The sequence below is a fragment of the Gadus macrocephalus genome, chromosome 22, assembly GCF_031168955.1.
Source record: "Gadus macrocephalus chromosome 22, ASM3116895v1".
Classification (NCBI taxonomy): domain Eukaryota; kingdom Metazoa; phylum Chordata; class Actinopteri; order Gadiformes; family Gadidae; genus Gadus; species Gadus macrocephalus.
Window position 1 is genome coordinate 5,758,221 of NC_082403.1, and position 202,355 is coordinate 5,960,575.

General features: G+C 44.4%; 13 protein-coding genes across 19 annotated transcripts in view; 7 read left to right on the plus strand and 6 right to left on the minus strand.

The window, feature by feature from the left end:
- The window catches only part of lix1l (limb and CNS expressed 1 like), a 7,492-nt gene extending 2,065 nt beyond the window's left edge, over window positions 1–5,427 (plus strand). Inside the window, exons 2-6 of the mRNA XM_060043195.1 lie at window positions 262–425; window positions 1,144–1,284; window positions 1,747–1,842; window positions 2,162–2,239; window positions 2,653–5,427. Of these exons, the coding sequence (XP_059899178.1) occupies window positions 262–425; window positions 1,144–1,284; window positions 1,747–1,842; window positions 2,162–2,239; window positions 2,653–2,904 (731 nt within the window). The 3' untranslated portion in view covers window positions 2,905–5,427. The remainder of the gene's footprint in view (window positions 1–261; window positions 426–1,143; window positions 1,285–1,746; window positions 1,843–2,161; window positions 2,240–2,652) is intronic.
- A 536-nt stretch (window positions 5,428–5,963) lies between these two features.
- Window positions 5,964–10,648, plus strand: sf3b4 (splicing factor 3b, subunit 4). The gene is made up of 6 exons (XM_060043191.1): window positions 5,964–6,089; window positions 6,716–6,844; window positions 6,935–7,477; window positions 7,894–8,064; window positions 8,769–8,921; window positions 10,293–10,648. The coding sequence occupies exons 1-6, from the start codon at window positions 6,056–6,058 to the stop codon at window positions 10,457–10,459; spliced, it is 1,197 nt and encodes a 398-aa protein (XP_059899174.1). The 5' UTR covers window positions 5,964–6,055; the 3' UTR covers window positions 10,460–10,648.
- Window positions 10,649–13,090: 2,442 nt separating this feature from the next.
- Window positions 13,091–26,333, plus strand: LOC132450952 (synaptic vesicle glycoprotein 2A-like). Its single transcript, XM_060043164.1, has 12 exons — window positions 13,091–13,895; window positions 14,165–14,345; window positions 14,972–15,123; window positions 16,300–16,433; window positions 18,174–18,263; window positions 19,401–19,508; window positions 20,343–20,431; window positions 20,955–21,119; window positions 21,564–21,697; window positions 21,910–22,113; window positions 22,596–22,755; window positions 23,291–26,333. The coding sequence occupies exons 1-12, from the start codon at window positions 13,241–13,243 to the stop codon at window positions 23,472–23,474; spliced, it is 2,256 nt and encodes a 751-aa protein (XP_059899147.1). The 5' UTR covers window positions 13,091–13,240; the 3' UTR covers window positions 23,475–26,333.
- Window positions 26,334–26,747: 414 nt separating this feature from the next.
- Window positions 26,748–29,978, minus strand: LOC132450990 (cathepsin S-like). Of its 2 annotated transcripts, XM_060043203.1 has the most exons (8): window positions 29,692–29,978; window positions 29,479–29,608; window positions 28,682–28,804; window positions 28,304–28,456; window positions 27,880–28,104; window positions 27,531–27,696; window positions 27,169–27,271; window positions 26,748–26,928 (listed from the first exon to the last, which is right to left on the minus strand). In XM_060043203.1, the coding sequence occupies exons 2-8, from the start codon at window positions 29,596–29,598 to the stop codon at window positions 26,829–26,831; spliced, it is 990 nt and encodes a 329-aa protein (XP_059899186.1). In that variant the 5' UTR covers window positions 29,599–29,608; window positions 29,692–29,978; the 3' UTR covers window positions 26,748–26,828. The 2 variants fall into 2 exon arrangements, with proteins under 2 accessions (XP_059899186.1, XP_059899187.1); XM_060043204.1 differs by lacking the exon at window positions 29,479–29,608.
- Window positions 29,979–30,372: 394 nt separating this feature from the next.
- On the minus strand, window positions 30,373–35,560 carry LOC132450992 (procathepsin L-like). The gene is made up of 8 exons (XM_060043205.1): window positions 35,458–35,560; window positions 34,742–34,856; window positions 34,451–34,573; window positions 33,746–33,904; window positions 32,691–32,909; window positions 31,763–31,928; window positions 31,140–31,245; window positions 30,373–30,559 (listed from the first exon to the last, which is right to left on the minus strand). Exons 2-8 carry the CDS (start codon window positions 34,853–34,855, stop codon window positions 30,457–30,459), a joined length of 990 nt encoding a protein of 329 aa, XP_059899188.1. The 5' UTR covers window position 34,856; window positions 35,458–35,560; the 3' UTR covers window positions 30,373–30,456.
- Window positions 35,561–36,194: 634 nt separating this feature from the next.
- On the minus strand, window positions 36,195–57,967 carry LOC132450993 (procathepsin L-like). 3 transcript variants are annotated; one of them, XM_060043208.1, is made up of 8 exons: window positions 57,883–57,967; window positions 57,300–57,414; window positions 56,544–56,666; window positions 54,180–54,338; window positions 53,478–53,696; window positions 52,556–52,721; window positions 43,778–43,883; window positions 36,195–36,346 (listed from the first exon to the last, which is right to left on the minus strand). In XM_060043208.1, the coding sequence occupies exons 2-8, from the start codon at window positions 57,411–57,413 to the stop codon at window positions 36,244–36,246; spliced, it is 990 nt and encodes a 329-aa protein (XP_059899191.1). In that variant the 5' UTR covers window position 57,414; window positions 57,883–57,967; the 3' UTR covers window positions 36,195–36,243. The 3 variants fall into 3 exon arrangements, with proteins under 3 accessions (XP_059899191.1, XP_059899192.1, XP_059899189.1); XM_060043206.1 differs by lacking the exons at window positions 36,195–36,346; window positions 43,778–43,883 and adding exons at window positions 51,163–51,349; window positions 51,930–52,035; XM_060043209.1 differs by lacking the exons at window positions 36,195–36,346; window positions 43,778–43,883 and adding an exon at window positions 39,650–39,903.
- LOC132451003 (cathepsin K-like) lies at window positions 45,013–49,734 on the minus strand. The gene is given in 6 exon segments (XM_060043221.1): window positions 45,013–45,234; window positions 45,236–45,411; window positions 45,991–46,149; window positions 46,650–46,772; window positions 48,643–48,757; window positions 49,638–49,734. Coding segments are annotated over 5 exon segments (684 nt in total). The 5' UTR covers window position 48,757; window positions 49,638–49,734; the 3' UTR covers window positions 45,013–45,122.
- Window positions 57,968–60,686: 2,719 nt separating the features above from the next.
- LOC132450958 (leucine-rich repeat and immunoglobulin-like domain-containing nogo receptor-interacting protein 1) lies at window positions 60,687–64,981 on the plus strand. 2 transcript variants are annotated; one of them, XM_060043169.1, is made up of 3 exons: window positions 60,687–61,144; window positions 62,287–62,347; window positions 62,639–64,981. In XM_060043169.1, the coding sequence occupies exons 1-3, from the start codon at window positions 61,137–61,139 to the stop codon at window positions 64,439–64,441; spliced, it is 1,872 nt and encodes a 623-aa protein (XP_059899152.1). In that variant the 5' UTR covers window positions 60,687–61,136; the 3' UTR covers window positions 64,442–64,981. The 2 variants fall into 2 exon arrangements, with proteins under 2 accessions (XP_059899152.1, XP_059899151.1); XM_060043168.1 differs by having other exon boundaries at window positions 62,287–64,981.
- A 710-nt stretch (window positions 64,982–65,691) lies between these two features.
- vps72a (vacuolar protein sorting 72 homolog a) lies at window positions 65,692–70,518 on the plus strand. The gene is made up of 6 exons (XM_060043193.1): window positions 65,692–66,061; window positions 67,038–67,190; window positions 67,491–67,611; window positions 68,157–68,333; window positions 69,104–69,248; window positions 69,767–70,518. Exons 1-6 carry the CDS (start codon window positions 65,945–65,947, stop codon window positions 70,173–70,175), a joined length of 1,122 nt encoding a protein of 373 aa, XP_059899176.1. The 5' UTR covers window positions 65,692–65,944; the 3' UTR covers window positions 70,176–70,518.
- A 1,759-nt stretch (window positions 70,519–72,277) lies between these two features.
- On the plus strand, window positions 72,278–114,946 carry LOC132450944 (ras/Rap GTPase-activating protein SynGAP-like). 3 transcript variants are annotated; one of them, XM_060043149.1, is made up of 19 exons: window positions 72,278–74,443; window positions 84,902–84,991; window positions 85,167–85,288; window positions 86,872–87,025; window positions 87,709–87,807; window positions 88,554–88,793; window positions 90,667–91,002; window positions 92,171–92,315; window positions 93,923–94,067; window positions 95,376–95,612; window positions 97,012–97,213; window positions 98,220–98,410; window positions 99,958–100,165; window positions 100,702–101,367; window positions 103,300–104,139; window positions 105,695–105,856; window positions 107,503–107,714; window positions 109,628–109,700; window positions 110,925–114,946. In XM_060043149.1, the coding sequence occupies exons 2-19, from the start codon at window positions 84,947–84,949 to the stop codon at window positions 110,949–110,951; spliced, it is 4,104 nt and encodes a 1,367-aa protein (XP_059899132.1). In that variant the 5' UTR covers window positions 72,278–74,443; window positions 84,902–84,946; the 3' UTR covers window positions 110,952–114,946. The 3 variants fall into 3 exon arrangements, 2 of the variants coding, with proteins under 2 accessions (XP_059899132.1, XP_059899131.1); XR_009523942.1 differs by lacking the exon at window positions 72,278–74,443 and adding an exon at window positions 109,445–109,501 and having other exon boundaries at window positions 84,902–85,288; XM_060043148.1 differs by lacking the exon at window positions 72,278–74,443 and having other exon boundaries at window positions 84,902–85,288.
- A 1,042-nt stretch (window positions 114,947–115,988) lies between these two features.
- On the minus strand, window positions 115,989–117,724 carry LOC132450976 (relaxin-3 receptor 1-like). The gene has a single exon (XM_060043189.1). The coding sequence runs from the start codon at window positions 117,258–117,260 to the stop codon at window positions 116,010–116,012; it is 1,251 nt and encodes a 416-aa protein (XP_059899172.1). The 5' UTR covers window positions 117,261–117,724; the 3' UTR covers window positions 115,989–116,009.
- Window positions 117,725–123,419: 5,695 nt separating this feature from the next.
- Window positions 123,420–142,182, plus strand: LOC132450947 (zinc finger protein 516-like). The gene is made up of 5 exons (XM_060043156.1): window positions 123,420–124,655; window positions 134,293–136,044; window positions 136,750–138,267; window positions 138,760–138,824; window positions 139,881–142,182. Exons 2-5 carry the CDS (start codon window positions 134,490–134,492, stop codon window positions 139,929–139,931), a joined length of 3,189 nt encoding a protein of 1,062 aa, XP_059899139.1. The 5' UTR covers window positions 123,420–124,655; window positions 134,293–134,489; the 3' UTR covers window positions 139,932–142,182.
- A 53,913-nt stretch (window positions 142,183–196,095) lies between these two features.
- LOC132450946 (teashirt homolog 1-like) overlaps window positions 196,096–202,355 on the minus strand; it is a 22,857-nt gene continuing 16,597 nt past the window's right edge. The window contains exon 3 of the mRNA XM_060043155.1: window positions 196,096–200,817. Coding sequence (XP_059899138.1) covers window positions 197,327–200,817 — 3,491 coding nt within the window. The 3' untranslated portion in view covers window positions 196,096–197,326. The remainder of the gene's footprint in view (window positions 200,818–202,355) is intronic.

The window sequence follows — 202,355 nt, forward strand, 5'->3', positions numbered from 1 at the left end:
TTTATACATAACTATGTAACTTGGTAGAGGACTGGTGGACTGGTGGAGGTTGATACATAACTATGTAACATGCTACTGTTAATGTGGTGGAGGTTGATACATAACTATGTAACTTGGTGGAGGTTGATTCATAACTATGTAACATGCTACTGTCAACGTGGTGGAGGTTGATTCATAACTATGTAACATGCTACTCTAAACGTGGTGGAGGTTGATACCTATGTAAACGTAACTATGTAACGTGTTCCCGTTCCCTCTTAGTGAACGTGGTCGAGGCGTTGCAGGAGTTCTGGCAGATGAAGCTGACCCGCGGCGCGGATCTCCGTAACGGCGCCCTGGTGGTCTACGAGATGGTCCCGTCCGGCAGCCCGCCCTACGTCTGCTACGTCAGCCTGCCCGGAGGCAGCTGCTTCGGCAGTTTCCAGGTGCGTGATTCGTCTTTGGGGTCCGTTGGGTCCGATCTAGTCAGACAGGGTTTTGATTGGGGTGTGGGGGTAAGGGGTGTGTGTGTGTGTGTGTGTGTGTGTGTGTGTGTGTGTGTGTTTGTGTGTGCGTGTGTGCATGTGTGTGTGTGTGTGTGTGTGTGTGTGTGTGTGTGTGTGCATGTGTGTGTGGTCGGGGGGGGGGGGGGGGGGGTACAGGATAATCCTCTCTGTTCAATGGATTTACGATCAATCACAGAGACTGTGGATTTAAGGTCCCAATGTGTGTCTGTCTGTGTACAAGAGTGTCTGTGAGTTAGCTGTAAGGCTTATTTGCTAAAACTGTAAGGCTTATTTGCAGACATTTAAACTGAGGATTTAGTTGGATTGGACTGATTGATGTAATTCTAGTAAGCCCCTAGCTACAAGAACTTCTTTGTTCTTGTAGCTCTATTCTACCATTGTAACATGTATAGTGTATGATATACAATGAACATAATCAAAGTATTTATTGTGACAATTCCAGCATATGATTTTCCTGAACCTTATTAATTAATAATAAGTAGTATCCTATAATAGCAATGCTCATTCAGACAATACTCCAAAATACATACTTACTATCACATGAAGTGGACCATTTCCATCATCTCCCTTTATAAAATCCAGCCCAAAAAGCAGAGGTTACCCTAAAGTCTAACGGAGGAACTCTTCACCTTGACAGTTCTGCCCCACCAAGGCCGAGGCCAGGCGCAGTGCGGCTAAGATCGCTCTGATGAACTCGGTGTTTAATGAACATCCGTCCCGCCGCATCACAGACGACTTCATCGAGAAGAGTGTGTGTGAAGCCCTGGCCTCCTTCAACGTAGGTTCTGCTTCAGGTTTACATTTTGTGGGGGTTATAGCTAATATGATAATCCTCAGAAATTACATTACTTTTACGTGGTCACAGGCTTGGCTCCAAAGTGATTGACAAGTAAGATGGAGAACATTTAAAGCATGCTACACACACTAATCCATCACAAAAATTCTAGCTTCCGCATGACCGAGTTTTGAAAGAAACGACTATAAAGAGTGCAGTTGTTTATTACAAGGCAGCAGTTGTGCTAGTCTCTACACAAGTCTGTTTACAATGTTTCCTCGAAGATATGTTTTTTTTTTAAAGTTAGCGAGGTCGTTCTGCCGAATGTTTGGAGACATGTAGCTCTTTCCACCAGAAAGGCACCAACACATACCAACTTCCATTTGTAAAATACAACCGCAAACTCCACAGCATCGTGAACCCATGCCGTCACACTCATGATTCACGTGTGGTTGTCCTTCACAGGGGAACAGAGAGGAGGCGGATAACCCCAGCACAGGAATAGGGGCGTTCCGCTTCATGCTCGAGTCCAATAAAGGCAAATCCATGCTGGAGTTTCAGGTGCATATAATACACTTTTGTTATTCTGTATTTCAGTCTGGGTTGGCAATATACAAGGCACAGGAGGTACAGGTTGGCTGTGAACCCTGGGTATCAATCCCAGTGCCTATCGACTTATCCTTCCATTTACAGGTTATCGTTTATAAATGATGATGTTTGCCGTGTTCGTAAAAAACTTTTATACTAATAAAAGAGCACGAGAGCCTGGTTGCAAATGTAGCTTTGCAACAAGGCATCGAATTTCAGTTGGTAGCGACATAATGGTTTCATAATGGTTCACAGATGTGTTTCGTGACCCACAAGCTGTTTTGTGTTTCAGGAGCTGATGACAGTGTTTCAACTGCTGCATTGGAACGGGAGCCTGAAGGCCATGAGGGAAAGGCAATGCTCCAGACAGGTAATCGCTGCGACCATAGGCGTCATGTGACCACACGCGTCATCGGAAGACGGGCGTCACATGTGGTCACATGATGTTTACAGATTGTTAGATGCTTCCAACAGAGAACCCAGTCATGTGTGAATCAATCCATGGTCAACGGTCACACGACCAGTAAAGGCTTAGTTATGGTTCCACGTCGACGCAACGCAAGGGCCGGACGTACGCCTCCAAAAAATGGTATTCTTTTGCCGAGGCGACGCAGCAGCAGGGGCTGTGATTGGTCCGCTCACTTAAAATGGACGCAGAATCTGCGTGGTAATTTTGTTGTGTCGACGTGGAACCATAACTAAACCCTAAGGACCCAAAGGTATCTAACAGAGACTGCCACCTCCCTTCTGTCTGAAGCAATGCATTCTGGGGCTCTTTCACAGGAGGTGCTGGCTCACTATTCCAACCGGGCGCTGGACGATGACATGCGCACCCAGATGGCCGCCGATTGGGTGAACCGGGAGCAGGGCGTGGCCGGGGCCATCGGCCGCGAGCTGGCGTCGACGGAGCGGGAGCTGGAGGAGGCGCGGCTGGCAGGCCGCGAGCTGCGCTTCCACAAGGAGAAGAAGGACATCCTGATGCTGGCGGTGGGCCAGCTGAACGCCGCCAACGCCGCCACGCTGCCGTCGCACTAAGCCCCGCCCCCACCGCCGCCAGGCCACCGGCAGAAACAACCCCGGCTTCTGCAGGATGCCGTGACTGCATACCCATATGTGAGCACTGGTCTTTTTAGTGTACCCCGGGGTGATGTGTCGTGCTCCATTTTGATTTGCGTCATGTGTGTGTTTAAAAAGGACCTGATGTTTACACTAGTTACGTACATTTACTTATTGCCTATTTTGCCTTAGTTTAAACAGAGAAAAAACACATCTGGACAGTAGGGATTTGTTTGAGGGGGAAGTTAACAGAAAGGTGGGGTAGACATTGGGTAGTTTATGAAATTATAAATTGCTGAATGAATTATGCCAGTGCACAAGATAGTAACTTTCTTGTCGGTTATATTGCTAGGGCACTGGTATAACCTGAGGAGAAACAGACTGAAGGTTGCAAACTTGCAGACTTGTGTTTACCCAACTACGATGTTGCTGTGAAAAGGGTCCATTACTTTGGTTTAACATAAACACCTGCATACAACCACAGACACATCCTAGAGCCATGGAGAGCATAATGCTTTCCATTCCCATCTTTGAATGTATTTATAGAACCCTTTAGGTAAAAATGGATCAAACGCCAAGGAATGACAAAACCAATTTCTCCCCCTTGGCGCTCATAATATATGCTTGCTGTTTTTGAGCGATGACCAGACTGTTTCTGAGTGTGCAGCAAAGGATTTTAGCTGGCTATCATCAAAAGCTCAGGTATTGAATCAAGACATCCCTGGGAACAACATCCTTTCAGGATTTGATTGCTCTAATGCCACCGTCATGTTTCTGGATCGTGGGCCACATTATAGGTAGAATGTACTGTACATTTTTAATACTTTATACTACGAGGCCTTTGGAGCAATTTTCCTTCAACTTTCTATTGTACTTCGTTGCGAAGAACATGTGTTACAATGATTGTGCTTGGTTTCAGTGCTGCAATGTTCCCACATGGACCGTGGGAGTGTTTGCTTCTGCAGAATCAATACGAGGGTTGAGATTTTAAAAGAAGATTCTCTGAGCAGCTTGCAGAGCAGTTTGGTATTTTGTGTGTCGGAGTTCGTTACCTATTGTGTTTGGTCTGGCTTTCAAACTTGTGATTCAGCTTTGGAGTCAAGGAGGGAAGAAATTGTTCGCTTAAAGCTGTCATGAAAAACCAAACCGTTATTTCATCATCTTCGAGTATGATTTGTGAGATATGCAGTTAGCCATCGCTATGGACCTATTTCTGCCTTTTTTCTTTTATATGATGTTTTGACAAATTTGTTGTATTTACATTGTGTTTCATAACAGTATTGTCTGATTTATGAAGGCATTTGAAAAAAGCCATTTGTGATCAATCAAAGCCATGTTGGTTGGTTGGCATGTGGCTTTGATAAAACGGAGGTATTTGAAGTTATGTAAGTCACAGAAGGGAACATCCATTTCTCTTGGATCTTAGCTGCAGTTTATGGTCAAAGGACATCAACTTTCCCAGCATAGGAATAATAGCAATAAAAAGACAGCGATAAAGGTTTTTTACAATTGCTATGGAATGTTGTACTTCTAAAATAACATTATTAAAAGGTACTGCCTTTCAGTTGAACCTATGGGGTTGTATCACATAATGCCAACAACTCAACAAGTCGTTCTAAGTAACATGTATTTGGGGTGTTTTTCTGGCTTACATATGGCACTAGTTACAATCAAGCGGAACTTATATCAAATGTATTATTGAAGAAAAGAGGAAAGAACATACTTTTTTATTCCAATTTTGATATTCTTTCACAATATGGTCACTATAACTATGAAGGACAGCACTATTTGATATACTTTTGAGTTTGCGGCAATATTGTAAACTTTGCTGAATTATGATTTTTTTTCTGTTTTGTTTGTTAGAAATGTAAAAAACATAATTGCTGACTACATTTAAAAGGAAATTTTTGAATGGAAAACGTATAAAATATATATTTTAATATACTTTGACAACTCTCCCCAATCCAGTTCAAGAAGAATGCCAAAACTACCTGTCAAAATCTTATCCATAGCAAAAAGATTAAATAAAGTAATTTGGTAACTGATTAATAGACATTGCAAAATGATATCAGTTGGTGGAAATCCCATTAAATAGGAATTTAAAAGATTTAAGTAACAAGGATATTGTACCTATTTGTTTTAGAGTAAGGCAGTACATATTCGATCTGCAAGGCTATGTGCTTTTTTCTGCCGACTGTGAAATTGTTATATTTGATAAAGCACAACCTCTGTTACCATGGATATTGTTTTCCACAAAAAAAGTCATTGTGATATTTTATATTGGATCATATTTTCCTGTTACCATCCATTTTTATACAAGGATATTTTCATTGTTTGTCTTTGATGCATGACTTTAGAGGTTTTATATGTTTTGTTATTATTTTTATTACAGTGTTTCATAAGACCATCTTGTGTGTGTTTTGTATGGCCAATATTTGTATTCCATGTTTTTACCGAAAGTTTGTATTGGAATAACAAAATAAAAGCATATACCAAAGCTTATCAGTTTCCTTTCATTGTTCAGTAGTTTCCTATTTTATAAGTCAGGTCATTTTCCGAGGGAATGCTATTCTTAATGCAGTTGCAATACATTGATGGCTGTGAAAAAGATTACTTCACACTCAATGGGTGACAATTTGCATCTTGCATAAATTAAACGACCCCTGTTGTACCAGGTTAGAGGTATTGGGGCCCTATCAACACACAATGGGGCCCTTTAATAAACGTTACAAACACACACAACGCACTCGTCCAACATAATCAGTTGACAATGGGATCACATATGCTCTTCACTACTCCAATACTTAAATAGACACATATTTGAGTTACAATGATTACTTGTGTACCAGCTATCATCACATCATATCATCATCATATCTAATATTTGCAGCTCCAACGTCTCACAAACGCTCTGTCTGTTGTGTACATTTTATTTATTTATTTCAACATATAATTCGATACCTATACAGACCATGATATCAAATAATAGACAAATAGTAATCTATACTGATTACAGTGAAGAAAATCCAAAGAGAAACGTCATCACTACACGGAAGTTCCGCTAAGGACAAGTCAGCACCGGAAAAGGCGGAGTCAGAGTTTTGAGGCGCTTGCCTTTCGTTAATTCAACATGGCGGCGGGACCAATTTCAGAAAGGAATCAAGGTAACTTAAGCAATTGGAACATTATTTTATTAAAACCTCTGGATGAATACACTCGTTAGTGTAGTGACTGTTTAATTCCTTGGTGAGGATTCATAACTTTAACGCCACTAGCTACTTTTTTGCCGGTTACTCATCAGGAACACATGGGTTTTCGTTTGTGTTCCGTTTTATGAATGAATGTAAAGTTATCCGTTTATAAAGTAACACACTCATATGTGCAGTCGTCCTAGGCAGAACATTACGTTATTTTATGGATGCGTATTCTGTGAGAGGATTGCCCCATAATGTTGCTACCCTAATGGTATTGTAACTCAGTTTATTGAGCGTATCCTATCTGCTCAAGCTAGCTTGCTAGTTGTTAGCATTTTTAAACAACATAATTCGTGGGAAATAATTAAGTCATTAAATACAGAAAAGCTCATATAGAAAGTCAATGCCAATGGCACATAAAACGGACAAACAAGAGACAGTTATGGTAACAATATGGTGAAAATGAGGATCATACAACACACCTCTGTATGTGAATACATTAAGCATGCAAGCGTAGGTGACGCAAATAGAAGTATGCCTGCTGAATTCCATATTTATGTACACGTATATTAATGCTACTGTTCACCTTCTTCCAGATGCCACTGTGTATGTGGGTGGCCTCGATGAGAAGGTGTCAGAGCCCCTGCTATGGGAGCTCTTCCTGCAGGCCGGACCTGTGGTCAACACACACATGCCAAAAGACAGAGTCACGGGACAACATCAAGGTGGGTAGAAACAGAAACACACAAACATAATGTATATTACAAAAATGCACACGTGTCGAGAACCCAGATCCCCTTTCCCCTCTCTCAAAGGCTACGGCTTTGTGGAGTTCCTCAGCGAGGAAGACGCCGACTACGCCATAAAGATCATGAACATGATCAAACTCTATGGCAAGCCCATCCGGGTCAACAAGGCGTCGGCGCACAACAAGAACCTAGACGTGGGCGCCAACATCTTCATCGGCAACCTGGACCCGGAGATCGACGAGAAGCTGCTCTATGACACGTTCAGTGCCTTCGGCGTCATCCTGCAGACGCCCAAGATCATGCGGGACCCGGACACGGGGAACTCCAAGGGCTACGCCTTCATCAACTTCGCCAGCTTCGACGCGTCGGACGCCGCCATCGAGGCCATGAACGGCCAGTACCTGTGCAACCGGCCCATCACAGTGTCCTACGCCTTCAAGAAGGACTCCAAGGGCGAGCGCCACGGCTCGGCCGCCGAGCGCCTGCTCGCCGCCCAGAACCCGCTCTCGCAGGCCGACCGGCCCCATCAGCTGTTCGCCGACGCCCCGCCCCCTGCCTCGGCGCCCACCCCGGTGCTCACGTCGATGGGCGCCACCATGTCCATGCAAGGTAGGCTGGGGGCACCGAGTGGGGGTGGTTGGGGGGAGGTTCTTCTCAGCAGCTCCCCAGAAGCTTCGGTGTGTCATGGTTGAGGGTTGAAGGCGCTTCAGAAGTGTGCTTAGCTGGAAGGCCGAATTAAATGTCGACGGTGCACTTCCTCTGCTTTCAGTCAAGAGGGAGGGCAGGAGAGACAAATGACAATCTGTCAGATTGTAGTTAGGAAGCAGGATCGTGTGTTAATGAAGGTCATTCCCCGTACCGCAGCGGGTTTGGGGTGTCATCAGAGACCCTAGTCAATTATGAAGTATAAATCTCAGCTCCAGCTATCCATAAGCCATATTTTTGCACATGATAATTTCGTACATTTACACAACTGATGAAAGGACTGTTTTTGACAGACAACTTCACCGTTTCGTCCTCTGCAGGCATGCCACCTCCCGGTGCCTTTCCGCCCGTTCCTCCCCCAGGTTCGATGCCTCCAGGCATGCCCCACGGCATGCAAATGCCCCCCAACGCAGGCTCCCAGGGACAGCAGGGTGGGGGCTCTGGGCCTCCGCCCGGCCCGCCCCCCTTCCCACCGGCGGGAATGCACCACGGTACGTGTTCCAGCCTGGGCTTTGACGTTACAAATCGGAACATTCACGTCCATTTTATGTATTATTTTTTTTAAGTTATCATTTTGAGGAAAATGTATCCGAGTTGGTCTTGACATTTCTTGCAGTCCGTTTTATCTGTTCTTTTTTGACAGCTTAGAGGAGCAATCACCACCTACTACAATATTCATATTTCTAACATCTGTTAAGCTTTAACAAGAAAATTAAATGACTGGCATTTCTAACCGATTCTGATGGAGAGGTTTGGACACACCATGAATCCAAATAGCTATTGTGTGAAATGAGGCAGCTGTCTATATCCCAGGAAACACTGCATTTGACCTACATTTTTAACATACTCGTAGTCCCCTGCAGAACACCCGGACCCCACTAGCTCCAGCCACCTGGGTCTAAAGATAATATATAGATATACTCTTAATTTATCCCATGGGTAAACCCGTTCTCTTACATTCAACCCAAACTATGCTGGGAGCTGGGAGCAGGCGGCTGCCCCAGGGTAGCGCCCGGGAACCAACCCCAGATGGGTTGCCCCAGCCTCGGTCATGGGCGGGGCAGCAGTGTTAACTCGGATGCTTTGCTGAGCGTGACCCCAGGAGCCCCTCTTGCTGCGAGGCAGCAGTGCTAACCATGACGGCACCGTTGGCTAAACCCTTTCCTTCGACCCCCCCCCCCCCTCGGTCCTCCAGGTATGCAGATGCAGATGCCGCCTCACGCGCCCCTGGGGATGGTGCCACCTCCGCCCCACCCTCCCGGAGCGAACCAGCACCGGGCACCACCCCCTCCCGGCATGCCCCCCCACCCACACATGGGCATGCCCCCCCGAGGATACCATCCCATGGGTGAGTTCACCACGGCTGCCCGGTCGTCGTGGGGTTTTAAAGGCCTCGTAAGGACATGAGGGGAATACTGTGATCCAGCCCATTGAACCTGGCTCACTGTGTAGTAATCTGATGAACACGCACGAATTATCCAGTTGTATGGTTGTTCTATAAAATAACAACGCAAAATCAAGACATTTTGTGAGATGGCCACATGGCGCTCCCAGATGCTTGCTACTTGCAGCTGTTTCGTGAAAGGGACGATGGAGATAAAAGCCCTGTTAGTTCTAGCATTAGTGATGTAAGCACAACACTCAAGTTAAGCAGAATCTTAAGAGAACATCATTTATTTCCCATGGCAATGTATTCTTATAAACATCACTGGCACCAAGGAAGTCTGATTCGCAAAGGATATTGATAATATATTCAGGCTCAAAGGATAATCTCAGTGTCCATAGCTGGACGATTATTGTAGCGGTAAATATTAGAATTCAACAACCACAAAAAAAAAAGAAGTGGATCCTAGCATTGCATCTCCAAAATTACTTGGTGCATATTGTTTTTAGGTGCCGCAACTGAGAGCAGTGGAAACATTTGCGTTTTCATGTGGCAGGTGCTTTATATCCAAATTCATTAAGGGTCCATATCCACATAGTGTTTTGGTACGAGCACCTGCTCCTGTCTATAATTGCTCCCAATGAGGAGAGAGTGTATGCTGCTGTCACATGTGGACGGCTAGACAGAAAGGCTTCGCAAAAGGCTGAATCCCTCTGGGAGTGATGCTTTTCCTTTGACTGCGGTTACTTTGACATGTCAACTGTCAAAGGAACATTTAAGTTTGAAGAAGAGTAGGTTGGAACGTATCAATTATTGTAATGTTTGTCTGCATTAGTTGCTTACAATTCCTGTGGGTCTAACATGAAGTTATCGGCACGCTGTTGATCTGGGAGCTCACATGGCCAGTTGTCATAGAAACAATAGTCAAAGCCAGGAGATGCAGCTGCTTCTTATTTCAGTTCACAAACTCTTCATCCTGGTGCTTCAAAGCAACATGCCCGCCCATTTCTGCCAGAGAAACATGAAATGATGTCCATTTATCATTGAGAGGAGCCCTTACAGGCTTACCAGGCTGAGAACAATCCAAGCACACAGTCCCAATTGGAACGAATTTGAGAAAGTATTCACAAGCTGCCACCCAGGTTTCTAAACCAACATTGACAAGAGTGTAGAGTAGCTCGGGAAAAAAAAAAGAACCAGTTTGGTGGGCAATCTTTCCTGTGACAAACGAGGTGAACTCCAACCGTGCAGCAGAAAGGACAGGACAGTCGGACCTCCTGGCGCTCCACATCGGCCACCTGTTAACGCCCGCTCTCCTCTCATTGGTTCCCCCAGGCCACCCGATGCACCCGGGGATGAGGGGACCCCCTCCGCCAATGCCCCCGCCCGGCTACGGTGGCCCTCGGCCCCCGCACTTTGGCTTCCAGCGGGGCCCGCCCATGCCCCCCCGGCCCCCCGGTGGGCCCCCACGCGTTCCTATGAGGGGTCCAATGCCGTCCTAGTCTCCTGCTAGACGTGGCAGTTGGGAGTCGTTCATTTAGTAGTTATATTTTTTTCCTATGTTTTTTTTTTAAACAACCTTTGGATCATTTCTGGTTTATAATTGTTAAAAGTAATTTAACCGCCGCCGTGTATTTTTTGTTGTCACTGTACAGATGCCGGACCTTTGAGCAATAAAGGTTTTAATACAAGCTTGTGTGATTTGATTTTCTCTGGTTCTGTGTGACTGAAAGGATAAAGGCCTCTTATCAAATTAGAAATGGATAAACGATTTCATTGTCTGAGCTATGATTCATATTTAATGCCTTCTAAATATCTATAAACGCTTAATGTACTTTTTATAATGCAACGTTTGTTAAGAGATATCGAACGTCATAGCAACAAGAGAAGAGGTGTGGGGGCCCGTGTGTGTTGTTGGGCACGTTTTTTATGAAGACATTTTGATGCACGCGGTTATTTTCTTATCCTCTCACCATAAGCGTGAGGAGCGTAAGGACTGTTGCAATATTAGGGGAAAAACCTCGGGATTGAATCACCAAGCCAAAACAAAATAGCACTCTGGCCATCCATTTTAATAAAATAAAAAACAAACACCTCGTATCGCTGCTTGGTGCCAAATAGAGAACGGGAAATATTGTGGTTGCACTATAGTCTTGAATTGCGTGAGTCGATAGTGTTTCTATTGGTTGCATGGGGGAGGGGACCCCTGAGCACGAGCAGGCTTCCTCTGGATGCTCGCATCACAGCGCGTCTCCTGGGTGGCGTGGAATCCGAGGCACTGAGCCGCACGCAGCACTACTCGCTCCATAGCGACAGCCTCCGATACGTAAGCAAGCTCTCGTTCACGAGAAAGACAAGGCTGGAAAGGAGGCGTCAGTTACTTGCTCCCAGCGAAGGAAAAGAGAGGGTAAGAATATAATGTCTCACGATGATTTAGCCTGCACAGTTTTGGTTTTATTTGAAATGGTAGCAAACGGCTAGTTATGGCTTTGATTGCATGATGGGTGGGTGTGGAGCGGTTTGATGTATATGTGGCAATTAGAACGATTTGTTAATCAGATGGGCCCTACGATTGATCACCAGTCGTGACAGGATTTCAGGTCTTATTGAATGGGAAATAACGTTATTCTCAGTCTGTCGGCAGGGACACTGGCGTGACATTTGTGTTTGATGACCAATTTGGATTGCAATATGCACGATGTGTTTCATTTGCCACCAGGCCTGCAACACCAATCATCGTTTTCGGAACATTGGAAATGGAACAAAATAAAATAAATATATTTATACAAATTGTGGTAGGATATCTTTGCATGTACTCATTACATCCACATATGTATGTGTGTGGGACCAGCTCGGCGCCACCGGTCATCGCCTTCATGTTATCTTCAGGTGTCAGTCGATGATGTTCATATTTGGTGACGCTCGGTACGTGGGATTGCGTAGGAACCCACAATTCATACCCTGTAGCCTACTGCGATGATGGAGAGAGAAAAAAAAAGAAACGCCACCAAATGGCTCGCACGACAAAGCGTGGCAGTGAGGCCTACGCGAAACGAGAAAAGGCGTTAAATGACCCACTCATACACGCACACAGTGCTACTACACAAGGATAGTACACGCTACACGGCCATGCACACTGCTCCCTCGTCACACGACCTGCTGCCTCCTCTCTGAGGGGCACGTGCCGCTCTTTAATGGCTGGACCTCTCTGCCAGGCCACTCTGATGTCAGTGACGGTGGAAAATCTCTGCTTTCAATGCATGACAGGATTATCCTTTTTTTCATTGTCAGATTATATTTATAAAGGCAATTTAGCTGTTACCAGGCATGTGTGAAGATAACATCTGGATGGGCTTCCTCATCGTTTGAAACGTTTTGCTTTGACTGACTAGTCCCTTTGAGCTGAAATGGCCGTTATTTAACAAGACCTTTTTGAATTGAGCTGTTCAAATATTGAGCTTTTCAAATATATTATAGCTATGGAGTACACACAAGGCTTACAGATTGCACCAAATGTATGTTGGCCTGTCACAGAAAAATAATTTGTTCCTTAATGTACCCAAACCCACTAATGGTGTGTGCACTGTGCTCCCACAGAGCTTTGAGGTTAGTGGTGGATTACTCTATAAATTCTATCCGTTGCTATGGATGTTGAGTATAGCGTCACCCAGTCTAAAAGGGTTCACATTGAGCGTGTGGAAATTCAAGATGTTACGCTGTAGGTAACATTTAAGAGCTATTATATCAAATGTAATTTGTAAGAAATGACCTCTGTCACCTATTAGTCAGGGTTATTAGTGAGCACTGTGAGGATATCGGTTTCGAGTTCACTGCGGCTGCCTTCGCCTTCGACCGCCCATCTATATTGATGGGCCGCTTCCGGCTGACTTCTGTCCAATCAGGGAGCCTCCTCCGTGAATGGGTGGGTTAATCCATCGTGCCTGACGATAGCCGGTGGGAGAACTGCAACACTTCTCAATGGCGGAGAAACGTACAGGAAGGGAGGGAGCATGAAGTTCTAGTGGTGGTTCATTTCAAATCTGGCTCTCTTCAGCTCTCCTTAACACTTCTCCCATCTCACCTAAGGCCCCTTTAAATAACAACAGCCTATTTGACGATGACTAAAGGCTTCTCTTTCCACACCTCCCTCAGTGACCCGCAAGAAGCAGTGTCCTCCTCCGCAGGCCGAAGCCCCTTTTAAAAGTACCCCTCACAACCCCCCACCTGGACCCCCGCGGCCGACACAACCCGTGAGACCCCCTCCCCCCTCCTTCCTCTTCAAAATGGAGGACGGCTACCAGAACCGGACTGCCTTCATCAAAGGTGCCAAAGACATCGCCAAAGAGGTGAAGCGGCAGGCCAGCAAGAAGGTGGGCCGCGGCGTGGACCGCGTGACCGACGAGTACAGCAGTCGCTCCTACAGCCGCTTCGAGGAGGACGACGACTACCCCCCCAGCGTGGCCGGCGGCGGCGCCTCACAAGATGGCGGCGGCGGCGGCTATTACCGCGGCGACAGCCAGGCGGGCGGCGCGGACGAGGAGGACGGCGGCGGTCACAGCGACTCCACCGAGGGCCACGACGAAGACGACGAGATCTACGAGGGCGAGTACCAGGGCATCCCCAGGGCCGAGTCCGGGGTCAAGGAGGGCCTGGCGGGGGGGCCCAGCTCGGTGGGGGGCGCCGGCGGGGCGCAGGGGTTCGGGGACGCGACGGGGGCGGTGGCGGCCGAGGCGGAGCGGAGGAAGGACCAGGAGGAGCTGGCGCAGCAGTACGAGACCATCCTGCAGGAGTGCGGCCACGGGAAGTTCCAGTGGACGCTGTACTTTGTGCTGGGGCTGGCGCTGATGGCGGACGGCGTGGAGATCTTCGTGGTGGGCTTCGTGCTGCCCAGCGCCGAGAAGGACATGTGTCTGTCCGAGCCCAACAAGAGCATGCTGGGTAAGGGGAGTCTTTGAAAAAGACTTGGGCTTCTTGTGTTTTGAGCTTCTTTTTACCACACTTCTAACAGGTTACATTAAAGTGTGAAGAAAGATGGATGTATTATTTAGAACGAAAAATGTAAACCGAGAAAGATTTCAGCACTCGCCAAATTCTGAAAAGCCAGTCGTTTTTCGATCTTCTTCTACGGTATGATGCACATCTGTGACGAACGAATCAGAGACGACGCCGCCCTGATTGTCCCCCCCCCTCCCCTCCTCCCTCTGCAGGCCTGATTGTGTATCTGGGCATGATGGTGGGAGCGTTCCTGTGGGGGGCCCTGGCGGACCGGATCGGCCGTCGGCAGTCGCTCCTCATCTCCCTCTCCATCAACAGTGTCTTCTCCTTCTTCTCGTCCTTCGTCCAGGGCTACAGCACCTTCCTCTTCTGTCGCCTGCTGTCCGGCGTTGGGTCAGTTGGAAACAGAATCAAAGCCACACGGTGGCTGGTAACAGCGTTTCGGTGTACAGTGTGTGATCAAAGTATGGATTTGTCGTGCTCAGGGCGCGAATGAGCAAACGTCCTATGGCCGTCTGTGTACATTGCTTTATTATATGAAGGAATGGTAATGATCTTTCAATTTGTGAGCTTGTTTTCGCAGTGGAATTGTTTAATCTATTCAAAGTATGCCAAAAAATGTAAGCAGAACACCTTTCAGTTTATTAGTAATTTAACATCTAAATGTCATCAATACAGTTTTCTCTCGCAGGTTAAATGATTGTCTCTTACAGCATTGTTCACTGGGAAAGGGGTGACATTTAAACCAATAATACCAAATAATATGAAAACACTTTTCCACTCCCCCTCATACAACAGACTAGCAGGCTAATGTGGTTTGGCACATTTGCACAATCCAATCAAGCCCCCCTTCAGGGATCAAATCCCATTTCCACCTGCACTTTCTCTCTCTCTCTCTCTCTCTCTCTCTGGCTAATTACGTTTGGAAAATGATAGTCTCATAAGTGAGACATGCTCTTTTAGGGTAAAATCTATTCTATTCTAATGTAAATCCTTGTACTCTGATTTGGGCGTTCCAGGATCGGAGGGTCTATTCCAATCGTGTTTTCCTACTACTCCGAGTTCCTGGCCCAGGAGAAGCGAGGAGAGCACCTCAGCTGGCTCTGCATGTTCTGGATGATCGGAGGGATCTATGCGTCTGCCATGGCCTGGGCCATCATCCCTCACTACGGTAAGCCTAGGCGGGGGAGAGGCTCCAGAATTGTATGTGTAGGTGTATCCTAGTAATCCCGAAAGCAATTCCTGTTCTCTTACTTCCTTTGAGCGGTCAGTTAATAGTGTCCGGAACAAGCAGAATAAGAGTAAAGACAAGGAGAATAAATCGTATACTGTCTATACATAAATATATATGTGTATATATTATTAACGCCAAGAAAGTGCCCGTCTGGTCTGAGCATTTGAAGTCCCGCCCCCTCTCCTCTCACTGCTAATATAATTCATATAATTGAAACAATATGTAACAGTAAGGCCATCCCGATGCAAATCAATCCATCACTACAGATCTATACAGCATGTAAATACACGTCAGACTTAATTGTAATATGCACTAAGGCGATGAACTCTGTTGTAGTGTAGAGTGTGTAGTGTATAACAAGCCAGAGTGATGATCGGCCCCTAGACGAAGCTTGTGATTGATTTTTCTGTGTGGTTCTGTTGTCTCCATTTTGTCCAGAAGTGGAGTTTTTAATGAGGTTTTCTTGTTTTGAAGCACTTACAATTTTGGAAAATGTTATATATTGATTTTCTGCTTTGATTGTTCTTAGCCTATTTAAATGTCTACAGATATGATAAAAATAAAATATTTTAATACATATAATAGCAGTACACCTTTAATGCGAAAAACCCTGCTAAAGTCCAGAAAAACATTATTATATGCCACAATGTTGATTTTTTTTATTGGATGTAACTTAGACAAATAAATGCTGAATGCTGAATGCTAAATGGCAAAATATAAAAGTAAAAGTACATCTGAGAGAAGGTCCCATTTAATTCAATTCAATTTTATTTGAATAGTGCTTAATCACCATGACAGTCTCAAAGGGCTTAACAGGCCAAATATTTGTGACACCCCCCTGACCTGAGCCCCTAAGAGGTCAAGAAAAAAAACGTATCAGCGAGGAAGAAATCTTGATGAGGAACGCATAGTGGGGGATCCCTCCTTCCAGGGATGGTCATGATGGGTGCCATAATTGACGTACAAACATACATATATACATGCAAATATATGTTGATGGGCTGATGGCCAGTTAACCATAAGGAGAGTCCAGGCATTCAGTCACAGTCACCGCAACACGCTAGAACAGACAGTAGTCCATCCGTTTCCTTACTTTCTTGCTCCCACCCCCAGGATGGAGTTTCCAGATGGGATCGGCGTACCAGTTCCACAGCTGGCGTGTCTTCGTCCTCGTCTGCGCCCTCCCCTCCGTGGCCGCCATCATCGCCCTCAGCGCCATGCCCGAGAGCCCCCGCTTCTATCTGGAGGTTAGCACACCGCTAACTCACTGCAGGCTAGCTACCTGGTGTTCTATCATGAGGTTAACACACTGCTGACTCCACACGGGATAGCCAGCTAGCTTCTGTCTTGACGTTACCTAGCTAGTTTCTATCTAGAAGTTAGCTAACTGCTAACTGCCTGAAGGCTAGCTAGCCTCTATCTAGAGGTTAGCATGCTGCTAACCCCCCGCAGGCTAGCTAGCTAGCTTCTATTTAGGGTGCACTCACACTAGGCCATCTGGCCGTGGCCGTTTTCACACCTAACCGTGCTGAAATCTGCCAGTGTGAGTGTGGCCAGTCTGGCCAGGCCAACTTGGCCACTTGGGAGAGGTGTGCTGCTACGGTACGGGCCGCTACGGTACAGATGCTAATGAGTCGACACGAGCACACGCACGGCTACGCAACCTGAGCTGGATGACGTATAGTCCATGCAACGACCATGGACATAATAAAGGCGACAAGCCTTTATTATTAAACGGTAAACATGGCGTCAAGCGATGTTTACGCTTGTTTACGTACTCGAAAAAACCAGCAGTGAGAGTGGGCTCTATCTGAGAACGGCTCCAAATAAGCGAAAGACTCTGCAAAGTGCAAACTGTGTTCTCTGTGTTGTTGTCCATTGTTGTTAAAATTCTGACTGGCGGCAGACTTTATTATGGTCCATGCAGCGGATGCTTGGCGATGACGTGTTACGACGTGATGACGTATGTACAAGAGCCTACCGTGGCCAGGCCACAGTTGCGACGGCCAACGGCCACGGCCAGGTGGCCTAGTGTGAGTGCAGGCCAGAGAACAATGGGGCCAGTTGAGCACGGTTAGGTGTGAAAACGGCCAACGGCCACGGCCAGATGGCCTAGTGTGAGTGCACCCTTACGCCTCGTGCCCACTACCTCCGTCCGTTGACTGATCCCCATTGACGAAAGCGTTACGCTTCGTGCCCACTGCACCGTCAGTCAACGGACGTGGGAAGGCGTGGCTGACGGATGGGGGAGTAGTCTTTGCAGAGGCATCAATCAGCCAATCAAATCGCTTCACCGGGTTCTTCCCGCTTCTTCCTGCTTGTTGCGATGCAAGATGACCCGCTTTCCCGCTTTCCAGTATCGTCAGTGCCCGAGTCGCGTCACAGTGCTTAAATTTGCATACGCGATCTGATTGGATGAGGGATCCGTCGCTGCAGAAAAAGTTGAACATTTTTCCACTTTTTGACGGAGCCGAAGGCTCCAACGGAATGGACGGATCCACAATGCATTGCGCGTCCGTCCCAATTCAAAGTCAATGGGGATCAGTCAACGGACGGAGGTTGTGGGCACGAGGCGTAAGTTGGCGTGCTGCTAACCTTCTACAGGCTGGCCATTCCAGCCTGCAGGGAGCTGATAATCGCATTTAAAGCACTTGCTGAAAATCATTGTTCCATTTAGTTTTAACATTACATAAAGTGCTTTAATATCAATTTGCTTTTTTTTATTTTTTATTCTTGTATCATCTCATCTCAATGCCATTATATCTCCCAAATGTGAAGTGGAATATCTCCCAAATGTGGTACGGCATTCTAATGAATGTTTTTCCTTGTTTTGTTTGAGTTTGTTATTCACTCAGTATTAATAATTGACGATTTGTCCATTACTGATTATCGACCAATGTACAAACAGCCATTAGTGAAACCCATTTGCCACACGTGTGTCTCATGTATCGTACGTCAAACATCTAACACTGTTGTCGTGGTGACAGAACGGGAAGCATGACGAGGGATGGATGATCCTGAAGCAGGTGCACGACACCAACATGAGGGCCAAGGGCTTCCCGGAGAAAGTGTTTTCCGTAAGTATCCCACGGCCACGGTAGTCTAGTGCAGTTTTTTAAGGTCTGGAAATTCTGCCGGCCGACCCCAATTTCTTACGTTATTGTGAGTCTGCCTCCACCACACCAATCACTTTATCGCCCAAACATCTTGCCATAATGTCAATGAGTGTAAACTGCCCAACGCCAAGGGATGAGTAGTAGTTGGCTCGAAGCTACCAATCATTTGGCAGACGGTTGGTTTTATACAGCCAGACCTTTTTACGAGACCGTTCAAACTTTAAAAAGAGAACCAATACCCTGCATGTCATTCAGGGGGCAGGTGTGCCTGTGAACGCCCCTTTCATTTATTTTCAATAAGCGAAGTAGAGGTATGGGTCAGAGTTGTTCAGAGAATATGCATTTAATAGCATGTATGACCTGTAGAGGGAGTCCTTTGCAATGACAACCCCTCCGCGTGTTGGGATTTGGTTCTCTTGAAAACCTCTGAAATGCCTCAGCCAGTCTCACAATGTCATCTGAATACCGAGCGAATCCAGGTTGGGAAACAGTGTGTCTCCCAACTACGGGAGGTTGTGGGTTTGGATCCCAGTACCTACCTGTAGGCATCCTTGAGCAAGACTCCCCACCCCTGATGTTTATTGACAATGGACGTAAAAAAATAAAATCACAAATAATAATTAGATAATAGAGTTGGCTCAATTACTCAGATCTCAGACACAAAAAAACATAATTCTTATAAATAGTTGTAGAAATAAAACGGACAGAAAACCCATACCACCATGGGAAGGAAGTCACGGTTATATTGATTTCCATAAATTCTACCAAAACATTCTGGATTCTGTTTCTGTCCCTTTCAATCCTCCACCCACGGCGTGTTTATCGCTCTCAGTGAGTGTGCACTCAGAGCAAACCTCATGAATATATGAATACATTTATCCAGTCCTTGGCCGAGCCTTCCACATGCGAAGGACCACCCATGTCAAGGTGCTGCAACTGGAATGGCCTGCATCATCCTAAAAACTACCTATTCGAACACGCATATAAGCACCTGGGGAATTGGTTTATGTATGCACATTTCAAGATCAGGATATGGCAGCTGCGGCGTTGTGTTGAACGATGTTAATGCTCGGCCACTTGTGTTGGGTTGGATCCAAGGTGACCACCATCAAGACGGTGAAGCAGATGGACGAGCTGGTGGACACGGGCACGGACACGCCTGTCTGGCGGCGATACAAGCTGAAGATCATGAGCCTTGCCCAGCAGGTGAGCCAGGGAGTTGAAGAACTAACAGAAGGATCTTGAAAGTTTAATACATGTACTCATGCATATTCCATAGAGATGAAACAAAGTGATTCTCCTTTCAAGACCAGACCAGACATAATTGATTCATTCTGATATGCCTCTTGTGGTTACAGTTCCAAATATGTTCTTGGAAGGCCCGGCTTAGTGACTTTTTCCATCAGCATTACTAAATAGATACTACATGATGTGACCTTCCGCCTGGTCTGACAGCAGAAGTGGCCCCTATTGATCGACGTGAGCAGGTTCAATAAAGAGCCTTTAAACCTTTGTCCAATGAGATCCTTCACCTGTGTCGCTGATAAATGATGTATGCCATCGCCGTTTTGTAAAGGCCACTAATATCACTTTTTATTCACTCTCCTGCCTCTGCTCCGCCTTCCTCTCCTGTATCACTTTATCTGTTTATCTTTCCCCTGTGTAACCGGAGCCTTTGATGGCTGTGTCCTTGCTGTAGCTTTTACCGAAGCAAAGAGCATCAAAATGCTGTGCTCGTGCTCTAGTTTAAGTCGGCTGTTACTGCAAACATCAACTCAGAGCTGATGTGATCTCTGTGTAACCGAGTTTTAATGAAGTTGGAATTAAAAAAAAAAATTAAAAATCAGAGTCACCGGACCAAACACATCAGTCATCAAAGGTTTCCCGAAAGAAAGTATAGCTACATGTACCTGAAATTGCTCGTCATGAAAAAAACAACTTTCTTTGGGGCCAAACACCACACTACAATAGAGGATCCATTTTGTATTTTCTACGTCTTCCGCTGACTAATGGCTATCCCAATGCCTGTTTACACGTTAGATAAAGAACAACTTCCTGGCCTGCTTCAACCCTGAGTACAAGAGGACCACCTTCATGCTGATGGCCGTTTGGTTCACCATGTCCTTCAGGTACAGAACCATCAAATCCTATACACAGAGGGGCTGAAGGCTTCGGGACGTTCATCCTATTGGTTAAAATATTTGGTTAATGTTTGTACTGAATTCCACACCATTATCACTCATATTAATGTCCCGCTTTTGAAGCAAAGCACCTTGTTACTCGTATTGGATGATTATGATTATGACTATTGTTATCTAAATTATTATTATTAGATAGTCCCGTGGTGAGAGTGTTTGACTCAGAGCAAAAAGGTTATGGGTTTGAACCCCAATGTCCGCAGTCTGGCTGTAGGCATCCTTGAGCAAGATACCCTAACTTGCTCCTTAATGACATTTATCCAACAAAAAGGTTGCGTTTCACTTAAAGCTAGTCACAAAATAGTTAGCTCAGCTTGGATGCTAAACCTTGTGTGTGTGTGTGTGTGTGTGTGTGTGTGTGTGTGTGTGTGTGTGTGTGTGTGTGTGTGTGTGTGTGTGTGTGTGTGTGTGTGTGTGTGTGTGTGTGTGTGTGTGTGTGTGTGTGTGTGAACAGCTACTACGGGCTGACAGTGTGGTTCCCAGACATGATCAAGTACATCGAGAAGCAGGAGTACGAGTCCAAAACCAAGACCTTCACCAAGGAGCGCGTGGAGCACGTCACCTTCAACTTCACGCTGGAGAACCAGGTCCACCGCGAAGGACAGTACTTCAATGACAAGTGAGTGGACACACGGAAGTTTGCATATTCTTATTTTAAACGGGCATCTCCACTCGTCCCGACGTAATTGGATGAACTCTGAAGAAATCAGAAGACAGAATATAATGGGTTGTTCCTGCGGGATCCCATCGCATTACTATTATTCTCTTGGGCTCAGTAACGGATGATCTTGCCTCCTCATGTCGTTGTATTTGGATATCAATTTACATATTCAGTTAAGGGAATGTCCGCCACAAGCGGCCCAGGTTTGATTCAGAAATTCGATCAGTCGGTCCTATGCTACATGTCATCCCCTCTCTTTTTCAACCAACTTCCCTGCCCTGACCATAAACACTCAAAAATCCCCCAAAAATATTTATATATTTTTTATTTGAGTGTTTTGATTCTACACTGTTGGATACGCCTCACACTACAGTTAAATCCCTTTCGTCATCCGCCCCACAGGTTCCTGAACCTCAAGATGAAGTCCATGGTCTTTGAAGACTCTATATTTGAGGAGTGCTACTTTGAAGACATCACCTCCACCAACACCTTCTTCAGAAACTGCACCTTCATTGCCACCCTGTTCTATAACACAGGTACCCTAACACCCTCTTCCTCTGTGGTGATGAGAGACCGGACGTTATCTCTCCCATGGGAAATGTCATACTACGTTTTTAACGTTATTTTGTTTATTTGGAATCGACAGATAACATGGTTCCTATACATTTAATGTAGCAGAAGTCCATTTATAAATTACTCTTTAACCGTCTAATTGCTAACTCGTATGTCTCTTTCTTTGTTTTATCAGATCTTTTCAAGTATAGGTTTGTGAACAGCAAGCTCGTGAACAGCACCTTCCTGCACAACAAAGAAGGCTGCATGCTGGACTTCAGCGACGACAACAACGCATACATGATCTACTTCGTTAGCTTCCTCGGATCCTTAGCGGTGTTGCCTGGCAACATCGTGTCAGCACTACTAATGGACAAAATCGGACGCCTTCGAATGCTAGGTAACGGTTTAGATTAGGACTTTTGGGGTAACCAGCCAGAGTTAATTTGATTTGAAAGTATAAAAAAGACAAAATACTACCCCTTTCTTCAGGCCCCCCTTCAAAGCTATTCCCCCAAAACACATGACTACCCCCTAGCATAAGCAAAAGGGCTACCTAGCCTCGTGCAAGACTCCGGTCAAGCGCAATGATTGCAAGGGCAGAGAGCGTGTAGGTAGCCGGGTACAATTGGATTGGATTGTAAGAGGCCTGCCACACATTGTACTCATATTCCCGTCTGAGAATTTGATCTATTGATTGGTTAGCAAAGAAAGTTTCAACAAATATGACAAATAATGCTTCTTAAATAAAGGTTATACCCTGGCTTTATTTTATTTATATTAAATTACAAATAAAATTAGGTTTTTAGTTGTTATTGAGAATTAAATGCATAATTTGTCCCTTCCCTTCATTTTCCCCCTCGTCTTTCTGTCGTGAAACAGCGGGTTCCAGCGTGATATCGTGCGTCAGCTGCTTCTTCCTGATGTTCGGCAGCAACGAGTCGGGGATGATCGCCCTCTTGTGTCTGTTCGGGGGCATTAGCATTGCCTCCTGGAACGCCCTGGACGTGCTCACCGTGGAGCTCTACCCGTCAGACAAAAGGTGAAGTATGAGCTGAGCAGGCTGTGTAAATTGAGAAGTGTAATTGTCATCTCTATTCCAACGATTCTTTAAACTAATTAATTTTCCTTTAAAAAGTATATTTAAAAAAAAAAAGTAGCCTACGTCCTCAAGTACGCCATTTTGTCCGCAATGCAACTCATGCGAAACATGGAAAAACAAGGTTTGTGTTAGGCTAGATTATTATATTGTTTATTTTGTGCCCTTCTCTTAAAATGTAGGCCTACTCTGATTTTTTTTAATGTGTTGTAGAATACAGTAAGGTTAAGTTTTACATAAGAATTACAACTCTCTTGAGGCTCCCAATATGGAAAAAAAACATCCCATGATTCTGATGTAGGCCCTACCTTCTGTTCTAACAACTTATCAAAAATAATAAGTTGTAAAAAATCACAGTTACTGTAATTTTCAACTGAATGACCAAATAGTAAAAACTAATAATACTGTTATTGCTAATAACAGTATCAAATATCGACTGCTGTTATAATAACCATACTGTCATTGTGTTTTTATCCAGGACCACTGCGTTTGGGTTCCTGAACGCCCTGTGTAAGCTGGCCGCTGTTCTCGGCATTAGCATTTTCCAGTCGTTCGTCGGCATCACCAAAGCCGTGCCCATCCTGTTTGCCGCGGGCGCTCTCGCCGCAGGTAGTTTCCTCGCCACGAAGTTGCCCGAGACGCAGGGTCGAGTGCTGCAGTAGCAGAGAGGATCCACTAGAGGGAAGCATAGTAGCCCTTGTAATAACATAACGGGCGGAACCAGGACCTGAGGACTCAAATATACTGCCCAATACACACTAAATATCCACTGAACACGCTGCCATTTCTCAATGTAAGAGAACACAATGCGTTATTATTCAACCAGTGGCAATTTTTCAGAAAATATGCAGAAGCAGGGAATGTGTTAACTCCTTTTTTTGTGTAGCTTGACATTATAATGCACATAATAACAAATAAGGGTAAAGATAATAATTAATCACCAAACTTTTTTCCGTTGAAAGATGATATAATAATTGCCACTATTACAACACCAAGTATGCCCTTCTATTCTGCCTTTGTGGCCCAAAAGTGTATTTACCACATCCTTACTCACTTTTAACACTGCCAATACACCTTTTGTTACAAGGTTACACAAAATCCTTCACCTAATTTGAACATGGATGTTTGCTATAATCTGGGACACTCAAGCAACAACAATAACAATAGAGTTTAATAACCAAGGATTTTATTTTAAATGTTTGTTGTATAGATAGAGCTGCTCTATTGTGAAACACATTCCCAGATGTACATGGTCTCTATTGTACTTGGAATGGTTTCTCCTGCCGTTGTTGAACCACTAGAACACAGAAAAGCAGTGAAAAACTGTTCATGTCTTGTACCAAATGGATTTTGGCCAAAATGTGACATGCATTTGGTCAAAATATTAGGTGTGTGTGTTAGTGTGTATGTGTGTGCGTGAGAGAGAGATATAAATGGTTTAAGATATAATTATATCTATTTTTTTGTTCTCATGCTAATCCTAGTTTATTGCGGCACAAAACAAATATGCAGAATACGATAATGTAGCTTCGCAACGCCAGTGAATTTAAACACAAATCATACAAAGGACCAACTAACGTTTTCTTATATATCCCCCCCTGAGCTACATTGGGCATCTGCAAAAACCCAATGGACCGAAACAAATGATTAATTTCAAGGGCTTCCTTTAAATTTCATCTGTCCCATGGGCACACTATATCAAACCCATCACCTACTGAGGTCTTAAGTAGTATACAAGTGGTGTGTACAACACACTCCATAAATATAATTTCATAGAATATTTATTCCAGATGGTGACTATTGATGGACGAAAGTGAAGATGGTCATCAGTAAGTTAGGATGTCTAAATATTTATTTTGCAGTCTAATTCACCCGTGTGTGTGGGGTGACAATCACCAAGAGAGCTGTTAAAATGCTCCAATAGATGAACGTCATGATTTGAGTGTGTGTGTGTGTAAGTCTGAGTGAAAAGAACAAAAACTCTATTGCTGTACAATATCGGTTGTGTGTGTGGTTGTGTACGCATGTATGTGTGTATTAGTCCTAGAATTACTTAACTTGTCCTATGTATGTTGAGATATGTTCGGGTGACCGCTTACAGAGTGCTGTTGCTCGAATGCGAATGGGTGTGAACTTAAACATATTTTTCTACTTTGTGGTATTCCCATCCCTGAGATGGAAATACTGACTAAGTTTTAGGGACCACCAAACAAACCGTTTTATCATGTGATAAACCGTACACAGAGAAAATAATACATGCAGTGCAGACGTCAACGTGTTGTCTTACAGTTAGAGCTGGTGGCTCAGAACTCTTTGGGTGATCAGAAGCCCTGATCCTAATGACCGATCGTAAAGCATGTTTGTGTCGTATCGTCTGTCCTCGGATCTACTGTATGCCAGATTGTTCATTTATTTGTTACCTTACTTTCTTTTTTCATTTTTTCGTCTGAAGCAAGAACTAGTCTTCTTCCTTTGCCGTCGTGAGATGACCTGTATGTTGCTTGCTGTGTTTACTCTCGATAAGTGAGGTCCAGTCGGTGTGCAGTTTATTTTGAAAGGGTCTGGTGGTGACCGTGGTTCCGGTATGACCTTTGACCCCGGGAAGCACTCTGTTACGTCAAGGATGCAGTAATACGTAATCATAAAAAGCACATTGTCCAAAATAACCTTAAGGAAACACGAAAAAGGGGAGCCAATGAGATGCCATGGAATGGAAAGACGGAAGTGCACAAAGGCAATGTTGTAGGAATGGCATCACTGTTGTATGAGATGGAAGGCTGTACCCACTGTCTGGACCCTTGCTCTCCGCTTAGCAAGTCACCAGGTAAACCAAAAGTGAAGTCATTAACTCAAAATGAATGCCCTCCGTCTATTGAAACTTGTCTTAAAAATGTAAAAGTTTTGTATTCAACGTTAATCATGTGCTGGATTTTATGTATTTTTTAATTTTAATTTTCAAATGAGTGGGATTCTAGTACGAAACACTAGAAATACAATTTAGAGTTTGGTCTGAGTACCCAGAATAGCATGGAAACTGTGTTGACGAATGTTTTCGGCTTTGGCCAAGTGGAACAGGTTGATTGAGTAATTATCTTGGTCCTCAACCTAAAGTGATGAGAATTAAAAATAATACGTTGGGATGAAGTAGGGACTTAATCAAGCTGAGAAACTGGCCGATCAAACCTGTTTCACAATGATTCTACTCTTCAAATTTGAGTTTGAAATCAATGTACCATGTGTAGAAACCTAGATGTTTGTACGTGAAAATATCAAGTCGTGGAACAAATGACCAAGGAACCGTAAAAAAAAAAAAAAACTACCAGTGACACAATTTAAATGTCGTCTTTGTTGTTTTGTAAACAAGAGTTCAAAATGTTAGTAAAACTATGGTAAAATTCTGGATATTGAGAATATTTTAGTGATGAAAAGGTGCTGTATTTATTTTGTGAGAATTGTCGATTATGCTGGGTCTAGCAATCTAGCCAGTTCTGAGAAAATAAAAATCTATAAAAAAAATTAAACCCATCTTGGCTTGTGCAATGCCACCCATTGTTTACTTTCAGATTTCCTCCAAACTGACCTACACAGAGTTCACCTATAGATTACCTCTTAGAATCAGCTACTCATTTGTAACATTGATCTAGTTGTTCGTCCAAGTGGAGAGGTCAAATGATACCATTGAGTTACAGTACCAATTCCTTTTTATGTTTTTGGCTGGCTAGCTATTGGCTGCCATTTTGGAAAATTTCACGAACACTTCTAGAATCCTTGTTCCGGCCTGATTGCAAAGGAATTGCTCTCAAGTGGGATAGGACCTGGGCCTTTAGCCAAACCTGAGTGAGATAGTTTCGTATACATCTAATGGAACCCCCTCCAGGGTTTGAAACAAAATAAGAATCATCTTTCTAATGTCAAACATAACCACAAAGCAACAATTTTAAAATGTTTGTTTTGAGTTTTATTCAAGTTGGCGAAGTTTAAATACACAAAAGCTTGGGAGCTAGGCATTCTGGCCTTCACATGGTGGGATAACATGCATAGAGAGCGATGCCACATTGGTTGTGTCTGTTCCTGGCCATCTTGATGTAACCTTGCTCGCCATAGCGAGCACCCCAACTGAAAACAGGAATTAAAAAAACACAATATGATGGATCAAACCCAATTCATATGAGCTATTTGGCGTTTGCTTTTAGCCAGAGTTTAAGGGTCTATACGTTATGAACATGTACGTGCCCCCCCCCCCCCCCCCCGAAAAAAAAGGGAACTCCAAGCTGACAGTCAAGCTAGATTGCAAACTCAAGAAAAATATGTTTATTCTAAAAATATCTTTTTTTTACTCAAGAACTGAAACGCCACCTGTTCTTGACAAGCCAGTAGTCCCGTCCATGTTCAGTTCCATACCCGACGGCCAGAACACCGTGGTTAACCTGGTGGCTACATGTGTGGTCCCTGTACACACCTATTCAGGGGAACCTTATTATTCTCTCTGTAAAGAATGACTTGTTTCCAAATACAAACCCAAATCAATTTGCTGGATTGCAGTTCATTTGAAGTGTCTCAATAATAATAGTGGCCGTTAGAGGTACAGCTTTTACAATAGTAAATTATGGCCAGAATGATAATTTTAGCAGCCATTGTGTGCAAGTCAGGAAATTAGAACAACTTAAGTTGAGACTTTAAGGTTGTGGTCAGGCATTTACAGCATCAACACCACTCACCGTGATGGTAGAAGAGGAACTTTGGCCGGGAGGCGTCTACGGCAACTGAGATCGGACCAATCATAGCAATGGCATGCTTAAGTGCCACTTCATCCCCTTTCGGCAAGAACTTATAACCAGAGCAACTCGCAACCTTCAATTTCGGGTCGTACTTGCAAGATCCAATCTGAAGAATCGAAAGGAATAGAACATTAAACACTAAACTATTGAAACCCTGGAGGTGCAGCAAACCTAGAGACTGTCACAATTGAATCTGCGTTCGGTGCGCCATGATTTTCGAACCTTTCACCTGACAATGATGTTGATGCTCTTAAAACCAGTCGTGCCCTTAGCATTATTGATAACTCACTCTGCCTGTATAGGGGTAAGCCGCATCCGAGTCGATGCCATTGTTCTTAATGACGTAGAGGAAGGCGCTGACGATATAGCCACCGTGGCAGCCGTGGTTTCCAAACCTCATGGAGCAGTCCAAGAGGTTCTGGGGACTGAGGGAGACTAGGGAACCATTGATCTTCTTCAGTTGGCCCTCCAACGAACCCACGGCACTGAAGGCCCAGCAGGACCCGCAGGACCCCTGCGACAGACGAGGATGAACTATGTTGGATCCCAAAGCAGTTTGAGGCAAGGCTTTTCCCCAGTCATCCTCAACAGGCCACATTTGAAGTCAGACAAACTTTGACAGAGCCATGTATCAATATAAAATACAACAATCCTGGATTAAGGATCCCAAGTACCACAGCAGTTAACAATTAGGACAAAATGGATACTCTGACCTGGTCTTTGACTGCCGTTACGAGGCCCTTCCTCCTCCAGTCCAGGCTGGAGGGCACCGACATATCGTCGACTCTGGTGAAGTTCGACATGGCCCTTTCAAGGTCGTCTGGGACACGAGTGCCCATGAGGGAACTTGAGGCTTCCTCTGTAGTCTGTGAGGAAGTACAAATAAAAGTGGAAGATCATGACCGCCACAACTCAAAACATTAGGACGGTTAGTCAAATTAATCCAGAAGCCTTTTAGTCTGTTTTTTAAGATCTTTACAACCTTGCAAATGCGATGCTGAATTTTCCATAAAATAGCAATAATTTACAACAGTAGTCACTTAAAATAATCTACTATCAAAATGATCTGGCCTCATGACAAAGTTACTAACCAAATCTCCAAGGTGATTCATTGCCAGCTCATATGTGTGCATGCCCAGAGTGGCCTCTAAGTTGTGGACATTGATCATATCCAAGTTCTCCTCCCAGATTCGCCTGCGGCCAAACTCGTCAATCTGGACAACACAGGGGAAGCAGGTTTATAAGACAAGGCAAGTAGGAAAACCTCAACATAAAATAGAGTTGTTAGAGAGCACATTAGCATCATGCATCCTAGCCCAAGCAGCTAAAACAACCAGGCAGACTTCATGGCATAGGCCTACCCCCTTAAAGCGGAAATATTATACCACCAGGTGTGAGTGTGATTAGCCATCACAAGCCGCTGTGAAAATGTGCAGCTTCTGACATTAAGGTGGGCGTGTCCATCTAGATGCATCACGGCTAGATAAGCAACCTTGGCTATTCCACTGGGGAGGCTGGTAGACTGATCTATCCAGCATGCCAACGTTGCTAATCACACTCACACCTGGTGGTATAATAAGTCCCCTTTAACAAACAATATGACTCGATTTGAATGCCACTGACTAATGATACACAAGATCATAAGGACAGGTTAGCAGTCCCATTCAAACTTACAAAAAGACAGCACATTTGGCAATTGATTTTAAAAATGGAACAGCCATTTCAGTTCCAGGTTGGATCATTCACCTTACAAACGGAACACAGCCATTTCAGTTCCAGGTTTGATCATTCAAACCTGGAACCTCATTTCAGTTCCACGTTTTATTCAAACCTCATTTCAGTTCCGGGTTTCATCACAATGTAGACAAATGACCCAAATCCCGTCTACCTGATCAGAATACACTTTATTGTGCATCTTCTTCCAAAGTCCCCAATGTTTGTCAAGTTCTGGGCTGAGGATGGCCACCGCGTATCCACAGAGAAGGGAGACAAGTAGGCTCCCAAACATGCTGCCGCACCTAAAAACCCACCAGAAATGTGCACCTTAGTATGACACACATTCATTTCACCTAATAGATTAAGGTTTTCTGAGAGTACAAACCGTGTGTAATGCAGGTAGACGGGAAATAATCCTGAAGTAATCCAGTCAAATATGAATGCTTATGTTGCCCTCTAACATGTGGGGAATTTTGCACACTAAGCTATATAATAAAGTACCCGAAAAAGCCTAATATGAGCGAGAGAGATAACCGGAGAACACCAAAAGAACCTGTCCCTAAATTCAAATGAGTCATTAAAATGTAGTCAGAAATCTGGTTATTTTACCAGGAGTAAACAGCACTGACATACATGCCTGGACACAGAATATGCATGGAAAGATTTTGTAGCTAATTGGATCTTATGCACCTGTCTGTGTTGTAGCTAATTTAACCAAGGTGTGTCTAATTGAGCCAGGAAGTCATGTAGTTTGCACCGCATTTACAGAAATATACAAATATGAATGGGGGGGGGGGGGGGGGGGGGGTTCTTCAGACACGTGAGGATAAATTAACTTAAAAAATATATATATTTTTTCTGGTAGAACATAAACATTTTATGACAACATATGTTTTATTTATATTCACAATTTATTCATTTATATCATAATGTATGCTCATTGAATTATCTTTGTAATCATTGTTTAATATTCTAGTTCTAACTGCAATGCAGGATTATAAAAATTAAACCAAAATAAAATAACCCAGAAGAAGCATGTACCAATGAGGAGACACAGAAGAGTAAAAACATTCAAAACCATTTATCGTATTCAGCATAACATTTCTTTGTGAGGCTGTTGGATGCTGGAACGACCACAAGGGGACCCCGATCAGTTACCAACTATAGGGTAGATGGGACGGCGCGCTATCGCACAGAGATTCTTGTTCCTGGCCATGCGGATATACCCTTGCTCTCCCCACCTAGAACCCCAGCTGGAAAGGAAGAGTGGAGAAATTATGAAATGTGGAGAAAAGCAAAAGATACGACACAATATTCAATGATAACGTTTTATACTTTATCATTGTTAGTTTGTGTGCCACTTTTAATGTGTGGTATCTGTGTGGTCTTTGTAATTCATTGCTGAATACACAAATTCATGATGCCATTCGAAACAAGGCTATTCAAAACATTTGCTAAATGGTTAAAGTAGTTGTATTTGCCTTAAATGACACATTGTTTCATCTCCAATGTCACGCATTTGTACTGAAATGTTCCACTGGGAGAATTATGTTTGTTTAAGTGATTTAATGATATTTATATTGGCATATTTCGGATATTGTTCCCGTATTCTATCAAACTAAGCTCCGGTCCTCTGTCATTGGTACCCAATAGTAGTATAGTAGTATTTTACTACTATATATAGCTCCTATTAATACCTATAGTTGGAACGTCAGACCAGGATCTGCTGTGTACAGCTTCGTCTCCTTGGTTTTTCTTTTTAATGTCTATCTGATGCTTCAAGCACATACACAAACAGCCTCCACTCAGACGGGGTATGGGAGTGGTCTTCACCTGTTTTTCACAATCCAGTAATCTTGTCCTTGGTCTGTGCCATAGCCCACCACCAGTACAGCATGGGTGGTGGTCTCAGTACTGCAGTCTGGTGGATCGTACACGCCTACGAAAAAAGTAGCATTTTGCTTTAAACAAGTAGAAGTGCATGAACTGGATTTCAATTTCCCTCTATTAAAGGGAACCTTTCTGATGCTAAATTAAAGAACAGTGAATAATGTCAGAAAATTCGAACAAATAGAAATAAACTGTTATATTTGACGACAGAGCCAGTTAGTGAATGACACGTGCTGTGAGAATATCTGTTTTGAGTTGACAGCCCCTGCCACCACATGAGCCAATTTATACTGTCTGTATACTATATCCCTGCTATATCCCAGCTAATTTCTGGCCAATCATTGCATCTCCTCTGTGATTGGCTTGGGGAATCCATCTTGCCTGTCAATAACAGGTGTGTGAAACAATTTCTCTATGAAAATAACGTCTCTGTTAAAACCGCCTACATTCTCACTTATTTAGATTTCTGCTGTATATCTTCCAGTGATCTGATTTGCTCTAACGTGTATTTCTCAGCGATCTTATTGATTGTAGTGCATATCAGTGTGTGTGTCTGTTCACCTTACCTTCTTTGTAGTGATGGAACGACGGCAATCCAGCGTTGATGGCGACCGACACAGGCCCCACCTTTGCCACGGCAGCTTGCAGGGCCATTTCATTGCCCCTCGGGACAGCGGCAAAAGACACGCAGTAGCCAGCTCTTCCTCTGGACGAATACCGGCAATCTCCGACCTTTTGAAGTGGAGCGAAATAATTACAAACAAAAAAAAGGCGCACACAACTAGGTTGAATCGTGTACAGGCATGTCTGGCTGTTGGCTGCATGCTGTCATGATGTCTGTCTGTCTGTACGGTATGTATGTTTTTCATGTATAATATGTGTGCAACTATGTCTGTCTATGGTCCGTCTGTCCATCTGATCTATCTGCATGTATGTCTGTCTCTCTGTACATTGTGGGCATGGTTTGGAGTCAATAACGTCAGCAATTAACCTCTTCATGTTTTGTACTGGGCTCTTATTTTACCACCAGGTGTGAGTGTGATTTGCCATGAAGGGCCATTTTCAAAATCTGACCTCCCCTGTGACTTGGGGAGAATATTTGCTGGTACTAACACCAAGATCTGCCAATCATGAACTTGCCCATGTTAGTGCTGTTCTGTGGCCACCTCTAACAGGATAAAAAGAAAAAAGGTTGGTGACACTCTCACAAGTCGGAGAGTCCACCAAGATATGTGCTGGATACTTCAGCCTACCAGCCTGCCCAGTGGACTGCAGCAACTGATTGTCTCTTCTATCGATCATACATCTAGGGGGACACCCCCCCTTGTGATGTCACTAAAGCACTGGGCAAGGCAGGGCTTGAAACGGCTTGTAACGGCTAATCACACCCGCACCTGTCGGTAGAGCACGGTGCTTTCAAGAAGAGCAAAATAGCAGAACCTTGTGTTCAAAGTCGTAGTAAATGAACTTTAGGAAAAGGAAAACGGAGGGCACCTTCTCTTCGTAGGGGTAGTATCTCCCGGAGTCGATGCCGTCGTTATCGATGACGTACTGGAAGGCCTTGGAGACCCAGCCCCCGTTACAGCCGTGGTTCTCGAGGCTGCAGTCCATCAGGTTCTGGGGGCTGAGGGGCTCCAGGAACCCGGTCTTCATCGCCATCTGGCCCTCCAGGGCCCCCACGGCGCTGAAGGCCCAGCAGGAGCCACATTGCCCCTGGGGATTACAGGTACTGTATATGTTTGTGTGTGTGTGTGTGTGTGTGTGTGTGTGTGTGTGTGTGTGTGTGTGTGTGTGTGTGTGTGTGTGTGTGTGTGTGTGTGTGTGTGTGTGTGTGTGTGTGTGTGTGATGCTGTGTGTGTGTGAAGTAGTGTAATGCAAGTGTGGGTGTATATGTTTGTGTGAGCTGATGTGAATATGTGTGTGTTTGTGTGTGTACGTGAGGGTGTGTGATGCTGTGTGTGTTTGTGTGTGTATGTGAGGGTGTGTGATAGAGCCCGACCGATATATCGGCAGGCCGATATTATCGGCCGATATTAGGCATTTTTCTAACTATTCGGTATCGGCATTTATAATGGCCGATAAACGAATATAAAAAAAAAAAGAAAATGGTCCACCAGAGGGCGGTCTAACGCCCAAACCCGCTGATTCAGCCAGAGTTAGGCAAAGTGAATGACGGAGATCGACGGAGATCATCGGTGTTGTTCATGTGTGCAAGTGTGTTCATGGTAAGTTGGCAACTGTCACAAGACATCCATTGCTTGAATAACAATTAAAAGAACATCCCCATCAATTCTCTATTCTGCTGTTTGTACGTGTTAGCTGAGTGAAAAGGATTTAAAGGATAACTACAAATGTGAGGGTGTTTGATGATGGTGTGTGTTAGTGTGTGTAATGCAAGTGTGGGTGTTTATGTATTAGTGTGTGTGTGTGTGTGTGTGTGTGTGTGTGCATGTTAGTACATCGGGCAGATGTACATTGACCACGCCCTGGAGCAACTGCTCATGGACCGCTGGCGTCTCTCTCTCTCTCCTTCTGTCCTCCTCACTCACCTGGCTTTGGACAGGAGACACCAGACCGTACTGTCTCCAGTCCACACTCTCTGGGAGTTTCTCGACCCCCTTGTCCCATCGTGTGGAGGTCCAGCTGTCGAAGCTGGCGGGGTCTTCCTCCGTGAGACGGTTGAGCTTTGCGTTCACTTCGTCTGTGGTCTTGAGTTCACACAGAAACAAAACGTGAAGGATGGACCTAATTCAAATGTGGTGACTTGTATCCATTCGCTGTGATCCGTTCAGATAATCAGCTACAGATTAGACGAAACACACTTTTCGGCATGATTTTAAATCTCACTAACAATAAGAACAGAATGTTATTGATGCTGATTCATTTCCAAAATGAAATGATATAATTCTTGATACCACACATTACAGTATAGTTGTTTCTGTTTCTTTATCTGTTGTTTTTACAATTTTGTCCTGTTTCAGTCCCAGATGATGAACATTATTATGGATTAAAGGTGACATATTATACCACCAGGTGTGAATGTGATTAGCTGTTACAAGCCGTTTTGAGGGTATAATTGGGATGATATGTCACATTTAATCCTATCAGATATTTATCGGGAGATTACGATCGGGAGTCAGAGGGTGGTTTGAGTAAGTGCTGCGAAGGGAACCGGTCTGATCCAGATCCACATTGTTTTGCAATTAGCAGCACTTAGCTGGACGAGAGCCACACGGAGGCGCTGGAGGACCCACCATGTCAGCCAGCTGGTTCAGGCCCAGGGTGAAGGTGGAGTTCCCGGCCTCGGCCTCCAGGTTGTGCCTCCTCACCATCCTCCAATTGTTCTCCCACACGGCCCTTCTGTACAATGCCTCCGCCTGGAGGAGACCATAGCACACCGTCTGTGTGTGTGTGTGTGTGTGTGTTTGTGTGTGCGGTGTGCGTGTGTGTGTGTGTGTAGGTGTTTATGTGAGTTAGGGTGTCGGGGTTTATGTGTGTGTGTGTGTGTTAGTGTGTGTGTGTGTGTGCGTGCACGGTGGTCGTACCTCATTGGTGTACACCTTCTGGAACTCGGCCTTCCATGCTTCCCATTGGTCGTTGAGGTGAGGGGAAGCGAGGCTGAAGACCGCAAAGGTCAGGAAGAGAGCCAGTGAGCGCATGCTGGAAGAATAGACACATAGATGTTAATGTATAGAAAAGATCAATAAACTGCGCTTCCATAGCACTCTAACCTGTGGTCACTCACAATGCTTTACAACGAACGGTTGCTAGTTCGATCCCCAGCTCCTCCTAGCTGAGTGTCGATGTGTCCCTGAGCAAGACACTTAACCCTAACTGCTCCTGATGAGCTGGCTGTCGCCTTGCATGGTTGACTCTGCCGTCGGTGTGTCGGTGTGTCAATGTGTGTATTAACTGATGTAAGTCGCTTTGGATAAAAGCGTCTGCTAAATGCCCCAAATGTAAATGTAAATAAGACCCTGAATGTATGTTGATTTAGACGAATAGAAGAAATGTCAAAACCAAATGAACAAGATGGAAAATCTCATACATGTACTTTGTTGAGCAGTAAGAGGAAGAGATTAGAAGCATGATTTGATCGACTTCTGCTATGAACCCTTTTTATCATTACTCCACTGACTTTCAATCAAAATGATTCCACAACACAACGTTCCTCCTTCTCTGAGAAATCTGTGTTAGTCAACGAATCTGCTACTGAATGGTCTCCATCTAGGAATGATGGACAGAATTGATCTCAATTTACCTTTCTCAAGTCCAACAGAGCTGACGTCTTGTCTCCTGAATGATGGAATTGGGTCTGCGTGCCTGTGTTTGATTCTCCCATCATATATACTGAAAAAAATGATGAAAACGCATTCATAGAAAGGGGAACCAAAGTGTAAGAATAATCAATTGGGTTACTTCCTCCACTGTGGTTTCTGAACGACTGTGGTTGGTCATATATTGAACCCTTTAAACAATGACTGGAATGAATCCAACACAGTCCTTAGCTATTGGTAGTTTAAGGGTTTCTCTTTCTGACTCACATTCCTTCCAGCTACACATAATCCAGCTCCAAAAATGTTTTGTTTTCCGTAGTATCAGGTAAACAGCATGTATTTGCTACACCCAAACCCAACGATGAGTAATCTCTGCAGGATGCCTGCTTTGCACAGGGTTTGTACAGAAGTAACAGACCTAGATGATTGAGCGGATTGATGTTGCTCTACATTTCTAAATAATGTGATATATCCTCCTTGTACCGAAACGGAAAAACTCCTTGTATAGGTCACCTACTTGATTGGTTGCACTAAATCGCCAAAAAATCCCCCTCCTAATTGGCTCCCTGCCTACATACGTTTATCTTCCATATCACAGACATGTGATTGAAAAGCAAGGTGGATTTCCCGAACCAGCCATATAGGAGTTGTCCTGATTGTTCAGAATTGAGCCCGGATCGGTTTGGAATCCAAATTGGTGCAGATACCTATTCCTAGATACATATATAGGACACTAGATAGATGCTTGAACGACCACAACGGACCCCCGATCAGTTATCCACTATAGGGTAGAACGGACGGTGCTCTATCGCACAGAGATTCTTGTTCCTGGCCATGCGGATATACCCTTGCTCTCCCCACCTAGAACCCCAGCTGCAAGGAAGAGTGGAGAAATGTTGAAATGTGAAAAAAAAGAGAAAAAATCCAATGATAAAGTTTTATACTTTATCATTGTTACTTTGCGTGCCACTTTTGATGTGTGGTATCTGTGTGGTCTTTGCAATTCATTGCTGAATACATAAATGTACGATGCCACTGGAAACAAGGCTATTCAAAGCATTTGCTAAACGGTTAAAATAGTTGTATTTGCCTTAAATGATACATTGTTCCGTCTCCAATGTCACGCATTTGTACTAAAATGTTCCACTGGGAGTATTTTGTTTATTTAAGTGATTTAAGGATATATTCATATTGGCTTATTTTTGATATTTTCCCCGTAATCTATCAAACTAAGCTCCGGTCCTCTGTCATTGGTACCCAATAGTAGTTGTAGTATTTAACTACTATATATAGCTCCTACTAATTCCTATAGTAGGAACGTCAGACCAGGATCTGCTGTGTTCAGCTTAGTCTCCTTGGTTTTTCTTTTTAATGTCCATCTGATGCTTCAAGCACATACACAAACAGCCTCCACACAGACAGGGTATGGGAGTGGTCTTCACCTGTTTTTTCACAATCCAGTAATCTAGTCCTTGGTCTGTGCCATAGCCCACCACCAGTACAGCATGGTTGGTGGTCTCAGTACTGCCGTCTGGCAGATTGTACACACCTACGAAAAAGTAGCATTTTGCTTTTAACAAGTAACAGTGCATGAATTGCATTTGATACTTCCTTCTAGTAAAGGGAACTTTTCTGATGCTAAATTTAAAAAACTGTGAATAATGTCCGAAAATACGAACAAAAAAAAATCTGTTATATTTGACGGAAGAGCCGTCCTGCAGCTTTTACTGAGTGATATGCGCTGTGAGAATATCTGTTTTAAGTTGACAGCCCCTGCCACCACATGAGCCAATTTATACTGTATATATACTGTACTATATCCCTGCTAAATCCCTGCTAATTTCTGACCAATCAGGGCATCTCTTCTATTATTGGTTTGAGCAATCCGCCTGTCAATCACAGGTGGGTGAAACTCTTTCTCAATAAAAATAACGTCTCTCTATGTTAAAACCACCTACATTCTCACTTATTTTGCTTTCTGCTGTATATCTTCAAGTGATCAGTGGGGTATTCCAAGAACGGAGGTTTAACAAACACAGTGTTAACGCTGAACTCTAGGTTGATTGACCCTGTGCCAACTAAACCAGAGCTGTCGGTTCCACAGCACGGGTTATGCCAGTGGTTCCCAACCTTTTTCGGGCTGTGACCCCATTTTGACATCAAAAATTTCTGGCGACCCCAGAGAATTCTTTTTATCTAGAATTTTTTTTTTAACGTGTTTTGTTATACTGTGAACAAATACAGAGTAGCCAGGATAAGTGCCCAAATTGACAATTTTCCAAAGATGTCCGGTATATATGCAAGGAGGCACATTTTCTGCTGGTAACCTCTCGACAACAACCGTGCCTCTGTGTGAAATAGTAAGTTTTCATTTTCAGAGCCCTTGTTGCAAACAGACGTGCGCGCAGAGGATGTGAATTGATGTAATTCACTATGGTTACGACCTGGTGCAGTATGTCTGCAATGGGCGCAATTTAGTTATTTTTTTAGCTTCTTCCTACCCGCACATCGTTTTCACCATATCGATGGCAGCTTGCAATATTAAAGTCTCAGTAATGCTATGTGGCCTCATTTTCCTAGCAATGAGATAGCTCACCTCAAGAGAAGCTTTCAGGGCCCGTTCACTGGCAGTCACAGCCTTTTTGAAATACACTTGCTGTTTGTTCGGTCTGCAAATTTATTTTCGAAAAAAGCTCTTGGTTTGCCGACATGCTCTTTGGGTGGTGTCTCAAAGTGTCTTTTGAGTTTGTTTGGCTTCATATTCTCGGCAGACAGGACCTTACTACATAGCAGACATTTCGGCTTCTCCTCGTAGCATTCCATCACACTTGTAAATCCATACTGAATCGTATGTTCGCTGTGTCTTTGGTGTCTGTGCCACAGTTCCTCTTGGAACTGTCTTTGGAGGGACAGGGCCAGGCGGGCAAATAAATCTTTCCATTTTGTTTTATACACTCTGAGTGCAAGTTTGTTTTTACATTTTACAGGTTTGTGTCATGGTCCGTCTTGTTTCCTCGTCTTGTTTTGGTGTGTTACCTGTTTTACTTTGGTATCTCTGTCTTGTTTCTCCCCATGTCAGGTTTCCCTCCTGTGTGATTACTGCTCCCTCCCTAATGTGTCTCAGCTGTTACTCGTTGCGTGCCCTGTGTGTGTTTGGTATTTAAGCCCTTGTCTTTCCTTTGTTCCTTGTCGGATCATTTTAGTTTGTGGTGAGTTCTGTCCTGTGTGTTCCCTGTGTTCCCTGTGTTCCCTGCGTCACCCGTGTTCCTTGCCTTTTGAGTAAATAAATTATCCTTTTACCTGAACTGTCTGCGATTGGGTCCTACCTGCCTGCCTGCCACCTGCTAACCGTGACAGTTTGAGTTTGAACTCAAGTAATGTAACTGTTAGGGATGCACCGAAATAAATTCTTGGCCGAAACAGAAAACCGAAAATAAGGAAACCAAGGCTGAAAACCGAAAACCGAAACACCGAAAGAAATTATTATGACATTATTAGTACGTATGAATGTAGGTTTTTCTGTTTTCCTTGTATTTTAGATTTTGTTTGTCTTCGAAGTAACGCATGCAAACCGTGTGTGTGCCACAGTGCAAATGTTCAAATGTTTTTTTTGGTAACTGGGTAGAAGACCTAAAAGTGACAACTCATCAACTTCACAGATCAAGATGGATTAGTGCTGTAATGGAGCCGCCTTCTATGATTGAACATTATCCAGTGGATGTAAGTCCGTTTGGACTTTTTTATACTTTTGTATACTTTTGTTGTAAGCGCTTCTCGGCATACTCAGCCAATATTGCTCTCTGTAGGGTAGGAGGCCGATGAAAATCTTGGTCCGGGCGTGGATGGGTCATCTGATAGGACTGAGATGTGCTCAGCATCTCCAACATTATAGAGAAAACTACCATTTGCAAAAGACGGAGGGCTACGCAAATAGTCTGGAGTGAATTTCGGCCAGGTCCTCGATTGGTATTGTTGGCTATGTAAGGCTGGCAAAGGCTTTTTAAATATATTAAAGATTTGCGTGAGAATCTATATCTCCAGCAAAAGGTCATCCGGACATGCCAAGATGTCGAGCCGTGGTCTTATCGTTCCCGGTGGATGCACGAATAATTTGCGCTCCGATATCTCCTCATTGGTACCCAATAGTAGTTGTAGTATTTAACTACGATATATAGCTCCTACTAATTCCTATAGTAGGAACGTCCGACCAGGATCTGCTGTGTACAGCTGCGTCTCCTTGGTTTGGCTTTTTAATGTCTATCTGATGCTTCAAGCACATACGCAAACAGCCTCCACTCAGACAGGGTATGGGAGTGGTCTTCGCCTGTTTTTCACAATCCAGTAATCTTGTCCTTGGTCTGTGCCATAGCCCACCACCAGTACAGCATGGTTGGTGGTCTCAGTACTGCAGTCTGGCGGATTGTTCACACCTACGAAAAAGTAGCATTTTGCTTTTAACAAGTAGCAGTGCATGAACTGGATTTGATGCTTCCCTCTATTAAAGGGAACCTTTCTGATTCTAAATGAAAGAACAGTGAATAATTTCAGAAAATACGAACAAATAGAAAAAAAACTGTTATATTTGACGACAGTCAGTTAGTGAGTGATACGCGCTGTGAGAATATCTGTTTTGAGTTGACAGCCCCTGCCACCACATGAACCAATTTATACTGTCTGTATACTATATCCCTGCTATAGCCCAGCTAATTTCTGGCCAATCATTGCATCTCCTCTGTGATTGGCTTGGGGAATCCATCTTGCCAGTCAATAACAGGTGCGTGAAACAATTTCTCAATGAAAATAACGTCTATGTTAAAACCGCCTACATTCTCACTTATTTTGATTTCTGCTGTGTATCTTCCAGTGATCTGATTTGCTCTAACGTGTATTTCCCAGCGATCTTATTCTTTGTAGTGCATGTCAGTGTGTGTGTTCACCTAACCTTCTTTGTAGCTTTGGAACAACTGCAAACCAGCGTTGATTCTGACCGACACAGGCGGTCGGATTTTGATTTGATTTACTTCAACCAACCAAGTAGGTGACCTATGCCTCAAAGTGCCTCTTTGTACCATGTACGGCACTTTGGCCAGTGAAAACTGTTTTTAAATGTGCCTTATAAATAAATTTTACTTACTTACTTACTATACAAGGAGTTTTTCCCAGTATTTCGCTAGAAAGAGGAAATATCACATTATTTAGAAATGTAGAACAAGCATTAATCCGCTTAACCATCGAGGCCTGTTACTGCTGTACAAACCCTGTGAGAAGCAGGCATCCTGCAGGGATTACTAATCGCTGGGTTTGGGTGTAGCTAATACTGGCAGACTGTTTACCTTTACCACGGAAAACAAAACATTTCTTTGGAGCTGGAATATGTGTAGCTGGAAGGAATGTGAGTCAGAAAGAGAAACCCTTAAACTACCAATAGCTAAGCATTGTGTTGGATTCATTCCAGTCATAAAGGTTTAAATATATGACCAACCACAGTCGTTCAGACACCACAGTGAAGGAAGTAACCCAATTGATTATTCTTACACTTTTGGTTCCCCTTTCTATGAATGCGTTTTCATCTTTTTTTTTTTGTATATATGATGGGAGAATCAAACACAGGCACGCAGACCCACTTCCATCATTCAGAAGACAAGACGTCAGCTCTGTCGGATTTGAGAAAGGTAAATTGAGATCAATTTACGTTTCTCTTCCACGAAGAAGTGTGTCATTTCACAGACCTGTGATTGAAAAGCAAGGTGGATCTCCTGAACCAGCCATATAGGCGTTGTCCTGATTGGTCAGAATTGAGCCCGGAGTGGTTTGAAAACCAAATTGGTTCAGATACCTATTCCTAGATATATATAGGACACTAGATACATACTCTCACACAGCATTTCACTCACTCATGGCTGATGGATGGCTACACCATTTTTAACAAATGACCCATTTACATAATAGCTGTTAAATCGTACCTAGCAGCTTTAAGGTGACATCAGGATCACTTCACTGTGGGCCGCCCGGGGTCCTCCTGCTGCCTCCAACCTGTTGCCCAGCCCTGGGGCCTCCACCAGGGGACTTGGGGACTGAGGGCCACTGGGGGACTGATGGCCGCCACGTGAATAAGGTCCATGATGACAGACCCTGGTCAAGGTCAAGGTCAAGGTTCAACTTTATTGTCCCCGTGAGGAAATTTTTCTTGGGCACAGTGCATCATTGCTTTCTTAACATACAGAGTACAACAGAACAAAAAACACAACCACAGACACAAACACAACCAGACAAACCAACATTTTAACATCGAGAACATGGAGCTTGATAGACTTATATTGCCCCTTGCTGTATAACATAGAAATCTACATTATGGGGATAAAGTGCAAGTGTGTATTACACTAGAACTTATGGATACAGTGCTATATGCTAAATTGCTTGGTTCTAAAGTGCTATGTGCTAACCTATTTATTGCACATTATTCTATTGCACATTGTTCGTCAGCTTAATGGGGGCTGGGACAAATGATAATCTAAGGCGGTTAGATTTGCATAGCGGCACACAGTCTTCTCCTTAATGGCAGGGTTTCATATTCAGGGAAGAGTGGGTGTTGGAAATTATTTTCTTTGCTTTTTTCCTAATTGCCTCCTCATAGATGCTTCTTTCCTCCCTACGATTTTCATTGCTGTTTTGGTGCATGCCGGCCAGTTTGCTTTTTAGCTTATCGGTTAGGTTGCCAAACCATGAGGTGATCCCATACCTAATGACGCTCTCTACAATGGCACGGTAGAAAATCATCATGATGTGGCTGCTTACGCCGTACAATCTTAATCTTCGCAAAAATATAGCCTCTTTTACAGTCTATTGCACAGGTTGTCAATATGTGTCTTCCAGCAGAGAAGATTATCAATATGAACCCCTGTGTTGATGGTGATTTGTGATGAGTGTGCAGTGGACCCGTTCTAATCCAGGACCACTCTTAACCTTGTGCCCAGGGTAAAGCAGGATTGGCCCGGTTTCAGCATTGGTTTGTGCTACAAATCGTTCATTCAAATCAGGCCTCGTTGCCTCAGTCAAAAGTACATTTTACAGGGATGACGATAGATGTACCCTTGAAGTCCGTCGATGAAGATAAGTAAAAGAAGCAATCGCTAGACAAAGGAGGTTTTTTTTACACTAAAAACGTAGTAGAAACTAGTTTTTCTGGTAAAACATAGACATTTTATTACAACATATGTTTTATATGTTTCATTTATATCATAATGTATGTACATTCAATTAGCTTTGTAATCATTCTGTAATATTCTAGTTAATTCAGGATTATAACAATTAAAATAAAATAAAATAACCCAGAAGAAGCATGTATTAATGAGGAGACACAGAAGAGTAAAAACATTCAAACATATCTTTGTCTGGTTGTTGGATGCTTAAATGACCACAAGGGGACCCGGATTAGTTATCCACTATGGCAGGGGTGAGCAACTTTCATGATTATGGGGGATGCTTTTGAATTGCAGTCTGCCAGTTGACCCTTCCTGCACTAGAGGGAGAGTAGGATAGCTCGCTATCGCACAGAGATTCTTGTTCCTGGCCATGCGAATATACCCATGCTCTCCCCAGTCAGGACCCCAGCTGAAAGGAAGAGTCGAGAATTGTTGAAATTGTTGAAAAGCAAAAAAAAACACAATATCCGAAGTTCAGTTTCATACTTTATCATTGTTGGTTTGAGTGCCACTTTTAATGTGTGGTATCTGTTTGGTCTTTGTAATCTGTTCTGAATACAAAAATGTATGATACCACTGGAAACAAGGCTATTCAAAACATGTGCCAAATGGTTAAAATAGTTGTATTTGCTTTAAATGACATTGTTTCGCCTCAAATGTCACGCATGTGTACTAAAATGTTCCACTGGGAGTATTTTGTTTATTTAAGTGATTTAATGATATTCATATTGGCATATTTCCGATATTGTTCCTGTATTCTATCAAACTAAGCTGCGTTTCTCTGTCACTGCTGCTCAAAAGTAGTGGTAGTATTTAACTACTATACGTATATAGCACCTACTAATTCCTATTGTAGGAACGTCTCCTTGGTTTGTGCAATGAGACTGCGACTGACTCCATTGCTTGCTAAACAGTAATGCTTTAATGAAACGAATATATCTGCTTCCAGCAACTAGTGTGATCATTCATTATACAACAGCGCCCCTTTGTGTCCTGGGGACCTTATGATATCATTACAGTTTGGCTTTTTAATGTCTATCTGATGCTTCAAGCACATAAGCCAACAGCCTCCACACAGACAGGGCATGGGAGTGGTCTTCACCTGTTTTTCACAATCCAGTAATCTAGTCCTTGGTCTGTGCCATAGCCCACCACCAGTACAGCATGGTTGGTGGTCTCAGTACTGCAGTCTGGTGGATCGTACACACCTACGAAAAAGTAGCATTTTGCTTTAAACAAGTAGAAGCGCATGAACTGGATTTGGTACCTCCCTCTAATGTAAAGGGACCTTTTCTGATGCTAAATCTTTGTACAATGTCAGAAAATACGGACACATTTTTAATAACTGATATATTGACTGTAATTTGTCAGGAATGGCAGAGCCGTCTGTCAGCTGTTAGTGAGTGACATGCTCTGTGAGAATATCTGTTTTGAGTTGACAGCCCCTGCCACCACATGAGCCAATTCATACTGTATATACTCTGTACTATATCCTTGCTATATCCCTGCTCATTTCTGACCCATAGGGGTATCTCTTCTGTGATTGGTTTGGGGGAATCCATCTTGCCTGTCAATCACAGGCATGTGAAACGCTTTATCAATAAAAATAACGTTTCTCTATGTTCAAACTGCCTACATTCTCACTTATTTTGATTGCTGCTGTATATCTCCCAGTGATCTGGTTTGCTGTACCGTATATTTCCCAGCGATCTGATTGGTTGTATGTGTGTCAGTGTGTTCACCTCACCTCCCGTGTAATGATGGAACGACTGCAATCCAGCGTTGATGCTGACCGACACAGGCCCCGCCTCTGCCACGGCAACTTGCAGGGCCGTTTCATTGCCCCTCATGGCAGTGTAATAAGAGGAGCAGTAGCCAGCTTTTGCATTGTACGAATACCGGCAATCTCCAACCTTTTGAAGTGTAGAGAAATAATTACAAAACGCAGACGCACACAACTAGGTTGAATCACGTACAGGCATGTCTGGCTGTTGGCTGCATGCTGTCATGATGTCTGTCTCTGTCTGTACAGTATGAATGTTTTTCATGCATAATATGTATGCAACTATGTCCATCTGATCTATCTCTATGTATGTCTGAGTCAAAAACGTCAGCAATTAGCCACATGTTTTGTACTGGGCTCTTATTTTACCACCAGGTGTGAGTGTGATTAGCCATGAAGAGCCATTTTCAAAATCTGACCTCCCCTGTGACTTGGTGGCACTTGGTGACACTCTCACAAGTGTGAGTGTCCACTAGATGTGTGCTCGATCTATCCGCCTACCAGCCTGCCCAGTGTACTGTAGCAACTGATTGTCTCTTCTATCAATCATACATCCAGGGGGACACCCCCCCTTGTGATGTCACTAAAGCACTGGGCAAGGCAGGGCTTGAAACGGCTTGTAACGGCTAATCACACCCGCACCTGTCGGTAGAGCACGGTGCTTTCAAGAAGAGCAAAATAGCAGAACCTTGTGTTCAAAGTCGTAGTAAATGAACTTTAGGAAAAGGAAAACGGAGGGCACCTTCTCTTCGTAGGGGTAGCATCTCCCGGAGTCGGTTATCGATGACGTACTGGAAGGCCTTGGAGACCCGGCCCCCGTTACAGCCGTGGTTCTCGAGGCTGCAGTCCATCAGGTTCTGGGGGCTGAGGGGCTCCAGGAACCCGGTCTTCATCGCCATCTGGCCCTCCAGGGCCCCCACGGCGCTGAAGGCCCAGCAGGAGCCACATTGCCCCTGGGGATTACAGGTAGTGTGTGTGTGTGTGTGTGTGTGTGTGTGTGTGTGTGTGTGTGTGTGTGTGTGTGTGTGTGTGTGTGTGTGTGTGTGTGTGTGTGAGAGGGTGTGTGTGAGAGGGGGTGTGATGCTGTGAAGTAGTGTAATGCAAGTGTGGGTGTATATGTTTGTGTGAGCTGATGTGAATATGTGTGTGTTTGTGTGTGTATGTGAGGGTGTGTGATGCTATGTGTGTGTGTGTATGTGAGGGTGTGTGATGATGTGTGTGTATGAAGTAGTGTGATGCATCTGTGGGTGTTTATTTGAGTATGGGTGTGTGTGTGTGTGTGTTTGTGTGTCTATGTGAGGGTGTGTGTGTGTGTGCGTGTGTGTGAAGTAGTGTAATGCAAGTGTGAATGTTTATTTGAGTAAGGGTGTGTGTGTGTGTTGTGTAATACAAGTGTTGGTGTATATGTGTGAGCGAGGGTGTGTGTGTGTGCATGTTAGTACATCGGGCAGATGTACATTGACCACGGCCTGGAGCAGCTGCTCATGGACCGCTGGCGTCTCTCTCTCTCTCCTTCTGTCCTCCTCACTCACATGGCTTTGGACAGGAGACACCAGACCGTACTGTCTCCAGTCCACACTCTCTGGGAGTTTCTCGACCCCCTTGTCCCATCGTGTGGAGGTCCAGCTGTCGAAGCTGGCGGGGTCTTCCTCCGTGAGACGGTTGAGCTTTGCGTTCACTTCGTCTGTGGTCTTGAGTTCACACAGAAACAAAACCATCCAAAACTATCCATTCGCTGTGATCCGTTCAGATTATCAGCTACAGAATAGATGAAACACACTTTTCCGGCATGTTTTTAAATCGGACCGACGGTCTTAATGTTATTCTATATTCTATGCTAATTAATTTCCTAATTAAATTATATAATTCTTGATATAACCCATTGTTTTTTACACATTTGGCCTGAATTAGTCCTAGATCATGAACCTTATTCTGGATTAATGGTGACATATTACACCACCAGGTGTGAATGTGATTAGCTGTTACAAGCCGTTTTGAGGGTATAATTGGTATGATATGTCACATTTAATCCTATCAGATATTTATCGGGAAAATACGATCGGGACTCAATGGGTGGTTTGAGTAAGTGCTGCGAAGGGAACCGGTCTGATCCAGATCAACATTGTTTTGCAATTAGCAGCACTTGTGCTCTCGTGTGACGAGAGCCACACGGAGGCGCTGGAGGACCCACCATGTCAGCCAGCTGGTTCAGGCCCAGGGTGAAGGTGGAGTTCCCGGCCTCGGCCTCCAGGTTGTGCCTCCTCACCATCCTCCACTTGTTCTCCCACACGGCCCTTCTGTACAGCGCCTCCGCCTGGAGGAGACCATAGCACACCGTCTGTGTGTGTGTGTGTGTGTGTGTGTGTGTTTGTGTGTGTGTGTGCGTGTGCGTGTGCATGTGCGCATAGGCGTCGATTACGGGGGACATGTCCCCCCCACTATTTAAAATACAAATTTTGTCCCCACCACTTTTAAAAATGTGCAAACCAATTGCGACTGAAAAATCCCCACATACTCACCCGAAATCGTCAAGTCTAAAATCATGCTATAGGCGCGCACAAAGACATCATTTATTAGATAGGCCTACATAATAAACCGTTGGAACACACAAGACCGGAACCCATAGCAACGCCGGTAAACAAACCCCGAGAAGCCCAATCCCTATGAGAGCTCCCTGCGCTACGGCCACCCGGAGGCGCACTGAGCTTTTGGCCGTGATATTATATATACAATTATATTATATTATATACTATTATATATAGAGCTCTGAGAGTCGCAAACGGCAACAATCACTTTCTCCTCCATGCTGCAGTTCACCCCGGACTGCACTGCGCTTAGTTTGAGGGTTGAACGCTGATTGGCTGTTACGTCACTCAGTGGCCATGCTGTTGAACGCTGATTGGCTGTCATCACGCGAAATTCGTGTCAAAGCTGAAATATTTCAACTCGAGCGAATTTGTCGCGCCACAAATCCTCGTGAACGCGCTCGCCTGTGCACGGCGAAAGTGTGGCGCGACAAATCAAAACTTGTCGCCGGTTTTCTCTCGCGAAAAATCCGACCGATACGCGTCTATACGTTCACTTTGTATGGGATCCTGTCGCCCCATCGCGTTTGGTGTGAACGCACAGTGAACGCACTGGAGAAGTTTCAAGACAGACAGCCAAAATTGACAGTTTTATTCAGAAAATAGCCGGTCCTTTTGCTTCCTGTAAAAAGCATGTTTCTGACACTGGATAACGATATGGATACATCATCTAGCCTGCATGTGGAGGGCCACATAAGGTAAGAAATTGGTTTACGTAAACTTTGCTGCTGGCTCTGTTTGCTCGTGATGACCTGGCCAAAGGTTACCCACGGTCCTAAGCGATTGTTATCTGATTCTGGTTGGTGCTCCAGCTAGTATGCATTGTATATATAGATTGCAGCTAGTAGCAGCTACACACGGTGCGAGTGCTATGCCAATGTGTTTATAGTTGTTTAGTCTGATTGAGATATGTGACGACTTGGAGCCTGGATGGCCTATCCGGACATAATTATGTTCTCGCATAACCTGTGTGATTATCCTAAACTGTAGGGGATTTTATTTGCGGGCAATTTGCTTATGATGTTGTAACGAGTGAAGTCTACGTTGGTCCTTCGCAAGTGTTTACTGGTGGTCAGGATTTGGCAGATGCAATTCTCCTCTGGGCGCTTTTTTTTTGCAGCAGCAGCAGCATAACATATGCTACCAGCAGCCCTTGCTCGTCTTCAAAAGGCTGATGCTCAGTACCTCGTTTCATTTCGTACCCCCTTTACAGTCTGGCATTGTTTGTCTGGTAAACTTTGTTGATGTCAAGATAAGTGTTAAATTGCCAACACTGTTCTTTGTCCTGTGTGTATTAGTATTACATATCCCTTGCAAAACAAGCCAAAACACAAACTGTTTTTCAACTTGTATTGTTCGGATAGGATTTTCAACACCTGACAATACACTGTAGAGCATATTGTAATGCAGCGTTGAATGGATGAATAGATTACATGAGGGTACCCATCACTTGTGTAAGTGTGGGTGTTTAGGTGAGTAAGGGTGTAGTGGTGTGTGTGTCTGTGAACGTGTGTAAGTGTGGGTGTTTATGTAAGGAAGAGTGTAGGTGTGTGTGTGTGTGTGTGTGTGTGTGTGTGTGTGCGTGCACGGTGGTCGTACCTCATCGGTGTACACCTTCTGGAACTCGGCCTTCCATGCTTCCCATTGGTCGTTGAGGTGAGGGGAAGCGAGGCTGAAGACCGCAAAGGTCAGGAAGAGAGCCAGTGAGCGCATGCTGGAAGAATAGACACATAGATGTTAATGTATATAAAAGATCAATAAACTGCGCTTCCATAGCACTCTAACCTGTGGTCACCACAGTGCTTTACAACTACTACTTTTCACCCATTCAGAAACATATTCTTACACTTTGAGGATAAGACCCTGAATGTATGTTCATTTAGACCATGGGTTCTCAAAGTTTGGACAGCTGAGGGGTAATTTAGGCACCCAAAATTTGACTGAGGGCCGCCAAAGAAAAAAAAAATCAGGCATGAGACGCCGTCAGCATCCCAGTGGTGAAAAAAAACATTGTACCGTGGACCTCTGGGAGTGAGGTCAAGTGAGGTCTAAATCACGAAACTGAGGTTCATCCTTTCAAAGTAATGTACAGTCGGATTAAAACTAACAAATGTAACAGGATTTAATTGAAAGCTAGAGGGTCGAATTTTCGTTTAAATTAATATTGATATAATAAAAGAAAATTAAAAAAAAAAAGTAAATCTTTTCATTTTTTCTTGCATCTGTGAGTCATTGCGGGCCGCCAGGAATGTTTCTGTGGCCCGCCGTTGGCCCGCGGGCCGCACTTTGAGAACCAAGTTTAGAATAGAAGAAATGTCAAAACAAAATGCAAAATCTCTTTGGGGAACTTAGATTATTTTCCTTATGCATACCTTATACATGAACTTTGTGGAGCAATAAGAGGAAGAGATTAGAAGCATGATTTGATCAACTTCTGCTATTAACCCTTTTTATCATTACTCCACTAACTTTTAATCAAAATTATTATATATAACACAACGTTCCTCCTTCTCTGAGAAATCGGTGTTAGTCAACGAATCTGCTACTGAATGGTCTCCATCTAGGAATGATGGACAAAATGTATCTCAATTTACCTTTCTCAAGTCCAACAGAGCTGACGTCTTGTCTCCTGAATGATGGAAGTGGGTCTGCGTGCCTGTGTTTGATTCTCCCATCATATATACTGAAAAAAATGATAAACGCATTCATAGAAAGGGGAACTAAAAGTGAAAGAATAAACAATTGGGTTACTTCCTCCACTGTGTGAACGACTTTGGTTGGTCATATATTGAACCCTTTAAAGAATGACTGGAATGACTCCACTACAGTCCTTAACTATTGGTAGTTTAAGGGTTTCTCTTTCTGACTCACATTCCTTCCAGCTACACATATTCCAGGTCAAAAAATATGTTTTGTTTTCCGTAGTATCAGGTAAACAGTCTGCATGTATTTGCTACACCCACACTCAGCGATTGCTCATCTCTGCAGAATGCATGTTTTGCACAGGGTTTGTAGAGCACTTGCAGGCCTAGATGGTTGGGCGGAATGATGCTTGTTATCATTTCTAATTACTGTCATATTTCTTCCTTGCACCCAAAATACTGAGACAAACTCCTTGCATGGGTCACATACTTGATGGGTCGAACAAAATCGCCCAAAATGCCCCCTCCTTATTGGCTCTCTGCCTCCATACGTTTCACTTCCATGAAGAAGTGTGTAATTTCACAGAACTGTGATTGAAAAGCAAGGTGGATCTCCTGAACCAGCCATATAGGCGTTGTCCTGATTGGTCAGAATTGAGCCCGGAGTGGTTTGAAATCCAAATTGGTTCAGATACCTATTCCTAGATATATATAGCACACTAGATACTAGATAAATACTCTCACACAGCATTTCACTCACTCGTGGCTAATGGATGGCTACACCATTTTTAACAAAATGACCCATTTACATAATAGCTGTTAAATCGTACCTAGCAGCTTTAAGGTGACATTAGGATCACTTCACTGTGGGCCGCCCGGGGGCCTCCTGCTGCCTCCAACCTGTTGCCCAGCCCTGGGGCCTCCACCAGGGGACTGGGGGACTGAGGGCCACTGGGGGACTGATGGCCGCCACGTGAATAAGGTCCATGATGACCGACCCGGGTGGTGTGTTGTGATGAGTGTGCAGTGGACCCGTTCTAATCCAGGACCACTCTTAACCTTGTGCCCATGGTAAAGTGGGATTGGTTATAGTAACAGAACCTGGTTTCAGTATTGGTTTGTGCTACAAATCGTTCATTCAAATCAGGCCTTGTCGCCACAGTTTGCAGTGATGACGATAGATGTGCCCTTAAACACGTGAATGAAGATATGTAGAAGAAGCAATCGCTAGACAAAGGATGTTTATTTGACACTAAAAACGAAATAGAAACTAGTTTTTCTGGTAGAACATAGACATTTTATTGCAACATATACGTTTTATTTGTTTAATTTATATCATAATGTATGCTAATTTCATTAGCTTTGTAATCATTGTTCAATATTCTAGTTCTAACTGCAATGCAGGATTATAACAATTAAACTAAAATAAAAGAACCCAGAAGAAGCATGTACCAATGTTGAGACACAGAAGAGTAAAAACATTAAAAACCTTTTATTGTATTCAGCATAACATTTCTTTGTGAGGCTGTTGGATGCTGGAACGACCACAAGGGGACCCCGATCAGTTACCAACTATAGGGTAGATGGGACGGCGCGCTATCGCACAGAGATTCTTGTTCCTGGCCATGCGGATATACCCATGCTCTCCCCACCTAGAACCCCAGCTGGAAAGGAAGAGTGGAGAAATTATGAAATGTGGAGAAAAGCAAAAGATACGACACAATATCCAATGATAACGTTTTATACTTTATCATTGTTAGTTTGTGTGCCACTTTTAATGTGTGGTATCTGTGTGGTCTTTGTAATTCATTGCTGAATACACAAATTTATGATGCCATTCGAAACAAGGCTATTCAAAACATTTGCTAAATGGTTAAAGTAGTTGTATTTGCCTTAAATGACACATTGTTTCATCTCCAATGTCACGCATTTGTACTGAAATGTTTCACTGGGAGAATTATGTTTGTTTAAGTGATTTAATGATATTTATATTGGCATATTTCGGATATTGTTCCCGTATTCTATCAAACTAAGCTCCGGTCCTCTGTCATTGGTACCCAATAGTAGTATAGTAGTATTTTACTACTATATATAGCTCCTATTAATACCTATAGTTGGAACGTCAGACCAGGATCTGCTGTGTACAGCTTCGTCTCCTTGGTTTTTCTTTTTAATGTCTATCTGATGCTTCAAGCACATACACAAACAGCCTCCACTCAGAGGGGGTATGGGAGTGGTCTTCACCTGTTTTTCACAATCCAGTAATCTTGTCCTTGGTCTGTGCCATAGCCCACCACCAGTACAGCATGGGTGGTGGTCTCAGTACTGCAGTCTGGTGGATCGTACACCCCTACGAAAAAAGTAGCATTTTGCTTTAAACAAGTTGAAGTGCATGAACTGGATTTCAATTTCCCTCTATGAAAGGGAACCTTTCTGATGCTAAATTAAAGAACAGTGAATAATGTCAGAAGTTTATTTATATTCGAACAAATATAAATAAACTTTTATATTTGACGACAGTCAGTTAGTGAGTGATACGCGCTGTGAGAATATCTGTTTTGAGTTGACAGCCCCTGCCACCACATGAGCCAATTTATACTGTCTGTATACTATATCCCTGCTATATCCCAGCTAATTTCTGGCCAATCATTGCATCTCCTCTGTGATTGGCTTGGGGAATCCATCTTGCCTGTCAATAACAGGTGTGTGAAACAATTTCTCTATGAAAATAACGTCTCTGTTAAAACCGCCTACATTCTCACTTATTTAGATTTCTGCTGTATATCTTCCAGTGATCTGATTTGCTCTAACGTGTATTTCCCAGCGATCTTATTGATTGTAGTGCATATCAGTGTGTGTGTTCACCTAACCTTCTTTGTAGTGATGGAACGACGTCAATCCAGCGTTGATGCTGACCGACACAGGCCCCACCTTTGCCACGGCAGCTTGCAGGGCCATTTCATTGCCCCTCGGGACAGCGGCAAAAGACACGCAGTAGCCAGCTCTTCCTCTGGACGAATACCGGCAATCTCCGACCTTTTGAAGTGTAACGAAATAATTACAAACAAAAAAAAGGCGCACACAACTAGGTTGAATCGTGTACAGGCATACCTGGCTGTTGGCTGCATGCTGTCATGATGTCTGTCTGTCTGTACGGTATGTATGTTTTTCATGTATAATATGTGTGCAACTATGTCTGTCTATGGTCCGTCTGTCCATCTGATCTATCTGTATGTATGTCTGTCTCTCTGTACATTGTGGGCATGGTTTGGAGTCAATAACGTCAGCAATTAACCTCTTCATGTTTTGTACTGGGCTCTTATTTTACCACCAGGTGTGAGTACGATTTGCCATGAAGAGCCATTTTCAAAATCTGACCTCCGCTGTGACTTGGGGAGAATATTTGCTACTACCACTAAGATCTGCCAATCATGAACTTGCCCATGTTAGTGCTGTTCTGTGGCCACCGCTAACAGGAAAAGAAAAAAGGTTGGTGACACTCTCACAAGTCGGAGAGTCCACCAAGATATGTGCTGGATACTTCAGCCTACCAGCCTGCCCAGTGGACTGTAGCAACTGATTGTCTCTTCTATCAATCATACATCTAGGGGGACACCCCCCCTTGTGATGTCACTAAAGCACTGGGCAAGGTAGTGCTTGAAACGGCTTGTAACGGCTAATCACACCCGCACCTGTCGGTAGAGCACGGTGCTTTCAAGAAGAGCAAAATAGCAGAACCTTGTGTTCTAAGTAGTAGTAAATGAACTTTAGGAAAAGGAAAACAGAGGGCACCTTCTCTTCGTAGGGGTAGCATCTCCCGGAGTCGATGCCGTCGTTATCGATGACGTACTGGAAGGCCTTGGAGACCCAGCCCCCGTTACAGCCGTGGTTCTCGAGGCTGCAGTCCATCAGGTTCTGGGGGCTGAGGGGCTCCAGGAACCCGGTCTTCATCGCCATCTGGCCCTCCAGGGACCCCACGGCGCTGAAGGCCCAGCAGGAGCCACAATGCCCCTGGGGATTACAGGTAGTGTGTGTGTGTGTGTGTGTGTGTGTGTGTGTGTGTGTGTGTGTGTGTGTGTGTGTGTGTGTGTGTGTGTGTGTGTGTGTGTGTGTGTGTGTGTGTGTGTGTGTGTGTGTTACTGTAATGCAAGTGTGGGTGTTTGTGTGAGCTGGTGTGAATATGTGTGTGTGTGTGCATGTTTTTTGTGTGTGTGAGGGTGTGTGATGCAGTGTGTGTGTGTGTGATGCTCTGTGTGTGTGTGTGAAGTAGTGTAATGCATCTGTGGGTGTTTATTTGAGCAAGGGTGTATGGTGTTCGATGGTGTGTGTTTGTGAAGGTGTGTAATGCAAGTGTGGGTGTTTATGTATTAGTGGGGGTGTGTGTGTGTGTGTGCATGTTAGTACATCGGGCAGATGTACATTGACCACGGCCTGGAGCAGCTGCTCATGGACCGCTGGCGTCTCTCTCTCTCTCCTTCTGTCCTCCTCACTCACCTGGTTTTGGACAGGAGACACCAGGCCGTACTGCCTCCAGTCCACACTCTCTGGGAGTTTCTCGACCCCCTTGTCCCATCGTGTGGAGGTCCAGCTGTCGAAGCTGGTGGGGTCTTCCTCCTTGAGACGGTTGAGCTTTGCGTTCAATTCGTCTGTGGTCTTCAGTTCACACAGAAACAAAACGTGAATTCAAATGTGGTGACTTGTATCCATTCGCTGTGATCCGTTCAGATAATCAGCTTCTCCTCCATGTCGTGGTTCATGTACTTCAGGGAATCAAAGCCAAAGTTCCTTTCCCCCAATTTCTTCTCAACCATGGCTGAGATAACCCCCACTACGAGTCTCGTTGTGGAAATACCAGAGACGAGAGTCCGACGTGTTATGCGCCATAACACCAACAGCAGAACGGTTATCCAAATAACAAAGAAGTGTACAACACTTGGAGCTCTATATCTAAATAATTTCTTATAATACATAGATAGATCATATAATCCATATTATCACGGCCAAAAGCTGTGTGCGCCCCTAGACGATATTATGAATCACAAACGACTGCGTCTGGTTCTCCGACGTCTCTGGTTCTTCCACTTCCACATCATTCTGAAGAAGACTGAACGGCGCTGCTCGCTGCTCGCCGCCGGCTGCTCGCTGCCGGCTGCCCGCTGCCGGGCGGTGGTGCTTTGTGGGGGTGGTGCCTCGCGGCAGCGGGCAGCGTGGCTCCGGCGGGGGACTATCACGGGCAACAATCCCTTTCTCCTCCATGTCGCAGTTCATATACTTCTGGGAATCAAAGCCAAAGTTCCTTTCCCCCAATTCCTTCTCAACCATGGCTGAGATGACCCCAACTACACTCTCGTTGTGGAAATACTAGAGAGGTGAAAGAGCCGACGTGTTAAGCGCCATAACACCAACAGCTGAATGGTTATCCAAATAACAGACAAGTGTACAACATTTGCGTTACAGTATGTGTAATCTCAAACACACACACACGTGTGGCGCTCACACCATTGTAGCTCATTGTCTCATTTGCGGGCCAAATTCTCTGGGCGGGCAAGGCAGAGAAAGGGGAGGTAACTTGGCCCATTATGACGACATATGGGGCCACATTCCAAATCAGCGCGCCTGAGCTTCCACTTTTTCAAAGGCGAGCAGGATACCTAGTGCTTGTTTTTCACCGAACGCAAGTTTTAGCCCCTGGGGGATATACGGGCTAGTGGAGCTCATATTTACTTTAGAAAACCTCATGAAGTGAGATTGTCATGCCATGGGACCTTTAAAACTGACCGACAATAAGAAAACATGGTATTCTATGCTAATTCATTTCCAAAATTATATGATATGATTCTTGATAACACACATTACAGTATAGTTGTTTCTGGTTCTTTATCTGTTGTTTTTACACATTTGGCCTGTTTCAGTCCTAGATGACGAACATTATTCTGGATTAAAGGTGACATATTATACCACCAGGTGTGAATGTGATTAGCTGTTACAAGCCGTTTTGATGGTATAATTGGGATGATATGTCACATTAATCCTAATCAGATATGTATCGGGAGATTACAACCGGGAGTCAGTGGGTGGTTTGAGTAAGCGCTGTCAAGGGAACCGGTCTGATCCAGATCAACATTGTTTTGCAATTAGCAGCACTTAGCTGGACGAGAGCCACACGGAGGCGGTAGAGGACCCACCATTAGTGGTGTCGAGATGATGCCTCATGACCATAGCTCATGACAGTCAAAGCCTCTCAGCCAGATGAACCACCGAAGTGGTTCGACCTCAAAGCTTCAAATAAGTACGCTAGGGACACCTAGTGGTGATGAAAAAGAGTTTCCAGTGAACCCAACCCAATGTGATGTTTGCTTCGTGTGCTGATACAACATCAAATCATTTGAGAATTAAAGTCATTTCAGTGATACATGTGTGTGAGTGTGCCGTTCATAAATATCTCCCGAGCTCATGGTAGAAAATAAATAATTTGGCAACAATTTTTATTATTCATAACGGCCAAAATAGACTTATCAACTACAGTTCTCATAATTGAAACAATAATACTTGAAGTGATTAATGGATTAAAGTGGTATCACACTGCATGATGACTGAGAATGAGTGTGATTAATTCAATAGCCATTAAAGTGGCTTGAATCTTGAAATCTCTGAAATTGGTAGGATCTTCTTTTTGTAAATGATGTGCCAATTATGAACCCATATCGCGGAAAAGCCCGAGATTAAGCCTCGAACGTCACACGCAACGTCATTTCGCCCATGTGAATCCTACTCGATACGGAGCTTCGCTGGGGGAGGAGCCGACGTACTCCACACACGCCCCGATGTCTCGACGCAAACCATAACATCACTACCCACCATGTCTGCCAGCTGGTTCAGGCCCAGGGTGAAGGTGGAGTTCCCGGCCTCGGCCTCCAGGTTGTGCTTCCTCACCAGCCTCCACTTATTCTCCCAAACAGCCCTTCTGTACACCGCCTCCGCCTGGAGGAGACCATAGCACCATAGCACCAAAACACAACTACGGGTATTCAGACCAACCCATTTTAGATTTGCGTTGGGTGCAAGAGTCAGTTATCCGCCGGTATAACAGCATCAGCGCCAGAGACCCGCCCACAAAGCTACTTCCGTTTTGCACTTCTCACTTGCGTTTCAGACTGTTAAAATAGGGCCTGTATGTGTGTGTGTGTGTGTCTGTGAACATGTAAGTGTGGGTGATTATGTGAGTAAGGGTGTAGGTGTGTGTGTGTGTGTGTGTGTGTCTCTGTACCTGTGTGCCTGCCTGTGTGTGTGTGTGTGTGTGTGTTTGTGTGTGTGTGTCTCTGCGGTGTGTCCCTGGCAGGCGATTTCATCCGAGTTCTGTACGAGTCTGAGGGGTACTGCAAGGTGGACCCCATGCACGTCCCCCCATCCTGAAACTTGCGTTTCAGACCGTTAAAATAGGGCCTGTGTGTGTGTGTGTGTGTGTGTGTGTGTGTGTGTGTGTGTGTGTGTGTGTGTGTGTGTGTGTGTGTGTGTGTGTGTGTGTGAACATGTAAGTGTGGCTGATTATGTGAGTAAGTGTGTGTGTGTGTGTGTGTGTGTGTGTGTGTGTGTGTGTGTGCACGGTGGTCGTACCTCATTGGTGTACACCTTCTGGAACTCGGCCTTCCATGCTTCCCATTGGTCGTTGAGGTGAGGGGAAGCGAGGCTGAAGGCCGCAAAGGTCAGGAAGAGAGCCAGTGAGCGCATGCTGGAAGAATAGACACATAGATGTTAATGTATAGAAAAGATGAATAAACTGCGCTTCCATAGCACTCTAACCTGTGGTCACTCACAATGCTTTACAACTACTACTTTCCACCCATTCAGAAACATATTCTTACACTTTGAGGATAAGACCCTGAATGTATGTTGATTTAGACGAATCGAAGAAGTGTCCAAACCAAATGAACAAGAGGCAAAATCTCTTTTTGGAACTTAGATACATTTTCTTGATATACATACATCATACATGTACATTGTTGAGTACCAGTAAGAAGAAGAGATTAGAAGCATGATTTGATCGACCTTTTCTATTAAACCTTTTTGTCATTACTCCACTAACTTTCAATCAAAATGATTCCACACCACAACGTTCCTCGTTCTCTGAGAAATCGGTGTTAGTCAACGATTCTGCTGCTGAATGATGGACTGATGGACAAAAGTGATCTCAATTTACCTTTCTCAAGTCCAACAGAGCTGACGTCTTGTCTCCTGAACGATGGCAGTGGGTCTGTGTGCCTGTGATTGCTTCTCCCATCACAAAACTGAAATCCTTTCGTAGAAAGGGGAAGTAAAGGTGAAAGAATAAACAATTGGGTGGTTCCCTCCACTGTGGTTTGAAACAACTGTGGTTTTTGAACCCTTTGAAGATTAACCGTACTGAAACCATTACAGTCCTTACCTGGTAGTTTAAGGGTTTCTCTTTTTGACTCATATTCCTTCCAGGCACATGTAAAAATATGCTTCGTTATCTGTAGTATCAGGTACACAGTCTGCATGTTTTTGCTACACCCACACTCAGCGATTACTAATCTCTGCAGGATGCATGCTTTGCACAGGGTTTGCAAGGAAGTTGCAGTCCTAGAAGGTTGAGTGGATTGATGCTTGTTATCCATTCCTAATTACTGTCATATTTCTTCCTTGCACGCAAAATACTGAGACAAACTCCTTGTACGGGTTACCTACTTGATTGGTTGAACTAAATCGCCAAATAGTCTGCTCAATGTCTGCTCCCTGCCTCCATTTGTTTCTCTGCTACTCAGAAGTACTGCATTTCACGGACCTGTGATTGACTTTCTAGGAGTTGTCCTGATTGGTCAGAATTTAACCTGGAGCGGTTAGAAATTTAAATTGGCGCAGATACCTATTCCTAGAAACATATCTAGGAAACTAGATGCTAGATACTATTTATAGTTAGTTATGGTAACAGAACCCGGTTTCAGCATTGGTTTGTGCTATAAATCCTTCATTCAAGTCATTCCTTCGTCGCCTCAGTCAAAAGTAAATTTCGCAGGGATGACGTTAGATGTACTCTTAATCACGCAAATGAAGATATTGTAGGACATTAAAATAGTTTGTGTGTTATGTGTTGCATTGTATTTCGTTGTCCGCTATGCCAGTTGTTCTATGTGCATGTATTGCAATGTTCTTCTTGTCAATCAGTGTGCTGGCGAATCATTAGTCAGCTGGGGGAGGGCCTTGGAACCAGTGTTTGTTAGTGTGGGATTTTTGCAGGGGATTTTTGCCGTTGGTTACGGGTTTCAGTGACCTGTTTTTTGTAACATTAAAAGTTCCTTCAAATACTAATGACTGGACATCGTTATGTCAACGGCGAGGTCATTACAATATGTAGAAGAAGCAATCGCTTTTGATCACAGTGTCAGACTCAAACAAGAATCACCCTGTTGTCAGCCAACAGGCAGGAAGGGCGGGAAGGACAGAGAATACACCATGTAACTCTTTCTCTCTCACTCTCTCTCTCTCTCTGTCTCTCGTTTGGCTGAGGCTGTTACTGCCGTGCGTCACCCATCCTTTCCTCTTCCTGACTCCCGGGAAGGGGTAGAGAGGGAAAAAAAGAGGACCGGGTATAGTGCTGATCAGCGCAGCTTCCAAAAGCAGCAGATGGCGATCTGCTGAGTCAGCGTGAGCTGCCATTCGGCGACACCGGAGGAAGTACCTGACCGAGTATTGCTGGAGCGGGCGGAGACTCTCACTGCGCTTTAGTTATGGTTTCAGATGAAATGTCTTTTTTGTAGGGTTCCCCAAGTGTCCCCCCCTGTTCCATTGACAATGTCCACCGTTTTTATTTCAGTATAAGAGACAGTGGGGCGGGGGGGGGGAGACAATCTCCCGGCTTTAATTGTGAAGAACTAAACACTAAGTCACGACGCTCGTCAGTCGGGAGTCGGTTGCCCACCCGTACCATCCCTGGAGACCACCCAGAGCCTTCTCCAGTGGTTTGGGGGAGAGTTTCTATGAATTGCCTTGCTTGATTTTCTCATCCATGGCTGGAGCTTTCAGTGGGTTTGAGGGCCGCTGTCTGATTCTCCCCACTTTTCCCACATTGAATGGCTCGTTCTGCACACCTCGCTGATCCCTTGGTTACGTCTGCTGTCTCAATGATGCTACTTTTGGGGGTTAGGGCTCAGGTGCCTTGGTATATTTCTCTATCTATATGAGCCCGTTTCATCAGGTTGTGTATAGTCTGATGTGTAGAGCCTGTGAAGTCCTGGCAGAGTGTACCAACAAAAATGTCATCAACTTTTCAGCGTCAGAATTGTTCGTGATTTAATAATTCACAATATACAATCCATTTTCATTCTCCCATTGCCTCAGTAAGGAATTGCGTATGGTTGACCTCACTGTGTATTGAATGAGACCCGATCCACACTACAAATCGCAGCTGTCGGCAAACAAAGCTCATTTTCCCCACGACTTCTCTGTGTGAAGATTAAGTCCTTACGTGTGAAGCGTTCATGTGCTCCCTCACTCACCATAGAACCACCTGCACGAGATCAGGACCTTGGCATACACCGCTCTATGATTGCATTGTAATACGCTACGCCCCCCCCCCCCCCCCCCCCTCCACCAAATACCATGCCCCTGTGATGAGTGAAGAGCTTCTAAGATTAAGCCTATAGTCAGTGAATTATTATACCCAGCTTGGACTGTGTGTCAGAATTCCTAATACAACAATGTGTGCCTTGAGAACAGAGTTGGCCTTAACTTTTATCATTAGGCTACACCCACTTACTACTTCTGTACTACTTACCACTCCCCCCCCCCCCCCCCCATCTGCTGTTACCTAAAGCTCCTCACTTGGCTGACCCCCAGGACCTGCCTCGCACCATCCAATCCATGCATTCTGGAGCGCGTCCATCCATGAGTACATAATCCACCCCCACCATCCCAGCATGAGTGCCACACTGCCAGTATGTGTGTATCTAGGACCAGGTGGTGGTTGTCCAGGAAATTTGGAGCTGGAAATAGAGAGAGAGAGAGAGAGAGAGAGAGAGAGAGAGAGAGAGAGAGAGAGAGAGAGAGAGAGAGAGAGAGAGAGAGAGAGAGAGAGAGAGAGAGAGAGAGAGAGAGAGAGAGAGAGAGAGAGAGAGAGAGAGAGAGAGAGAGAGAGAGAGAGAGAGAGAGAGAGACTTGAGTTATAACAACACACCACACACAAAACCGAAATTACTTAGCTGTTGAAGATTAGGCGTTCTTTCCATTGGCCACATTGTGTGTGTTTGTCCTTGTATGAATTATTATAGGATAGGTTATTTAGGAGAGAAGAGCCAGCGTTCACAGTGTTTTTTTCTGTTGTTAGACCATTTTGGAAGAAAGAAGAACATCAAAACTCTAAATATAGTAAATTACCCCTATTTTAAGATCTGAGATTGAACATGATGCTGCTAGAACTGGAATTCTACATAATGGATGAAAGGGTGAGTTGAAAAGCCTTTCTGTTTATGGTTCACAACTTCACTAAACATGAGGGTTTAATTTATTATTTTCTTTCTTTGATTTAAATCTTTTGATTTAGGCGGTCCATAGATGCGACTCTGCTATTTTCAACAAAGACCAAAAACCATGTTGTTCCCACCTGTTATTTGACTAATGTTCCTTCTATTCCATAATGCCTCTCTTACCTGGTGAGTGAAAGTGCTGTCCCCTAATGGTGAAGTCAACAGTGGATTTCACCAAATAACTGACAAAGATCTAACTTTGATGTTTTTCAGAGTTTGTTTTTCACATGCCGGTCATTGGCAGTTTGGTATTTAGCTCGCTAGACATGAGTAATTCAAGGGGTCTTTCAGAAGAACATTTTAATAGATTCTCTATACAATTAGTTTTTTGGGAAGATTCTTCCATGTTTGAATTTAGTTGAGAAACTTGACGCTTTAATAACATCACCAAAGTACCTTGACTTTGTTTGTGGAGCGACTCTCATGTATTGATCCTTGGAGTTAACTCCATAAATGACAGAAGACTAACTGGATCGAGCAATTATTACCACCCTTTAAAAGGCCAGGTTCACGTCTCGGAGATAACGATGGATTAATTCACAGTATGTTATAGAGCACTATTTATCCTCAGTGGAAGGAAAAACAACATCTGGTAGTTTATTATCTGTATCAAGGATCCTTATCGAGGATTAAAGTGCAGCTGCCCTTGGTCCCAATATGCCCAAGACTAAATTAGCTGTGGCTGCGCGCTCATATCTCGTGAATGTCCACAGACTTTAATTTAATTTAATTTAATTAAACAGTCAACCCAAAGCTCTGCAGATGGCAAATGTCTTCTCAGTTCTGAGAGAGTTTGAGAGTAGCTGCTGCTTTGTGAATCGATGAGATAGTCATTTTATATTCATGCTTATAATCCGTCAAAACATTGACAGCCTATATCGATTTTGGCTGCTCCCGACAGAAAGGTATTATCTTTATTGCACAATGATTCCCATTTTGATTAAATGTCTAAGGTCAGTCATGGTTATAACTGCACATAATTTGCTCTTCATTCCAGTATAATGCAGTAACCAGACCTTTTCAAATGTTGACTTTTCTGCTTTATTTTGTCCTTCTATTAGGAAGACTTGCCTTCATCCACAGGTTTTTGGTAATGAGAATCTACTGGCGTTTGTCCTAGAGGTAAGCATACCATGACATTCCACAGGCAAATGCTCCATTTTTTTTATCAATGGTAGACATGCATACAATTTTCATATAATGCTGACATAACCTGATTGGGTGATTGGGTAGTTTAACAGAACTTTTCCAGCTGGAGTAGGGTCCTTTCAGAGACCTTGCCAAATGTTGGCCTCTGTGATGTTGTGTTTGTGTTGTGTTGCAGTTGCGTTAATACACAGTTTCATGCACGTCATTTGTGACCCATATAGTTGGACATTTTCTGTTGCCGATCTTCTTTGTCTTGCTATAAAGGCACGCCGCCAAATGTTTAAGACGCCTGGAGTGCAGTGGCGGCTAGGCTTAGTGGCTCTCTACCTGTGGGTGTTCGGGGCGGTGCACACCAAAGACACACCCTGGACGTGTCCCCAACCCTGCCGATGCAACAGCAGAACCCTGGAGGCCAACTGCTCCGACTGCCAGCTCGGGGTGGTTCCAGACGGGTTCCCGCAGGACTGTCGACTTCTGAACCTCACTCACAACCACCTCAAGATCCTGGTGAGCCAGCAGTTCAAGACGTGGACACAGCTTGAGGAGTTGGACGTAAGCGACAACCCCCTAGTGACGATTGAAGCTGAGGCCTTCCTGGGACTACGCAGCCTGCTCACGCTTCGCCTCGCCCGCAACCGCCTCAGGGTTATTCCTGCAGGGGCGTTCAAAGGCCTGCCGCGACTGAAGCTGCTGGACATACGGGACAATCAGATACTCGTGTTGCTGGACTTCACCTTCCAAGACTTGCCGTCTCTGCTGCGAATCGACACAGGCCGAAGTGATCTGGTCTTCGTTTCGCCACACGCCTTCGCCGGCTTGACCAATCTGCGAGAGTTAAACGTAGACAGATGCAATCTGACTGCGGTGCCAACCGAGGGACTCAGACCTCTGAACGGGCTCGGGGCGCTCAGCTTTCACCGGCTCGGCCTCACCACGCTGACCAACTATTCTTTCCGATGGTTGGGGAACCTCAAGAAGCTCGTCATCTCCCATTGGTCTGTTCTGGAGACCTTGGAGGGAAACAGCCTCTTTGGCCTGAATCTCACCTTCCTGACTGTAAGCCACTGCAACCTCAGTGTCGTCCCCTACGCCTCGTTGCACCATCTCGTATACCTTGTGCACCTCGACTTGTCCTTCAACCCCATCCGGTACGTGCGTGGGAACTCGCTCAGAGACCTGCTGCGCCTCCAAGAGTTCCACCTGGTGGGCGGCCAACTGCTCCGCATCGACCCCAGAGCCTTCCACGGTCTGGCCCGGTTCAAGGTGCTCAACGTTTCGGGAAACCTTCTGAAAACGCTCGAGGAGGGGGTCTTCAGTTCGGTCAGCAGCCTGGGCGTGCTGAGACTCGACGACAACCCCCTGGCCTGCGACTGTCGGCTGCTATGGGTGCTGCGAAGACGGGTCCATCTCGTCTTTGACAGGCAGCCGCCGGTGTGCACCACCGAGGTCCGGTTCCAGGGCTGGAGCTTTATGGATTTTGCCGAGGTCGATCTCCCGGGTCCGTTTACCTGTCGCCGCTCTCGAATAGTGAACCGCAAACCTCAATACGTGCAGATAGCCGAGGGATACACGGTTCATTTGCACTGCAACGCAGAGGGTGATCCGACGCCATCGGTCAGCTGGCTGAACCCGCAGCGTGTTCAGCTGTCGGCCGTCGGGAGGCTGCAGGTCCTCACTAACGGCTCTCTGGAGGTTCGCTACGCACAGGCGCGGGACAGCGGTGTTTACGTCTGCCTGGCGTCAAACGCCGGGGGGAACGACAGCATTCGCGTGAGTCTCGCAGTGCGAGGCTTCTCTCGTTCGTCCCGAAACTCCTTGCTTTTCAACGAAACCCAGTCGTTTCCGTTTGAGGTAAAAACACTGGCGGTTGCGATCACCATTGGGGTTCTTTCATTCTTTAGTTCGGTTACCATTTGTTTTATTTTCATGTTTCTCTGGAGCAAAGGAAAGGGGCAATATAAGCACACAGCAACGATTGAATATGTGCCGAGAAGTGCAGCATCAAATAACAACAACGGAGGCAAAGGCCATGGGGAGTCCAGCAGATTCACAATGAAGCTGATATAGGTGATTCATTGTATCACATGCTTCTGCTGACTGTACACACATCACGTGGACGGTTGTGTCTTTATATATGGCTAAACTAATTAAAAATGGAAGGAAAAACGGGTAATGATCGAACATGTTATCATCTCATGGGGCGCAAGTTAAGCTAGCCCCAAGTTGTTTGAAAACAGCTGAAGTTAATACAGTTGGATGTACAATCACATATAACGTTTTGTAGCATACTATATATAGGCCGAGCTGCTGAATAGGTGAATGCATGCCCCCTCCTGTTGGTCATTAGCATTGATTACTAATACTTAAATACTAATACTAACATTTTAACATTAGATATATTTTGAAATTATGAATACTGTTGATTACTATTTTTTAAGAAATACCACAAGCTGGAATGCACTTTTGGAAGGTCATGTAAAATATATGAATAAATAAATAACCTGTAATCTAAATCACAGCATGCTACCTCAATTCCCAATTTCACATTCGGAGAATGGAAGATGACGTGGGTCCGAAATGAATGAATAAATAAATAAATGTAACGTGTCTGTGGATTCTTGATTCTGGTGTCATGATTGAATATAACCTCAGAATTATCTTACACAATGCCTTGGATGCTGAAATAAATTATTATTCTCAATGTTGCTGTCTGTGATGAATACAAACATTTAGCTTTACATTTAGTCAATCACACACAGTTTTTGATTGTTGAATTCAATCAATTGATGTTGTAGGCTATTGCGTGGGGCATGAGCTGCATATTATTTATTCATAACAAATCTTAACAAAAAAATGCGCTTTTATTTTTTGCTCGATAAATTAAATTGTATCCGATATAAAAAAAGATAAGAAAAATAAGGACGGTAGTACAGCTAGTAGTTAATTAAGAAAAATAAGAAGAAAACAAAGAAGAAACCATAAAATAATGCACATCAACTATATCAATGTACGTAGATGCATGTAGATGACAAAGCTGAGAAGAAACATTCATAGTGAGGTCCCCACTTCACTTTAGGCGTCTTTGAGTGTTATTAATTATTATTATTCTTCATGTTTAACCTCTGTTTTCCTTTTATTCCTAGTCTGTTTTACATAGTTTTGAATGATGACTATATGCTCTGTAAGGTGACCTTGGGTGTCTTGAAAGGCGCCTCTAAATTAAATGTATTATTATTATTATTATTATTATTATTATTATAAACAGTCCACACGTTTATCACCGCGTCATGAAATGAAGGAGGGCGTATCTTCAGTCGACCGTCACGTGAGCCAACCCGGAAATACTCTACTACTACAACAGGAACACTAGGAGCTATGAGTAGCGTTAGCTAACGCTTGCTTATCACCTAAATGACATGGTTTGATTGTTTTTAGAGATTCAAAGTGCGTCGGAAGACGAGTGACACTCATTCCCGTGCAACAACAAAACGATAGTCTCTGTGAATCTTTAAAAAGTGTCTCTAGTAGACGTTATTCTCCTCTTGTGGGCTAGTCTTAGCCACTACAACAATGAGTCTGGCGGTAGCCCGAGAACCCCGCAACACTGCGGGGAACCGCATGTCAAAACTCCTCGATGCTGAAGAGGAGGATGACTTCTACAAGACTACCTATGGCGGGTTCAATGACGTGAGTAAAAATAGTAAAGCTGGCGCATTAAATGATTTACTGTTTGCGATCTGTTAGCGATCTGTTATGAGTAAAACGGTTTATGGCATTGTATACTGCTCATCTCTCTGGATCTCTTTATGTCACTTAAAAGTTAAAACCTATATGTGTCATTACTTGCTGCTTATTGACGAGCACACCATTTAGGTCTTCCCTTCCAGCTATCACTGTACACACAGGAGGCGTTTGAAGGCTTTTTTCCCCCCAATAGTGCATTTCTATTGTCAGCTTGGGTCATCCTGTTTGTTTCTGCACGCCATAAATCGACGTTTGTCATGTATGAGTATCTTTCGGTTAATAAGTCTGAAGCGTTCAATCACTTTGGAAATGTTGACTGCGCCACAGGCTTCTGAAAGCAAACAAAACAAACTTGGATTTTTGTGTAACCAAAGGCATGGCGATATATAAAGGATACCCTAAGAGGTCAATAGAGGTGCTGTCACCTACCACAGAGTTCATTGCCATTGAATACAATCCGATGACTTATATTTAGATGAATAGGGGTGGAATATAATTGGGGAGGGAATTGCTACTACACCAATCGAATGATATTGCGAATGCGTACGTCCTCTTAGACTAGAACTTCAATATACTCCCCCTCTCAGGGTATTACAATTAAAATTAGGGCATTTAGCAGACGCTTTTATCCAAAGCGACTTACATCGTTTAATACACACATTGACCCACCGACGGCAGAGTCAACCATGCAAGGTGTCAGCCAGCTCGTTGCTCAGGGACACATCAACACTCAGCTAGGAGGAGCTGGGGATCGAACTAGCAACCTTTTGGTTACAAGACAACTGCTCTACCTCCTGAGCTAAGCCAACCCCAGGGTGTACTATGGAGCGATGGACTTTTTCCTATACTCTCATTCAGCAGTGACGGTATTATAGGAAGGCTGTTCAGTGAACGTCCTGTTGACCCCTCTGCCCCCCAGGAATCGGGGGATGACGAGTACCACGGCGAGCACTCGGACACGGAGGACGAGGTGGACAGCGACTTCGACATCGACGAGGGAGACGAGCCCGACAGCGACCAGGAGGACGCGGCACCGCGCAAGAAGATGCGAGTCGTCACTAAAGCCTATAAGGTAAGAACCTCGATAGAGGATCTGCTGGGATTCAGAATTTGTAGAGGTGTTGTGGTCAATCTACATGCCTCTTTCTGGATTATTTGACAATAATATATAGGCTTTTTTTTAAAATATATATTATATAATAATTATTAGAGTATGTTTTTAGGTGTCACATTTTAATAACCTTTTTTTATTGTTTCAATCACTGTTGACAAGGGATAATCTTATGGTATTTTGTTGTGATGAGTCGCTCCACTACTTAAAGAAGGAAATCTTGTGATAGTTCCCCTGTTTTCTCCTTGTGGCCGATTCCAGGAACCCATTAAGGTTGCGAAGCCCAAGCCCAAGAAACCGGCAGAGGAACAGAAGAAGACGGAGAAAACCAAAGTAGAACTGAAGAGGAAGATACCAGTGGAGTTCGAAGACTTTGCGGAGAGTAAGACATAATGCCATCCCATAATATGACCTGTCCTGAAACTGTAGCAGTGCCTGGTATTAGTAATCTTATAAGCGCTCATACAGTACTGTTGTAGAGATGCTCGTTGCTAAAAGGAAAGGAGAATGTAATGTTTTCAACTATTGATCGTGTTCAATAACTAGACAACATAATAATTATGGGAAAGTAGTAGTAGTGCTTACCACGGCTCCACATCAGAACTAAATCCGCCCTTCCCCATTGCTCACGCATCCCAGCCAGCTAACACATTGCTCCCCTCCCCCCTCAAAGATTCAAGATTCAAAGGTTTTAATTTGTCACATACTCATGCAGGATGTGCAGTGAAATGTTTGTGTGACATACTCTGTATTTCTGTGCTTAAAATAGTAATAAAATACAACAATCAATAGACTGAAATAAAACTAAATATAAGTTTGAACAGAAATGAAGAATATTGTAAATAGATTAAAACCGGCTAAATAGGGAGATGTACAAATACAAATAGTGTATCTTCGTGTTCACCCATCGCTCTCCTCCTCCCCCAGCCCGTAAGTCCGTGCGCCAGTCCACCAGCGAGCACACACGCAAGACCAACCTGCGGCTGCAGGAGCGCCAGGATGCCCCGCGGCGGAGGAGGGGGGCTCACCGAGACCGCCCTCTGACCCAGGACGAGCTGCTGGCCGAGGCCAAGATCACGGCGGAGGTCAACATCCGCTCGCTAGGTGAGGGAGAACTCGAGGCCCCCGCTGCCAGAATGAGAGTAGGAATACAGCTGAAAGGAGGTAGACTTTATTCAATCGCAGAAGAATGGGAATGTACTAGGGCTGCACAATATATCGATTTTTTATCGCGATGACGATATTGGCGTCCCACGATGACACGTAGTGTTCTCGCGATATTTTTTTTTTTAATAATGCATCCGCAAAAAAAATAAAAACAAAAAAGAAACGAGCCCCGCCCATGCAGTATACCTCTACCTCCGCTGCAAAGCAAACCAAGCGCTCCCTGTACACCTGTCTGCGACTGCGTGAGTCCATCCTGCACACAGCGGCGCGAAGCCTGAAAAAGTGGGGGGGTCGTGGCCACGCCGCTGAGCACTAGGGGGTGGTAGAAATTCTAAAGATTTTTTTTTCAATGAATAATCGTGGTAAATAATCGTGATATCAATATTGATCAAAATAATCGTGATAATCATTTTGGCAATAATCGTGCAGCCCTAGAATGTACCCTTTCTAAGGCAAAGCGAGACACTTTATTTGAACAAGACCTGACATATACATCACGCTTATTCATTTTAGCAATAAGATTGAAGTCTAGCAATGAAAATTTGGTTTTGTGATGGGCCGAAAGATATCTCTGTGTCTCTCTCTCTGTCTGTGTGTGATCATTACGAAACCACATTTGCATCGCTAGACCTCAGTCCTATTGCTGAAAGCAAATCCGTTTTACACACTGAATAAAATGTCTGACTTCCCCCCCCCCCCCCCTGAAGAGAACTACGAACGGCTGGAGGCGGACAAGAAGAAGCACGTGCACAAGAAGCGTCGCTTCGACGGCGCCACCGTCCGCTACCACTCGGTGCTCATGCCCCTGGTGTCCCACTCGCTCCTGAGGGAGGAGAACGTGGACGTGGAAGGGTAAGGTCCCCGCCCTCGCCTCCCCCAACCGTGCACCGCTCACCTAGGGCTGTGCGATGATTTGAATTATAACCCTAACGCTATTTTACATTTATTTATGTGTTTATTTTACTCATTAAAACACTGAAATTGCAGAACAGCTGGATACAAATTTGTGCATTATTTTCAATCTGAACATTTTATAACATTTTCTGTATTTTTTTTAAGGGGGAATTTCAAAGTTGTCATTTACAAAGGTTTTTTTTTGTAGGGAAATGCTAAATAAATGCATCATGTTTTCGAACTCAAAAATAATCGTTGGTTTCAATATTGAACAAAGTAATCGTGATTATGACTTTTTGGTCGTAATCGAGCCAGCCCCACACTCACCTCCAGGGAGAGGCGGGACTCTTTTGGTATCGCACCATTCGATTTAGGAGACAACCCCCCCCGCCCGCTATTCTCCCAGCACACCTCTGACACGTGGGACACCCCAACCACAAAACACCGCTAACCCCCCTTCTCATCCCTCCCTCCAGCCTGGACCAGGACGTCCCCGCGACCACCTCGGCCGCCCACCCCGCCTCCACCTCGACCACGCCCACCCCCCCGGGGGGGCTCTGCTCGCGGACGTACATCACCTTCAGCGACGACGACGCGCTGGAGACGGCCTTCCCTGCCGCGGCGCAGGCCTCGGCGCTGCCGCCCGTCCAGGAGGTGTGCCCTGTGACGCACAAGGCGGCGCTGTACCGCGACCCCGTCACCGACATCCCCTACGCCAACGCCCGCGCCTTCCGCATCATCCGCGAGGCCTACCGCAAGTACGTGGCGGCGCACGGCTTCCCCAACCCCGGGGCCGTCGGCGCGGCGACGGGCCTCGAGCCCTCGGCCGCCGCCAAGGGCGTCCGGCAGAAGATGGCGGTCAAGCAGGGTGCCGTGGCGACATAGGAGCGGTCGCCGTGGCGACGGAGGCGAGGTCGTCGCGGTGACCTAGACGTGGTCAGACGCGACGGTGGTATTTTCATGTTTCTTTTGTTTTTGTTTTGTGTCTTTTTCTACCTGGGGTGGGGGGGAAACAAGACATTAAATGGACGGACTATATCGCAGGGGCAGAAGGGTAAGACGTTGTCCTTAGTGGCGTTTCGTGGCCGAGTTCCCTGGAACTCAGCCACGACGGGATGCTCAGGATGCTCATGGAGTGGATGAGTATCCTGCCAACTTCCTATCGGAACTAATGCTTCCATTGACTTTCAAATGTTATGAATAAAACAAACTTAATATTGAGGTCAAAGGCGCATGTTTTTTAGGGTGCACTCACACTAGGCCATCTGGCCGTGGCCGTTGGCCGTTGTCACACCTAACCGTGCTCAAATGGCCCCATTGTTCTCTGGCCTGCACTCACACTAGGCCATCTGGCCATGGCCGTCGCACTCGCAACTGTGGCCTGGCCACGGTAGGCTCTTGTACATACGTCATCACGTCGTAAGTAACACGTCATCACCAAGCGTCCACTGCATGGACCATAATATAGTCTGCCGCCAGTCAGAGTTTTAACAACAATGGACAACAAAACAGAGAACACAGTTCGCACTTTGCTGAGTCTGTTGCTTATTTGGATATATGTTTACCGTTTAATGGGAAAGAACGCTCGTCGCCGTTATTATGTCCGTGGTCGTCGCATGGACTATACGTCATCCAGCTCAGGTTGCGTAGCCGTGCGTGTGCGCGTGTCGGCTCATTAGCATCTGTACCGTAGCGGCCCGGACCGTAGCAGCACACCTCTCCCAAGTGGCCAAATTGGCCCGGCCTGGCCAGACTCACACTGGCAGATTTGAGCAAGGTTAGGTGTGAAAACGGCCACGGCCAGATGGCCTAGTGTGAGTGCACCCTTATCCCGCTATTGCTCATGGAATAATATTTTTGTCAGAAGACAGAAATCTGAAATAAATGACATTTCAATTAACAGAATCCATTTTAATTATGGCCCATTTTCACAACAACCACAAAACAAGTCTGGCTGAATCCTACTTAGTCATTGTCTCTATCATCACATTCTTTTAACAGTTCTTAGGAAAGGGAGGTATACAATAATATAAACGCTTAACACACAAAGGATGGTTTGTTAGAGGTTCTGCATATTTCTCTCTCTCCTAGTTGGGCTTGGCTTGGCTGTCGTTTACAGCTTGTTCCTCATTCATCAAAGGAATTAAATAACCAAACAAAAAACGTACATCAACACGCCGTGATGAAGGCCAGGGATTTATTACCCAGCCGTTGTGTTTGTGAAGACAGAATGCTGCTGAATAAACGCTGGTGTTTCTGAAGTTGCTGATGTATGTGCTTGCGCATCATAAAGCCAAGGGTGACGCAAAAAACAACCGAAAAAGACCTGCAGAGAACCGCCGGAGCTAAGCAGATTTCAGACGGCTCGTTCATTAGTCAAAATGACAGCTAAGCTTGTCATTGGCATTTACGCTTTTCATAATTATCTAAGCACCCTTGTTTTTTTTATTTATCCAAATGCCTTTTAGTGCTCTGAAGGATCTTTTTGCATTCCTTCTCGTTCACGAGAACCAACAATTTGTGATGTGAGACTTCCCGAGGCCCGGACGTAATATTTGAAATGAGTTATTGAATTGTTTGTTCGAATTTTGTAAATGCTTTTCCATTGAACCTATTTCGCTGTGCATCGACTTATTTTTAAACTCCTGCGGAGCTTCTTGAAGACGGATCTCGTTCCTTCTCAAGGCTTCCTCGTTTTCTCCCCCGCAGAGAAGGCGTTGTTTGGCCTTGCCGCAGATTTAGCTATGCTCCATATATTTTTTTTACCCGGTGATTGGGAAAAAGGTGGAACTACGGCCAGTACCTTGGGGCTGCATTTAACTTATATTGTTAAATATTCCACCTTCTCAAATGATGTAATTGAAAACATTTCAGTATAGTGTACACACACACACACACACACACACACACACACACACACACACACACACACACACACACACACACACACACACACACACACACACACACACACACACACACACACACACACAGTACTATGTACTCGTTTAATGCCACAGCTTTCAGACCAGGAAGGGAAGACTGTGATTGTATCCTCACTTATTCTAGTATGGTAGTTGCCATGGTGATGCGTGTAGGTGGTGTAGTCCGTGCTGTACTCTGCGCTGTACACCCCCCCCCCGCCCCCCTTCATCTCCCTCTCCCTCGCGCTCTCCCTCTCTTGCCTATACTCTGACCATGTAGGCCTACTCCATCATACATCGCTCTACATAGTTATTGCGGACCTTTTTAATGACATCGTGTGATCGTTGACTTCATTGTTTTGCACCAGTCTCTGCGATGTCGGTCGTTTCATTGCTTAATCTCCCCCTGTTATTAGTCCCTCTGTTATTTCATCAGTTTCCATGGCGATGGGCTTGTGAGTGAGTGAACGGGTGAATGAGTGAGATTGATGGAGAAGGCAGAACATCTGGTATAGTCTCTTGTTTAATTGTGTGGTCTGCAGTAGGCCTACCGAATCCCATGTTGTTGTTTTTTCTCCAAATGTGAGAATCTCATGCTGTGATTTGATGGGCCTCTGCAGCAGAAATTTAACTTGTGCATAAAAACAATACACAGGCCAACCTGCATTTGATTGCACAAAAAATACTTTGAATCTAGAAAGGATGTTTTTGAGTCAGAATTTTGTTGATTTGCTGAATTTCAGGGATTTCACATTTGTAACATTAAAACACAGGATTTATATACAGCCCTGGCTGCCGGCTTTTGGAAACAAATGAATAAAATTGCCTTTTCAAAACTAATCAGAACTCGATTACCATCACCATATAGCTCTTTTTACCCCCACCATGCAAGGTTTTTTTTCCTTGGCTCTCGACAAACTGATAAGAAGTGCACGGTGCCGTGGTACGGAGGCGTTGGTTTCCGTTTAACGCTCATCTCCGCCCTTGAGGGAGCGACTTCGAGCTCTGCCGAGCGTCTTGTTCGCAGATCCATACACAACCACAGATAGCCCCCCAAAAACGAGCTGCGATGGCCAAGAGAGGAACGCGCTGGTAAACAGACCTCGGCGACCGTCTCCGGTGATTTTACGCGATGAATTTGGACGTTAGAGACTGCGTCCCCTCTCCTCCTCCGCGCGGCGGGATGAACTGCGGACGCATGCCAGGAGTCGCTGCCTCGGCGCCAATCAAGGGGCGAGTAGAACGCGCTCGAACCGCCGCCACCGACCGCTGGTGACGCCACTCCGGAGGTTCGGGCTGCTATATATGCGCGCTTTAATACCCAGCGTGGCATGGTTCTGCTGGTGGACGCGGCTCTCTGGTGGCGAATCGTAGGGTCGATGCGCAAGGATCGTATGGAAACCCACCTCGCCGTACACAGCGGGTACATCCAGGGTATTTATCCACTATCGGTATAGCACTAATCTAAACGCCATTGCGTCGATTTGTCACGATGTGCGGTGGAAACCTACAACAGGACCAGCGTAGCAGGTTATATCTGTCAAATCAAACTGTTCTTCTTGTCAGGTGAAACCCAATTGGCTGCCCACCACTTGAGACTCCGAGGTAACACACGACACATGGTGACGCGGAGTCTCACACTGCCTTGCGTTAAATGAAAGATTGAACATGAAAAGCACCGCTCTCCGTCTAAAAGATACGATCTGTTCAACGTTTTCCCCGCGTAATTGCACCGAGATCCCGCCGGATTGTGTGTGTGTCGGCAGAGAGTTGATGCGGGAGGTGCAGGCGGAGGAGAGACACGGGAGAGTTGCTGCCATAGCTACGAGGCATGATCGCTCTTCCTCAGTTATGGACTCGAGCGTTATGTGAGCAGCACCCTTGGAAGTCTGTTAAGCTATGGACAAAGACTGGCGTGGACACTTTGCTTGAGGGATGATGTGGAGGTATAGCCGCACAGGGAATCGATCAGTCCCCGTGGAATCCTAGGATACAGGTCTGTCACTCAGAGACCGGGACGTTGCATCCTCTCCGTTGAAACCCTTCTCTCAGGTAAACCGATTTGATCCTACTTATCGAGCCTGGGAAATCGGAAACACCGCAACCCTCATCCCGTTCCCCGTCCCCAAGTACGGCTGACGTCTATCGCCCTGCCTAACCGAGTCCCGATGTAGGCCGACTCAAGTTGTTCCCCGAAGTGACCATCATCTGGAAGTCCTGTACTTTTGGGTGAGTGACATTTTGCTCATCTTCCCGCCATTGCTGATCGCGTCTAATGTATCATCCTGCTATCCTACAATGCATCAGAAAAGCTATCAGCTATAGCTCATATACAGGATGTGTGATGTATGGTGCATAGTGGTATATTGTGTTGATTGTGTGTGAGATCATTTCTTCTGTACTGTAGAAAGACAAATGCCATACATCTGTGCATCCATCAATTATTGCTGTCCAGGATCCATGGGAGATGTGGGGGTGTGTGTGGGGATGTGTGTGTGTGTGTGTGTGGGGATGTGTGTGTGTGTGTGTGTGTGGTGGGGGGCGGGGGGCATTCCCAGTAGCACAAGGGGCATAAGGGAAGGGGGACCCCCCTGAATATTTAATCATTCCATCACAGGAGTATCTCTCTCCGCGAACGCACACATACACAACTAGAGACACACACACACACACACACACACACACACACACCCCCCTACAACTAGCGAGACACACACACACACACATACACTAGAGACTCACATACACCTAGTAACCCCCCCCCCCCACGCACACGCACACACACACACACACACACACACCTAGAGAGGGACACACATAGAGAGACAGAAAGACAGACACGCACCCACACAGAAAGACACAAGAGTGTCAAACAAGATCGTGTGTGTGTGTGTGTGGTTGAGGGCATTCCCAGTCTCACAAGGGGCAGGGGCACCCCTTAGTAATTAAACATTCCATCACAGTAGTCCACACACACACACACACACACACACACACACACACACACACACACACACACACACACACACAGAGAGAAAGACATGCACACACACACACACACACACACACACACACACACACACACACACACACACACACACACACACACACACACACACACACACACACACACACACACACACAGAGAGAGAAAGACATGCACACACACACATGCACAGAACGACAAACATCGAGACACCCAGTGCTCACTCGCAGAAGCAATATCTTTCCTACTTCTCATTTCGCTTCCCCAGTGGGAGCGGCAGAAGTTGATATTTGGACACATTGAGGGGCAGGTTCTATAAGCTGGCAGGCATCTTTTCTACCACAACACAACCGCACACGTTGACAAAGTAATAATAGCAAAAACCACGCCAACGTAATTAAAGTGCGTCTGTTGTCACTGCACCACCCATCCCCGGTCCTGATGTCACTTCACTACACATCCACGGTCCTGATGTCACTTCACTACACATCCCCGGTCCTGATGTCACTTCACTACACATCCCCGGTCCTGATGTCACTTCACTACACATCCACAGTCCTGCTCACCGCACTACACATCTACGGTCCTGTTGCCACTGCACTCACTACACATCCACAATCCTGCTCACTGCACTAGGCCTCCCACGTTCTATCTGTAGACCCTGTGACGTCACACTCGCACTGTGACATCACATCACCGCTGCAACTAGCAGTAGGAGTTTGATACGAGAGTCTTCATCGCTGCCGCCCGCAATGCCATGTGTATCAGATATTGGTTTATACCCATGGGGAAAAACACCTACATTGAATTGTTTATCGATAGTTTGCATTACAATTTATAAGTGATTAATTTAGGTCATTACGATTCATGCCTAAATTAAAATCGATACAATTGTATAAAAGTTGATTGGGTGCTTGTAAAGGTATGCACATTGTAAGACGCTTTGTTTGAAAGTACAAATCAAATAGCATGTATTGTATAATTATAATTATAAAAGCGTGGTTATGGCGAACGATTGCCTCCAAGGCTCACGTTTTTTAATTTGAATTCAAGTTAAAACCAAACTCACTTTTTAAAGTCGCTATGCCGGAAAAGCGGTCAGCAGACATGGCGCCTGGTCCGCTGAGCCCAGTGTGGCTGAAATGGCGCCTTTGCCTTTACTTGTGTCCCGGTGTTCTTCTCCAGCTTAATATTAACCTCCCCATACGGTCTTGTGGGAGGCAATTATTTTGTTTAGACGCTGCAGTTTCTAGTTTCTGCAACAGACACAGACCACCACCGTGCCACTGCATCACGGACACGTTCCTGTCCAGCACGTAGGAGCACCCGTCTCTCCTGACAACGTGGGCACCCGTTGATGAAGAGTAAATTTCCGACGTTTTATTCACCGGATATCAAAGGAAATCAAATCAGGCGACGCCGGAATTTTGAGTCAGACGTCCCTTGTTCCGCGACCTATGTGTTTCTCTTTCTCCCCGTCAGGGAAATACGACTCTATTAATACCCACCGTTTTGTGTTGATCTATAGGTTTTCAGCACATTTCAATCGTGTTGCATCACGTTTTTTTTATTTACATTCCATTGAGGAATACGTCCTCTGCCTCCGGGGATCCCGCCGTCATCCTCCCTCACACGTCTGGTTCCCCAGTTCCCACCCTCCTACCTTCCCACCTTCCTGCCATCGGCCCCCCAATGGTCCTTCCTCATCCCCCAATCCCAACTCGGTCTGGCCCTTGTTTTCCAATGCAGCTAGCTACGCTATTAATCACCTCACTAGGGTTCGATCCCCAAAGTCCACACGCATCCTTGAGCAAGAGGCCCTCCCTCCCCCCAACCCCTACCTCTTCAAGACACGGGAACACACCCAGAGGTTAAAACATCTTCTCAAGGACTCGATAGCAGCGAGCGCACCGCATCCCTCTGCATCGATACATGCATCGATACGGCTGGACCGAGAACATCCAGCGGCTTCCGCAGTCGATGTCCTTCTTGTTCTGTTTTAATGAACAACACTTTCCTTCCCCAGCGCTTTCTCAGCCCCTCCATTCACCGCGGCGGTGTTAGCCCTGTTTACATCTGGGCGTACTCTGTGTGTGTGTGTGTGTGTGTGTGTGTGTGTGTGTGTGTGTGTGTGTGTGTGTGACGTGTGTGTGTATAGACGAGGAACAGCTGGAAGGTTACGGCCAGCGCTTGGCGGCCAGGGGCCGATGAAGCTGTTTGCTGTCTCCTCCTCCGCTCCCTCCCGCTCCGTGACCTTTGGAGTCCCCGTCGAGGCGGCGGCGGCAGCAGCAGCACCTTGGCAAAAAACAAACCCCTGTCAGCACTTTCTCCGACTCCCCTCTCACGGCCCGCCATCCCACTGACCCCCCCCCCCCCCCCCCCCCTGCACCCCCACTCTCACACCGACCGACACATGCACGCACACACGCACACACACATACACACGTGCATTCACGCACACACAAACACATGCACACACACGCACACATACACGCGCATGTGCACACACACACACACACACACACACACCCATACACACACACACACACCCCCCCCCCCCCCCCCCCCACCACACTTGAACGTGTCAGGGACGACCGCCGGAAGCCTGTTTTAACCCTCTATGTTGTCCCGCTCTGTGCTGAAACGACGAGTAGATGGTCACTACATGATGGAGTGGTTCAGTGGAGATAACCGTTGGCCACAGCCTCAGCTTGGGTCGCGTTTGCACCTCCCTTTTGTTTCCGGTTTTATTTGAAGTTGAGCGTATTTTAAAGACGACATGGAGCGGAGTTATATTTGACGGGTCCTTTCATCAATGTACTTGCATTGGCCGTTCCCAAAGTGTCTAACACCCTGTAGCATATTCTTCACAAGTCACAATTTACCAAATTAATTTATTAAAATCACCCACCGGCAACTCATAATGGATGGACTTTTAGCTGACACATTTCATTCATTATTTTATTTTTTATGATGTGAATTATTATTACATTACTCTTATTAAGGTTTTAACTACATCAGTGCCCCCCTCCTAAACGCCCAGCAGCACATATGTGCAGAAAGACACGAGAACCACTTTGTTCCCATGGTAACTGGCCGCACTTCCCTTGGCAGTCTCCTACTGACAGAGGGACAGACAGGGGTGAGCCAAAATGAAAGGGAGAGACGGATAATATGGAGATAAGGAAGAGCAAAGGCAGATACAGTTCCTATGGCTTGTCTCAGAGGAAATTCACCCTGCATTCTGATTCAATAAAGAAAACGCTGCACTCTGCAAGAAAGGAACACCACCATCACCATCACCACCACCATCACCACCACCACCACCACCACCACCAACTGGTTTCTGGAGCAAAATGGGAGCAATAAGGGAGAGTTCTTTTTCCATCCCAGCGGTTATGATATTTCCCGTCTAATAGTGACTTTATTCCTCGGTCGATTGCTCACTTACCGCCCACACTAGCTGTACCTCTACAACTCGGCCACCCTCACCCGTACCCGCCCGTCGTCAAGCACCACTGCATCAATATTCTACTCGTCGCGTTCTTCTCCATGTCTGAGTGGCTACCGGACAACCTTCAACACAACAGACGAGCCCTCACCAAAAATCTGCTTTATTTGAAAAAAACAAACAAACAAAAAAAAACAAAAAAAAAAACACGTTTGCTACTGTCCACTGGGTAGCCTGATCTTCCAGCACACATCTAGGAGGACACGCCCATTTGATGTCAGAAGAGGCAGATTTTCCAAACGGCTTCTAACGTCAAATCACACTCACACCCGGTGGTATAATCTGTCACCTTTAAAATATTCTGCTCTGAAATCCTATTGATAACCCCTATCAACCTTGACCAAGACATCAGCTTTAAAGAGACAGATAGTCCCGTTCTTAACAGTGGTCAGTCAGCCATCTATCCTTTGAAGCATAATCCACCAACTGAAAAAAATTGTCATTAGCGCCATTTTAAAAGTAAACTTGAATCCCGAAGCGCTTCCCAGGTTCTACCACGGCCACTTAACGGACAAACCCCTCCTGGATGGATCGGTGATCAGGGTTGGGTCTTGATGTTTTCTTTTGGAACCAGGCACAGAGGAAAGGTGTGTGTCTGGCCCTGTATAGCTCAACATCCCTTAAGCTCGTGGATTAGCACAGCCCTCCTCTGTTATTGGGTCTGTATAGAGTCTCGAAAATAGATTGCATCGAGTCATAGCCTGTATAAGGAACGTGGCTGGAAGTATGCATATTGCAGCCATATTGCATTTGTTTTTGTGTCAGCCGAACGAAAAGGAAATAATGGAAATAAGCAGTGATTTGCTTTATTTAGCAATTATGGCCATGTGGAAGCTGGTAGTTAGAACTGAGTGCGGATTTGTTATATATTGAAATTCCCTTGTAAAATATTCTTAGATGATTTTGTTATTCATAAAAATAAAAATAAAAATCGTCCCCCGCCACAGCTGGTAAATGAAAAACACGCATCCAAGTGAGACGAGGATGCATTTTTGTGACGTATCATTTGCACATTAACATTCATGAGTTGATTTGCTTTATTCTTCTAACCAGTGAGTGAGTCATATGCAACACGTTTTCCTACGGGGTTACACTTGCTTCGACCTTGACTCTTACACACAACCACATAGAACCTCCAGCTATACAAAAACACACATCACCAAGGCTGGATTCTGATTGGCCGTCTATCGTGATTCATCTCGCGCTTCCTGCTAAATCTCCAGATGTTTCCCCCGCTGTACCGACTGTCGATTGGCTGAATCTGCTCTCCAAGAAGTTCAACTGCATGACTAATCGTGTCGAGGATACTTTGCCGTGCGGTCGCGTACAACCATTGTGATTGGCTGCGGGGGGTTTTGACGGGAAGCGCATCGACGGTTGACGTCGACTTTGATAACGCTGCCGTTCCGATGCATCCGAATTCTGGCATTGGAATGCACCCCTAGACCTACTCCAATGACTGCTGGCAGTGACCACATTCCACCTCCTGTGCGAAGGTTGCATCACTTTAAACAGTTGCTGTGTCTGTGTTTGTGAGTGAAAGAGTGATGTGCATGGATATATATGTATATATATATATATATAGAAGTATATCTTTCCAACACCCACTCACTGTATTCTCTCTCTCTCTCTCTCTCTCTCTCTCTCTCTCTCTCTCTCTCTCTCTCTCTCTCTCTCTCTCTCTCTCTCTCCACACACTGCTAGCTACCAGCGGCGTTTTGCCACCCACACACTCCACCCTGACATCAATTTACATTCTGAATACAGAATGTTTGTGCGCTCCATGCAGACATGCAGTGAAAATCCCCTCCAGAGATGCAGGTGACCGGCGCGTTACCCACCTGTTAACGTTAATCTGTGTTGTGTGTCTATTGTGACAACAACCTGCAGATTATTATACCGGCGTATGATTGGCCATGGTCTCTGCGGTGACTGGGAGGAGTGTGTGTGTGCGTGTGCGTGCGTGCAAAGCCCCCTCAGGAAACCTAGGAAACAGAAATCCTCCTATTCCTCTAACCAGGGGAAGATTTTCCCTGCAGTAAAGAAACACAATATAGTTGGGTTAGACTGAATGTGTGCTCTCTCACTCTCTCTCCCTCCTGCTGTCTCCCTCTCTCTCTCTCTCTCTCTCTCTCTCTCTCTCTCTCTCTCTCTCTCTCTCTCTCTCTCTCTCTCTCTCTCTCTCTCTCTCTCTCTCTCTCTCTCTCTCTCTCATATATTTATATATATATATCTGCCTCCCCCCATCTGTCAAAGTATTGCCCTGCATCGTGTGTGCGTGTTAATGTTTGTGTGTTAATGTGTGTGTGTTGTTATTGTGGGCTCTGCAGTGTGCGGCCCGGTGGACTTGCAGTCGGCTTCATATTGTGTGTTTGTGTGTGTGTGTGTGTGTTTGCCTGTGTGTGTGTGTGTGTGTGTGCCAACATCTTCCCGCGGTTCAAGTGCAAGCCTTTAGAGTTGTTTCCATGGATACCAAACAATTAGCCGGGATTCAGAATAGAAGCTGGAGAGTAGCCTATTCACAGGCTCCACCCAGCCCGGCCGTGATGGGCGACAGCAGCCACCTAGTGCTCTCTCTGGAGAGAGAGACAGGGAGAGATTAGCAAATTTGCTAATTCGGGTAATGAATCATTTCCACCCTTTGACAAAAAAAAGCGCAGCACAGAAGATAAAAATAGCGTTCAAAACAGAGGTGCTGTTAATTTATTTGTTTAGTTTTTCCCCTAAAGTGTGTGTGTGTGTGGGTGTGTGTGTGTGTGTGTGTGTGTGTGTGTGTCACTGTTTTAGTCCCTCAATGCATGCTGTTACTGTAGGTGCTGTACTGCATCATTTTGCTGGTGCTGCATCATTCTGCCACCTGGCAGTATGTCTTCAGTGGCGAGGCCTTAGGGGGAAGCACAACAGAATGAACTCCAGCATTCTGTGGGAGTCTGGGACAACGGACGGCAGCCTTTTGAGACACTGGAGCGAAGGTTCATCCATACCCACTTCGCAGGGACAATTAGGAGGGAAACCGATTTAATGACTGCACTTTATATTCCTTTGTGTTTTCATTAGCAGTTAATTTTTTTTACTGCAATTTTTATATAAAATAAATTTTATATATATAATTTATATTTAAAGGGGCAATATTATGATTGTGCTTTATATTTTAAGCCATGACAAGCCATTTGTCAAGACTAGTGGGAGTGTCCTCAAGGATGTATGATAATAATAATAATATCTTTATTTATATAGCACCTTTAAAAACAATGGTTTACAAAATGCTTTGACATAAGACATTTAGGAAGACATTTAGGAAGAGAATAGAAAGAATAAACAGACGGTATCATGTAAAAGCAAGTCTATAAAAATGTGTTTCAAGAAGTGATTTAAAAGAGGTTACTGATGGATAGATAAGCAACATTTGCTACAGTCCACTGGGTAGGCTGGTAGGCTGATCTATCCAGTGTGCATCTAGGTGGACACGCCCACTTGTGATGACACTAAAACGCAGGAAAAGTCTTCTAATTGCCACCCCACTCACACCTGGTAGCATAATACCACCCCTTTAACCTTTCATTTATCCAGGAAATCGCATCGAGGTTAGGTGCTCATTTTGCATGAGAATCTATAGCTATATTCGTCACAACAACAAGTGGTTTAGGTGGGGTGGGGAATTAGTGAATGAGATGGCGAATAATCTCAGCATCTGCCAGTTAACAGTTTAGCACCTTAATTAGCTGTGGTGTGATCCTCTGTGCCCTGGTTGCTCCAAACAGCTGCTCCGAACGTGCCCCCTGTCTAGCCTTGCTCTGGTTTGAGGAGAAGATTAGCATTGTTAGTCTCGTAGCATAATTATTACCATAGTAATATTTTTGCAAAGTTGTGATAGCTAAGCTAACTCTACTTTCCTAACGCTGCTGATTCGCTGTGCCTCATTGGCTATATACTAAGCCAATCAGAGTGCTTTTTACTTTCCATGATCACTACCTGCCTAAGTCATCTATTTCTGAAATCTCTGAAGTTTAATTCAAGATGAATATTGAAATATGACTCAAGCAATTATGCTATGAGGCTAACAACATGCTATGCAGTTGAGCATAGCTGGGCCATTTTTTTTATATTGCAGTCGTATTATTTAAATGTTTGTAGCTGTTTTGGTTCCATTTGAGGGTGTTTATGTTGATCGCTCTCCTATATCTGTTAACTTATTCTACATAAGTGGCTTTCTATGAGCGCATGTGCTTGATGATAAGTGCATGAGAATGTGAATGTAGCTATGACTAACAGCTGGTTGAAATCACAGATAAAATCCCGTAATAAAAACATCCAGTAATAGCAGAACTGATTTAATTAAGTAAAAAAAAAAGAGATAGAAAAACAAGATAATATGAAAATGTTTAAGAGTTTAAGCATTGATGGAATATTGAAAAGATGGGGGGTAAAAAGAAAGCTTAAAAAATCTAGGCTGGCATACCACAAGAGGCTAAATATTATGCAGTGTTTTGTACTAATATAATATATGAGACTATGTTGTCTTATGCTGAAGCTGCAACATCATTTAGTCTTTTACTGCTCTCTACTGAGGACATTGATTCAATTGCAGCCAATGGGGTCGCTGGGGGTGACATCTCTCCCCGCCTCCCTTTTCCATCTCATGCTCTGATTGGCCCTCCCACTTAATGTGTGAATTGCCTGACCCATGGTCTCCATTTATCTTCCAGACTAAAACACACAGACAAAACTGTCTGTCCAACTAACAGCCTCCAGCTAAATCATTTGCTCGTCAACGTTTTTCGTTCCCGGTTTTTGCCATAAAATATTAAACAGAAGATGTTTTATTCTCGGCTACTTTCGCTAAGTATCGTTTTCAATTTAGTCTAGTCTCTGGGTAATGAATAGTGTGTGTGTGTGTGTGTGTGTGTGCGTGTGTGTGTGTGTGTGTGTGTGTGTAGTGCTGCACCTGCTTGTGAATCACCCCGTCAAAACACATTTATGTTGTCTGTTTCTTTTGAGTTTGTGCTAATAAATCCAACATGCGTCATCCTCTAACCTTAAAGTTAAAGGTCATCAATCACCCAGTCGTACAGGTGGGTCATGCAGGTGTTGTTCTCAACGTGGGTGTCAGTAACACTACCGGAGTGTAACATTAGGGGCGTTGTCTCCTAACCTCTGCGAAGTCTGAAACACGCAGCGCCCCGGTAGATTACAGGCTTACAGTGGGCCGTTGATATCTGATGATGCATTTGGTATTTGGTTTGAAATGTGTCATAAAGGTCCTTTCTTTGTATGTACAGACCGACCACCTGATTATTCGTAGCCCCGATCAACCTAGTACCGATCAGAAGAGTGCAATGTGCACGCGTTCATTGGCACGCATAGACATGACGGGCATATGTTGTTTATGTGTTGATTGGATTGAAAAACAGTTCACTCCTCAGACCCAAACTTGGGTTCAAGATAAGCTATAGATAATATCGGTATATGCCATTTGGTGGACGCTTTTTATCTAAGTATCAGTGCATAGATTCATATTTACCTTACAATAGAATACAAAGTCAGGCCTGGCTGACTTCTTCACGGATTAACATAGCTTCAGCAGAAGTGTGTTTGCGTGTGTGTCTGTCTGTGTGTGTGTGTATGTGTGTGCGTTTGTTCGTGTGCGTGTGTGTGTTTGTGTGTCCGTGTGCGTTTGTTCGCGTGCATGTGCGTGTGTTTCTGTGTGTGTGCCTTCTATAGGCTGCGTTCGTCTGTCCATGTGTGTATCCCTGTGTGTGTGTGTGCGTGTTTGTCCCCATGCGTGTGTGTGTGTGTGCGTTGCTGGTACCCTACCAACAGCAGCTGTCGGGCTCCTAATGATGAAGCAGCAGGGCCGACCGGAAGAGGCTTCAAAGTCCTTTAACACTTCAAAGGCCGCTGGTCTGCTCTCATTGGACGACTGCCGTGTCGACATTGATTGATTCCCGCCGACCCCCCCACCCCCAGCCTAAGCTTAAAGGTCGATAATGGCTTTAAGATCATGACGTAGGGTTGCTAAGTGATCACTTCAAGGATTATTATTGGTTTGAATCAAGTCATGGAATCCAGAAAATCGTTTTCCCAATCACTGTTTCCCTGTGTGTTGATGGCTGCTGCTCTGTGTGTCTGCCCCCCCCCCCCCCCCCTCCAACCCTACCCTGCTACACCTTCCCTTCTCCAACCCCCCCAGACCAACCTGACCGGGCAGGATTTGTCCCCTGCAAGAGTGTCCAGCATGGAAACCCCTCCCAACGCCACGCCACAACCCTTCAGACAGGCAGTGAGAACACCACGGGCGTTTGCGGGCGTCTTCAGTGCCTTAGTAACCGGCACCCACATAGCCCATGAATACACACGCGCAGCCACTCCTCTCACCTCTCCTTTTGGCCACCTCAGACGGGTGTGATCTCATGGCCGGTTTGTCTTCCTCTCTCCCGCCCGTCGCGTCTTACCAGAGCTTCCTTAACCGACGCCTGAAGGGCTCCATCAAGAGAGCCAAGAGCCAGCCCAAACTGGACCGGACCAGCAGCTTCCGACAGATGATTCTACCCCGCTTCCGCAGCGCGGACCAGGAAAGGTAAGAGTTTTTTTTTGTAATAATTTTACATTATTTCGTTCATGATTATAATCCCGTTTTTGTTTTTGTATTGTTGGCACTGCAGAGGCGCTTCCTTCCTCAGGGTCCTGTGTGCGATGAGTATCACTCGAGTTAATGACGATTCTCTCTTATCAAACCAGCAGCTTGTTGATGTCGGCTCACACTGAAATCTCCACGTTTACTTTTCGACGTGACACTCTCTTTCTTAGCGTCTCACCGAATCCAGGATTGATTAGTTAAAATAAAACACAAACAAAAAAGGCAGTCAAGGAAACATCTTTGTTCTCTAAATATATAGGCTGGATCAGGGAGGCTTTTTTCCCCCCCAAATACCTAAAGGTCCATATATGTTCCCAGCTTACCCTTATGTATGATCTAAATGGGATTAGTGTTGACGAAGACAGCAGCCATACAAAGATTCAGAACGCGTCCGGTCTGCTTGCTCACACGCAACCCACGCACATTTTAAGTATGCGTGTTTTAGACAAGCACAGAGAGGGATAATGCTACCCTGAGAAGTATTATATTTAACACATCGCTGTGCTCACCATCTCCGGCAGCTGAACACCCCCAGAAGACACCCGAATGCAGATCAGTAGCTCCTCACACTCTCCCTGCAAACGGACATGGGATCGCCGAGTGCCGGGATAAAGTCAAGCCTAATGAGTGGCTTGATATCCCCCGGTCTTCCAACTGGGAGTTATGGCACTCACATGTTGAGGAGCCTTGGTGCAAAGCCCGACATCTGCTGCACTCCTCGATGCCGTCTTGAGCAAAATGTCCTCAGACCCTTCAAAAGAGAGTGGCTATAGGATAAAAGCATTTTGCTAAACGACTTGAGTGGTAAAAGACATGTCATAATCAGATCCAAGTGCTTGGCGTCTCCATGACACGTCTGATGGCGTTCGTCTCCCTGTTGAAAGGTTTTGAGTTCACATCCCTTAATCTCTTCAATCTATCCGCAGTTCTGTGTAAAAGCAAAGGCTAAATGCTAAACTACTAGAGAGAATGGTGAAATAGTACCGAGACGTCTCACAATGAGAGCAGAGCCTTGAGCGAGGGGAGGGAAGGGAGGGAACTGGGGGAGATACGCAGGCATGAGTCGGGGTGTTTGACTCCCAGCTGAAAGGTACTGGTTTCCCGGGCTACCTGTCAGCCTCCATGAGCAAGACGCCGTTACCCCTACCTGCTCCTTCATGACATCTTAAAACCAAAAGTCAGACTCCATCATCAGTTCCTTCTGAAGTGAAGCCTTAATAATACAGTGAAGCCTTAATAATAAATTCAACTTATATAGTGCTTTTCTAAATACTCAGGCGCTTATCTGAGTGAACACAGAATAAAATAATTTAATATAAAAGAAATTAAAATACTAAAAAAATTCTACAATGATTAAATAGGATAAAATTAGGTAGCTAAAAAACAGAAATAGGTATATAAGACTAGGAATATTTAAAAGGAGGGAGGGGAGAGAAGGGAAGGAGGTTGTGAGTTGGAACCGATCTCTTCCCCCACCGCACTGTAACGTCCCTCACCCTGTCCCTATGCCCCCCCCCCCCCAGGACCCGCCTGATGCAGAGCTTCAAGGAGTCCCACTCCCACGAGTCGCTGCTGTCCCCCAGCAGCGCGGCCGAGGCTCTGGACCTGGTCCTGGACGAGGAGGCCGTCATCAAGCCCGTCCACTCCAGCATCCTGGGCCAGGAGTACTGCTTCGAGGTGGGCCCCCACGGCCCCCACGGCCCCTAGAGTTCATTACAGAGCTTTATGAGCTCCTGAATGCATTTATTATATGATTGTGTTTGTGTTTATTAATTGATGCATTGATTTGTTTTTTCTATTTGTTTATTTGTTCATTTATTTATTTCTGCAGGCATTAAGGTATTCATTTGTCATTTTTACTTTCGTTTTTCACTTTCACATGATGAGTCTTTTATTCATCATGTGTTTATTTATATTGACTTTATTATTCCGTCTTATTCCGATGACGTTAGGCCAAGCTGTGAAAATTATTTCAGGTTTGAAAATAAACCCCCATGAAGGTACCACTTTTCATCTAGATATAATTAACAACAAACAACTTACAAATTATTTTTCCAACCTATTTAACACATCATATTTTACATGATTAATCCTGTTTTAATTGTCCTCGGATTCAAAGGTCTCGCTTCCGTCTTCTTAAGTGCATGCGGTATTTTCATAATAGGAGTTGAATAATGCAAATTATTTTCTCTGTCTCCAGAATTAAAGTTCATCTCCAGGATTAGCCCAAAGCTTAAGTTTTAAAATGCATAAACATTGTCTGCACAGCCCGTTGGGGGAGCAGTGTGTTGGGCCGGAGGCGGTGGTCCTCAGGCTGGATGTGAGGAAGCTGTTTCATGGTCCGTCGTGTCTGTCCTCAGGTCACCACCAACTCTGGGACAAAATGTTTCGCCTGCCGGTCGGCCTCGGAGAGAGACAAGTGGATCGAGAATCTGCAGCGAGCGGTTCGGCCCAACAAGGTGATTGTTCTTCGTCCTTCGTTCACGATGGTTTAATCGGAATGTAGTGCTTTTATTTTTTTTGTCAGACTTGAGAATTTTTTTTCTTGTCAGAGAAATGTTTCAAGTGTCAGGTTTATTGGTAATGTCATAAACAACCAAAGTTAGCAACCTTAAAGCAGCTGTAGCTAAAACAACATCCCCCTCCTTCTCTAGTCCCTCCCTCCCTACAGCAAGATTAATTCCTGGAACCCATCAGGTGAGAGATGTCCTGATTGGTTATAAATCACCCGGGAGTGGTCCTTAATCGAGATGGTCTCATAAAGAGGCAGACGCAGTCAACATTCTCAAAGGATAGCTCTTGAATCTTATCTAGCAGCTGTAAAAAAAAAATGGGGTTAGAAAAAAATTAAATAAAAATTATGTGTTATGCAGGGATGCTGAAGAAAATACAAAATGCTGAAGAAAATGCTGAGAAAAAGAAAAAAAGACCTCCACTTAAGATGAACAATGAGATTCGTTTTAACTCACCCTGTGAGACAAATTCAGGAAGAAAAGAAACCAAAAGTCTCAAATTCTCTCTCTGTCTCCGTCCCTGTCTCTGTCTCTCTCTCTCTCTCTCTCTCTCTCTCTCTCTCTCTCTCTCTCTCTCTCTCTCTGTCTCTGTCTTTCTGTCTCTGTCTCTCTTTTATCTCCCTCCCTCTCTCTATCCCCCTCCCTCCCTCCCTCTCTCTATCCCCCTCCCTCCCTCTCTCTCCCCACCCCAGGACAACAGCCGGCGGGTGGAGAACGTGCTGAAGCTGTGGATCATCGAGGCGCGCGACCTGCCCACCAAGAAGCGCTACTACTGCGAGCTGTGTCTGGACGACATGCTGTACGCCCGCACCACCAGCAAGCCCCGCACGGACACCGTGTTCTGGGGCGAGCACTTTGAGTTCAACAACCTGCCCACCATCCGCAGCCTCCGCTTCCACCTCTACAAGGAGACGGATAAGAAGAGACGCAAGGTACGGGCCGGGGGGCTGAGGGGTGGGATTGGTTGAATTAGAGCAGGGATGGGCAACTTTCATGATAAAGAGGGCCACATTTTTCATCACAACCATCAGAGGGCCACATGACTGCACACCTCAACTAAACGTGAGCTGAGAGAAGCTAGACAATTTTGTATTTGGTAGATATGATTTCCTGTATTCTGGTGCATTTTGAGGATGGCCACTTACTAAAAAATCTTCCTGAAACATAATCTATGTACGGTGTTTTAATTGAACCAACATACATTCATTTCATGTTTTCCATGCTCAAACAGCCACATGAATGGGTAGTATTTTTATCAGTGCAAAGGGCTCACATACATCATCATTCAATGATGTCACAAAACTGAAAAACAGTGGCCCAACATTGAGTGCAACACTCGATGAACTCAAACCCAACAAGCATGCTATTCATTACAGTTGTAGTAGTTGGTGGCGACTTAAGTGGATATCTTTAATGACTGATATCGTTTCTAAGCAAACTAGACGCATGGGTTTGCCTTTGAATTCTATGAATTCTTCTCATCTTTCTTGACCGAGTTTTCTGTAACTCGATCAATATTATTATTATTATTATTATTATTTTTTTAATTTATTTTAATTATGTGCGGGCCTGACTGAATGAGGATGCGGACCGCCAGTTGCCCATCCCTGAATTAGAGATTTGCAAATTTGTGGTGGGTCTCCTACAGCACATTACAGCTCGGGTGGCCGCCTATTTTTAAAAAAATATGTTATACAAAAGTATAAAATAATCTAAACTTCATTCACTCTCTGCGTATAGATCAACACAGACTTGCGGTCTGACGGCCTGAATGAAAATAAGCATAAATGGTCCACCTTTAAAAGAGTGCAATTACCAAAGGGCCCTTGAATTGTTATTTTTAAACCGCGAAGGTTAGCCTGTGGCGGTGCTCGATGTCAGCTCAGCAATAAGCAGTGACTGTGATCATTGTGTAAGTTTAATAAATAATTGTTGAATGTAGTACAAAATCTGTTGTCTATTGCACAAACAAGCCCCCGTCAGACAGCCACCCCCCCCTCTCCCGGTCAGACGGCAAACCCCTCCACCTAAGGTAACACATTTTCTGTGGGAAACCCTGTAATGATTTTTCGTTTTTATTAAGAAATTAAATGGTAAATGGACTGCCTTTTATAAAGCGCTTTTCCAACCAGAGGCCAATCAAAGCGCCTTACAATATTGCGTAACGTTCATTCATTCATGCACACATTCACACACCGACGGCAGAGTCAGCTGGGCCAGGTGACACTCAGCTCGTCGGGAGCAGTTAGGGTGAGGTGTCTTGCTCGGGGACACCTTGACACTCAAACTAGCAACCTGATAACCAGGTTTATGGTTGCCAGCCAACCCGCTCTACCTCCTGACCCAATTGTCGCCACAACAAAATGAATTTGATGTATTATTCCTCTTGAGGCTGGCTTTGTATTGTGGGCAATTTTTGTAAGGGGATGGACGGTACCAAAGGTTTTCTTTACAATGTCCCCCCACTATGATTTATTGAATAACTTTTGATTGAACTGGCATCTTTCTTGGTAGGGTTCCTTCTGTATCAAACAGTAACCTCACAATGTCGGTAAGCTGAATATCAGGGTATTATATATATACATATATATATATATATATGCAAAAAAAATGAACAAACACAGAACATACACACACAGATTTTCTGTAGAAAATGTTGGTTCCACGTGACCACGCCCATTTATGGTGCATCCTGCCCCAAACGATCTCCTCAAACCCCATATTCTCCCCACTCCCACTCTAAAGTCCTTGAAACCCCCATGATGCCCTCCTCACGCCCTCTCCTCCTCTCCCCCCCCCTCCCAGGAGAAGAGCACCTACCTGGGGCTCGTCAGCATCCCCATCTCCAGCATCACCGGCCGCCACTTTGTGGAGCAGTGGTACCCGGTCATCCAGTCCAGCGTGCTGGCCAAGAGCGGGGGCGTGGGCAGCGGCAAGGTGATCAACGCCTCGCTGCGCGTCAAGTCGCGCTACCAGACCATGAGCATCCTGCCCATAGAGCTGTACAAGGAGTTTGCAGAGTACGTCACCAACAACTACCGCACGCTGTGCGCCGTGCTGGAGCCGCTGCTCAGTGTCAAGAGCAAGGAGGAGGTGGCGTTCGCCCTCGTGCACATCCTGCAGAGCACGGGCAAGACCAAGGTGAGGGGGAGGTCACGTGGCCAGAGGGGTCGTCGGGAGGGAAATGTAGCACACAACGGCTGCTGACAGTGTGCATCAATCTGTCTTTCCGTCTCTCTGTTTGCTTGTCTGTTTGTGTCCGTCTATTTGTCTGTATTATATTTCAGTCGGTTTATATATCTGTATCTCTGTCTGTTAAAATATTTTCTGTATCCGTCTATCTGTCTCACTATCTAACTGTCTGTCTAACTCGTTATCTGTATCTGTCTTTCTGTCTGTCTTTGTAACTGTCTTTGTGATGTGATTTGAACAGAACCGAAAGACTGACTGACAGGCATATATATATATATATATATATATATATATATATATATATATATATATATATATATATATCTGTCTGTCAGTCAGTCTTTCAGTTCTGTCCAAATCACATTTGACAGTTCTTTCAAGCGTTTCAAACCCCCAATGTCCTGGAGGGAGTCTTATATCTTATTCATCCTGTTGTTTCGATGCCACCCCGGATATTTCCACGGTACAGACTGTACCCGAAAAGGTCAAATGAGAGACAACAGGAACACCTTCCCTCTCCTCACTGCCGCCGCCTCCTTCCTAATTTCTCTCCTCTCTCTCCTCCCTCTCTTCTCTCCTCCCTCCCTTTCCTCTCTCTCCCCCCTCTCCCTCACTCCTCTCTCCTCCTGCTCCCCCTCCTCAATCTCTTCACTCCTTCCTCTCTCCTCCCTAAAATCCCTCTGCTCCCTCCCCTTCCTCCCCCTCTCCTTCCTCCCCTCTCTCCTCAATGGCCTCACTCCTACCCCTCTCCTCCCTCTCCCTCTTATCCCTCTCCACTCTGCTCTCCTCCTCCCTCTCCCTCACTCCTCCCTCCCTCCCACCTCTCCTCCCTCCTCCCCCTCCTTCCTCTCCCTCTCTCCTCCGTCTAATCCCTCTCCTTCCTCCCCTATCTCCTCCCTCTCACTCTCTCCTCCCTCTAATCCCTCTCCTCCCTCCCTCCTCACTCTAATCCATCTCTCCTCCCCCTAATCCTTCTACTCTCCCTCTCCTCTCCTCTCCCACTCCCTCTCCTCTCCTCTCCTCTCCTCTCCCTCTCCCTCTCCCTCTCCCCCTCCTCTCCCCCTCCTCTCCCACTCCCTCTCCTCTCCTCTCCCCCTCCTCTCCCTCCCCTCCCCAGGAGTTCCTGTCAGACATGGCGATGTGTGAGGTGGACCGCTTCATGGACCGGGAGCACCTGATCTTCAGGGAGAACACCCTGGCCACCAAGGCTGTGGAGGAGTACCTGAAGCTGATAGGACACCGATACCTCAAAGACGCTATAGGTAAACCGGAGGGCGCATGGACCCTGCACACACTCGCCTCATCGTCTTCATCGTCGTCAGCATCCCCATCATCATCATCCTCATCGTCAACATCATCCTGATCATCCTTATCGTAAGCATCATCAGCACTGCCGTCATCATCATCATCATCATCGTCAGCATCATCAGCATCGCTATCATCCTCCTCCTCCTCCTCCTCCTCCTCCTCCTCCTCATCATCTTCATTATCATCAGTGTCTCCTCCTGTGTGGAAAAGCATTAGGGAATAAGGTAAAGCGTCTGTGGTGCTTTGCATAGACACTTTCTGAGAACACTTCCTCCATGCACTCACTGAACGCACTCCCTCCTCCCAAAGCCCCTCCAGGGCCATGCAGCAGTAGCCCCCCCACCCCAACAGCCACTCGAATATCGCTGGAATATACTTATAATCTAAGAGCTAGCCCAGAGGCATGTGTCGTAAGAGGCCGTTACACTGGTTCTATTAGTGTAACACTCTCTTCTGCTCACGATTTGAGGGGAACCAATCTCATGTAATTCCCTTGTTGTCCACTTTTAATTAATTGCGTGTATTTGAGTGTACTCTGTTTTATTCCAGTGGAGCAAATGGTCCGATATTCTTGGACACCGGGTGGGGTTAAGATTGTCTGATGTCCTCGGGTACAGTAGCGGGTACAGTAGCGGGTTCAGTAGCGGGTTCAGCCGCCAGCTGTTCCGTGCGTTGAATACATGACTCCACACAGGGAGGTCTGCTCATTACTAACCTCATTTTGTGGAATGATGACGCCGAAGTTCTATTTAATAAAAGTGATTCTTCGGTTAATAAAATGCGGTCACGGTCGTGGCCACTTGGTTTTACCCCCAGCTTCACTTCATCTAATCTCACGGTGACTACGACTTTTTTATTGTCCTCGCTCGGAATTGATTTCAAACAGTTATATTTATTCACCGGGTGACTTCAACCCTTTCACTGACGGGATGAAAACCCCAGACTGTGCGGTGTCGAGATACCAAATCTCATCAACTTTCGACACACACATTTCACGGGTTCGGCTCCGTAATATTTTCATGGAGATATTAACGTTCTATATTCGACACGGAGGCTGAATGCATCACAAGAACGTCAACGGTGTGTGTGTGTGTGTGTGTGTGCGTTTGTGTGGCTGTGCTTGTGTGTCTGTGTGTCTGTGTGTGTCTCTGCGGTTTCTGTGTGTGTGTGTGTGTGTCTGTGTACGATTGTGTGCTTCTGCATGTGTGCTTGCATACGTGTGTGTGCGTGTGTGTTTCTCTGTCTGCATGTGTGTGTGTGTGTCTCTATACGTGTGTGTGTGTGTGTGTGGCTGTGCTTGTGTGTCTGTGTGTGTCTCTGCGATGTCTGTGTGTGTTTGTGTGTTTCTGCGTGCGTGCTTGCTTACGTGTGTGTGTGTGTGTGTGTGTTTCTCTCTCTGATTGTGTGTGTGTGTCTCTGTACTTGGGTGCCTGTGTGTGTGTGTGTGTCTCTCTGCGGTGTCTGTGTGTGTGTGTGTGTCTGTGTATGTTTGTGTGTCTCTGCATGTGTGCTTGCGCACGTGTGTGTGTGTGTGTGTGTCTCTGCGGTGTGTCCCTGGCAGGCGATTTCATCCGAGCTCTGTACGAGTCTGAGGAGAACTGCGAGGTGGACCCCATGCGCGTCCCCCCGTCCGTGCTGGCGGACCACCAAGCCAACCTGCGGATGTGCTGCGAGCTGGCTCTCTGCAAGGTCATCAACTCCCTCTGGTTAGTGGTCCGGGGCCGCCATGTTCTGCGTGTTCTATAGCTTAATGGTTCTATTTTTAAACAGAGGGTCACGACCCCCCCTTTTGTGTCGCAGCGGGGGACACAGTGGGCAGGCATTGGCTGGCCCCTAATTAATATAATTATGTTTTAATTATGAATGCATGCCTGTGACTTTTGGCAGTATACGTCTTTTCAGTTGCAGACTGAAAATGCATGAACTGTTCTGAAAAACGGTTGTCGTCATGGCATTCGTAAATTGAGTCCACCCTGGGCTTCTCCTGAACCGGGCCCACTCCTGGCTCTTCATTAAGGCGGTTTGGGAAAATAATCAAACTGTGATTATTTCGACCAATATTGCGATTGCGATTTAGCATGCGATTTCTCTTTTTAAAGTTCTTTATGTTCTGTATTATTCACTAAACAAGCAATAAATCATTGTATAATATGACCAACACAACATTTCGAAGCAGTCAACATATAAACTGCTCTTTCCTCTAGGCCAGGACTATGTGTTGAGATTTGTTGATACATTCATTGATATTATAACATCTTTATTTAACTATTGAATTGTAAAAGAAGAATAAATACGAATCTTACTGATCTCAAGTCAGCTACAGTAACAAATCATCCCCCTCGCGGCGATTTGCGATTTAAAAATCGGGTTAGATTGCATTGCGATGTCGGTTTGAATTAGATGAATCGTCAAGCACTACTCTTCATCCCACTCTCCTGGTCTCTCCCGGTTCTTCATCCCACTCTCCTGGTCTTTCCCTGTTCTTCATCCCACTCTCCTGGTCTCTCCCGGTTCTTCATCCCACTCTCCTGGTCTCTCCCGGTTCTTCATCCCACTCTCCTGGTCTCTCCCGGTTCTTCATCCCACTCTCCTGGTCTCTCCCGGTTCTTCATCCCACTCTCCTGGTCTCTCCCGGTTCTTCATCCCACTCTCCTGGTCTCTCCCGGTTGATCATCCCACTCTCCTGGTCTCTCCCTGTTCTTCATCCCACTCTCCTGGTCTCTCCCGGTTGATCATCCCACTCTCCTGGTCTCTCCCTGTTCTTCATCCCACTCTCCTGGTCTCTCCCTGTTCTTCATCCCACTCTCCTGGTCTCTCCCGGTTCTTCATCCCACTCTCCTGGTCTCTCCCTGTTCTTCATCACACTCTCCTGGTCTCTCCCTGTTCTTCATCCCACTCTCCTGGTCTCTCCCGGTTGATCATCCCACTCTCCTGGTCTCTCCCTGTTCTTCATCCCACTCTCCTGGTCTCTCCCGGTTCTTCATCCCACTCTCCTGCTCTCTCCCGGTTCGCAGCATATTCCCGCGGGAGCTGAAGGAGGTGTTTGCGTCGTGGCGGGCGCGCTGCGCCGAGCGCGGCCGTGAGGACCTGGCCGACACGCTCATCAGCTCCTCGCTGTTCCTGCGCTTCATGTGCCCCGCCATCATGTCGCCGTCGCTGTTCAACCTCACACAGGAGTACCCCGCCGAGCGCACCTCGCGCACCCTCACCCTCATCGCCAAGGTCATCCAGAACCTGGCCAACTTCAGCAAGTGAGTGAATCATCCGGTGCTCGACACTTTTAAATGCCGCGGTTTTATGCTACCCGGTGCGATGTGAACGGCCGATGTGAACGGCCGAAACAAGTCATTTTGAAAATCTGCCTCTTCTGACATCACAAGTGGGCGTGTCCACCTAGATGTGTGCTGGATAGATCAGTCTACCAGCCCACCCAGTGGACTGTAGCAAACGTCGCTCACCTGGTGGTATGATATGTTACCTTTCAAAAGTATTGCATTTAAAATGTTGGGATTTCAGGCTTTAAAAGGCATTAAGAATTATTTATTTATTTTTTGTTAGGAGAGAAAAAGTAGAAATGAAATCTCCAACCCATAAATGTTGGGTCGATTTCTGCACTGGCAGGATAATTCCACGCGTTTGCATGATACTTATGTTGTCAGGCAAGCAATCACGCTGGGATAAACTGACAGTTAGCTTATAAGATTGTTAGCTAGCTTGTAGCCATGGGAATATGTAAATACATTGACGTCTGGCAGACTGGCCCACAGTAGGATTAATGGGTAAGACCTGCAGCAGAAAACTGCTTTATGTGTGCAGTACCTTGACCTATATGCCTTTTGCGCCATGAAATCAGTGTTAAATTGTGTTCTAAATTGTATTTAAACGGTACTAAAAATACTTAAATGGTTAAAACCTGCAGCTATCCTGTAAAGAATCGCTAAGCCCCAACCCCTAACCCTGAAGGCCATTCCACACCAGAACTCACGCATACAGCAGCTTTCATCCACTTTCACTCTGTTCCCGTGTTAATCAATGAGCACTTCCGCCCCGCAGGCGGAGCTGAAGAGCCTTGCGTAGCAAAGCGGGGGGTTTTCGACATGGGGTCTATTTATTCCACCTCCCGCTGGCGTTTTTTGACGCATTTTCTTGTTAGCTGATCGATTTGAATGGCCTGGATGGCGAGTGCGCGTGGGATGAAACATGACTCCTGTGTGAAGACAAGGACACAAAAAAAGTAATAAATCCGTCCCACTCTTAATACTTTGCTGTGTTTCTGGCCTTAACCCTTTAATGGTAATCAATTGTTAATTCATTGCATAACTGGCCAATGCTTGTCAATCTCGAGTGTGTTTTACGTAGTGAACGACAAATGAAAGTGGACAGCGGGGCCTCCCAGTTTCCATTGACGTCTCATGAATGAACCGAAACCTCATTCTGCAACAATCCATAAAACCCTACAAAGGCGCTAATCTTTTTTGTACTATTTTGCGCCCAAGGATATTGGATCTCATGCTGTGAAGACACAGCTTCCCACAGTCCCCCTGCATCGCTTCAATGTCAACTCTTCCCCCCCCACCCCCAAACCAAAAATAGCATTTCACTAGCTATAGACTCACCCTCTCACTGTCCTTGTGATTGACCACTGCCCAGGTTCGGACCCAAGGAGGAGTACCTGTACTTCATGAACGAGTTCCTGGAGATGGAGTGGGGTGCCATGCAGCAGTTCCTCTACGAGATCTCCAACATGGAGGCGGGGGGCAACGCCGGGGGCTTCGAGGGCTACATCGACCTGGGACGGGAGCTGTCCGTGCTGCACAGCCTGCTGTGGGAGGTCATGGGTCAGCTCAGCAAGGTGACCCCCGGGGGAATGGACATTGGGGTTGACGTCTGAGCTGTTGATGCTGTGGTCCAAAGAGACTGGGGGGTTGAGACTGGGGGGTTGAGGCTGCTAGGGGTCTCCTTAAGGCCCTTATCCTAGCTATCTTTGTTGTATACGGGGAATGGGTTAACCTAACAAATTGTTAGTAGTATTGTAAGTCGCTTTGGATAAAAGCGCCTGCTAAATGCCCCTAGATGTAAATGTAAAAAAAAAGGCTGAAAACAATCAAAGCATGCAACGGAGTAACTCCATCATTTCTGCTTTTTTCTTCTTTTCACAAGAGCTGCGTGACTTTGTGTATATAAACCACTGTATAATCTTTTGTAGGCATTGTAATCCACTGTTTTTCATATAGGGATTTGTGGTAGTGCTTAAACCTCCTAATTTTGGAAAATACATGTGGTAGACTCTTTAGACTCTTTAATCCGACGCGACTCAGAGGGAGGCTGAGAACGAGTCTGCGTGATATTGTTGCTTCTTGTACCCGAAATAACCAGTGGGGGGGGGGAGGGGAGGGGAGGGGAGAGGAGAGGAGAGGAGAGGAGAGGAGAGGAGAGGAGAGGAGAGAGAGAGAGAGAGAGAGAGAGAGAGAGAGAGAGAGAGAGAGAGAGAGAGAGAGAGAGAGAGAGAGAGAGAGAGAGAGAGAGAGAGAGAGAGAGAGAGAGAGAGAGAGAGAGAGAGAGAGAGAGAGAGAGAGAGAGAGGTTAGTTTCACCAAAGTAATTTCACTGTGGTGCTACTGCACTGATATTGACATTTCAGTGCAGGTAAAGCAAAGAAACATCCTGATTGAAACGGAATCATTTTAGTAGTGCTCTTCGTCGCAATTCAGTGGCGGCAAAGAAACGGTCTCCTCCTCTCCATAAAAACACATTTTCAAATAACAACCGGGTAAAAAAGCTCACGGTACATTAACATTTTAATGGCGGAGTGAATTACCTTGACTCAAATCCACCTTTAACTTCCTCACCCCTCGCCAGGATGCCATCCTAAAACTGGGGCCCCTTCCTCGCCTGCTGAACGACATCAGCGTGGCCCTGAGGAACCCCCAGCTGCACATGTCGGCCAATCACCAGCCAGACACCCAGAAGGACCGCCTCTTCTCGAGACCCTCCTTCAGCCGCATGATGTCCTCAGACTTCCAGAACCTCATGATGCGAGATCTGAACAGGTAACCGCTGTTTACCTTCACCTTCAGCCAGGGCCGCTCGATTATGGAAAATGTCATTATCTGGATTATTTTGGTCAATATTGAAATCACGATTATTAAAACAATTGTTTTTGAGTTTGAGAAAATAACAAAAAAAATAATAAAAAGAAAAAGAAATTGCAGAACTGCTGTGTACACTGCTGTGTACACAGCAGTTCTGCAATTTCTATCACTCATTTAATGAATAAAATAAATATACAAAAAATCGACATAAAAAAATAAATAGATAAAAAATAATCGTTTCAACATGATTATTTAAGTTTGGAGATCGTTTAACCCGAAAATCTAAATCAGGATCAAAGTTCTATAACTTGCACAGCCCTGCCTTTAGTCCCATTCAACAAAAGGTTCTGGGTTGAATCCCAGGCCGTGTACCTGTGAGGGCCATCCTTGGGCTGGGAATGGGAATGACCCGTTTTGTTTAAAGGTTAAGTTGATGGTTTGATGTGATTGGCCTGTAGCTGACATTGTGATTGCTCAACCGGATTGTGACCTTGGTGACCAGATGCCTTCATTAACACCTCCAATTTAGAATGACCAAAAAATGACACCTAGAATATTAAACTTGGATCCCAGGCACACAAACAAGCCAGGTGGAAGAAAATATATTTTTTAATGGAATTATAGGATATCCTGCATATCTTACTGCAAAAGATTGCAGTTAGAATTTAAAGTTGAAAAGATTATGCTAATTCTAGCTGGCATTAGCCTTCACTGTGGATCATCAACATTTAGCGTCTACATTATAAATTAGTTTTCACTATCTAGCATTATTATTTGTCATTATCATTTAGCGTGTTCATTAGCATTTAGCAGGAACGTTTGAATTCAGTATTAACATTATCATTCACATTAGAATTTCGCATAACATTACCTTTTTGCATCAATATTATCGTTTAACATCCACATTATCCTTAAGCATAAGCTTTATAATTTACCATAACCATTATAATTAAGCATTTACCTCATCATTTAGCATTCACATTTTCAATAGCGTTAAGCAGGAATATTATCATTTTGCATTCCCACTATAAGTTAGCATTCCCACTTTGAATTAGCGTTCCCACTATGAGTTAGCGTTCCCACTATAAGTTAGCATTCCCACTATAAGTTAGCATTCCCACTATAAGTTAGCATTCCAACTATGAGTTAGCATTCCCACTACAAGTTAGCATTCCCACTATAAGTTAGCATTCCCACTACAAGTTAGCAGTCCCACTACAAGTTAGCATTCCCACTACAAGTTAGCATTCCCACTACAAGTTAGCATTCCCACTACAAGTTAGCATTCCCACTATAAGTTAGCATTCCCACTATAAGTTAGCATTCCCACTATAAGTTAGCATTCCCACTATAAGCTAGCATTCCCACTATAAGCTAGCATTCCCACTATAAGCTAGCATTCCCACTATAAGCTAGCATTCCCGACCTCACTCAGCGTCAACACTATAACAGAGCAGTTACCTCATCATTCAGCACCAACGCCCTCGTTCCCCTCCCCTCCCCAGCTCCATAGACATCTCCCGGCTGCCCTCCCCCACCACGGGTCTGTCGGCCGTGGAGGCGCTGTCCTCCCACCTCAACATGCGGCGCAGCGCCGAGAGGGACCTGCGCTCCAACTCCAGGGAGGTGTTCTACGTCACGCGGCCGCCCCTGGCCCGCTCCAGCCCCGCCTACTGCACCAGCAGCTCAGACATCACCGAGCCCGACCCCAAGGTACCCCCAACCGCACCCCGCCGCAAACCCCACCCCACCTGGAGCAGCACCACACTCACCCCGCACAGCCCACCTCTCCTGGCGGTTACGGGGCGGTGAACTCACGAGGGGTTTTTGTTGTATTTTTATTGGTTGGGATTAAAATTAAACTCGAAGATGATGTATAGCTATAAAGGGGATTTGTCTGCGTCCTGTTCATAGTTTGTGCATTTAATTTGTCCCTCATGAAGTTAATAGGCCTACTGTGGACATTAGATTGATGAAATGTTTTATTATGGAACATTAAATGGATTAGTCATGGCTTCACTTACCCACAGAATCTCACTGTTGCTTCTTGAACACGAAGAATAACGTTTTTTGACGGATATCTTCCCTAACATAACAGCATTACAACAGCATTTATTGGGATGAAAGTCGGCACAAAAATATATCGGCCTAATGTGTTATTTTTCCGAAACACTCGAAATTACCGCAGCGAGATGCCCGTCGATGCCTGACTGCCCCTGTGCCTCCCCCTGCCCCCCCCCCCCCCCCAGGTCCACAGCGTCAACAAGAGCGTGTCCATGATGGACCTGCAGGACTCGCGCATGAACAGCATCTCCAACCTCAACTCGGTGGGGGAGATGCTCACCTCCTCCCAGGCCTCCATCGCCGGCCTGGGCCACAGCTTCGGCAACCTGGGCGGGGGCGGGGGTCCGCTGCGCATGGGGGGCGGCGGCGGCGGCGGGTCCAGCGGGTCGGGCCTGCGTCACGGCCAGATGGGCCACATCGGCGGCCCCACCGAGTCGCTGTCGCAGCAGCAGCAGGCGGCGGCCGCCGCCATGCACTACCCCCTCTCCTTCCAGAACCCCCTGTTCCACCTGGCCTCGCAGAACTCCCCGGCCCACCCGCACCCCCACGCCCACGCCCACGCCCACCCCCACGGCCAGCCGCAGCACGCCCCGCCCCCCGTGCTGCTCGCCCCCGAGCCGGAGAACGGCCACCTGGACTACGGCGGACCGGCGGCGGCGGCGGCCTTCGGGAACAGCGCCTTCTCCCGCAGCGAGGACCTGTCGGCGCTGCGCTCGCAGACCAGCCTGGTGCAGCCCAGCATCGTCCACTCGCACAGCTACAGCGATGACTTCACCCGGCAGAACACGGGCCAGGGCCAGAGCCTGGGCCAGAACGACTTCGCCTGGCGCCAGCTCTCCCTGCAGGTCCAGGTAGGACCGGGGGGGCAGCGGGGGTGAAGGTGTCTGTGTAAGGGGAGGGTGGGGTGGCCATGGGGGAGAGGTGGGTGTCTCTGGAGGGGTTCCAGGTACGACCGGGGGGGCAGCGGGGGTGAAGGTGTCTGTGTAAGGGGAGGGTGGGGTGGCCATGGGGGAGAGGTGGGTGTCTCTGGAGGGGTTCCAGGTACGACCGGGGGGGGGCAGCGGGCGAAGGGGGAGGTGTCCGGAGGGAGGTTGCGGTGACTGTGGAGGGCGAGGTTAGGGTGTCTGTGGATGGGGGGGAAGGGGGTGTTTGTGGAGGGAGGTTGGGCTGAAGGTGGAGTCGGAACAGGTGGTGCGTGTGTGAAAGGGGAATGTTGTGTGACTGTGGAGAGGGGAGGGAGGGTGTCGGTTGAGGGGGGGCGAGCGGTGTCCGTTGAGGGGGAGGTGTTGTGTCTGTGAAGCCCTCTCCACAGGCTGGCTGTGTGATCATAACTATGATAGGATGGATGAAGCAATTCAAAGCAGATCGGTCAAAACATTCAACTATAAATGTTTGTTTGCGTGAAATGACCACCGACAATAACATATCAGAGAATAACATAGAGCTGAGTTGTATCGACCCAAAATATAGAATATATTCTATTAGAATTGTCATCTCATAGCTTGGATTGTTATTTGATTTACAATTATTTCCCAATTTTATTATTTAGTCATTTAGCAACAGCTTTTTCTCCCGTGAATTCAGATCGATCAGCAGCAGGAGGGCTTATGGCATCTTGTTCAACAGTCCAGGCTCCATCGGGGATCAAACCCAGATCTTTGCAGTTCTGCAGTCAAGCCCCCTGGCAGCACCACAGCACTATTCCAGCCCCCTTCTTCGTGCAACACCAGCATAATGTCAAATGCATTCAACTCAACCCTTTTAGAAACAATTATGTAAAGTTGACTTTTTATTTTGTGCTGGAAAATACAGATCCTACCCTACAGACAAGTGTGTTTGACCAGCTGGTACTTTACCAGCTTGTCAGACACACTGGCATAATACTTACTGCTGTACTTGTTTCCCTCATCTTGAGTTTTCCCCTTTCCCATGAGCACATAAGGACACGTAAAGTTTTGACACCGTAATCCCTGCAGCCCAATATTATCCTCATATTAGCTGGCCTGTGCGACGTTATTTCACCCAAACAGTCAGGCATTTTTGGATTGTCCACTTCCTCCTCCAGCCCACGTTTTCTTCACACATTCGGGTCTTTGTGTTGTCAGATGATGTCCCAATTTGCCTGCGCAGAAGTGTGACCAATCTGTACATAAATAGCCGAGTCATGGCGTTTCAGAGCTTGTTTGTTAGTTTTATAGTCGTCCTTCTCTTGCGCATTCATATCCCTGTTGAATTGAGTCTGTATGTTCGTATGACTTGTTCTGATCTCCGCTTTTTGATAAGAGAATAACAAACTAACTGAATAATTTAGATGTCAGGGCAATGATTAATATTTGTAAGTTTAAGCTCACGTTCTAATTAAAGGGAGGGTAGGCAATTTATTTTTGGAGTATTTTTGTCCTATTTTTTTGGAAACTTGCATCACTTGACATCTCGACCTACCCTGCTACCTGCCCACACTCGCCAAGCACTCATTGTGCTTGACCGGAGTCTTCCACAAGGCTAAGCAGACCTTTCGCTAAAGCTAGCGCGCTAGTCACCTGTTTCGGGTAAGTGGCTTTGATAGGAGGAACAAAGGGAGGGCTGGACATTTTTTTGGGTCGGACCACTTCAAAATCTAGCCAGCTCTGGCTGGTTGCCTTAAAATTGCCGACCCTATCTTTAATCACTTGGCGGATTAATGTCATCGCGGTACGTTGACGAATGGCTCTATTGAGATGAATTAGTGTAACTGATCTAATCTGCTGTCATCTGTAAAGCTGACGTTCCTCTCTCTGTGCCAGGAGTCCCTGCAGCAGCAGATGATGATGGGCATGGCCCCCCAGACCTCCACGGGCACGGGCACCCCCGCCTCCCTGGCCACGCCCCCCACCACCGTGCTGCACCACGCCCGCCAGGCGTCCATGGCGGGCTCGGGGCCGTCGCCGGGCCAGCACCTGCGCTCGCAGCGCTCCGTCAACACGGCCACGCCCCCTCGGGCCCGCCCCCAGAGCAGGAACCTCCTCCTGGAGTCGCCCGACACCAGCTTCGCCGGCATGCCCCGCCAGCCCATGCCCCGCCCGTTGCAGACTCAGGCGTCGCAGCAGCAGCCGCAGCCGCTGCAGCCGTCGCCACAGCAACAGCAGCAGTCGCATCATCAACAGCATCAACAGCATCAACAGCAGCAACATCAACAACAGCAACAGCTTCAACAGCAGCAGCTTCAGCAGCAGCAGCTTCAACAGCAGCAGCTTCAACAGCAGCAGCTTCAACAGCAGCAGCTTCAACAGCAGCAGCTTCAACAGCATCAACAGCAACAACAACTTCAACAACAGCAACAGCAGCAGCAACAACAACAACAACAACAGCAGCAACAACAACAACAACAGCAGCAACAGCAACAGCAACAGCAGCAACAGCAACAGCAGCAACAGGAGTCCCAGAATGCCGTGACGGAGAGCCCAGCTCCGGGCCTGCCATACCAGACCAGCTCGGTCAGGGAGACCCAGGGGGCGGGGCCTGGGGCGGGGGCGGGGGCGGGGGAGGAGTCAACGGACACGCCCACTAAGAGCAGCAAGAAAGCCGCCCCCTCGCAGCTCCAGCCTCCCCAGCCACACCTGTTGAAGCCGGTGGCCGGTAAACAGGTGAGCTACACACACACCTGTGTCCTCTAGCCGGCAGTCTGAGTAATTGATTGATTCATTTATTAATGGTTGGATGGATTATTGATGGATTTATTGATTGACCGACTGAAACACAGGCTCATTTAAAGAAAGAAAGGATTAAAGAATAAACTAATGCAATTTAGTCGTTACTTAAGAAATAAAGGATAACACTTTACAATATGGGTGAATTAATCATCAATTATGTAACCATTCATTATCATTAGTTAATGCAGTAATAAGTATTATCTAACAGTGAACTAACAGTTAATTAACAGTTAAGTAACAGTTCACTAACAGAATTACTAGACCGGTAATGCTCTAGTAATTATTTACCAATGGTGTTCATGTTTTCTAATGGTGTTCATGCCTACATTACATTGAGGTAATAATTGAGACATTATTTAATAGGGTTAGGGTCATAACCCTAAACCACTAACCCTAATCCCAACCCAAAACCTTTCCCTATCCCCTACGCTAATTCTATATATTAATGCTTATTCCTGCATTGACTAATGTATGCTTCATTCATGTGCCCTGAACCTAAAGTGTTGCCAAATCATGAAATAAAGAGGGAGAAGGATTAGTAAAACGTTAATGCTTAATATTTTCAAGCTGACTAACTAATGGTTTGACGAAAGAGACGAGAAAAATTAATTAGGAAAGAATGTATTTATGCTATCGTGTGAAAATCTTTCTCTCATGCATACAAATTCAGGGATAATTAAGCACATTTGAAATGCATAAATATTTGAGACTCCCTTTGTGGCACGGAAACGCCTGCGAGCGACTGCAGAGGTTGAGAGTCCTTAACGACGGAAAACTGTGTATGACTCGCTCCCTTGTAGTTCATTACAGCAAGGAATTAGCAAAAAGGCTAGCCACGGGGCTATGGCTGGGCTCTGTGTGTAGTCTTTTGGTCGATTGGTTGGTTTTCAGTAGCAGAGAACCTGATTTTAATCTTGAGTTTAAGCTGAGTTAAAGCTTCCTTTTAATAATGTAAGATGTAAAATGATAAGCAGGAGAATACTATGCTACACTCGCACACTGATGTGCTGCTGTAGCATGGGGACATAGTGATGAGCTCAATCCCAAATCTATTTTGTGATTCAATCTGTTGTAATCGACCAGCTGGCCATTGATGAACTGCTGATGATGACTGTTTCATTCAATTATCCAGAAGAAGCTTGTTAGCATATTTTAAGCATGGAGGAGACAGTTGGTCTACTGGTGTTTTTTTCTTTGATTTAAAAGATAACAGAATAACAACAATAAAACAAGAGATGTAAGAAAAAAAAGGACTTTAATACATATCATCGACGAGATATAAATAATGACTAACTAAATTGATTAAAAAATCGTATTTATTTAAAAAATAATTATTAATATTATTATTTTAAAAGGTGTTATCTATAAAGAAAGTTTATTGAAAAAAAAAAATTTTTATTAAAAAAAAAAAGCTTTTATCGCACAATGAGCAAACAAAAACCAAAAGCCTTGCCCTGACCCCGATCGTCGGCCATCTTTGTCCCCCCAGGCGTCCCCGTCGACCTTGGCCACGCCTGGCCTCAACGAGCGGACGGTGGCCTGGGTGTCCAACATGCCCCACCTCTCGGCCGACATCGAGAGCCTGCGGCCCGACCGCGAGAACCAGCTGAAGGAGTACTCCAAGAGCATGGACGAATCCCGGCTGGAAAGGGTACCAGAAAGCCGTCGGTTCTGTGTTTAAGTTGTATTTTCTCCCCCCGCCCCCGCTCTTTCTCCTCTCCAAGTGTACGCTATCTGCCCGTGAAATGAGGCGGTGTCTTATTTAGAAGTCGTTTTGGACTCCGAAGACAATGTTATTTAAGATCTTATGTAATTTTATTTAAATGAAGGCGACGACCCACGCTTTGGGCCTGGATGATTTTGGGTTTATTTGTGCGTTTGTGTGTGTGTGTGTGTGTGTGTGTGTGTGTGTGTGTGTGTGTGTGTGTGTGTGTGTGTGTGTGTGTGTGTGTGTGTGTGTGTGTGTGTGTGTGTGTGTGTGTGTGTGTGTGTGTGTGTGTGTGTGTCTCTCTCGATGTGTGTCTCTATTGGGCTTTATTTATGTTTTTGTATGTGTGTGGGTGTGTGTCTCTCTCTCTATGTATGTCTCTATTGGGTTGCATTTATGTTTTTGTGTGTCTGTGTGTGTATTTAAGTTTGTGTTTATTATTTCTGTGTGGGGGACTTTTGAAGTGTTAACATTTCCAATCCAAAAGTTATAGTTATTTGGGCCACTTTTAAATCCTCATAGAACTAGATTCCCAAAGAAGTGTGACATTTTGGTCCGGTGTTAAAATCCTCCACTGAGGTGATGCATTGTGTTTCTAATCTTGTTTAGTTACAAATGGCAGTGAAAGGGTAACCGCAGAACAGGTTAAACTCAAATAAGGCAGGCATGAAGTGAAGTAGGCCTACGCTTTGTTTTAAATTGTACTTTCACCCTCGATACGTTATTGTCCACTGTTATTGGTAATTAACATTTAAAGGTGAAAAAGTTGCACACGTTATGTATGCCAAAGGTTATGATGGTATCCCATCGCAGGCCTTTGTCCACACAATCTCAAACAACACTGACATTTACTCTCTCTCTTTCTCTCTTTCTCTGTCTTTCTTTCTTTGTCTCTCTCTTTTGCAAACTCTTAATTTACATTTATTGCCAAAGTGGGCAAAAAGTTTAATAAGATCTGAAAAAAGTAGATAATAATCATAAAAACTAAAATGAGATACGATAAACGAATACATACAAATGTGAATTAAGATACAATGGGTAAAAATAGAAGCCTTTGCTCATTTTGAAAACTACCGTGCAGAGGATAGTCATTAGGCTGTTGTTTATCCTCAATGGAGGCCGTTCCCAATGCTCCCTATTCAGAGTGGCCATCTTGGCTCCATCCTTGTTCTAAACACTCGCCTCACCCAGCAGCGGTTCTAAGAACCAAGATTTCCACTATGGGATTAAGCAAGGCCCCTTAAACCCCCTCTCATCTCTCCCTCTGCTCCCTCTCCTCCTTGTCCTCCTCCTCCTGCTCCTCCCCCTTCTCCTCCTCCTTGCCCCCCCTCTTCCTTCCCCTTCTCCTTCCCCTCCTCCTCCTCCTCCTCCTCCTCCTCCTTCCCCTTCTTCTCTCTCCCTCTCCTCCTCCTCCTCTCCTCCTCCTCCTTCCCCTCCTCCTCCTCCTTCCCCTCCTCCTCCTCCTCCTCCTTCCCCTTCTTCTCTCTCCCTCTCCTCCTCTCTCCCTCTCCTCCTCCTCCTCTCCTCCTCCTCCTCCTCCTCCTCCTCCTCTTCCCCTCCTCTTCCTCCTCCTCCTCCTCCTCGTCCAGGCGCGGGAGTACGAGGAGGAGATCTACTCGCTGAAGGAGCGTCTGAAGATGTCCCACCGTAAGCTGGAGGAGTACGAGCAGCGGCTGGTGAGCCAGGAGCAGACCACAAGCAAGATCCTGCAGCAGTACCAGAGCCGGCTGGACGACAGCGAGCGGCGCCTCAAGCAGCAGCAGGTGGAGAAGGACAGCCAGCTGAAGGGCATCATCAACAGGTATCACACACACACACGCGAGCGGAAACACACACGTGCACACATGCGTGCACACACATGCACATACACTTGCACACATAAACACATAATCACACTCTGACATTGGAATTGACCAAGAAAGAAGAAACCAAAGGTCTCAAAGTCTCTCTGTCTCGCTATCTGTCTGTCTCTCTCTGTCTCTCTCTCCCTCTCCCTCGCTCTCGCTCTCGCTCTCTCTTTCTCTCTTTCTCTCTCTCTCTCTCCCCTTCTCTCTCTCTCTCTCCCCCTCTCTCTCCCCCTCTCTCTGCCGTTTCTATGTTATTTGATGTTTATAACAAGAGAAAACGTACACATGGATGTTTGTGGGGATTTTTGATTAGAGGGGGACCTTCACGCTCGGTTACGTTCTAATACAAGAGAGTTCTACTGCCTAACGTTTGTTGTGGAAAACACCGTGATCTGCAATGGCAACTCCACTTCAGGGTAAATCATTGAAATCAGTGGCCCTGTTCGGAAACATGAAATCTCCAGGCCAATGGTCCAACCTTTCCTCTTTTCATTCCACGGAAAAAGATTCTTGTCTCGGGCACGTGAACAGTGCATACTCTTCATGTATGTTACGCAACACATCAGTTAGAGTTATTTCTTCTGCCGTATGAAGCAGAACTCTCTTATACAAGAAATTATCCGAGCTTGGGGGTTCCACCTCAACACAGTGGTCCGAGAACTCAATGGAAAATACTGCTTCTTGTGCTCCACTGTTGTTGTACAAAAGAAGATTGTTGTGTTATCCGCTTTTTCAAATGTTTTGTTATTGCAGTGTTTTCCAACCTTGCGCCGGCTGCTATGCATATGGGGGTCTCACAGGGAGATTGCTGACTGATACGATATTCACATTGACACTTTTAATGAAAAAAACATAATTTAAAAATCTTTGAAAGGACTCATAAGGTTCCTGTTGTATATAGATGCGGAGTGACTAATTTAATCATAGCCGCGAGCAAACTACCAGTAATCACTTGCAATATGCATACTTTTATTGGCCCACTTTGATATTATGGGCGTGTGACCCCCAAGAAGTTTGGGGTCGCTTCAGTAGGGGTCAAACGGCCACTAAAGGTTGGGATGGGCTGCGTTGCGCTCATAAGATGTCTTTGATGTCGTTGTCTGCTGTTATTGTTAATCGTCGTATCTTATGTTATTAGATGAAAACTTCTGTAGAACAGAACAGAAAGAATTCAAGAGTCGGAAATGAATTTGATCCAGAGGTGTGTGATATTAGTGGAATGTCTAATGTAAATTAAAGGAGACATATCATACCACCGGGTGTGAGTGGGATTAGCCGTTACAAGCCGTTTTGAAAATCAGCCTCTTCTGGCATCACAAGTGGGCGTGTCCACCTAGATGTATGACGGATAGATGAGCAACGTTTGCTACAGTCCACTGGGTAGGCTGGTAGACTGATCTATCCAGCACACATCTAGGTGGACACGCCCACTTGTGATTTTACTTCACTTGACTTGGCCGATGTAAAAAATGGCTTGTAACGGCTAATCACACTCACACCTGGTGGTATACTATGTCACCTTTAAGTATATTCAAATACGTTCACCATGTATCTAACTCAAGCGATTGAAGACCAGTGTTGAGTTAAATATGCGTTAAGTACTTTTAACTACGACCCGTTTGTGTCTGTGCGAGGGTCAGCTAGGCTAGTGGTTTGATGAAATGTGAACCTATCTATGTCCTAGACAGTTCAGTTTTGGGGGAAGACTGTCAGGACAGCTGTAAAGGGAATGTAGCCAGAAGTAAGTAAAAAAAAAAAAGATTTTAATTTTAAAATCATTGAAAGCAAAAATGTCCCCCTGTGGTAAAACAGCATCTGGCTTCATGCTGGTATGTGTTTGCTTCCTCTTTGCCCTCTCTATATTTAGACTCATGGCGGTGGAAGACGAGCTGAGAGTGGGAGTGGTTCCTGATATCAAGTCTCGAATCCTCACCGACCAGGTTTGTTTGGCTGCGTGCGTGAGAGTTGACCGGGTCAGCCAAAATATTGTAGGCCTCTTCTCTTTAGGGCTCTTTAGAGTTTGGTGGTCACTCCATCAAAACAAAGGCGGTTTTGTAGTGTGCACATTTTCTGATATCCTTCGAAAATTATAAATTAGGAAAAATCGAATCCGTTGGTAACGATGACAACAGTATACGGATGAGTGGGTTGCGTCTATCTTACCAACGCACACACATACACACACACACTCGTCGACTCTACTAATGACGCCTACATATGCTTTTACTTTGAAACGGCCAGATGTTGGTCGTTTACAAAGTAAAAGTGTGTGAAGTTCATGAAGTTTTGTTTCCTGAGAGAGGGAGATATATATATGTATACACACAACATACAGAGTAGGGATGATAAAGTTATGTTTCTAAAATTATACAAAACTGACGGGGGGAAGAACAGCTGAGTCATCCAACTGGCGTGATGCCGTAAACCTCCAGAATCTTTAGGATACCCTGGTTCTGCTGAGACTGGGCTGGTGGGCGAAGGATATGACGCATGGGTCTTATGACACTAGACGCTCTCTTTCTCCGTCTCTGTATCGTGGAGGAGTCGTGTGAAGCCACTGGCAACTGCCTCCAGAGTTTACTGCCCTTGATTATTCTTTTGTTCCCCACATTCAGATTGTTGTTTTATTGTCATTTAGTTATTTCTGCAGAACAGCTGTTGCCAGAAGGCAAATCCTCCACTTCAATACTCACTAAATCATTCGGTTGATAGAAGGAGTTGGAAGCAACCTACCTGACTGTCTTTCTATGTTTATGAAGGTTCAATGTTTTATATCTTTTGTGTGTTGTGTGTGTCATGTGAAACAAGTATGTATCTAACTACTTTAGTCGAGAAGTGTCCAGGTTTGGACATCTATTTGTGTTCTGTCTGAGTCTATTGATATTTTATAATCTGACCACTTCAGTCTTTTCTATTGCCAACAGGAATGAACCTAGTTCTTTGGTTCATGGTCTTTCCGAGAAATGGTTTATTAAGGAGTACTTTAATGAAAGTTATAATGACTTTATTTTATTACTTGCGTGTATCTCAGTTTATTTCAAACTAACTAAACAGATCAATAATCATGATGTATAGAATAAACAACAGTTCTATTTTATGTTTGCTATAAAAAATACAAATACACAGGATTATTATAATCATTGCATTTTCTTTTTTCTCCTCAGCTTGTCAACCAGAACTATGGATCATGACTCACGGAGGTCTGAGACTCTTCTCTCAGCCTTCTCCTCCTCCTGACTATATACTCAATATTATCATCATCTATTCATCATTTGTCAATTTTCCACCACACCTGCTCAGAGTTCAACCTGCTTAACATAACCATCAAAGAACTGGAGTGGTTGCCGGGAAACAACAACAACAACAAAGCAGGAAATGACAAAGGGGACGACACCTAACATATTGTAGAAACTTTTGCACAATTATACAAAGAACTCGACAATCAGTTAAGCGAGAGCGCCGAGGTGTGCGAACGCGTCCGTCTGCACCGGTCCACCTGACGACGAGCCAGCGCTTAACGGACCGCCACGGCTTGATAACCGGTAGCCGAACGATACGAACGATCTGCGAATTATCGGGGACCCTGTGTCTTAAAGGGACAGTGTTTTTTTTTTTTTTTTTACTTTTCGGCTGAACTCTTTAGTCTTAGGAGGAAGACAAGGACATGTTTTCCTCCGCACTCCTGCCCAACTGCTGCGTGGTCGCCGTGACAACAGGTACGCCGCTAAAGAACCGCCTGTGTACTTCTGCCGTCGTCCCACTGAAGAGCTCTGCTAGAATGTGGATGAAAAACAAACTGAGAGAATATCTTATTCTTTATAAATAGGTTTGATGAGGGGAAACGATGCGTTTTACTTTAGCCTTTCGAGTCACTCAACGATTATTGTAATATGTAGATGATTGATTTGAAACGATGACATGTTTACTAATGAGTACCATTATTTCTGTGGATTACAGTGTTCAGATTCTAATGAGGTTTTTTGGACAAACTCTATTTAGGTACTTAATTGCTGCTTCAATTATGGCCGAACTAAACTCTATAGTCTACATGCATATACAGAAGTTTCTTGAAACTAGTGGATGTATATGTCACCACACCGGATGTATATAAAACCTGTACTTCTGAACGTACAGGTGTATGAAATTGTTTAATTCAAATATTTGTAAAAAGAAAACTACAACATTGTGTTTCCAACTCTTGGAAACTGAACTCTCTGGCACTAGTAATGCATTTTTTTTCGGTTTACGCAATTTATTAGATAGAAAGATCTTCATTAAACCACTTGACTTGTGATGCACAGGTGTATTTACAGTTATACATTTTAAATAACAGCAGTGTTTACAGATAGTTTATCAAGACAAGAAAAAGACTTGAATACATACAACATACATACCGCAAACATATACATAATGAAATGTATACATGTATTATATATATAGTTAGCTTGTAAAATAATAATATTATTATAATGAAATAATTATTTAAATAATGGACTTTTATTTTGGAAGCTGAAGATCCTCAGGAAGTGTCAGAATCTGAGGGTGCACCTTTGGTCCTTTGTCTAAGGGGTGACGAGTCGAGCCCTGATTCAGCATCTCGTGTGTTTACACTTGAACTGAGAACTAATAGCTACGGGCCAAACCTAGCAAAGCACTAAAAGCTATGACTAAAATCAATAAAATCATAAAGTTACAACCACAAGGCCGAGTTTATATCCTGACATTTTCAAGTAGGCGTCTCCTTGACATTTGTGTAATAGATATTTTGTATTTATCCTTTTTTCTTTTTTTTGTTGTTTTAGCTTTGATTTACTTTTGCTTTTGATGAATCATCTTTTTGCCGCATTGTATAAAAGCTAATTATTATTATTATTATAATTATTATCATTATCATTATTATCATCATACAGAACAGTATTTTAGCCAGTAGTTAGTTACTTTAATGTTCTCTTCTAAATATAGATGTGCAACACTTCTGCATGTGCTTCATAGATGTACGGAAGAGCATAAACTGAACTGTATCGCGCATCACTCCTTCCAGCAAACGAGAGGGCTGGGCGCAACAGACTGATTCAGTATTTACATATTATATAAAGATTTAACATTGATTTGTTTTGTTTTGAATCTAACCTGGTGACTCCTCGGTTTTTTGGGAGAGACCGGACATTCTGCCTTTTAAAATATATGAATTTAATGTGATATTAACAGAGACGTAAAGATTGTGTGGAAGAGAGAGAAAACAATAGCACAACGATGGATTACATAGGGTAGAATCTGCAAGACGTGCGTTAAGGAGCTGACTGCCTTATAGTTTGGTGCCACATGGCCATGATCGCCAATATACAAAAGAAAACGCGACTTTGTATATTTTATGTCTTTTTTATAGTAAGGTGCGAAATACATAAGCAGTGTGTGTTACCTGGCTTTGTACGTAGGCTTGAATAATTTATATTTCAGATTGCATTATTGATATTACTTATCCTGACCATTGCCTTTACAAAGCCAAATATAAATTATACAGATTATATTCATGGTACTGGGAAAACAAAGCCTTCAAATAACAAAATGGCCTACACATTTAACGATACAGATGTATTTTAGATACACTGTAAAGACCAGGGTATTTTGGCACACTAAATTCATGGTAACTTTATTGCTTTCAAAGCTTCTCCTTGCTGCCATCCTTGAAACAATAATGGAGCGAACCTGTGAATGTAATTATGGAATGGCAGCCGTACGTGAACCACATTTACATATACAGTTAAACATTTATCCAAGGCGGGGGTTCAAATAGTACATTGCTTTCCAGGCCCTTCTATACCTTTGGATTGCCACAACAGTTTATGGTTATTTATGGAGTGTATTGCAATAAAGCATATTACAATTGTTTGAAAAACAATACTTTAATGCCCTGAGCAAGGAAAAGATGGCGTATGGGATGAGTCTATCAAGGTTCAACTGTCCTGTGTGGATATGTTGAATCTGCAGTAGTGCCGCATAAAACCTCTTAAATTGTGCCCTTGTCGACTTTTTTTCTCTTGGGTTATTTTTAGAATATTCCTGACTTTGATATACACTCTGCCAATCCCTGCGGAACGACCGGATTCTAATTGGCCAAAAAGAATCCACTATTTTTCTTTTAATTGAATGGACGACAGGAAGATGGTGAGCTCATGTCAGAACTTAGCGGTAAGCAGAACACAAAGGTGGATATACCTTGTGAGCTTGCTGACTCATTGCTCCCTGTGGTACTTAAAAACCTCAATTTTCAGTAGTTTGTTTTTTATGGTTTTCCTCCTATTTTAGCTAGATTTGTGAAGTGTGAACTGTAGGCCTACATCTCAATGGAATGTCATGTTTGCTGAGGTAAATTAGTTGTTTTTTAAGAAATACTGCTGGCAAAACATTTAGTTTGACCTAAAATACCAAATTAAATAAATGGAGACACAAAATAATTGTAATGCATTGTGATAGCTTCTCCTGAGTGTAGGTGATTTAGCACTAGACAGTTTTGTCATTTGAAGATGAACGACTTTTCGATTCAAAACTGTGATAATCATTTTAAAAGCACTATGGGATACTAACTATTAAAGTTTGTTATTTGAAAGCATTCTTAACCTTCAGAATTGAATGAATATATGAAGTGTGTGTGTGTGTGTATATATATGTATACATAAATATATACATATACATACTGGAATCATTGTTTTTGTGAAACAAACTCCATCGCACTCGGGAGTGAGACAAAATGGTGACCTGGCAGCTAATAGCTACAACTGGCTATGGTGTCACAAGCTAGCTAACATGGCGTGGTTTGGAACTTAAGTTAAGTCCTACTGGATGTTAAACCTTAAAAGGACTTGATGTTTTCTTTTTGAAAATAAGCCATGCTTCCCCCCCCCCCCCCCCCCTCCTTTGAATTAAGCCATATTCTCGATTCCCCCCCCACCCCTTCCCCTCAAAACTGATGTGTTGTGTGGTGAATGTTATGTTGTCGTTGGTAGCTTATTTCACAATGATAACTATCGTAGGTTTATTCATGCTTCATATTATTACTAGTGTAAGTATATATGATTGATATGGTTTGTTATGTTTTTAGTAAAGAGAATGTATTCATTTTCTCCTGTGACATTCATTTACCCGGTGATTTCAGTAAATTAATAAATCCATAAAGTATTTCAAAGTTCTGTTCATGAGTGTTTTCCTTTCTTTCTTTCTTTTATTGACTGATCACACATTCATTTGGCATAAATCATTTCAACGTTTATTCAACTGGATGGAAAAACATGAAATCTTTAAATAACAAAGGAGAAACTGGATACTTCTAAACAAGAGTCCAAAATATTATGCATCACGGCCTATAGACGAGCATTTATGCATTATGGGTAATTCACAGATGTTATGATCGCTTATTGACATACAAATAAGTTGAGTTATAATAAAGTGAAGAAAAAGGAGGCCTAGATACGCTATTTTCCTGTTTTAAATCTTTCAGTTTCATGATACATTTACTTGGTGCGAGGTTTGATATTTACACTTGTGTATTTACAATATTAGTGGGAAAAAAATACAAGAAGTAACTGAAATCACCATGAGGGCAATTCTTTTCTTTACAGATTCAAAGAGCTTATATGACAGCTACGCACTCCCATCACATGACTTAACACTAGGCTTGTTCAAGTCTTAATTGGTCTTAAGTCAAAACGTTGCTTATTTATCACATCATTCATCCAACGTTAACACGACATCTTTGTGAATCCAATGAGTAACGTTAAACGAACACTAGATGGCGACAGAAAAATGAAATACCGTGAGAAGAATTCACGTTTTTGCCTTATTCTTATTCTCTAAGCTCAAAACGATAAGACATGACTCGAAATACATTCATTAAATATACAGTAATTTAATGAATAACGTAATGTAAAGAATAGAGAGAAGAGAGGTGCTGTTTATTCATTTCGCAAGCATTTAACAGACATTGAAGAATACCAAAGTAACTTACAGGAGAAATCAGTCAAATAAAAACGAATACATAAGAATCAGTCTACATTTACCAATTCTGTAATGCACAATTTTAAACAAATCTCACTCGACCCTTACCCTAACCCTAACCCTAACCCAAATGCTTCCTTGACCCCAAAAACTAAAATTAAAAAAACACAGCACAAAACATTTTACCGCTGTTTAACATTTACCGACGGTTCAAGACTCCCCCCCCCCCCCCCAAAAAAACAACAACAACAACCACATCAACGGCTATTATTTCCTGACTGGCCGGAGACGGCCGAGTAGGAGACGGCCGCGTCCCTCCTCGTATCCGAGGCGACCGTGTGGCTGAACACCGTGTTGAGGGGTATGCCCAGCTGCCGGGAAGGCCCCTGGCCTTCGCCGGCGTTGATGCGGTGCAGGTACACCTTGGACTCCACGGCCAGGCTGCACTTGTGCAGCATAGTGCGCAGGGCCGTGCGGTATTCCCGCCGCACCAGGCAGTAGATCACGGGGTTGAGGCAGCTGCTGGTGAACGCCAGGCAGTTGGCCAGCGGGAAGAAGTAGGTCTGCACCAGGTAGAAGGACGGGCTGATGTCCACGATGTCCAGCTGGATCAGCGCGGCCCACAGCGTCAGCAGGTTGTAGGGGAACCAGCAGGCGCAGAAGGACAGCACCACCACCGCCACCGACTTGGACACGTGGGACTTGCGCCCCGGGTTCACGCCCTTCATCTTGTGGCGGCACAGGAAGCGCAGCAGCAGCAGGTAGGACAGCACGATGACGCCGTAGGGAAGCAGGAAGCCCAGCACCACTCTCAGGAGGTGGTTGATCCCCAGCCACGCCGTTCCGTCGGGGAAGCGGAACAGGCACACGGTGTCGTTGGCCGGGCCCACGTTGAAGAGGTCGGCGAAGACGGCGCGCGGCGCGGCCGTGACCAGCGCCCCCGCCCAGATGATCGCCGCGGCGATCCGGGAGCAGCAGAAGCCGCGGTGCCAGAGGGCGGCGGCGGCGGCGGTGGGCCGGAGGGCGGTGGCCACGGAGCAGTAGCGCGTCAGGCTCATGGCGGTCAGGAAGAAGCAGCTGGCGTACACGTTGAGGCAGGTGAGCAGCGAGATGGCCTTGCAGGTGACCACGTCGAAGGGCCAGCTGTAGTCCAGCGCTATCTCCACCGCCCAGAAGGGCAGCGCCAGCGAGAAGAGCAGCTGGGCCAGAGCCAGGTGGAACACAAAGTAGTTGATAGTGCCCGCGCTGATGGTGCGCGTGGAGTACAGCAGGAACATCACCAGCAGGTTGCCCACCATGCCCGCCGTGGCCACCAGGAAGTACACCAGGGAGATGAGGGTCCGCAGCCAGGGGGCGCCGTCGCCGGGGAAGTTGAGGCCGTACACGACGGCGCCGCTGCCGTTGTGGTGGCCCAGCAGCAGCAGGGAGCTGTTGCAGGACGGGTTTTCCCAACACACGCGAAGCATGTCGTTGTAGAACTCCCTGCTTTTGAGGTCCATTTTGGACATCTCAGGGGGGCAGGGCAATGAGGGGGTCCCGGGGTGAAGGAGATCGACGCCTCTGGAGAATCCCCTTTCTGGAGAAAGGTCAAGACCGGCTGCGTGAGCGTAGAGGGCGAAGAGGAAACGGCCTTCTCCGACAGAAACGGCGTGGCCTGTTGGAGGTCGAATGATTATGACCTACAGTCGACGCAGAGAGTGTCAGAGCAGCTCAACTAAAACACAGATTTTACCAAACTCAATTATGTATATAGGCTACACTTTACACATTACACTTTACAACAACCGTTTATTATTTATTACCATTAATAAACATGGTAATAAGCATTAATTAACAGTTCAGGGATAATGCCCGACGATAATGCCCGACGAGGTGTCCATTATCAGGAATTAATGGACGACGCGGAGGCGTGAACCGTCGGTCGCGCAGCGGAGGATCGTTGCTACCCTGAAGTCCATTATAGGAGTTAATGCACACCCTGCAGCCAATCAGAATCGAGCATTCCCCCCGACCATGGTAGAACAGTCAACTCATAGTCTAGTAATCATTTATTATTAGCTGAGTGGTGCTGCATGCAGCGCTCAACTATTGTTCTTCATAAGTTTTATTCTTTCTTTCTTTATTATTCTCTAAAAACTTTGGGACATATCTCCTTCCTCAATTGTTCCACCTAGAGACTCCATTCAAATTTTAAAATATTCAGAATAGCTCAGAATCGCGCGCTTCTTTTCAGATTTTTTTAAATATTTTATACTTTTTAAGATATTCTACTTTTAAAATATCATCTTTTTTTTAACATGGGAGTCAATGGGAGGACTGCAGAGCCGGCAGAGCCGTCCACTGCTACTTCAACTGTTTAAGACGTAACTCAATCATAATTTTCACCGTTTATCTTCGTTCAACCCATTTAACAAATCTACACAATTGTATCTTCAATAATATCTAAACGGAATTTCGATATCATTTAAACTTTATTCAGAATCACAGTTTCAGTTTCATACCGCTTTCGTTTTCAGTTGGTTTCATTGATTTACGTTGACGCGGGAGCGTTGCCAGATTGGGCGTTTTTTCCCGCCAGATTGGGCTACTCTTGGAGGACGTTCAGGCAGTGTTGCCAGATTGGGCGGTTTTTCCCACTTTATTGAGCTATTTTTAATCTCGCACCGGCTCGCTATTCTCTTATGCCATGTTTACACCATCCCGCTAATGGCCGCTAATGGCCGATGGACCACCGATGTGGAAGTCGGGTGATTCGGGTGACAATGTGATGATCGTATGATCGGGTCAATTTATCGGGGTAGCATTTACACATACCCGATGTTATAACGATAACAGAACGATTTATGCCAGGGAAGACACCCGAAGTGCGTTTGGCGTCATTTGACGTCATTTCGAATGACGCCAAACACGTCAAATGACGCGTTTGGCGTCACTTGGCGTCATTTCGGGAGAAGGCAAAGGGGAGACTGGTTTAGACTGATATTTATTTATATTACAATAGCGATTTTATAATAATAGAACGCCGGTTCTAAATGGGCGAAGTACCCCTTTAATTATAAAAGTAGGACATCCATCCATAACTCCCTATTTATACCCAAGTGGCAGATTGAGGGTCTTCCTTAACACAATTTGGTCACAATCGTTATTTGTCGAGGGTTCTCGAGGGTCTTTCGTGTGTTGAGGTTGCCGATATAAAGACGTTAAAACACGATAAAGCACGGAAGATTAACGAATATAGTCGATGTACCCCAGGAAAATTCCCGAACGACTTGCGTTGTTTTACGTTATACTCCCGTAGTCCCGTTCTATTCCCGATTATAGCCGATTAGCCCATGGCAACACCTGGTAACCGATTCTACCCCGATAGACCCAAAATTAACAAACATGTTCGTTCTTTGCCGATGTTACCCGATGTTGCCCGATCATTGAGCTTTTCTTCCCGTTGTCTAACGATGTTCCCGGGAAGAGTAACGGTGTTTTCCCGATGCAACCACGCTATTTGCCGATGTTATAACGATAGCTGCTGATTTAGCCATCGGGCACCATCGGGACCCACTATCGGGTAGGTGTAAACAGGGAATTAAAGACACACACGCAATACATTTGACGTTTCAGATTCTTCGGTTCAATTCATTTTACATTTCTGCATTTTTAGCAATGCTTTGCGCTTTTCATCCAGCGGTAACTTTATTTGTTTCCAACCTTTTACTTTTTCTTAAATGGTGTGCATGTTAACATTGTTTACTCCATTTAGACTTTTGAACTTTTGTTCAAATCCCTTCACTTGATTTAAGCCATTTAACGTTTCTTTATGTCTTAATCTATGTGGCTTTATTAAAAAAATATTTTCAACCTCACTTTGCACTACAGCACTCACAGCATTTTCTGGAGGAAATGCATTTTCTAGTTGGTTTTGATGTTTACTCATGCGGTTCATGTTAACTACGGTATCAATTTATAAATTATTAATATAGGGGTTTTATATGGGTAGTTAAGGTTATCACCAGTTCTAACCATAACTACCCCCAGGGGCGCCGCTAGGGATTTTGGGCCCCATGAAAATAATCTTTACTTAGTGTCATTATTTTTTCTGTATTATAATTTCATCATCATTAGGGGCCTCTCTGGGCCCCCCTCCATCATGGGCCCCTAGAATCCGTCTCCTTTACCCCCCCTTTTCGGCGCCCCTGACTACCCCTACAGCTAAGCCCAAACCCAGAGGTCACCAACCTTTTTAAACCGGAGCGCTTCAAGGTTACTGTGTAATATTGAGGTCTACTTGTGTGATACAAACTTCCTGAATAACAAACTGAATGACAAACCGAATTGAACTTTCCATCAATGTTATTGATTCAAAAAGAACATCAAATTTCCAAATTTCCATCAATAGTCCATTGGGACCACTGCTATTTTTAGATGGTGCCCTGTGGGTGACTCTCCTGGTCCCTGCGGGCGACCCGGGGCACTGTGTTGGCTACCCCTGCCCTAAGCGTAAGAATGCTGAGTACTGCATTAACTCATGGTTCATTTGTTTACCCTTATTTTAAAGGGTTACCAAATCAGTTGTTTTTATGGGTCATTCCATAATAACGACGACTCCAATTTAAAACATATCAAAAAATAAAATAAGTGTAGTCTAGTTTTCTTAAATTCTGACGCAATGTGTCATTACATCCATAAGTATGTTAGCTTTTTTTACGTCAGATTTTGGAAAATGGGATTGGCTATGTTGTTGTCATGGTCAAGATCATAAATTGGTGAAGCCCATAAATAGAAGGTTGAAATATAAAACTTAAACAAACAATAAAGCTCAGTCTATGCACAGACAAATTACAACTGCATTCTCCTCGCTTGGTACAGTTGCTCTGAAACACAATCTAATTCTAAGCTGGGTTCAGGTGTACAATGGAACAATTTCACATCAATACATATTCATATCATCTCTTCTTATGATTAGGTTTTCTATTATTATAACTATTGTAATTGTTGGTTTGAGGGGTATGACAAAGGCTCGAGCAAATGCAGTTTCTAAATTGTTGTTCAACCTTATGTTCCAATATTTTTGGAATAGAATGGATCCCCTGAACTAATCATTACATTTAGTTTGAGGATTGTTTGCTTGTTTAAACACTATATAGCATAGGCCATCTATCTATAAGACTGTGGGTTACCAATTATATACAATTTTCAACAAAAAAGCAATAATACTAATAATTGATATAGCAACATGAATGAATGAAACATGAATGCTTCTAACAGCACATGAGATAATAACAAACTACAGCATAAAGCTTACTAAGAATAACAATAGGTAAACATTTATAAAATCCCTTACCTGATGGTTCGACGTCCTGCTTTCCAATGTTATGGGAGCTGCTGGAAATCTTCTGAGGCATAAAATAAATTAACTGGCAGGCGGTCAACAGCATTAGCAAACATGTAAGCCATAATGAAAGCGACTCCACCCCCGCTCGTACTCAGTGCAGAAAACACCCAAATTAAGACCGCGAGACAGGAGATACGGTCCACTGGCAAGACCATAATCATTTGATTTGTATTCCTAACACATGCTGGAAGCACAAACACACAAAGGTGAATGTACAGGAAGCTCCGTAACAATAGCACTATCATACATTTTACAGTGGAGGTGAACTGAAAATGTAATATTATGGATGACTAAATAGATTGACCAAACAAAAAAAGACTTGGCAACAAGCTCTCACCGCAAAAAAACGAACCAAAACAAGATAAACACAAACGAACAGTGTGTTGTGCAGGTGATATTCCAGGAGGACCTCATCGTGTAATCCTTCATGTATCACTAAGTGGACAAAGCAAATAGCTACCTAAACTACAAGTTGCTTCAGTGAAAACACAATTACTTCAGTTTATGGTGAATACACCAGGCCAGGTGGAGGTGATATGGGTTTACTATCACTTGCACCTGCCTGACGTATTTGCCATCGTCTCAATCCATCTGCAAATAAGTCATTAGTCTAGTAGGATTGAGGTGTGCTCCAATGCCAAGTGTGTGCATGTGTTTTTGTGTCTTTGCATCTAGTGTTAACCTATAAACTATCAACACACCATTTACTCTGCATATCGGATAGTATTTAAGCAACACCAAACCTCCAGTACTAATAAGTGTGTGTGTGTGTATCTGTGTGTGTGTGCCTGCCAGTGTGTGTTGATGTTTGTATGTGTGTGCACATGTATATGTATGTTTGTGTGTGTGCTTGTATGATGTGCATGTGTGCTTCATTCACATTACTGATGGTGATGGACTTGCTGATGGAATTAGTGTTTTTCTTCTATTTTCGTCGGGGGTGTTGGTCTCCGATTAGATTGAGCCTCAGCGATGACTCTGATTGTGAGCTGTTGACAGCGGAAAGACCATCAGTGGTGAATAATAGAATTAGATTATCTGCCCAATAGGCGGAAGAACGGGTCCGGTTGATGAATTATTTCTCCGTCCAAATTGAGCCCTCCCCGTTGGAGCAGAAAGGCAAAACATGAATTTCCCTCCGACGGGAACTTTCTCACTGCCAGGCACAATCTGATCACATGATGACGCACAGCCCCTGCCTGCGCTCACCTGACCACGGTCGCCTTTATACTTCACCTTGAGTTGGTGGGGCATAGCATCCATGTGACATCACATCATTCACAGTGTGTGCACCTGTGCCATGAACAATCCCCTGATTCATTCTCTCTGGGAAATATGGATGTTATTTGGATTTTATGAGTCCTGACTTATTGATAATTTGTTTTAAGGGTAGATAAAAATAAACTGCTGGCTGATGGCAGTAGTATCCTTGTAACGTTACAATTTATACTATCAATGAATGATGTAAAAACAGATAAAAGGAACAGATGAAGTCATGCTAGCCATGAGGTGATGTTGTGTTTCCATGGCCATAAACACAGCTAATTACCATTTATGAGAAATAGGCTGAAGGGAGGTATTTTTTCCTAAAACATTTCATGGCTAATACCACATAATTAGCAATACATCTTCAATAATACATAATTCCTCTGTAGCCTGTCAGGTGGATGTGGCTGACGCCGGTATAATATTGTTAACAATCACCTCAGAGGAAATCCTAGCCACACATTGACTTAAGTATGCTACTGTGATAATACATCGTTCTGAAGGTGCCAAACATTATTTTCATTATGAATCATCAACTTGAATTGATAGAAATAAAGAAAACATGCAATGCATACAATACTAAACTTCTGCTCACTGGTTAATCTGGTTAATAGCAGCATTTCCTCCTGGACCGATTGGGAGGGGCTGGAATTTTCACATCATTAGCATCAAGCTTCGGGTTCTGCTCTGTATTCTCACACTAACATAAATAACTAATGAACGCCTAAAATTGATTTAGAGTTATCTATGAAACCCAAGACCGTTGTCTTTGTGTTAATAAATTGACTTAGTCAAGCTAAGGTATGATCAAGTCCACTTCCAACGTGCATCTGTGTTAACTGTGCGGTAGGCTTATGTGTCAGTATTAGAACCTCATAACAGTAGTAGGCGATACTTCAGGCTACCTCCCCTGGCACAGGCCACTTAATTACAATTATATGACTTCCTTAAAAAAGCACGGCCCAGCTGCTGCAAAGATAGTAACGGCTCTGTTATCGTGATTTCATATTTCCTTTTGGAAGACTCCAGTCCGCTGCCCAGGAAGGGCTTCGATAAATCATTGAGGGATTTTATTATTACAATATATTTTTACTGCGCATGCTCACTTCAGGTCAGAAATGTGCAGCGAGTGATCGGTGCACAGTAGCGCCCCCAAGGGGTAAACTGGGGCCAGGCAAAACAATCTCCCAAATACACTGCTCCCGTCACTCCAGCCAAAAGAAGAAAATAACTTCGTGCTTATGACTTCAGTTACAATTTAACCTTGTTTTGTGTTGTGCTACCAGAACATGTTCACTGTAGGTAAGGTCCTTTTAAACATCCTACGTCCGCCGTACCTTGAGTCGCCGGAGAAATGAGCTGAGTGAACAGATTAGTGTTGTCTTGTCTCTAGAGGTGGAGGGAGGGGTTGGCAGCATGAGGACGCTAGTGTTTGCTCTTTAAGTGAGCCCTCTGGTGATGGTTACCTGACCTTGCAACAACAAGAAGAACAAATTACATCAGCGAGAGAAACTGAAAAACACAATAACTTTATTTAAAACGATTATGATTTAGCTTTTTTTTTATAACAATTATTTGCAATTTGGGTACTTCTTTGAATCGTCATTCTTCACACTATCACTGATGAAAAAAATATTTTGCAATCATTAGTAGGTCTAACCCGTTTGGGATTCGTTTTGGCAAAAATAAACGTGAATTCCATAAAAGTAAAACAATAACAATAGAAAGCAAATCCAACTATATAGACTATTTGTATAGCTGGAAGCAGGTTTCGTCATCTACAAATCTCTTCCTCAGGATGTTACAACTTAATAATGTGCAAAACGTAGTAAAGCCAATGTATATTGTTATAACTCATATAGCATGGCCGTTGTTTTGAATGGGACATCCCGTGGTAGGCAATCAATTAATCTCAGGGGCAGCGTATCCTTAAATCGCTCTCGCGCGCCTACTAACCATCAGCAGTAGCCTGGTGACTGGATGTCGTCGCCGCGCGCGCGGATCATTTGTTCGAGCTCGTTATCTCTCGCGTCACTTGTTTCCATAACGGCAGCGGACGGCGTTCCCGTCTGGATGCAGTGATTGAAAACGCGTTTAAAACTTTTATCTCTCATGAAACCACCCGACGAGGACCGAACGCGAGGATAAAAGCTGTTATTGCGGTCAACTTTCCCCCTAGCTTGACTTCTTTTTGTGTTGTTGTTCATGGGATTCCTTTAACAGCTGTCGCCGACGCGAGGTAAGTAGTGACGTGAGCGCAAACGAACCGTTGTTGCAGGTGATTTAACAAGTACGAGTTGTCGTCCCGTCCAGCGGCCATCTCGACGCCGTTTATCGGCTTCTTGACCACAAAAACCGGGACGATGTATGTGTTTATGGCTGTGTTTAGGAGTGCTAAAGTGACCACGTCCAGTAACACACACACACACACACACACACACACACACACACACACACACACACACACACACACACACACACACACACACACACACACACACACACACACTAGAACAATGTCGCTTGACGCTCGTGGTGGAGGAACGCCAAGGCCACTACAACCACGCGCTACAGAGTTGGCTGGTATTGACACCGGTCGCCTGATACAATCAGCCCAATTTCCTCCAGTTTTCTCCCCGCTTATTGTGTGATTTAGCACAAAGACGGGGCTCTCCGTCCGCATTGTCAACGTGTGGTGGCAAACTAGTGGTAGTTAGCGGCGGGACACACAAGGCTGCCATTGTACAGGATCAGCAGTGGATTACCAGAATTCCTTTTCTCTCTCTCTCTCTCTCTCTCTCTCTCTCTCTCTCTCTCTCTCTCTCTCTCTCTCTCTCTCTCTCTCTCTCTCTCTCTCTCTCCGACGAGAACTGCCTCCCTCTCAGTATTTCTGTCTGGCTCTAACATCATGACTTTGGCTTTTCCCCGGGTTGAACGTTTGTTTGAAACATACATAAACAAAAACATCCCAAGTGCCAACACGCCTGCGTAGCAATACATTAAGGATGCCATGATGTGTTGTCATTTGATAAATGCGCCCAGGGGTGTTTCATTTCAATGTTTATTACGTTCAAGGCCTTGCCTATATCCTACTTAATTACTAGCTTATTATGACTGAAAACTGAAAAGAAACATAATTTTCTACAGCCATGGGGTGGACATGATTAGTTAAGAGAGTCCAATTGGGTTGATTACATTTCTTTATTGGGTAAAGAAGAATGAATCGAATTCAAACCATCACCCACCTTCACAAAACACACACGCGCACACACACACACACACACACACACACACACACACACACACACACACACACACACACACACACACACACACACACACTTAGATGGAGACATGCACCCTTGCACATCACTACAACTTGCCCCTATACATACACCCCCCCCCCCCCCAGCCAACATGTGGGGAGAGGTAATCCCAGCTATTAGGGTAATCTCCCTAGCAGGACGATCAATAGGCAGCGTGTGTGTGTGTGTGTGTTTTTGTGTACGTGCGCGATAGCCAGACCAGCATAGTTGTTGTAGGTTAGGTTGGGATCTGGCAAGGCCATATTTTAGCTGAAGAAAATTAAGTATTTATTCGTTGAAGATTAGGTCAGGAGGGAAAGAGGGGGCAGAGAGAGAGAGACACAGACAGAGAGAGAGAGAGAGATTAGGGGTCTGTGTAGTGCAGCGTTTTTCTTATTTGGATTCAATCTTCCCTGCGAATGTAGAGTTTAAGTGTGCATGTCTTATATTATAGTTATCGATGGTAAGAGAGGAACAGGAAAAACACAGATAGGTTTTGGCATACGAATGATTTTCACATCAATTGTTCACTACATAATTGTTTTAAAGACATAAAGACGAAGAAATATGGAAGCACACCTCAGGTTCTCAGTGCTAGAGATCAGATTCAATACTCGGGTGGGGTTTAACAAATACATACCTGGATCAGCTTTTCATATCATATTTATTCAAGATACTTTTTCCAACCCAAACCATTTTTAAAGTTGTTTTTTTTGAGCTGTCAGAACGATGACAATTCCAGCACATGCTAGACTACATCATCATATTATAAGCCTTTTAATTACAAATATTGTACACTACTCATTCATAGCTGGCTGACAAATACAGTAATACAGGGTTTTTATGGGCCAAAGTAAAGTAGATCAATATGTAACATTTTAAAATAAAAATAGTTGGTGTAGTGATAAATGGTATCAAATCATCCCTTTAATGTCATTCATTAAATGACCTAGGAGATGAGCAAAATATGCAAAGCAGTCTCAGAACAAAACTGTGTCAGCATGTGGTGATGATGTTATTAACACTCACAGGGCTCATGTGCATGCGATGCATAAGGCACAAAAGACCACTCCATTCCAGCAGGTTAGCATGCTGCTATGCTAGCTAGTCTTCTCATGTAACAGCTGTTGGCGTAATACCCTTAACAGTCCGATGTCAGTGCTATATGTTGGACCCAAGAAAGACAGCCCAGAGTGTAAATATAGTTCACTTGAAAACCAGAGACAATTATGTAAAATTACACTTTTATTGTCTTCCTTTTAGACAATGTTTGTCAATGACAAACAGAACAGTTTTCCTTTGTGCATGGTGTCTTTGATACAGCACATCCTGGCACAATAATGCAATTGTAATGTAACTCCATCCCTTCTACCGTTAGAAAAAAACATCTGTTCTAAATTCCTAAAAGAAAAGAAACGTTTACCCCTGGTGCAGGTGCATGACAAAAGAACTGGAAAAAAGGGCTCTGTGTTTACGTTGTGTCAGATAGTGACTCGAAAGATCACACACACACACACACACACACACACACACACACACACACACACACACACACACACACCCCAATGCATGTACACACACACACACACACACACACACACACACACACACACACACACACACACACACACACACACACACACATACACACCCCCCAATGCATGTACACAACCACAACTGGCCTATCCCTTTGAGTGTGTGTGTGAGTAAATACCGGACCACAAGAAAATGCATGGTGTTAGGAGGAGTTTGTGGTGGTGGAGGAGGAGAAGCTGGTAGTGGTAGTGGGGAGGAGGAGGTGTCCAGATGGAAGATGGGAGGAGGGATGAGTAAGGCGTCCACACCGCCAGACCCCTTCTGCTCGGGCCCCCTCCCGAGACCGCAAGGACACAACGAGATTGGACGGGCCTGGGAGAATCAGATTACAGCTACTCCCATTCTCATCCAATGGGGCGTCTGCGTAAAAGATGCAGCACCCATAGGAAACCTAATCCAGCGCCCTGCTGCCAGCTGTCATTCTTTTGCTGGCTGTGGGGCGCAATGGGCTAAGCTCGTATCACCTTACGCTTTCTCAGTGCCTTTACCTTAAACATGACAGGATATGGGAAATTGACGCCTAGTGTCTGCCACCACCGCCACCACAACCGCCCCCAACGAGCAGGAGCAGCATGTGGTCCTTTTCATTCAGGTTATTACGCAGTGTGTCGTGATGTAAGACATCCGATCTGAGCCCATTGATTTGAGAATATACGCACGATGGCGCACGGATTGCTTCCCCCTCTGAAAAACGTTGGCCATGATGCTTTACTTTGAGCAAGGGATAATGATTGGGGGGGGGGGGGGGGGGGGGGGGGAGGGGTGTTATGCAGGTGACTCTGTCGCCAGGGGGATCTGCGTTCTCTTTGGTTGTTTAAGTTCTAATGTGGGAATGGGTATTATCGAATTTTGTCCAAACCACACAGGGAGCGGCGACATCAGTGGTGACTACAGATGTAGGATGTGTGAAAAGGGATCTAAAGATGTGCTTTTTTTTTATGGCCCTGTATATAATCAGTCTTTATGTAAGAAATATATAATTACAGCACTGCGTTTATATAGAACTACATGCTGCATAGGAGGGCGAGGGATGGAGAGGGAGAGGGAGCTAGAGGGGAAGAGAGAGAGAGGGAGGGAGAGGGAGATAGAGGGGGAGAGAGGGAGGGAGAGCGAGAGAGATGCCTAGAGAGAAAGCATACGGAGGTATACAGCACAATGTGACAAGAGATGGAGAGGAAAAAAAGAGACGGAGGACCAGATTTGGAAGGAGAGAGAGAGAGAGAGAGAGAGAGAGAGAGAGAGAGAGGGAGAGAGAGAGAGGGAGAGAGAGCCTGACCTTACCATGATAATCTAAGCCCTGTTGAGAGAGCTTTTTTTAGAGAGCAAGTTAATGCCAGCAGATTACGCTTCAGTGCCTACCACACTGAAAAGAGCTCTCTCAAAGCAGCCACAATATAGTTAACCATTAAGGCCCAGCGCCGCACTGTGGCTGTTACCGTGTGAGCATTACGATGATGGCCTCATCAGGATGAGCCTCCCTCGACACTCTGTGATATAAGTCTGTCAAGAGTTTAGTGTCTTATCTTTGACGCAGTGATCTCTTGCTGTCGTTGTGCGCACAATCAGGTGTGTGCATGCGTATGTGTGTGTTTGTGTGCGCGTGCACGTGGGTTTGTGTGTGTGTGGTTGTGGTCCGGAGTAGCCCCATGCATGTTCAATTGAAAGTATCATTCAACATCGTTCTTCTTCAGACTGTACTGTTCACCCTGCATACATTGAGAGACACTGGTCCCTCTCTCTCTCTCTCTCTCTCTCTCTCTCTCTCTCTCTCTCTCTGTCCCTGTAGGCTCTCTTGGCCGCCGCTGCTGCGGTGGTGTCTATAATGCACATGTGTGGTAAAAGGCCACTCATTCAGTAGCTCGGCTCCTGCTATGAAGAATAATCCCTGTGTGTGTGTGTGTGTGTGTGTGTGTGTGTGTGTGTGTGTGTGTGTGTGTGTGTGTGTGTGTGTGTGTGTGTGTGTGTTTGTGTTGTGTAACCGGACGGAGAGTTGTGCAAAGAGGGTTGGGGGGAAGGGCACAGATATGCACAAGTTGGTGTGTGTGTGTGTGTGTGTGTGTGCGTCTGTGTGTGTGTGTGTGTGTGTGTGTGTGTGTGTGTGTGGGTGTGTGGGTGCGCGTGGCTGCTGAGCCCATGGCCGTCTAATCTCTTAGGCACATTAGGAGTGTTTGCCCCAAATACTGCGTCTATTTTACTGTTTCTCAAATTGCATGGAGTGCTGGGTTAGGATATGTTGATTGTTTTTATTTTTGTGTCACCCTGATAGCGGTTTTGATGTGATAGGGGGCCGACTAACGGCTTGTTGTCGTTACTCGCTTAACCTTGATGGCCACCCGATAATCAAATTCATGATTATAATCTGTGGATCTTCTTGGGTTTAATGCCCCAATAACCTTTAGGAGTCATGGTGAATCCCATTGAAATGGCAGCTCTTGTAATGGGCAGACAAATGTGTCACCGTCTACTTCACTCTTTGCATTTGTGGCATTTGTCAAATACTTTGAAACCGATTTATGGTAACAGACCATCCTTTCTACGACACAATCTCATTCTACTCCACTCTAACTGAGCGACGTTGGCCCGCCATCTTGTTTTAAGGATTCTGAAGATCTGTCCTTTCTCACTCAGTCGCTATCATTAGTCTCCACACAAGCAAACTGTCAGCACAACTACACCATACCAACCATTGATAGGGCTACAGAGTCTGTGAACGTCTATTGTCCCCTTCAAAGCTCCAGTCGGTAACATAATCTACTGGAATATCAAGATCTCCCACCAGGAACAGAAAACAAATATCAAGCTGCTGCTCAGGCCCTGACTGTTTAAGAGCCTGATGCTGTTTTGACGTTGAGCAGAATATACACTCAAACGGATAATTACATTGAATATTTGCTGAAACAGTGGCTGGCTATTATAGACAGACACTGGCATTTTTTATGTGGTACTCTCCATTTCACATAGATTATATTTCCGTATCCAATACAACCTCTGCAACAAGTCGTCTTAATAATACCCCAATGCGACGAGGAAGAAAAGGGAAATAGATGAAATAACGGAGGAATGAGCAAGCCTGGCTGGAGGGATACTGCTGGTGGTGTAGTGTCCATATTGTGGTGCTGGTACAAGACACAGGTTGACTGCAGGAATCAGTAGACAGGAGGAGAGAGGGTTACCGGCCGGGGTTTGAAACCCTGGCAGGAGGACAGGGGCGTGCTGTGGACAGTCTGGGGTTCGCTGGCATAGGAATGGTGCTTGTTGTTGGGGGGACAGTTGGATGACTTCAGCGCACACACACACACACACACACACACACACACACACACACACACACACACACGGAAACACATGCATGTGTGTGCACATTCGCACACATGCACAGACATATGTGGCAGGAAAGACATGGAAATAGCGACACACATACATGCACACAGGCGCTGGCATACATACACACGCACACACACACACACACACACGCAAGCACAAATACACACCCGACACACACATTCATGCACACACACAAACAAATGTATTTGGTAGAAAAAGACCGCACATGGGTAGAGCCACATGCAGGCACACACAGAACCACATGCATGCACACACAGATACACACACACAAACACACACAATATCATCTCTTTTGCTTATTTCTTGTGGTGCAGTGCAGGGGTTGTTTGGACAAAATCATGCCTCAGTTTTTATTACAAGCATGTGCTATGAACACACACACACACACACAAACATATATGTAAACACACACAGACACACAGTCATACACAGCCTTCACACACACACACACACACACACACACACACACACACACACACACACACACACACACACACACACACACACACACACACACACACACACACACGCGCAGGCAAGCAAGTCCTGTGACCATAGGGAGTTTGTGCTGAGCTGGTTGGGATGTCAAGTTGAATCAGGGCGACCACAGCTGACTGGACACGGCCATTCACCCGCCAAAGAAAGGAGGTCGGGGGAAAATAGAGTGGGTGGGTGTGGTGGGTGGAGTATGTGTGTGTGTGTGTGTGACGGGGGGGGAGAGAGACGACTCTAAAAGACACGACTAAGCCTGCATCCCCCCCCCCACCCCCTTCCCTCCCCCGGCCTCAGCAACACGTTGCTGCTGTAGGCTGTCCTCCCGGCAGACCCCCCCCCCCCCCCCCGTCCCCCCCGTCTCCCAAATGAAGGGCGTGATTCTGTGTCGTTGACCCCGTTCCGCAGGGGTTGAGGGGCATGCACAGGTGGGAGAGAGTCACACAGGGTCGGTGAATGAGAAGCAGACCAACATGAGTTGGTTATTGTAGTCTATTGTAAATTCTTGAAATCCCCTGTTTTATTCTTCTCCGCCTTTGTGACCATGTTATAATACCGTAATTTCCCTTCGGGGGAGAACAAAGCTCCATTTAATGATATTGTCATAGTTTTTATTACAATAATTGTGTGGCTGTGTGTTTTTCAAACGATATGGGCTGCACACAGTCCCTCTTGCTAGCTAAAGCGTGCGGCTCGCCCCTTCCAGGAAGCACCCGATGTTGTAGAGAGAGAGAGACAGCTTCACTCCCGTGCCCCAGTTACTCCCATCTGTTGCCCCTGGCGATCACTTCATCCCCATTGTGTCGACTCATTACGCGCGCCTTAACCACAACCCCTTAATTGCCACCTTCCAGTTTCGCTCAGTGCTCAGGGAAAGAAAATCCCCCAAGGACAGACATGTGGGGGCCACACTGCCCCCTCGTGCACGCGGTCACGTGCGCGTGGCCTGTGCGTGCAGCACGAGCGCTAATCTGATGGCGTCGGCACCACCAAACACCTGCCACCTCCGAGAGGAGAGGGGGGAAGAAAAGTAAAAAAAAAAAAAAAAAAACAGAACTCCTCCCCTTTCTGCGAGGGATGCACCTACTTTAATCTCCTTTGATGAATGTGCTGTTTGGAGCTCATGGGCGTGTGGCTGTGTGCGGCGAAACACACGCACAACATACAGCAAAATAAACATGCTTTTCTTTACAACATTAATAGGAAGGAAGGATGGGAACATTGAGGTTACTCCTTCCTCCTAAATCCTCCTATCCTTCACGGCTCCACTGAGAAGATTTCCCAGGTCATTGGATCTCATTGTTGGACCCTCAGCGAACAAGAGAGTTGTCCCCCTTTTGTCTCTCTGCCTCTTTTTTCATCGCCCAGACGTGTAATTATTCCAAGACAGTGACGAGCAGGGCCCGAACCCCTCCGCCATGACAATAAGTAGGCGGGGACCCCCTGGCGTGGGCTGGGGGGGGGCTAGACATGAAGCAATGTGACAGACCTGGTGTGGCACACACAATGGCCCCGGCCATCTCCCCATGGCAGGGCATGGAGGAGTACGCTCTGTCCCCCATGACATCGCTCTCTTCCCCGCACACAGCACTCGCTGCTCTGCTATCGCCATTGGTCTTGTCGAGGAGTCCCACGGCACCCACGCAGTTGTTTTTCCCACTCCTATGTGATGGGTGTTAGTAATACGCAGGGCGAAATGTACGCCTGCCATCAGCCAATGGTGGATAGATTTAATCATAGACAATAATCAACATATTAAAGAAATTGCTTGGCCAGTATTGCAGTATTGCAGTACTGTTCTTACTTGTTCTACCTCACCTGTTTTTACTATTTGTTAAATATTGTTCATCTACTTGTTCTTACTTGTTCTACTTCACCTGTTTTTACTATTTGTTAAATATTGTTTTTTATATTGAAGTTCAATAAATGTTTCTTAAAAAAAAAAAAAAAAAAAAAACGGCTCAAGAAAGTCTGTATCGGCGTATCGGCGTATCGGCTAAGGCTGATGAAAAAATATCGGTATCGGTATCGGCCCTAAAAAAACGGTATCGGTCGATCCCTAGACAAAACGTACCCTTGGGATATAGTCATATTTGTATCGGCAGTACTAGTGTTTAGGTGGTGATGAAACATGGGTGTGTTTGTATGAGGAATGCTTCCCTGGGTTTCGGGCCCTCTCATGATGACCGTGTGACCCTAAGTGCTTCACAAGCATTCCGTTCATCTTCATTCACCGTGAAGGAAATGGTCTCGATGTACTGGTGAGATGTGTTCACCTTTTGGACCTTGCACTCACAAAGTGACTCCAGCATAGAGACAACGGTATGTGTGTGATGTTAGTGTGTGTTTTGTGATGCCTGTTTGTGTGGGAGTATTGTGTGTGTGCACGTACACGTGCGTTTGTGTGTGTGCGCCTGTGTATCCTTGTGTGTGTGTGGGTCTGTTCCTATGTGTGTGTGTATGTTCGTATTTGTGTGTGTGTGTGAATTGGAAGTTTGTTGATGGATTATTGATCGCAAATTAGAGTACAAGTCCTGAGGGGCCATCGTGGTTGGTCAGGAATGAATACATCTCTTCATGCCTCACCTCACACACCCAATTTAGGCACAGGAAACCAAGGGCACACACACACACACACACACACTGTGGAGACACACTCAGCCACGCTCTAATGCATACAGACAGTGTTGCGTATAGAAGCTCAGACAATGGCCGCCCCTGAGCCTGTCTAATGCAAATGGGCCCTCTATGGGATGTCTTCCACTCTCAAAGGGCTTCCCTTTCTCTGCCATCTTAGGCAACTTCACATCTCGTATGCGAGCCAGGAGAAATATGTATTGTGATTCGTACTCGGGGGGTGGGGGGGGGGGGGGAGGCTGTGCTGTTTGGAAACATGCTAGAGGCCGGGATACTCAGTGGGGAACAATGGTGGAAAAGATGTTAAAGATGCAACATATTCAATTGTTGCACATTGGATAAATGCGTAACATTGGGATTTGGTTTAAACTGAACTAAACTGAGATTATAGTTGAAGACATCAGCATTTGGTCAAATATCTTTCTCCAATTGGAAGTAATTCACTTAATAAAATTAATATTTTATTATTTTAATTGTCTTTTTCTTTCCTTGTAGGTTTTCATTTCCAAAGAGTTTGCAACAAAAATATCAAAACAAGATAAAAAAAACAGGATGGATTCGGAAGAATTACCTTTCAACCTCCGCTTTTATTCTTGACCAACAGAATTTAAAAGCAACACACAAAGACACACACTTGAATACACACCTAGGGTCACGAAAAAAAAAAAAACGACCCAGGATTTCTCTGCTGGCCTCCAACCCGCAGCGCCATGGACCCCGAGCAGAAGGACAGCAGCTCACCAAAGGACAGCGAGTCCCCGAACGACATCGATGCTTGTAAACGAGCATCGCCCAAAGATTCGCCGGTCGACGCCGATAGCGAGCCGGCGGCGGCGGACGTTGCCGTGGCGGCGGACGTTGCTGTGGCGGCGGAGGACGAGGAGCCGTCCGCCCACGTGTGCGGCGTCTGCGGCCGCAGCTTCCCCCTCCTCAGCTCGCTCTCGCAACACATGAGGAGACACACCCGCGAGAAGCCCTACGAGTGCCCGTACTGCGAGCACCGGACGGCCCAGAAGGGCAGCCTGAAGGCCCACGTCAGGAGCCACAAGCTGGGCCTGCTCGGCCGCAGCCCGGGGCCCGAGGGCGCCACCACGGAGGGGGCCCCCGGGGGCGGCGAGGACGCCAGCGCCAGCGCCGGCGAGGTCGCCGACAGCTCCTCGGAGAAGGAGCACGGCGGCGTCGAGGGCGGGGCCACGAAGAAGAAGAAGGTTCCCAAGAGGAAGGCGGGGCGGGGCGACGACGCGGACGCAGCCGGGGAGGAGGAGTCGTCGGGCAGCAGCGGCGGCGGCGGCGGCGCCAACGCGCCCGAGGAGGCGGCGGAGGAGGAGGGCGCCGGGGTCGGGCCCTACCCGTGCAGCGTGTGCAGCCAGGTGTTCCCCCAGGCGGCGCTGCTCAAGGCCCACGCCAAGAAGCACAAGGGCGCCCAGGACCACGGCTGCCGGATCTGCGGCCGGCGGTTCCGCCAGGCCTGGTTCCTCCAGAGCCACATGCGCATCCACCGCGCGACCAAGGCCCCGCTGAAGGGCGGCGGCGACCGGGGCACGCAGCCGGCCACCGTCAACGGGGCGCACCGGGACCCCGCCGCGCTGGCCAACGAGGAGTGCCTCTACGAGCTCTGCGCCGGCTGCGGCAACTTCTTCTACGACCGCCAGAGCCTGCAGGCCCACGAGAAGCTCCACAAGCCGGGCCACGGCCGCGGCCAGGCCCAGACCCCCCCCCAGCAGCAGCAGCAGCTGGACACACCCGTGGACCCGGAGGCGGTCGCGTCCAAGGAGGACTTCCTGAAGAGCCTGAACCTCCGCTGCGTCCGGTCCGAGGAGCCGGCGGCGGAGGACAAGGAGCCGGCGGGGAGGATTATGGAGCTGGACCCCATATGCAGCTACCAGGCCTGGCAGATAGCCACCAAGGGCCGGCTGGCGGAGGTGACGGAGAGAGGCCTGGGCTGGGAGGAGCGGCTGGCGGACGCGGAGGTGGCGTACAACCGGGAGAAGGGCGAGTACGTGGCGCTGAAGGTGGACAAGAAGAGGAAGCAGGGCGACGTGCCCGCCGCAACCTTGAAGAAGAAGAAGGCCGGAGGGAGCCAGGAGCACCCGGCCATCAACGCCTTGAGCGGGAGTAACGGGGGTCACCACGGACAGACGGACCACACCCTGTTCAACGGCCTGGGCCACGCCTTTTATGTGGCGCTGCAGAAGAAGAAGCTGAAGGAAGAGGCCCAGGTTTCGGCCAAACAGAACAACAGCATCAGGAATCAAGGTCAGAAAGGTAAGATGTGTAAATCGCTTCCACTCTAATTCTTAATCCAATCTGTCTGTAGGGGATTATTGTTATGCAATGTTTTGTGATTAGACTAGACTATATTGGAACCAGGTTTGGATTTGTAGGTCAAGCTTGGGTTCATTGGTTTTGGCGCAACCGTGCTTCTCCTGAAACTGGGACTTTTAGTGTTCTTGGAAGGGTTGAGTAAGGGTGGTTCTATTGCTTCTGGGAACACATTGATGTTTTAGTTCTAAATGTTCTTAAAGGACAGAAATACATTTTATTACACCTGTTATCAGGGATGCACATGCTGTGCTTCGAGGAAGGGGGACCGATGGCGGCAGTAGGTCTGCAGTGACTGAGCAGTCAGGCCTTTTACTGAATGTATGCCATAACCTGCTCTTATCGGCCCAAAGCCAAAACCACGCATTTGGCAACAGATCAAAACCTCTGTAAACATTGCTTTCATTTTGTATTCATTCTATTAATTAATATATTAATGAATTAATCACATTTTTTTATTATTATTATTATGTGTAATTATTTTTAATCGCATCCTTTGTAAAGCAGGATAAATGGTTTTGTTTCTGTAAAAATGTGGAGCATTGTGTGTAACAGACCAAACACGATGCAGGTTAGAGGGGTCTGTGCACTAGGTCTATGCTAGTGATCAACCTCATTGTTTCTTTGCGGTTCTTGTCCCACCTCCAGATAAGAAGCCTTTGTTCTGCGAGCACTGTGACTTCCACGCGGTGGACGCCAGCAGCCTCAGGTCTCACGTGTGTAAGCCGCGCCCGGACCAGCACAGCGCCCCCAAGGGCCTGGAGGACCACCTCCGGCAGAGCGGCTCCAAAGACTCTAAATACATGGACTACCTCAGGAACCGCAGTGCCCTGCTCAGCCAGCCCTACTGGAGCCCCTTCGCCAGCCTGCCCGGCCAGGACTGGACCGAGCTGGCCGTCAAAAAGGAGAAGAGCGAGGCGTCCGAGGGGGCGGCGGGGGAGGGGGGCACCGCCATCAAACCCGTCCCCATCGACGGCGCCAATCTAATCAACCTGTCCTCGCTTCCCGTCCCGGACCCCCCCGCCGCCGCCGCCGCCCCCGCCGCCGCCGCCGACCCCGCGGGGGAGACCGGGGGTCTGGTACGCCACCAGTGCCCGTACTGCGCCCACACCACCAACTACCCGGAGGTGCTGTGGATCCACCAGCGCGTGGCCCACAGGGTGGACGGGGCCAGCTCCGTGGCCCCCCGCTGGGCCCCCTGCCTGGGCGGGTTCAAGGGCTCCAAGGCGGGCGCCGGCGGCCAGTGGAGACGCACCGGCCCCCCGCCTTTCCTGGAGGGCAAGGACTGCCCGGCGCTGCCCGCCCCCAGGACCCAGCGCACGCAGGCCCCGGAGGCCGCCGCCCCCGCCCCCGCCACGGCCAGCACCGCCACCACCGGGAGAGCTACCGGCAGAACTGCTACGAGTGCCCCCGGTGGCACCGCCAGTAGCACCACTGCCACTAGCTCCGGTGCCCCCGGCTCTGGCAGGCGGTCGACGGGCAAAACTCAGCCGGGCAACCCCACGGCGGTCAAACAGAGAACGGCCCCGGCCCCGTCGAAGGACTCCAGGTCCTCGGACGGATCGCCTTCCTCCGGCAGGAAGATGGCGCTCCTGCCCCCGAAGAAGAAGACGTCCAGCAGCGAGCGGAGCCAGAAGGGGGAGGAGCCAGGGCGGAGCAAGTCCACCGCCGCCGCCACCGCCGCCACCGCCGCCACCGCACAAGCCGGCTCCTCGTCCGGCAGTAGCGCCTACCCCGCTCACGGCGGCCCGGCCTTCCGGTCCACCGGCAGCCCCAAACACAGGGGCCACCGGGTCTCCGTGGAGGGCCGGCTGCTCCCCCAGGAGGGCCTGGGCTTCATGCTGGCCAGGAACCACGTCCACAGCCCCTCGCCCCATCGCAGCGGCGGAGGACACGCCCCCACGCGCGACGCCATGAACGCCGCCGCGGCCGCCTCAGCGGCGGCCGCTAAAGGTCGCGACCTCTGGTCGGCCATGAACATGTGGGGGTCCCAGCGGGACCGAGCGTACGCAGAGCCCCCGCTGTACGCTCAGGGGAAGAGCGAGGCGCAGCCGGAGACGCCCATGGACATCGACGTGTTGAGCCTGCTGAAGAGCTACAGCCCCCACGACCTGGCGGCGCTGTACCAGCACTGGGGCTTCGTGGACCCCCGGATCGACCCCCAAGGTGAGAGGAGAGGGTTCACTGACCGGGGGCTGCTTCAGAGACAGGGGGACTGAGCTGAGCTGTGTCTAACAGCCACCGCCGCCATTTTGGGAGCATGGGAGCATTTGCATGTTAGTAATTTTGTAGGTAGAAGTAGATCTTTGGGTTTAGTACTAAATCATGAGCTGATTTGTCATTATGGAAAGACACTTTTGTGTTTAAATCTGCCACACTGTTTGTAATGATAGAAGATGCAAAACCAAGTTTTCATCAGCCTTAATTACAGCAAACTTTCCTTGATTACACAATTACACAAGCACTATTGACTGTGTTTGAGTTTGTATGTATTGATATAGTGGTCTGAATATAGACTGTAGCAACCTTTTAATGTTGTCACGTGGCCCCAAAGGTCCAAGTATGATTATAATGTACCGTTCATAATTTGTGTCGGTTTTTTGAGGAAATAGGAAAGAAATTATCTGGAATAATAATGATGGTTTCTCTGTTCCACAGCAATGTTACAGCTAAATGGACATTTTGTGAATGAAGTCCACTCTGCCTCTGAAGCTTCCAGACAAGTATGTATACTTTTGTTGTGATTACTGCTTTAGAAGTGATATGTTGCATCTGGAATTTCCAACAAAAAACTGTTTTTCCCCGAATCTCGTCCTATTAATCCCCTTTTCAAAATTAATTACATCAAAATTGCTTTCACTCCTTCGTGATTATGTAAATCCACAATCGGGTGTGTTTGCTAGTGTGTATATGTTTCTGTGTGTGCGTGTGTGTGTGTTTATGTGTGTGTTTATGTGTGTGTGTGTGTGTGTGTGTGTGTTTATATAAGTGTGTGTGTGTGTGTGTGTGTGTGTGTGTGTGTGTGTGTGTGTGTGTGTGTGTGTGTGTGTGTGTGTCCTCCCATGTACTCGCATGTGCGTGTGTCAGCCTCCGCACCCTGGCTGTCTTTCTTTTCTCGCTCTGAGAGTGTCTGACAGGGTTGAGGCGAAGAAGTCAAAGACATAAAAAAAAACACACCTCACCAACATGGCCGACTCCTGCCCCCTCGGGGTAAGATTCATCCGACGTCTCCATATGGCCTGTCACCGGCCTGTCAGTCAGGCCTTCCCCCAGAGCTACCTGCAGCCCCGCTCAGCCCCGCTCAGCCCCCCTCTGCAACCTTTCACTCACAGCCCTTCAGGAATGGCAGGAAAACGTTTTCCCAAATACGATCGGGCGACCCCTTTTTCTTATCGGCAACACGACGCCCACGGCGTGTTGGCAACACGCGACGCACCGTTTCACAGGACGACCTGCCAACCGTTCAGACCCAGAGTGGAGGAGGTGGCGTGTGAGTAAGGGGTCCGCAGTCCGCCTCTACGCATCCCCCCGCTGAGCCAGAGCGTTCTGACCCCTCAGCCGCTCCTTAACAACCTGTATCTGCGTCTTTGTATCTGCAAAGAGGGACAAAGAGAGTCTGCTACACAGCTGGGTAGTAAATAAACACAGTCGATACACAAGGTGCGCTATTCAAAAGGAGACACAGCGAGCCTTCCCGTTGTGGTGGAGGAGCGGCGTGGTGTAGTTCTTCCCTTTTGCATTCTGACCGGTGCTGCTGTGTCTCTTCCTGTCTGTTCCAGGTGAACAGCCACACCACTTCCTCCTCGGGGTCCCTCCAGAAAGGAACGTGAAGACACCCCCCCCCCCCCCCCCCCCCCGGCCCCCCAAAGAAACGACACAAGCAACGACTACCAAACAAGAGGGCCTGCTGCTCGCCCAAGGATATGACAACAGCCACTACCTCTCATGGACTCGGGGGGGAGGGAGGGGGGACTCAATCGATGCAAAACAAACTGACGTCTCCTCTTCACTGTTTACGAACAGCCAGCTGATTGACTCGAACCTGGAGGGAGATTTGTACGACGCTTTTTTGACATGTTTTCCGTCGCGCTTGGTAAGTTTTGGAGGCCAAATGGCAGTTGGTTCATTACAGAGCCCGTTGTTTGGTCTTCCCTTTCAGGGAGAAGGAGTTGTAGTTGTTGTAAAGAAGGCCCTTGTGGATTCTATGTGGAGTGGGTTGGCAAAAAGAACTACAATGATGGACTCCCTTTGCAGAAGACTCCCCAGGTGGCTGCGATTAGCCTTGATTGGAAGGCGTGGATATCCTCCCAAACGGTGTGCGCTTGTTGACGAGACAAATGACCAAACAAAGGTTGGAAGTTTTTGTTAATAATCCATTTTAAACATTAGTGTAAAACGATAGGGTTTGAAAAGATGTACCTGTGAGTTCTAGGCTGCTCTGCGACAATTCTTTGATTGTATATATCAAAACACTTTTCATTCTGAGAGTTATTTGGATGTTTTCGGTTAAATGTGAAATTTTTGTTTGCTTTAGGGTCAGTAAAGGATTGTCGAATGGGTCCAAATCTGTAAAATACAAAGTACAATCAAAACCTTTTTTACTTTATTTATAATTACTAAGACATTGACCTCAGATTAGACATTTGTAGTCTTCAGATCTTATTTGTAGACCAGGAGATTTAGAAATTCAAGATTAATTTAGTTAAATGTGTTTGAATGTTTCCATGTCAGTTGGCTGCACAGCTGGGCAGTTAGGTTAGTGTTGATACAAACCTTTATTGACAAAGCGTCAACACAAACTACCAATGTTAAGTGGTTAGTCACTGATCCAAGGGCTAACTATGCCAACTGAAACCAAAACATGCGTCCTTTGAATGTGTTGCATTCAGACGTCCTAAAGCACTGAATCTGCTCTCTGATTGGTCCAGAGTTGCATAGTTTCAGCACTATGCATTGTGAGGCCAGTCATGGGAAAGGCTTGGCTTCTATCCTTCTGAAATATTTATCAAAAAATGTTTTTACCACATGGAACTTTTATCAGCAATGACACAACGTTGTGTTCTCCATATTAACAAGACTATTGGGTATTTTATTTTATCAAAACGCTTTGCATATCCCTTATAGACGATTTTGCCAGTACGTAACAAAGCCATATGAAGGGATGTTTCATTTTCAAGTATTTTCGAAGGTCGTCCACACAGGATTAGTGTCAGGGTAGTCAAGAGGTTTTAGTGCCTTGCCTAAGGGCACCTATGCAGTGTTTTGGCGTGACTGATGTCATGGCACAATCTGCTGTACATCTTACTCATGGACCTACTGTATCCTGTCAGACCTTCCTGGAGTCTAGCAGTTACCTTACCTTGGTTATGACTGTGCCCTTGAGCCAGTAATCAAACGATGGGTAAGTGGAACATAGTTTAGTGAAATAGCTAAATACCGACTTCAAATTCATAGCTGATTTGCTCATGGGCTTCAGACATACACCTCTCTGCTAGAGTTCATGACGGCTAATAAAACATTAAACTACAGCCATAACTGATTCCAAATCGTACCAATGCTGTTACATGTGTCAGATGTATGTTATGGTAGAACATAAAGGTCACGTGGCAAGACTTTGTTTGTTTAAACCGCGGGTTACATCATTTTGATTCCCTTTTTTAAATTGTAAATAAATGGTGGCAACCGAAGCATTTGCACTATTTTAACATTGGTTCTGCGATGTAGCAATGTGATCCTATCATCACTTGACGACGACGCTAGAAAGGTTCCCAAATATTAAGCAATATCCACTGATGTGGCATTTATTAATAGGAATATATCTGCAGGTAAAATCGAATTTGTTGACTTTGTAAACCACTAGTTTTTGACTTGTTGATTTTCTTTTAGATTTCAGTTATATTTGTTTTATATGTATTTTGTTTGCAGATGTGCTTATTTGTGATTTAGTTTGACTTAAACATTGTTTTATTTACTTTATGACTTCTGGTGTACCAGTCGTGTTAATGAAATGAAATAAGCCATGAACTGAAGCTTGGATTTTTTTGGAAAAATGCATTATTTATTAATAAAGTATTGGCTTAAGACTGTGTAATTAAAATATTTTGATAAATATGACAAAGGTTTTAACTCATTAACTACTCAGGAAGTTACTCGAATATGTATTTCTGTTTAAAGAATACAAGTAACCAACGTAAGGACAAAGGAGAACAGAGTAAAAAATTGTCAGTTAGATAAATGCAAATTTCATGTAACTTCCACCAGATGGCGAAGCAGCTTCCCTATTGAGAAGAAAATATCAGGCTTGTTCAAATGTCTATCTACACTACAGTACTCTTTCATAGCTTCACTAGTTATCAGAATTCAAAATAGACCAAATAAAATTATATTTAGTACATCACTTAATTATGAATCAATGGATTAACTAATCAAACAATTAAAAAGCAGTGTTTTAACATTAGTGTAATTCCCCGCAACTACCAATAGATGGTGCACCAAAGCAACAAATGGAAGGTGTTGCTCTGCCTGTCTGCCTACTCTCGGATTGTTGCGCCAATGTTGACTTGACCGGGAGGTAATTAGTCTATTTCATCACATGACGTATACTTCTGTTCTGAAACACGTGGTTGAACTTAACCGTAATAATTCAAGGCTTAGATGTTCGCCACAACGGTAGTTATATCCACTTGAATTAAAATAATGAATTTGTTTTTAAATTACCAGCTACAGAGATAGAGAGATGTATGCATTTCGGATGCATCCACGGACATTCATGTCCAAAAGAAAAGCCTGTTCCCTACAACCGCGGGTGTGGTTGTCTGGACGTATCCATCAGACTTGGGGATGTTGGTGGTGGTGGTGGTGGGGGGGGGGGGGGGGGGGGGTCTTGCCTGGTATTCTGTCTGGAATGACAGCATCAGTTATCAGGCTGTAGAACATCCGAGATCAGCTAGTGGCCATGGCACTCGGTCTGCCCACCGGCCACTGGCTGTAGATACTCTACTGTCACCAGGCTGGTAGCCCTTAGAAAGCACAGGCATATGCTGCCTGACAGGGAGAAGGCTAGCTGGTGTGTTGCTCACACACGCACGTACGTAAACAGACCTGACTGACTGGTGGATGATCGGAGGGACAGACGTCAAGGGGAAGTGTGTGTGTGTGTGTGTGTGTGTGTGTGTGTGTGTGTGTGTGTGTGTGTGTGTGTGTGTGTGTGTGTGTGTGTGTGTGTGTGTGTGTGTGTGTGTGTGTGTGTGTGTGTGTGTGTGTGTGTGTGTGTGTGTGTGTGTGTGTGTGTGTGTGTGTGTGTGTGTCATCTTACAGCTGCCTTATCTCTTGGACATGGATACCAAAGTAAACACACATGTCTTACACACATCTTAATTTCAGTGAATTCAACAACACATCTCCGATCAACTTTTCCATGAACATGTTCTTGCCTCCTTTATTTTTATTAATTGAATCCATAATTGTTATTATATTTATAAAAAATATGTGTGTAAAAACTGAAGGGTGCATAAAGCACAAATCTAAATCCTAATACGCCATTGTTTTATCATCACGCTGACAAAAGGGCCATTTATTTTCAGTGTTTACCAGTTGGCTTACTAGGCCTAGCTAGCGCGCCGCAGTGGCTTCTACCTGCTAACGCCCCAGCTAGGCGGTAATGAGCGGCCAGCAGGGTAACGTAGCGGCGGCTGTCAGAAGCAGGTGGACACCGCTGATAAGCGCTCTGTGCTGCGCTATGAAGCTTTGGAAATATGACCCTGCTTCCCCCCCCCCCCCACACACACACACACACACACACCCACAGGGAACAGGTTTGAATCTTTGTGGGCATTAGTGTTGTTTTTGGCCAAGCACGCACATAACGCATACATACACACACCAACTAAATCGCCAGTAGATTTCCTTTTTTGGCCATTTGGTCTTGCATCTCACTCACTCACTCACTCACTCACTCACTCACTCACTCACTCACTCACTCACCATGGTTGATGTTGTCTATACAACTACAGGAGGGGGATAATATTGATGGAATAAAGATAATGGATTGTAATGGTAATTTTAGTTTTGTATTTCATTTCCTGAGCTCAGGGAATACAATTGGCAAATTATAATTAGCCGCCATTCTTGGCAAACAAACATCCATAATCAACAAGTGATTCTCAAACAGCAGTTGGTCCCAGTGGTTAGTGAGGTGTGTGTGTGTGTGTGAGAGAATGTGGGTCGGTGTGTGTAGGCATGTATTTGTGAATTTGTGGGTGTGCGTCCATGTGTTTTTGAATGTGTGTTTGAGTGCATTTGTGTGAAATTGTGCATGCAAGGGTCCGGTCGTTGAAAATCCCACTACTCTTATCATTAAAAAAATATTGTATGCGATTTTAAGCAAACCTTTTCCTCCGTCTATGTAACTGCCAGGCAGTGTGTCCAAACATATTCCATTGCAGCAACAAACTAGTGGCAACCTTACTTCAAATAGTTTGACATTATGTGACACAATGCTATGCAGAAAGCTCTGGGGTTTGTCAGTTTGTCAGTCCAAGCTCTCTGTTGAGCATCACAACTCCACATTCTGCCAAGCTAAGATGATTAAACAAACACTCTCAGTCGTTCTTAGGGTCCAATATAAAAGTGTAGGGCCACATTTCCTCCGTCCCTCCCGAGAGCAGTACTCTAGACGGTGTTAACTGTGATCCACCAGTTTTACTTTGAGCTAAGTGTTCAAAATGTGTGGCCCTGCCATGACTCTGACCTTCCAGTGACATTCGGAGGAGTGCGTGCGAAAGGGTGACGAGGAAGCTAGCACGGGTGTGACAGTTAGCTATTTAGAAACAGTGAATTAAACTCTGTTTGGACCACGAGATAGAGTGTGGAAAGCGTACCAGTGTGGAGGTATGTTATATAAGGCGTAAAAACTAAGACATATCCATCAAATTAACACATAAAAAACCCTTCGTAGTGTCCCCCGTCGCAGCCTAGCATAGCCGGCGGCTGCGGTGATTTATCAATGCTAAGCTAATAGCATCGATATGAATCTAACTCAAAATCAATATTTCATTCCCAAATTGTTAGCGGGAATGAAGAAGGATGGCGCCAGGTGACACCACCTTTGGCGAGGGGAGAGAGGGGAGAGAGGGGAGAGAGGGGAGAGCGGAGAGGAGTTCAGGGTGTGGGCAGGGAGGCGACTGCTGGCTCAAACAGAAGGACGCGCGGAGGGCAAGCTATGTGCTAACTGCCTCTCTAACTGCTCACAGATCAGTTTGAATGTGTCCCATTTCAGGAGCTTCTTAAGGAGGAGTTCTTTCAAAGCCTCTCTCGCAAATAAAGTCATATCTATTTTTGTCAAAAACGACCTTAGGTTGTTTTTACCGTGATGGTTATGTCTATATATATTAAAAAACTAGAGGCTACAGCGATACGGCATTGCTTTACTTTCAAAATAAAAGCACTTGAATGAGCAGTTTAGTTAAATGAAGCTTTCAAAAGTTTAAGTCTGAATTGGCTTTACAAAGTCGATATTGAGCAGTGAATTAGACTGGATCTGTCTGGTTTAATATTTTTCATTCATGTAAAGTGATACCCGGGCAATTAATATTTGTGGATGGCAATCTGGGTGATGTGTGAGATCTACTTGGGTAATTGCTACGTCTCTCTCTCTATCTCTGTCAAATATTTCAAAGGCTACGGAAATATTCTTTTGTGTTACCCACAGAGGTTTTTTCAAAACTATAACCGCAAACTAATACACAGAAAGTCTTTAGAAGATACAAATCATGGAGAGAGAGATTTTAGCGCCACAAAGATGACTTTCTAATGGTCGTTGCGAGTGAGATGAGATCAACTTGGGAAAGAAAACCCCCAGTCCAAAAATGAAATGTCAAGAAATGATCAAGCCAGTGTTTGGGCCGGGGCGTTGGAAGTGCATATTTTTAACATGGCATCATGAAAACAACTCTGGGAATCTCAAACCAGCTGGCCATGGAAATGTGTTGCCCTGACACGGTACAATATTGAATTACTGTCATATTGATTCTAAGCATGTTTTGTCTATTTCTCTTCCTTGCCTTTTTGATTCCCTGAACTGAAAATGGGCGGGCCGAAACATATCGACGCACAACAGAAGTGAGAAATGCAAAGATATTTCCATGTCGTAGGGCCTACTGTAGTCACAATGTGTGTTAAACAGTGTGATCAAACTGATAAAAACATTGTTCTAATGCCTTTAAATATTGTCCAAACATCAACGTTAAACAAGGAAACAAATCGTGTGTTTACTGCAGTATTAATTAGCCAATGGGCTGTTATTGCTGTTTAAGTCTTAGGTCTACTGATGAAGAATGAGCTTAGTTGAGACGAACGGCCTGGGATATCTAATGCGACAAGCCATCATGACGAGCTATATGACGCTACAGCTAGTTATTCTCAACACTATCCTCCACGGGGATGTGAGGGTTATCTATAGGTTGTCTATAGGGACTGGATGATGCTGAACCTGATTTATGCACACCTCAATCCAATGTGGTGTGATGGTGTGTGGGTTGGTCTGCGCATGTGCGGGTGGGTGTTCCTGTGTTTGGATTAGTGAAAGAGTGTGTGTTTTTTTGCCCCATTTCCACTGCAGGGTGCGGAACGGATCGGATCGCAAAGGTGCGGTAGGGAGGGGGCGGTATAGCCCAGCTCAGTTCCGAGGTCGCGTTTCCACTGCCGACAGTACCCTTGGTGGTAGCCCGGATGTCGATCGCGCGGCAGCTACACGTAAACATCGTAAACAACGTCTTCCTCCCCAAGAATGCAGACGAGCGTCTCCACCTCCTTGTTCGCCCAAGCAAGCTTTTTACGCGACATGTTAATTGTAAAGAATAATACCTCGAGGCTACTGTTTGTTTGTTTTTATCCCCGCGTCACCCGGAAGTGACGATTCTGTCGACCAATCAACGGAGGGGGGGTGTAGCTAGAATTTCACGGGACCCTTTCAGGCGTCTGGTCTCGTTTTGGGTACCGCAACGGAGGAGTCCCGAGAATGGGGCCGGAACGGGTACGGCAAAGTCCGGGTCACGCCCACTTTTGGCGGTGGAAACGCGACCCGACCCGCACCTTTGCGATCCGATCCGTTCCGCACCCTGCAGTGGAAACGCGGCAGCGGTCTCCTCCATGGATGCGCTAGACGAAGCCATATATATTTGATTTATATAGATAGTCACTCTTTAGGCGTCCTTGAGCGAGACGCCTTACTCCGATCTTAACGTTAAGCGCGCTTTACCCGAAGCTCACTTAAATTCAGAGACACAATGAAGTGCACTTAAAAATTAGGACACTTAACATGAAGCAACCTCAATGTAACTTTGAAAATGTTGTAAAGTATGCAAAGCCTCTAAAAATATTATCTCTTCTGAAAAGAAGAGATACTGATGTGATGTCTCATCGATAACCACAAGAAGTCACAAGAACGTGTGACAGTGACGTGTAGTTCACAGTTGCCTAGAAATGTAAAAGCATAATTACTCGTATTTACTTTGATTTTTATTTACTTTCAATGGTTATTTTTTTGAAAAAGATAGCGGATCTTAACTGAAGAACGACGTGTGTTTATTAGTCCTGTTGGATTACCTCACGCATTGGAAACTGTTTATTTTTATGCTGTTATTTGTAAGTGGAAGGGTGACCTGAGCTTCCTCCGAGCGACCCCCTCATCTCTCCTCTCCCCCCCCCCCCCTTTAGCTCGCCCTATCGATCGCTCTGTTAATAGTCCCATTAAACCCCATTATACACCCCCCCCCCCCCCCCCCCTAAAAAGCACACCAGATAGAGAGACACCGAGGGTTGTAAAACCAGGAAGATTTACCTTCCAACCAGGATTGCCAGAACTGTGTGTGGGTGTGGGTGTGTGTGTTCATTCGTGGGTGTGCACTTTCATTTTGAGGAGTTAAGCGATAACTGTGCTTGTGTGTTTCTTTTAATAATTTTCTGCAGAAATATTTCTGAAATATACTGGTAGAATGAATGTGATTTGATTCTGGTGTTTCTGTCCATGCTCATGAAGAAGCTAATTTAATAATAATGTGTAACTTACCACATTTTCATCAGGTCATGTCAGAACAAACTGCAAACATATTGCTGCCTTACTTTCACACCTTCCTATCTACCTACCTACCTCAACCAGCCATCATGCACACACTGACTCCACACACATGCACGCACGTACATTTAAGAAGCCTTCTACCTGCCCTGAGTCAGACTGATCTGATGGGTGAGGCTGCACACCAGTTGCTTGTTTAGCAATCAATGTGCTGAGGTTAAACCAGCCATCACCACACACACTGAGGGAGAACTCCTGCATGGCCAAAAGGGTCATGAAACATTGCTTACCAACTTGAACAATCACTGGTTTTCCGAAAACCACTACCCTGCATTCTTGTCTGGAGGAGCCCAGTAAAAGTCACCTAGGTGGAGTGGGGGATCCACCGAGTTGGCGTGTAGCTTTGTCCTTGATATGCACATTCATACTCAACAGATTGAATTTGAATATTTACCGGATTATTATTCTATGAATATTTTCTATATCTGGATGAGGATATAGCTCAGGGTGAATAAACTAAAATGTTTATCCACAGCAACGCACCATGTCAGCCATTGTTCGACCGAGGAGGAAGTGGAGGGAAACGTCAGTCGTCTTGTCCAGGGTGTTTCTGTGGGGTCCGGAGGGACTCCAGCTCTTATTGGAGGACTGCTGTCTTATTAGTTGAACGATATAAAGCATGACAAAATGTCTGCACTCCCACTGGGCGTCTCTATATAGGGCAGAAGCTCTCTCTCCCTCTCTCTCAGTCTCACTCTCTCACTCTCTGTCTCGTTCTCTGTTGGTTTCCGTCTTTCTCTGTCTATCGCTCTCTTTTTCAGTCTCTCTCTCTTTCTTTGTCTCTCTGTCTCCCCCATTTGAGTCCTTGCCTTTGAGTCTTTCTTTCTTTCTTTCTTTCTTTCTTTCTTTCTTTCTTTCTTTCTTTCTTTCTTTCTTTCTTTCTTTCTTTCTTTCTTTCTTTCAGTCTCTCTTTTTCAGTCTCTCTCTCTTTTACTTTATGTCTCTCTGTCTCCTCCCTTTGAGTCTCTCTTTCACTCTCTTTCTTTCTTTCATTCTTTCAGTCTTTCTTCCTACCTTTCCTATGGGCCGTCCATTAGAAAAGGCTTGTTGAATGTACCCTAAGAAAGGGACGCATATCCTGTCTGCTCATTAGACAATGTGGCAGGAAGTACAAGGACATTAGAGATGTTATAGTAGAATATAGCCCTATGCATGAAAGAAAGGAAGGAAATCAAATACATTTTAGCGACATTCTGTCTCAAAGAAGGACATTTTGAAGAAGAAGGACATTTAGTATCCCTGAAATAAACCTTTGGGGACTGAGGTACAAAGGTGTACGTGGTGTTACACACACACGCATACATGCATACGAGTCTGTGTGTGTGTGTGTGTGTGTGTGTGTGTGTGTGTGTGTCTTTTGAGGCACAGTCTGAAGTTTGAAATCTCATCTGGGAATAGTCTAGTCTAATGTTTCATGTCTTTAGGACTAGGAGGACACCAATCAAGTACTGAAATAATCATCCTAATAATCCAACAAGTTTCTATAGAGCCAGAGAGCTTTCTGAAATTGAGACTATATTTCCCTTCAATTAATAACTTCTTGTCACAAAGCTATTAAGCTATTTCAGTGTGTGTGTGTGTGTGTGTGTGTGTGTGTGTGTGTGTGTGTGTGTGTGTGTGTGTGTGTGTGTGTGTGTGTGTGTGTGTTTGTGTGTGTGTGCTTTCATTTTGAGGGGATGAGTTAGAGTGGTTTGGAAACAGCTGTTTGTCGTTTTAGTTTGTATCAGTGATTGTACTTGTGTAACTGTGGTTTTCCCCCCCTATGCACCCATGATATGAATCATATTTCCCAAAAAATCTAGCCTGGATTTGATCATTTAACAGACGCGTTTATCCTTTAATGCAGGTTTTTTAATTTGAAACTTAAATACCCATACATATATTTCCCTGCCATTATTTTACCATTCATTAATCAAACTAAATGATTACTAGTCATTTCGACAAGTGAGGCTTTTATTTTGGAGGTTCTACAATCATGATGGTCATTTTCCATTGAATGAAGACGTTTTTTAGTGTTTGACGATACGTGTGACGTCTAGGAGTCTTGTCTTCTCGGAAGGGGTTCCAGAGGGCGGATACCTCCTGGGACTGTCACTCTCGTCACGTCAGCGCTGCTCCGTACGGGGGCCGTCTCCTGCCGTCTCCTGCCCAGGGAGGAGGCCCCACAACAAGGCTGACCCCCGGGGCCCCTCCAACACCTCATGTTCAGATATCACACTACCAGGGCGGCCAAGGTTGCCAGCCAACCCCCTGGGCTACCGCCGAGTGTCGAGGTGTCCCTGAGCAAGGCACCTAACCCTTTCTGCTCGCGACAAACCGGCTGTCGCCTTGCATGGTTGACGCCTCTGTCGATGTGGGAATGTGTGCATGAATGGGTGAATGTTTACCATTTAGACAACAAAATAATCAAAATACATTTACAAAACATGTGTATGGTATTATCATCTGATATAAAACAATGAGAAACATTTAAAATGTTTAATACAAATGTATTTTTTAATCTAATATGTTAAAAATGTTAAAAAGTTTAGGAACAGTAGCCTACTGAAAACACAGATTGCTTGCTTTCGTGACTTGGACACTTGTTACATCAACCGATCACATTTACCGATCGATCCCGCCTCCTCCTCTAACACTGCTTTGAATACCTCTCCGTGTGCGACAGGGAAATGGCCGTGCTGACGCGTTTTAATGACTGGCCGTTCGCGTTGTCCTCCTCGTTGTGTCTACAGATGCACCCTATCTGCTGTTGTCATGGCAGCCACAGGGTACATCACTGCCCTCCGACGTACCCTTTGCAACACTGACAACTCGCCTCATTCGTCTTAATCCCCCCCCCCCCCCCCCCCCCCTGGATGGCGGTGGTATGACCCCGGGCTGCTCTGTCACACTGAACACACAGCGAGACGGCTTACTGCTCAGAAATAACGCGTTGGTCGATTGCTAACGTATGCCACGCGGATATACGTCACCCCCCCGAAGCTCCAAAAAAACAACACGTTGGTAATTGGTGGCCGCAGGTCCTTTTGATTTGTTTTCTACAGTGATGGTTGATACTCTCGCTCGCACCCGCTTCCTCTCTTTTTAACTATAAGTATATCGGTCTTTTGTTGCATCTCTTTCTCTTTTTAACTGTATCTATATCTCTTTTTAACTATATTTGAACCATCTCTCCTTTTACCCGTACCTTTTCAGCTCTATCCCCATCACTGCTTAACCTATCTCTATCTTCTGTCTCTATCTTTTTAACAATACGGTATATCTCTGTTCAACGTTATCTCTTTCTAACTCTAGTGTATCGGTGCACGCTTTCAACTCTATCTCTGTCCCAGCAGAACATTGTCTTGCTAAACTGCCTCTTTCAATACCACCAAACCCATCAGACTCACTCTCTCTCTCTCTCTCTCTCTCTCTCTCTCTCTCTCTCTCTCTCTCTCTCTCTCTCTCTCTCTCTCTTCCCCCCCCCCCCCTCTCTTTCTGTGTGCCGTGGCCCCTGAGTGGAAGCGGGGCATGTGGTGAAAAGGCCTCAGCCATGCGGGCTGACGAGAAGTGACAGCTCTCTGTATCACGGGCTGGCAACTGACAACTGACAGATGGACGCCACTCACACACACTGCCGCCGCGGGAGAGAGACATGAGAGAAGAGCACAGAGAGTGGCTGAGAAAGAGAAAGAGAGAGGGTGAGAGAGAGGGTGGGAGTGTTAGAACAGCCTTGAGGGCGTGTGAGGTTCCACTGCATTACTCTCTCTCCTCGCGGGGTCCATTTTGGGTTTGTTTTGGTGGACGTGCTGAGGTGGAGTAGCGTGATGTCATGCCAAGCGTTGATGCTTGCTGTCATTCATGGACAAACACTTGTTTGTGCACATACAAGGATGTCCATGTATGTGCACATACAAGGATGTTCACATATGTGCATGTATGTCTGTTAACATGCTCAGCTCATGATTACATGGCAAACATTGGCGTTTGTCAATGTAGTGCACCATTTATTAGTATTTGTATACTTCGTTAATTTGATCAACATTAATTAAGGTATAAACATAGATAAACAGAAATACATCAATAAGACTAACTATTAATTAATTAATTAATAACAATAGTAAATGCAGTATTAGGCATTAATATAACAGTTTATTAACAGTAAGCGAATGTTCTAGTGGACTTTTCTAATGGGGTTTATGTTTACTACTAATGTTTACTACTCTGGGTGCACCATCTCCAATCTTTTCATTTAGTGTTTGACTTTTTTTGAGGATTAACCCTAACACTTACCTCTATGGCAATGCTACATTATAAGGCTGATTACTGCATTAACTAATATTAATGGTTCATTAATGTAACCCTATTTGAATGTGTTACAGTTGACCTAAAAATTTGAATTGTTCAAACTCAAAGACTAAATAAAAATGAAGTTGCAGAATTCACAGACCAAAGGCTGAATGTTAGAACAGCTTAAGGAGGCAGATAATACTTACATTCGACAAAAACAGATGCAAATATTCTCAAATCTAGAGCACTATAGAACATGGTGATATAAAATTAAAATGAATATTTTGGTTCTAATTTTTTCTCTGACAGAATTGGTTCAATATATTTTAGTGGAGGCACTCAAATGTTTGTGTGTGTGAGGAAAAAAGTAAAACCACGACGAGATCTAATAATTTACCCACATTGACGGGACAGTTAACGTGTCCAAGAGGGGAGAGCTGAAGTAGGGCCTCCAGCCTTACCTTAGCTCTCCCTAGGTAGGTTTAGGAGCTAGCTTTAGGAGGAGTGGTCACGTTAAATATGGGGAGAGTGGGGGGGGGAGAGTAGGCATACTGCAACAACGAGAAACGCACGAGAGAGATTAGCCCTGAAGTAGACACGATACCAAATGTAAAGAGACACCGACTACATGGCAACAAGGAGCTGAACAAGCTATAAACGCACGTCTTGCTAACCTAGATTATATCATTTTCCTCCTCCATAGCGCGTCCCCTGATAATTGCTCCAAAATCCATCTGAAGTGAGGAATGTGATCCGGCTGCATGAATAACGAGACATTTTTGTGCACGCGAGCTACAAAAGCACTCGGCGGATTGAAGAATGGTCGCCTAATCCCCGCCAAATAGGCCAGACCTTTTAGAAAATGTTGTTTAGGCAACTTTTTAGTCACAGGCGTTTTATTTTAACCAACGCTTAATTCATTACAAGAAGAGAAACTAGAGCTCTCAGTGTGTGTTGTGTTTTTGTGTGAATTGAATTCTGTTGTTTCTCGGTCATTGCTACTGTAGGATTCTACTAGTGTTTATGGGTCTAACTAGGCCTGCTGACTACTAGGATTTAAAGCAACTGCCACTCAAATTACTACACAAAGTCCTACAACACACATAACATATTCTACATATGTAACTGATGCAACAACTAATCCCGAAACCCAAAAGCAATTCAATTAGATTAGATTCCCCAGATGTCTTTACGTTTAAGTCTCACTAAAGCATCTCGTTATCTTCATGTCTTCCCCTCCTACTCCACCACAGCCTCCCGAGGTAAACCGGCCTAGCGAAGCTTTTTAGAAGTCCAATTGGATTTGGCTCCAATTCAAGTCGGCGCATGCGGGGGGGCTCCAAACCTTACAGTCCCCAAATACCTAATAAGCTCCCGTCTCAAAAGCATACGTTAGGGCTTTTTATGTGTTGTTTTTGTGATATGGAACACAAAAACATCGCTGTCACGTCTGTGCTGATGCCGACCGGCAGGGCGGACGGTGATACCGTGTGCATGTTACCGTGCGTGCGTGTGTGTGTCTGAAGTGAGGAGTCATGGCGGTGTGTTGACAGCGCACCTCGAGGGCAACCGGGGCCGTCACATGGGAGACAAACAAAAGAAGGAAATGTCCGCCATATGCTAACTCGTTACTCGCTAGTACATATTCTGTCACTCATTATATCTCCCTGCTATGGCGCCACATTATTTCCTCTCCGTTACGTGTGGGTTCCCTTCCCTGGATGCGTTGACCTTTTAGGAATACATAAAAATATCGTATTTGTGCTTTTTTCCTTCGACACCGTAGGGTAAATCAACATGAGACGCGGGAGGGCTGAACACTTGTGATGACGATCTGTGGCGTCTCCCGTGATCGGAGAACGTTGGAGTCTCTTGATCCCTCAAGGCACTTTGTTGTCTTCAGCGAGAAAACCAACAGGAATAAAGACAGGAGGCTGTGTGTGTGTGTGTGTGTGTATATATGCATGTGTGTGTGTGTGTGTGTTAATGTTTGCGCCCGCCCGCACGTTGTGTGTGTGTGGGGGCACGAGGAGACACAAGTCAGATGAATGCTAGCCGACAGCGCTGTATGCTTTGAGAGATAGAAGGCCATCTGTCTCCACTAGTGCTTGTGGTTTCCCCCTCTATATCCTAAGTGAAAATCAAGTCCTTTCTATTCCTTCCTCACATGACTAGAGTTTAGAGAAGAGGGTGAATTGACAGACGAGGACATGTTTGAGAGATGTGCAGTGTAGAAACGCATTGTTTTTGTGCGTGTGGTTTAAAACCCCCGCTACAGTCGACCTTGTGTTTAGCGGTGTTTCTGCGTCGTGACCCAGAGATCCTCCCTCGCCTATTAAATGTGCCGCTGGAGAAGATGTACTTATGGTAGACGTATGTTCCCGGGCATATTGGTGACACATGGCTCCCCTGTCTAATCAATGCGTCACATGCACGCGGGAACACATATGCTGATGCATGTGCGTGTTGCCGACAATGCACAGCTGTGCTCACGAATGCAAAAGATACTCGCACACACACACACACACACACACACACACACACACACACATATACACACACACACACACACACACACACACACACACACACACACACACACACACACACACACACACACACACACTAAGACAGACAGCTCGACAGACAGACGCACACACACAGACTCACCTACTTAAGAACAGTGAAGAAATCTGCCATGAAACTTAATCATAAAAAGGTCAGGTTGGCGCGTAAGAGGAACAGATTAAATTAGCATAGTATTAGATATGGAAAATGATTTCTGTCAAATCACACCAAGCACAATTATAATATGTTAATTACTTATTTCATTAAGGACGTTGATTGCGGTGCATGGATGAAGTCATGCGGGCGAAGACACCTGGAAGAAGGCGATGAAGCTTGAAACGGCTATCTCCTCCTCTTCCTCCTTTTCTTCTTGCTGCTCTCGCATAAAACGCTCCCTCGCTCGCCCCCTCGTTCACTCATCACGCCTTTTCTACATTTGTTCGCCGGCCGGCTATTCACTAATGCATTATTAATTGCCCAAACTCGGCCCCAAAAAAGAAGAGACCCAGAGTTATGTTTCACCAGAAACAGGAGAAAGTTCTGGAAGGTATAACTGTAAGTTCGGGCCGTAATGGAAACAGAAAATTCATTATCTGAAATCAATAGTCCGGCAACCTCCCTTAAAACTAATCTGGCCGCCATTTTGTCTCCCGGGTGATTGACAGCCCCTGTGTGACTGAAAGACGTTGGCGGAATGCGTGAAGTTCACTCAATGCCCGCGAAGCCTCTCTAAACGGGGGAGGGTTTTGTACAGTGACGGCCGTGGCGCCTGTCACGTCACCCCCGCTCTGACAAGTGGTAAATGGGACGGGATTAGCATAAGCCAATGAGAATGAGTGTATGTTTAGATCTCATTCGAAGTGGCATCTATGACATTGCCGTGCCAATTGAGCGGAAAATTCCATCTGTTGGCGTCGGACCCTAGGAGCAGTTTTGATTAAACTTCTAAAAGAGGGCAATTTGTCTGTAAATGCGCGCAGTGGAAAAGCTTTTCTCTCTCTTTTTGTGTGTATGTAGTGATTACGGTACGATATGTGTATCTATTCATGAGTTGGGCTGTATTCTGAACTCCATCAGCACTCAAATTAGCCTTTCTTATCGAGTGTGAGACGGAGGATTAGTGCGTAATACAGTCCATCATTCTGAGGGGCAGACTTGAACGTCTAGTTGAATATTTGCAGGGTTATCAGCTGTCGCCTCAAATTGCTGGAAAGTTGATGAAGAGTTGTGTCCGCGGACTCCGTTATTCCAGATAACGGAGACGGTTTTCTTTGTCTGTCCTGCGGCCTGTAGCATTTGTGTTTCCTTCCTCGCCGAATGCAACACAGCGAGTTGTGTCGTGTAGATGCGGTTTGAAGTAAGTAAGCAGTATATCATGCAAGGATGAATAATTAATTGAGTATGTTGCGTTTCCCGCTTTAATCTCTCGATTTCGTCGACGTTTGCGTTTTATTTGCAGTATTTTCAAATAATAAAATAGAAATGTGGACAAGACTGCAATTCAAAACCCCCCCTAAAGGCCCCACTCACACACACACACACACACAAACACACACACACACGCAGACACACACACACACACACACACACACACATACAAACACACTTACACACACAAAAACACACACACACGCATGTGGTTTTCAGACGTTGCTTTTTAAGAAGGTGGCAGATATGAAGTGAAAGTGTTTTCTCGTAGTGCTTCGTGATCGTTGCTCTTACGACCGCTGGGGCAAATGACTACGAGAATGACCATAGTGTAGTAGTGTCTTTTACACTGTTATCTCTCTCGTGTGTGTGCGTGTGCGTGTGTGTGTGTGCAAATGGCACTTTAATGCTCCAGAGGAGATGTCATGGAATGAAATTAGAATAAGGGGATGCAAACAGGGAGGTTCCCTCTGGTGGGACACAGTGTTCAAACAAATTGTGTATATCTCTGCCTGTATATGTGTGTTTGTGTGTGTGTCTTTGTGTGTGTGTGTGTGTGTGTGTGTGCACGCGCAATGGAAAGTGTGCGTCTCTTCGCGCACGTGCGGCTTATTGTTCCCCGTGTATCTGCAAAGTGTGTGTATGTGTGTGTGTGCGTGTGTGTGTGTGTGTGTGTGTGCCCTGTTGTATGATAAATGTGCTCTCCGCTATAATCTATGTGCTTCAAAATATGATGTATGTGAGGATGAACTTTGAATTATAACCCAACCAGTGTCTCATTAATCTTCCCGTGTTGGGTAGGGAGTGGACCGGCGGAATCCATTTCATGTGTTTGTGTTTTATGAATAATGCAATATTGCAACTGGCCAGCTGGATCAAGTCGGCTCCACGGCGTGTGTGTGTGTGTGTGTGTGTGTGTGTGTGTGTGTGTGTGTGTGTGTGTGTCTGTGTGTGTGTCTGCGTGTGTGTTGCGCGGCGACATACAAGTAAACAGCTCTCTTTTGTTAGGAACACAGCAGGTGAAGCGACGCCAGGTGAATATAACAGGCAAGGTCGCGGGATCCCGTTAGCTGTAGGCGGACATGACGGCCGTGACCTTGGTCCAAGGGGAGACGGACCAGAGACGGGGGTTCTCTGTGGTGGGGTGAGGGGGTAGGGCCTCTCTCTCTCCCCCCCCTCGTCCCGGTCCTGCTGCTGTCACTCCATGTTGTGTAGATCGCTGCGTCGTTGCGTCGCCGTGTCTGTCTGTCTGTTTAGCTGAGGACGCTAAGGGTGTTAGCTGTTAGCGTAGCGGGGTCGTGGTCTTTGAATGACTGACCGTTCTGTTTATTTAGTTGATGTATGTGTTCCCTTTAGAGGAGATTAAGATTAAAAGAGTCTTGAGACAGACACAAATAAATAAGTACTCGATAAACCAAAAAGAAGAAGAAAAGGGAGCTAGAAGAGTCGTGTGGAGTTTGGAGAATAACAGTAAAACGACAACTGCTCTGTCAGGCTTTGTAAAACAACCCAACCGTTGCGTTGGGAACATTCAAAATACATTTAACGGCCCCATCTGTCGCTTTAATGCTTACTTCTGTTGGTTCACAAAATAAATAAAAACTCATCAGCAAAATGGAAATCAAACGAACCCCCGCTCTCCCCCTCCCCCGCCCCCGCCCCCCGGTACTGACACACACCTACGACACGGCTCACCCCCCAGAAGTGCCGGACGCCCCGCGACATCATCGCCACCAGACGACTCGACTGAATCAACCTCAAACAAGATGGAGGGGCGATGGGGCTGCGTGGCGCCCGCCGCGCATTAACCAACCGCTAACCGCCTGTCGCCCCGGGCAGCGCCTCCGCTCAGCCTTCCTGTCTGGACAGGAAGCAATAACCGGGGCGAGTCAAGCAGGCATCACATCCGCGACACCCCCTAGTGTTTACTTTGCCGTCCGGCGAGAAAGATTAGCCTCCTTCTTTTCACTCGTCGGCTGATTTATGGCCGACAGAAAGCAATCCCTTCTGGTCCCGCGCGCTACTACTCTCGTGAGCTGTTCCCGTGCGCTGTTACTCGTGCACTTTTGTCGTGCGCTGCTCTCGTGCGCTGCTCTCGTGCACTGCGCTCCTGCGCTGCTCTCGTGGGCTGTTGTCGTGCGCTGCTCACGTGCGCTGTTGTTGTTGTGCACTGTTGTCGTGCGCTGCTCTCGTGCGCTGTTGTCGTGCGCTGCTCACGTGCGCTGTTGTTGTTGTGCCCTGTTGTCGTGCGATGCTCTCGTGCGCTGTTGCCGTGCGCTCCGGGGCCTACGCCGCCGCCAAGCCCTTGATGCCGTGGCCGCCCCGAGGCGTAATGTCGGATGATATCACCGCCGCCGCCTCCGTCACCAGACGCTGAGCCCCCACCCGCACCTCATGCACCACCCCACCTAACCAGCCCCACCCTATGCTGAGCACCCACCCCCATGCACCGCTCATCATCTCCTACATCCACACTGCTCCCAACCACCTCCACCCTGCACTACAACCATCACCCACACAACCCCATGCACCACCCAGCTGTCCCCACCACCCAGCCCCGCGCTACAGCCAAGCACTCCCCCCCGGGACACGAGGCCTACAGCGGCTTTACGGTGCTCATGGATTTATGAGGGAGAAGGGGCGTGGGGGGCCAAGAGAGATAGAGAGAGAGAGAGAGAGAGAGAGAGAGAGAGAGAGAGAGAGAGAGAGAGAGAGAGAGAGAGAGAGAGAGAGAGAGAGAGAGAGAGAGAGAGAGAGAGAGAGAGAGAGAGAGAGAGAGGGCAGGGGGGGGGAGGATGAGCGAAGAGAGAGAGCAGGTGGGAGATAGCTATGGATGGATAGAGAAAGGGAAGAGAGAGAGGGAGAGAGGGGAAGAAGAAGGGAGAGAGGAAGAGAGAGGAAGAGAGAGGGGAAGAGAGGATGAGAAGGAGGGAGACAGAGAGGATGGGGAGGAAGAGATAGGAGGGGGAGGAAGAGACGAGGGAGGGAGGGGGAGAGAGGGGGAGAGCTGAAGAGAGGAGGTGGAGGAAGAGAGAGGGGGAGGATTTGCATTGATTGAAAGTCTGAGATAGTCCCATCCAATACCGCCCCAAAGAACATCAGTTATTTTGCATCCTGACACGGCGATTGATAACTCGTAAATGTGAGCGGGGATGAAAAATGCAGATGGAAAGTGACTCTGACAAAAATGATAACGGCATCGCTCTTGGAGGTGGTGGCGGCGGGGGTGGTGGTGGCGGTGGTGGTGGTGGTGGGTGGGGCTGACGGAGGTGGGAGGCAGAATGCTGCTTATAATATTTAATGATTTGATATGAAGGCAGGGAGAGCCTGTTTGACCCTGGAGGAGAATGTGAAAGTCATCAAAACATTGGCAGCACTTTGAAGTGGAACACATTAACGGCTCAGTGAAGGGAGCAAGGGTGTGTGTGTGTGTGTGTGTGTGTGTGTGTGTGTGTGTGTGTGTGTGTGTGTGTGTGTGTGTGTGTGTGTGTGTGTGTGTGTGTGTGTGTGTGTGTGTGTGGGTGGGTGGGTGGGTGGGTGGGTGGGTGGGTGGGTGGGGGTGGGTGGGTGTATATGTGTGCATGTGTGTGTGTCAATCTAGGTGTTTGTGTGTGTATGACAGTATTACGGTTGTTTATTATTATTTGTTTATTTTATTTTTTTAATGTAGAATAGAGAACACACACAACTAGACACTGATGCCTAGACTCACGGACACATTGTGTGTCTGTGTGTATTCGGATGCACCTGCAAATAGCCGTTTAAATATCGTTTATACATACCAAACTACTATATTTTATGTTTTATTATTTTGTGTATCCTTGAAAATAAAAACCTACTGTGTCTGATGATCCAGATGATCATTGAGTTGGCTGTGGTTAAATAGACTGGACTGAAATTCAATGTCTTCATGCTGTAATTTGAGGGCTGTATTTGTACATACAAAAGCATTGTTCCCCTGCATATTGTCATTGCAGAGGCTAATGACGGCCGGGCCGGTGTTGGTCATTGTCTACGGGTAGAGCATGTTGCTAACACAGCTTAAATTGTGCTATACTTTCCATTCAGAATGTACTACTCTGTATATAGCGACAACAGCGTTAGCATTGAGATAACAGCATATGATGGAACAAGCTCTCCATATGGCTGGTGCTGGAATCCTGCAGGAGAACGCACAGTAGGACACTGGAAATATTATCAGTCCCAGCGTACACACACACACACACACACACACACACACACACACACCACCCACGCATGTGTGTGTACACACACACACACCAACCGTGTATGTGTGTACACACCCAAACACACACACACACACACACACACACCACCCACGCATGTGTGTGTGTGTGTGTACACACACACATACACACACGATAACACACACAGAAATATGCCCATACAATCACACTCCTGCACACCCTACAAAGGCAGACACACACACACACACACACACACACACACACACACACACACACACACACACACACACACACACACACACACACACACACACACACACACAAACACAAACATTTAACTCACGCACACAACTCACAATCACACACACACACGCACGCACGCACACACACACACACACACACACACACACACACACACACACACACACACACACACACACACACACACACACACACACACACACACAAACCTTTTCCAGAATATCTCGGTATTGAGATGAATCAACATCTGCAATTCCAATCCTCTTATCCGAGTCTGATGTCTGGAGAATTGTGTCGGACAATTAGGTTGCTTCTAATTATCAAAGTGCAGCAGATTGAGGATCACTATTAAGATGAAGATTAAAGGGGCATCGTATATTTTGGTAAGGAGAACAAAGCTCTTGGTGAATATCATACACTGTTCATCACAGAGGTTATGTTGTACAATAGTGACCACAATTAAGAATTACTACACCATTCTGGAAACTGAGATAAAGTATATAAAGGCTACATCCCAAATGTACCATGAAATTAAAAACAAGTAATGACACCTGACAATTTATGTAAAAGTAAGATGTACAATAAACTGCAATAGAGGTTGAGGCTTAATAACTTTTGGTCTTACCATGTTAGGTGGACTACTAGCGCTCTTTGAAGAACATAAGTAGTGCAGTTTAAGGCTAGTGTATTTAACAAAGGGTTGGCGCAGACAGTGAGCCGAACTGCACCGGGATTGTACTTTCAAAGGAGGGGAGCATAATGGCCCCTGAACAGATGTAAGACCTGGGACTCAAGGGGTGGGTGCCACAAATGTCAAGAGCAGATAGGAAAGGACAAAAACCTTTCCCTTTAAAAAAGGAATATACTTAAAAACTCCATTACAGTAGAGCAGGTCTTATGCAAGAAGTTAGTTCAAGAAGAAATACCTCTCAAGTACACCTGACAACACGTTACCCCCCCCCTCCAACCCCCCACCCCCCACCCCCCAAGAAGTGATATAGAAAGCAGAGCGGAGAGGAAAAGACCACGCGCACATTTAATGAAGACGCCGTTAAGACAGTTCAAATGAAAGGTGTTGTCGGAGCAAGTTGTCACGACAACGGCAGCCGAGAGATTAAAGGGGGTCTCTGTGTCTTCACCGGTCGTCAGGGGTTCAACGGAGACCGCGCGAGGATTTGGCTCAGCCTGTTTAATACCCCTGTCGGCCGGGGTTCAAACAAACAATTCCTCAATAATTACACGTTGACTTTCCATCAGAGCCACGCAGGGAAGGTAGTGAACTTCAAATGGAAACTCAAGACATTGTTGGTTTAGGCACGACAGTGTTGATTCTCCTGGAGTATTTCACTTCAATAACCCAATTTATTTTTATATATATATATATATTTATAAATAATAAAAAAAAAATGGGGGCACTTTGAAGGGAAATACATAAAACTGGTGTGCTTAAAGCTCGCCTGAGTACTTAAACATGTCAAATATAAACACCTTATACCTTTTCAGATTAAAAAATGTCCACCCACCCAATTATTTTTGCAGCAAATTCCTACTTACTTAGTTCTGTCTTAATAACGACACTCTCTGAGACCTATGCGCCCCCCTCCATCCATAACCCTAACCCTAACCCCTATATGTCTACGTTATTGTAGCCGGTCTAAACCAGTTGACCGGGTATTCAAAGAAACGTTTCCCTAAGGAATCCCTACGGATCCTAGCGGTCAGACTTGTCTCGTTTGCCAACAGAATTCAAGATAAATTCCCAGACAAAAAAAAGAAACATTTCCTTTTATTAACATTTCCATTGTGTCTAACCACTAGATCTCACAGCAGGGGTCTGCGGTCCCTCCATGCCCTTAAAAGCAGTAGCTGTCATCCCACGCGAGGGTCCTGAACCCAGAGGCCGGCCGCGTCAATGCCCTGCCTGGCTCTAACTAGCTCTACTCAATGCAAACATGGGAGGCCATTTGTACTGAATTTGGGGGCGTCTAAGGGGTCATAAAAAAAAGCAGCATCCCGAGGAAGCATAGAACCACTGTCTTGGTTAAGGGCCCTTTCTCAACCGAACACCCACCAAGAAGATGGTTTTGATGGACTTTCGATTTTAATACTTTTAGATTATTTTGGGGTTTGTGAAGCATAACTCATTTTGGCGTTAATTATCATATTTTCAGCCTATTCACGTTTCTTTTTTTTGGAGTGACTGGCTGGAGAGAATGGTTAGCCTCCTGTCGCTATGCTTTAGTTGATGCATGTGTGATTTAGCTAGCAATAATTATCCTGTTGCTAATTGGAATGCCTTCAGAAATGCCTCTGGTAAGCTCATAACATGTATTGTTTTGATTCCTAGTGAATTTAACTTTCAATTTGCTCCGCCATATTAATTTAGAGTCATGGGAGATGGAATTTATTGTTAACTTGTTCCCAGTGAGCCGGTATTCAGCATTGCTTTCATCGCCATTTCAAAATGATGTACCGTTAACATTGTTTGATGCTAAGCTACTTAATATAACCTCTGCCATACAAAACAAAAACAGATTTTAGAGTGAAAGACTGAACTAAGAAGAAACGTCTGACAATACAAAAAAAGGGCGAATTATATGGAAAATTTAATAAAGTCAAACAGAACCAGGCTGAAAATTGATTTCAAGTTCTGTCAGTGACAGAAAAACAACCCCCTCACACACACACACACACACACACACACACACACACACACACACACACACACACACACACACACACACACACACACACACACACACACACACACAACATAAAACAAACACAACTCACAAGAAATGCCTGCGAGAAAACAAAAAAAGCCGTACCATTAAAAATATAATAGGATTATCGTTTCTGTTTGTTTGTCACGGTGGATCAAGAAAATTAGAGTTAAGAGAACAGCTCAGAGCCACATTGTTATCGCCACTTCAGAAGAAAAAACCCAGCTGCAATCATTTGCATATTTGTTTATTGCTTTGAAATTCACCTTATTAATTAAGGCCAAGTGTAACAATGCAAAAAGTTCCCGTCGCTACGGTGATGCTGGATCACCATATGGTGGGAAGCCTACACGACAACAAAGATGGCGGAGGTGTTTCGGAGATGAGTGAGTGGGAGGGGTGGAGCAACTGCCATGAGGGGTAGTAGTCACTCAGACTTTGTGGTACGAGCTACCGGTTGTTTTGAATGGAAGACAACAGAACAACCAGGAGTGTTGTTAAGAGAAGGCTTTAGGAGAGTAAGGCGTTGCAGTGTTCGCAGTGCCACCTTGGTGTCTTCAGTGTTAAGGTACGGCCACACCAACCGCGTTTCTCGCGTTTGGGGCATCGAAAATCGTCATTTTTGCATAGGGAACCATTGGTATAGACGCGTAGACGCGTTACACGTGTTGAAGCGTCGCGTTAAGGTACGGCCACACCAACCGCGTTACTCGCGTAAGACGCGTATAAAGGGAACGCTCCATTCACTTGCATGGACAGCGTCTCTGGTTGCTATGCAACCTCAACGTCTTGGCGGACTATTTCTCTGCCGATCAACACTACGAATGCTGGAAACACACCAGACACACCATGTGAAGTTATTTAACCTGATTATTGTTATTTATATCTGAGATTATTTAATCTAACCCGATTCAAACTCTATCATGCACCCAAACACGGCGGCGTTTGTGTTTCCTTCCTCGGACTCCTAAATCCAGCGCAGCCACAGGCGCGTAGCTGCGTACGTAGGACCATTTTTGACACAAAATGGTCAAGCAACATTTTAGCTGCGTTACGCGTGTAAATCTTACGCGGGTTACGCGTTTGGTGTGTTCGTACCTTTAAGGTACGGCCACACCAACCGCGTTACTCGCGTTTGGGGCGTCGTGTTAGGGGCGTTAGGGGCGGCAGACGCACGTAATTACACACGTAAACGCAGTAACGCGCCCAATGCACCAACGCCCGGAGTTCAAAAAATTGAACTTTCAACGCTCCAACGCGTGACGCTTAGCCGCGATAGCCGATCAACGTGGAGCTTGACCCGACGTCACTGGCAGAGAGAAGTGACGCTTGCACAGAAGCATATGGCGGACATCTTTCTTTATTCTGGGTGGAAATCGTAACATAGTTACGCCATTAAATGCGTTTATGTAAAAAAAATTTGCGAGAAATGTGCATTTTACTTTCATAAAGCAACCTCAACGTCTTGGCGGACTATATCTCTGCTGATCAACACTACGAATGCTGGAAACACACCATGTGAAGTTATTTAACTCGATTATTGTTATTTATATCCGAGATTATTCAATCTAACCCGATCTAAACTCTATCATGTACCCAAACACGTCGGCGTTTGGGTTTCCTACCTCGGACTCCTAAATCCAGGCGCGTTAGGCGCGTTGAACCATTTTTGTGACACACAATGATCAAGCGTCAAGTTAGGCGCGTTATGCACGTTTTTTAACCCGAAAAAACGCGTGCAGTGTGGCCTTAGCTTAACTGCTTATGTTTTATTTGGTGAAAAAACTGCAGTGTAACCCTTATGGGTTTTTTCATGACGACCAATAAAAAACGACAGTGTTACCCCTTATATTTAATTTGTTAAAAAAAACGACAGTGTTACCCCTTATGTTTAATTTGGTAAAAAAAAAACGACAGTGTTACACCTTCTGTTTCTTTCTATGACGACCAAAAAAAACGTCTGTGACGACCAAAAAAAAACACATGTTTTTTTTTTGACGACCGATAAAAAACGACAGTGTTACCGACCAATCCATGATGACCAAAAAAACAACAACAGTGTTACCCCTTATGTTTTATTTTATTAAAAAAGACAGTGTTACCCCTTATGTTTTATTTGACAAAAGAAATACAGTGTTTCCCCTTGTGTTTTATTTGGTAAAAAAATACAGTGTTACCCCTTATGTTTTATTTTATTAAAAAATACAGTGTCACCCCTTGTCTTTTTTCCATGACGACCAAAGAAAACCGACAGTGTTACCCTTATGGTTTTTTATACGTTATGTTTTATTTTATTAAAAATGACAGTGTTACCCTTTATCTTTTTTGCAATGATGACCAACCCTTATGGGTTTTTTCATGACGACCAATTAAAAACACCTTATATTTTATTTGGTAAAAACATGACAGTGTTATCCCTTATCTTTTATCCATGACGACCAAACCGACAGTGTCACCCTTATTGTTTTTTATACAACGTTATGTTTTATTAGATTAATAATGAAAGTGTTACCCGATATGTTTGTTTTCATGTCGACCAATAAAAAATTACACTGTTACCCCTTATGTTTTTTTTCGTGACGAACAAAAAGAACAACACTGTTACCCCTTATGATTTTTTTTTGACGAGCGATACAAAACGACCGTGTTACCCCTTATGTTTCATTTGTTTAAAAAATGACAGTGTCACCCCTTATCTTTTTTCCATGACGACCAAAGAAAACCGACAGTGTTACCCTTATGATTTTTAATACAACGTTATGTTTTATTTGATTAAAAATGACAGTGTTACCCTTTATCTTTTTTGCAATGATGACCAAAAAAACGACTGTGTTATCCCTTTTGTTTTTTCCATGACGACCAAAAAAAACGACAGTGTTACCCCTTACGTTTTATTTGGTAAAAAAACGACAGTGTTACCCCTTATATTTGATTTGATTTAAAATGACAGTGTTACCCCTTATCTTTTCCATAACAACCAAAAAGACAGACAGTGCAACTCCTTGTGTTTTATTTGGTGAAAAAACTGCAGTGTTACCCCTTATGGGTTTTTTCATGACGACCAATAAAAAACACCTTATATTTTATTTGGTAAAAACATGACAGTGTTATCCCTTATCTTTTATCCATGACGACCAAACCGACAGTGTCACCCTTATTGTTTTTTATACAACGTTATGTTTTATTAGATTAATAATGAAAGTGTTACCCGATATGTTTTTTTTCATGTCGACCAATAAAAAATTACACTGTTACCCCTTATGTTTTTTTTTCGTGACGAACAAAAAGAACAACACTGTTACCCCTTATGTTTTTTTCCTGACGAGCGATACAAAACGACCGTGTTACCCCTTATGTTTTATTTGTTTAAAAAATGACAGTGTCACCCCTTATCTTTTTTCCATGACGACCAAAGAAAACCGACAGTGTTACCCTTATGATTTTTAATACAACGTTATGTTTTATTTGATTAAAAATGACAGTGTTACCCTTTATCTTTTTTTCAATGATGACCAAAAAAAACACAGTGTTACCCTTATGCTTTTTTCCATGACGACCAATAAAAAATAGAGAGTGTTACACTCTATGTTTAATTTGGTAAAAGAAAAGACACTGCTACCCCTTATGTTTTTTTTTCGCGACAACCAAAAAGAACGATCGCGACGACCAAAATAAACAACACTGTTACCACTTATGTTTTTTTTTTGACGACTGATAAAAAACGACACAGTGTTACCGACCAATCCATGACAACTAAAAAAACAGTGTTACCCCATTTGTTTTATTTTAATAAAAGAGATGGTGTTACCCCTTTTTTTTTTTCCTGACGGCCGATACAAAACGACCGTGTTAACCCTTTTGTTTTTTCCATGACGACCCAAAAAAAATGACAGTGTTATGTTTTTTTTTCATGGCAACCAATAAAAGACGACAGTGTAACCCCTTATGTTTTTTTTCGGCACGACCAATAAAAGACGACAGTGTTACCCTTATGGTTTTTTATACAACGTTATGTTTTATTTGATTAATAATGACAGTGTTACCCCTTATGTTTTTTTTTCTGACGACCAATAAAAAATAAGAGTGTTACTGACCAATCCATGATGACCAAAAAAACAACAACAAAACCTTATGTTTTATTTTATTAAAAAAGACAGTGTTACCATTTTTGTTTTTTTCCTGACGAGCGATACAAAACGACAGTGTTAACCTTTAGGTTTCTTTCCATGATGACTAATAAAAAACGACAGTGTTACCCCTTATGTTTTATTTGGTTAAAAAATGATAGTGTCACCCATTATCTTTTTTCATGGTGACAAAAGAAAACCGACAGTGTAACCCTTTTTTATACAACGTTATGTTTTATTTGATCAAAAATGACAGTGTTAACCTTCATCTTTTTTTCAATGATGACCAATAAAAAACGACAGTGTTACCCTTATGCTTTTTTCCATGACGACCAATAAAAAACGACAGTGTAACCCCTTATGTTTTTCTTCGGGACGACCAATACAAGACGACAGTTTTACCCCTTATGCCTTTTTCGATGACGACCAATAAAAAACGACAGTGTTTCACTTTATGTTTAATTTTGTAAAAAAACGACACTGTTGCTTATGTTTTTTTTCGTGACAACCAAAAAGAACGACCATGACGACCAAAAAAAACAACAATGTTACCCCTTATGTTTTTTTTTTGACGAACGATAAAAAACGACAGTGTTACCGACCAATCCATGGCAACCAAAAAAACAACAACAGTGTTACCCCTTATGTTTTATTTTATTAAAAAAGAGAGTGTTACCACTTTTGTTTTTTTCTTGACGACCGAAACAAAACAACAGTGTTACCCCTTATGTTTTATTTGGTAAAAAAATGACAGTGTTGCCACTTATCATTTTTTCAATGATGAAAATAAGAAAAGTATTACCCCATATTTCTTTTTACATGTCGACCAATGAAAATCGACCGTGTTATCTCTTTTGTTTTTTCCATGACGACCAAAAAAAACCCAGTGTATTACCCTTTATGTTTTTTTTTCGGGACGACCAAAAAATACCGACAGTGTTACCCCTTATGTTTTTTTTCGGGCCGACCAATAAAAGACGACAGTGTTCCCCCTTATGTTTTTTTTTCTGACGACCAATAAAAGACGACAGTGTTACCCCTTATGTTTCTTTCCATGATGACCAAAAAAAAGACAGTGTCACCCCTTATGTTTTTTTTCGGGACGACCAAAGAATACCGACAGTGTTACCCCTTATGTTTTTTTTTTTCTGACAACCAATAAAGGACGTCTTTTTTCCCCCTTATGTTTTATTTGATTTAAAATGACATTGGTACCCCTTATCTTTTTTCTATGACGACCATCACGAGCAATATAAAAAGTTATAAAATGTTTTATTTGGTAAATAAACAACAGTGTTACCCCTTATGTTTTTTTTCATGACGACCAATAAAAAACAACATTGTTACCCCTTATGTTTTTTTTCATGACGACCAATAAAAAACGACAGTTACCCCTCACTGCACCACTGAGGCGATGACAATACACAATAATCAATCATCAATAAAGAGGATATACATGACATTAAAATGTATGTGTGTATTTATATTATTTCCCTTATGTTTTTTTTCATGACAACCAATAAAAAAACGACAGTGTTACCCCTTGAGTTTTTTTTCAAGACGACCAATAAAAAACGACAGTGTTACCCCTTATGTTTTTTTTCATGATGACAGATAAAAAACGACACTGTTACCCCTTGTGGTTTTTTTCATGACGACCAATAAAAAACAACATTGTTACCCCTTATGTTTTTTTTCATGACGACCAATAAAAAACGACAGTTACCCCTCACTGCACCACTGAGGCGATGACAATACACAATAATCAATCATCAATAAAGAGGATATACATGACATTAAAATGTATGTGTATATTTATATTATTTCCCTTATGTTTTTTTTCATGACAACCAATAAAAAACGACAGTGTTACCCCTTGTGGTTTTTTTCATGACGACCAATAAAAAACAACAGTGTTACCCCCTATGTTTTTTTTCATGACGACCAATAGAAAACAACAGTGTTACCCCCTATGTTTTCTTTCATGACAACGAATGAAAAACAACAGTGCTACCCCTTATGTTTTTTTTCATGACGACCAATAAAAAACGACAGTGTTACCCCTTATGTTTTTTTTCATGACGACCAATAAAAAACAACAGTGATACCCCTCATGTTTTTTTTCATGACGACCAATAAAAAATAACAGTGTTACTCCTTATGTTTTTTTTCATGACGACCAATAAAAAACAACAGTGTTACCCCTTGTGGTTTTTTTCATGACGACCAAAGAAAAACAACAGTGTTACCCCCTATGTTTAATTTCATGACGACCAATAAAAAACAACAGTGTTACCCCTTATGTTTTTTTCATGACGACCAAAGAAAAACAACAGTGTTACCCCCTATGTTTTTTTTCATGACGACCAATAGAAAACAACAGTGTTACCCCCTATGTTTTCTTTCATGACGACCAATAAAAAACAACAGGGTTACCCCTTGTGTTTTTTTTTATGACAACGAATGAAAAACAACAGTGTTACCCCTTATGTTTTTTTTCATGACAACCAATAAAAAACAACAATGCTACCCCTTAGGTTTTTTTTTCATGACGACCAATAGAAAACAACAGTGTTACCCCTTGTGTTTTTTTTCAAGACGACCAATAAAAAACGACAGTGTTACCCCTTATGTTTTTTTTCATGATGACACATAAAAAACGACACTGTTACCCCCTATGTATTCTTTCATGACGACCAATAAAAAACAACAGTGTTACCCCTTGGTTTTTTTTTTATGACAACGAATGAAAAACAACAGTGTTACCCTTTATGTTTTTTTTCATGACGACCAATAAAAAACAACAGTGTTACCCCTTGTGGTTTTTTTCATGACGACCAAAGAAAAACAACAGTGTTACCCCCTATGTTTTTTTTCATGACGACCAATATAAAACAACAGTGTTACCCCTTATGTTTTTTTTCATGACGACCAATATAAAACAACAGTGTTACCCCCTATGTTTTCTTTTATGACGACCAATAAAAAACAACAGTGTTACCCCTTGTGTTTTTTTTTATGACAACGAATGAAAAACAACAGTGTTACCCCCTATGTTTTTTTTCATGACAACCAATAAAAAACAACAGTGCTACCCCTTAGGTTTTTTTTTTCATGACGACCAATAGAAAACAACAGTGTTACCCCTTGTGGTTTTTTTCAAGACGACCAATAAAAAACGACAGTGTTACCCCTTATGTTTTTTTTCATGATGACACATAAAAAACTACACTGTTACCCCCTATGTATTCTTTCATGACGACCAATAAAAAACAACAGTGTTACCCCTTGGGTTTTTTTTTATGACAACGAATGAAAAACAACAGTGTTACCCTTTATGTTTTTTTTCATGACGACCAATAAAAAACAACAGTGTTACCCCTTGTGGTTTTTTTCATGACGACCAAAGAAAAACAACAGTGTTACCTCCTATGTTTTTTTTCATGACGACCAATATAAAACAACAGTGTTACCCCTTATGTTTTTTTTCATGACAACCAATAAAAAACAACAGTGCTACCCATTATGTTTTTTTTTCATGACGACCAATAAAAAACAACAGTGTTACCCCTTGTGTTTTTTTTCAAGACGACCAATAAAAAACGACAGTGTTACCCCTTATGTTTTTTTTCATGATGACAGATAAAAAACGACACTGTTATCCCTTGTGGTTTTTTTCATGACGACCAAAGAAAACCAACAGTGTTACCCCCTATGTTTTTTTTCATGACGACCAATAGAAAACAACAGTGTTACCCCCTATGTTTTCTTTCATGACGACCAATAAAAAACAACAGTGCTACCCCTTAGGTTTTTTTTTCATGACGACCAATAGAAAACAACAGTGTTACCCCTTGTGTTTTTTTTCAAGATGACCAATAAAAAACGACAGTGTTACCCCTTATGTTTTTTTTCATGATGACATATAAAAAACGACACTGTTACCCCCTATGTATTCTTTCATGACGACCAATAAAAAACAACAGTGTTACCCCTTGTGTTTTTTTTTATGACAACGAATGAAAAACAACAGTGTTACCCTTTATGTTTTTTTTCATGACGACCAATAAAAAACGACACTGTTACCCCTTGTGATTTTTTTCATGACGACCAAAGAAAAACAACAGTATTACCCCCTATGATTTTTTTCATGACGACCAATATAAAACAACAGTGTTACCCCTTATGTTTTTTTTCATGACGACCAATAAAAAATAACAGTGTTACCCCATATGTTTTTTTTTCATAACGACCAATAAAAAACAACAGTGTTACCCCTTATGTTTTTTTTCATGACGACCAATAAAAAACGACAATGTTACCCCTTATGTTTTTTTTCATGATGACAGATAAAAAACGACACTGTTACCCCTTGTGGTTTTTTTCATGACGACCAAAGAAAACCAACAGTGTTACCCCCTATGTTTTTTTTCATGACGACCAATAGAAAACAACAGTGTTACCCCCTATGTTTTCTTTCATGACGACCCATAAAAAACGACACTGTTACCCCCTATGTATTCTTTCATGACGACCAATATAAAACAACAGTGTTACCCCTTGTGTTTTTTTTCATGACGACCAATAAAAAACAACAGTGTTACCCCTTTTTTTTTTTTCATGACGACCAATAAAAAACGACACTGTTACCCCTTGTGGTTTTTTTCATGACGACCAAAGAAAACCAACAGTGTTACCCCCTATGTTTTTTTTCATGACGACCAATAAAAAACAACAGTGTTACCCCTTGTGGTTTTTTTTATGACGACGCATGAAAAACAACAGTGTTACCCCTTATATTTTTTTTCATGACGACCAATAAAAAACGACAGTGTTACCCCTTGTGGTTTTTTTCATGACGACCAAAGAAAAACAAGAGTGTTACCCCCTATGTTTTTTTTCATGACGACCAACATAAAACAACAGTGTTACCCCTTGTGTTTTTTTTCATGATGACAGATAAAAAACGACACTGTTACCCCTTGTGATTTTTTTCATGACGACCAAAGAAAAACAACAGTGTTACCCCTTATGTTTTTTTTCATGACGACCAATAAAAAACGACAGTGTTACCCCTTATGTTTTTTTTTCATGACGACCAATATAAAACAACAGTGTTACCCCTTGTGTTTTTTTTCATGATGACAGATAAAAAACGACACTGTTACCCCTTGTGATTTCTTTCATGACGACCAAAGAAAAACAACAGTGTTACCCCTTATGTTTTTTTTCATGACGACCAATAAAAAATAACAGTGTTACCCCTTATGTTTTTTTTTCATGACGACCAATAAAAAACAACTGTGTTACCCCTTATGTTTTTTTCATGACGACCAAAGAAAAACAACAGTGTTCCCCCCTATGTTTTTTTTCATGACGACCAATAGAAAACAACAGTGTTACCCCCTATGTTTTCTTTCATGACGACCAATAAAAAACAACACTGTTACCCCCTATGTATTCTTTCATGACGACCAATAAAAAACAACAGTGTTACCCCTTGTGTTTTTTTTTATGACAACGAATGAAAAACAACAGTGTTACCCCTTGTGTTTTTTTTCAAGACGACCAATAAAAAACGACATTTTTACCCCTTATGTTTTTTTCCATGACGTCCAAAGAAAAACAACGGTGTTACCCCCTACGTTTTTTTTCATGACGACCAATATAAAACAACAGTGTTACCCCCTATGTTTTTTTTCATGACGACCAATAAAAAACAACAGTGTTACCCCCTATGTTTTTTTTCATGACGACCAATATAAAACAACAGTGTTACCCCCTATGTTTTCTTTCATGACGACCAATAAAAAACAACAGTGTCACCCCTTGTTTTTTTTTTCAAGACGACCAATAAAAAACGACAGTGTTACCCCTTATGTTTTTTTTCATGTTGACATATAAAAAACGACACTGTTACCCTTTGTGGTTTTTTTCATGACGACCAAAGAAAAACAACAGTGTTACCCCCTATGTTTTTTTTCATGACGACCAATAAAAAACAACAGTGCTACCCCCTATGTTTTTTTTTCATGACGACCAATAAAAAACAACAGTGTCACCCCTTGTTTTTTTTTTCAAGACGACCAATAAAAAACGACAGTGTTACCCCTTATGTTTTTTTTCATGTTGACATATAAAAAACGACACTGTTACCCTTTGTGGTTTTTTTCATGACGACCAAAGAAAAACAACAGTGTTACCCCCTATGTTTTTTTTCATGACGACCAATAAAAAACAACAGTGTTACCCCTTGTGTTTTTTTTTTATGACGACGCATGAAAAACAACAGTGTTACCCCTTATATTTTTTTTCATGACGACCAATAAAAAACGACAGTGTTACCCCTTGTGGTTTTTTTCATGACGACCAAAGAAAAACAAGAGTGTTACCCCCTATGTTTTTTTTCATGACGACCAATATAAAACAACAGTGTTACCCCTTGTGTTTTTTTTCATGATGACAGATAAAAAACGACACTGTTACCCCTTGTGATTTTTTTCATGACGACTAAAGAAAAACAACAGTGTTACCCCTTATGTTTTTTTTCATGACGACCAATAAAAAACGACGGTGTTACCCCTTATGTTTTTTTTCATGACGACCAATAAAAAATAACAGTGTTTCCCCTTATATTTTTTTCATGACGACCAAAGAAAAACAACAGTGTTACCCCCTATGTTTTTTTTCATGACGACCAATAGAAAACAACAGTGTTGCCCCCTATGTTTTCTTTCATGACGACCAATAAAAAACAACACTGTTACCCCCTATGTATTCTTTCATGACGACCAATAAAAAACAACAGTGTTACCCCTTGTGTTTTTTTTATGACAACGAATGAAAAACAACAGTGTTACCCCTTGTGTTTTTTTTCAAGACGACCAATAAAAAATGACATTTTTACCCCTTATGTTTTTTCCATGACGTCCAAAGAAAAACAACGGTGTTACCCCCTACGTTTTTTTTCATGACGACCAATATAAAACAACAGTGTTACCCCCTATGTTTTTTTTCATGACGACCAATAAAAAACAACAGTGTTACCCCCTACGTTTTTTTTCATGACGACCAATATAAAACAACAGTGTTACCCCCTATGTTTTTTTTCATGACGACCAATAAAAAACAACAGTGTCACCCCTTGTTTTTTTTTTCAAGACGACCAATAAAAAACGACAGTGTTACCCCTTATGTTTTTTTTCACGTTGACATATAAAAAACGACACTGTTACCCTTTGTGTTTTTTTTCATGACGACCAAAGAAAAACAACAGTGTTACCCCCTATGTTTTTTTTCATGACGACCAATAAAAAACAACAGTGTTACCCCTTGTGTTTTTTTTTATGACGACGCATGAAAAACAACAGTGTTACCCCTTATATTTTTTTTCATGACGACCAATAAAAAACGACAGTGTTACCCCTTGTGGTTTTTTTCATGACGACCAAAGAAAAACAAGAGTGTTACCCCCTATGTTTTTTTTCATGACGACCAATATAAAACAACAGTGTTACCCCTTGTGTTTTTTTTCATGATGACAGATAAAAAACGACACTGTTACCCCTTGTGATTTTTTTCATGACGACCAAAGAAAAACAACAGTGTTACCCCCTATGTTTTTTTTCATGACGACCAATAAAAAACAACAGTGTCACCCCTTGTTTTTTTTTTCAAGACGACCAATAAAAAACGACAGTGTTACCCCTTATGTTTTTTTTCATGTTGACATATAAAAAATGACACTGTTACCCTTTGTGTTTTTTTTCATGACGACCAAAGAAAAACAACAGTGTTACCCCCTATGTTTTTTTTCATGACGACCAATAGAAAACAACAGTGGAAAACATCATGTTTTTTTTCATGATGACCAATAAAAAACAACAGTGTTACCACTTATGTTTTTTTTCATGATGACCAATAAAAAACAACAGTGTTACCACTTATGTTTTTTTTCATGATGACATATAAAAAACGACACTGTTACCCCCTATGTATTCTTTCATGACGACCAATAAAAAACAACAGTGTTACCCCTTGTGTTTTTTTTTATGACAATGAATGAAAAACAACAGTGTTACCCTTTATGTTTTTTTTCATGACGACCAATAAAAAACAACAGTGTTACCCCTTGTGGTTTTTTTCATGACGACCAAAGAAAAACAACAGTGTTACCCCCTATGTTTTTTTTCATGACGACCAATAAAAAACAACAGTGTTACCCCTTATGTTTTTTTCATGACGACCAAAGAAAAACAACAGTGTTACCCCCTATGTTTTTTTTCATGACGACCAATAGAAAACAACAGTGTTACCCCCTATGTTTTCTTTCATGACGACCAATAAAAAACAACAGTGTTACCCCTTGTGTTTTTTTTTATGACAACGAATGAAAAACAACAGTGTTACCCCTTATGTTTTTTTTTCATGACGACCAATAGAAAACAACAGTGTTACCCCTTGTGTTTTTTTTCAAGACGACCAATAAAAAACGACAGTGTTACCCCTTATGTTTTTTTTCATGATGACATATAAAAAACGACACTGTTACCCCCTATGTATTCTTTCATGACGACCAATAAAAAACAACAGTGTTACCCCTTATGGTTTTTTTCATGACTAATGTCATGAAAAGGGGCGACCTTTAAAAAACATAAAGGTCGCCCCTCATGTTTTTTTTCGGGACGACCAAAAAATACCGACAGTGTTACCCCTTATGTTTTTTTTCGGGACGACCAATAAAAGACGACAGTGTTACCCCTTGTGTTTTTTTTTATGACGACGAATGAAAAACAACAGTGTTACCCCTTATGTTTTTTTTTCCTACGACCAATAAAAAAAGACAGTGTTACCCCTTATGTATTTTTTCATGACGACCAATAAAAAACGACAGTATTAGCCCTTATGTTTTTTTTTTCATTACGACCAATAAAAAACAACAGTGTCCCCCCCTATGTATTCTTTCATGACGACCAATAAAAAACAACAGTGTTACCCCTTATGTTTTTTTTCATGACTAATGTCATGAAAAGGGGCGACCTTTAAAAAACATAAAGGTCACCCCTTATGTTTTTTTTCGGGACGACCAAAAAATACCGACAGTGTTACCCCTTATGTTTTTTTTCGGGACGACCAATAAAAGACGACAGTGTTACCCCTTTTGTTTTGTTTTCTGACGACCAATAAAAGACGACAGTGTCCCCCCTTGTGTTTTTTTTCATGACGACGAATGAAAAACAACAGTGTTACCCCTTATGTTTTTTTTCATGACGACCAATAAAAAACGACAGTGTTACCCCTTATTTTTTTTTTCATTACGACCAATAAAAAACAACTGTGTTACCCCTTATGTTTTTTTTTTCCTACGACCAATAAAAAAAGACAGTGTTACCCCTTATGTTTTTTTTCGGGACGACCAAAAAATACCGACAGTGTTACCCCTTATGTTTTTTTTCCAGGACGACCAATAAAAGACGACAGTGTCCCCCCTTAAGTTTTTTTTTCTGACGACCAATAAAAGACGACTGTTTTCCCCCTTGTTGTTTTCTTTATGACGACGAATGAAAAACAACAGTGTCCCCCCCTATGTATTCTTTCATGACAACCAATAAAAAACAACAGTGTTACCCCTTATGTTTTTTTTCATGACTAATGTCATGAAAAGGGGCGACCTTTAAAAAACATAAAGGTCGCCCCTTATGTTTTTTTTCGGGACGACCAAAAAATACCGACAGTGTTACCCCTTATGTTTTTTTTCGGGACGACCAATAAAAGACGACAGTGTTACCCCTTTTGTTTTTTTTTCTGACGACCATTAAAAGACAACAGTGTCCCCCCTTGTGTTTTTTTTCATGACGACGAATGAAAAACAACAGTGTTACCCCTTATGTTTTTTTTCATGACGACCAATAAAAAACGACGGTGTTACCCCTTATTTTTTTTTTCATTACGACCAATAAAAAACAACTGTGTTACCCCTTATGTTTTTTTTTTCCTACGACCAATAAAAAAAGACAGTGTTACCCCTTATGTTTTTTTTCGGGACGACCAAAAAATACCGACAGTGTTACCCCTTATGTTTTTTTTCCAGGACGACCAATAAAAGACGACAGTGTCCCCCCTTAAGTTTTTTTTTCTGACGACCAATAAAAGACGACTGTTTTCCCCCTTGTTGTTTTTTTTATGACGACGAATGAAAAACAACAGTGTTACCCCTTACGTTTTTTTTTTCATTATGACCAATAAAAAACAACAGTGTTACCCCTTGTGGTTTTTTTTATGACGACGAATGAAAAACAACAGTGTTACCCCTTATGTTTTTTTTTCCTACGACCAATAAAAAAAGACAGTGTTACCCCTTGTGTTTTTTTTCATGACGACGAATGAAAAACAACAGTGTTACCCCTTATGTTTTTTTTCATGACGACCAATAAAAAACGACAGTGTTACCCCTTATTTTTTTTTTCATTACGACCAATAAAAAACAACTGTGTTACCCCTTATGTTTTTTTTTTCCTACGACCAATAAAAAAAGACAGTGTTACCCCTTATGTTTTTTTTCGGGACGACCAAAAAATACCGACAGTGTTACCCCTTATGTTTTTTTTCCAGGACGACCAATAAAAGACGACAGTGTCCCCCCTTAAGTTTTTTTTTCTGACGACCAATAAAAGACGACTGTTTTCCCCTTTGTTGTTTTTTTTATGACGACGAATGAAAAACAACAGTGTCCCCCCCTATGTATTCTTTCATGACGACCAATAAAAAACAACAGTGTTACCCCTTATGTTTTTTTTCATGACTAATGTCATGAAAAGGGGCGACCTTTAAAAAACATAAAGGTCGCCCCTTATGTTTTTTTTCGGGACGACCAAAAAATACCGACAGTGTTACCCCTTATGTTTTTTTTCGGGACGACCAATAAAAGACGACAGTGTTACCCCTTTTGTTTTTTTTTCTGACGACCAATAAAAGACGACAGTGTCCCCCCTTGTGTTTTTTTTCATGACGACGAATGAAAAACAACAGTGTTACCCCTTATGTTTTTTTTCATGACGACCAATAAAAAACGACAGTGTTACCCCTTATTTTTTTTTTCATTACGACCAATAAAAAACAACTGTGTTACCCCTTATGTTTTTTTTTTCCTACGACCAATAAAAAAAGACAGTGTTACCCCTTATGTTTTTTTTCGGGACGACCAAAAAATACCGACAGTGTTACCCCTTATGTTTTTTTTCCAGGACGACCAATAAAAGACGACAGTGTCCCCCCTTAAGTTTTTTTTTCTGACGACCAATAAAAGACGACTGTTTTCCCCCTTGTTGTTTTTTTTATGACGACGAATGAAAAACAACAGTGTTACCCCTTACGTTTTTTTTTTCATTATGACCAATAAAAAACAACAGTGTTACCCCTTGTGGTTTTTTTTATGACGACGAATGAAAAACAACAGTGTTACCCCTTATGTTTTTTTTTCCTATGACCAATAAAAAAAGACAGTGTTACCCCTTATGTTTTTTTTCATGACGACCAATAAAAAACAACGTTACCCCTTATGTTTTATTTGACAAAGACGGCAGTGTTACCCTTTATGTTTTTTTTCATGACGACGAATGAAAAAAAACAGTGTTACCCCTTATGTTTTTTTTTTTCCTACGACCAATAAAAAAAGACAGTGTTACCCCTTATGTTTTTTTTCGGGACGACCAAAAAATACAGACAGTGTTACCCCTTATGTTTTTTTTCGGGACGACCAATAAAAAACAACAGTGTTACCCCTTATGTTTTTTTTTCCTACGACCAATAAAAAAAGACAGTGTTACCCCTTAGGTTTTTTTTCATGTTGACATGTAAAAAACGACAATGTGACCCTTTGTGGTTTTTTTCATGACGACCAAAGAAAAACAACAGTGTTACCCCCTATGTTTTTTTTCATGACGACCAATAATAAACAACAGTGCTACCCCTTATGTTTTTTTTTCCTACGACCAATAAAAAAAGACAGTGTTACCCCTTAGGTTTTTTTTCATGTTGACATATAAAAAACGACAATGTTACCCTTTGTGGTTTTTTTCATTATGACCAATAAAAAACAACAGTGTTACCCCTTATGTTTTTTTTTCCTACGACCAATAAAAAAAGACAGTGTTACCCCTTATGTTTTTTTTCGGGACAACCAAAAAATACCGACAGTGTTACCCTTTATGTTTTTTTTCGGGACGACCAATAAAAGACGACAGTGTCCCCCCTTATGTTTTTTTTTCTGACGGCCAATAAAAGACGTCTGTTTTCCCCCTTGTTGTTTTTTTTATGACGACGAATGAAAAACAACAGTGTTGCCCCTTATGTTTTTTTTCATGACGACAAATAAAAAACGAAAGTGTTACCCCTCATATTTTATTTGACAAAGACAGCAGTGTTACCCTTTATGTTTTTTTTCATGACGACCAATAAAAAACAACAGTGTTACCCCTTATGTTTTTTTTTCCCTACGACCAATAAAAAAAGACAGTGTTACCCCTTATGTTTTTTTTCGGGACGACCAAAAAATACCGACAGTGTTACCCCTTATGTTTTTTTTCGGGACGACCAATAAAAGACGACAGTGTTACCCCTTATGTTTTTTTTTCTGACGACCAATAAAAGACGACTGTTTTCCCCCTTGTTGTTTTTTTTATGACGACGAATCAAAAACAACAGTGTTACCCCTTATGTTTTTTTTCACGACGACCAATAAAAAACGACGATGTTACCCCTTATGTTTTTTTTCATGACGACCAATAAAAAACAACGTTACCCCTTATGTTTTATTTGACAAAGACGGCAGTGTTACCCTTTATGTTTTTTTTCATGACGACGAATGAAAAAAAACAGTGTTACCCCTTATGTTTTTTTTTTTCCTACGACCAATAAAAAAAGACAGTGTTACCCCTTATGTTTTTTTTCGGGACGACCAAAAAATACAGACAGTGTTACCCCTTATGTTTTTTTTCGGGACGACCAATAAAAAACAACAGTGTTACCCCTTATGTTTTTTTTTCCTACGACCAATAAAAAAAGACAGTGTTACCCCTTAGGTTTTTTTTCATGTTGACATATAAAAAACGACAATGTTACCCTTTGTGGTTTTTTTCATGACGACCAAAGAAAAACAACAGTGCTACCCCTTATGTTTTTTTTTCATGACGACCAATAAAAAACAACAGTGTCACCCCTTGTTTTTTTTTTCAAGACGACCAATAAAAAACGACAGTGTTACCCCTTATGTTTTTTTCCATGTTGACATATAAAAAATGACACTGTTACCCTTTGTGTTTTTTTTCATGACGACCAAAGAAAAACAACAGTGTTACCCCCTATGTTTTTTTTCATGACGACCAATAGAAAACAACAGTGTTACCCCTTATGTTTTTTTTCATGATGACCAATAAAAAACAACAGTGTTACCACTTATGTTTTTTTTCATGATGACCAATAAAAAACAACAGTGTTACCACTTATGTTTTTTTTCATGATGACATATAAAAAACGACACTGTTACCCCCTATGTATTCTTTCATGACGACCAATAAAAAACAACAGTGTTACCCCTTGTGTTTTTTTTTATGACAACGAATGAAAAACAACAGTGTTACCCTTTATGTTTTTTTTCATGACGACCAATAAAAAACAACAGTGTTACCCCTTGTGGTTTTTTTCATGACGACCAAAGAAAAACAACAGTGTTACCCCCTATGTTTTTTTTCATGACGACCAATAAAAAACAACGGTGTTACCCCTTATGTTTTTTTCATGATGACCAAAGAAAAACAACAGTGTTACCCCCTATGTTTTTTTTCATGACGACCAATAAAAAACGACAGTGTTACCCCCTATGTTTTCTTTCATGACGACCAATAAAAAACAACAGTGTTACCCCTTGTGTTTTTTTTTATGACAACGAATGAAAAACAACATTGTTACCCCTTATGTTTTTTTTCATGACAACCAATAAAAAACAACAGTGCTACCCCTTAGGTTTTTTTTTCATGACGACCAATAGAAAACAACAGTGTTACCCCTTGTGTTTTTTTTCAAGACGACCAATAAAAAACGACAGTGTTACCCCTTATGTTTTTTTTCATGATGACATATAAAAAACGACACTGTTACCCCCTATGTATTCTTTCATGACGACCAATAAAAAACAACAGTGTTACCCCTTATGTTTTTTTTCATGACTAATGTCATGAAAAGGGGCGACCTTTAAAAAACATAAAGGTCGCCCCTTATGTTTTTTTTCATGACGACCAATAGAAAACAACAGTGTTACCCCCTATGTTTTCTTTCATGACGACCAATAAAAAACAACAGTGTTACCCCTTGTGTTTTTTTTTATGACAACGAATGAAAAACAACAGTGTTACCCCTTATGTTTTTTTTCATGACAACCAATAAAAAACAACAGTGCTACCCCTTAGGTTTTTTTTTCATGACGACCAATAGAAAACAACAGTGTTACCCCTTGTGTTTTTTTTCAAGACGACCAATAAAAAACGACAGTGTTACCCCTTATGTTTTTTTTCATGATGACATATAAAAAACGACACTGTTACCCCCTATGTATTCTTTCATGACGACCAATAAAAAACAACAGTGTTACCCCTTATGTTTTTTTTCATGACTAATGTCATGAAAAGGGGCGACCTTTAAAAAACATAAAGGTCGCCCCTTATGTTTTTTTTCGGGACGACCAAAAAATACCGACAGTGTTACCCCTTATGTTTTTTTTGGGGACGACCAAAAAATACCGACAGTGTTACCCCTTATGTTTTTTTCAGGACGACCAATAAAAGACGACAGTGTTACCCCTTTTGTTTTGTTTTCTGACGACCAATAAAAGACGACAGTGTCCCCCCTTGTGTTTTTTTTCATGACGACGAATGAAAAACAACAGTGTTGTTTTTTTTCAACAACAGTGTTGTTTTTTGTCATGTTTTTTTTCATGACGACCAATAAAAAACGACAGTGTTACCCCTTATTTTTTTTTTCATTACGACCAATAAAAAACAACTGTGTTACCCCTTATGTTTTTTTTTTCCTACGACCAATAAAAAAAGACAGTGTTACCCCTTATGTTTTTTTTCGGGACGACCAAAAAATACCGACAGTGTTACCCCTTATGTTTTTTTTCAGGACGACCAATAAAAGACGACAGTGTCCCCCCTTAAGTTTTTTTTTCTGACGACCAATAAAAGACGACTGTTTTCCCCCTTGTTGTTTTTTTTATGACGACGAATGAAAAACAACAGTGTTACCCCTTACGTTTTTTTTTTCATTATGACCAATAAAAAACAACAGTGTTACCCCTTGTGGTTTTTTTTATGACGACGAATGAAAAACAACAGTGTTACCCCTTATGTTTTTTTTTCCTACGACCAATAAAAAAAGACAGTGTTACCCCTTATGTTTTTTTTCGGGACAACCAAAAAATACCGACAGTGTTACCCTTTATGTTTTTTTTCGGGACGACCAATAAAAGACGACAGTGTCCCCCCTTATGTTTTTTTTTCTGACGGCCAATAAAAGACGTCTGTTTTCCCCCTTGTTGTTTTTTTTATGACGACGAATGAAAAACAACAGTGTTGCCCCTTATGTTTTTTTCCATGACGACCAATAAAAAACGAAAGTGTTACCCCTCATATTTTATTTGACAAAGACAGCAGTGTTACCCTTTATGTTTTTTTTCATGACGACCAATAAAAAACAACAGTGTTACCCCTTATGTTTTTTTTTTCCTACGACCAATAAAAAAAGACAGTGTTACCCCTTATGTTTTTTTTCGGGACGACCAAAAAATACCGACAGTGTTACCCCTTATGTTTTTTTTCGGGACGACCAATAAAAGACGACAGTGTTACCCCTTATGTTTTTTTTTCTGACGACCAATAAAAGACGACTGTTTTCCCCCTTGTTGTTTTTTTTATGACGACGAATCAAAAACAACAGTGTTACCCCTTATGTTTTTTTTCACGACGACCAATAAAAAACGACAATGTTACCCCTTATGTTTTTTTTCATGACGACCAATAAAAAACAACGTTACCCCTTATGTTTTATTTGACAAAGACGGCAGTGTTACCCTTTATGTTTTTTTTCATGACGACGAATGAAAAAAAACAGTGTTACCCCTTATGTTTTTTTTTTTCCTACGACCAATAAAAATAGACAGTGTTACCCCTTATGTTTTTTTTCGGGACGACCAAAAAATACAGACAGTGTTACCCCTTATGTTTTTTTTCGGGACGACCAATAAAAAACAACAGTGTTACCCCTTATGTTTTTTTTTCCTACGACCAATAAAAAAAGACAGTGTTGCCCCTTATGTTTTTTTTCGGGACGACCAAAAAATACCGACAGTGTTACCCCTTATAATCCATTTGGATGATACGCCGGTACGTGCAAGTTGTGAGTTACAAATCTCCCAGCTTTCTTGCGGCATTTTACTGAGGCACGCCGCCTTTTGGTCAAAGTATCTCGTCACTTTGAAAGTAGAGCGAGTTCAGTGAGGCTGAACGTACTACTCATCAACAATAATGGCTGCGCCCGTAAAGAGATTCATTTTCTTTGTATTTGTATCACGTTGGTAATTTTAATGTCGATTTTAATTGCTTTTACACACTTGATTACAATGCTACTTTATGCCGGTCACCAATTTATGCATTGCACGGTCTTGCTGTGCGTGAGATACAATGTAAAGTTATGTTGTTTGTTTTCAAGCTGGTTTGCTAAAGAGGCTAATGTCGCTAACAATAGCCAATGAGAAACTGGAAACATACCACGACCACAAGGGAACGTGCCTCCACAAATTCCGCAAGAAAGCTGGGGGATTTGCAACTTATAACATGCACGTACCAACGTACCATCAAAATGGATTGCAGCATTAGTATCCGTTTCTTTACAGTAGTTTCATTCCTCTACATGTCTCTTGGCCTTAATTCCTCCTCAGATACAGGTCACCAAGCATGGAGTGTTTTGGACTCTAAGGCAGAGATAGAGGTGAGGGTGTGTGCACGAACATGTCCATACAGGATCTTTCTGAGCACTCAGTCTTTACAACTTGAATGAAGTAATTTAGCAGACATTATGCTATCCAAAGTGACTCAAGAGTAAGTAAGTACACATCATTAGGCAGCAGGCAAAGGTCAGGCATCTCTCAAGGGTATACAGAGATATATTTTGGGATTTCAGCTGTCCTACTCGAAGTCCAACACTCAAAACACTAATCCCACCAAACTAGATTTGGCATTATAGTCGAGCAGTATGTCCACAATCTACCTGTAGGCTTCCCTGAGCAGGAATCCCTTACCTGTGCATTAATGATGTGTCTCTGAAAAGATTCACTGTAAGTCGGATATAGTTACTGGTTCTACATGCAGAGATACAGTATATCTCTTTATGAATAGTGTAAGGCCTACAAATATACAGAGACCTTAAACAACTCTGGGATCTAATTGGACATGTGGGCCAAGCATTCTTGATGCCTCAGATGTCCCAGTTGTTTACAATGAAGACATGGCAGTTTGTACTAGTACTTAGCTGATACTCCAGTACACAGAGGGGTTCGGCTAACACCAATCGAAGACATGCTACAGAGAGCGAGGCGCAGAGTGACAGCAGAGAAAATGCACTGACGTATATATTGCCAAACCTGTTTTATTTCAACATGTTATTTTTTTTTTCTCCTCCCGACGTCTTTGAGATATTTGCACATCTCAGCATGATGTGTGTACACAAATAACTGTTGAGTGTGTGTGTGTGTCTACGTGTGTGTGTTTGTGTGTGTGGAGCGCCAACGTCGAACGTGGGTTTCCCGTACGGCGGCGCTGTCTGGTTTGCGGCGTATTTCTCGCTGACAGGACTGATCAGAACGCGGTGACAGCCTATGATTGTCAAAACGCCCGTCACTGAGTGGCAGCCCGGCTTTGGCGAACGCACAGCGGCTCTGCCTTATTTTATTTTTTGTCCCCCACCCCCCTACTTCCACTTCCTCCCCTTGTTTTTTGTCACATCTCTGTTTCCTGGCACCGGGGCTGAGCTTAACTGAAAGTGAAAGCGAAAGTAAAAATAAATAATAAATAAAAAAGGAGGGAAAAAATAGAAAGGCGAAATCCACCGCGGGCGGCACAGGGAGCTCAATCTCACAGGGCGTCGCGTAGCAGGACGTCAAGGATGTCACTGGTGGAGACTCCCGGGGATGTGCGTGGTGCGCGGAAGGAGGTGGGGCAGGGGAGGGGGGGGAGTGGTGGTGGCAGTGGAGGGGAGGAAGGGAGGTAGGGAGGCAGATTGTGACAACGCTGGAGTCAAACCGTCGTCGGGCGGAGAGTTGGGATCCGGTGAGTTTTCTCGACAAACGAGGGCCCCACTCCGTCGGTACACAGGAGGGAAAAGTCAGTTTAGATAGAGGCAGTGTGTTTTTCAGTTGGAGAATATACCTCGAGCCAAACAATGCTCAAACTCTGTGAACGTGGTGTCACTAGCAATTTTCCCCTGCAGAAGTTGGACCTGTTTTCTCAGTGTTCGGTTAAGAGATACGCTATCGGATTCACAAGAAACATTGACTGAAAACAGCGCTGTTAAGACATCTTTGTGTATTTCATTCCACAATTTTTAAACGTAACGCCTATGACTTTACTATGTAGTAGATTTCAGCCTGGAATATCCACAATAACGACGCTTCGAGAAGAATTGTCAGCTTAAACCAAGAGATTTTGTCTTGGTTTCAATGGTTTTTAATGTATAAATTATTACATTGTGCAAAACTTGATTTGACTTGATTTGAAGCGGTATCAAAACGACAACATGAAATCAATTAACCCACATTTATACAGCTGGCAATGCCAAGACAAGACTATCAAATTCCTTTATTGCCTTCCATCTACAATAAACTAAGGTATCTTAGTTTACCGTCCTTGATACCTGGATAACCTTGGCCTCTGCTAACGGCCAAAACACACGTGAAACGAACGCTGATCTCAGAACGACAAAGAAACACGACGCGAAACAACCAACACCCCGAACAGCATCTGAGATCTTCAAACTCCATAAGCGCAACATGGTCGTCGAGATTTAAATTCAGACTTCCCAGCGTTTACAAAAGCAAAGAATGAGGCTTTAAGAAACCGCCGCATGAATCTTGGAGTTTTATTTTTTTATCTACGACGGTGTCAAGTAATGAAGACGAGAGCATCTCTCCCTCAGCGGCGTCGCAGGGAGTGGGCCCTGCGTGAAGATCTGGGCCGCGGCCTCCCCTCGGTGGAGATGTTAGACGAGCCGGCGATGACAGCACCACATCCATCCGCCTCCCGACTGCGACTCAGCCCCCGTCTATTTATACATATTTATATTCATATTCATGAGCCATCGGACCATGCGCCCATGCGGTAATGCATTTAGTGTTATTGCCGCAGATGAACCCCGGCAGACAAGTGACAAGAGAGAGATTGCCGCGGCCCGAGTGACAGAGGACTGGCAGCCTGCGCCAGTAAATCATCGTATCGACGCGGGGCAATGAAAGCGGGGAAATCTCGACGTCTCCGCGACTTGTAAAAATGACTTTACCCTTCACTTTGGGCATTAAGTGGATTGTTTGTCCCGCTATTAATACATCTCTTTAAAAGACAAGTAAAGTCTTTGAGTGGCTGCTGGGAGGCGGGCGGGGGGGGGGGATAGACACAGATGACATGATAATTTACGACTCACTCACGCTTTTGTTCGCTCGGCGACTCTTTAAGAAAACTTTAGCGCCCGGGCGTGCGTGCGTGCGCCGAGTGTTAGCGTGCGCGGCGGCGGCGGCGGCGGGTGGAGCAGCCTACCGTGCACAGGTAATGCCGCACGCTCCATAAACACAATGGCTCTCGTTGTTTTTATTCACATACACACCATCTGAGCTCCTGAGTACTTGAAAGTAAAACTGTTAAAAAAAGGAAAAGGAAAAGATAATTCTCTTTAGAACGCTAACCAGACGCTGGGAGACAAGCAACCACAGGGTGGTGGGGGGGTTTTGGCGGGTAATTTCTTACGGTCATTTATCTAAAGTAACTAGCTTAGGTGAAGGGTTCCAATGGGAGGAACGGGGGCGGGCGCCATCATGCTTCAGGTGATTCACCGGCGTGCACGCAGTGACACATGCATGACCATTCCTCAAAATAGAAGCCTCTCTATCCGTCCGTGGCCCTCATTGATTAGCACTCACTCGCTCGCTCTCTCGCTCTCTCTCTCTTTCCCTAACCACCTTCCCTATGTGGCTCCCCTTTCCATCTCTCTCTCTCTTTCCCGTCTTATTCCCAATGTCTCTCCCACTCATTTGTCTCTCTCCCTCTCTCTCTCTCTCTCTCTCTCTCTCTCTCTCTCTCTCTCCCCCTCTCTCTCTCTCTCTCTCTCTCTCTCTCTCTCTCTCTCTCTCTCTCTCTCTCTCTCTCTCTCTCTCACTCTCTCTCTCCCCCCCCCCCCCAGCCCAGTTGTTCTTCTCCTTAATTCTTCCCTCAAGCCTCCTGACAGGAAGGAGCTGGCGTGAGGATGCGGGCCCCCTCCCCGGCGCTGCATAATGCGGCGATGTGCTTCCTGTGGGTCGCGTGAACCGCCTCCTCAGACATGTGTCAGCGGCTCACGGCGCGCGGCGCGGACTAATGATGGCACCGCGGCCAGCCCACTGCCCCGCCGCCCGGGCCCACCCTCACCGCGCTGCGATTGAGTGTGTGACTGCCTGTGTATGTGTGTGTGTGTGTGTGTCTGTATATGCAAGTACCTGTGTGTGTGTGTGTGTGTGTGTGTGTGTGTGTGTGTGTGTGTGTGTGTATGTGTGTGTGTGTGTGTGTGTGTGTGTGTGTGTGTATGCTAGTTCCTGTGTGTGTGTGTGTGTGTGTATGAAAGTACCTGCATGTATGTTTGCATGTTTGTATGTATGTATGTATGTGTGTGTGTATGTATGCATGTATGTGTGTGTGTATGTATGCATGTATGTGTGTATGTATGTATGTATGTATGTATGTATGTCTGTGTGTATGTATGTATGTATGTATGTATGTATGTATGTATGTATGTATGTATGTATGCATGTATGTATGTATGTATGTATGTATGTATGTATGTATGTATGTATGTATGTATGTATGTATGTATGTATGTATGTATGTATGCATGTATGTATGTATGTATGTATGTGTGTGTGTATGTGTGTGTGTGTGTGTATGTGGTGTGCGTGTGTTTGGAAGTATCTGTGTGTTTGTGTGTGTATAAAATTACCGATGATTGTTCGTGTTTATGCGAGTACCTGTGTGTGTGTGTGTGTGTCTGTGTGTGTATATGCTTGTATGAAAGTAAAAGTATATGTGTGTGTGTGTGGTTGCAAGTATCTGTGTGTGTGCGTGTGTGTGTGTGTGTGTGTGTGTGTGTCTGTAAATGCAAGTACCTTTTGTGTGTGTGTATGCAAGTAACGGTGTCTGTGTGTGTGTGTGTGTGTGTGTGTGTGTGTGTGTGTGTGTGTGTGTCTGTATGCTAATATAGTGTTTCTTTAGTCGTCTGTGTGTGAGCAAGTCTCAACATGTTTTTTTTTGTACGCCGATATCTATATATGTGTGTATGTGTTTGTGTGTGAAAGCCAGAATATGTGCATGTGTCTAAAGCATCTTCATCCGTGGGTGTCTGTGTGTGTTCGGCCAGAATCTATATATGTGTGTGTGTACATGTATGTGTGTGTGTGTGTGGGGTGGGGGGGAGGGGGGGTTGGCATGCTGATTAAAGACCACCCACCCCCATCCCCTGTGCTGAAGCATCTCCCCCCCCCTAAAAAAAGTCCCCCGCCGACAGCGGAGAACATGAAGCGATGTCAGGTCCGGGCTGGATGAGGACACAGGATCCCTGTCACCTGGATTTACCGGCCTAATATGACAGCCGAGTTGTGATCTCCCGTCTTCGGCGTGTCAAGTCCCTCACACTCTTCTGCGGGGCTTATTCTCATGCAAATGATGCCCACCGCCGCCGCCACCGCCACCAGCGCTTCCTCCGTTTGGACAGAATCGTGAATGAGTCTCGTCACACCGTCCGAAAGTTCTGAAGCCCAGACCCCCCCCTCCCCCCCCCCCCCCCCCCCCCTCCCCCCGGACACCTCCAACCTACCCCCCCCCACCCCCCCCCACCCCCCCAAACCCCGACTCAACTTGACGTGACAATGGCTTCTCACGGAAACTCGCGGACAGATGAAATAAATATGACATTTGACATTCAAATCCAGGTAGCACACACCAGGAATAGGTGAAAATAATGAGGCATTTGATGGGGTGTGTGTGTGTGTCGGGGGGAGGGGCAGAGAATCGGGGGTGGCAGTGTGTGTGCGTGTGTATATGTGTGTGTGTTCGCTATTTACTTTTCCCTGTATGTCCCGCAAAGAGCATGTTCCCAAACTTCACCGGGGACTTCTCTAATAAATAAATAAATAAATATATATATATACAAAAAAATATCCTACAAATAATTCACTTTCCCTGAGCTGGGGAGAGCACTGGCCAATCAGGACGTCTGGAACCGCGTCAATACTGTTCTGAATTAAGGAGTGCCAACCACCAATGAACGCTTTCTGATCAACCAAGTGCCTTTCTTATCGTCTTTTCGCCAAACTGACTAGTGTGAGTGTATGTATAATATATGACAGAAGATTTCATTGAGACTCCCTCTCATTTTGACACAACAAATGATAGTGGAGGCCGTCACCTGTGGGAGAAATGGCCGGTTTATAAAAAGCCATTTGATAGATCCACGCCAAAGACACACTTCATCTATTCAGCGTGTTGGCAGTCGTCATTATTCTCTGAGGAATGCTCTTTTTTCACATCTCTATTCCTCTCTTTTGCTGTTCTGATGGATAGAGTGGTTGGTATCATCCAAACAAGGCCTACTCCTGACAGCTACACAATACTTTACAAGATGGTTCTGACTGCGGTCGGACTGCTCCACGGAGGATGAATGTGTGGAGGTGGTTATGGATCGTACTCTGTCTGTGGTGACATGGGAAGGTTTGGCCCTTGGTTCTAGGCCTTGGTTTTACGGTAAGTGTCCTCCTGAATTTTGAGGGACTAAAAAATAAAGAAAAAAGAGGTGCAGAAAAATGATGGAGAATAAAAAATCGAGAAAAAGGAGGCATAGAAAATGAAGCACAACGTTTTACAAAAAAGGGAGGTATAGAAAAATGTTGTAAAAATAACGAAATGATGGAGAATAAAAAATCGAGAAAATGGAGGCATAGAAAATGGAGAGAATAATTATTTTTTAAAAGGAGTAAATTAAATGGAGCAATGATGGAGAGAATAAAAATCTAGAAAAAGGAGTGATAGAAAATGGAGAGAATATATTTTTTGAAAAAGGGGGCATAGAAAAATTATGGAGGGATGAAAAATCGAGGAAAAGGAGGTATAGAAAATGATGGAGAATTTTATTTTCTTAAAAAGGAGGTATAGAAAAATTATGGAGTAAATAAAAAATCAAGAAAAATAAGGTATAGAAAATGATGGAGAATAAAAAATCTAGAAAAATTTGGCATATTAAAATTATTGAGGGAATAAAAAATTTGAGAAAAAGGGGGTATAGAAAATGACGGAGAGAATATTTTTTTTTAAAAAAAGGTATAGAAAAATGATGGCGAAATTAAAAAATTGAGTCAAATGAGGTATAGAAAAATAGAGAAAGATTATGGAGAGAATATATATTTTTTAAAGGATGGTTAGAAAAATGATGGAGAAAATAAAAAAATGGTGAAAAGGAGGTATAGAAAAATGATGGAGAGAATATATTTTTTTAAAAGGAGGTGTAGAAAAATGAGAAAAATTGAGAGAATAAAAAATCGAGAATAATGATGTAGAATAAAAAATCAAGATAAATGAGGTATAGAGAATTGATGGAGCGAATAAAAAAATGAGAAAAAATGAGGTTTAGAAAATGATGGAGAATATTTTTCCAAAAAAAGAGGTAGAGAAATTGAGAAAATAAAAAATCAAGAAAAATGAGGTATAGAAATATGATGGAGAGAATGAAAAATCGAGAAAAATGAGGTATAGAAAAATGATGGAGAATAAAAAATCTAGATAAACAAGCTATAGAAAACCATTTAAAAAAAAAGCACTGTTGGGGGGGGAGAGATGGGCGCAGGCGAGAGATTTACGTAGATGGAAGTATGCTGACCGAGTGACATTATTGATATGGGACTGAAATGATAGGGTGCTATCCAGGATGACACCCAGACTCTTGACCTGGGGAGAGGGGGAAACTGATGAATTGTCAATGGAGAAGTTATTATTTTAGAGAGGGTGGATTTGGTGCCAATAAGGGGGATTTCAGTTTTGTCACAGTTGAGTTTGAGAAAGTTTTTGGAGAACCAGGATCTGATTTCCTGGAGGCAATCGGAGAGGGAGGTTGGAGGGAGGGTCATGGTGGGTTTAGTGGACAAGTAGAGCTGGGTATCATCTGCATAACAATGGAACTGAATATTATATTGACGGAAAAAATGGCCAAGAGGGAGGAGATAGATAATGAACAGGAGGGGTCCAAGGACAGAACCTTGGGGTACACCAGAGGAGAGGGGGGAAGAATGGGATCTAAATTTTTTGAGTTGGACAAACTGAGTACTTCCAGATAGATATGATTTAAACCAGTCCAGAGGTGTGTCAGATATTCTAAGAGAGGCAAATCGGTCGATGAGGATGGTCGGGGAAATGCTGTCTAAAGCTGCACTCAGGTCCAGGAGGATCAGGATGGTGAGTAGTCCAGCGTCCGCAGCCATGAGGAGGTCATTGGTTATTTTAACAACAGCTGTTTCGGTGCTATGAAGTGGGCGAAAGCCTGATTAGAACTGTTCGTAAAGAGCATTGTGAGAGAGGTGATCATGAATCTGAGAGGCAACAGTTTTTTCCAGAATTTTTGAAAGGAAGGAGAGGTTGGAGATTGGGCGGAGTATGTTGAAGTTGCTGGGGTCAGCACCGGGTTTCTTGAGAATAGGGGTTATTGCATCTGAAAAGGAGGTAACGAATAAAATCAAGAAAAAGCAGGGATAGAATTATGGAGACAATTAAAAATCGAGAAAGGGGAGGCATAGAAAAACGATGTAAAAAAATATAAACATTTTGCAGAATAAAAATATGAGAAAAATGAAGGACAGAAAAATGATCGAGATTATTTAAAAAAATGTGGTATAGAAAAATGATGGAGAGAATAAAATCTATAAAAGGAGGCGTAGAAAAATGAAGAGCATAAAACAACGAGGAAAATGAGGTATAGAAAAATGATGCAGAGAATATTTTCACAAAAAAGGAGGTATAGAAAATTTATGGAGAGAATAGAAAATAGAGAAAAAGGAGACAGGAAAATCGAGAGAATAAAAAATCGAGAAAAAATTGATATAGAAAGATTATGGAGAACATTTTTACAAAAAAGTAGGTATAGAAAAATGATGGAGAGAATAAAAATTTGAGAAAAGGAAGTTTTAAAAACGATGGAGGGAATATATTATTTTGAAAAAGGAGTTAAAGAAAATGATGGAGAGGAAAAAAAATCGAGAAAAGGGGGTATAGAAAAATGGAGGGAATAGAAAATTTAGAAAAAGGGAGGTATAGAAAAATGAAGAGCATAGAACAACGAGGAAAATGAGGTCTGGAAAAATGATGCCGAAAATATTTGTACAAAAAAAGAGGTATAGAAAATTTACGGCGAGATTAAAAAATCAAGAAAAAGGAGACAGAAAAACTGAGAGAATAAAAAATCGAGGAAAATAAGATATAGAAAAATGATGGAGAATATTTTGACGAAAAAAGGAGGCATAGAAAAATGATGGAGGGAATAAAAAATTGAGAAAAGGAGGTATTGAAAAATGATGGGAAAAAAATTGTAGGAAAAAGAGGTTTGGAAAATTATGGAGGGAATATATTATTTTGAAAAAGGAGGCATAGAAAAATGGAGAGAAAAAAATCGAGAAAAGGGGGTAGGCCTAAAGAAAAATGATGGAGAGAATAAAAAATCGAGAAAAAGGAAGTGTAGAAAAATGGATAGAAAAAAAATTGAGAAAAACGGAGGCATAGATAAATAATGGAGAGAATATTTTTACAAAAAAGGAGGCATAGAAAAATGATGGAGAATAAAAAATCTAGAAAAGGAGGTATAGAAAATGGAGAGAATAATTATTTAAAAAAAAAGGAGTAATGGAGAAATGATGGAGAATAAAAAATCGAGAAAAAATGGAGAGAATATTTTTACAGAAAAAGGAGGTATAGAATATTATGGAGACAATAAAAAATCGCGAAAGGGGAGGCATAGAAAAATGATGTAAAAAATTTGAAAAATAATGGAGAGAATCATTTTTTTGGAAAAATTAGGTAAAGAAAAATTATGGCGAATATAAAAAAAGGAGGTATAGAAAAATGGAGAGGCTAAAAATAGAGAAAAAGGATTCCATTCTGTATGCAACATATGTTTCATGAGACGTATACATACGACTACGTATACGATTTGCTGACATTTAGACATAAATACAACAGAATTGATTGCTAATAAACGGTATATAACTATAGGCATGTCTGCGGAGCTACCATGTTGGATGCTGAGGTCTTCCCGGGTTGGAAATCCGACTGCATTTGGCGTTCCAGTTGAAATCTCTGTCATCCGTCTCCTGACTTTGTTGAACTTTATAGCCTCTCCTTCTTCGAGGGGCTATAAAACAGCCCGGGACCACAACAGAGGAGTGGTCCCGGTCCTCTGTTCATTGTGTGTTTCCCCCTCCGTGGTGCTTATTTTTATTATTCACGACAATCTGATACCTATCAGAAATAGCTAGAATTAAATATGTGGTTTTATGATATGAAAATATGGGTTAAAATAGGAATATAATATTGTTTAACATACTAAATAGAGGACTAATCGTTGCATCCATGGTTCTTATTCAAGACAGACTGAAACCTAGCAGAACACCATTTAACAGTTGAATACATAAGATTATTGGGTAGGCTATTATTACGGGGTTAATATGAGCATATAGACCCTGTAGAATGCCTTTTTGTAACTATAACAATTTATTTATCTTGCTTTTTTTTTCTCTCAGGTCAATATCTCTATTCTTTGGAACGACTGTCATATTTACCATATAATTTCCTGATTAACACACTAAATATAGGACTAATCCGTGTTTTATTGTACAGCGCTCTGTTCGTCTAGCAGGCAGCATCAGCAGCAGCTGTGTTCCCCGTTTACCAGGGAAAGGCCCGGGGCTGCTGGTGTGAAGATGACTGGAGCTAGAGCGCGGTGTTGACTTTAATACCTTCAGCTGCACGCACACACGGGCAACGCGCATGCACGCACACGCACCACTTTCTTTATCGGCAGCCTGTGAACCGTGCGTCTTATGTCAGTGTTAAACTATATAAAAACCACCTTTTTCCTTTTTTATGTTGCAATGCTCTACCGCCCCCCACCCCACCACCTCCTCCCCGTCTGCTTTAAAGGGATCATGTTTTTCATTTTAAACACCTTAAGGCTAACAGACATGGAATGATCACAGCAGACGCACTAGGCTTTTTCAATACAACTATTTTAATGCAGTATTTTTTCAAGGTGACAATTATGCCACCGATCTCAGAGGGCGCTCGTATTTATTGTTTTGTCATGTTCTACTGTATGTTTTATGTCGTAAACTATGTCAGAAGGATAGAAAATGAAGGAATTGTTTTTCTAACTGTCCGAATTTATTTATCTTCCTTTTTTTCTTTTAGATAAATCATCTATATTTTTTGAAAACCTTGAAAGACTATCATTATTTTTTGATTAAATGTAAAATGTGGAATCTGAATTGATATTTTTTGTGGGTTTTATTTTGCCAACCTAAATGTATATCGGATTATATCGTTTCAAGCATTGAATGGAAGAAGATGAGCACAAAAAAAGGTAGTACACCTCATATTCTTTTACTCTATCAATGAGGTTTTAGGTTTGTTTCCAATGCGAGTCCATTAATACAATTAAAGCAACAATTCCCATTTGTGTGGAATAACATGTTCATCTGTGCTGAAATAAAAAGCACAAATTCCAATTATACTTTTTTGTGGTTATGTTTATAAATCCAAGAGAAAAAAACAAACAGTAGACATGTAAAAACCGAATAACTGTTAAAAGTAAATGTCATGGCCGTCAGACTATAAAATATGTCTATGTTTGTTTGTTTGAAAGGTCACATTCTCGCAAAGTCACTCAAACAACACAAAATGTTAATCAGGAACACAGAAGTTTATTCTACAATTGAGGATAAAATTGTCTCATCAGTACGAGGGTTCATCATCAAACAGCGTAAATCAATACTTTTAGGGGCATTGCTTGTATTCGTTTTTCATATACAGTACCATGCATCGGAGAAGATGCCACTGTTCATCATTTCATGTAAACCACATTAAGGGCTGGTCTACATTTCATTTAAAAAGAGACATAGTGGTCTTCCTTAACAGAATCTTTGTACATCATATCCCAATATTTGTCTATAAAATAACATCGTAAAAAATGCACACAGTACAAATAATGTGGAACTGTGAAAAGCAAGATATGATGACACATGTATACATACTCGCTTATTTTTATACAATTTATATGTTTAAAACTTAATTTATGCTCACGACCAAAGCTGCACATCGATGACAGAGGTGCTAATGTAAATACTGTACATGTTGAGACAACAGAAAAGGATATACAATGCATACAAAAAGAACCAAAGATGATCAAACACATCATGTTTGTGTTTTTAAAAGCAAATTGTAATTATTGTAGTTGCTAAGTGTTATATTATCCCCATCATTTGAAGTGGTAAAGAGGAGCTAGGCTCTTAAAAAATGTGGTACGTTATTTTACATATGTATAAACCGAGCACTTTTCGAAAAAGGCTTAAATTATAGCAATCTTTTATTTGAAGGTACAAATAAAACGTTTTTTCCTCAATAACTTCATATAAACATTTCCCAAATTTGGTCAATAAGCATAATAATTTGGTCATTAGAGATCAAATTTCATGAGACGTATCCAGCCACTGCTTTTCATTTAAAGAAAACATGCACAAGTTTTCTCCCATAAATAATGTTGAAATGAATGTGAGCATGGCTAACATCGAGAACGGTCCAGTTTTAAACCAAGAGATTGACTGTTCCCGAAGGCTCAGGACAGATGCAGTCAAAACAGAAAAGCAACAATCAGTCAGTGACTATATAGCACAATGGCTCCTTCATTAAATCAAGTTTTACGTTTGTATCACACCAAAAACAATTTGGTTTGGTATCACCGCGAAACAGCCCCTTACCCCTGCCCAAAACTGATTATCAAGTGGTATTAAAGCTACTATAATTTCATTCGAATATCTATTAATCAAACATAAAATACAGCTGTGGCACTATCAGAAATGGCAGATTGCAGCTTCGAGATATAGTGCAACGATAATCTGTCATGCTTCATTTAACTTTATAGGTTATCCGTCTTTTCCAGCTCCTTCACAAAGAGGAGGTGGTCTTCCGGTGACTTCCCGTGGGACTTGCAAAGGTGCAGTTTAATCGCATGCTTGCTCACAAAGGTCCGACTGCACATTTTGCACTGTAGCACCGAACCAGTGTCCTGTTCTGTGAGTCCCAGTGAGCTGAACGTCTTCTCTGCTATTCTCACAGCATGCTGCCCTAGCAAGTCTATGGAAAGCTTGGAGAGGTCATGGAGGGTGAAGCCCAGATGGGACTCCAAATGAGCGATATAAGAGGAAGGTGTCCGATATTGTGACGCGCAGTCACTGCACAAAAAGAGAGGGTGGCCTGTGTCAATGTTTTTCAGGAACTTTGTGCTACCTGTCCGCTTTAGCTGATACTTCACGTTGGCCAGCCAATGTGAGATAGTAGTCATGGAAAGGCCAGTGAATTTACAGATGTGCACCCTTTCCTGGGGTCCCAGGTCGGTGATGATCAGCTTTCCCTCTGGGGTGTCCCGGAGACTCGAGGCGAACTGGGCTTGGAGGATCAAGAGGTGTTGGGGGTTCCAGTTCGACTGTCGGCCTTTGCGTCTTTGGATGGGAGAGAGGTCTTCGTAGCCCTCTTCAAAAACACTGCTGTCCATGTCCGACTTCTCCGAGGTCAAGGACGGCGTCGTCGACTTTGGCGTCAAGCGGCCCGTCAGGTTTTTCACCATGTCCGAAATATCCATTAACGCGTTCTCCCGCAAGGGCGGAGATATCGAGGGATAATGGCTGGCGACGACTCTCTTGCAGCTGTTCACGTGACTGTTGTTCAGTGTAGGAGATGTGCTGTTGCCTGTGCTGCCGTTGGCGTTTTTGGATTTGGTCAAGTCCATGGGCTGGTCCTCATCCCCGTGGTACTGGCTCGGTGGCTCCTTCTGCTTGGCCGGGACAGAGCTGGCAAGGGGCTTCTCTACTGTGGTGTTGTTGATGTTGCTGTTGTTGATGTTGTTGTTGAGCTTGTGAAGCATTGAGAAGGGATCTGTGAAAGGTGTGGACACCTTTGCCGCTTTTCCCAGGTGATTGTTCATGATGGACTGCAGTGCACTGAGAGGGTTTACGAGGGGCTGCTCGGGGGAATGATCTGTGATTATTCCTAGCTTATTGCAGCCGTTAGAAACCGCCACTTCAGGAGACACCGCCTCGCTCTTCACCTGCATGTCCATTTTACTCTCTTCCACCTCACCTACTTTGTCTCTGAACTCAGTTCGGTCCTCTGGGGTATTTCTTTTTGCTGGTCTGAACAGGTTTTCCTGCTTGGGCGAAACCTGTTTTTCCCTAGGAGGCGGTGAGGGGGATTTGGTCGCCACAGACTTACACTTTCTTTCCGAACGACTTTCCTCCCATTCCTTCTTCACCGAGCTCTTCCCGGTTACTTTCTCCACCAGCTCCTCCATGGCGAGCATGTTGCTCCTGCGGTTAGGTGGCGGAGAGGGGCTATTGGGCGAGTGGATCAGAGAGCCCATGTCAGACGACAGCACCTTCATGCTGGTGCTGCTAAATAAAGGCTGCACCTGGGCGCATGAGGAAAAGGTCGACTTCAGAGCGCCGTGGAGTTGATAGGCAGCATGAATGCTGGTGTATCCGCCCCAGGTGGGTGCACCTGTCTGGGCCTTGCTGATTGCACTTGACACCGTGTTCTCCAATGACTTGAGGATGTCTACGCCACCTTTAGGAGCCTCCTCCAGATCAGCCTCTGTGAGGTATTTATGAGGCTGGTTCTTCCCGGCTTTTTCGCTCTTCTCGGACGGATCTTCCTTCTCCTCTTTTATCTTCTTCTCGGGGACTTGGACCTCCATGCTTTCTTCTTCCATCTCCTCCTGCTTCTGTTCCTCCTCTTTCTTCTCGTCTGGGGTTTGGGGCCGCGTCGGAGACTCTGGCTTCCCATTGGGCGCCGGGAGTCGTGTCGTGGTCGGCGGGAGGGGGATAGATTGGAACTTCTCCTCGACGACCGGGTCGAACACCAACTGCTTCCCTTTCTTAGAGGCTGAGTTGGTGACCTTGAGGAAGTGTCCCGTGACCATCATGTGGGCGGTCAGCTGCTGCAAGGTATCATGGGAACTGCCGCACTCCATGCACTTGAGAATCTGCGCCTTACGCGCCTCAAACTGCCACGTGTAACTAGCGCCGTTTTGGTAACCGTAGCGATTGTTGGCGGTGACATAGGGGTTGACCAGTTTCTGAGTCTCTTTCGGCGTCTCCCCCAGCGGCACGCACGATGACCCGGACTCTGGTGAACTGGGCGTCACCAGCTCTTGAAACGGTCTCTTTTTGCTCGGCGGCACCATTTTGGAGGTGAGGGTGGGCATCGGCTCCTTGAGAGGCACTTTCTGGTAGTGTTTCGTTTTGATCATGTGCACGCTCAGGTCCTGAAGGGACTCAAAGGAGTGGCCGCAGTACATGCACTTGAGGACCTTCTGGGCGTCCTCCTTGCCCTCCATCTCCATGAGGGAGCGCTTGCGGGGCTTGGACCAGCGCTTTCCCCGGTCGTCCTCCTTGTCCTTGTTGTCGTCCCGGTAGTGGCCCGACTCGTTCATGTGCACCGTCAGGCCCACCAGCGTGTCGTAGGCGGCGCTGCAGTCCTTGCAGCGGAACTTGCTGGCGCCGGTGAACACGGGCCCGTACAGCTTGTTGTTCTGTCTGTACAGCTGCACCGTGCTGAAGAGGCTGGGCTCGGGCAGAAGGTGGTACGGGGTGTGCTGCAGGGTCTTTGCCAAGGCGGCTTGGTGCCAGTCGTAGGCCACACCGCCGCTGTTGTTGTTTCCGCAGTTGTTGCTCATGCTGTTGCTGCTGTTTGAGTGGCTCGTCGCCGTACTGGTGTTGACGCTGCTGGTGGTGGTGGTGTTGGTGGAGGACATGGAGGCGATGCTGCTACTGCTGGTTTTACTGCTGGTTTTCACGTGGACGTTCCCCTGGCTGTGACTGCTACTGCCGCTCATACTGAGGAAGCCATTGCTCCCTTTGTGATTCCTCCCGTTGTGGGTGTTGGCTCTCAGGTTGTTCCCCTGTTTACTCTTGAGCATATCCATAGCGATGCTGGACCAGGAGGCCTCCGAGATCAGGTTTGCATAGACGGCCTTCATCTGCTCCAGGCTGTCCTGCAGCGACAGGCCGTTGGCAGGCTCTGGGATCTCCACCACCGCCGGGGTGGCCGGTTTGTCCTCCACCACCTTGGCGGGGGCCGGTTTCTCCTCCTGGACCTCATGGAAGGCAGGGGGAGGGGTCTTGATGTCGGCGAGCTGCTCGCTGCTGTTGCTGAGCGGGGAGGCGTAGCCGGCGTCCGGGTTGGTGCCATTGCTGAGCGGGGAGTTCTGGCAGCTGAAGTGGTCGGCAAGGTCGTCGTCGTCGTTGAAGAGGTACTCCCCCTCCTGGCCGTCTAGGGACAGCCCGTCGTCCTGCAGGTGCTCGTCCTCCGGGAGGGTCTTGTTGTCTTTGACGTCGTCATCAGGACCGTACGCTGTAATACAAGACGACACAAAGGGGAGATGTTAGCTTTGCTGTGTCGAGTGGCGCAATTTATAGAGGCATACAACGGTAATGGGCGAGTGTGATCGGTTTCATGCGAGATTTTATGATGCAAGTCTGATGAAACGCCCTGCTGAGAGTCTACTGGAGGTAGGGGCAATAATCCCAAAGAGGGTTTTGTCAATAGTCCAGGCGGAGGACACAGCTTTGCAATAATAAAGTGGCCGACATCCATATCCCGACATTGATAGATCGTCCTCCTCACTGCAAGGCTTAATGAACGTATTGAACACCACGGCTCGGCAAGGGTACGGCGCCGTTGGAGTCGCAGCAATATTTACCATCACGAGAGACAAAACCTGCCCTCAAAATGTACAAGGGAATAATAAAAATGTGTGTGAGTGTAAATAATTGTCTTTTGCCTCAACCAATGCATTTAGATTCCTTTAAAATGTCTTTGATACTATAGAATAAAAACAGCGACACAAAGATGTATTCATCCACACCACAAGAAGTACAACATATTTATTTCCATAGGGTGAGAATTGTTATGCTATAATTGTACGGATCGGGGTACTGGACAAACCAGCCTACAGTATATATACATAACCCTCATTTTACATTGAACGTGCCACTGTGGGTGGTCGCTGTTCGCTCGAATAACATGCCTCACGTAGTACGGAATTCACAACTAAGACATGGAAGGGGTTGGAGGTGTGGGTAGGAGGGTAGTCGGGGAGGGCGGGGGGGGGGGTAGTGCCAGCTGCCACGGCCCAGCCAGGCCTCGCTTGGCTGGGCTGAAGCTGGCAGCGGCGGTGGAAGTCTTCCCAGCGTGGTACCAGGAAATGACCAGTGGACATGACACGTCCTGTTGCCACTGCTGTGCCCACCCCCTCCACCCCCCCACCCCCTCCTTGTTTTGCAGGAAGTCATGGAAGGCGTCTGTAGGAAATAACTGTCATCCATTTTGTTGTTTTTATTACCGTGGTTTATGCGCAATGTGTTGAGTTTTGAGCGAGTCTTGAGACCAGGTGCTTAACGGCGTCGGTCGGAACACCTTTTAAAACACTCGGTCAACTTTTGTCAACAAAAAGGATGTCGGTTGACGGAAAAAAATGAGAAACTATGATCGCTATCGTTGTGTAAATAATGCTCACGGGGATAGACACACTCGACAAGGACATTGTCTCTGGTGCGGGGAGAATAGCCGGCACAATGGCTTTCAATAAAATCTTCAAGGATATATGAGAGAGAGAGAGAGAGAGAGAGAGAGAGAGAGAGAGAGAGAGAGAGAGAGAGAGAGAAAGGGAAGGGGGAAGAGAGAGAGCAAGAAAGAGTGGGAAACAGAGAGAGAAAGAGAGAGAGAACCAGAGAGAGACAGACACGGAGAAAGACACACAAGCGAAACAGATACGCATAGAGAATTCGAGCGAGAGGGAGGAGACACACACACACACGCACACACACACACACACACGCACACGCACACACACACACACACACACACACACAGGGTTAGATATGCTAAGG

Bases quoted from the DNA above. Each gene is read 5' to 3' on its own strand.
- sf3b4 (XM_060043191.1), top strand. From the start codon at position 6,056: ATGGCGGCGGGACCAATTTCAGAAAGGAATCAAG. The intron at 7,478-7,893 runs GTAGGCTGGGGG...CGTCCTCTGCAG, and splicing joins CGCCACCATGTCCATGCAAG to GCATGCCACCTCCCGGTGCC. The intron at 8,065-8,768 runs GTACGTGTTCCA...TCGGTCCTCCAG, and splicing joins ACCGGCGGGAATGCACCACG to GTATGCAGATGCAGATGCCG.
- LOC132450952 (XM_060043164.1), top strand. From the start codon at position 13,241: ATGGAGGACGGCTACCAGAACCGGACTGCCTTCATCAAAGGTGCCAAA. The intron at 14,346-14,971 runs GTCAGTTGGAAA...TGGGCGTTCCAG, and splicing joins CGCCTGCTGTCCGGCGTTGG to GATCGGAGGGTCTATTCCAA. The intron at 19,509-20,342 runs GTGAGCCAGGGA...TTTACACGTTAG, and splicing joins TCATGAGCCTTGCCCAGCAG to ATAAAGAACAACTTCCTGGC.
- LOC132450990 (XM_060043203.1), bottom strand. From the start codon at position 29,598: ATGTTTGGGAGCCTACTTGTCTCCCTTCTCTGTGGATACGCGGTGGCC. The intron at 27,272-27,530 runs GTGAGTGGTGTT...TCCCCTGAATAG, and splicing joins GTTCCTCTTCTACCATCACG to GTGTGTACAGGGACCACACA. The intron at 26,929-27,168 runs GTGGCGTTTCAG...TCCTGTTTTCAG, and splicing joins TACTGGCTTGTCAAGAACAG to TTGGGGTGCTCGCTATGGCG.
- LOC132450992 (XM_060043205.1), bottom strand. From the start codon at position 34,855: ATGCGCTCACTGGCTCTCTTCCTGACCTTTGCGGTCTTCAGCCTCGCT. The intron at 32,910-33,745 runs GTGAGTGAGGAG...TGTAATCCCCAG, and splicing joins TGTCTCCTGTCCAAAGCCAG to GGGCAATGTGGCTCCTGCTG. The intron at 31,929-32,690 runs GTGCCCTCCGTT...CCACTTCAAAAG, and splicing joins ACTACCCCTACGAAGAGAAG to GTCGGAGATTGCCGGTATTC.
- LOC132450993 (XM_060043208.1), bottom strand. From the start codon at position 57,413: ATGCGCTCACTGGCTCTCTTCCTGACCTTTGCGGCCTTCAGCCTCGCT. The intron at 56,667-57,299 runs GTACGACCACCG...GGTCTCCTCCAG, and splicing joins AGAAGGTGTACACCAATGAG to GCGGAGGCGGTGTACAGAAG. The intron at 52,722-53,477 runs GTGCCCTCTGTT...ACACTTCAAAAG, and splicing joins GCTACCCCTACGAAGAGAAG to GTCGGAGATTGCCGGTATTC.
- LOC132450958 (XM_060043168.1), top strand. From the start codon at position 62,510: ATGTTGGCCTCTGTGATGTTGTGTTTGTGTTGTGTTGCAGTTGCGTTA.
- vps72a (XM_060043193.1), top strand. From the start codon at position 65,945: ATGAGTCTGGCGGTAGCCCGAGAACCCCGCAACACTGCGGGGAACCGC. The intron at 66,062-67,037 runs GTGAGTAAAAAT...TCTGCCCCCCAG, and splicing joins CCTATGGCGGGTTCAATGAC to GAATCGGGGGATGACGAGTA. The intron at 69,249-69,766 runs GTAAGGTCCCCG...CCCTCCCTCCAG, and splicing joins GAGAACGTGGACGTGGAAGG to CCTGGACCAGGACGTCCCCG.
- LOC132450944 (XM_060043148.1), top strand. From the start codon at position 85,056: ATGAATACACACGCGCAGCCACTCCTCTCACCTCTCCTTTTGGCCACC. The intron at 85,289-86,871 runs GTAAGAGTTTTT...CCCCCCCCCCAG, and splicing joins CGCAGCGCGGACCAGGAAAG to GACCCGCCTGATGCAGAGCT. The intron at 94,068-95,375 runs GTTAGTGGTCCG...CCCGGTTCGCAG, and splicing joins AAGGTCATCAACTCCCTCTG to CATATTCCCGCGGGAGCTGA.
- LOC132450976 (XM_060043189.1), bottom strand. From the start codon at position 117,260: ATGTCCAAAATGGACCTCAAAAGCAGGGAGTTCTACAACGACATGCTT.
- LOC132450947 (XM_060043156.1), top strand. From the start codon at position 134,490: ATGGACCCCGAGCAGAAGGACAGCAGCTCACCAAAGGACAGCGAGTCC. The intron at 136,045-136,749 runs GTAAGATGTGTA...TCCCACCTCCAG, and splicing joins CAGGAATCAAGGTCAGAAAG to ATAAGAAGCCTTTGTTCTGC. The intron at 138,268-138,759 runs GTGAGAGGAGAG...TCTGTTCCACAG, and splicing joins CCCCCGGATCGACCCCCAAG to CAATGTTACAGCTAAATGGA.